This window comes from Dipteris shenzhenensis, chromosome 23, assembly GCF_047967505.1.
Source record: "Dipteris shenzhenensis isolate YYH24624 ecotype China chromosome 23, Dip_SZ_1.0, whole genome shotgun sequence".
Lineage (NCBI taxonomy): Eukaryota > Viridiplantae > Streptophyta > Polypodiopsida > Gleicheniales > Dipteridaceae > Dipteris > Dipteris shenzhenensis.
This window is the reverse complement of record NC_141618.1, coordinates 10152552-10382551: the sequence shown is the minus strand read 5'-3', so window position 1 is coordinate 10382551 and position 230000 is coordinate 10152552. Positions and strand designations below refer to the sequence as shown.

Genomic DNA, 230000 nt, shown 5'->3' with positions numbered 1-230000 from the left:
TTGCCCAAGAACTGTGGAAGGAAACAAAGGCAAGATTAGCAAGAATGAATGTGCAAGATCAATTGGAAAACTGCCTTACTGGGAGACAAGACAAAGCATAATGACTTAACCCATCAGATGCTACAAGTGATTAGAGCCCTAGTATTAGATACCATTTGGAAGCATAGGAATGATATTGTATTCCACAGAGCACCTAGATCTAGGATCCCGATGGAAAAAAGCTTCGAGGAAGTGCGCGCACTCACTGCCCTTTTTGGAAAAAAAAATGAAGCTTGTAATACCTTGTCAAGGCTGTGGGTTTAAAGCTAATACCTCCACACTGGAAGGTGAATTGTAAGTATTTCTCTCCTTTAATACATTAAACTTTACTGCAGAAAAAAAAAAACAACTACTCGAAAATAAACAAGGTGTAGTTTTGGTGGTTGGAGGTTGTCATTGTGTGGACACGTGGTGTTTTGGCTAGACATGTGTTGGTTGCCGATTGGTTGTTGCATGACTTGGGTGAAGTGTAAGTAGTCCTTAGCTTTTGTGCTTGGCTCTTGGTTTGAGGCGTTTCGTGGGTCTGGCATTCCATCTTTGTTCGATGATGTCGATGCTCTGTTAGTTGCCAAGGTGGATCTTGTGGTTTCAGATGCTTTGTAAGGTGGTTTGGTTGTTTGTTTGAGCGAGGAGGAGGATGTTTCAATGGACAAGGGTGTATTTTCGGGTTCGGGAGCTGCTGCATGCGCGGTTGATGAGGATTTTCGAGATCGTGGAGGTGCGGATGTGAGTTTTTCCACGTGTTTTTTGTGGATTCAGTGTTTGATTTTGTGTTTTTTAGGTTGTTTGAATTGTTTCCAAGTACTGCGAAGGTGGGTAGTGGTGGTGTAGTGTCTGCTATTGGGAGGGTTTGGATGTATGTGTTTCAATCAAGGAACTTGATTTGAGGTCTTTTGGTGATCTGTTGAGCCGGTGTGTGAAGATTTTTGAAAACCTCAAACTCGTCTGTACATATGTACATGTGTGATGTTCAACCTGTGTGTGTGCTTGTTGGCGTTCAATCAGATTTTGTGTGAGCAACTTTCGAGCACTTCATGGTATCCAGGGACGGGATGGTGTTCATCATATGTGGATGGTCAGTGGGCAATCAAATGCTAAACGACTGGTGGCATGCATTTGTGTGCACATAGTCAATGAATATGGTGCTAAGTGCTTCTAGCATGCATTGGTGTGTTAAAGAAGGGGATTTTGGGCATCCATGACCTTGGTGTAAAGTTTGAAGGAAGGTGGAAGAGTGGTAAAAAGCATGGGATGACGTGGCTATAATCAAAAAAGGTATCCATGCAGGTGGCTACGTGAGGACGAGGCGAGGAGGTTCTGGATGGCGAGGTGGCGACTGCAAGAAGCATGCCAGAGGAAGGATATCGGGGTCCTGGGAGAGGAGCGGGAGTCTAGGAGCTACGTGAGGAGGGGCTCCTCTGGAAAGAAGAGAGGAGCAGGAGAGGCTCGTGTGGAGGAGAGGACACGTGAGCTGAGGAGGGGCTGTTGCCTGTCGAGGGGATTGCGACGACTACAAGAGGGAGCCTGTGAGTTCGTGAAGGGTGGTGGACACCCAAAGGATCTCAGACGACAGGGAGAGCACCGGAAGCGATGGGAGCTTCGTGAGCTCTGGAGCAAGGGAGAGGGTAGCTGTGGCGATGCGATTGCACGCTGCATGCTTCTGGAGGGAAGCCAAGAATGTACGTGGGAGAAGGAGCTTGGAGAGCAGAGAATATGACAATGCTGTAGGCCGGAGGTTCGTCAAGGGATCTGTTGCTTCGGGGAGCCTCTAAAGTTCAGAGGCCGTAGACAGGGAGAGGTCGTAATGGTGGAAGCAGTTGTGAGCTGGAAAAGGGATCGTAGGCTCGTAGCACAGGAGGTGGTGAGCTCAGAGGCAACGAGGAGATAGTCGGGGTGATATGTGAGTCAGGGAGTATCTTGCGAGACGTGGGCTAGAGTGCATGGAGTCCATGAGGCCGTGATGACGGGAATTCTGCTTGCTGGCCATCTTCACGTAACAGGTGAGGAGGAGGAGAGCCATAAGCGGGGAGCTTCGTGAGCGCTGTGAAGGCGGCAAAAAGAGAGCTGCTGTGAAGAAGACGACAAAGGTGGAGCTCCATGGTGACAAGCTAAATGGTACAGTCAGCGCTTACTGAAGTCTTGTGAAGACTTGGCTGTGAAATCGTTACTGTGTGGGCTGGGAGGATCACAGACGACGGGAGTTTAGTCGTGCATACACTGTGAATAGGAGGCTAACATAGTGTGAAAGCCATAGTCTCATGTGTGCTCTATGAGAAAAAGAAGTCGCAGAGTAGCTTTCGTCATGTGAGGGGAGAAAGCCAACGAAGGAAAGTGGTCCTTGTAGAGATGTAATCTGTGCATGAAGGAGAGAGCGATCGAAAAGGAATAGGATGCTGCCATAGTAGAGATTGTGAGACATGGGCTGACCGCGTCTCTATCTGTGGAGGCCCGTGATAAGTTGGAGATTCCATTTCTAGCTTGGCAAGTGATGAACACTAATCCATAGCATGGGTTGGCTAAGCATAATGGCCAGTTTTTTTGTTGCAAGCTGAGTAGACAGTATGTTTTAGAAGATGAGTGCCAGTTTACATCGCCATTGCTTTGGGACATGGATGGACATAGAGCTTGGGTTGTGCATCTTGGTTGTGTGTTTGAGGGACTGAACCTCAAGGGGTGCCTTGATGACACATCTTAGAGGAGGAGCCCTGGTTGGTCATAAGGCTTCATCAATTGCTTGTGAACTATGATGCGGGAGCTTGACTCACCTCAACCTCAAAGAATTTTGAGGGGAGCTTGTGGATTGCAAACAGCTTGTATATGAGATGTGTGAAGGCCTTATGTGGTTGTGCATGGCAAATAGTTGTGGTTGTGGTGTATGCTCACAGAGATGAAATTATGTTTCATGGGTCATTTATGTGTTTACTGAACTTGATTTCAGTTAGTAAGAGAGCTTGTCTTGAGCTGTGTAATTCACTGGGTTCTTTCTGCGTTTCTTAGCTTCCAGTGGAAATGTGACCAGAGTGTGACGTGTGTCCGAAGATGTGAAGAGACAATGATGTTGAATGGATGCCTTTTGCCTTGTGAATGCGTTGTCTGGGTGTTTTAAACGTGGATGAGGGTGGCTGTGAAGGCGGGTTAGGCTCTACTCTTTTTGTCCATCCACGTTTTGGTGCCTCCACGGAGGAAGTTCACTTCAGTTTACAAGATTGGAGGAGCAGGTGTTCTGAGATGTGTTGCAAGCAATGGGGAGAAATCCACACATGAGAGTGATACAGTGTGAGTGGTGTGGAAAATGTGGTCACAGGAAGGACAGATGTATTGAAGTCCAGCTACGTGTGATCCGACTCCGAGCTAGAGTGCAGAGAGCTTTGAAAGTGCTTGCCCGTAGGAAAAAGAATGCTCTTCGGATGCAGAGTGAGCTTCTTCAGTAGTGTATTTGTTTTGTTGCCTTCCAGTTTTGTTGTGGTTGAGAAAGCCAGGGTGTGTGACAGTTGAAAGATTGTGAGGATGGCAGAGGACTTTCCAGAGTTTTGGGGGATGCCATATGAGAATGCAGTGAGATTCTTGGAAAAGATGGAATTTACAGCACTGATGAAGGATAGGGCAACCCCTCAGATTCTGTTTCAGATCTTGAATTATTGTTTGCAGGGAGATGCAAAAGCATGGTTGCAGACTCAGATGGCTACCTTCAGGACTACTCATCCTCAACAGCAAAATCCGGAGTATACAGTGGTGAGAGCAGCTTTTCTTGCACGGTTTGCACAATCTAGGAGCCCTAATGAAGTATGGAAGGAGTTGTGCAAAATTCAGCAAAGGGATGGTCAGGATGTGGATCAGTATCTGATAGAGTTTGGTAGACTGTGGAGTCTATGGTGTGAGGCTTTGATTCCTGAAGTACCCCCGCAAATGATAAAGAGAGACCGGTTTGTGGCTGGTCTGGAGCCTTCACTCCGTTTAAAGGTGGAGCTGAAGAATATTGATAGTTTTGAGGATGCAGTCAGAGTGGCTAGAGAGAAAGAGTGGAAGGTCAAGAGACTGAGGCAACTTGGTATGCAAGAGGAGCCTAAAAACCTGGTCAGTAGGCCAGAAATGATCAAGGCATATGTAGAGAGAGAGCCGGTGTCTATTCCTATGCAGGATGATTCCCTGAGAAAGGAATTGCATGAAGCTGTGGAACTGATGAAAACATTCAGCCTAAATTGGGTGGAGACTGCAGGGAGAAGCAGAGGTCAAAATAACAGGAGAGTTGCTATGGATGGAGGAGAAGGAAGTTCAGCTGATGCAAGGAGAGAACCAGATTATGTGATGAGCTGTCGACTGGAATTGGAAGAGGAACTTGAGGAGACAGTCACAGATGAAGAGATAGATCTTTTACGTGAGACAGAGGAAGAGAGCATCTCATCAGAGGAAGAGAGTCAGTGGTCTTCACTAATGAAGAAGCCGGATGTTGATGATGAAAGGGAGCTGGAAATCAATACACTTATGAGTGGAGGCTTGTCAGTTGCTATGGAAGAGGGTGTTGCTCAACCAATTCTGTGTGAGGTGGTAGAAGAGATCCCGAGAGAAGGGGTTGCTACCATAGATGGCGGAGAGGTTGAGAGCCCATTAAAGGCAGCTAAGGCTAAGTCTGTGTGTGTAGATGATGATCATGCTCCAGTGTTGTGTGGTGATGATGTGCATATGATGGCTGAATGCAATCAGTTTGTGGTTGACACTGTGATTGTGCATGCCGAAGGGGTTGAGATTTCAGGTTCAACAAGTGAGGAAGAGAGGTGTGAAATTAGTAGTGAAGATGAGAGCTCAATCATGTGTGACAGTGATGAAACTGATGTGGCTATTACTGATAAAGTAAAAGACCTACAGACAGCAAGTGTTGATTGTGTGCATGCAAATTGTGATGAGTATGATGAGGTTAAGATTCAGTGTTTACAAGATGATGGTGATTCAGAGGATGAGATGGATTGTGTTCTTGATGATGCACTGGATGATATGTTAGCATCGATCTCTTCAAAAGAGAATGAAAACACCAGTATGCATGTTGAGAAGGACAACAGTGATAGTGTGATTGATGATCAGCTGGATGCTTTACTTGATGATACCCTCATGGATTTTGCATGTGTGGTGGGCAATGACAAGAAAGAGTATGCTGCTATGTTTGAGCATTCTTCAGGTGGAAGAGATGTTTGTTTGCTCCTGAGTGATCTTGATAATTCATGTGATGGGATGAGTTTTGCAGCTTCAAAGGTTGAGACAATAGGGTATGCTGAGAAGTCCCTAATCACAGATTATGAGCTGGTTGTGCCCGTGAGATTTGTGTGTGAGGTTGTGACCTCAAAAGATGTAGCTCATGTGAAGATGAGCAAGACTCATGATATAAGTGTGACGGCTGATAGCCAGTGGAGTTGTGTAATATCTTGGCAGGATAAGATATGGGATCCTGGAGGCTTATATGGAAGGAGCTGGTGGCTACATCAAATTGCTGTATTGTTGATTCCATTTGATCCAGGAGGATGGTGGATTATGCATATCTGGCAGTGGAGGGTTCAAAGTTATCCTTTTGATCCGGGAGGAGAAAAGCAGAGGCATAGAGCACAAGCTTGCTTTGTTTTTGATCCAGGTGGTTTGCTAATGTTTTTTCTTTAGCTGCTGGACATGAATGTCACAGCAGAAGAGAAGGGGTTGCTAAAGGTGTGTGAAGATTTTTGAAAACCTCAAACTCGTCTGTACATATGTACATGTGTGATGTTCAACCTGTGTGTGTGCTTGTTGGCGTTCAATCAGATTTTGTGTGAGCAACTTTCGAGCACTTCATGGTATCCAGGGACGGGATGGTGTTCATCATATGTGGATGGTCAGTGGGCAATCAAATGCTAAACGACTGGTGGCATGCATTTGTGTGCACATAGTCAATGAATATGGTGCTAAGTGCTTCTAGCATGCATTGGTGTGTTAAAGAAGGGGATTTTGGGCATCCATGACCTTGGTGTAAAGTTTGAAGGAAGGTGGAAGAGTGGTAAAAAGCATGGGATGACGTGGCTATAATCAAAAAAGGTATCCATGCAGGTGGCTACGTGAGGACGAGGCGAGGAGGTTCTGGATGGCGAGGTGGCGACTGCAAGAAGCATGCCAGAGGAAGGATATCGGGGTCCTGGGAGAGGAGCGGGAGTCTAGGAGCTACGTGAGGAGGGGCTCCTCTGGAAAGAAGAGAGGAGCAGGAGAGGCTCGTGTGGAGGAGAGGACACGTGAGCTGAGGAGGGGCTGTTGCCTGTCGAGGGGATTGCGACGACTACAAGAGGGAGCCTGTGAGTTCGTGAAGGGTGGTGGACACCCAAAGGATCTCAGACGACAGGGAGAGCACCGGAAGCGATGGGAGCTTCGTGAGCTCTGGAGCAAGGGAGAGGGTAGCTGTGGCGATGCGATTGCACGCTGCATGCTTCTGGAGGGAAGCCAAGAATGTACGTGGGAGAAGGAGCTTGGAGAGCAGAGAATATGACAATGCTGTAGGCCGGAGGTTCGTCAAGGGATCTGTTGCTTCGGGGAGCCTCTAAAGTTCAGAGGCCGTAGACAGGGAGAGGTCGTAATGGTGGAAGCAGTTGTGAGCTGGAAAAGGGATCGTAGGCTCGTAGCACAGGAGGTGGTGAGCTCAGAGGCAACGAGGAGATAGTCGGGGTGATATGTGAGTCAGGGAGTATCTTGCGAGACGTGGGCTAGAGTGCATGGAGTCCATGAGGCCGTGATGACGGGAATTCTGCTTGCTGGCCATCTTCACGTAACAGGTGAGGAGGAGGAGAGCCATAAGCGGGGAGCTTCGTGAGCGCTGTGAAGGCGGCAAAAAGAGAGCTGCTGTGAAGAAGACGACAAAGGTGGAGCTCCATGGTGACAAGCTAAATGGTACAGTCAGCGCTTACTGAAGTCTTGTGAAGACTTGGCTGTGAAATCGTTACTGTGTGGGCTGGGAGGATCACAGACGACGGGAGTTTAGTCGTGCATACACTGTGAATAGGAGGCTAACATAGTGTGAAAGCCATAGTCTCATGTGTGCTCTATGAGAAAAAGAAGTCGCAGAGTAGCTTTCGTCATGTGAGGGGAGAAAGCCAACGAAGGAAAGTGGTCCTTGTAGAGATGTAATCTGTGCATGAAGGAGAGAGCGATCGAAAAGGAATAGGATGCTGCCATAGTAGAGATTGTGAGACATGGGCTGACCGCGTCTCTATCTGTGGAGGCCCGTGATAAGTTGGAGATTCCATTTCTAGCTTGGCAAGTGATGAACACTAATCCATAGCATGGGTTGGCTAAGCATAATGGCCAGTTTTTTTGTTGCAAGCTGAGTAGACACAGTATGTTTTAGAAGATGAGTGCCAGTTTACATCGCCATTGCTTTGGGACATGGATGGACATAGAGCTTGGGTTGTGCATCTTGGTTGTGTGTTTGAGGGACTGAACCTCAAGGGGTGCCTTGATGACACATCTTAGAGGAGGAGCCCTGGTTGGTCATAAGGCTTCATCAATTGCTTGTGAACTATGATGCGGGAGCTTGACTCACCTCAACCTCAAAGAATTTTGAGGGGAGCTTGTGGATTGCAAACAGCTTGTATATGAGATGTGTGAAGGCCTTATGTGGTTGTGCATGGCAAATAGTTGTGGTTGTGGTGTATGCTCACAGAGATGAAATTATGTTTCATGGGTCATTTATGTGTTTACTGAACTTGATTTCAGTTAGTAAGAGAGCTTGTCTTGAGCTGTGTAATTCACTGGGTTCTTTCTGAGTTTCTTAGCTTCCAGTGGAAATGTGACCAGAGTGTGACGTGTGTCCGAAGATGTGAAGAGACAATGATGTTGAATGGATGCCTTTTGCCTTGTGAATGCGTTGTCTGGGTGTTTTAAACGTGGATGAGGGTGGCTGTGAAGGCGGGTTAGGCTCTACTCTTTTTGTCCATCCACCGGTTTATACTCCAAGTTTGCAAGAAAAAAGATGAAGGTGGTTTGTATCCTCCTACGACTTTGGTGGCTCTATTTAAGGCGTTTAATAGGATCATTCGACGTATCAAGATTCTTGTGTTGTTATGACTGAAATTGTGGATGTTCCCTTTGACATTTTTAAGAATCCTTTATTTGCTAAAGCTCGTTCATCTCTTACGAGTGCCATGAATCGTTTAATGAAGGTGGATGGTTTGGAAGCTACAAAGAAAAGTGAGGTAGTGGGATTGAAGGATGAGCAACTCATTTTGAATGATGTCGACTTTCCTTGTTTCCGTCCTCGTGGGCTGCAGAGGCGTTTGCATTCTCTCTGTTGCTTCATTTTGCTGTCAGAGGCGGAATGAGCTGTATTCGATACAGCGTGGTCAATTTGTTCGAGGATGTGATGCAATTGGGCAGTTTCTTCAGTAAGTTTGAAGTTTGTATGGTGTTCCTTGCTGGGTTTATTTGTTTTTGGCCTGCCCTCTGGGTAGCCTTAGCAATGCTTCAAATTTGGCAGAGCAAAAATTAGGCATTTTTAGAATTTTTGGAAGTGCATTTTTCCTATTGGACAGTATGTTGACTCTTCTTCATTGGACTTGAATGCAAACTTGAAATTGGTTGACTCACTCTCTCTCTACACACCATCTCCACCTTTTCTCCCTCCCCCCCTTCTCTCTCTCTCTCTCTGTCTCTCTCTCTCTCTCTCCCCCCCCTTTATCTCCTGGAGTCTTCCTCCACACTATTTCCTTCTTGTTTGTTTTTTTGATCTTGGTCAGGCCTTATAAATGATTAAATATCATTCACCTTGTTGTGAATGGTTTGTGATTTTGTTTATTGGTTTTGCAAGTAAGAAGGGGGGGGGATAGAGAGAGAGAGAGAGAGAGAGAGAGAGAGAGTCAACGACTTTAAAGTCTGCATTTAATGAAAAGAAGCTAAGTATCAACATATTGTCCAATAAGACATCAAGAAAGAGGTCATCAAATCTACACACTGGTTTAGAGGCCAATGCAACACTTGGTTGAGCTTCTCGCTCCTCTCTGAGATGTCGTTGCCACCCACATCTGTAACCATACTCATCACTAGGAAAAGCAATCTTAAAGGTGGCAGGAAAAATGCACTTCCAAAAATTCTAAAAATACTTAATTTTATGCTTTGCCTAATTTGAAACGTTTGTAACAGTGCGTTCTCGCGTCGGCAAATATGCCAAGTTTGCATCATCGCCCCAGGATCCACTCTACCACGAATTGGCATATCCTAACCCCGGGGCATTTAGAGGTTCTTCTTCTAAAACAAGCAAGTGCAAATCCATCAGCAACAGCGAATGACGCTGGCCTGGCCTGGCGCAGCATGGGGACCAGGGGGTTGGCATATATCTGCCAAGGTTGGCCAAAAAGCTGCGTTTATTTCAGCAACAACCCTCCGAGGCTTTTTGGGGAGCTAGCTACCCTCATCTACCCTCCATATTGAACCACCAAACTTGCTTGTTGCTCGGAGAAGCAACAGGCATGGCGATCCGTGAGCTGCTACCGCCGCAAGGATTCTCGGAGGAGTCCGGCTCTGCTCCTTTCACGCTGCGGATGCTGCTCAAGTTGGCGAAGAAGTCCAACGCCTTCTGCCGCCGGAAGGACGGAACGTTGAACCGCAGGCTCTCCGATTTCAGTGAGCGGAAAGTGCACGCGAGCGAGGTACCGCATCACGGAGTGTCGACGAAGGACGTGGTGATCGATGAGGGGAAGGGGGTGTGGGTGAGGGTATTTCTCCCGTGCGAGCAGGAGGATGCAGTGGTAATAGGGAAGAAGCCTGTGGTGTTGCATTTCCATGGAGGAGGCTTTGCGATGCTATCCGCGAACTTCTACCTGTATGACGTATTCTGCAGGAGGCTATGCAGGAAGAGCAATACGGTAGTGATCTCTGTAAACTACAGGAGGGCGCCGGAGCATCGCCATCCTGCTGCGTACGAGGATTGCTTGATGGCGCTGGAGTGGGTGCGAAGCATGGGCCATGGCGTACTCCCTAGTGATGAGGAGATGGATGTGGGTCGCGTGTTCCTGGTGGGAGACAGCGCCGGAGCCAACATAGCTCACCACATTGCTTGCAAAGCAGCAGCTGCCGCACAGGACCTCCTCCCCCTCTCCATCGCCGGAACCGCCCTCCTCTTCCCATTCTTCGGTGGCCAACAACGCACGCCCTCCGAGCTCCGCCTCGCAAACGCACCGCTCGTCTCCCTCGACAACTCGGACTGGTGCTGGAAAGCTTTCCTCCCCGCTAACTCCACCCGAGACCACCCCTCTTGCAATGTCTTCGGCCCCCTTGCCCCCGACCTCTCACCCTTACCCCTTCCCCCGTCCCTGGTTGCCATTGCCGAGTATGACCCTCTCAAGGACTGGCAGCTCCGCTACGCCCAGGGTCTGCACCGAGTTGGGAAACAGGTCCGCCTTCTCTACTACAAAGGCGGGGTACATTCGTTCCACCTCTTCCACTCGTACAAGCTATCGTCTCAAATTCTGTCCGATTTGAAAGATTTCATCTCTTCGCTTGCATAGAACTTCATCAAGACGGCATCAGTGAAATCATCAGGGTTTCCAAGGCTCCGTCTCCATCACACCTGTAATGGCAGCAAAAAAACCCACCTTTCCCCTTGCTGAAAATGGATTCTTGCTTCCGCTAGGCATATGACTTGATGCGTATGCATTAGAATTGAAAGGCCTCCGCCACGAGTTTGGCTCAGTTATGTTCAACTGTCACCCAAATACGAGTTTTATATATTTTATATATTTTTTAATTCTTGAGAACATATGTATGAAATTGCTATACTTTTTTGTTTTGTTTTGAGAGCTTTGGTGTATGCATTAAAGGGAGTTCTCACCCTACCAAAAACATTTGGCCAACTACAAGGGGTAGAGTACCCATGGCTTATGTTGCATGCAAGACGATTACATTTGAACAATAGCTTCAACTAACACCATAGTACTTAACTTCTTAACCCAATCAAGATGTTGGGAACTCCATTGAGATCACCCTCAAAGACCAATTTGTTTCTTGGCTATGATTCCAGCAGCTTGCATAAGCAATCAAATTGTTACTATTGTTAGCGTAGACCCCTCAACATCTCCCAAGAATATTGCCCTCCACTTACAATGGCAATCATCAAACTTGTTCTCCTGATTGCATCTTCCATCTCTTTTAAATCACTCCAACCGCTTGACATTCAAAAAAAGACATCTCACCCTTTCCTCTAGCCTCTTACAAAAGGGATCAAGCGGGTTAACATATATCGACTTGGCATACTTACCTCAAGTTAACATTTATCGACTTGGCAAACTTACCTCTCATTGGGTTTTGAGCATAATCACCCACGATAAAAAATTTGCCTTGCCTACCTTGCGCATCTTCCAAACACACTAACTTGCTCTTCCACTTATAATTACTACAGCTTAGATTCCACTTTGAATTAACTTTGCAATCAATGATTTCCATGCGACCAAACAGCTATACATAGCCTTAAGCCGTGAACTTCGTCAATACCTTGCTTCCCAATGTCCACTACTTCAGTCTCGAATTCTTGGACACAAACAAGTTAGTAGGCCAATCTTACATCTCCATATCTCATTAAAAGTGCCAATTCCCTTGGAAATGGATTCAATCTAAATTGCACATTAATAGATTCACTCGATTTCCAACTTGTTGCAACAAGATCCCACAACATTTCCCATGTCCTCAACCTTTTCTTTTTGCATGGTCTAAACTCTATGGATGTCAAGATGCGTTAGACTCTTCTGCTCTTTAAACATTGCCTTGCTCCACCAACCAAACTCACATCCCTCCTAAGCCCCGCTCTCTCGTAGGTATAAGCCAAATGTCTTCCAAGCATCACCTAGCCTTGAAATTAGATCTAAGCCAAAGATCTTCAGAGGAAAGCAGATAATCTATCGTACCAATCCATATGCTATCAAGAGCACACTTGTTTTCCTTTACCCATCTCTATGAATAACTTAGTAATCGCAACCCAGGGTACCTGACATTCAATGAGTTTATGGAGCCATTTGGTTATCAAAGAGACATTCCAAAGGCCAACATCATGAATGTCAAGGTCGTGTCTGTCCTTTGAAGTGTTAAGGCCCTCCCAAAGGGATCTAATGCATTCTTGTTCTATCACGTTTCCCACCTCTCCCAACAACACTTTTTGAGATTTCATATTGAGCCACAATGCACATAAATAGTAGTAGTTGTTGAGACATGATGAATTATCAGAGATCTAGCATACTAGCCTAAACACTCCCCTTGCCAATGATGATGAAGCATCTCCTTCAACTTACCCCTAAACTAATCAAAATGTTTCTTCAACATAAGGCCCAATCTAAGAGGCACGCCTATATATCTTACAATTTCTCCCCTCCCAAATCCACCCATCATCTGGTATAGCACCTCCCTCAGCTTGTTCACTTTTTCTTGCTCTTTCACTGACATAACCATGATGTCATCAACAAATAATTGGATACTAAATTGTTTCCTTGAGTACAATGCAACTCATAAATTCACCCTCTTAAGCCCGCTTCCTGATAAGGGAGATCAGTGGGATCATACTTAAAGTAAACAGGAGCAAGATAATAGGAAATATTTCCTCACCTACCTGCATAAGTCTATTATCCACCACCCCTCCATTTAAATAGAAGCAACTGAAGCATTAGCAAACAACATCTCCACCATGCACACAAATGCATACCCAAATCCCCAATGTATCATCAATTTGCAAATGTGCTCCCACAGTTGTCATATGCTTTGTCCAAATCAAACATGAATAAAGATGCATCTTTGCCTTGTAGCACAATCATATTCCAAAGTTGTTTTCAAAGATATCCCTGCCCCTTATGAATCCGTTTTGTTCTGTATCAACAACCAACATGCAAACATCTTAAATTCTCAAAGCCATGGCTTTAGCTAGAACCTTATATGACGTGTTCAACATGGGGATTGGATGCCAATCACCCACTTTCAACCTATTTTTTGCATTTGAGAAGAAGATTCATTCAACCCAGCATTTTACTACTTCGAACAATGAGTGTTTCTCTACCAATGCATTGGCAATCTCCACAAACTCCTATTTGATCAATTCCCAAAAGCAATGAAAAACTCCATAATAAGTTCATACAGACTAGAGGGACCTTCTTTCTCCATAGAGGTAAGGAATTCCATAGCTCTTTCTCGGAGAGTGCCCTAGCAAGCCCCAATTGTTACACCTTGAAAACTCTACCTTTTACACCAAAGAGCACCCCCTACATTTTTCTAGACCATTCTACATCCGCCACTACTAGGGCACCCGTGATATCTCTAAGTTTCCTTTTCAAAACATCAGCTATGTGCCAAATTTTTTATATTATATTCCCTTACTTGCATTTCCAGTCAACATAGTCACAAACATTAATGACAAAGTCCCATTCTAGATCATGTGACTTATATTTTTCTCCATGTGCATGTGCAATACCTCTTTGAGAGGATTGTGACACCTGCATAAATCCTCTCCCTGTATCTTGGTTGACATATCATAGGTTGGATCAAGCATTAGGGTAGTGCCCATTTCGGCATTTAGATCCTCTTCTGCAACTCCTTGTTCAACCCTGGGAACATTATCAGGCATATGAACACTGGCATGGGCATGACTTGATGCATCCATAGTTTGCCTAGTCACAACTCGTCTTGAAGGTTGTGGATGAGCATTTCTAGTTTTAGGAAATTTTGATTGTGCATTCATAGTCTCAACACCTTCCCTGTTTTTGCTCAAATCATTGCCATCTCGTCTCCCCCTCCTCTCCATGCCTTAACTTAAGACTCCTCTCTAACAATCGCATTCATTGGCACTCATGATCGTGGTCCACAAGTTCCCCTAAATGCAAGGAGTCAGAGTATAGACCACCCTCAGAAACACACAACAAACACTCGCATCCACTAGCACTCGCATTCATGGTCTGTGATTTCTCCAAAACGCAAGGAATCGGAGTAGCGAGCCATACAAGTATAATGAATGCTGACTCACCCTCCCCCACGCAGCCTCACCACTATTTAGATCCAGATCGTGGTTCACCTCCTTTCCCAACTTACCAAAGGGTTTATCGAGATATGAACCACAATCAGATCAAATAACGATCCTATATTGCCCTTTTCACCAATATATAGTGTCGGGATGCTTGGGAAACTATGAACCTGCAACCAACAATACCATCGGTACTTAAGCTACTATTGGCACTAATATGAAAAAAATTGTCAGTAATATAGCATTACCACCGATTATAATACCAGTGGTAATGGTAACCATTGATATTATACATATTACCGCCGGTAATATACATATTATCACCGATTACGTGAATACTATTGACAGTAGTTTTAGCCGATTTCTTGATGATTTTTTTCGGTAAGTAACGTGATCACGTTGTTTTCATGCTACTTTAAAGCATAATTAATGAACATTAATAACCCATTAATGCAAACATGACAATGTGAACGTAATCCTAGTTCAAGACATATAATTGAAAAATAATAAACGGACCCATCCTCTACAAGCAACACAACTTTTGAGTTCTCTCATCATACATCTTACGCTCTTCTTATGAACATAGGAAGGCCGATGGAGAATCCTAAAATGAGATAGGATACAACATTTCTTGATCAAAAGCCTAGTATAGTATGCAATAGCCGTCTCCATGACCATGGCCACAAGCTATTTATGAATGTCGCTCGGTCTTTTAGTGAACTTTGAAGCATGGCTTAGAACTTTATAGGCTTTGTCGACTTTGTAGATGTTTAGTGGTTAAGTTGCTCATCCTAGGGTTTTAGGTTTTATCATGTTGATAGCCCTCTTGCATCTCATTCTCGCAATCTCAATTTAGCTCAACTCCAAGTTTTTGAGCTTTCTCCATCTCCAAAATCTCACAATATGTTAGCGATGAGGAGCTGAGCGTAGTATAACCTCACACTTTCTTTGATCCACAGAGTAGTGGAGTAAACATTTGGTAGGTTGAAGAACAATTTGGGGAGGTTGTGGGGATTAAATTTTAGGAGGGGTTAAAGGTTACATGGTTTAGGGGGACCTGTAGCTTTTCCATACCTCTTAGGAGATGAAGTTGTGGCTCACTCTTGGATCTACGAGTGCTCTGATGCGCATGCGCGGGCCCTGCAGTTGAACAAGCAACCTAGCTCATTCTACTGTTAGCTCATCCGTAAGTTCTTGCTGTTCAAGCCTTGCCTTAAGTAGTGTCATTTGCCTAGTATGCTGTCTGAGCTTAGTGTTACGTGCTTCGAGGAATTCCAAGTCAAAATGCGTGGGATGGACAATAATTGAGCAAATGGAATCAGTGGTGGGGGAGGATACCGATAAAGAAGAAAAGAAATCGATATATCCAAATCTCATCACAAGGTGTTGTAGCTCCATGCTTGGTTTTTGAGAGACGACATCTGGACCCTAGTGGTTGCAAGGCACAAATAATGTGGTTTTGTAATGATGATGTCACACGCACATGGCACCCACATAATAACATCAATCATGTCCTTGAACTGCCAACCATATGGCCTCTTGACATTAGAACGAACATTACTGAAGTGGAGGCAAATATTTTAGAAGCTATTGGCTTTCGTTTGCAAAAATGAAAATCCCATAGGTTCTTGAAAACACAGCCTTCCCATCCCAAAAGGGTGAAATGCATCAAGTCACAATTTGCCTAAGAGGGTCCAAAATTTCAAATGCATTATGAAATCTTTAGGCTCCCCTCAACTAGAAGAAGGTGTACTTTACCTTTGGGTTTCAAAACAATTGCCAAACCTTGTCGTTTCTATCTTGTTTTACATTATTTTGTTATAAGTTGTCTTGTGGGGATTTGCCATACTTACGGAACTGGTAGTGGGACACGGGCGATAATTTCTCAAGTGTGTTGGTGCGGAAACATGACATGACCGTGAAGTGGTAGTCCGCTCCACGCGGACATGGCTAGTGCTTCCCAGGACGTGCCGGGCTGCCCAGACTTAGCTCTTCATTCGAAGGATATTGAACAGGTTCAGAAATATGAATGTAGAAGTATAACGGGAAGACAAATTTATCTAAAGGCGCACGGAGAACAGCTCGGGCACCTGAGTTTGGCCGTGGATCAATTGGATCGACAAGGCATTGCGTCTCTCTTAAGTGGGCGCATAGTTCTGTCTGAAGGCAAGCACGTCCATGCCCATATGATCAACGTCGGACTCGAACAGGACACTATTTTGACCAATCTCCTCCTCCGCATGTATGGTAAATGTGGAACTATACATGATGCTATTTGTTTCTTCAGAACGTTGCATCAGCACGACGTGGTATCTTGGAATACTATAATTGGCGCATCTGGCCAACACGGCCACGGGAATGAGGCACTTAAACTTTTCAGGCAAATGCAGCTAGAAAGTTTCCAGCCAGATATGATCACCTTCGTCACCATTCTCAAAGTATGTGCTAGCCTGACAGCCCTGACTGAGGGTGAAGCGATCCATGCCACCATTGTTAACGGTGGCTTTGAGTCCGACTTGATCATCGGCACTGCCCTTGTGGATATGTATGGCAAATGTGGGGCTGTGGAAGAGGCGAAAAATATGTTTGACAAAATTCTTCAACGTGATGTGGCTTCTTGGAATGCCGTGATCGGAGCATACTCCCAAATAGGGCTTGGCCAACCCGCCCCTGCACTTTTAAGACAAATGCAAGGCGAAGGTGTGGAACCAAACAGAGTAACGTTTATTAGCATTTTGAATGCATATACCAGCCTTGAGAGCCTAGCAGATGGTAAAGCAATCCATGCATGCGTTGTCGATAAAGGACTTGAATCAGACGTAGTCGTTGGTAATGCCCTTGTTACAATGTATGGAAAATGTGGGATTTTCGAGCGTGCACGTGCAATGTTTGACAAAATGCAGCAACACACTGTAGTGTCGTGGACAGCCTTAATCACAGAATATTCTCGCCAAGGGTACTATAAGGAAGCTCTGAAGCTCTTTTGTCAAATGCAGCAGGACAGTGCGAAGCCCAATAAGGTGACCCTTGTTGGTACTCTTTGTGCATGTGCTTCTCTTGCAGCCCTAAGAGAGGGCAAGGTGATCCATTCAAGCATTGGCCATAGTGGATTTGAATCAGACGTCATGGTAGGGACTTCTCTTGTTAATATGTACGGTAAATGTGGGGCTCTCAAAGATGCACATGCAGCATTCAAGAAAATATCTCAACCCAATGTTGTTTCCTGGAATGCCATGATTGCAGTCTATGCTCAACAAGGACATGGCAAGGAGGCAGTAGAAGCTTTTATGCAAATGCAGAACGATTGCGTCGAGCCAGACAAGATTACCTTTATAAACATCTTAAGTGCATGCGCTTGCTTTGGAGCCCTAGAGGAGGGTAAAAAAATTCATAAATGGATTATCAAGTTTGGATTTGAGTCATATGTTGTTGTCGGGAATGCCCTTGTTAACATGTATGGCAAGTGTGGGGCTTTGAAGCTTGCTAGTTGTATGTTTGACAAAATGCAGGAACATAATGTGGTCTCCTGGACAGCATTGATCACTGTCTACGCCCAACAAGGGCATGGCATAGAAACTCTAGAATTCTTCCAGCAAATGCAGCAGGAAGGTGTAAGGCCAAGCGAGACCACCTACTTGAGCCTTCTCTCTGCTTGCAGTCATGCAGGCCTGATAAACGAGGGTTTCTCTCTTTTTGTTTCAATGACCGAGAATGGAATGAAACCAACAGTGGAGCATTATGGGACCATGGTTGACCTTCTGGGACGAGCTGGGCTTCTATATGATGCAGAGGACTGTATTTACAAGATGCCATGTCAAGCTGATGCTTGTGTGTGGACAGCCTTGCTTGCTGCTTGCCAAAGGCATGGCGACATTGAACGAGCAAAACGAGCAGCTGAAAAGGTTGTTGGATTGGAGGCACATAATGCAGCACCATTTATCTTGCTGTCAGACATATATGCCCCAGATGAGAGCCAGAATGAGGCAGCATAAGTAAACAGATAACGGGGCATAGAAATGCAAGCAATGCAACTTAATTTAGGTTGAAAGCATGGTGCTTCAATTCTTTGCAGGTGAGACAATGCACACTAGGACAGCAGAATGTAGGCTGAGTTGGTTTGAACAAAGGAAGTATGAAATGAATTTTCCCTTGAAAGGTATGAAGGTCTTTACAGACCTTGAAAAGCACAATTTCGGTAAGTTATGGAGATGGGGTGTGTGTGTGACACAAAATCAATGCTGCATTATGTGGACTTGGAGTGAAATCAGAGCTAAACATTCAGGAACTAGCGATTTGTTATGGCTTAATAAACACACCCTCTTGAATACCTCTTCAAGTAAAGGAGTAAGTCTCAGTATGCTCTGACTGACACACTGCCAACCATACTTCCACTAGACTATATGGGGTTGTATGCCCTGGAATTATTGGGAGGGATGCCAGCCAAATTCATTTATGTAAACAAGGAATATGTTCTTTGTGTCCTTGAAACTTTAGCTCGATAGCCCAGAGAATTTGTGCTTTGAGAAGGATTGCGTCCTGCCAGGTAGTCGTGGATGCATTCAGTCCGTTCAAAGCATTAATTTTCTGTTATTAGGCAGATATGCATGCATGCTGGCACACATTGTGGGTTCTGAGGAATGGAATAACTAGGGGAAGCAGGGCTAAGTAGTGAAAAGGCTATCAACAATTTTGCAGGCGAGTTGCTGTGATGGTATGAGGATGACCTACAGAAGTCCAGATAGTGCCCTGATCACTTCTGTGCACGAACAGGTGGCAGGCATCACTGTTCGTGGGCAGCAAATAACAAGGTTGATTGCATCTCCATGGACTCCATCTCTTAGGTTAGAGAGAATGCAGTGGATGACTCAAAATATTGATGCCATGTGATAGATGGGTTAATGCTACCGGTATGGCATTTTTTGTATTACCTGCAAGTCACTTTCCTGAGCTCAGCCTCTGTCTGCTAGGACATTATGCCAACCATGCAATGAAGGTTGGTCCCTAAGGCAGATGGTGCTGAAGCAGCCTCGTGAGGTGCTTTTTATACAAGTGTTCACATTAGTGCTTTCGCAGAATGGGAGGTTGTTGGACTCTAGTAGCCTCCAATTGTGCAGAAGAAATGCCAGGTTTCCTGTTGCAAGGGCAGAGACTGCCAGCACATCCATGCAGCCTTGACAAGGTAATTACTAATTAGCCAGCAAGAAAGTGAATTTGAGATACCCTTGTGAGGGACATATGTCTCTTTGTGTTTGGTGACACTAGCAGCAAAAGTCTCCAAAGGAGGGCAAGTGGCTCACCAAGATGGATTCACATTGGTAGTTACAGTTGAGTGGGATGACTTTTCGCAGGACCCGGTCACCTCTGACCTTTAACCATGCCGCCAAGGCTGGCCTAAGGAGGTTTCAGCCTACATAAATGCCCTATTCCCTTATTATATACATAATCAGCTCTTCTGCCTTCAGCTCCAGCAGTACCTTAAAGAGCAGCAGCCTCTCCTCTAGCCTCCGTAGCCTCTGCTGCCAGCCAGCCATGAGAGCTCCAAGCCTCTCTACTCCCAGGTTCTTTATCAAGGCCCAGCCTTCAGCCTCTTCATTAAGGGACAATTACAGTCGTATTCTTTCAGCACTTTGTGATTGCCAAGGCCACAAGTAATTTTTGTAGTAGCTAGCATTACTCAAGACTTCGGCCATGGGCTAGTCTATGTCTATGGACACCGTGATTCTTATACATGTACGTCTCACTATCTCACATAGCGTCCAGGCTTCTGCACTCATCAGTGGATAGCACAGACAAGTTTGTGAGAGAGTGCATTAGTCCTTATGCACGCTACATTGTAACATGCCTGGGTACAGCAAAAGCATGTATCCTTTCATTTTTAGGTCATTATTTAATGTTTTAAGTTTTCCATACTTTCAGATAATTAGGGGTTTTGATCTGTAGGTCAACCAGACTGAAACTAGAGGTGCATCTAAGAAGATGGGGATAATTCGAGACCTATTGCCCAGTTGCTATGCTGAGTGAGTCCTTAAGCTAGGTGGGTTCACAATTAATTGAGCTAGGTTCCATGGATGAGTCTGAATGACCTGCCGAAACCAGCAGTCAATCACAATTCCACTTACAAGTTTCTCCGAGCACCTAAACATATGAGTTGGAGGCTTGAAATCAACATTTGGTATCATCTATGCAAGCTACAAGTGTTCAAATGTCTACATATGATGGCATAGAGAAGAAAAAACAGGAATTACAGGTAAAGGTTCAAACTTTAGATGCTCAATTGGGAGAGAGCACTATAAATGCAATTCACTTACAGATGCAAAACACAGCTTTGAAGGATGAGATCAAGAAGTTAGAAAAAACATTATCATTCATGAAGGATACTCCAAAGATGCAAAACACAGCTTTGAAGGATGAGATCAAGAAAAAACATTATCATTCATGAAGGATACTCCAATGGGTCCAAGACTACATAAGATGATAGGATAGAGGAATCCCTGAGAAAATGTCTACCCTTTTATGGTTAACTTTACATAAGGGCAGTCTGGACCAACTGTAAAAGTCTCAGCATTGGTAAGGGAGATGGCACATGCAAATACTGTGTGAATACTAAGGAAGACATCTTTCATCTCTTCATAGCTTGCCCCAGAGCAAGAAAAGTTTGGAAATATGTGCAAGTAAGAATAGGAAACCTATAAATTGGAATTCTATTCTATTGGGGGAAGCTCTCAAAATACCTTATGCTACATGGACATACATCAGAGCTTGCTAAATATCTGGGATAGGACACATACATGAAAGTATGTGTGAGTCAATACTTAGGAATTGATTGCAAAGCAACAAAACCATAAGGTGACAAATGAGAGTAGGGATTATAGACTAATGCTATACATAAGCGAATCCCTCTCAATGATGTCTCCACATATAGACACTGTTTGACTATGCACAACTGCTTGTACACTTAGGTCATGCTTTTGTAGGGTGATTGAAGAATTAGGCTCTGGCCAAACCCATTTTCCTTTATTACTAGGTCCTTGGGAAAATTCTAGTCTTCTAGGTATGTTCTATAGAAAAGGGGTAGGGGCAATTTAGAGAAGGGGGTAGAACTAGCACGGACGGAGAGATATGAAGGGGGAAAGGAAATTGGAGCTGAAGGCATTGGGTAGGGGGGAGAGAAAGAAAGAAAGTCTATTAACGTCTATAAAAGACCAAAGGGTCTATGATGTTGAGTGCCGAGAGCAATGGAATGCAAGGAAGCAATGATAGCTGAAGGAACTGAGAGTACTTAATGAAGAAAGTCCATGAGGTGGCCTATATATGGCCCAAAGTCAATCAAAGAGTTGACCAACGAAGTCAACCTAAGTGTTGTCTAAAGTCCTAATTGGCCTACAAGGCCATACCAGGGCTAAGTGCTAACAACCCCCCCTCTATGTATGGCTGAAGTATCCTGATACATCTCAGGCATACTTGGATACTGTATCATGAACATATTCGTCCAAGATGGATATGGTAAACTATGATAGTAGAGGGAGATCAACATCACGTAATAAATGTTGCCAAGTGTAAGGCATGTCAAAAAGCCTCAAATTTGGGTCGTGGTAGAGCCTTCATGAAGCACTAATCGAATCATGGTCCTTGTTTTGACTTCAAGTATGCATATCTCTAATGCTCATTCTATATGCTATGAGGAACGAGTATCTTATCTTCGCTCTGTCATGGCTTCTAGTTCCATCTCTACAACATGATGGTATTTAACAAGCACCGAAATGGGGTTCCCATTGCATGGATCATCACTTCCTCTACTACGAAGGTGGACATTCAATGTTGCTCAACGGTTTTCTGAGACCGCATTCTTAAATCACAACAAGCCTTGAGACCCCAACGCCTTCATTGTGGATGATGCTTTTTCTGAGGTAGGTGCTTTAAGGTACATACAGTTTAATGACCTAATAGTTTCACATGCATCATTTTCATTAGATGCTTTTCACAATGCCATAATACATATTTCATTGCAGGCATTCTTTAGGTGTGGACATATGAGGATTACCAAAAAGCGAGCGGAGAAAAGCGAGCATCCCCAAATAAGCGAGCAAGATTAAATAGGCTTCAAGCGAGCGAGACTCTCATCCAGCATCTTATTCCTCTCGATATCATTGGAACAATTGATGTGATCATAAGCAAATTAAACATATTCCAACAATGAAGGCATGCCTGAAACTCACAAATAACTTCTCTTTCATCCCCATACTATCAATTTAAGTCATCGTGGAGAGGTAGAGGCACAACAATACATAAAATTTGCGATAAAAAAAGCAAACACTACTCATTGAACATCCACACAACAAGATAATGATAGATCACAAGGTAGAATATATGACTGAAAATATGTAAACATGATCATGTGCTACATATACATATCATGTCTTTTATGCTTGCAGAAGATCATCCATACATTCGATCCAAAAACATGGAAACAAAACTAACTATGTCAAAAGAAAAAAAACACATTTTCATCATAAGGATTAATTTTGCTTAGTGAAAATACCTATGTAATCTGGACAATACCATGCTTTAAAAAACTTAGGGAGCCAAAAAAGGATTTTAGCCCTCCATACTTCTATTATGACCGGAACTAGAAATGAATGCATCTAACCACTATGTTGAGTGCTCATCTAGTATCCTGTAGACTATTATGTTAAACTCAATACGTGACCACAAACTCAAGCATAAGAGGAGCATGATTCAAGTGAAATAATTGGCAAAGACACTCTGTAACTAGTATCCTGCTGCATCTAACGGAAAATATGCATCAGGCATTAACAAGCTTCTATTTCCACCCCTATAAGTAAACTCGTATCTTGTAGTATGAAAAACTTTAAGGAAAACATTGCACTTAATGCATCAATTAAGCTAGTGACTACTCATCATGCACAATCGAACATTCATCAAGGAAAGTCTAGTCAAGCAAGTTGAAGCAAAAAACCAAATATCTATTCGGATCTATGCCGTGGTGTATCCGCCAACCATGAGTAGCAAAAGAACCTATGAAAAAAGCAAAATAGGGATTATGCCACTCTACCATGATCACTTCCATGCTACAAATAAGGGAATATATAGTCGTTTTAAGGTACTTTTAGGGTTCATTCCCAACCACTAAAAAGAGAGCCAATGCTATCTATTTGTATTCATAAAATCTTTATGAACATTATCATGTTCAATATAAGGATAGGAGCCAGCCCAATGGGTAGTCTTAAACAAATATAAATACTATTCGAATTTTAACCTTATGCAAAAGCTTTTTTTTTAACACAAAGTAAAACTTGATTATACATATAGATGGGAATCAGGTCACCATTGTAAGTATGTATTTAGTAATTAAGTTGAAAATGTTCCCTTAGAAAAATGAGAGAAAAATAGCTCAATCAACATAGTACCCATATTATATATCCAAATTTTACAAGATCTCATTCATACCATTAGATTGTTTTCATCACTTGTCATGAGTACTAACCTCAATTGGCATTATGTATTTGGGTCAAAATAGTTTTTAGTATAGGATATAATGGAGCAATACATTTATGTAATATCTAGTGATCATAGTTTCTAATATAGGATAAAATGGAGCATAGAGTAATGTTGTCATTCAAAAATGATATTATACCTTCCTTGACCATATACAAGTATCATGCATTCATAAAAAAAGTTAGTCATAAACTGCAATATAATGTGCCCATAATGCATGTACATTAAATCTTTACATGTTAGAATGTGAGAAAGGGAATAATTTAACTATGAAATCAGGGATCAATGTAGGAAATGGTCTTCTATGCACACACATATATGCTAAGGGTCCATCTAATACAATATTGGAAATTGATGTGAGTATAAGTGTATGCATCCATCGGTGATGTATATGAGTGTATGCATCCATTTGTGATGTAAATTGTTGTACTAATCCATGGTGCTTTACGACTTGAGTTGTTTGTAGTGCAATTAATCACAACAATGTTGTATTTTTTAAAAGAAAAATGCCATAAAAATTTCATGCTGCAAAACACACACAAAAAAATGGCATTTGTAGCATTAATCCACACATTTCCTACAAGCAATCTCCATCCCTCCCTTTCCTGCTTACTCTTTCGGCCACCTCCACCCTCTTGTTGCCCTTCAAGACTGCCTCTTGCCTCCTCACCTCCTTGCTTCCTCACCTCCTCACCTCCTTGCTTCTTTGCCTTCTCACCTCCTTGCATCATGCTTGTTGCTGGCAATTCCAAGGCTGTCCCTCCCCTCATTGACCAGCTCCTCTACTCCTCACGTCATCATTCTTCTCATTTTGGTGTCTCCAATGAATAGCTTGGGGGTCTTGTTTTTAAAGGGGGGAAGCATAAGAATGGTAACACCTTAATGCGCTGTCATTTTTCAAGCTTTTGCCACCCAAAAACAAGACCTGCAAAGCCCTTGCTTAAGCTTGAATGAGCCTCTTGATTTTGGGCATGTTAAGCCATTTTTGACCACTATACCCCCAAAATCAAGAGGCTCATTCAAGCTTAAGCAAGGGCTTTGCAAGCATTGCAAGTCCAGTAAATGAAATCAATCAGATTAGGAATTGGCAAACTCAATTTAGGAATGGTCAGAAATACTTTGTCTTTGAATAATGCCTTGGATCATGGGATGGGGTCCCATGAACCTACTGCCTATGATGACGAATGGTTCTCCCCTCGACTAAAGGTGACGTGTGTAGTAGTAAAAGGATAGCCCTCATGGAATTTCTAAGGGGTCTTGATTTTGGCCATGATTTGCACATTCTAGCACTTGAGCCATACATCAATTTCCAACACTTGAGGCATGTAGTGGCTTTGCCCACGCAATGTTTCCAGTTGCAATCCAAGCATCAAGCAATCTCATATTCTGTATCCAGAGACATCATGAGGGGTAGAGCCTCTTTTTGGTAGTCTCACTAGCAATATGTATTGAAAAAAAAATGTATTCAATTATTATATTCTTCCTTGCTATATGAATGCTCTTAATGCATCCAAATTGTAGAACTACTTCAATACTACTTCTTAGTTATATTGTATAATAACCTCCATATGTATGCTCGTGAGACAACAAAAAAGAGACCTGGCAACCCAAAAATGATAGCACATTGATGCGCTGCCATTTTTGGGCTACCAAGCCTCTTTTTTAATGTCTCCTGAACATAAGAACAAGCACTTGTGTTCCTTACCTTTCTTTCCAATGGGGGTCTTAATTTTGGGGGTGTATGCCAAAAATTGATAAACAACATTATTTGATGCATATAGTTTTATTAAATCGATAAAATAGGCATGAAACATCTAAATTGGCTCTTGCCATTTGATTTGATGTATGACATGACCCCATTTGGATTTGTAATTCCAAAGATACGGGGTCTTACTTTTAGGGCTTGAATGCCTAAAATAGGTAGCGTGTCAATGCGTTGCCTATTTCATACATTTAGGCCTCAAAAGTAGGACCCAATGTAGGACCAAATGAGGTCCTACTTTTGAGGCCTAAATGCATGAAATAGGCAGCACATTGACAAGCTACCTATTTCAAGAATTCAAGCCCTAAAAGTAGGACCCCGTATCTTTGGACTTACAAATCCCAATGGGATCATGTCCTATATCAAATCGAACAGCAAGAGCCAATTTAGATGGTTTTCATGCCTATTTTCTCCATCAATCAAAACTGTATGCATAAATATATACATCAAGATATGCATCAATATATGCATCAATATATACGTATGTATGTATGTATATAAATATATATATATATATATATATATATATATATATATATATATAGATACATACATACATACATACATACATGTGTGTACACACACACATACACACACACACACACACACACACACATATATATATACACATATAGATATGTATGCATGTATATACATACATACATATATGCTTACATACATACAGCAAAGTGGGGGTCTTGATTTTGGGGGGGCTATGCCAAAAATTGATAAACAACATTATTTGATGAATATAGTTTTAGTTGATGGAGAAAATGGACATGAAAACCATCTAAATTGGATCTTGCCATTCGATTTTTTATATGATATGACCCCATTCGGATATGCAAGTCCAAAGATATGGGGTGCTACTTTTAGGGTCTGAATGCCTAAAATAGGCAACGCGTTAATGCGCTGCCTATTTCATGCATTTAGGCCTCAAAAGTAGGACCCCGTATCTTTGGACTTACAAATCCAAATGGGGTCATGTCATATATCAAATCAAACAGCAAGAGCCAATTTAGATGATTTTCATGTCCATTTTCTCCATATATCAAAATTGTATGCATCAATATATACATCAATATATACATATATGCATCAACATATACATATATGCATCAACATATACATACATACATATATATATATATATATATATATATATATATATATATATATATGTATGTATGTATGTATGTATGTATGTATGTATGTATGTATGTATGTATGTATGTATGTACATACAAACATCAAAAGTAAGACCCCATTGGTTTCCCATGTCATGCATTTTGTTGTCTCATGAGCATAAGAACAAGCACTTGTGTTCTTTACCTTTCTTTGCAATGGGGGTCTTGATTTTGGGGGGGTATGCCAAAAATAAGGAGGAAAATGAGGGAGTAGTCCAAATTGAGGCCTCTCAGTGGATATCAATAAACCACATGTGAGCCCCAAGACAAGGAGTAAAATGAGGGAGTAGTCCAAATTGAGGCCTCTCAGTGGAGTTGGATATCAAATAGTAACCTCATAGTAACTTTGAGTAGGATCCAAATGAAGACCCAAATTTAGCTCTAGAGCCTTATTATTGGTACATTGACATGGTGAAGCACACGGGCCGCCAAGAGGAATTGTAATATTGAGGGCATCATAGAGAACCCTTTTTTATCAAGAAAAGAAAATTCTAGATGAGTACATCACTTTCCTCAAAGGGGACCACCTCATAGCTACAGTGTAAAGCATGTCAAGGCATAGGGAAAGGTATACCATATACAATGCCGATTCTGAGTGGGCTTGTTGTGATTGTGACTGGTCTTGTAAAAGTAAATTTTGTAAGCACCAAGCAAAATTTTTTATTCTTTAGAAGCATTCCCTTGGAGACTATGGTAGTTGGGGCTCTATGGGGGCAATTTCATGGGGTTTGACAACCAAGGTTTGTGAATTGTTGTTCTCTTAATACTGTTTTTTTATTTTATTAGTAACATACTTTCAAACCTATATTAGGAGAATGCGAGTTTCGAGGAGAACAAGATAGTGGTTCAAGTGCACTACAAGAAGGTGTGAGCATTTCAGCTATAACCACTCTCGATGGTGGTCTTATGATAATGGAGAGACTTTGACATGTACTTGGGGAGTGCATGTCCATGATGGAAAACATAGCAGTACATATCTAAAAAATGAACATGTTTGAGGTTTGGGCATTACCAATTTGTGAAGTAATTGTGGTTTGCCATGTTGTATGATTGCTTAGTCTCAAGCCATAGCCATGCTAGCTTGAGATCTGATAAACTTGTAGGTGCTAAAGGCAAGGGTCCATCGCACTGCAAGACATGGTTCTGGGAACTCCATCCAAGGGCTAGGCCTTGTATAGAGAAACAAAGGCACTGGTCTACAAGCTCTATAACAACCATCATGGAAACCATGGCCCCTCCATCCCTAGTGCATGTTGGAGAGCTGAGACGCGATAAGAAAACCATGCATCAACACTTAAATGATAACTCTCATGGGTCCCCAATGTAGGAATACTTGAATGGTAGATACACTTAGTGTTTATACGCTTAAGCTCCATTGTCATTCTTGGTGGTTGTAATGTTTGTACGCATAAGACTAAGATGATTGTTATAACATTTAGATGCATACGCTTAATGTTTGTATGCTTAAGCTACATTGTCATTCTTGATGGTTATGCTATTTCATGTGTATTTTAAATGTTCATACACTTAAGCTCTATTATCATTCTTGGTGGTGTTAAAGTTTGTAGGTATAAGCTTAAGGTGATGGTTATAAGATTTATATGTGTATGCTTAATGTGTATACACTTAATCTCCATTGTCGTTCTTGATGGTTTTAATGTACATGCTCATATGTGCATATGGTCATAAGGGCATAAGAGAATGTGTATATGTGCATATTCTCAAATGTATGCATGTATAAGAGAATGTGCATATGTTATCTCTAATCATGATGACGATAAGAACATATATATGAACATGGTCCTATGAACATGAATGAATACTTATGCGCACAAGAATCTAAGCTTACGAACTTAAATTCTTAAGCACTAAAGACTCCTTATGCAAAAATTCATATAAACATGAACCTAAACATTTGAAATTTCAACATGAACATAAGTATACAACCCTATAAGCATTTAAAATTTCACATGTAAGCTATATAAATATCTAAATTTGAGCATAAGAACGTATACACATATAAATATAAACCAGTGCTTTTAACTATATAAACAAGACCATAATGACATATAAATTATAAGCATAAACTTGTCCTTACGCACAAAGACCTATACTCCTTATGCATAAAGACATATAAACAAAACCCTAAACATATGAAAAATTTCAACATGAACATAAGCATACAACCCTCCAAGCATTTAAATTTTTATAACATAAGCATGCAAAGGTATGACCATAAACATAGCACATGAATGGATAAGCATATACGTATATAAACATATAATCATACTTCCATATAAGCATATATGCACAAACATAAGTATATGGATGTAAACATAAGCACATGAATGTATAAGCATATATGTATACAAACATATCAGCATACTTACATGTACGGAATGACATAGTAGCATGTGCTTAGCAAAAGCAACTCTAGGAGTATGACATCCATTAACCCAATTGGGCTGAACATTATGTATGCGATGGGACACCTTGTAAATTGAGTTAGTACCACCTAGATCAAAGTAAGACTTAGAACCACTCTCGATTTTTGCATGTGGAGTTTGTCCCTACTTGTGTGCTCTGCGTGTCTCCTCATCAAGGATCTCAAGACTTAAGAGCTCCTCCTCATCATCAGAGTGCTCTATGATCATGCTAAGTTTGGCTATCCTATTATTCCTCATTTTGCATACCTCTCTTTGCTTGGTATTCCATTTCTCACCATAGTTAAAGCATAGATTTTCCCTCTATTGTCCATGATGGCCCTAGTATGTTGATCAATGTTTGATTTTTTTTGCTACAACATTAGACTTCCCTCTTGGATTTAAATAGGGATGCCTATAAGGCCTTGCATATGGCATTTGCTACCCGATGTTGTTGGGAATTCAGGGAACGGGGCTACTATAGTGTTGTAGTCATTCCAATCAAGCATCTTGGGTTTCTCTCAGCTCCAATGCAATCCCATGTGTGCTACTAGTAGCTTTCTTGTACATATTTGCATACTGGGGCTTGAATAGTCTGTAACCTTGATAGCTTGCTCAATTGATTAGGGATTGTGAGCTCTCACATCTGACGCCATGGAGGGATGCAAGTCCTAAATAAAATGCAACAACTTTCCCCTCTCAGATATGTCATGTGCAAAAAGGGAAAGCCTTCCAAATGCAAATACTCCTGAACCGTGTTGGTCTATGGTAATGCATAAAAATCTATGCAATACTAGTGAGAATACAAATGTGGTGACCATCAATCCTTAAATTATGCCCACACGGTTGGTTTTTATAGTTATCTAATGACATCTCATCACAATATCCAGTGATAGGGCATAATATGTGTGCAAAGCCTTGGACAACATATCATCAATTGTGAGATGCTATTCATAACCGACACCTATTGAAATGTGGAGCCTCCTGTTTGATGGGAGCATGAGCCCTTGGGTGTGAAGTCCTACAAATGCTTCTCAAAGTGCAAATATAACTTGGAGAGGAGTTTTCATACCAAAAGACTAACAAGAGGATTGAAATCTCTCACAATGTTGTGGACTGCCATGTGAATCCAAAGCAATTGTAAGAACATTGGTTGATGTAGTAAAAGAACCAAAACCCATTGGTTAGTACAAAGCAGATGGCTATGGAGGTCTGCAAGGATACAGAGAGCTATAAATTTGTTACGAGAATTGGAATTATCCCATTAATTTAATCCTTTAGTATTTAGTTTAGTGAGATCTAGCATTTTTATCACGCAGCTGATGCATGTGTGCCCGCTATTCCGTAGTGATGCATGTGTGCTCCTACATGGCTAGATATACGGTTGCGGCTGTATGAGTTTGTAGCATTGTGTCCACCACTTACACAATGATGGTATGTGTAGCATGTGTGCACCATCCATACAATTTTATTCATGTGTAGCATCAGAAACCGTAGCACGCATCAGATTCAGGACACTGCATACAAGAGCACAACGAACTTCGAAGCAGCAAAAGCGAACAGCGCAGAATAGATCAGAGAGTCAAAAACGTGCGGCAAAGAAAAAAAATCACAGCAAAAGAAGTCAGCTATATGCAGACAGGAAGCTTGCCAGCAGAAGCGAACAGCGCAGAACAGATCAGAGGCAGGAAAACGTGTGACGAAGAAAGAAAAATCGCAGCAAATGAAGTCAACCGTACGCAGACAGGTCGAAGCTTGCGGCGACCAACGCATAGTCCTTGGCCCTGGCACCGAAGGCACTGTTGGCTGCGTGCAAGGAAGCCTTGGGAGATTGCTCTTAAAATTTCCCGAGAGGTCCCCCATCCTGGTACTGTTCTAGCTCAACTTTGCTTAACAATTGGTGACTATCCACTAGATCAAGTCACTTTGTTGCTCTATTCTTTGAAGTTCCTAGTCATAAAGATATCCTTCAAGGCAAAAGTGCAAACAAGGGAGCAACCCAACGGATTTTGGAAAAGGAGAATCTCAAAAGCAAGTGTTCACAAGAGTAGGAGGTAGTCTACAAGTGCTATTTGGACATGAGCTTTGCTTTGTACCGCGTAACATGGATTCACTTGTTGGAATCGTGTGAGTTCGAGAGCCCATAGAGATACTATTCGACAAATAGCCACTTTCAAAGCTTGGAAACCGAATTGAGATAAGTCTTGTGTTTGTGTGTATTTCCTTTCATAATGATTTCTTCTTTGTACCGTGCACATACTTAACTATGTCTAGAAGGCGTATTCCATTAAAGATAGGTTATCTTGAAAATCTACATCATGATGAGGATGTGGAAGACGATCACCATCGATCAAGAAGAAGTTCAACACCGATGACACTTACTGAGGAAGAATGGCAAGAACGCTATCAGCATGAGAAGCAACAATGTCAAGAGATTGAAGATGCTCTATGCCAAGTGACAACAACTTGGAAGCCACCTATATCAATTGAGGATGAGGAACCTATGCATGCATCAGATTCACTGGATGCATGGAAACATCATGCACGGGACCTTGAGCAAGAACTTGAGTACATGTGCAACATGTGCGACACGCATAAAACCAATGAAGAACGCACAAATCGAGTGTTAAAAGAGATGACTGAAGTCACAAAGAAGTGTATGAAGGATAGAGATGATGAAAAAGTAAAAGCAACAAATCATCAGACACCAGTGATAGTGAGCGTGGAAGAAGCAAGATGAGACATCAAAGGAAGAAGAAGCGACATGTGAAGACTTCACTACGATGACATCATGACACTACTCCTTCACATGAGTCCAACGATGAAGACGTGGGAAAGGTTATTTTGAAAGCACTCAAGCTTCGTGATAAGAAGAAGTCTAGTAAGACTAATCGCAAAACTTTTTCTTTTCCAAAATATGATGGTAAAAGAGATGGACAAGCTTTACTTGCATGGATTAGTTCTTTCAATCAATACTTTTTAGGAGAATGGTACGAAGAGATTGAGAAGGTAAAACTTGCTGCAAGTCACATGACAAGCAGTGCACAATTATGGTGGAGTGTGGTTGCCGAAAGCACTCATATTCCAAAGACATGGGAAGCATTTAAAGATAAAATCAAGAAGTGCTTCCTACCTACACAATTTGAAGAGGATACTCGCAGGCAATGGCAAAGATTGAGGCAGTTGGATAATGAGAGTGTGGACGCATACACTGAGAGATATCTTTCCTCTCTACTGCAATTGCAAACAATTGAGAAAGTGTCTCGAACAGAGTAATGTCATACCTTTGTTGAGGGTATACACCCTACTATTCGTGCTGATGTATGTATGCTTCGATCATCTACAGCTTCTGATGCTATGGATTTGGCATTAGAGTCAGAAAAAAAGCTGGGAAGAAGCTTTGCTACTTACACCCGAGAACAGGCTTTAGCAAGATTTGGGAAGAAAGAGGAGAAATGGTGAAGATGAAGAAGAAGATGATGATGATGATGATGATGTGGCAGAAATGGCTCAAGGGGGATCAAAGGGCTCTGATACCATGTTGGTAAACTGAAAACAAAGCATGAAATGAGCACAAACTCAGATTTCTTGCTTATGGAATGAAGAAAGATGAGATCCTTAAGTAGGCACCTCTTACGTGATCACTGACATCACTGATGACCTCTGAGCTCCACAATCATCTCCTCAATCTGCTCCCAGATTCTCTCAATCATCCTATGTGGCTTCTATCACCACCTAACTGTGCTTATGGGCACCTAACTGTGCCTCTAGCACAACACATAGAAACCAAGGTGTGCCTGAGGCATACACCTTGAGATATCCCAACAAAGGTGACCTAGTCATGTTACGTATTTAGATTCGCAAACTTAAGAGTATTGAGACACACCTTGTAGTTAAGTTTGCCCCTAAATCCTATGGTCCCTTTAAAGTTTTGGAATGCATTAATGACAATGCCTATCGGCTCGAATTACCACCTGATTGGAAAATTCATAATTGTTTTCATGTGCACCTCCTGAAACCTTTCCATGGAGACCCACCAGTTTGACTTATTTTAGACAATGCACCGTTGCTTCAAGAAGAGACCCAGCTCTTAGAGCTAGACCAGATCATTGATCAACAAATCACTCAAACGAGACGTGGAGACTCGTATCCTATTTATCTTCTTACATTTAAGAACCACCCCATTGAGGATGCTAAGTGGATGCCCGAGCGATATTTTCACCAGTACCCTGATTTATTGACTACTTTTTTGTTGCACAATTGAGGGCAATTGCGATTTCAAGCAAGAGGGATGTTATGAGAATTGGAATTATCCCATTAATTTAATCCTTCATTATTTAGTTTAGTGAGATCTAGCATTTTTGTTGTGCAATTGATGCATGTGTGCTCGCTGTTCCATAGTGATGCATGTGTGCTCCTACATGGCTCGATATACAACTGCGATTGTATGAGAGTGTAGCATTGTGTGCACCACTCACACGATGATGGTATGTGTAGCATGTGTGCACCATCCGCACAATTTTATTCATGTGTAGCATCAGGTGCACCATGAGATGGTATGTGTCGCATGTGTGCACCATTCATCTGTGATTTATTGATTTCGTGTTGCTATAATACTGAAAGGTTGATTAATTGTGGTGATTAATTCCAAGGTTATATTATGCCTGAAATATCGCATTACTTTGGTTGTGTGAATCCAGGGGAAGAGTAATTAATCGAGCGATGGCATCTGGCAAGCATGATCCGCCATATTTTGGGCATGTAGGCGCAACTCCAGTGATGCAAGGAAGAATAAGGCTTATGCCTAATTTTTAATATTACAAAAGCTTATGTACATATTTGAATTTTGGAATATTAGTGGCTTGGCTAAGTGAATAAATTTAAATTAGAAAAAGCTTTATTTTTAGAAAAATCCAGCTATTCTAGAAGGTAGATGGGCTTTTTGTAAAAGGGTGCATGGAGGAAAGCACATAGGCTTTTGTATGATTTTTGCTCAAAAGCTTTTTAGAGGAATATACATAAATACATAGGAGGTGGAAGGAGAGCACCAGTCCTATAGGGGGAGATTGTACCCAGCATGCTTGTTCTATCTCTTTCGTTTGTGAGTTTTGAGAGTTTGTGCATATTTTCAAAGAGTGTTGCTGTGTTTTTCAAGGATTTGCAAGTTTCGGGAGCGTTTCCCGTCGCAAAATTGTAAGGTGGCCTCAAGTCCAACAAGGTGCTTGGAGGTATAGAGAATACACCCTCATTTCTAGTAGCTTGGAGAGGATGGGTGGTAGTAATAAGTCAAAAAATGGCATGATGATGGGTGCTTGGAGAGGATGGGTGCAACTTAGTGTAGCAACAATTCCAACTATGGCATGGTGATTAGTCAGTGCAGGTTGACATAGAGTAACAAGTTATAATAGAAGCTCAAACAATGCTCCCCAACCACTGGTGGTTCAAAAATGAGCTAAAGATGATAGTGGAAAGAGAGAGGAAAGAAAGGGACTAGGAGTTGAGGGCATGGGGGTATTATAGATAGATAGATAGAGAGAGAGAGAGAGAGAGAGAGAGAGAGAGAGAGAGAGGTATGAGTGTGGAGAGTAGGAGATAAGATTAGAGATCACATCAAAAGGCGAATGCATGAGTCATTGGTTTGGACTTGTGTAGTACATTCCATAATCCCCTCTAACTCTCACCAAAGTACTCTTACATTAGTCCATTTTCCCTCTTCATTACATGCTCTAGCTAAATTTCATGTGTATGGTTTATCCCTAATTGAACAGGATATTTAAAAAAAGCCTTAAAATTTTATTAAGGTGCTAATCAAACTTTAAAGACTAAATCTTACTAAAAATGGGGTTATGGGAGTTGGGATAACCCACAAGTGCAAATAACTTTGAGAAGGCTTGGAATCGATTTTTCAAAAACCACTATTTTGGGTCTCCTCTTTCCTATAATTGTGGATATTGTACATCTCTATCACTTTGGTACCAACAAAATTAGTAATATACCAGGAAGAATTTCCCAACTTTGATTCTTCCAATTCTAGGGTTATTTTTAAAATCAAAGCTATTTCAAGAAATAATGCAATAGGTGACATGCATTTGAAGACTCGGTCAAACTTCCATGTGTTAAGTCCAAAAGCTCCTAGTCACACTTGGTGACTCTCCCTTCCTTTCCCAATGTAGCCCCACCCTATGTGGCTCTCTCTCTTTCATCTTATAGATGCATGCCCTAGCTGCCCACCAAGCTCACCCTTGGAAAGCCAAATGCTCCATTGCCAAATTTGAGTGAGGTTGATTCAAATCCTAGAGCTGTAGTTCAATAGGTCTAGCTTCCCAAATTCTACATAAATAGCCAGATAGTGGTTGTACTCTCTTGTACTTGTTGCAAGTCATATGCTTAGTTTTAGCCACTCTTCCTATGTATCTAGTTTGAAATCATCAGTGAAAATCCTGTTCTTCATTCCATCTAATAGAAGAAAAGACTTTTTGAGCCACTATAGTCAAATGCTCTCTATAGCAGTTTGCTCCCCTTTTTTAGAGTATTAAGAGGAAATTTCTCTTTTGGATCTCAAACAAGTTGGATCTTCTTTCTAGTGTTGTATTCACATCAAGTAGGTGCTATTGGCCACTCTTGGTTTGTTTGCTCCTATTGATGCCTCTCCAAGGGCTACACTGCATAATCTAAGAGGTCTGTTAGAAACTTCCTTTGAAGTAGACCAAATAAGTCCTCTATGCTAGAGCTAGAGTGCCTTGGGATACTCAAATTATTTTGATTGCCCAAAAGGAAAGTCGTAATGTCACTGATCTAGATACACGGTGCAGGGCATTCCTTTGCAAGTATGTTGTCAAGGGAATTTTTCCAAGTCAAGATCAGTGGAAGGATTCTTTTTTACAATACATTAGGTCTTGTATTCCTTTAGATGATGAGTGGTAAGACAACTTTGGTTTTGTAGTTCTCATGATGCCTTCTTGACCATGCATAAGAGTTTCTCTTAGCTTTACGCGCTTCTTGTGGAGATCTCTCCCCAATTTTGTAGTATGAGATTGATAAAAAGCTAGTCGTATAAAATGATTCTATTTTGTACATTGACATTGGTAGACCTCTGCCACTAACTCCCACTCCTATGCCTTATATCTACTAACTTTAGCTCCCTTTGGACTTGGGTCTTCTAGTTCTGGATCTACTGAGGACTGTCAGGAGGGAGAAAAACTAAAGGCCTAGGGGGCCACTTACTAGTTCTACTATTTTTTTTGCTTGATCGTTCACGTTCTATGCAAGTCAACACAAAATGATAGATTAAAAAACATATGTAAAGGCTTTTTATGGTAATAACATGACTACCCCCTACAGTTTTTTGAACTATTGGATAGCGATTGGGATTGTGGATAATTAGTTTTATATAGTCAACGCACCTTTAATGCATGATTACTGGATATTGAGTTGTTATTATTGGTTGGTTATCGTTACACTTAAGATTTGGAAATTGGACCCATGGGACATCTTATAGAAGAACATTTTGAGGCTAGGCGCATTTGAGGTAAGCACACACTTGGATTGAAAGTGGTTTTTTAAGAAGTATAACGTATTTATTAATGTTTGAATCTTCAATTGTATTTTCAATTGCAGGTTAAGACAGAAGACCACCAAACTCTTGATTGGGTATTCCACCACACAAAAATACCTGCAATTATTAAAGGTCAAGTTCAAGGAGGGTATCTGCATATTGATGGCAAAGGTGATTTCCAGGCTAATTGGCATATGGTAGGCAACCTCAAGACCATCAAGTGTATGTTCAACATAAGCAAAGGAGGTAATTCAAAATCTCCATGCCTTTACTGCAAGGAGCCAGAATATGTCATGGATCCCAAATGGTGGAGGAAAGCACCTAATAGAGATAAGGTTGATCCAAATTTCAAAGCCATTCTTGATATCCCTTTGTGTAGTGTACATATATGCACATTACACACTTTATGTCGGATCATTGAGAAGCTAGTATTTTTGTACATTAGTTTTGCCCAGAAGCTTTGCTTTAAAAAGCATAAAAAGGAGGCACTTCAAGCAATCGAGAAAGTATTGTCAGATGTTGGTTTCCATGGAGGAGATGTTCATATCACAACAAATCTAATAAAACAAAAAAATGGAATTGAAGTTCCCATCAAGCCATCTATTGGTGGAGTGAAGGCTAGAAGGTTTCTATCATAGCCACAGGGTAAGAGAAAACCAAGCAGACAATCACGCTATGTTTCAAGAGTGCAGTATGGCTTTTGGAGGCACATGCACAATGCAATTAAAGACCATGAAGCAGACGGAGTTGCATGAACAATTAAAATAGAATTATGGAAATCCTTAGACAAGCTTTTCATACTCTTTGACAAACAAATTTGGACGAAGAATGATCACTGTGCATTGGAGGAGGAACTGAAGACTTTTGGAAAATCAGTGAAAGAAGCTTGGATCGCTTGCAACATAACACATTATAAATTTTATTCTTCTCTTACTAGCATTTCCTTATGTTATCTCTTAACAGCACAAAGTGACTTCTTGTTTATCATAAATGAAGCATATCATCTACAACCATCTTCCATATTTTGTAAAAAAAAAATGGATGCCTTGCATGCCAAAAATCTACATATTTTATTTTTGTAGTCAGTATTGCTACACATGAATTAGATAGCTTGCTATGACATTTATCTAGCTAGTACAAACCCTAATTCAAAGTGCCTTTAGTGACTATTCAACAATCTTTTTCTCTATCCCTAGCAATGCCTTTATCATCTTCAAAAATGATAGCCACGCCTCTTTTCCAAAAGGTGACACAAAAAGTAAATTCTTCTTTATTCTCACCATATCTAGGTCATCTAGAAAGCATAAATCAGTGCCATCAGGTAATGTCAGCAAATTCTCCCAACTCCTTCAAGGGATGTAAAGAATTGTTGGCATAAGACACTCTTTTGCCAATAAGGGTAGGTTGCAAATTTGCAAATAAATTCTTCCTAGAAGAAAAGTACCTAAAAGGACCACTATCAAAGTATCATGTAGCATCTGAGGTACCACTCACACTGCTTGAGGCAATCTCATGGTTGGCATCACACTTGACATTACAGTTGCAAGCCCAAAGGGACCAATCTTCCATAACAAGGTTTGTTGAGGTGCTACCCTTGTTTGCATTTCATGCCTCTTTTTTTTCTTTCTTTCCCTAACATTCTCTTGCATTCATTTATGTGGTGCCTAAGCTTCTTGTAGAATTCGAGTGGTTGAAACTGTGACAATGTCCTAAACCATCTTGATGGTTGAAATTCTAACTATCCTAAACGTGTCCTAAACCATCCCAGTGATTGAAATTGTGACTGTCCTAAACTAGCGTGGTGGTTGAAAATTGTTTTGCTTCAATATATACTTTAATTAGACTGTGTCTTGTATTCTTTTAGTAGTAGCAAAAAGGGGGCTCATTGTTCTGTTGTTCCCGCATGTTGGGTCAGCAGAGACGGAGTTGTATCTCAAGTTTGTGGATCAAAATCCGGACATTTTCAATTGGGCAGAGGAGATTTGAGCATTGTAAGCCCTGGTACATCAGGAAACTCAAAGACAGGAATGTTTATTGTTGCAAAACACACATAGAATTTGACCTAGCCTTGCAGCTCTATGCTTGCCTTTTTGCTTCTGTTTTCAGTGTTTTTGATGAATCAACTAGATCTGCTAAAAATTGCCACATATCTGGTACAAAAGGTGCCAGTAAATTCATATCATGGAGTTCCCAAACCTTATTATTATATGCCAATAATTCAGCTTCCAACACTCGTGGGGGGGAAAAAGGATTAGTATGTGTGTGTAGAACTCTTCTTTGGAGTAACTGCTGTTAACATAAGTTGATCTGAGAAAATTATTTCCTGGACATCTTCTTAAAGCCCTTCAAGGTCATAGAAACTATGATGTGTAGTATTGGAGGAAGATCCTTCCGGTAGGGAGAAGCATTTCAACCCCAATCATTTTAGGGATAATGGCCATGCTGGGGGAGGGAGGTTCGAATATATAAAGAGGCTCCTCATAGTATCTAGAGATTTCTCGGCAAATTCCACTAGAGCAACATTATCCTCCTCTATTAATTGATCCAAAGACAAAGACAAAGACAATTGATTGTTGATAACTTCCAAAATTTTATCTATAATTCCCTTCCCAATAACTAGAATTCTGCACCTATCATTGATGGACGGTTACATAACCAGTAACTTATTGGATTCAGGGTGTTCCTTGATTTCCTGCATGTCTAGGCGATCATTCTGTCATGGACTCTCTTATTCATCATAGTCATTATGGCCTGGCATCCAAGTGATGGAGCAGGCAATGGATCCGTATATCCAAGGGTCATCAGATCTTTGTGCCACAAAGAGGCCTATTAACCAACGTCAAGCATAACCATTAGTCATGAGATTTTTCTCATCTCACAATGGTTATGCTAGTGTGTGTTCAACCTATATTGCAACTACTATTCTAATAATTCCTATAATCTTATCTTTGAAACAATTCAGAATCCTTTTCTTATCAATCTCTATATGCCCTCAAATATTTTTTCATGCAAAGTTATTTCATCAATTTTAATCCACCCTTCATATCTCCAATAGTCACCCTTTCATTTTCTGTAGCTCTTACCTGAAATTCATCTCATATTTTCACTACTTATCCCAATAATGACAATTCTAGATGTATATATCAAAAACATAGTAATCTTATCACTACAAAATTCAAAATACTAGTGGAATAGGCATCCATATATCAGTTGGCAATGAAGTGTAAGCTATCCCAATTTTGTGAGCTTCTTCTCTCATATTCAAAACTTCCAAGCAATCAGTTCTTGGGTTAGACAATTGGGCCAAAGGATAAACATGTCTTCCAAACAACCTACCTAAAATCAACTACAATTACATCAAAATTGATATGGATATGGTATACCCATACACAATTGTCTGATATCCAAAATCTCAGTGCTATACCTAATAGTTTAATCAAAAAAGGAAACCACTAACTTTATAGTAGATTTTGGAAGTGGTCCTCAATCCTCTAGTGGTAACTAGTGTGCCAGTGTGCTAATTAAATTCATTCAGTTGCAAATCTGGTTGAGGAGCGTATCAGCTCACTTGCATCCATCCACAAAAAAGGCAAGTTAGAACTAGGACCTTATAATGTGGCAGGCCTCCATGCTGACACGCAGTTGTTATCCATGTCACCCAACTCAAAATGCATTATTTCATTATGGCACCTTCATTCTAATAGTATTTCGTAGGTAGTAAAACAAATAAGCAGTAAATGGCAATAATGGTATTCTATAAATGCTAATATAAATTTTTCAGCAAATGGCAATATAAACATTTAATGGTCAAGGTTATAGCCACTAATGATTCTTGCTATATATCTAGCTTTGCTATTAACTAAATGTGGTTGATGTATCTTTCATCTTTTTGCCCAAATCTATCTGACTCTACATGAATCTGAAGGGTTTTTCATCATAGTAGCATCATCTTATATCTTGCTTGAATACTATTTGGACTAGCGCGAGAATAAGGACCTCCTCATTCCTTATCCAACCTCCTTTTACCAGGGTCAAATCTCTTCTTGCAAGCACCTCCATAGTCCTGCGCAGTTATATGTGATCTCACGTTCTCTTTAGATCTACCCTACTATACCAGTAAGGACTTAGCTACATCCAGGGTGATCATTGCGCATAAGCCGTGCTCTCATCCCCTTCATAGTAGTTCCTTTATACAAGCTATACTATCGGACTACCAACATGCAATAATACATGACAGGGGCACGGGATCTGCATAGACCAGTAGCACTACATCCAAAATAAGAAGTGTGTATGTTTTTGCATCAGCTTCTCAGATAGCGCACTGTGCTCCCCGTCCTTTTATTGCCATAGATATTCGCATTTCCTTTAGGTAATCATTGGCTTGGACTCGCCCTTGACCTTTTTAGAGTCTACTGGTAAGGTGACCATGGACCTCGTTAGGAACTTGATGCTTACTACCATAATATAACCGGTCGCTCGGGAGAGATTTTCACCTCAGGGTAACTGTCGAGATCCTGTAAGTGATGGGTCCCCTAAAACTTCGAATAGTATCTCCACATGGAGTGATCTCGTAAGAGCAATAGCAAATAGTCTACTGTAGTTGAACGTATCGCGCCCTCTATCGATTGTTATTCGAAATACCTCAACTCTATTTTAGTCAAGGGACGTATGTTGCTCTTCACCATATTGTTTGGTGTCTGTATAGGGAGCTCATTGCCAATAGTGCAGCATCTCCTGGCTCCTCCATGCAGACCGGGCTACAGACAACGTATCTGACTTTTTGCCACAAGCAAACCATCCTGACTCTAGACACCGTAGGTCTTCACATGGAGTGTTCCATACGTGGAGTCTCCTATATAGAGTCGATAATTCGCCTGTTCTAGCAGTAATAACCTTCCGAGAGCGTGAAGATAAAAATGATACTAAGCTCTCTAGCTCAGGACCTCTTCTCTTCTCTAGTACTATTCTGCCTCTGTCTGGTTATAAGGTCTCATCCTATATAAGCGGGGACAAAAGTGCGAGTTTTGCTCATCCATTCGCATCTTTCTAGGTAAACACTTACCTATGGGAGGTCCATGGTACCTCTCCTGCTTGGAGTACTCGCTTGCACTTCCTTTCGTTGGGCGATCCCATTGCCTCAGGCGGACTTACTATGTCTCCACAGTCTGTGCACTCTTGACTCGTGCCTCCTCCCCTTCAATGCCTTGGGAATAGTGTATCAGTGTCTTGAGTCTCTACCCAAAGAGACTCTCTTGGATGCTCTGACTACGGGTCTCGAGGAGGTCCAATTCTTTTCCAATGTGAGTGCCAGTACCTGTCCATAGTTACACCTAGCCGTTGTTTGGCCACCACCCTCTCTGCTCTAGCGATTTGGATGATATCCCCTTAGTGGTGAATTAGCTTCCCTCATCAATTCTTCGCCGTTCATCAGTCATTTACTTGGACTCATGTGTGGAGCCATTAGTTATTGTACTCCCATATCTTTGACTCATAGTTACTTGATAAGTCTCGCATATATCTCCCTACCTCGAGGGTGTCTGATGGGCAATACAGGTGCTCTCTAATTCTATCTATACATGTCTATAGTATTGCATGCCCCTAATTCATGAGCACATTTATTTACTATCTCATTTCCTCTTTTAGGCCTTATCGAATCCCAATTATATTAATCCACAAAAATTATTTGGATTTATAAGAGTATATACCACAGTTGGGACTACTCCTATTCATTTCACATATCAAATATATATCATCCTTTCACTCAGATATAGGGAATTAAATAATCTAGTGATCCTTATAATAAAAAACTCCATAAAATATCATGTTGTAAAAGGCAAGGTCCTACTTTTTTCATTAGCCTCCTTTTTGGCACCCTTGTCAAAGGATGGGGGAGAGAGAGAGAGTGTGTGTGTGTGTGTTTAAATTAAAAAGTCCCATCAATAATTGAGCCATACAATTAATTCTATCAATTGGATAAAAAGTTTAAAACGGGAAACATATAAGGAAAAAATGTTTGAGACATCTAAGTTGAAAAACTAACTTACATTCTAGTAAACTAAAGTAATTTAACTTAAAAAGATAGTAATTTCAACCACCTGGCTTGCATGATGGGATGACCTCGAAGGGGGGGGGGGGGCGGGGGTTCACTGATAAATATGTAAATACAGCACATGTGTTCATTAGATTGAGTTTATAAAATCCCCTTCTTATACATTTTTTACATACAGAAGGGTACCATATAAAGGGGGTTGCGGAGATGGCCAATGCATGGCTTGTCTAGTGAATGCTTCATAAGGTGTCATACCCTGAATCAGTTCCGTAGGAAGCCGATTAAGCAAGTAGTTTGCAGTGGCTATTGCTTCTGCCCAATACTGATTTGGAAGATGCTTCTCACTAAGCATTACTATAGCATTGTCTGCTAAAGCACCATTCTTCCTTTCAACTCTTGCATTCTGCTGAGGAGTATCTACACATGTGAATTGTCTTTGAATGCCATGAATTTTGCAAAAGTTCATGAATGCTGAAGACATGTATTCACCTCCTCTGTCTGATCTCATGACTTTGATCTTTCTACCTGTCTAGTTTTCTACCATGGCTTTGAATTCTTGAAATTTGGAAAAGACATGCAGCAAGATGTTTTACTCTTGCAGGTAGATATTGCAAAAGCCTTTGACACAGCTCAATGGGATTTCATCTCACAAACTATGCGAGCTTTGGGGTTTGGACAAAAAATGCAACAGGTTATTTACTGGCTTTATAGAGATAGCAATGTGGCTTGCATTCTTTATGGGGATATCTCTGATGAGTGGACTCTTTGTTGTTCGGTCCGCCAGGGATGCCCTCTCAGTGCTTTACTATATGACATTGCTACTCATCCTATGCTGCAATATATTGATCATCTTGTGGCTACATAATCCATTCATGGCTTGGAATTGGATGCTAATCATAGCATGGTTGCTCAAGCTTATGCTGATGATTCTTTCTTTACCTTGAAGAATACACCCCATGATCTTGGTGCCTTGATGCAGGCCCTCTCTGTTTATGGTTTGGCAGATGGTCTTCATGTTAATTTTCAGAAGTCTAAGCTACTCCCTTTGCATTCCAAAGACTGGCATAGTCTATTATGGCCCAGGGATATCATTCCACCCACTCAGTTTGTTCGTCATCTTGGTTACCCTTTGGGGTGGGAACTCACTCGCCGATAATAAACTCATTGGGTTTTGGCTAAGCTTCGAAAAAAAGCTTGAGTATTGGAAACTGGCAACCTGGCCTTTGCATATTCGTCTTTGAATAGTGCAATCCATCCTTGTGGCATATATTCAAATTTACTTGTCATTGATCATGTTCACTAAGGCAGACCTTACATCTTTCATGTCTGTCTTTATGGAAATCTTATGGCCATCCAAACATGGCAGAAAAAGTTTCAGGCTACTTTCGATGCATCACATTTGTTCTCCCAAGATGCATGGTGGATTGAACATCACGGATATTCATGCCCACAGGCGAAAAATGTTGCTGCAATTTCTGTAAGGTGATCAGCCTTGGGCTCTTATGATTAGGACTTTGGTCATTCATATCAGTATTTCTGTGTTTGGTCATTAGCAACTCGATCAATGTGATTTCTTTTTTGGTTGCACTGATGAAACTTTGCCTAGCTACCCTTTTGTCTCCCGCTTGCTTCTTGACTAGAAGCATGTTCTTTCTCATCTGGAATGGAATGGACGACAATCTTTGCTTGGGAATTCTTTGATAGCTGAACTCTTGTGAGTTATTTTATCTGCTTTGACAGCGCTTGCGAGTGAGATTCCCATCTGTTCCGTTTGGGAAGTTCTTCTGGGCTATTTGGGTTTCATCCATCCAGACTGGAGTTTCATCTTTTCTTCATTTGGGTTCGCTACTGGGCACTATGGACTTTATGGACATATAGGAATTGTAAAGTCTTTGGTGATCCTACTTTCTTTCTATTTGGATTTTTTAGGCGTTCTCTGCAGCAATCTTTCTGTGATTACTTACAGACCCACTGCATAGATCATGAGGTCTTTTTGGCATATGCTGAAATTTTCAGTTGATAGCACCTTGTTTTGAGGTTGCTACTCATATAATATAATCAATCAAAGATTTCACCACAAAAAAAAAGTGTGTGTGTGTGTGAGAGAGAGAGAGAGAGAGAGAGAGAGAGAGAGAGAGAGAGAGAGAGAGAGAGAGAGAGAAGGACACAAGGATGCTCTACAAGAGTACCTGATAATATTATTTATCCAAAAAAATTTATAATAGATTGGGTAAGTACATGTTCACAGTGTGTCCATATTCAATGAATTGGAACATGCAAAGTTAATGGGCACATTTTTTCTAGGAAGGAAATCAAGCGAAGGTCCTTATTCTATGGTAAGTGAAATATATTAATTAAATGCACTCTTCACTATCTAACTATTTATGATGTCACTCTCAACTTTTTAAAATGTGATGTATACACAATATATTTCAAGAAATTTCAAAACACATAAAGCTATACTGGGAGTAAACACAAGTAGAATCAAACAAATTCACAAATTTCCACGCTAGCTCTTGCAAGCCATAGCATAAAAGTTAAGATGTAGCTCTCTTAATGACAAAACCCATTGAACAAGAGGTGTATGGTTGTATGTTGCTAAACATTTGGCAATTTATACAAGGTATTTTGCAAAATTACAATTGGTGTAGGCAGTACTACGTTAGTTGTAGCAGAAGGATAATGTACATTAGGCATGTGCAAATGGATGTCGATATGCCTTCTCAAACCACAAATATATATCCCTAGTTAGTGACATTGAAAGCATAAGAAATTGCAAGAGGATAAAATTTTGACCTGATTGTATGTACATTGATGTTTAAGAACTCCCAAAAAAGGCTCTAAAACATAATAGATTTATAAACTCATATATCAACTCTTGTAACCTCCATGGTGCTACCATCTGTAGTACCAACATTAGCTTAAATCTTGATGCGTTTGTAGTAGTGTATCTCTTGGTCTTGGTAACTCTCATGCCTTTACTCAATAAGCAAATAAAGACCCCTCTTTGTGACCCTCTTTGTGACATGTGACAAGTGTGACACACTGCTTATGTTACTAGCCACATGTTGTGCCCCTTGAACCTCATCACCTCTTAATGGCTGAGAGGATGTAGAGGTTGGCTGCTCTTCACCTGCGACCATGGACGTAGCTTGCCCATAAGCGCTTGTAGCCTTCTTATCCTAGCTAATAGATTGGTTATCCACGAGTCTCCACAACAATCCAAGGTTGCATATCCAACATTTGTATAAATGCTTGCAAAAAAAATATTTCCAAGTCTTGTAGAGATAGACCATGCATAAGACAAATGATTGAGCCATCTATGATGGAGAGCAAAATGGGCCTATAATCTTTCCAAGAACCAATGCTGTACGATGCATGCCTTGTTGTGTAAAAACTATTATTGGCCTAATGTAAACCACTGTTTTTGAAAAGTGGCAATAAGCAATCCATAAAGTGCAAGTGTACACAAAATTCAAGCAATTTGAATGAAATATAGCTAGAAAAGTGTGCTTCTAGTCGCATGAGCATAATGCTTTGGCCTATCAACAAACCATCAACTCATCATGTCTGCTTGCATCATTTTCAAGTGCCTTAATATGCATCGTTATCATTTTCCTAGTTGCTTGGATGATATGAGTTCTAGGAGTCACCCCATGCACAAACCAATCATCACACCACAACACAAACTCATGCAGTGTAGTTCCACCAGTGTAGTTCCACCACAACAAATTCATTACAAGTCAAATAGTCCTATGTTCACAACAATGGTACAATCAATGATGAACATGTATTGAAATGTGCCCTATCATGTTTTGACTTTAGCTTCATAGCCTTCATCATGTATGTAATTGCCAACATTACATATAAGCTTCAGACTACAAAATGAAGCTAGCTTTGGGCATGCCAATATATTGCAAAGCTTTGTAATGGACATCTTCATTCAAAGCTTGAGTTGGGGAAAGATGGAAGTTGTTTAAAACTTGAGGGAGTTTACGCATTAAAGGAAAGTCAGATTTAGTGTCCATAGTGGTTGCTACTCCAAAAATACATGCACCTAGGGGATCCAATTACATGCATTAGGAAGCCACGTCATGTGCATATATGTGCGGACCTAAATACAAAACTTGTATTGGGGAAAGATGCAAATTGTTTAAAGCTCGCGAGAGTTAAAGCATTGAATAAAAATCAGATTTAGTGTCCATAGTGATTGCTACTCAAAAAGTACATGCACCTAGGGGATTCACTTACATGCATTAGGAATGTCACGTGCATGCATGGACCTAAATAAAACCCCTTTAAAAAATATACTCTTTAGTATATTATACATGATTGAAAATCAAAAGAACCCCCCTTGTATTTGGTACACCCTCCCCAAAAAGAACCCTTTCCTTAAATGCATATGGTCGGTACAAAATTAAGAGTGACTCCCCTGAGTAATGGCAGTACTTGGTCTTGAAACATTTGAGCACGTTGCTCACAAGTTTTCCTACTCGTCCAACAAAGCAATTTGGGAAAAACTATGGCAAGTTTATGAAAAAGATTGAATCTTAATGATGGATAATACTAGTGCTATTTAAATGTTTGGACAATTAGAGAACAAATGCATATTCCAAAATTCAGGTCCCAAGTTTGATGAGCTGAAAAGGAGGTAAATTGTAAATTACTATTATTCACGTCATATCAGATGTGGAAAAGATATAGCTGGAGGTACTTACTAGCTTTACGATCGATATTGCAAAGCTTGAATCAAGGAGGATACTTTGTCATGCCCTATGAAAATTTGATTGCAATGCTTTAGATCATAGAAGGCAAGGTCCAATTGTACTAGGGAGATCACTCTACAACAAAGAGGATGGAGGTAATGCAAAACTTAGATACTTGAGCAATACCTTAGGAGTCCAAAAGAGTTGAAGAGCTACATAAGATGTCTAAAGAGAAATGTTTTGTAACCATAGACAAAAAAAAGCACTAAAACCTTAACATTGACAGCGTTAAAACGGGCAAAGGAAAATGAAAAGTTACCTACAAAGGGAAAAAAGAACTAATTGTGTTAGATTTTAGATTTTATGCTCCAAAGAGGAAGTTTCTAAGATAAACCGTTGTTCATGATTTCTTTCATGACAACATCCATAGTAGAAAAGGATAACACATAATGTATGCACCTCCCAAGCGCTAGCTAGTCAAACTAATTCTAAACTTTGAAGGTTTCTAAGACTATTGGCCAAATCTATTGCTAGGATGTTTCATGTGAGAAAAAAATGCTTGTGATCTCCAATATGCCTTTAAAATATTTACACATTTCAACGTTGCATTGCTTTTTGTGTGCGCAATTTCCATCTGCACTCTCATTTCGGCTCATTTTTTCATACCTTTGAAACGCCATTGCTGCTGCGATCGTCCTTTGATGTTATTTCCTGCACAAATCGCCATGTTTCCCGGTCGTCTCAAGCATAAAGGCGCCTCCGAGGTTTGCGTCGTCTCTTTGCCTTACCCGCTTCTGCTTGGTCGAATCGGCTGTCGCATCGTCCCGATCGCCAAAATTCGATTCTTTGACTTCGGTCATCCTCTTAATTTACGCAAGCTCGAGATTCGTCCTACTCTTGATGACTTCCGGGAAAACTGTCTCATTTGAGACTTTCGAGAACTCGCATTGTGTAGAGTCTCCACTCGATTCTACCATCTTGTGGTACATATACATTGTAGATGTCTTGTGCGATAGATATTTTCTCAGGATCAGTGAACCTTTTACACCCACATCAGAAGCATCCAGCAGTTGCGTTGAAGAAACTCTTGGACATATACAAGTGCCGCAGAATTAACAAGCTTTATAATAACCAAGCAAGACACAAGGCATAGCTTTTTCTAAGTCAGTAAAAGTAGAACGAGGGTTTCTGCTTGGCTCTAATAACCGTGGATGTGCGTTGCTTGAATTGACTCAATGGAGGTTACAGTCCATACAGCAGATTTAAACCGACCATTTTCACGCTTTGCCTTTCTTTCAACCTTGGATATCAATCAGTGGCTCAGAAAATGTCAACCAGTGACACTGCGTAAGGCACCATTATTAAGTTACAGTGGCTGTTAGGCTGAAGAGACATGTAGGCTTCTCATGGTTCTCGTATTGTCTAAAACTTTGCAATGTTACCCAATGCTACTGAGTTCGGTCCCTCTAGTTTGTTTTGAATCAGGTTTTAAGTACGTCGTGCAAAGATTGCCAGTAAATCAAGTAATAAACACCACCTAGCTCTCATCACTATTTAAACCAGAGCAATTACCAAGGAGTGGACAGAAAATAATAGTGGTTTAGTCTAGACACTTAATGGAGTGTTGGGTCCTGCAGTAGAGTTCTCAGCAATGGCTTGCTGGATTCAAACCAAGTGGTTGTACAAAATTTATGAAGTTTACCCTTGATAAGTGTTTATTCAACTGCCATCTATGGGAGCTCCTTAAATAGCTGCACTTTTGGACTTGTCATCCTCTGATGTGAAACAAGTGAAACTCTTGAGATCACTAGTGTTCATGCCCTCAGCCTGTGTCAGCTTTAACATGTTCACAGACTGTTCCTTTTTTATTAAGTGAGAGAATTCTTCCATGGTTGCACAGTCTCGGTGGAAAGTGAAAGAATTCTCCCATGGTTTCAACTTGCAATTTGCTCACATAATTCTTTTGGCTGCTCTTGTGGGACGAGACACTACAGATGCTTGTCAAGTTGCGAAAACACGATAAGGGTAAACAATTCTTAAAGCTAAATGAATCATTTTGTACAACTGTTGGACCACGTGGGTCCTGCCGACTCTTGAATCGTCTGGCTGTATGTCCAAAAACAGGAGGCTCCCTTGTGAGGCTCTATTTGGGCCAAGTTCAGTCTCTCAGAACTAGTATACCTGAGATACCAGAGACAAAGTCTCTATCAGGGATCACAATACCCTCATATGGGTTAGATCCTCACCTATCTATCATCCTCATTACCGAGCAAATAGTGGAGACATAGATCGAGTGCAGGCCTATTTATGGGGGCGAGGGGGCAAGGGATCTCCTAAGTTCCAGTAGTACACCTACACGTTTGAAGGCTGCAAAGAGGTTGGACAATATCTGATCATGACTTGTGATTCTTGATCCTTGAGGTTGAGCATGATTAGCCCTAGATGCAACAAGTTTTTCCATGTGTGGTAGTATGCGTGCTTTCGCTCCTATTCCTGCCTTCGTGTCATTCTTCTAACTTTTTAATGAATAAACTGAAGAGAGTTGGTGAGAGGGGACAACCTTGCTTGACTACTGTATCGCTTCTTAGGATTATCTTTTCCTTGGAGCTTCACCGAAGAGAGTTGGTGTGAGGGGAAAGTGTCGCTTGACTCCTATGTCGCTGCTTAGGACTATCTTTTTCTTTGAGCTTGACCCGTCTACAAGTGGTCTTGCCAGTTCGGCTAGTACTCTCTTGTACCATCTAAGCGTGGCTTTCTTGCGTGCTTGAGTGCAGCTTTTCTAGTGTTTCCCTCAATCTTTTACGAGGTACTATGTCAAAGGCATGGTCTACCATTGAGTGTTTGGGCCAAAACCTTGCAGTGTTACTCCACCCAATCGCTCATTTTCTGCTCAAGGATGGTGCCATACAGCTTTGCCATCACGTTACTTACTGTGATTGTTATGCGGTTTTGTAGAGAAGGGGGTAGGGTTAGATTAAAGAACGGGGCTGGAACAGTAGAAGGAAGAGAGAATGAGGGGGAGAAGGAAGGAGAAGGCGTAGGATAGAGAGAGAGAGAGAGAGAGAGAGAGAGAGGGATTGGGAGAGAGGGAGAGTGTAGGCTCCAATTAGGAGGAAGGAGGAGGGAGAGTAGATAGGATTAGATGTCATAATCCTAACCCCCACTAACTTGATCAGCTTTTGGCCTTCATTACGAGCATCCCCGCTCAATATAATTTCGTCCTCAAAATTGCAAGTGATGGTTGGACTCCAAAACTCCCTACTATAGAATAAACATGCTCCAACAAGGTGAACCAGGGCATCAAAGAACCCAAGCTAGGTCAAATATTAACTTGGGTTAAGTTAGTTCAAGTTCGAGTCAAGGTTAGTTCAAGTTAGTTTCGTTGGTTGGGTTAGGTTAGAATTAGGTAAGCTAGTTGGGCTAAGTTAAACTAACCAGGGGTTACTTTACAGTACTAAGCATCTTAGGTGTCTTAGGTTAATGCACTAACTCTCCTAGGTGACCTAGGATCCCCCCCCCCCCCCCCCCCCCCAAAAAAAAAAAAAGGACCCAAGTTTTTAGGCTTTTACCAGCCCTTACCAGGCTATTTTCAAGTACATTTTCAGCCCCATTCGGGCTCCATTTTGAAGCTTCTTGGCCCACCTGCTTTCGAGCCTCTCCATCACATTTCGAGCAGTGAGATAGGCTGGAATTCACATGTGCATACATTTGGCATGGGGGACAGCTTTATTACACACCATGGGGCAGACAAATGCACATGGATGGAACATGGGCAACATGCCACCAGTTTTGGGCAGCTTATGCAGGGCTTTGAGCAGCATGCAAAGAGCTTACTGCAGCTTCAGCATGAGGAAGATTCACAGGCCAACGGAATCCTTTTGATTACCATCAGCAATTTGTTGTTACCCATAACATTGGATATGTTGCATAAGATATTTTCTCCTTTTGTGCTTATGAGAGGATTGTCATGCATCCCAATGGTTAATAGTGGCCTCTATCCCCTGCATGTAACTCAAGGATATTACCCATCAGAAGTGTCACTGGTGGGAGTCTCTAGCTGATGTTCTCCATGGGCAAGATCATGGTGGGCTGCTCACTAACAAGCTTTCCAAAGATGGAAGGATCTGGCTGGTTGCGTAATATATATTCTGCATGTTGTCCGCCTTGTATCTTGTGTGGGATTGCAGTAAAATCCCCATGCAGTAGTGTACCTTGGTGCTCTACAAATAGGATGTAGCCTTATCGTGCCCTATAAGGTCACCCTCCTTGGAAAGAAGCTGATTGCCCTTGTCCTTCACGGTCCACAACTTCTGTTGTGGTACGTTTTCCTCATCCCCAACTATAGACTTACCTTGGTCTCTTGCAATAGCACTTGCATGTGCATCTTTTCCATCAAATTGCATTTCTGTGTTATCTTGCTGCTGTGCACTAATGTACTGATGGGGACATAAACTATTTAGACCATTGTGGTTGTATAAGGGATGCTCGCCATCATGCCCATTTTCTAAAGTTTCATAACAGCCATCTTCCTTTTGCTGTCCATTGTCTTCATAATTTTGCCTGCCATTTTCAAGCTTTACTGTAAAAGTGTCATAACAGCCATCTTCCTTTTTGAAGACCATACAATGCTGGATACTCACCTCCGCCTCGAAAACTGTCCTCAAAGTCTGCATGCCTAAAAGTATCAAGTATAAGCGCATCCAACTCCTTACCTTGCTGGTCAAGATTTCCATCATATATTAGCTCACCATTGCTTGGATCACCATCTATCTTTTCACCCATCAGGCCTGCTTCATTGTCACTGTTATGTGCGATTGTTCCATTACCCTGCATATAGTATCTCCACATTTAGCATAGAATGGCGTCTCTGTCAAATCTAACAGTTGAATATAAGGTACAACAATTGTCTCGTATATCCGATCATGCAAGGCATTTTGTGCTTGCCATGCACTCATGTGATGCAAAGTGTGTTTCAGTTTGAAGACCACGTGAAATCAGCAAAATGCCTGTGAGAGTTGGCCTTGATCTCAATTAGATAGGAGGCTCTACATAAGAATCTAGACCACCTCAAATGCAGCCTGGACAGATTTATTTGGAAGGACGCCATATGCCCAATACGCACACTACTTTGCGGGCCGAGAGGGACATTGATGTTGTGTGGTCAAATCAGCACCATGCCTATGTGGGCCTACCATTTGTGGTCAGAGATAACTTGTCTTTCTTACATGATGATAGGGGCCTGGTTGGACAAGAGTGTGGTAGACACGTAACAGATATTTTGACGGACCACAGATTCGAAGGAGAAACCAACAATCTTAATAAGCAGGAAGAATGGCTCTCGGGCTTTGGAAGGATATTTCAGATTATATCCAATGGATGATGAGGGCAAGTTAATTTATGATGGCATGCACCATGCCCACAAGTACACATGGGCAGCTTTTAAAGACCTCATGGATGTCATGGTTAGAAAGAAATTATGGCAGTACAGCCTAGGGTTGAAGGCCTTACATGTGAGGAGTGAAGATCCCATGAATGTCGAGAAAGCACAAGAATTTCTAAAACTGTTTGAGCCTGAATATAGCATCTATAATCAAGATATTGCATTTGGGCAAGACAACATAGCCAGAGATTCAGTTGATGAAAAGCAATGAATGCTCCCAATGTAGGCAAAAGGGGACAGCAAGGCATAAAGAGGTGTGCAAAGTAGACTCCATGGAGACCCGTAATGGTTGATATATGGAAAAGCAATGAATGCTCCCAATGTAGGCAAAAGGGGACAGCAAGGCATAAAGAGGTGTGCGTGGAGACCCGTAATGGTTGATATATGAAAAGCAATGAATGCTCCTAATGTAGGCAGAAGGGGACAGCAAGGCATAAAGAGGTGTCCAAAGTAGACTCCATGGAGACCCGTAATGGCTATATAATTGTGGAGTGTCTTGATGATGAACACGCTAGGTGGGATCAATGCTTACATGAACCAGGAGGTGCCACAACATCTAGGGCAAAGAACTATACTACTTTTCATTTTAACCTAGGTGTCTTGCAGGTGAGTAGAGTGAACGGGGCTTCAAGGCTATGTTGAAATGGTGGTAGTCTATCTATATGGAGTCCTAGGCTTGCAAAGCATTTGCATGTTCGAGTACCGAATCCTCGGATCCCTTTGTGCCTCTTGTACCATAGATGAGGTCAAGGCCGATCACAGATTCTTGTGCTGTTTGGATGTTGTGATGCTGAAGTCCCCGACTCTGTGAAGGTATGTGACCTTGGGGAAGGATGCATCAAGCTACCCCAAACTTTGCTAATAGGATATGGTGTGGGACCGATTGCTTGCTATAGATCATCCGAGCAAGAAGTAGAACCTGTGTCACTCACGACACAAGACCAGTCCTGTCTCAGATAGATGTGCGCCTCAAAGGGGCTATCGTAGATCCCAACTTGATGAACAAGATAGTCGAATAGAAGAGACTTGGTCCTATGGTCGTGAATCTGGGACGATAGCATTAACGCTAGAGTTTGGCAAGTGCGAAAACCCTCTGCTCAAGCGGGCTAGCATAGCTAGTCTCATCATGAAGACGAGGCCTGAAAAGAGAACTCCCAAATACGTATAAGATGCAACAATCTCAAGTGGTTTCCTGATAAAGGTGAATTGCTCTCGAGTGTGCGACTGCTCGAGACATGTTGAACAGATCATGACCTTGGTTTTTCCAAGCTTGACCTTCAGATCATGTGTCTCACAGATAGTTTGGAGTGCATCCAGGTGTTGCTGGAGACTCTCAGCTGATGAGGAAAGTAGGATTGTGTCATCCTCATATAGTAGAACTCAGATCAAAGAACCAGCAAAATTGAGCTTTTCCTGCCTAGCCTCGTGATGAAGGACTCCGGCTCATTAGTGCATAGGCCAAAAAGAGAAATCCACCATAGAGCAGGCTTTGAGTCCCATCAAAGACACATGGTTGAGATGTGGCATCACAGATGGATGGAGTGACACTAGGAGCCACTCTATTCAGGGCATCATTGCATAATGTAGAGGGGGCCAGCTTTTCATTAAAGCTATTGACATTTTAGAGAAGGGAAAGTCAGCCGAGAGTTTGGCTAGCATTTGGATGGAGGCCGTTGAGTATTTGGGTGCAAACAGTGTTATTTAGTTTGTTTCTAATGGTGAAAACTCCAACAGGGTAGCAAGGAAGATTCTTGAGGAGAAGTACTCACATTTTATTTCACTCCTTGCCTGGCACATGGGATGAATAATCTTTTCAAAGACATTAGTAGGTTGGGATGGGTGGAGCCTTTCATTGATATGGGCAATCATGTTATCACTTTCATCACTCGCCACCACTATGCTTTGGCTATTTTTCGCAAGATATCCTTAAGGAGTCTCTTGAAGTATTTTGACACATGCTTTGTTTACAATTTCATCATGTGTGAAGGCTTTTAAAATTGACAACTTATTTGAGGCAGCTTGTTTCTTCTGAGTGGGATGTATATGGTGTGAATGTAACTCTGCAGAGGCTCAGAGACTTATGTCCATTGTTTTGGGATGATTTTGGCATATTGCTTCAGGTCACAAAGCCTATTCTCATTATGTTGAGGCTTCTTGATGGGGATGACCCTTGTTAGTGGGAAGGTGTATGAAGGGTTGGATAGGATGATAATGAACTGTGCTAAAGGCTGTGAAGGAGGTCTTTTTTGCATTATGATTAAGTTTTTAAAAAGAATACAACTCAGATATTCACAAGGGCTTGAAGTGGATCAATTTGACACAAGATTGGTTTTGAGATAATCAAAGATCTCATTGGCTGGCATGCTAATCTGCCCATAAATAATGGCGTGAGGCTTCAGTCAAGAGTGCTTCATGCTTCTCGATGGAGTGCTGGACATCCGATGGGATCTGATGCAAGGGGAGGAGTGAAAGAGAGCTGAACTGTTCACCATTATCCCATCAGCCAGAGAAGAAAGGGGGCTCCTACCACTAGGGTAAATGGGGAGGAGTGAAAGAGAGCAGAATTTAAGGTAGTGGAAAATGCGAGGAAGAAAAAACTAATTTAGGGGGAAAATATATTTATCTGTAGGCATAAAATATCGATTTTGAAACGGTTCACCTGTATTATTTGTGAAATCAGATGTAAGTAAACCAGAATATCAGGAAATTCTCGAAGCTCAAATCAGTGTTAAATCTGAATGAAAGGAAATATGAGCATCAATAGAACAGGTAACCATTGATCAATATCTTGTTTGGTGGTGGGTCAACAGCCTTAACATGCCTCTATGCTAATGCGGTTTGGCAGCTTTGTGAGGTTAAGTGCATTTATGAAAAACATTTGAAATGCAAGTTTGTTAGAGCACAATATAAATACTTTTGTTGGCTAAAAGCGTGGCTTTTTTGCAACTGTAGTATAAGGGGTTGTATTAAATAGAATGGGAGAACTAGATTAATAGCCATCATGTTCACACTTATTCTTGGTAACATGTGCAAAATATGTGGTTTTGAACTCTTTCTGAAAGGAAGACTTAATATTCAATTCATTTTCTGTTTTTATTTTATTTTTTTTGGGGGGGGGGTTTGTATATTCTGACAGGCAAATCAACCACACGAACTCAAAGGAGGTTTGAAGTCATCACATGTACATTTACGCCTTATATCTCATCATGGGATTCCAAGTAGAGCATCTAAGCTGTCATTTGATCCTGCACAACGCTTGCTAGCAATTGGCACATTGTACGTATTCCATGCATTTTTTGCTTCATTTGCTTGTGTTGGTGAAGCTGAAAAGTTCAGGAGCAAACATTTAATGCTGGTTATCTCTGTGTTTTTGAAGTTTGAATAAGGGAGTGCATACTGTTCCAAAAGGAAAATGGATGCTTTGTGGTCTGTATTGAAGTTTTAAACCATTTCTTTTTCCTTTAAAAGTCTGACATGTGCTAATATATAGGCTTTGTGGTGCGCTGATGACTTTGGTGGGGATGTCATAGTAGGTAGTCCCTTCTATGCATGATGGATTTTATGGTTTTCAACCTTGTGAGTGATTGTCATGAGATTGAAATTGCACTATGTGCTGTGTTTTTAGATGATGATCATACATTTTATGGTTTGACCATGCAGCATGGTTCTTGTTGAATAACATAGATTCCTTGATGAATTGCAAGTCCACCTTGTGAGTGACTGTCATGAGATTGAAATTGCATTATGTGCTGTGTTTTTAGCGGATGCGTTTGGGCATGTTCCTAGATTCATTCAGTATATCCTGCCGTATACAGACATGCAAGTTTCATTAGAGGTTTTTTTCCATGTTGCTTGCTGATATTGTGATAAATTCTCTCTATCTTAAGAAGTGAGTTGCCCAATTGGCTAGTTTGTCTAAGCATTTTTTGCTTAGAAATGTTCGCTTGGGAGAGGCTAAAATGAAATCGTATGGTCTTAAGAAGCAGTTGGCAGTTTGCATGAAGAGATTGTGGACTACTTTTTTATTAGTCTTGTCGTTTAGTTCTCGCCTTGGTCGCGACCGAGTCTGCCCTTCACCTCTGGAGTGTTGACAGAAACTCAGTATGAAGACCTTTGTATAAATGGATGCTCAAGTATGTGTAGGTATGTGTATATGTATGTATATATGTATGTGGTCTACACCCACCATTGGGTGCTGATGACGTCGGTAGGGATGTCATAATAGCTAGTCCTTGGTATGCATGATGGAGTTTATGGTTTTCAATCTTGTGAGCGACTTTCATGAGATTGAAACTGCACACTGTGTTGTGTTTCAGAGAGTTGCAGCTTGATGAGTACAATGTGGACCACCTTTTGATTAGCCTTCTCCATAAGTGCTAGCCTTTGTTTGGGCTGAGTCTCCCCTTCACCTTGGGACTGCTGACAGAAACTCAATACGAAGACCTTTCTATAAATGGATGCTCAAGTATGTGTGGGCGTGTGGATATGCATGTGTGAGAGCATATGTTTATATGATGGTCTATACCCACTGTTGGCGCTGATGACGCTGGTGGGGATGTCATGTTAGCTAGTCCTTTCTATGCATGAAGTTTATTGTTTTTTAACCTTGTGAGTGCCTCTCATAAGATTGAAATTGCACTATCTGTTGTGTTTTCTAAGGATGAGTTTGGGCATGTGCTCTTGGATTCATCTAGGTATATGTTCTCGATGTATTGGTGAACATGCAAATTTCGCCTTGTGAAGTTTTAGTCCATGTTGTGGCTTGCTGATATTGTGATGAATTATGTTTTTAAAAGAGGTGTGTTGCCCTTTCAGCTAGTTTGTCTAAGCATTTTGTACTTAGAAATGTTCGTTTGGGCGAGAATACAATGAAATCGTGTAGTCCTAAGATGCAGTTGCAGCTTGCATGAAGAGAATGTGCATTACCTTTTGATCTCCTCTTGTGCTAGCCCTTGTCATGTCTGAGTCTGCCCTTCACCTTTGGAGTGTTGACAAAAATTCAGTACGAAGACCTTTCTATAAATGCATGCTCACATATATGTGGGGTGTGGAGACGTATGTGAGAACAATTATACTATGGTCTACATCCACCGTTGGTGCTGATGACATCATGGGGATGTCATAGTAGTCATAGTAACTAGTCCTCGCTAATGCATGATAGACTTTATGGTATTCAACCTTGTGAGTGACTGTCATGAGTTTGAAATTGCCCTATGTTTTGGGTTTTTAGAGGATGAGTTTGGGCATGTTCCTAGATTGATCTAGATATATATAGGTTTCCTACAATATTGAGCTTTTCATCCTTAGCTAATATTTCTACATGGTACCATGCATATCAAAGTCTAATTCCAAAAGTCTTATATGTTGTACACGATGTATGTATTAACAGACTGGTGCGTGTCTTCCCTATCGGCTTGTAGTTTTCAAGAGTGACGGCTCATAATTATATGATTATATGGTGGTGTGCTTCGCCAGCTTAGCACATCCCTCATAATGATGGCCTTTCTAACTATTGCATAAGGCTCATTATCTAAATATTTTAAGGGATAGTTGTCTGCGGCTCTTATGAATGTGAGCCAGTCAGGTTCCTAACCTTATAGTTTGTTGCAACTTGGGTTTCGCCTCCTTCTCGCTGGCCTCCTTTCTGGTTTCTCTCCCATTTTTAATTTTGACTCTTTTTCCATTTTCTCCTCCCCATCCAAATATCACATTAGTGAACTTGCTCTATGTAGTTGTATTGAATGCGTCGGTCAACCTATTCGCAGAGATGAGAGGGCTCAGAGCAGACAGTTAGCCAAACCTGAGGTACAGTTAGCAGTTGAAAAAAAAAAGCCAAAGCAGTTTTAATTGTCAGAAAACATACAGTAGAGATTCTTGAGGGTAGCTATGCAAGGCCATGATGGATTATTGAGACAACAAAGTATGCCATTTTTTAAACCTGTAAAGGGAGTTAAATGCCTTTCGATATTAGTTCTCTTTATTAGAAAAAGGGCAGCACAGTCTGTTTGAGTGATTCGATGTCTAGGACACATGCCTTGTGCAGAAAGCACATAAAGGGGTGCAAGGGAAAACTGCCAGAATAAAGCTATATATGCAATTTACGTCTTGCTGAGGGATTCTTCACAATAGACAGAAGTTTCGGTATGCATTAATGTCAGAGGGATGACAGTTATAGGCCAAGATTGTAGTGATGGTTTCACAGGATCATGCACTTTCACCCCATGAGGAGATTGCAGACACTGCCAGGGTCAGGTAGGAAGAGGGCATGCAGTTCAACGTTGAGAACTCCTATAGGGAGTTTCTTGTACAGCTCGCTCAGGCTAGGAGAGATCCTTCGTTTTACAGTTTGGAAAATCCTTGTGCAGAGGAAGGGCCAGAGCAAGCTCCCTCTGTAGCAATGCGGAAGGGAATGGGTAGAAAGAGAGAGCCTCACCATGAGGGCAAGAAAAGAAGACTCATTCCAGGAAGAAAAGGACCAGAGATCATTATAGATCTTCCAATCCTTCTTCCTCTTCTTCTAGTTCCGCTTCTTCATCTTCTTCTTCTGGAACATCCACTCATAGGATCAGAAAGAAGAGATCATCCAAAGGAAGGTATCCAAAGCCTCCGGAATTTAAGGGAGGCGGAAAGTTTGTAAGTTTGCAAATTTCAATGGCCAGTATGGCATACTGAAAAGGCAATGCAATTCATACGGCACTTTGAGTCTGCCTTTGGCACATAGAACTTTGATGAGTCATCAAAATTGCATATGGTCAACCTACATCTGACAGGTACCGCCAGTGCATGGTGGAGGGGCATGTGGCTGCCAAGTGCCTTGAAAACCTTAAGGCTCGAAGGAGCAAAGTAAGCCCCAAGTACCACCGAGGCCGGCGGTGGGTGGAATTCTTGATGTTTTGGGTGGAGTGTCTAATCCAGAGGAAAGAGAGCTGTTCCTTTCATGGGGCAAGATAAGAGACCAGCAAGCACTTATTTTGTTTGATCTAAGGACTACGGATAGCTTTATATCAGAAGACTTAGCCCTGAGGCTGGGAATAAAGAACGAAGAGTTGGGCAGGGCCCTAGATGCCAAATCAGATGTTCCATGGGGACCCTGTGCCTGTTACTCCCTTGATTGGGAAGCATAGATAAGCATGACTTCTTCATTTCTCCTCTCTAGCATCATGATGTAGTTTTGGGAAATGCCTTGGTTTTATCGTAAGGCGGTGAAGTTGTCTCTTCCTGAAAAGAGTGCTTGAGTCATAAGGGTAAAGCACAACGTATTGTTGCTAGGAATAGAGGGGAGACCATACCCATTGTATTTGATGTTTTATGGCAAGGAAATAAAGTCTACAGTTTCAACGTACACGGTTTTCATTAAAGAAAGAAATTTAGAAATGCATGCTGATAGAGAAAAAACTATGTTTCTTGAAAATTTTAAAGATTGCTTCTCAGATGCATTGCCAAGGGAGTTGTCCCTTGAGAGACCAGAAGACCAGAACTGATGCCTAGTAGTGAGCCACCCAACAGACCACCTTACAGGGTCAGAGCTACCTAGAGAGAGGAGATTATGGCTCAACTATAGGACTTGCTGTCCAAAGGCTTAATTCAGCCCAGCTCCTCTTCGTTTTGTTCCCCTATACTTCTTGTACAGAAGAAAGATGGTTCATTTCGTATGTGTGTTGATTATTGCGCACTAAACAAGATGACCATCAAGAATAGATTCCCGATTTTGTGCATAGACGATGTGCTGGATCAGCTCAATGGAGCTTCAGATTTCAGCAGGATAGATTTGAAAAGTGGTTACCACCAAGTTCGCATACAACCACACGATGTGCACAAGATAGCATTCCGTACTACCTTTGATATGTATGAATACCATTTGGGTTGACAAATGCCATGCCCCTCCTACCTTTAGTCGAATGGTGGCACGTATATTCCATCCTTACATGCAATTCACTGGTACCTTCTTCAATGACATCATAGGCTTTCCGAAGAAGAGCACAGGAAACTCCTTGCTTCCGTCTTCCAAGAGCTGCGTAATCATCAGCTCTATGCCAATAGCAAGAAGAGTGAATTCTTCTTGGAAGAGATCCACTATCCTGGGCATATCATTTCCAAGGATCTTGCTAAGATTCAAGCTATTCAGATGGATCTTGCTAAGATTCAAGCTATTCAAGAATGGCATGAGTTGAAAAGTGTTCATGAAGTACGCAACTTTTTGGGTCTTTGGTCGCACTACAGAAGGTTTATCAGACCCTTTGCTGACATAGCTTCCCCACTTCATGACTTAACTGAAAAGAATGCAGCCTTCAAATGGCATGAGCCACAAAGGACAGCATTCAATACACTCAAAAGCAAGCTGACTATAGAACCAATTCTGGTAGTCCCCGATTTTTCCAAGCCTTTTGATGTGGATTGTGATGCTTGCGGAGAGTGTGTTGGGGCTGCACTTCATTAGAATGGCCATGTAGTGACTTATGAAAGCCGGAGAGTACGGGATGTTGAGAGATATCTGGGAATCTATGAGAACGAATTGTAAGATGTGATTCATGCCATTAATATATGAAAGCATCTCTTGGATGCATATTTTACTGTACAGACTGACCACCAAAGTTTGAGATACTTCTTGACACAGACTCAGCTCTCAAAGAAGCATATGAAATGGGCAAATATCTTGTCAATGTATGATTTTCAGATTGTCCATACACTAGGAGCTCAGAACTAAGGTGCTGATGCCTTGTCTCAAAGACCCCAAGTTAATAATGTCACTATTGCCTATCAAAGGGATCTCGAAGAGATGAGGGAGCACTATGCCAGTGACCCAGACTTTGGTGAAATATTGCAGCAAATGCAGGATGGGCAGTCATTATTCCCTTTAAGAGGGGTATTTAATGAAGGGTGGCTGCCTATGCATCACCCGAGATATGAGGCAAAAGATTTTGGAGGAATGCCATGCACCTCTATATGCCGGGCATAGAGAAATTACAGCTTAACTTGCTCAAGCTTTGGAGAGGTATTCTTATTGGCCAGCTATGCATAAAGATGTTCGCCAGTTGGTTATGGAATGCCTTGTCAAAAGGTCAAGTATTATAGGTGGAAGGCACTTGGCCTATTGTATGCCTCTTCTTGTGCCTCAGGCACCTTGGGAAAGTATAGCAATGGACTTCATTTTTTATTTGCCATGATCAATGTCAGGGAATGTTGGGATATGGACTATCATTGATAGATTTAGCAAACATCCCCATTTCATTCCAATACGTAAAACCATAAAGGCCGATCATATGGCCAAGGTTTTTATTGCGTAGATTTTTAAGCACCATGGTATGCCAAAGTCCATTGTCAATGACCGGGACCCCAGAATGACAAGCCAGAGTGACGAATTATTCTTCTTTCCATCCCTAGATAGATGGTCAAAGTGAAGTCGCAAATTCAATAGTTAGATCTTTTGAAATGCTACGTGGTTGACGAGATTGGGAAAAGTACCTTCCACTTGTGGAGTTTGAATACAATAACGCAGCTATACCTCCATAGGTAAAGCCCCGTTTGAGGTCATTTACGGAAGGTGATCCTCCCACCAATCCTAAGGACCAAATATGAGATTTTTGCAGCTGATCAGTATGTTAGAGATCTCGAGACAGCATTCAGCCAAGTCTGGACAGCAATTGAGAGATCTTAGGAGAAGCACAAGAAAGCTGCAGATAAGCACAAGAGAGAGCTGGATCTCAAGAAAGGGGATTGGGTACTTTTGAAGTTTGAAAGAGTCAGGCTCCACAAGCTTAAGGGCAAAGAAAAAGTGTATACCAAGCTATCTCCTAGGTATTATGGCCCTTTTAGGGTTTCAGATGGGATCAATGAGGTTGCATATAGATTGGAATGTCAGAGCATTGTAAGATTCACAATACCTTTCATGTGAGTCTTCTAAAGAAATATCAAGGGCCGGAGCCTACAGAACCTATAATTGAAGATCCATAAGAAGTGGAAGAACTGGAGGAGACCCTCCAGCCAGAACACCATATGGTATGTAAAGGGTCACAAGGCAAGGCATTTTACAGGTACCTTTCAAGTTCAAGTACTCGGCATTGAATGCCAACTGGTTGGATGAAGACATGTTGTTTGACTATCCACAAGTTCTGGATATTTGCAGATAGGCTTTTCAGTTGAGGTCAATTGATTAGAAGCTGACAGGGTGCCTCCAAGCTGTAAAGATACCAAGCAAAGTATAAAGTAGACCTTTTTATTTGTCAATAGCTAAAGAGCTCATTATTTATTTTGACTATGGTTAAAATAGCTTTTCTAATTGGTCAAAGTATTGACGTCGGTCAAAGACACTTGACCTTGGTCAAGAAGGCTTGACCTCGGTCAAGGAGACTTGGCTTAGGCCTAGAGGGTTGACTTTAGTCAACCAAGACAGTCCAGAGACTTGGCCATAATTAAGGCACCGTGATTGTCGATCACTTAATTATGATCAAGAGGGTTGACCTTGGTCAACCAGAGAAATTAATGTATGTTATGTGCGCACATGTGTTTAGTGGGGACGCCCACAATGACTAGGAATAGTCTAGAGTTTTATTTTGCATGCAAAGGCTAATGATTAATGGGTGCCATGGCTATGTGCAATCAATTAATTGTTGCAGGTACAAGAGAATGGTTTAATATCCAAGCTTTATGGGGCCTAGCAGGTTACTAGGGGGTGTCCATGTGACCAAGGGATACAAAGGCTCTAGAACTGCCCTATGTGGCACGTAATTAGGAAAATGATACTTGGCACTTGCCAAGAGAAGACAAAGGTTTCTTTTTTAAAGGAATACGATGATTTTACCGCATTTTTACATCTACTGGAAAAACTAGGGTGATAATTGTATTGAAGTAATAGGGTTCATCCTGTGCGTAGATTCTAATCTCTTGCACAAGTTGGATAGATGGTACAGAGTTGATCCTCAGCATTATGACTGTCTTATTGTCAATTTATGGGTGGATTACACGTTCACACATTCTGATCATGCCCCTTTGTGGTTGAGGATTAGTCTCCATGAGATACCTGATGACAAGCTAGTCCACAGAAGATTGCTCATTGAGAAGATTGCTCATTGAGAAGATTGCTCATTGTCAACAATAGTTATTTGCAGCATGAAGCATACAAGGCTCTGGTTAAAGATGCAGTTCCCACTATCTCAACAGGCTGCCATTGGCATTGATTTTACTTGGGAAGCTTTTGTTACACGCATGCAAGCAGTCATTGGTAGTTATGGCAAAAGCTACATGAAGACCTTGAGGGACAATGTTGCTCAGTGCCAGTTTTTGACAGAGTTGAGTCACCTCAGGAATCTTTCCAATCAAGAAAATCAGATTTTATGGCATGCAAAATATTATTTGCAATGCAATGACAATAGGAAAATAGCCAAATGGGAGACACGTGCTCGACAGAGAGCCTTTTTGGATAAATGTTGCTCATTTAAAACATTTTTTAAAGGGCTGCATTAGAGAAGGTCCTCTCAAAATATTTGCAGGGTTTTTTCTGCACTCATTGTGAAACCAAGGGTTTTGAGGCATCTTCCCATCTTGGGCGTGTGTGGATTGGGTTGTAAGGAAGGATCTGGTGGTAGCGTCTTGTACTACCGAGGCAAGGGTGTTCGGGGCGTGGGCGATGTCTATATCATCACCCAGTAGGGTTGGAAGCTCTCTGGCTAAGTCACTCACATATATTGGGTTGAGGGCATGGTCAAAGTGGATCTGGATACGAGCAAACGTGGTAGGAACTATCCTTGTGACTGGTGTGATAGCGGAGATACAAAAAGCTAGATATGTGTGGTCAGCTTCAAGTTGGGGAGGGAGTACTATGAAGTCATGTATCCATGAAGCAAAGCTAGTGGGCCGAGTATGTAATTCACTATGCTTGCCCCCCAGCATGTGGGAAACAAGTGAAACGCCTAGATGATGGCCATTTTTGAAGGCCATTGTAGATGATGAGGTCGGCATCTGCAGAATGTCTCAGGATCCCGAGCTTCGCTGCATCTAGCTCCAGAATCATGTGGGGATCTCTCTCATATGTGAAGTCTAGTAGGCCACTTGTCTATCTTGCATTGAAGTCACCCAGGAGGAGGATGTCTCCCTGCCTGGAGAACTCTATGATGTCATCATGGATCTCAAATGGACTATGTCCTTTGTAGTGACCTATGATGACGGGGGGAAGTAGTATATTGCTATCAAAATCGTTCGTGGGTGCGTGTGGCAGTTGGACTCTTATCCACGTATGACGTCCATGATCCTCTTTCCGTACCACAGATATAAGCGGTCTCAATGTGTTTTGAAAAGGAAAGCTACACTCTAGAACCTCGTATCCCTCTATCTCTTCTCTATTCTGTCCTATGAGCTGACTCCCTAGTATATCGTTGAAGGAGGTTGAGTGAGTGAGAGCAAGAGAGATTGAGAGAGTAGGAAGCTTGGAAGCTGAAGACGTAGTTGCAATAGAATAGAGTGAAAAGAGTACAACTCAAAGTGAGAAAGATAAGGTTTTGTCCTAGTGGCAAAACCTTAGTAGTCACTAACCATAGTTAGTGAACTAACTGCAGTTAGGGGGAAAAACCTCTTAAAGAGGGAAAAGTGCCCCTAACTAGCTTATTATATTACATTGGTCACTGCTGAATTATATCTATAATTCTAACACCCCCTTGCAGTGCCAATGTCATGTACAAGGCTGATCAATCACCAAATGGATATAAGTTCAGGGCACTGCGAAATGCCTCAAACTTTTCACGTGGTAGTGCTTTGGTGAAAATATCTGCAACGTTGTCATGTGTGGACACAAAGATCATACTGATCTCTCCTGCATGCAACTTCTCTCTGACGTAATGATAGTGAACCTCAATGTGCTTCGTGCGAGCATGAAACACTGGATTCTTTGCCACTGCAATGGCACTCTGACTATCAGTGAGAATTGGAGAAGGACCCTCCAAAGACAGATGAAGATCAGCAAATAAACGTCTCAGCCAGACACATTCATCTGTTGCTGTGAAAGCTGCCCTGTACTCAGCTTCACATGATGAGGTAGCCACTGTAGATTGTTTCTTGCTCAGCCATGAAATGCAAGATTTACCCAAAAAGAAACAATTGCCACTAGTGGACTGCCTAGTGTCATAATCACCAGCCCAATCTGAATCACTGTAGGCATGCATCTGCAAGTCACCCCCCCTGGGAAATAGTAAGCCAAAAGACTTGGTGCCGTGCAAATAACGGAAGATGCGCTTAACTGCCTGCCAATGCATAGTTTTGGGGCTGTGCATGTACCTGCTCACCTGAGATACTGCAAACTGAATATCAGGCCTAGTATTGCAGAGATATATGAGGCATCCAACAGCTTGACTGTAAAGTGTGGCATCAACTGATTCTCCTGCATCATGCATTGTGAGTTTCAGCCCCGGTTCCATAGGAGTAGATATGGGCTTACACTCTTGCATGTTAAATCTGTCCAAGAGTTTCTGAACATACTGGACTGAGACATAACAGTGCCACGTCTCTCATGAGAGAACTGGATCCCCAAATAAAAGTGAAGCAGCCCCAAATCTGACATGTCAAAGTTGGTCTGCAAATCAGCTTTGAAATCTGCAATTTTTTCTTCATTGGACCCTGTGAGCAGTAAGTCATCGACATAAAGAAGGATGACTAAAATTTCCCCCCCATCCATCTTGATGTAGAGGGTGCTCTCAGTAGGACTATTGTGCAGCCCCTTGCTGGTCAAAAAGGCATGTATCTTAGCATACCATGCACGAGGGGCCTGTTTCAGCCCGTATAAAGCTTTATTCAGTTTGCATACTTGAAGTGCATTTGCTGTAATTTCAAAGCCCGGAGGTGGTTTGACATACACCTCTTCCAGCAAGTCCCCATTTAAGAAGGCTGTTTTTATGTCCAACTGATGAACATTCCACTCAAAATGGGCAGCCATTGCAATTACTGATTGGATGGTGGTCATCCGGGATGTAGGAGCAAATGTCTCCTCATAATCTATGCCCTTTTTCTGAGCATAGCCCTTAGCAACCAGCCTGGCTTTATATCTGTCAATGGAGCCATCTGGCTTCCGTTTGACTTTAAATACCCATCGTGTGCCAATAGCATGTTTACCCTGTGGCAAGTCCACAACATCCCAAGTCTGATTTTTTGCAATGGACTGCAACTCATCGTGCATGGCATTCATCCAATGCACATTACCTTTTGCTTCTTCAAATGTGGCAGGCTCCTCCTCATCAAGGAGAGTACCTGCATATGCTGATTCCACTGAATTAGCACCTTCCATGTGCCTTGCTGCACTGCGAGTCCTGCCAGGTAACGGAGCATCAAGTTTACTCTCCCTGAGAGTTTGTAACAGCCAGTTTGGGACTGTTTTTGCTGCATGTATGTCTGCAATTTCTTGCTGCACCACTTGTTCCACTGCCTGTGGAGGAGGCAAGACATCCTGTGGCGGAACTGAAGCATTTGAAGGTTGCTGTAAATTCTGATTTGGATCAGAAAAATCAGCAGGGGAACCCAAAGGAATGGGTAGCAACCCTTGAAAGACATCCTCTGAAGATGAAGGCATTTGAAAATCAGCTTGAGTGTGAGCTGAATTTTCAGAAAATATCACATCTCTACTTACAATGATTTTGCGTGTAGCAGGATTGTAGAGACGATACCCCTTGCTTTCTGCACTGTATCCAACAAATATGCATTTGATGGCTTTATCTGACAATTTGTGCCTAAATTCAACTGGCACATGTGCATAGGCAAGGCATCCAAAGACTCGGAAGTGATCCACTGAAGGCTTCCTGTCATTCCAGACCTCAAAAGGAGTTTTTGTTTTTAAAGCCTTAGTGGGAGCCCTGTTCAAAATGTAATTGGCACACATCAAACCCTCTAACCAGAATTTATGAGGCATGTGTTTGCTTTTCAGCATACATCTGTCCATCTCCATGAGGGTTCTATTTTTCCTCTCAGCTTTGCCATTTTGCTGAGGGGTCAGCCTGACTGTGAGCTGATGCACAATACCCTTTTGCTTGAGAAAAGCATCAAATTCTGCAGATAGGTATTCCCCACCTCTATCCGTGCGTAATGTCTGTATCTTGAGTCCGGTTTCATTTTCAACCATGGCTGAAAAGTGTTTAAACACTGTGAACACTTCAGATTTCTTTTTCAGCCCATAAACCCAAGTAAAATTGGAGTAGTCATCAGTAAATGTGACAAAGTAGAGATGACCACCCAATGACGGAGTCCTCATGGGACCACAGACATCACTGTGTATAAGCTGCAATTTGCGAACAGCTTTAACTGAACCATCCTTTTTGAAGGGGAATCTATGCATTTTACCTAAAATGCACCCTTCACAGGCATGTGGAGGAGGTATCTCAAGAGGTGGCAATGCATCAACCATTGAAAATTTCTGAAGTGTCATTAAGCTGTTATAATGCATGTGGCCATATCTGGCATGCCATAGTGCTGCATTTTGCATGGCAGCTGTAGGGGTAGAAATTGCCAAAGCGTGGGCTGCTCTTTTCTCAAAAATATCAAGCTGAAAAAGCCCACGCAGCAGAGTACCAGATAACATTAAGGCATAATTAGCTTCCCTGTCTCGGACAGCACATTTGTCATCCTCAAAGATGACCTGAAATCCCCCTCTGTTAAGAGTGGACACTGAAAGGAGATTTTTGGTTATGCCAGGCACATATAAGACATCAGAAAGTCTGAAAATTGAGCCATCAATTGCAGTGAGCTCAACTTCTCCTGTGCCACGTACTGAATATGAGGAGTTGTTGGCACAAGTGACTTTCTTACCAACAGGAGGTGGATGCAAGGAAGTAAAAAGACACTTCCTCGAAGTGATGTGCTTGGATGCACCGCTGTCAAAATACCATGTGTTCAGTGTTTCATTAACACTGAAAGCAGATGCATATGTAGAAGAGTCAAAGCTGCAAGTCAAAAATGCATATGTATCATCACTGCAAGAGGCTGTACTATCCCGAGCATCTGGAACAGCCAACCTAGAATCAGAAATGCAAGATAAAAAGGCATAATCTTGACCAACAAAGTTGGCTGCAGCATCCCCACTGTCAGATGCACAAGGGGCTGAATCTGAAACAGCCATTCCTGAGCTGTTTTTCTTTTCTTTTGCAATCCTTTTCCTGCATTCTGCTATGTGATGACCTGGCTTTTTGCAGTAGTGACAAAAACCCTTCTTTTTGGGCTTACTTGCATCACTTTTAGCCTTTTGTGTAGGCTGTCCTGACCCACTGGAAGGCTGATTTGCTGTTGTCTTTGCCTGTCCCTTTGTTTTTGATTTAAATTTTGACAGCATGGCTTGTTCACCTGCACGTGAAGCCAAATTTTTCCTGGTCTGCTCTTCCTGAAGCAGAAGTCCTATCAACTCATGAAAAGAGAGAGGATTTGCACCCCCCCTCAATGATAAATTCAGGGAAGTGTGAAAGCTGAGATAAGACTCATGAAGAGAATTCAGAGTGGTTGTAATCATCTCTGAATCAGGAATAATTTCATCTATGTTTAACAACTGCTCTCTGAGATCCTGTAGCTTTGTGAGTGACATGGAGTCACCCTCCTCCATATGGGTATTGCTCAACTCTCTTTTTAAGAAAGATACTCTGGCATCATTCCGTGCTGCATACATGCTTTCCAAAATATCCCACGCTGCCTTGGAGGTCTTACACGACCGGATATGCGGAATGATTGATCTTTTCACTGAAAGAGAGATGCATGACAAGGCTAAGGCATCCCGTGAATCCCATCTCTTTTGCTCTGGAGTATTGACTGTAGCTGCACCAACAAGTTGCCCTGCAGCTGCACCCTGTGCACGACCTCTTCCACCTCCTTGTTGAGGAGGGGTAGCAGGTGCAATATCTGCTGGTCGGATTTCATCCCCATTGACATAATCCCATAAATTGCGAGAAATCAGAATATTATGTACCATGAAACTCCAGAGGGAGTAGTTGGTACCATCCAACTTGTCTTCCTGTGAAAGACCACCGAACTGGAACTCATTCTGATTTTGATGGGCCATATCTGAGAAAGAGATTGAAGCAGATACAAAGCTGAATCCCCTTACTGGGAATAAAATGCACAACTCCCAAAAACACAGCCAAGCACGGGCTGTATATGCAACTTAGATTTCTGTACTTGAGCTGTCAGAAATCTGTCCAAGCATCAAACACTCTCCAAAATCTGCCAAAAGTGTTCCAAACACTCCAAGAAAGGCAGTATGTACTGAATACTCCAAAAAATGCTCTCCCAACACAAAAGCCCCAATTTGTGGCTAGAAATTGCAGCCAGAAAGGGGCAAAATTACTAAAAGCCCCAAATCTGCAATTTTAAAACAAAAGCCCCAAATTTCAGACTAGATCTCCAATTTTGCTCCAGATGTAGCTCCAAAATTGCACAATGATTGCAATGGCTGCAATATGCAAAATGCCCCAAATGTACTCCAAAACAACTGCACCAAACTGTAGTTTTCTGCAAGATGAGCCTGTCAAAGAACACACGAGGCTGACAGCAACCGGTGTAGATCTGTAAGTACAGATGGTAAGTCCAAACTGTACGGTAAGTACCGATTGTACGGACTGTACGGTAAGTACGGAACAGGCCGTACAGTACGGGAAGCAAGAGCTGTACGGGACTGGCGACGATGTACAGCTCTGAGCGGCGATGTACGGCACTTCACGATGTACGGGGCGCAGGAATGTACGGCGAATTCCGTACAGTCGTACGGACTGTACGGACGATTGGAGCAGACTTGTTACGTGGAGCAAAAAGTACGATGAAAGAAGCAGGGAGCCCGAGTCTCTTGAACCTGCTCTGATACCAAATGATGGAGAGGGAGTGAGTGAGAGCAAGAGAGATTGAGAGAGTAGGAAGCTTGGAAGCTGAAGACGTAGTTGCAATAGGATAGAGTGAAAAGAGTACAACTCAAAGTAGTGACAAAACCTTAGTAGTCACTAACCATAGTTAGTGAACTAACTGCAGTTAGGGGGAAAAACCTCTTAAAGAGGGAAAAGTGCCCCTAACTAGCTTATTATATTACATTGGTCACTGCTGAATTATATCTATAATTCTAACAATCGTGTCACTATGGGCAGCCCTCTCTTTGGGCTCTCATGTGTCTCGGTGTAGAAAATGTCTCTATCTATGTATGTCTCTGAAAAGCCACCTGGATCGGACCAGAGGGTGCCATTATTGTTCCGAACAGCCATGCTTACTCTGCCTTGTGTCTGTCTCATAGGCCCGACACCATCATGCACTATCTGTATCTCCTCCACCTCTTTCTTCCCTTGAGAGAGAGAGAGAGAGAGAGAGAGAGAGAGAGAGAGAGAGATGTATTAACGTCTGCGAGAAGCCTCGCGGGCCTATGAGACAAATGCAAAGCCAAAAGGTAACTCATACAAGCCACTAAGGGCTGAAGCAAAGGGCTCACTAAGGCCCTTGCTGAAAACTGAAAGCTAAAGTGCTAAGATAGTGAACAAAGTAGTAGAAGTAGAACAAAGCTGGTCGGGAAAATGGATCAACTGTGCAAGTGGACCGCAGCCATGCCCCTCCTGGAAGAGGTAGTGATATCGTCCCCGGATCTCATAATAGACTAGGCAGACACATAGAAAGTGCTCCTCTGTCTCGATCTCCTCCATTTGGCATAGTGTGCAAGTATTCTGCTCTCTGGGTATGTCGCAGCTCTCCCTGCCTCAATCCTCAACTGATGTGACGAGACTCGCAACTGACCGATGGCGATCCTCAATGCATGTGAGACTCTCTTGTCCTCGAGATAGTGAGGTTTGATGACAAGACCGTGCTTCGAGACCCTCAGGAAGTGGTCATGGTAGAATTGGATCTTGGTGGAGAACCCCTCTCCCCCCCAATCCCTAGATGTATGGAGCTGGAGGAGGTCCAACTGTATGATACGGTTGATCTCATCTTGTGGGATCATCTCGGGTGGTGCATCCAAGCTGTACTGAAAGGGGGGAAGTCTGTCCATCTGAATGCCGTGACTAACAAACCATGTGGATACCCGTGCATACCATGTTGTATCAATACATCTCTCAGCTAGTTGCCTGGAGGACTCCAATGCTAACCTCGGTAATCTCCACTGGGGTAAGGCTCGGACTCTATGGAGGAACGTCAGTGTTTGAAAGATGGCATCAACCTGGAGAGGGGTCATGGTGGCGAACTCTGCCTGTATAATCTAATGGAGGATTGAGGGCTTACTCCGAACCATCTTGGATCCCATAATCACCTGTAGCCTTTCAAAGCTCCTCCACTGTGTCGCTGAAATATCACTCCCCCATAAAGGTGCTGCATACATGGCAATCGGTCTCACTAGCGTGTCAAAAATCCAACCCTTCGTCAGAGAGAGAGAGGGGCCGAGCAGAGAAATCATTACATGACTTTCTCACAGAAACCAAATCGTTGAGAGTTCTATGTTTCTCATCGTTGTGTGTATGGAGTTGACTGTCAGAACTCCTTATTTCGTTTCAACTATAGTCCCATATACAAGTGACAATTGGACACACACACTTGGATATGAACCCCTCAAAATTATGGTGGCTTTTTGAGTTATTGAGGAGGCCATGCATGGCTATGGGGAGGAGGATTGGGAGCCTCCTCTCCTAGTGCAACCTGGTGGTGACACGCGGCCCTCTGGCTGTTGCGTGACTTTTTGCGTAATTTCTGTGAACTAGGCGGCCTTGGCTGTATGGGTTGTCGAATTGAATGTCTAGACCTGGCCCTGTGTGGGTGGTTGAATGTAATAGCTGGCGCTGCCCTGTGTGGGTGGTCAGATCTCGTACTTGTGCTCAGCCCATGGGGGGGTGTTGGAACATGTGCCGACCCCTTCGTAAGGCATGAAATTGAGAGGGGTGAAAACCCTCTTGTGTGCGTTTGTGACACGTGGATTTGGGAGACTATAATCCCATATACAAAGTGGCAATTGGATACACGTTGGATATAATGGCAGATTGAACCCTTTTTCAAAATCCCCCTGGCTTTTTTGGGGTATTGAGGAGGCTATGGGGAGGAGGATTGGGACCCTTCTCACCCGGTGCAACTTGGTGGTGACATGTGGCCCTCTAGCTGCACCAACACTCGTGGCAGGTTCAGCATCAGGAGAAGGAACTATAACCTCATATACAAAGTGGCAATTGGATGTACCTTGGATATAATGGCAGATTGAACCCTTTTTCAGAACCCCACTGGCTTTTGGGGGTATTGAGGAGGCCATGCACGGCTATGGGGAGGAGGATTGGGACCCTTCTCCCCCAGTGCAACTTGGTGGTGACACGTGGCCCTCTAGCTGCGCCAACACTCGTGGCAGGTTGTGCAAGTGGTAGTAATTTGGCGCCAATAAAAGAGAACAATGCCAGGGTTTAAAAGAGACCTCCAAAGGGGAATGCAAATTAAATGTAAGAGTCATGCATGAAATAAAAAAGCTCGTTCACTATTGTTGACAATATGTATGCCTCGTCCTCTTTACATCATTAGTAGCACTTATATTTAGGATCATCATTGTGAGTTTGATGTGACTGTTCATGTACATCCCTTTCTGGATGTTTGCTGGTATTGAAGAAGAATCTGATTTCTGAAAGCCATGTAGAAGGAAAGGTTCTAGCTACCTAAAAAATAGTGCCACAAAGTGATGATGAATGCATTGACGGAGACAATATGGAGGAAGGCAGAGTGGTTTCCCTAGGGAGAAGACATGAAGCATCATACGTACAGTTTCCTCTCATGAGCAATTCCAGGATGCACTGTCGGAGCATGCTCACACTAACATTGTGGGTACTCATACAACCTGTTTGAATCAAGAAAACTTTTAATCTATATTCATTCGAAGACTCTTGCAAGAAAGTTCATGCATGATGTCGACTATGGCACCTCTATCTTAAAGGACCTAAGTTGAACTTGGGATCGCCTATGTTTATTGTGACCTTTTGTTTTTTCTTCTTGTAAGTCAAATCTGTGACAGCTTTAAAGAATTTAAGAGCTTGTGGAGTATCAATGTATGATGAAGACCAGTTACGTGATGAGTTTCAGACTTATTACATGAAATGTGGCATAAGACATGAATGCACCATGGAGCGGAGCTGAAAGTAAGAACACAACACTTATTGGGATGGCCAAGTCATGTTGATGGAGTGGTATATTCCAAAAAACTATGGGGTAGGAGCTCTAACTAAAACAGATATATCTGTTACTAAATTCTAGCAAAGCCATAAGAAATGTCTCATGATAAGGGGCTTGTCTAAGGGCACATGTCTTGCCTGACCAAACTAGTCTCTGAAATAAGCAAACTTTTCACCTTTGTATGGTACTCAATCATGACAAGAATAGTATACCAATTCTATCTCCCTACCTACAATTTCTTGCTAGTAATTGATTATGTTCCTCAATATGCTTTGCCCTCGCTAGAAAACTTGATCTTTGGCAAGCTGAGTGAATGGCCGGGACCTTGTGAAAGGACCTAAAAGTTATAGTATTGGCCTTATGAACTGCGTTGCTTCACACAAGGCATGAGTGGAACTTATGTAGTTTGGTCATGTAAGTACACTGCCACAGGAGGTTGATTTTTTCTTTTCTAAGAATCTGCTCCTAAACCAGGACTAGAAAAACATCCATTTGTGGATCTGTTGTCATCTACATTACCTGTCCAGCTTGATCTGTAACAAAATAAGGACAAATGTATTGTCATATTACCAAGGTCAGATGTCCTGCAAAAGACATGATACTTTCCTGCAAAGAATGATACCATTTTGGTTGCTCGTCCTTAACAATTCTTGGACCAGTGCATGCAGTAATTGAGTATGGCCATAGATTAAGATATGGCAAGTTGGATGGTTGGAAAAAATATAAGTCTGTCTACCAATTGAGAATGGGTGCTTGTTTAGATCCATACAATGATTTCTGCCCGCTGCATACCTTTTGCTCCTTGCCTTGGAGCATTTGTAGATCTTCTCATCAAGAAAACCATTCAAGAATGTCTTTTTAACATCCGTTTGATGAATGTACCAATTGTGATGTGCTGCCAATGCTATGACAGTTTGATGAAGTCATCTTCAGAATGTGCAAATTTTTTATCATGTTTTGCTTCATGCTTATGTGCATAACGTCTTCCATGTACCCTTGCTTTGTACTTGTCCATTCTGCCATTTGAAGTCATTCAGTATGTGAACCCTTTTGATCCAATGGGCTTGTTGTCTGCTAGTAAATCTTCGAGTTTCCATATCTCATTTATCTTTAGAACAGTACAATTGTTCATCCATTGCATTTCTCTAAAGCTCACCTTGAGAAGCTTAAGCAAAAGTTGGGGTTTCATTAACTCGCATTGATATAGCAACAAAGACAAGAATTTACTACTTAGCTTGCAATTCCATAGGTGTGCTTTTCTAAATTTATTTTGGAAAGTAAAATCATGTCTTAATGCCTGCTAGAACTGTCTTGACAGGATACTGTAAAATTTACAAAGTTCTAGCTATAATTGGATGCAATCACCTTATGCCAACATACACACGATCTTGGCTCAACTTGCTTAATTAGAAACCCTAGTTTCACATTGAAAATAGACATCATTGGTCTATAATATGTGAGGAATCTTATATTTTCTAGATGGGTTAGGGGACCTGGGATGCATGGCACTTATCAAGGATTTTCATCTGCTTTAATAAAGAAATTATGACTGCAGGGATGGAAGTATAAAGCTCCTTGGAAAAGCTGGTGTCCAAAGCATGCTAGTTTCAGATTCGCAAGATAGATGTAAATTTCTTGAGGTTTGTAATCTTCTGAACGAAAAGCTTTCGATTGTTTCCCAGCAGTTAGTGGCAGTCTGGAGGATTTTTGTTCTGTAGGAATAAACTCTTCATAGAAAAGAGAATAAAAGGTGCTACTCTTTTAACTGATGAACTGGACATTTTCTCTTTTGACATTTTATTTTGTCCAAAACAGTTTGCAAACAATGCTGGCCATATTATCAATATTACAGTGGCAAATGATATACAGGTGAGCCCTGCAAAAGGATAAGGCTTTGCTAGGTTGGAGAGTTTAAATCGATCACTTTGTAAATGTGAGAGGAACCGACCTAGGCCTCCTGTGTTTAGCCTCACTGAATAATGGCTGAACCTGCCAAAATCATGCAATTGTCTGGGCAGGAATTAAGTCCTTGAAGAATCATTAAAGTACCTATGATATACTAGTCAAGACCTGTACGGGAGGATTTGCTTTCTCAGTTCTTATTTTATAATTAGTGTGTCCTTGCAGATATGGGATTTGGAGAAACGAGTACTTGCCCAAAGTTACAGATGGCACACAAATATAACTGCATTTGCTGTAGTTCAAGGCACTCCTTACATGTGGGAATTCCTCCTTGTTTAGTTTGTATATGGATTGCAAGTTGTGCCTTGATTTTCTATATTATATTAAATATGAGTAGGTTAGTTGCAATTAGTCCTCTTGTGGTAACCTTTACTAGATGTGATTATGATTTCACAGGTATATTGGAGAAGATTCTGGTGATGTGTCTGTCCTCCAGTACGAGAGAGGAGAAAACAAGCTTTGTCAAATGCCTTATAGCATTCCCGTGCGTGCTTGTCTTGGTATATTTACTATTGAGCAATTTTCTGTCGTACATTAAATACTGGTTGGTTGCTCAGAAACGATGAATAAGATGCTATTTTATCGACCAAATCAGCGTGGGAGTGCCGTTGCTTGCCTTGTTGCTTATTTTCACAAAGCACATTGCCTATTGAGGATCACCATTTCGTTGAATATTGACTCACCAAAAGAATGGTTTATTAGGAAAGTAGGACTTGGACTTACAACAAGCTCTGCAGTTTTGTAATGGCATGTGGCTGGGACTGTAATGACGAAAGGTTCTTTGTCTTCCACTCCATTTATGATACCATTGTACTCCTCTTTCGAGGCTTCCTGCCACTTGGGGATTATCCTTGGCATCCTCATATCTCTTAGGCTCAGCTATATCTTTCATATTGGTCATGTGACTCACATTGAGCCTATGAAGCGCCCTTCGGACCCTTGTACATCTTTTGAGTCCTTCCTCACTAGTTTAGGGTTCATCAATAAGATGGCCTACTTTGATGGTTCATAAAAGTGCTTGGTACGGTCCTTGACTTATGCTCAACCTTACCAGTCTCTGATGAAGGTTCTTTAACAACAGATGGATCAGTCTCTCTTTCTACCACTTGCTCAATGACAGGTAGAACGATGTATCCTGTTGTGAAGTATAATTAATTCCTCCTTCATCAAAGATTATATCTCTGCTAGTGATGATATTGCGTGCTTCAGGATTCCAAATTTTATCGGCCTTGTGATCATCACTAAGCCAACAAGTATACCTTCAATTGATTTATTATCCAGTTTTCTTCTGTTGGTATCAGGGATATGTGCATAAGCCTCTTAGCCAAATGTTCTTAGTGATCTATTCTAGGCTTTACACGAGAAAAGGCCTCTTTAGAAATCTTGTTTAGTACAGGTTTCGTATCACTGTGGTTATGAAGGCATTAGCTGTATTTATTGCTTCAGCCCACAAGTAGTTTAGTATAGTGCAGGCTTTCAGCATTTTCCTGGTTTTCTCAGCTAGAGTACAGTGCATGCGCTCAGCAACACGATTTTGTTGGAGAGTGTGAGAGGTAGAGTGTCGTCTTTCCCTTTGCAAAATTCAAAAAGTTTAGTCCCCTTCCTTTTAAAAAATTCGCTAAGTTTTGGCTTATATTCTCCCTGGCCTTTACAAGCCTGCCAGTTTGATTTTCCACTGTGGCAAGGAATTCCTTAAAGTAGTAAAGGGTTTCATACTTCTGCTTCTTTAGGAAGTACACCCATGTCTTCCTAGAATAGTTGTCTATAATTGCGAAGAAGTAAACCTTACCCCCTACTAATTTGGCATTCAGAGGACCACATAGATCAGAATATATCAACTGGAGGTTATCTTTCTTTCTTGAATCCTTCTTTGGGAGCGTTTCACGATTGTGCTTTCCCATAGTACATCCTTTGACGTGGATGAGGCAAGCCATTCACAAAACCTTTCCTGTTCATTAGGATTAGGTTTTGCATGTTCAAATGGCGGTAGGTCTCAATGGCGAGGATCAAGTGGGTAAAAGAGGGTCCATACAATTGGCAACGTATATTGTCTAGAGGATCGGCCAATCAATGAACCGGGGTGTGAAAATGTCACATGCACCCCTGCACTAGGGTGCATTGCGACACACTAAACTCATCATCAAGTGCAGCATTATTTTTCAAATCAGGATATTCTGTTGTATGCTATTGCCCCATTGTGAGCCGTAGTCAAGGGACGAGTCAGGAATGAGCTACGTGGGTCCATTTCCAGCCCGCAGGGTCAATTCAAATCAGGTGTAAGTGTAGGTTGTATGCAGGCCAAATGCCCTGGGCTGTCCAAAACCTAGCCGGACCATGTTAGCCCAAGGCTTACCAGGGCGGCTGGTCAGTTGACCAGGTTGGTCAACCAGCTCACGTAGTCCGGTGGTTCCAAGCCTATAAAAGAGGCCTCTGCGCCCCCCCCCCCCCTTTTTTTGGCATTCAGCATCATTTTCAGCTCGTGAATTTGTGTCATCAGCTTCAGTCCCCGTTGCCTATAGTTCGCGGCTCCTTTCAGCCAGCATATCACAGCGTCAACATGGAGATCAGGGCGTCTTCTCCTCAGTAGTCATCCGGCTGTTAGAATTATAGATATAATTCAGCAGTGACCAATGTAATATAATAAGCTAGTTAGGGGCACTTTTCCCTCTTTAAGAGGTTTTCCCCCCTAACCGCAGTTAGTTCACTAACTATGGTTAGTGACTACTAAGGTTTTGTCACTAGGACACAACCTTATCTCTCACTCATTGAGTTGTACTCTTACACACTCTTCTATTGCAACTCAGCTTTCAGCTTCCAAGCTTCCAGCTCTCACTTTCTCTTGCTCTCACTCACTCACCATTCTCTCACATTTGGTATCAGAGCATTAGATCCAGCTCCCTACGACCTCCCCGTTGAGCTCCAGGTGCAACTCACCTTCGCTGCTTCACTTCATCCGTACAGTCCGTACGACTGTATGAAATCTTGCCGTACCAACAGACCGTACCTGTCGTACCTATTTGCCGTACCGTACCGTACCTGCTCGTCCGTGCACCGTGTACCAGACTTGCTCGCCCTACATCGCGATTGTACCGTACCAGCCGTACAGTCCCGTACCAGTCGTACAAGTTGTATAGCTCATCGCCGTACAGCTTTGCACCGTACAGATCTGTGCCACGTTTGCAGGCAGGCGTCGTCGTTCGTACTCCGTACGTCGTCCGTACAGCTCCTGTCGTCTGTACTCCGTACATTCGTACGATCATCCGTACAACGTACGAATTCCATACAGGACTGTACACTGACAGTTCTGTACTGTCAGCTCACTGCCCATACACTTCTGTTGCAGGCCTTCTGTGCAGAGTTTTATTTCTGCAGTCTTTGTTTGCAGATAGCCATTGTTTGGCTCAGTTTTCTGGAAGAATTGGGGCATTTTGTTTGTTGCAGACATTGCAATCATTGTGTAGTTTCGGAGCTACACTTGGAGCAAAAATTGCAGATTTGGTCTGAAATTTGGGGCTTTCTGCTGAGGTTGCAAAATTTGGGGCTTTCAATATTTCTGCCCCTTTCTGGTTGCAATTTCAAGCTCGAAATTTGGGGCTTTCAGTTCCGCAGTACAATTTCTTGAAGAAATTTGGGGGTTTTGTGATTACACTGCAATTATGGAGTAAAATTTGGGGCTTTTGCAGACAGAGCGCAATTCTTGCAACATTTGGGGCTTTTGATCAATTTGCCCCTTTCCAGTTGCAATTTTAGGCCTATTTTAGGGCTTTTGTGTTGGGAGAGCAATTTTTGGAGTATTCAATTCATACTGCCTTTCTTGGAGTGTTTTGCAGCACTTTTGGCAGATTCTGAAGAGTTTTTGATGCTTGGACAGATTTCTGATAGTGCAAGTACAGAAATTTGAGTTGCATTTACAGCCCTTGCTTGGCTTTGTTTTTTTTTTGGGAGTTGTGCATTTCATTCCCAGTAAGGGAATTCGGTTTTGTATCTGCTTTAATCTCTTTCTCAGATATGGCCCATCAAAATCAGAATGACTTCCAGTTTGGTGGTCTTTCACAGGAAGACAAGTTGGATGGTACCAACTACTCCCTCTGGAGTTTCATGGTACGCAATATTCTGATTTCTCGCAATTTATGGGATTATGTCAATGGGGATGAGATCCGACCAGCAGATATTGCACCTGCTACTCCTCCCCAGCAAGGAGGTGGAAGAGGTTGTGCACAGGGTGCAGCTGCGGGACAAGTTGGTGGTGCAGCTACAGCCACTACTCCAGAGCAGAAGAGATGGGATTCAAGGGATGCCTTAGCTTTGTCATGCATCTCTCTTTCAGTGAAAAGATTTATCATTCCGCATATCCGGTCATGTAAGACCTCCAGGGCAGCGTGGGATATTTTGGAAAGCATGTATGCAGCTCGGAATGATGCAAGGGTATCTTTTTGAAAAGAGAGCTGAGTAATACACATATGGAAGAGGGTGACTCCATGTCAGTTCACCTCACAAAGCTACAGGATCTCAGAGAGCAATTGTTAAATATAGATGAAATTATTCCTGATTCAGAGATGATTACAACCACTCTGAATTCTCTTCGTGAGTCTTATCTCAGCTTTCATACCTCGCTGAACTTATCATTGAGGGGGGGTGCAAATCCTCTCACTTTTCATGAGTTGATAGGACTTCTGCCTCAAGAAGAGCAGACCAGGAAAAATTTGGCTTCACGTGCAGGTGAACAAGCCATGCTCTCAAAATTTAAATAAAAAACAAAGGGACAGGCAAAGACATCAGTAAAAGCCATGCTCTCACTTCCAGTGGGTCAGGATAGCCTTCCCAAAAGGCTAAAAATGATGCAAGTAAGCCCAAGAAGAAGGGTTTTTTTCATTACTGCAAAAAGCCAGGTCATCACATAGCAGAATGCAGGAAAAGGCTTTCAAAAGAAAAGAAAAACAGCTCAGGTATGGCTGTTTCAGATTCAGCTCCTCATGCATTTGATAGTGGGGATGCTGCAGCCAACTTTGTTGGACAGGATTATGCCTTTTTATCTTGCATTTCAGATTCTAGGTCGGCTGTTCCAGATGCTCGGGATAGTACAGCCAGTTGCAGTGATGATACATATGCATTTTTGACTTGCAGTTATGACTCTTCTACAGATGCATCTGCTTTCAGTGTCAATGAAACACTGAACACTTGGTATTTTGACAGCGGTGCATCCAAGCACATCACTTCTAGGAAGTGTCTTTTTACTTCCTTGCATCCACCTCCCGTTGGTAAGAAAGTCACTTGTGCCAACAACTCATCATATTCAGTACGTGGCACAGGAGATGTTGAGCTCACTGCCATTGATGGCTCAATTTTCAGACTTCGAGATGTCTTATATGTGCCTGGCATAACCAAAAATCTCCTTTCAGTGTCCACTCTTAGCAGAGGTGGATTTCAGGTCATCTTTGAGGATGACAAATGTGCTGTCCGAGACAGGGAAGATGACTATGCCTTAAGGTTATCTGGGACTCTGCTGCGTGGGCTTTTTCACCTTGATATTTTTGAGAAAAGAGCAGCCCATGCTCTTGCAGTTTCTACCCCTACAGCTGCCATGCAGAATGCAGAATTATGGCATGCCAGATATGGCCACATGCATTACAACAGCTTGATGACACTTTAGAAGTATTCCATGGTTGATGCATTGCCACCTCTTGAGATACCTCCTCCACATGCCTGTGAAGGGTGCATTTTAGGCAAGATGCATAGATTCCCCTTCAAGAAGGATGGTTCAGTTAAAGCTGTCCGCAAATTACAGCTTATACACAGTGATGTCTGCGGTCCCATGAGGACTCCATCGTTGGGTGGTCATCTCTACTTCGTTACATTTATTGATGATTACTCCAATTTTACTTGGGTTTATGGGCTGAAACAGAAATCTGAAGTGTTCACGGTGTTTAAACACTTTTCAGCCATGGTTGAAAATGAAACCGGACTCAAGATACAGACATTGCGCACAGATAGAGGTGGGGAATACTTGTCTGCAGAATTTGATGCTTTTCTCAAAGGCAAGGGTATTGTGCATCAGCTCACAGTCAGGCTGACCCCTCAGCAAAATGGCAAAGCTGAGAGGAAAAATAGAACCCTCATGGAGATGGACAGATGTATGCTGAAAAGCAAACACATGCCTCACAAATTCTGGCTAGAGGTTTTGATGTGTGCCAATTACATTTTGAATCGGGCTTCCACTAAGGCTTTAAAAACAAAAACTCCTTATGAGGTCTGGAATGACAGGAAGCCTTCAGTGGATCACTTCCGAGTCTTTGGATGCCTTGCTTATGCTCATGTGCCAGTTGAATTTAGGCACAAATTGTCTGATAAAGCCATCAAATGCATATTTGTTGGATACAGTGCAGAAAGCAAGGGGTACCGTCTCTACAATCCTGCTACACGCAAGATCATAGTAGGTAGAGATGTGATATTTTCTGAAAATTCAGCTCACACTCAGGCTGAGTTTCAAATGCCTTCGTCTTCAGAGGATGTCTTTGAGGGGTTGCTACCCATTGCCTTGGGTTCCCCTGCTGATTTTTCTGATGCAAATCAGAATTTACAGCAACCTCTAGATGCTTCAGTTCCGCCACAGGATGTCTTGCCCCCTCCACAGGCAGTGGAACAGGTGGTACAGCAAGAAATTGCAGACATACATGCAGCAAAAACAGTCCCAAACTGGCTGTTACAGACTCTCAAGGAGAGTAAAATTGATGCTCCGTTATTTGGCAGGACTCGCAGTGTAGCAAGGCACCTGGAAGGTGCTAATTCAGTGGAATTAGCATATGCAGGTACTCTTCTTGATGAGGAGGAGCCTGCCACATTCGAAGAGGCAAAGGATAATGTGCATTGGATGAATGCCATGCACGATGTGTTGCAGTCCATTGCAAAAAATCAGACTTGGGATGTTGTAGACTTGCCACCGGGTAAACATGCCATTGGCACACGATGGGTTTTCAAGGTCAAACGGAAGCCAGATGGCTCCATTGACAGATATAAGGCAAGGCTGGTTGCTAAAAGCTATGCTTAGAAAAAGGGCATAGATTATGAGGAGACATTCGCTCCTACATCCCGGATGACACCATCAGATCAGTTATTGCAATGGCTGCACATTTTGAGTGGAATGTTCATCAGTTGGACATAAAAACAGCCTTCTTAAATGGAGACTTGCTGGAAGAGGTGTATATCAGACAACCTCCGGGCTTTGAAATTACAGCAAATGCACTTCAAGTATGCAAGCTCAACAAAGCTTTATACGGGCTAAAACAGGCCCCTCGTGCATGGTATGCCAAGATCCATGTCTTTTTGACAAGCAAGGGGCTGCACAATAGTCCTACTGAGAGCACCCTCTACATCAAGATGGATGGGGGGAAATTTTAGTCATCCTTCTTTATGTCGATGACTTACTGCTCACAAGGTCCAATGAAGACAAAATTGCAGATTTCAAAGCTGATTTGCAGACCAACTTTGACATGTCAGATTTGGGGCTGCTTCACTTTTATTTGGGGATCCAGTTCTCTCATGAGAGACGTGGCACTATTATGTCTCAGTCCAGGTATGTTCAGAAACTCTTGGACAGATTTAACATGCATGAGTGTAAGCCCATAGCCACTCCCATGGAGCCGGGGCTGAAACTCACAAGCATGATGCAGGAGAATCAGTTGATGCCACACTTTACAGTCAAGCTGTTGGATGCCTCATATATCTCTGCAATACTAGACCTGATATTCAGTTTGCAGAATCTCAGGTGAGCAGGTACATGCACAGCCCAAAAACTATGCATTGGCAGGCAGTGAAGCGCATCTTCCGTTATTTGCAGGGCACGAAGTCTTTTGGCTTGCTATTTCCCAGGGGGGGTGACTTGCAGATGCATGCCTACAGTGATTCAGATTGGGCTGGTGATTATGATACTAGGCAGTCCACGAGTGGCAATTGTTTCTTTTTGGGTAAATCTTGCATTTCTTGGCTGAGTAAGAAACAATCTACAGTGGCTACCTCATCATGTGAAGCTGAGTACAGGGCAGCTTTCACAGCAACAGTTGAATGTGTCTGGCTGCGACGTTTATTTGCTGATCTTCATCTGTCTTTGGAGGGTCCTTCTCCAATTCTCACTGATAGTTAGAGTGCCATTGCGGTGGCAAAGAATCCAGTGTTTCATGCTTGCACGAAGCACATTGAGGTTCACTATCACTACGTCAGAGAGAAGTTGCATGCAAGAGAGATCAGTATGATCTTTGTGTCCACACATGACAACGTTGCAGATATTTTCACCAAAGCACTACCACGTGAAAAGTTTGAGGCATTTCGCAGTGCCCTGAACTTATATCCGTTTGGTGATTGATCAGCCTTGTACATGACATTGGCACTGCAGGGGAGTGTTAGAATTATAGATATAATTCAGCAGTGACCAATGTAATATAATAAGCTAGCTAGGGGCACTTTTCCCTCTTTAAGAGGTTTTTCCCCCTAACCGCAGTTAGTTCACTAACTATGGTTAGTGACTACTAAGGTTTTGTCACTAGGACAAAACCTTCTCTCTCACTCATTGAGTTGTACTCTTACACACTCTTCTATTGCAACTCAGCTTTCAGCTTCCAAGCTTCCAGCTCTCACTTTCTCTTGCTCTCACTCACTCACCATTCTGTCACACCGGCCTCAATAGTAGCCTGCATGATACACATTTGTATCCATTTTGCAGTCATGTATAGTTAGTCATTTAGGCATTTTCGCTAACATTTGTAAATCGTAAATAAAGCATGTGTACAGTGGAGATCTCATGTGTCCTTGGTGTTTGAGTTCTCTATTTTAATACATCTATGTACACACAGATAGTCTCGCATGTCACATTGGATTCAGAAGCATGGCATGACAGTAAGTCCCCGCATGCTACATTGGTATCAGAGCACACCATGATTTCTTTGGATCTGAGAAAGGTTCGAGGGAGTCCTGGCAGGTACAATGAGACTTGAGCATTCTTCATGGACCTCGAGCCTGCAACCGTCATAGCAATGGCCCATGGGGATGCAGTTAGCAAAGGATGGAGCATGGGTGGAATATTTTTGAAATTTGTATCTTGTTCCTATCGCGGACTACGGTGGTAGCACCGTACTCTATTATCCTGTCCCCCTCTTCCTTCATTGCACATCGGGTCAGCTCCTATCTTCACCCTGTGCATTTACACCTTGCGGCTTCTTCTCTCTGGTAGACATTGTTGCAACAAGAGTTGATGGGTCTAGCAGTCTTCCACCATGGGTCCATCCAGCATTGTTGCATTGTCACCATGCCTATGTAGGTCTTCACTTGCTTGTTGTCTTCTGCCGTCTCATGCTTTTCTTTGTAAGTTTGCCCCTTTTGCTTGTTGGCTGACCATAGTTCTTGCCTTTGTTGGAGTTGACTGAGATAAGAGAGATTCACCCTTCTTCCTTTGCAAATTGCAGAGGGATTCAAATCTGAGCTGACTTAAAATTTCTTCCGTGCTCTCTAGCAGAGACTTTTCTCTCTCTGAGGCTTAGAAAGGATCCTCTAGGAATCTAGTACTCAAGCTCAGAATTGTTTGTGTGCATCCTTGGAAGAGGACTGCCCTCTAGGGGTACTCACAAGTCTTCCAAGGATTGCTTCGATACCTTGAAAGAAAACAGGAAACAGGAGGCAAGTTAGATTGCAGTGCCCTCCATAGCTGCACAAGGGAATTGATCACACGTGCGCGTACCCACACACACATGAATTGATGCAAATTGAAATGCCAATACTAGCTCGAATGAAAGGATACAAGTGAATGATTTCACACGTTTTGTGGCCATGTTTTTGGGGGCCCTATGGAGTTGGCGATTGAACATGGGATGCATTTTTAATGAAATTATTCAACATCTCATAGAGCAATTGCAGATTGCATGTAAAATGTGGGGACGGTACTACCCAAGGTGCAATGGTTGGCTACCCATTGAAGATTCTGTTGGCCTAATAATGAAGATCGGTGGCCCGCACTTGCCATTATAAGCAAAATACACATGGCCACCCTTACCCATAGATGTACGTGGGCATTTATTTTGTGAGAAGTAATCTATTCCATTCAAAACAAATTAAACTAGAGGTGGGAGAGTGTGAACTGTCCCTGGCCTCTACAATATGAATAAACAAACATGGGGGTGGTCTGTAATGCCACATCATCCCAAGTGGAGTAACATGAAAAAGCATGGAACAATCCCAGGTCCTCATGAACGCTATCAATCTCTCTGGAGTAGCTGAAAAGATCCCAATGCATCTCTCCCACTGATTCTGGATAGTAAAAATGAGATCAGTCCAAGTGAAGCCGGTATATCAGCAGCAGTGGATATGTGTCCACCTATGACCTGAGCACATCTTGAACACCATATCCACCAGAAAGTAATGCTGGAACTCGCTTCCCCAGCTGAGCCGCTCATGAAGATGCAGTGGGTCCTTAGCTGGGATGGGGAGTAAGAATAAATCCTAAGGCTCCATGGTGCACAGATTTGTAGGGCCACATCTATAACGCCGCTACGTGAAGAAGGCATAACTCATATTGAGCTAAGGCACTAAACCCTTTGCCCCCAAAAAAGTACTCCTCGCATTAGAGTGAAGGACTCAGAGGTAATGTATGAGATCTGAAAACTCCTTCTGAAACCACCTTGGCAATATGGCAACTCCATAAATAGTGCTTGTAGCAACTCCATAAACAGTGCTGGCTAGATTCCTATGCAAGTTGGCATCTCATAGATAACGAGGGTCTGCCCATTTGCTGAAGCCAAGTGCCAATACCTTGATGAATAGTTAGCCAAGGGAGTATGAGACTTTCTTGGCCCTATTGGTCCCAGACAAAAAACTTGACAGACGATGCTCTAAAATCCCATGTCCCTGCGAGCATTGAACATATGTGGGTATGATGGGTGGCTCTCTGCTGAATCCTCTATCCAATCCTTGTGAAATACTGAAAGAATGGGGCAAGGGAATCTAGAGCAGTGGAAGTTGGCCAAGACCACTCCCATGGTTCTGAGTCCAACTCAGCAAGAGGACTCCCCTAGAAAATCAAAAGCCTCACATGGGCTCAGTTGCAACTGTGATATGGACAGATCGAAGACAACATGAGTCTGTAAGAGGATTCTGAGGTAAAGTATGAGGAAAGTGCTGGTCCTCCTCTCACTCTGAGCGTGTTTCAGGGAGCAGGGCACATGTGTAGGGGTGAGAATCAATAAGCGTCTCTCTCCAAGCCTGTGGAATGGTTCTCATGATTTGAAGTCTAATACCAACAACCTGGAGAAGCATTCCATATATGTGAGTGGTGATCTCCCGACCTCCACTATACTAGTCACCAATACTAGACAACTCCTAAGAGTGCCATCGTGTCAATTTGGATCTTTAAAAGGCTCACTGCCAAGGGTTATACCCTGTACCGTAAGGGTTATGAAAAAGTGGCTGCATGGCTAACTCCTCCTTGGTCGATGGGACTACTCGGATGAGAGCTAGATGGAAATGATCCCGAATTTGGACAAGTCTCCTCACCACCGTTGAAGCAGTGGGCTGACAATGATGGTCCATCAAGAAAACCCAGCTGACACTCCCTGACCACTACCTGCCCATCTGCTCGTGGTGTGCACTCAAGAGTACCATGAAGCAAGAACTGCTTCAATGGCTTGTCCCCTGGGTTCAAGCCTCTAACATGAAGCTTAACCTGCCCTGAAGCTCTGGATCAAGAATCCCATGTTCACCTATGATGAAGGAAAAGTGATATACTCTGGGTCTGGTATCCACTGAGCCATCGCCTCCACTCCACAAGAATTTTTGAGCAGCCTTTTTACTTGCTTAATGCTATGTGCATGGAAGCACACCAACAAGAGGCTACATACCACATGGTAATTAGAAGTGGCTAGTTGAGCACTAGTGCTTTAATAGTCAAGGAAAGTCCTGGCTGCTTGACTAACTCCTGCCTAGTGGATGGGACTACTCGGATGATAGCCAGATGGAAATGATCACAAATTTGGACAAGTCTCCTCACATTGGAGAAGTGGGTTGACAATGATGGTCTGTCAAGAAAACCTAGCTAACACTCCCTGACCACTGCCTAGCTGCTCTTGGGGTGCGCTCAAGAATACCATTAAGCAAGAATTGCTTTTACGGTTGGCCCCCTAGGGTTAAGCCTTTAACAAGAAGCTTGCCTTGCTCTAAAGCTTTGGATCATGAATCCTTAGTTCACTCTACGACGAGGGAAAAGTGATAGCCTTTTCACTTGCCTAATGCTATGTGCATGGAAGCACCAACGAGAGGCCACACACCACATGGTAGCGGGAAGTACTTGGTTGAGTTCCAATGCTCTAATAGCCAATGAAAGTCTAGCGGTGCTCCAGTATATACTAGCTTCATTCGTATACTCTCCAACACACGTGCAAACTGTTGAGCCGGAGACACATAAACCCTAGCGCAAAAAGGAAAACATACAAAACAAGGGGGCATTTCTGTCTAACTGATTTGGTAGCTGGAATGCAGGCTTTACTGGCTGATTGTGAGTATAAGGAGGGTGCCCATGAGATCCATCTGTCATTGAGACCGAAACCAAGTCTTGCTGCAGCACATGCATCTAGGGGGAGGTTGAGCGACGACTAGAGAGGGGCCAGCATATGCGTTTAGAGAGAGTGTGAGTGCATCTAGAAAGAGGGTGAGGGTCTATAGAGAGATTGAGTTACGACTTGAAGAGAGGTAGAGTGGTGGAGGTAGAGTGGTGAAAGCTAAAAATTTGCCTCTCCCTCTTGCAAGCATTTTCGACATAGTGTGTGTGACGTAGCGAACCAACGAGTTGAGAGAAAGAAAAACAGAGTGAGAGGAAATTCTCTGCATAGGGAGAAAGCGAGTCTGCAAGTCTTTGCCTTGCTAACTTCCCATCGAGCAGTTTAAACCTTCTCCATGGAGATGCACACCGGTGTGTAATTTTTCGATTTGGTAATGATTAGGTTTGTTTTTTTTGGTTAGCCCTGCTCAGGGGTTAAATAGCTAAGGGGGGAGCTACGATATACTTCAGGCCACTATGGAGTGGAAACCCGCCACCTTGACTCCAACAACAAAAAAGAAACTTTCCTACACTGCCATCAGTTCAGCATCGACACCCTCCCCCTTTGCCTTGACCTACCACAGATTTTAGAGCAAGCTTGACCCAATAGAGCAGATTCATTTGTTGCAGCAAAAACTCAGACATGCAAAGCTCCTAATTGCCTCTCTGAAGAGGATAACAAGGGAAAACAGAAAATAATCCAAGAGGTATCGCAGCAATGCAATACAGCAGCACCTGCATCACAGCTTATGACTAAGGTAAAGGAAATAGTTGCCACCCAGCTCACGTCTATGAAGCAAGTATTCACAGCAGCTCTGAATAACAAAATTAATAAATGTAATGTCTATGAGGAGGTAAAAGAGCAAGAAACCAGGGCTGATAATAATCGGGTTATATGCATAGGAGGGCTGCCCGATGGTTGGTCTGTGGGAGATGGAAACACGGAAACAAAGATTTACCATCTCAAGGAGACAATCCCCCAGATTGAGTGGGATTTAGAAGAAAAAGCTTTTGTCTTCCAAAAAGGGGCACGAGCAAGGTAATCTTTCAGGAGAAAATAGCAAGGAGCAAGGTTCTTAAACAAATTAACAAGCTGAGAGGTACGATGATGTGGATTTCAGAGGAGCTCACCCCGACTCAGCTCAAGGCAAGAAATGCAGAATTGACTAAAGGAAGCTCGACACGAAGGAAAGTGGGCTATTTACCGAGATGGGATAGCGCTAATAAGAGACTTCAAATCTAGATCCAAAGATGTCTTATAATGATGTAATGAAGGCACTTCATGATAGGACTAGTACATAGTAGTGTGCTATTGTTACTTCGAGCTGAGATGCCTCGTGCACTCCTCGACTCTCTGACACTCAGAGATGTAATAGCTACTCTTTTTGGTGTGTACTTCGTCTCGTAGGCCTGAGAGGCCTCTTGAAGAGGTTAATATAACAACTCCTTCTTTCTTTATGGCATTTTTGGCCTTCCATAGACGCTAATAAATCGTTTTTTCTTTGTCTCTTTCTCTCATACAGGGGGTCAGCCGGGAAAGAAGCTACTGTGAATGCGCTCTCTTCTGTTGCTGCAACCTTGGAGTTGCTGCTGGTGGCTATGCCTGGAAGCACTACTATGGTGACCTGGCTGAAGGTGGTAGCCACGTGACACTGAGGCTAATGCCAAGGGTCCCACAAGCTAGGTGGGAGGGAGGGTGTTAGGCAGGAGAGAGAGAGAAAGAAAGAAAGGTATATTAACGTCTCCAGAAGCCCTCATGGGACTATGAGAGAAAGCACACAAAAAGGATAAACACAACATCAATTATAGACCAAGGGTCTCTTGGAAGTGCATATACTACTCCCAAAGTATATTATAAATTAGCTAAAGTATACTACGTAAGATAATCGGCCTATATTACATCAGTTTAAGATTGAGAGTCCTTAGGTTTGGATTTAAAGTCTTTGATAAGTGCTTTTCCATCTTTGTAGACAGCCCATTTTCGTTCTTTGCGAGCGTCCTTCACTTTGTTTAATTCTATGGATTTTCATCTTGAGCTGAATTGGGGTGAGCTCCTCTGAGATCCATACCTCGGTACCTCTCAGCTAAGAATCTTGGTTCTTGCCCTCTTGTCATTGAGAACCACTTTAGCTTGTATCCCAATAATGGATATGTCCTTTAAGTCCCACTCACTCTGAGGGGTTGCTGCTATAATATTATCAAAATTTCCCGCCAGGCTCCCTTCATGCCAATCTTCAAGTAGTCCTCCAATACGTAGGCATCGGGCATTAGCAGCCCTTTTTTCCTGCTCTTGTACTTCTCCATATACTTTTCTTTTGTTGATTTTATTGTCCAGTGTTGCTGAGATTTCCTCTTTTATCGACTTGACCTGATCGGTAACCATGTCCTGGACTTTGGTCACCAATTTGGGTGCAGCTGCTGCTTCACTTGTGTAACTGTAGTACTTCCTGTATGATTTCTTTCTTGCCATTGTTCTCCATCTCCTTTACTTTTTTCTGCAACCATGAGTCTGAGCTCCCTTATTTCGTGCTGTAGAAAATATATCTGTTCCTGTGGGTCTGAGCTAATTCTTTGCTTCTAATGCAATGTGTATGGGCTGGGTGTTGCTGCAATATCAGAGTAGGAGGGTTTACTGATAGGGGTAGTGGCAAAGGTCTTCACCTTTGGGAGCTCCATGATGGCTTGTAAATAAGATGGGGGTCCTTTTGCTGTCTCTAACACCCCGAACTGAGCTAGGGGGCTCAGCTCAGCCTGGGGTTGGGATGGGCTGCTGCTGTGCCCCCTCGACCTGACCTATGTGAACTCAGGTTGACGCCCCCCCCCCCTGGGCGACCTAGGTGATTGGACCCTGAATGCGATTGCGAACTGCTGCTGGTGACGATCCACGACTCGAATTGTTGGCGCGAGCTACTGGCGGCTGGCAGCGCAAGAGAGACGGAGGGACGGGAGGGATCGAGGTACGGGAGAGAAAGAAAGAAAGAAAGAAAGTCTATTAACGTCCACTGGAGACCAAAAGGTCTATGGGACAGCAAGAAACCCTCTAGTACATCTGCTTTAGGGAGGGCACATGGCAGCTCCCAAGGAGTGCAAAAAGCAACCCATATTATTTAGAGTACTGAGAGAGAGAGAGAGAGAGAGAGAGAGAGAGAGAGAGAGAGAGAGAGAGAGATTTATTAACGTGTGCAGAAGCCCTCACGGGACTATGAGACAAAAGTACACATCAAGCAATGAAAGCTACTAATCTCCAATGAGAGGAGTGCACAAGGCATCTCCTGGACAGTGCACAAGGCAGCTCTCATAATTATTATAGATCATACCTATATTTTAGTACTATCATAATGTGACCTTTATTACATCAGTTTACGACTGAGAGTCTTTGGACTGAGATTTGAAATCTTGAATGAGTGCTTGTCTTGTCCTTCACAGTAGACCGCCCATTTTTTCGCTTTTTTGGCTTCTTTCACTTTTTTGAGCTCAAAAGATCTTTGCTTGAGCTGAATCAGAGTGAGTTCTTCAGATACCCATATCTTCATGCCCTTCAGCTTATATGTTTGCTGTAAGATCTTGACCTTTGCTACCTTTTCCCTGTTGTTTATTAGTATATGTGTCCCCTCTTGCTAGATATTCCAGATAGCATCTGGATCGCATTCCACTTGTGGAATCTTCTCCTTGAGGTAGTCGACTTTGACTTCTGTGAAATTCCCTGTGACTTGGCAGCCATCTATCCCCCCCACGCGTAGAATCAGCTTGTTAGTTTCTTTGGCTTCCTGCTGTTTCACTTCTCTGTAGAGGTAAGCTTTCTTCACCTTGCTGCTCACATCTTCTGTCATCTCTTGTTTCATGGATTTTAATTGAGTGTTGACAATTTCCTGCAATTTTAGAGACCAGCTTTGGTGTCGGTGGGAAGCTTTACATCGATGCAGCACCTCCTTGATGAATTACATCTTCTGTCATCTCTTGTTTCATGGATTTTAATTGAGTGTTGACAATTTCCTGCAATTTTGGAGACCAGCTTTGGTGTCGGTGGGAAGCTTTACATCGATGCAGCACCTCCTTGATGAATTACATCGATGCAGCACCTCCTTGATGACTCTTGCTTTCATTTCCCTCCAGATCGTGGACTTTCCTTTCAAGAGTTGCAAGCTGAAGCTTGAGCTCTTGGACTTCAAGTTCTAGATAGGACAAACGTTCTTGTGGATCGGAGGGCTTCGTTCACTGATATGTTTTCATGGCTTGGGGAGGGGTTGGGGCAAAACCTGCAACAACTGAACACAAGGGTTTCACGGGGGGGAGTGCCTTGACCTTGGACATCTTGGTTGTCTCCATAACGGTCTGTGCAAGCTGAAAACCCCTCTCCTACTGTAGTAACTGTTGGAGTACTGAAAGGAGAGAGTAGAGTTGACACAAAATCAGAATACTTGCATTACTTGCTTGTAGAATGAAGAAGAGTGAGGTCCTTAAGTAGGCACCTCATACATGCTCACTGACATCACTGATGACTTCAGAGCTCCACAATCATCTCCTCAATCTGCTCCTAGATTCACTCAATCATCCTATGTGGCTTTTCTACCACCTAACTGTGCTTGTGGGCACCTAACTGTGGCTCTAGCACTCACACATAGAAACATAAGGTGTGCCTGAGGCATACACCTTGAGATATCCCAACAAACCCCCCCTCAAGGAAATGCCTCAGGCTATGTCAAGGATACATCTAGTCTCATAGTTTCTCATGCCATCTCATGGTGGTCAAGGATAAATCTATGGCTAGGTTCTCATGCTAGCAAGGGTTCCCTTGGGTGTAAGGTAAACAGAAAGGGATACAAACAGACCTTCCAATGGTTATCTCCCCTACATGTACATGCACACAATGTCTGTAGGAGGTACCATGGAACAAAACCTACACATGGCCTACATCATAAGGTGACCAGAGGTGTTTACAAAACACACAACACACAATAATTTATTTTCATTCATTTTGGAGGACTATCCAGGCTGAGTACCTTGACATAAAAAGAGTGATCTGGAGCATACATAGAGATGATTTAAAATGCATAATCTTCATGGGATGCCTCATCTTGTGGAGGCAAAATATCCATGTCAAGGCAAGGTCTTACCACATGGGCAGTGTCTAGTGCCTTATAAGATGGTACTATGATAGAACAAGTGGATCTGAAAGTCATAACCTTCAAGAGAACAATTATCTTGTCATCTCCATAGTTGTGTAGAGAAGCATATGTGACCTTCATCTTTTTCTTGTTCTTGGAGTCAAATAAAAGTGCCATGAGAGTGTAGATCTCTGTATTTGCTTCCTTTTTTGGCAACCATTGTTTTGGCAATCTTCAATAAGGAAGTCAGGTTGGCATTTTCATCCTTTGTAGCATAACAAGACATTGCTTTATGTTTTGGCTTTTCACATATTTGGCATAAGCAAGCCATGAGAGGCTCTAACCCAAGTATTGGGTAGTGTCTTCTCTCTTACAGGTGAAATATGAGCAATAAAAGGTAATCCTTTCAAAGAATAACAATCTTGAAATGCAAGATGTCTAAGCAAGAAATGACCAAGTAGATGTTAGAAAAATGAGCATAGCAGACTGAAAATAAATCTTGGTCAAACTATCAGTCAAACTTTGACTGTCCAAGGTCAAACTTAGACTTGCATAGTCAAGCTTTCATGGCCAAAGAGGCAACTCAGAAATCTGCTCCAAATCGTTATGCAAAGATCAGAATTCAGAGGGCTTTTGTACTGAAGAGAAAGGTAAATAGGTAGAGCTTCTCCCTCAGGAAGGAATTGCGCAGAAAACGGCCACGTCGCCCAGCATTGCAGAGGATATTTGGACTGGTTTTTCGTCGAAATCCGCCCGAATACTGCTCCAAAAGAGCTCAAACTTGATGAGCAGGGAGGTCGTGCTGTCGCCCAGCTCCCTCTGAGAGGAAATCGACAATGTGGCTCTCTACAATGAGAACCAAGAAAAAGATCGTCGCGGCTTCCTGAGATAATGCCGCCCAGAAGATGGCGAGATACGACGTGTAGCTTGTTCTGCAGGTTCGCCCTGCCCTTGGGAAGACTCTCCTGAAGGATGAGATGCTGAGAATGCAGGTTTGAAGAGAACTTGCACTTCCAAAATCGACTTTGGAAGGGAAGATGGAAGATGAAGGTGAAGAAGAAGATGATGATGTGGCACCTAACTAGGGCTCAAGGAGGATCAAATGGCTCTGATACCATGTTGGAGTACTGAAAGGAGAGAGTAGAGTTGACACAAAATCAGAATACTTGCATTACTTGCTTGTAGAATGAAGAAGAGTGAGGTCCTTAAGTAGGCACCTCATACATGCTCACTGACATCACTGATGACTTCAGAGCTCCACAATCATCTCCTCAATCTGCTCCTAGATTCACTCAATCATCCTATGTGGCTTTTCCACCACCTAACTGTGCTTGTGGGCACCTAACTGTGCCTCTAGCACTCACACATAGAAACATAAGGTGTGCCTGAGGCATACACCTTGAGATATCCCAACAGTAACTGGGGGGTTTCAGCCAACCTGGAGCCCAGCCCCCCCCCCCCCCCCTGGAGACTCATTTTCTGCTACTACTGTTGTGTGTGACCCTTTGTGTAGGAGGCACGGGCTGCTGGAGCCGCTGGTGCTGTCCTGTGCTAGTCTTGATGCTGCCCATGATTAGCCGATGCTCGAGTGAGGAAGGCCCGCGGCTTGAAAAGGAAGGCCTGCAACTTGAAATGGAGGGTTATGGGCTGAGCTGAGAGCTAAGCTAGGTGGCGAGTTGAGCGACGGGGTGAAAAACATAATAGTCTGAAAAACATAACCAGCCATACATCAGTTTAAGACTGAGAGTCTTTCGGTTTGGATTTAAATTCTTTAATGATTGCTATGCCTTCCTGATATACTGCCCATTTTCTGTCCTGCCTAGCAGCCTTGACCTTGGCTAATTCCTTCGCCTTATTCTTCAATTGAGCTCCTCAGCTATCCATACCTTGGTCCGTGATAACTTGTAGGATTGTCAGAGAAGCTTGACATGTAGATCTAGTTAGTTAAGCATAATAATAGCATGGCCTTTTGAGTGTAGGATACGGGTTTCTCTAGCTTCATCTTAATCATCAAGGTCCTCGTCCTTGTCCTTTGTCCAATCAATACTAGGACTACAAGGGGCAACGGAGGCAGGAGGCTGAAGGCAAGGAATAAGGAGCGACAACAGGGAGATAGTGAGAGAGAATGGCTCCCTTGCTTAAGTTTTTCCAAGCTCGCTTTTTTGTGGTTCTTGTAGGAATATTACAATGGTATGGTTATGCTGGTTAGACTTAGCTCGCTTGCCATCGACCTGCACCTATACCCCTCCATTGCCGTCGACTTGCACCTACAGAGAAGGGGCGACGGAGGTAGGAGGCTGAAGGCAAGGAATAAGGAGCGACAAGAGGGAGATAGTGAGAGAGAGGAGGTTCCTTGCTTAAGTTTTTCCAAGCTCGCTTTTTTGTGGTTCTTGTAGGAATATTACAATGGTATGGACCATGGTTATGCAGGTTAGACTTAGCTTAATTATTCTAGCTATTTTGTTTTCTCATATCTGGGTTTAATATATAACCAAGGTGTTATACTTTCATTGTGGAACTATTCAATGGAGCTTTCTATGTTGGTTAAACTCCCGTGTCTTTGTCCACTTTGCGCCCTTCCATAGTTCCAACATTTGCTATTAGACCCTTTGCCCAATCACTTGAGTCTTGCCCCACCTCATCTCCATTGTGTTGGCACTCGATGCAAGCTTTAATGTGCATGCTTATGTGTGTAGGAATTGTGTGACTAAAGGTCCAAAATGTGCATTTAATGTGCCTTGGGGGGATATTTGCATTTTTTTTTGGGGAGAGTGGTAAAAAAAACGGGGCATATATCAAAGAAGCATGCATGCACGTGGCTACGTGAGGATGACGGAGAAGCTTCTCAAGGCAAGGTGGCGGCTAGGAGCTGGGAAACGTGGTGGTTACTGGGTGATGGTGGCTTCTGGGAGGAGCAGGGGAGGCGACTCGATTGCAAGCGTGGGGGAACTCTTTTGTGTGGGAGAGAAGCGTCGTCACTACTGGGCTCTGGATGATAGAGAAGGAGAGGCCTTTGGCTGGGGGTACGCAAGAGTGTGGTAATTCTCAAAGGAGTTTGGTGAAGGCGGGCGCAACAGTGAGCTTGGGATGGTGGGGGCGGCTGCGTGGAGAGAGATGGCATGAAGCTCACAGACTGGGAGCTTCAGGACTTGGCTCGGGGATCTCTACAAGGAAGCTGGAGAGTCGTGGAGGAGGCTGCTGGTCAGAGGTATTGCTGATGGTGTGAAGGATTCATGATGAGGTGAAGCTATGAAGTGGCCGGTGTGGAGGACTTCCTGGTCTTGGGTGGTGGGATCGTGATTGCAGAATCTTGGAGTAGATGGGCTCTAGATTCTCTGTGAGAGTAGAGAATTTTGTGTAGCGCAGGAGCATATATTAGCAGGGAATGTAGCTGCAATGTTTGAACACGTGAAGGTGACGATGAACGGGGTGTGATGATCTGAAAAAAGCATAGGGCTGATGGACGATTAGCTGGGCGGAGAGCTAATGGGCTGATCGATATGAAGTGCGAGTCGCTTATTTTTTGGGCTGTGGGTTTGTTAGCTTTAATCACGCACAAGTGTGCGGGCAGTGTGGGGGAGCTTAGCTGGAACAAAAGATAGGTTGGGAGTTGTCGCTGCTGGTGGAAGCACTCGTAATGTGGCTGCTGACAATTCTGAGTATGACGTACAGCTTGTGTGCAGATGCAATAGTGACTGAACGGAAGTCATGATAGGGACTTTGATCGTTGAGGTTCCATGAATGTATAGGTGTAGGGGATGACTCGATGGATGAGCATTCTTGGGGGTTCTTTGTGCATGAGGATTCCGTACGAGAAGCATAAGTACGAGCTGTTTTACTTATACAAGTTGCTGGAAGGAGGTGTTGTAGATACATCATGTGTGGTTGATCTGTCGTACAAAGAACGACTGTGTGTATGAACAACTCTTGTTTGACACAGAGCTACAACAAGTCAAAGCCTTCTTTCCCCTCTTTCAAAGAGTTTGTGTGTTCATGTGTGTGTTCTAGTCAGATTGTGTGGGAGATTGACTTGTTATTTGTGTGCTCTAGATATTTGCTTTGGAACCTGGTTCATAAGCTCATCATCTACGAGCCCACATTGCAGCTGATCCCTATGAAGTCTCAGCTATCTGACGTGGTGAAGTACATAATTCCTGGTTGTCTTTCCTTTTTTTCCTTATCATCTTTTTGGCGATCCTGCCGGGGACATGAGGAGTTTTGAATTGAGATTGGGTACTCAAGACAAAACGGCCCAGAAGATTGGCTGGGGAATGTTGCTTGAATTTCTGTGTGGTTAGGGATTGAAAATATGAAGACAAAGCCTCGCATGAGAGTGATTCATTGTGAGTTATGTGGGGAGTGTGGACACAGGAGAGATAGATGCCTTGATGTTGAACTTCGGGTGATACGTCTCCGTGCTAAGGTTCAAAAGGCTTTGAAAGTGATTGGTCTTAGGAAGAAGAATGCCAGTCAGATGCAGGGTAAGTTTTCTTTAGTAGAGTAATTATTTGTGTTTTCTTCCTACAAGAGGTTGGGTGGTATTTTTGGTTGGGAGTGTGTTTGAGATAAGTTAGTCAAGAGGAGAGATGGCTCATGAATTTCCTCGATTTCACGGGTTGCCCAATGAAGACCCAGAGAGAATACTCCATAAGTCCTTCTTCAGATTCTATCCTTTTGTCTGTCGGGAGAAGCGAGAACTTGGCTACAGACTTTCTCTGCAAGGATGCGTGATGATCAGGGTGCTCACAGAAACCCGACTTATCCAGAGGTGAGGACAGCTTTCCTGGACAGGTTTATGTGTGTTAGAGATCCTGATGGCATTTGGAGAGAGCTATGTTTATTGCAGCAACAGCCGACTCAGTTAGTGGATGAGTATGTCGGTAAGTTCACTGTGTTGTGGAATAAATGGCAGGTGGTCTTATTACTTGAAGTTCCTCCCAGAGTCATAAAAAAGGATAGGTTGGTTGCTGGTCTGAAGCCGGAGATTAGGATAAAGATTGAATGTAAAGAGCTGGTCACTTATGAGGATGCTCTCAGGGTAGCAAAAGAGAAGGAGAGGAAGTAGATAAGATTGTCACAAATGATGCAAGAGATGCCAATGGTTCAGCATGTGCCTGAAATTTTCTCTTATGTGAAGCCAGAAATACAGAAGCTTGAAGTCAGGAAGGAGGAGAATATAAAAGAAGAAATTCATAAAATGTCGAAGCTTATGAAGAGTTTGAGTTTGAATTTGATGAATGGTAGGGGAAGAGGTAGATCATCGGGTGGTTATGGCAGAGGCAGCATGCCTTCTTCAAATAATTCAGGCCCATGGTAGGCAGGACGAGGTCAAGGGTCATTTGCACCTTGTGTCTAGTGCTTTAATTGTGGAGAGTGGGGACATTACAGCACGCACTGTGATAAGCCTCCTCGTGCTGGAGGTGATGTTTATCCATTACCAACAGGGTTAAATAATAGGGTGAATGATTATAGTGTAGAAGTAAAAGATGTGGGTCAGCCTAGTACCTCTGGAAGTTGGAGGAAGTTAAAGATGTCATGCCATTAGGGAAGAGAGATAGAGACGAGGAGGTTGGTCCAAGTGCAAAGAAGGGGAAGCAGTCTGAGGAGATGATGACCTACCAAAAGAAGAATAGCAGGAAGCCCAGAAGGAAGTAAAGAACTGCAGATTATCCCATGGGGAAGGAGCAGGGAGATTATGATTTAGTGGAAGATCTTTCAGGGAGGAAACTGGACATTACATTTGCCCAAATGATTGGTCTATGCCCAAAGTTAAAAAAAGAATGGAGGCGGGCTGTAAATCCAGCAAAGAAGAACTCTCATAAAGGTACAATTAAGCTGATGTTTGTCTCAGAGTTGCCAAATCTTTTACTTGCTGTAGAAGCCTGGCATAAAGGAAAGGGTTTTGGAGAGGCCAATATAGATGGGGGTGCACAGATTTGTGTGATTACTCAGGCTTGTGTGGAGAGATTAGGACTAAAGATATCCTGCTCCTCTAGTTATCGCATCAGAATGGCAAACCACTCCAAGGTGAAGACTTTAGGGATAGCACCTGGCCTGGAGGTTGAGGCATTTAGTGTTTCATGTCGAGTGGATTGTCATGTGATGCCTGCTGGGTTGGGAGCTTATCCTTTGATTCTTGGAAGGCCGTGGTTGAGGAAGGTAGGTGCAATTCAGAATTGGCAAAAAGGAATCTTTTCTGTACATACGAATTGGAAGAAATTGAATTTCGATCTGGTAAGCAGGGCTGAAGTTTCAGATTCAGCAAGTGAAGAGGAAGAGAGAACTGAAACCAGCAGTGAGGATGAGAGTTTGGTGACTTCAGAAAGTGATGAAGGAACAATAGCATTGGTGGATTTGGTAGATGAGGATTTGCAGGTAGATTTTGTGGGGGCAGCAGGGTTTGGTGAGGAAGAGGTGGATAGGTTCGAGGTTATCAAGGATTTAATGCAGCCCAAATGTTCTCAAGAAGCAACTCAGGTGTTGATTGAGCAATCATTGAATCCTGATCTCAATGTTGAGGAGAAAGAAGAATATTTGAAGATGTTGCAGAAATACCCCAATTTGTTCATCACCTCTTATGAGAAGATCAGGGGATTTAAAGGGAAGCCTTTGAGGATTGAGCTAAAGGAAGGTGCCACACCTGTTTTTCAGAAAATAAGGAGATTAAGCCCGGAACAGAGAGATGTGCTGAAGGAAGAGGTAGATAAGCTTCTCAAGCCAAGAATAATTTATCCTGTAGTTCACTCTGATTGGATAAGTCCTGTGGTCATAGTGCCAAAAGGTGTAGACAAATGGAGAGTCTGTGTCGATTACAAACCTTTGAATGTAGTGACAAAGAGAAACCACTATCCTCTGCCTTTTTTGGATGATATTCTTGATAAAATGGCGGGTCATGAAATGTACAGCTTGTGTGACGGATATTCAGGGTACCTCCAGATAGCCATAGCCCAGGAAGATCAAATCAAGACTACTTTCATTACCCCTTGGGGCTGTTTTTGTTACAGGAGAATGCCTTTTGGAGTTACCAACGGCCCCTCGCACTATCAGGAGAATTTAGATCTGATTTTATCAGCTTTCCTGGATAAATTTTGTAAAGTGTTTATTGATGACATCTGTGTCTACAGTGGAAGAAGGGAGCACTGTGGCAAGCTGGATCAGGTATTTTATGAGATTGATAATAATGGTGGTCAATTAAATCCTAAGAAGACTCAGTTAGCTCAGACGAGCATTAAAATATTGGGGCATATAGTATCTGAGAATGGGATTGAGCCAGATCCAGGTAAAGTAAAAGCTTTAGTTATGCTGTCCTCTCCTGAGAATACCAAGTAGTTGCACATACCTTTCTCCAGAAGGTGAAGTATTTGTCGAGATTTATTCATATGTTATCTCAGATTTTGTATCCTCTTCAACAGGTGGTAAAATCTGAGCCTTTGAAATGGATGACAGAGAGTGAAGAGGTGTTTGAGGCAGTTAAGGAATCCTTGACTCATATTTCAAGTGTAAAGCCACCAGATTATTCCAGGACTTTTTATGTGAATCCATCTGTAGGACCAGATGCTATTGGTGCTATTCTTTTGTAGCAGGGAGAGGGTTCCAGATATATGAGGCCAGTCTATTATGCCAGCAGGGTGAAGAGTGAAGTAGAGAGGAAGTATTCAGCGGCTGAACCTGGCTAGCCTCTTGTATGCGTGTAGGAGATTTCACTCTTATCTATTGTCCAGGCCTTTTGTGGTGGTTCTCACCTCATGTTCACTACTGCCTCATATGTTGAATAGTACAAACATCTCCAGGAGCATGATTAAATGGATAGTAGAGTTACAGGAGTACTCTTTTACCTTCTTGGTTGAGAACTCTACCAGAGCTTCCTTGGCTGATCTCACTTATAAGGAAGGACCTATTTTAGTTGAAGATGTGGAGAAGAACACTGACATGAATTAAGAAAAAGTACTAGAGGATGCATTTGTTTTACACTTTGATGGATCTTACAAAAAGAGTTTAAATAAAAGTACAGGAGGAATTGTCATTTATGATCCTAGAGGAAAGGAAATTCGGAGAATGGGAATTCAGCTTGAAGCCAGCAGTAATAATGAAGCTGAATACGCAGCCCTCTTCGAAGGTTTGAAAGTATGCATTAGTCTGGGTATTAAGAGACTCATGATTAAGGGAGATGCTCTGTTGATTGTGAAGCAAAGTTTAGGTGTCTGGAAGGTTAAGCATGTTCATTTGAAGAGATGGATAAGCGCAAGAAGAAACTGTTAAATCAATTGGATGCGTGGACACTCTAGCATATTGAAAGAGGTAAGAATATAAATGCATATGATGCTGCGCAGGAAATTACAGCAGCTTATGTTGATGCAGTAGGAGTGTAGGAGCCCTTATACAAAGGAAGGGAGACATTTGCTTGTGAGGAAAGCTTCATGTTAACTGGTAGAGTGCCTAAAGAAGTTTCGAAACAAAGAAAATACAGATTTATTAAAAGCTGTACTTCATATTGTCCGATAGATGATGTTCTTTACATGAAAGGGGCTGATCTGGTGCTTCAAAGAATTCCCTAGCATGAGGAAGTTTTTCGTATTCTACAAGCTAATCATGAGGGAGTATATGGAGGACATTTTGCTTTCAAAATCATGCTGAGGAAAATACTTACAGAAGGGTATGTGTGGCCATCCCTCGAGAGAGACATAAGACATTGGTGCAGGTCATGCCTACACTGTCAGCAGATGAGTAAGAGGATCTTACATCCAGAACTCAGAAATATCATGCTTGCTTATAATATTTTTGAGAAATGGGGAATAGATGCCATCAGTCCTCTACCCATGACAGCCAGGGGAAATTGTTATATGCTGACAGTTGTGGATTATTTGATGAGATGGGCTGAAGCACGAGTAGTACGGGCTGTCAATGCAAAATCTGTATGTAAATTTGTGTATGAGGATATCTGCTGTAGATTTGGTGTACCACTGGAGTTGCTTTCTGATAGAGGTCCAGGTTTCAGGAGTGAACTGATGGATTTATTATGTGGTAAGCTGAAGATTAAACACAGATTTGTAAGTCCCTATTATCCTCAATGTAATGGGATGAATGAAAAATTTAATGGTGTGTGTACTAATATCATGGGAAAAATTTAATATCCTCAATGTAATGGGATGAATGAAAAATTTAATGGTGTGTGTACTAAAATCATGAGAACATATGAGAAGGAGTGGGACCTTGCTTCGCACTGGGCTTTATGGGCTTACAGAGTTGCAGTAAAAGAAGGCACCCAGTTTTCACCATTTCATCTTGTTTACGGGAAAGAAGCTCTATTACCTTTGGAGGTAGAAATTCCTACATTACAGATGTTAATGAAGATAAACGAGAATTCAAATTCTACTTTCCAAAACTAGTTATTAGATTTGCAGGAAGCACAACTAGACAGACAAAAGGCGGTGGAACATTATGCTTTAATTCAAGAGGAGAATCAGAAGAGAGCAAACAGGAAGTTCAGGAATAAGAAAATCGGGGAGGCTGATCTAGTTTTGAGATACAACAGTAGTCTGGATTCTACCTTCAAGAAGAAATTTGTGACCAAATGGGATGGACCTTTTTGTGTGACGAAGAAATTCAAAAATGGCTCATACCAACTTGAGAATTAGGATGGTCAGTAGCATAAGAATAGAGTCAATGGCTTCAGACTAAAGAAATACTTTCATAGGATCATGAGTGTGGGCAGCAGTGGACCTACTGTGATGAAACCAGACAAGCCGGAAGACCTCATGGATGAGGATATCTATGAAGAAATGCAAATTTTGTATACCCCTATCTGCAAGACATGAATGTCTGCAGACTGGGGGATGGGCAAAATGATAGGACAAAACCTGTATCAAGTTTTTGAGCATTGTATCTAGCTGTGGGTAGGCACATAGTTGTACACATCTAGGGTAGGTGTGGGCTTTTGGCATTTGTGGATTTTTCTTTCACAAGCATGATGGATTGATGTATAGTTTTTTTGAGACAATAAAGTATGTTTTGTAAGGACTTCATGGGAAATGATGAAATGCAATGTGGTTGTACCAGACTTCAGAGCAAGGGTGTCTAGTGTGTGGTCAAGTGAAATATTTTTGGGGTCATGTAAAGTCAAGTCATGAAGTGTTTTTTAATATTTTCCTGAGTCGATGTGCACTTGCATGTTACAGGAATTTGATATGTTCTGGTGTCCATGTTAAGGGGCTTTTCATGTGTGTGTACAGGGGTGCATGCAAGCTTTAATGTGCATGCTAATGTGTGTGGGAATTGTGTGTCTAAAGGTCCAAAATGTGCATTTAATGTGCGTTGGGGGGATATTTGCATTTTTTTAATGGGAGAGTGGTAAAAAAAGGCAAAGGTAACAGGGCATATATCAAAGAAGCATGCATGCACGTGGCTACGTGAGGATGATGGAGAAGCTTTTGAAGGCGAGGTGGCGGCTAGGAGCTGGGAAACGTGGTGGTTACTGGAGGAAAAAAATGTGATGGTGGCTTCTGGGAGGAGCAGGGGAGGCGACTCGATTGTAAGCGTGGGGGAACTCTTTTGTGTGGGAGAGAAGCGTCGTCACTACTGCGCTCTGGATGATAGAGAAGGAGAGGCCTTTGGCTGGGGGTATGCGACAGTGTGGTAATTCTCAAAGGAGTTTGGTGAAGGCGGGCGCAACAGTGAGCTCGGGATGGTGGGGGCGGCTGCGTGGAGAGAGATGGCATGAAGCTCACGGACAGGGAGCTTCAGGACCTGGCTGGGGGATCTCTGCAAGGAAGCTGGAGAGTCGTGGAGGAGGCTGCTGGTCAGAGGTGTTGCTGATGGTTTGAAGGATTCATGACGAGGTGAAGCTATGAAGTGGCCGGTGTGGAGGACTTCCTGGTCTTGGGTGGTGGGATCGTGATTGCAGAATCTTGGAGCAGATGGGCTCTAGATTCTCTGCGAGAGTAGAGAATTTTGTGTAGCGCAGGAGCATATATTAGCAGGGAATGTAGCTGCAGTGTTTGAACACGTGAAGGTGATGATGAACGGGGTGTGATGATCTGAAAAAAAGCATAGGGCTGATGGATGATTAGCTGAGCAGAGAGCTAATGGGCTGATCGATATGAAGTGCGAGTTGCTTATTTTTTTTGGCTGTGGGTTTGTTATCTTTAATCACGCACAAGTGTGCAGGCAGCATGGGGGAGCTTAGCTGGATTGTGTGGGAGATTGACTTGTTATTTGTGTGCTCTAGATATCTGCTCTGGAACCTGGTTCATAAGCTCATCATCTACGAGCCCACATTGCAGCTGATCACATTGCAGCTCATCATAAGTCTCAGCTATTTGACGTGGTTAAGTACATAATTCCTGGTTGTCTTTCCTTTTTTTCCTTATCACTGTGTCGGCTCCCTCCACTGATCCATATATCTCTCATGTCGGCTAGCTCCTCCTCCTCTATCCTAGAGTGCCTCGAGGCTGAGTCAAATGCATGGAAATCCGTGACATGTCTCTGCGCTCGGTCTACCTCGGTACCCTGTGGTGCGGTGGTCCCATCCTCCTGCTCTATGATATGTCGTAGTAGTATCTCCCTGTGTCGTTGCATCTCCATTAGGTAGAGCCCAATACAGACCTGGTCCTGGAAGTGATCAATCGTGAGAGTGGACCAAAGCCGTGCCCTTCCTGAAAAAGGCAGTGGTAGCACCCTCGGATCTCATAGTAGCCTGGACAGACACATAGAAAGTGCTCCTTTGTCTCGACTACCCCCATCGTGCACAACTTGCAAGTCCGCTGCTCTCTGGGTATGCGTGCAGCTCTCCTTGTCTCGATCCTCAACTGATGGGACGAGATCCGCATCTGTTCGATGGCAATCCTCAGTGCGTGTGAGACTCCTCTGTCCTCGAGATACTAAGGTCTGATGATGAGCCCATCTTCCGATACTCTCAGAAAGTGGTCAAAGGTGTCGCATACATGGCGGTCGGCCTCACTAGAGTGTCGAAAAGCCAACACTTCATTGGTGGATCTTGGAAGTGCGCCTGGAAGCACTGTTGCTCTAGTTGGGCCAGGGCACCATGCCCTCGTGTGAGTCGTGCTCTGGCTGCGTGGGTCATGGTGAAAACCGGCCTTGTGAAAACTGCACCCAAGTATGTGTAGGATTGCACAATCTCCATTGGCTGACTCTGGTATGTAAAGCTATGTTGGTCAAGCACTACGTAAGAGGTGTTGAAAATCATGACCTTGGTCTTCCCAAAGTTAACCATTAGGTCTCTCTCTCTGTAAAACACCTCTAGGGCATCTAGATGCCTTTGTAGTCCCTCTGTCGAAGATGATAGGAGGACTATGTCATCCACATATAGTAGGATCTGTATCATAAAGGTAGTGGTGCTCCCTCGCCTCCTCGGCTATGAAAGATGTAATCTCATCAATGTAGAGCCGAAAGAGAGTCGGTGAGAGAGGTCATCTCTGCTTTACTCCGGTTGTGCTCTCAACCCAGTCTGATAGGCCTCCTGGGACATGAACTCTCCCTCTAACTGACTTGTATAGGCTTACCACTCCCCAGATCAGAACCTCTGGAGTCTGCATATCCTATAGTCTCCTGATTGTGCGGGATCGTGGGACAGTGTCGAAGGCCTTCCGAAAGTCTACAAAACAAGCGTAGACTTTCTGCGTCTCGACCTCGCCTCCTCAATGATAGCCTTCAAGGTGAAGATGTGGTCTAGAGTGGAGTGCTGTCTCTGGAAACCTGCTTGCCCTAGAGCACGCTCCTTATGTGCCTGTATGGCTGTTGATCTCCCTCTCCAGTATCGGTCCATAGATCTTTCCCAACGTGTGGCCAATCATGAGAGTGCGATAGTTCCCAATATCCATGGGGTTGCCTGCCTTGTGTATCGGTACTATGGTGGTGGTACTCCATGAGGGTGGGAACCCGTGACATATGGCGTGGTTGAACATTTGTGCTAGTATTGGAGCTGAAACCTCCTGTCCATGATCAAAATGCTCAGTTTTAGTCCCTCATGGTCCTGTGCTCTCCGGTTTTGAAGCCTGCTGAGTGCTGCCCGCACATTCTGTGCAGTGAACAAGTGGCAAGTGGTGGGCCGGGGCATAGTGGACGTATTAGGTGGTGCCTGCATTGGGACATCATAAAGAGAGCATGCATAAGTGTGCCAAACACCTGGGTCTGTGATGGGTATAGGTGGTTCCCCTCCGATAGAAACCCCTAGCCAATGGTGGGATCCCCCCCTCGGAAAGAACTGATCACCTCGTCCATTGTACGGATGAGGAAGGCCTGCCGCTTACGACGTGTTAGTTGCCGTGAAATCCGCTGTGCCTCGGATGATGTCAAGTGGCCAAGGGCTCACTCGCGTGTGAGGTGAGCTCTCATCTCTTTGCACTCATGATCATACCAAGGATTCTGTGGCATCTTCCCTTGTGAGGCACGTGCAGAGCGAGTCGTGGGGAAGGACCTGATGGCTGCGTCCATGACTACTGTGGAAAGGGTGAATTTCTTGTAAACATATGACAATGTAAAATTGCAAGCATGGCTATTACTATTTTTGGAGCACAAAAGAGTCTTCCATGTCTCTTGTCTATTTTAACCTTTTGATTTTTAGAAACTTCAAGATTGTTATAGTTTTCTACATTAAATTTTAAGTGCATTCTTTTGGATTTAATTATATTAATAAGTCTTTCTTTTGTAAGTTATTTTTCATGGATTTAAATTAATGACTCATAACTTTTTTAAAACATGAATAGGATTATTAAAAACAAGAAGTACATAAGCAGGATTTAATCAAAGTTTTTGCATTATTAGTGCAACATAATGACAATGCCAAAAAGTAAACTTTTGATTCTCGAATGAGATTTTCATAAAGTCAACTTTTGATTTGGGAAGGATTTTTGGGATTAGTCCAAAAGTAGACATATGCAATATGTATTAATATTGAAAATACTTCACATTGTAGACCATTTCTAGGGATTCTCTTTCAGTGGTAGTGTAATTAACCTCTGCATCATTTAACTACCTACTTCCAAAGTAGATTGGGTAGTCTTTGTTGTACTTGCTAGGTTGACATAGCACACTCCCTACTGCATATTTGGAACCATCTATATGCACATGGAGTTCAATGTTTCAATTCAAAGCCATCAAGGTAGAGATACAAAAGGCTAGGTACGAGTGATCAGCACCGAGTGGGGGAGGGGGCACAATAAAGTCCTATATCCGTGAGGTAAAGGCCAAGGAACCCAATAGATAGTCCACTCTGTGTGTGTGTGTGAGAGAGAGAGAGAGAGAGAGAAGAAAGAAAGAAAGAAAGTGTATTATTGTCCACTAAAGGCCAAAATGGGCCCATGGGACATCAAGAACTTTGCATACAAGATAGCACAAAATCAACGTGCCACAAAGAAGAGGCATCGTCGAATATCATCTAAGTGCTACGCAATACAATGCAAGTGAAAGTACATAATGTCAAATCTGAGCCTAAATACAAAGTAAACTAGATGCAAGGAAACCGCCCCTAGGTGCAAAATGGGGGGATGAGTACAATATGCCAATGCAAAGATACAAGTCCAGGTGTCACGGAGTCTGAGAGAGAGAGAGAGATTTTATTAACGTTTATGAAACAAAGATTTTTAAGACTAAAAAAAACCAAATACAATGAAACTAAGTGGTGGGGCTGCAAAAAACGGGCAGCCATACGCAAGGCTAGTGTCTGAGGTGAGAAAATAGATACATTGCACTATCGTCCGTGAGAGAGGACGACCCAAAGTCAAACTCCCTAGATCAATGAGTAGAGAGGAGATGTCTGCAGTCCTTATGTGAGTGTCCTCTCGATGTCGAGTTGTGCACTTTCGGGTCTTTATTTTGTCTAGTCGCCTGCTTCCCCTAGCTCTGGCCACCAAAGAAAAAGTCCTTGATCATCCTCTAATTGGGCTCTGACGGTTCCTCATGTACTCTCCTCTGCGCTTGAATGAGCTGGTTCTATGTTTCTGGGCTGGGCCTTGAGGAGGAAAACCCCACAGGTCTGATGTTTGAGGTCTTTACCAACGTTTTTGCAATCCTGTATGCATTCCCTGGTGTTAAATCCGTGCATTATCCTGATAGGATGGAACACATAATGGGATTGGGTGTGTTGATTACTTGATTGGTGGTGTCAGTTCTTCCATTGTTTTTTTTTTTGGGGGGGGGCATGGGATGAGGATTTTTTCGTTGTCGAATTTGAACTAAAAATCTGCAAGCATGCTGAAAGAGAGATTTTATTTGAAAATGGTGTGATTTTCTTTTTTAAGTCACCATCAAACAAGAATGTCTCTTGCAAGACATAATCAGTACTGATGCTAGCATTATGTCACTCTCTGTACAGGAGGACTAGCAGGATCTCCTTGTGATAGTGATGCGTCAGTAGTGGGCATTTTACCATTTCCTGAATCAGATCACAGCCGGTAGATACAATGAACAGAATCCAGTCTTGTTATATTTTTATTAAGAAGACTTTCAATAATTGAGCTTTTGTGTACTACATTGATGGTTATAGGAAGGGATAGATTGCGGTAACTCATTTTTTGTAAATGATTGTGCTGAAGATTTTCCTTTGTAAAGTTTCTGTGATGGGTTGCTTGGGTTGTTTCATGGCTCATTCAGCAATTGTGATTTAGACTTGAAATATTTATACATGCAGGGTTTTGATTGCTTATGGCAATGGGCTCATAATTTTATGGGGAATCTACGAGGCCCAAGTAATACGAGCAAGAGCCACAGGGGTAGATCAACAGAATCAATTCGATGGAGGATCTTCATGTATTTTGAGTGATGAGGAGGGCGAAGAGAAAGATATCTGCTGTATTTGCTGGGCTGATCCATTTGGGAATTTGTTGGCGGTTGGCTATACTGATGGTGACATCTGGTTTTGGGATTTGGCTATCACATCCAACAGGCTGTCTGATCAAGAAGCTTCGGCCACACAGTCTAGTGTCCCTTTGCTTAAACTTCAAATATCACCAAGTACAACCAGGTCACCAGTTTTGGCACTACAATGGTGCGCTGCCAGTGGAGGTGAGGGCATGGAAGGAGTGAATGGGCATCTCTATGTGTATGGTGGTGGTGAGAGCACTGGTGGCAAGTCTGGATGCTCGGACAATTTGATGGTTAGCCTCTTTTGTAATGCTGCCAGCAGTAAAACTTCGACGGTTCATCCTTTTTTGTTTTTCTCTGTCTTTTATAATTCATATCTTGTAAGTTTTTCTTTCCATTAATATTGCCTGTCGTCGCATCCAAAGGTAATTTAGTGAAAGTTGGGTGCTTTCCTCTTCAGTCAACTTGGGAATGTTATAGGCTAGGAGGCTAGGTGATTATGTGAAGGAGGTCAAGTAGAATAGACTCGATGTCAAAAGGAAGCCTCCGATAGATCATGATATTATGCACGAGGCAATTGACAAAAAGAGAGTTGAAATTCAGGAGCCCAAAAGACTTCCCCATTGGCTGTTTGACATCTCAAAGACAGCAAACAAGATGCTCCTCTGCCGGCCCGTACTAGAGCAGCTGTCAAAAAAGAACATGCTAATTTGGGCACTTCTGCATTGGTTGCTACAGCATGCAATGAAGTGCCATTATGCCATAAGGATGCCTTTGAAAATGGTTGTTGGTTGCAGGCCATGTTGCCCTATCAAGAGTGTTATTGCCATTGCTGCCCATTTTCATTGGGAGGTACATCAGCTTGACATTTCTTCATGGGCAATTACCCAACCTCCCAGCTTTGAGGTTGAAGGTTTTGAAGGGAAGGTATGCCGGTTGAAGAAAGCCCTTTATGAATTGAAACAAGCACCTTGGGCTTGGTATGCAAGGATACATGCTCATTTACTAAGTCTTGTCTTTCAAATCAGCCCTACAAAGGCTACACTTTACATTTGCAAGAGTGGGACAGATTTGCTGATTTTAGTACTCCATGTGGATGACATGCTTGTTACTGGGACACATGCTGAGCAAATTGCAGCATCTAAGCTTGACTTGTAGAAGTCATTTGCTATGTGAGATCTTTGGTCCTTTGAATTATTATCTGGGCATTCAATTTGCTAGCAGTGAGGGGGGTATTTTAATGACACAATCCAAGTACATTGGACAGCTTTTACAACGTTTTCAGTTAGAGGATTGCAAGCCAGTATCCACACCATTAGAGCGTGGTTTTCATTTATGATAGTGGTGCACGTAGTAAAAGAAGCAAACGAAGATTATCGCCTTTCGGTACGGGTTTCGCACGTTTGCATTGGCTTTGGGAAAATGCCATGGTTTGCCGTCACTCTCTGTCAGCAGGCAGTTGGTTGTTTGATATATATATATGCCATACCAGGCTAGATCTTCAGTATGCTATCTCACAGTTGAGCAGATATATGCATAGCCCCTCTACACACCCTTGGCAGTCCGTGAAGCTTGTCTGGAGGTATCTCAAAGGCACTCAGCATTTGGGTCTTTTTTACAAGGCAAACTCTTCGCTTGCTATGCATGGATTCACTGATAGTGATTGGGTTGGTTGTTCTGACACCCATGTGTCACATAGTGGCAACTGTTTTATGATTGATACTTCATGCATCTCCTGGTTTAGCAAGAAGCAATTACAGTTGCTACTTCTAGCTACGAGATTGAGTACGGAGTAGCATTTATTGCTACAGTGGAGTGTGTTTGACTCCAAAAGTTACTTGCAGATCTTCATGTATGTCAGACACCTCCTACCGTCATCTTCACTGATAGCCAGAGTGCTCTAGTTGTTGCACGGAATCCAGTGTTCCATGCCCGCACAAGGCATATTGAGGTTCATGATCACTATGTTAGAGAGAGAAAGTTTATTAAAGTCTTCGGAAGATCGATGGGTCTATGAGATTGTTGATACAAGCTAGCTAGAGGGGTGGAGCTACTAATCAAGCATCCACACCCATATAAAAGCAAAAACTGTATCCTACAGTCATATAACAAAAGTAGTCATCTACAACATCACCATCCTCACCATCATCATCAACAACAGAGTGGGTGTCATCATAATACAAAGAGAGAAATTGTCAGCAGGTGATATGTATTATGTTCCCACTGAAGGCAACTTGGCATATCTCTTAACGAAAGCTCTTTCTTCCAAGTTTGAAGCTTTCTGACAAGCTTTGAACTTAGTACCTTTTATAACTTGATCTGTTATGCTCTTTGCTATATCCCAAATAGAATGAACATGTGATTGATATTATTTCTTAGATATTCAGAAACATGTCCACAATATTTCAGCCGAGATACCATGGCGGGGGATTTATAGACCATTCGATGGGCTAACCTTTGAAACTAAAAGGTAAAACTCTTCCACACAAATTCACCACTTAATTAATTGGAGAAGAAGAACACAAATCACATCATGAAAGCGACAATAGGCTGGGTACAATCTTCCCCCCTAGACGAGTGGCTCACGCTTCCTCATCTAGAGTATTTATGATATTTCATAAAAGCACAAGAAGCTAAAATTATCCCTCTCTTCCAAAATGAGGGATTTGCTTTACATAGCCATCTTTGGGCCCAAAATTGAATTATGTCCACTCCAAAATATATTGCTCAAACTTGCAATAATAAAGAAATATAAAATTGGCCCAGGGCCATAAATAATGCACTGGTACCCTCGCACTAACTCCAATCCTCGCTATGAGTTCCATCACATGTACTCAAGCCGCCAATTACATTAGTTATTAACAATCGATTGAACGAATCACCGAATCAACCGATCCCAACATAACCTCGCTCAAAGCACATTAATTAAGCACAACACCAATAACACTAGCGACATCAGTATTAACATGGAATCACCCACAATACTGACCATCTAGCATGGCAAAACACAAGCTAGTCAGGCGTCCCCAACTAACAACACAAAGTATCCACTAGGACTCCCGTTGCGTCCGGTGCGCTCCTATGGAGTACTTTGCAATAGTCAAATGTAATGGCCAAAGCAAGATATACCAGAAATATAATTTCCGTAACATGCCTTTTGCTTGGATTGCAACTGACCTCAGTTGCGTGCTTGACTATAGGAACTAATGAGGTTTGGAAAAGTTCGAAAGAACTGCTTAGGCATCCACTAAGCATCATCTCTCGGATGATTCTTAAATTTGAGCAAGTATTTAGTATAGACATTTCCTTTTCGGGTCGAGGTCTGTTGATGATCAATAATGCATTCAGGTTCTAGAATTTCTTCTTCATCAACAATCAATGGAGCCTCTTCATAAACATGATGAATAGGTAAAGGTCCTTTGAAGGGCTTTAAGAGGTGGATATGAAAAGCATTATGTATTTTTCAATTATCTGGTAATTCAAGCCTATAAGCTAGATCATTGATTTTTTGAATCATCTTGAAAGGTCCATAAAAATGAGGAGACATCTTGATTACTGGCCATTTCTTAACACTCATCTTCTTTTCTCAATCTGAAGAAGTACATAATCACCTTCTTTAAAAAGCATGTGTTTTCCATTTCTTATTAGCTTGTTTTGTGTACTTCTCTTGAGCGATTGCAATAGCTTCTCGAACCTCTTTGAGAATATTTTGATAGTCATGGGTAAATGCATCTGCTGCCTCCACTCTATGGGTCAATCATGTGATAGGAATAGGTAAAAATTTCCCATAGATGATCTCAAAGGGTGCTCTTCTAGTTGCAGAATGAGGAGTATTATAAGCAAACTGTAAGAGATGAAAATATTTGTCCCAAGTCTTTGGTTGACTTCCCACATAAGCACTTAACATGTCCATAATAGTACTATTTGTGACTTCAGTTTGTCCATTCGATTTTGGATGAAAAGTTGATGAGGAATCTAACTTAGTGCCTAGATTATGAAATAATGCAGACCAAAAATTATTGCAAAACTTCGAATCTCGATCAGACACTGTAATCGTTGGCAAGCCATGATGAACAAAGATATGCTTGAGGAATAAATGTGCAGCTTGTTGAGCTGTTAAAGTCTTCTTGCATGGGATGAAATAAGCTTGCTTACTAATGCGATCTACTATCGTCCATATCATATCGTTTTGATTCGTTGTAGTAGGAAAACCTATTATGAAATCCATGGATATTTGTTCCCAAGGTTGCGTAGGCAAAGGCATTAGCAATCCAGGGGTCTTTTCTTTGTAACTCTTGATCTTTTGGCAAGTGATGCATTCGGCTACAAACATCTTTTCTTATAGTAGGCCAATGAAATTCTCTTGCTATCACTTGTAAAGTGGCAATCACTCCCCTATGTCCCATATATGGTGGTTGGTGCATTTCTTCCATTACAATTTGTCTAAAGGGTCGAGTGATGCATAATTTCTTTTAACAAAAGAGATATTCATCATTGCGTGAATGGTCCAACATAGGATTCCAATTATTATTCTCTAATTTGTTCCATATATCGGAAAAGTCTGGATCCTCTTGATAAGAACTCTTCATACCTTTGAAAGGCTGGGTCTCTACAGTAGTGATGTGATTAATACTTGGCTTTCTGCTAAGAGCATCAGCAACTACATTTTCTTTTCTAAGCTGATATTGAATCATGGGCTGAAAACTCTGTATAAATGATGCCCACTTGATGTGCCTATCGGATATTAGTGGCTGAGTCAACAAATGCTTGATACTTTGCTGATTGGTTTTGATTAGAAACTCAGCTCCCATCAAATAATGTTTCCACATTTAAGGCATGCACAACATCGATTAATTCTTTATCATATGTACTATAATTGCATTCCGTTGGTTTTAATTTTCATCTCTCATATGCCATAGGATGTCCATCTTGCATAAGCACGGCTCCAATTCCATATTCACTAGCATCGGTTACAACTACAAAGAATGGTCTAGAGAAATCGGGTAGTTGCAACACAGGAGCTTGTGTGAGAGATTCTTTCAAAGCTGCAAAAGATTTATCTTGACGCTCAGTCCATAAGAAATGCTTAGCTTTTCTAAGAAGGTATGTTAATGGATGTGCAATGTATGCGAAATTCTTGACAAACTTTCTATAAAAGCTACACAATTCCAAGAATAATCTTAATTCATGTATATCTCGGGGTTTAGGCCGTGTGACTATGCATTCAATCTTCTTTGGATCTATTCGAATCCCATCGGTGGATACTATGTGACCAAACACTCTATTTGATCTTGAAAGAAACTACTCTTTTCAGGATCTATGTACAATTGATTTTCTTTCAAGAGTTTTCTCCACTTGCTTTTGAATTTCCTTTTGCTCTAGGTGGTTGACTCTATAAGGAGCTTTGCAAGTGGAGTATTTCCCGGTAGGATTTCTATCCTATGATCTTCAGGTTGAGAACAGGGTAATCCAGGCGGTAAATCCTCTAAGAAACAATCATAAAATTTAGAAAGAAAATTTTGGTGTGTAGGCTTAGTGTTTGGCTGAGTAGCCGTTACCGTATTCACCAAAATCAGATATGTCTTCGCACGTTTTCTAATTGTTCTCTTGGCTTGTGTATGGTTGAGTAAAGGAATGATCTCAGGTTTCATAGAACTTTTCAGACATATTTCTTGTTTGTCCTTCTCAATCCACATCTGATGTGAATCATAATCTATCTTAGGATTATATTGATGTCTCCATGGCATTCCTAAGATGATATCAACTCCCTGTAGGGGTGCAACTAGAATGTCTCGTCTATCCTTGTAAGGTTTGATTGAAATATCAAGTTCTTGACTTCTCTAGTGCAATTATACTTTGTCTTGGTAAAAGCAGCTTTGACCTTATAGCTAGATGGAAATGACTCTAAGTTTAGCTTTGCTAAGGCTCTTTCGGAAATGAAATCATGTGTACTACCATCGTCATGTAGAATAACAATCTCTTTACTATTAATGAAACCTTTCATTTTCCGAAGAGCATGATAATTATACTTTATCTCCCTCTTGCTTAGCTGCTTCGTCCTCGATCATGTGCACTTTTGCCGTCGGGGTCTTCTTTCTTTCGGGACATTGAATAGCTATATGTTCCACCTTGTTGCCCTCGAAACACCTTATTTCTTTCTTTGGAAAATTTTCACCGTTCGACTTCGAAGAAGAATCCGTCTTCTGTGGAACAAAACCGGTTTTAGATTTAAAGAAGGGTTTTTTTATCAAACCTCGTTTTCTTATGGAAGGGTACAGGCCGTTCCAAATCTTTCCCTTCCTTTGGGATCCCATTCTTCCTCTCATAATTCATTGCAAGAGAAATCGCAGAGTTCAGTGAGCGAGGATGAAACATGTTAATCTCGGCTCTCAACTTAGATTTTAGACCTACCACATAGTTTCTTCGTTGATCTCGCTCACTCACTTTCTCTAAGGACTATAGTTGGATCAACGTTTGCCAAAACCTATCAGTGTATGTGGAGATCATTTCTTTTTTGAATTGCCTGAAAGTATCCCACTGTTGTCTGGTTTTTGCTTTGAAGTGTGAGGGAAGAAAATCTCTCTTGATGAGCTTTTGAAAAGACTTCCAAGATTTTGGTCGCCTTTTACTGTGCTTAGTGATGTTCTACCAAAGTGCAGCACTCTCCACTAAATGATTTGCAGCACATTTAATCTTATCTTTTTCATAGAATCTCTCCTCTGAAAAGTAATCATCTAGCTGACTGATCCAAGACAAGACAGTGCGTGCTTCTTTCTTTCCATCGAAATTTTAAAATGAGAAAGCTTTTCTACTTATCTTACTCCCCTTTCTCGAATTCTGTGCTCTTAGTGTGGCTTTGATTGTCCTGATAATAGGATTATCGTCGGATGACTCATCGTCAGATGAATGCCTCTTTCTTTTCTTACCATTGATTTTCTTTTCCAATCTCTCCCTATGCTCATGCTCATTTGCCAACTGTGCCTGAAGTGCGTCTAACTACTCTTGAAGCATGGGTAGTTGTGGCTGGTTTGCCATGATAATGCGATAAATACAAATGAAGTGGAGTGGAGGAAAATAAGGATACTGAGTGTATGAGAAATTAAACGGAAAAAGTGTGATTTTGAGTGTATGGTAAGAAACGGATGGCAGATGATACTAAGTGTATGAAATATAAAGCAAAAGAAATCACTTATCTCGCTCTTTGATCGGACGTAGAAAAGACTAGAGTGGGAGATATGTGACCGACGATGTTGCTTGTAGTCGTCTTTGCGCTCGACCACTCTCCAATTAATTGCACGGTGATTTCGTGGTTCCAAATCGCCTTCTTGATTCAAGCTTCCACAGATTTTGCTTTGCTTTTTTTAAAATTTAAATACACCTTTGCTGGACGGTGGAGTGGCCTCGCACTTTGTGTGTCGCTGATTGCCGAAAAATGTTACCTTTGAAAAGTTCTCCCTTTAAGGGTCCTTTTTGTGAGCCCTTCAATAAATCTTTAAAAAAAAAAGAAAAAGAAAAAGAAAAAGAAAAAAGAGGCAAACGAGGTAGAGGCGGCAAAAAACGGGCTGCTACGCATAGTGAGGCAGAGCCGCAGACTGTGTATGCGATCTGCAGCAAGGTATTCATATAGGCTGTGACTCTATGATGGCACGGACGAAGTCACGAAGATGTAGGTAGGCGCGCGAGTAGTCCGTGGACACTGTCAGACTGGACTCATGGAGTGTAAACTTCGAAGTTTGCACTGTGCAGACAGGCGTGTGGGCCGAAATACTGCAAGGAAACTTGTAGTCTAGTGCTAAGCACAATGACAATGCTCAATGGCCAAGGCGGTTGTTATTCGATGGACAGACCCGTCAGAGATCAATAGGCGGCTGTTTGCACGATAGCACGAAGCATGCGATGGCACTCTGGGGCCTCGGCCTTGGCGATGCAGTGGAGCCGTCTCTCGAGAGTGCTTCTGAGTACACGATCGATTGGCAGATTAATAAAGGCGGGGCTGGTTCGATGGGGCAAGTCCCTAGAGTAGTAAAGTCCTCTGGTCCTTTGGCTTTGGAGTTTGTGCACACGAGACGGTGACGTGACGGCTCCTCCGAACGCAGTGTTCACGATAGCAGTTGATTGCCCTGTCAAGGCAGAATGGCGAAGGTTGATGGTGCAAATGATGGCGTTGATATTTAAAAGCTTCTCTATCATTGCAGGGCTATAGGCCGGCTCCCTTTTGCAACGAGATGACCATGGTAAAAGCCCTGAATTTCTTTTTCTTTCTTTCTCTCTTTCTTTCCGTGGGCTTTCTTTTCTTCGTCCTTGACAAAAGCTTCTCCTTAACTTCCCACACGAGCCACGAGGTAGCCTTTTTCTTTCACAAGTCCTGAAGCATACCCTCCGCTCTGATACCATTGAAACCAAAAGATAAAACTTTTCCACATAATTCACCACTTAATCAATTGGAGAAGAAGAACACAAATCATACCACAAAAGCAATAGCAGCCTGGGTACAATCTCCCCCCCCCCTGGATGAGTGGGTCATGCTTCCTCATCTAGAGTATTTATGATATTTCATGAAAGCACAAGGAGCCAAAATTATCCCTCTCTTCCAAAAAGGGGGATTTGCTTTACATAGCTATCTTTGGGCCCAAAATTGAATCATATCCACTCCAAAATATATTGCTCAAACTTGCAATAATAAAGAAATACAAAATTGGCCCATGGCCATAAATAATGCATTGTGCGACACCTTGATCGGTATTCTTGCACTAACTCCAATCCTCGCTATGAGTTCCATCACCTGTACTCAAGCCGCCAATTACATTAGTTATTAACAATCGATTGAACGAATCACCAAATCAACCGATCCCAACATAACTGCGCTCAAAGCACAATAATCAAGCACAACACCAATAACACTGGCGACATTAGTATTAACATGGAATCACCCACAATACCGACCATCTAGCATGGCAAAACACAAGCTAGTCAGGCGTCCCCAACTAACCACACAAAGTATCCACTAAGACCCCCGTCGCGTCCGGTGCGCTCTTATGGAGTACTTTGCCATAGTCACACTTGACTAAAATAATAATGTCCAAAGCAAGATATACCAGAAATATAATTTCCGTAACACAATTGGTGCCTTTTGTTCCCTGGCATGTGCCTTAAAGGTTAGGATATAGGCAGTTCGGACAGTTAGGGCACTTATGGCATGTGCTATTTAGTACAGTAGGTACTACTAGGATACCCTATCCTAGGGTTTCATTATATTGTGTTTACTTTGTACTTTTCATTCATTCCTGCAATGTTATTACAGCCGTATAGTTTCAACTCATTTGTTTCCACCTTCTCCACCATTGCTTCCATTTGCCTTTAGGAAAGTTGTCATAAGCACTGACATAGGGGTCAAGCAAGGCTGCTCCCTCTCGCCAACTCTCTTCTGCCTCTTTATTGATGATTTGGAAGAGTGGATGAAAATACAGAGCAAGGAGGGTGTCCAGATTGCAGGATATGATCTACTACTAATGCGAATTTATGCAGATGATGTGGTTTTCTTAGCAAAGAGCAAGGAGAAGATGAAAGCACATATGGATGCATTGATGAACTTTTGTATATAGTGATCAATATAGGTCAACATAGACATAACAAAGGTAATGGTGACTGGGACCCATAACATATAGATTGATGTCACTTTTGAAGGAGAGCCTTGGAAATAGTCAACACATATAAATATCTAGGGCTGGATGTCACTTTTGAAGGATAGCCTTGGAAATAGCCAACACATATAAATATCTAGGGCTGGAATTTGCAGACAACTACAAATGGAATGCATATGTGGAGAGGAGAATTCTAGGATACTTGAAAGCTTTGTACAGCTTCCAAAATAAGTGCAGGAAAGCACATCTATGGAATTGGGAAATCAGAGTTTCTTTACACCATATAGCTTGTGCAAACATTGATCCTTTATGGATGTCCAGCTTGGGCACTGGGCTCTCTAGGACCTACTGGAAAAGAATAGAAATTGTACATAAAAACGCTTTCTCATAGGGGAGTTAGGGGGTTAAGGCACAGACACCCTACCCGATCCTACTCGGTGAGACATGTATGATACATCTCGAAGGGGAGGCTTTATGTCAATTCATGGCTTACCTCAAACAAAGTTGAGAAGCTGGACGACAGCAGGATACCACACAATGGCATATAGAAATGAAGTGGATGGAATCATGAGGCATAACAGCTGCTGATATTCTAGAAGGTGCATGTGAAATCAGGGAGATAGTGACAGAGAAAATGCTACCTAAATTATGGCATAACCCAGGGGCAAAAATGCAGTTCTACAAACACGAAATCCACTCAATGGACAGCCATGGAATGCAAAAACACCTCAGGGAAGACATATCAATGTTCGAAAGGCATCTAATCTGCAAAATTAGAACCAGCTTACATGATCTAGAGGTGGAGAGAAGCAGGTGGGCAAGGCCCAGGATCCCAAATAGGAAAGAACCTGCTATATCTGCCTTATAGGGGAGATACAAGATGAACAACATGTACTCCTTAGATGTAGAGCCTAAGAAAGATATAGGACAGCAGAGGAAGTCTGAAATATGTTCGAACAGTCAGCCAAAAAGCTAGGATGCTACCTAAAAGTTTTGGAACACTGCAACAAGGTGCTCGGGCTAGCACACAAGCTAGCACAACAAGTAATAAATACATAAACAATTTTGTAAGATGTTTATCTTAAGATCACTATTAGTTTAATAGTGATCATTAGTCCCATAGATCCTGAAGGGTCTGACGTGGACTTTAATATAATCATATCATCTCTCTCTCCCCCCCCCTCCCCCCCGATTTCACATGCGTCTCTCTCTCTCTCTCTCTCTCTCACTCCCCCCCCCCAAAAAAAAAAAAAGGCAAGCCAAATGTTACACAATTTTTGAAACTGCAGGACTTAATGGTACAAAAGGCAGGAGACCCTGTCCTAGTCCCAGCAAGGAACACCGGAAATTTTTGACTCAGTGAGGACGCCATAGAGGCTGCATTAATATCACAAGGCTCCAGGCAAAACAGCTTAGCTAATATAATCCAATGATAGCCTGCAACATCTAAAGCCCACAACAGAATTAGTAGCAGTTGCAGTTCTCTGATGTCTGACTACACATGCGATAATGGCAAACAAAATACTGTCTGATATTTTTTTATTTCTTAACGATTTCATCAGGACCACTAATACTGCTACACTAAATAGTAGCATTTTTCTATATTGAATTTGCTTTCAATATGGGCTTGTAGCCTGTGAAATAAAGTCATATATTAGGATATAGAACATTTGTATTATGAGATGGCTTACGTTAGAGCTTGCTTTCCAGTTTTTGCAGAGTTTCCCTCTTGAAAGCAGCAAACAATGTCTAAATGCCCATCATATAGGAACTTGTGAAAATGGTGGGGTTTCTGGAACGACAGTATGAACTTTATTTGACTTTCAGCTGTATATTGTACAGATTTTGTTCTTGAAGTCTGCGAGTGGGAATTTGGATGCGCACAAAATTTGTCATGTGGAGGTTCCTTTGATCGGACTATTTGATGACATGATACTCCTTCCCAGAGCAGGTGGAAACTTGAGTGATCCAGCTTCTGCTCTATTGATCCTCACCAGTCCAGGCCAGCTACATGCCTATGATGAAGTTAGTATTATTAAATGCTTTGTGGACTTGGAAAAAGGGCTGGCACCTTCTCTGCCAGAGCCTGTTCTTGTAAATCCAGGTTTGACAGAGCCAGATGTAACGGCTGCAAAATTATTCCTGCTTCCCGAGGATGGGAAATTTCCTACCTTGTTTTCACAAGTATGTTCTGACTCTCAGTAAGCTACCATACTGATGGCCAAGCATAGTTCTTTCCATGACGTTACATGGAGTTCCTATTGAAAAAAGATACATGTTTGAGATTAGTTAGCATCATCGTTTTTTATCTGACAGTCAAATACTTACACCATGAATTGGTCATTGCCATGCAGCTGTCTCGGTCTTTCAAAGGTAATGTGCCATCTGTTTTGCCAGGTGGTACAAAATGGCCGGTGAGTGGCGGCATCCTAAATAAAGCTGTGATTGAGGGATCAAAGACCAAAATGGTGTTTATAACAGGGCATGCAGATGGGTCTGTGAATATCTGGGATACATCTTCTTCTTTGCTCTTCCAAGTGGGCAACTTACCTGGGAGAGTATGGATACAAAATAGCTAGTCCTCCCTTTTCCTTGCCCTTCCATTCCCTGGCCCTCATTTCTTGCCAAAGTTACAAGACAACAGTCCCAAGTTGGGATCATAATCCCTAAATGATATTCAGAAAAGATGGTATTGATTTAAATCCTTGCTCCTTGTCTGGCAATGATTTGCAACGTATGCCTGGTACAGGTCCAGTTGGAGCTTGCAGAATCTGAAACGGCATCAGTTTCACATGTAGATTTCTGTGCTTCAAATGGTGCTTTGGCTGTGGCTCAAACAAGCGGTGTGGTAAGGAGATTATATCTTGTTTGTTACGTTTTAGATTCTTAACCTTGTATTAATCTGTTACGCTTTTGACATCATAAAAAGTACAATCGCCTGCTCCACTTGCTGAATAGTTTTCTGTTGTGGTTAGGTATCGTTTTACTCCCTGAGTGCAGAAGCTGGTGAAATAAATTGCCTTTTTGTTAACAAGTCAGAAATCCAAGGTACTTTTGCCTTAAAGCAATATTTTGCTCACGTCAATCCACACCATCTCTCCTTCCAGTGCCCCAAATGTTTGTTATATATAACAAAGTGTTTGAAGAGTTTTATCAGTCCAGAGCTTGTTCAGGAAAGTGTAGTATGTGAGGAATGAGTTGATTTATTCGCGATCAGGTTTCTTTAAAGGCTTTTGTTGAAGAGAGCTGTGTATCTGAAGGAAACAAAATGTTCTATGAAGGAGTGTATAATTGCAATAAGATATTAAAGGATAGTTGTTGGGCATGTGATGATGTTGGAGGCATAGGAAAATAACTTTGTGTACGCAATCTCCTTTACACAAGAACCACAAATATAGCATCAAACGATCTTGCAATCCTGTGCATAGAAGAGTTGAGCCCTATCCTAGAGTCCAGACAAAAGAGTTTTTTTTGGCTGTTTTAGTTGTGAGTTGCCAACTTTCCACTCCTAGATGTGGTTGCCTTTCTGGTGGGCATCGTTTAAGCAGTAAGGACTAGACACTGCAAGTGGACAGACTAATAAGTAGAAATGGCAGTGGAGATTATGATGGATGGGACTTTGCTCTGATGTCTCTTCATCCTGATGCCGTTTCTTCCCTATTGCCTCAGCATCCTCACCCCTCAAGCCTTCACAAATCTGAAGGGACTCAAAAATTAAAGATAAATGGCTCCAGCTTTAGAAGATTAAGTATTCGGCCACATCTTTGGTCTGGTGTTTAATCTCTATTGATGCTCAAAAGCTTTCCAAATTGGGATTCAAGTAATAAGGACATTTAACATGATTGGAATTGTGAGCTTGAGTGAGGCATTCCTTTTTCAAAGGAGGGCTTTGGAAGGCTCTAGGAAAATGATCTGTGGAACCATGTCGGATGTGGTAGTGGTTAGAGAATTCGTTTTGTGACAATTTCATAACTTTACTTTTTACTCAGTATCATGGGTGGTTCTGATTGTTATAGACAAAGATAGCTTCTCAAGTATCTTGGGTGGCAATGATGCCATTACATGTTTAGTGGTGTTGTGTTTGATGTCTATATTGCAAGCATTAATTATATTGTGTCTAATTGGAATGCTTGTATGTTTCATTTTTTTGTTACTAATGTAGTTGTAGTTTCTCTCTTCAATACAAATAATAATCTGGACGTTAGCAATCAAGCTACCAATTGAGTGATTCAATGGCCAATGGGCTAATCTTGTAAAGAATGCATAGTAAGCTGTGAATTGATTTTAGTCATTCATAATTTTGGAAAATGCTTCAAAAATATTGTGTGTTTTGGGCTTGTGGACGTTCTATTTTTGGCTGTGTCTTGGCTCATATGCTTTTCAATAAAAGATCATAGATACTCTAATGAGCCCCATCTAGAGGGGGCAGATTGGAGCCGGTATCAGGCTGAGGAGAGATCTATATGTCTTACATCACATTCCCTATGGTTTTGGCATGTTGCAACATATTGTGTTCTGTTCTCTTTCCCACTCTCTCTTCACTTTGAGAATCATGATCATGCTTGTGTTAAGGTTCTTCTATAAGGTAGAAATTTTGTTGATGTTTCACCGAACACCATTATCCATGGTTGTTAATCCAAGGAAAAGAAGTGTCTTGCCTTCTATTTGTATTTGTATTTGTTATGACAAAACTTACTCCGCTGCATTGGAACGAAGGAAGCTGCTCCTGCTTGCTGTCCCAACTGCTAGCTCCCCACTTTCTCTCAGCTCTAGCTCTGCCTCCTCCTTCCTCCATCCTGCCCAGCTCTCCGTCTCTGACTGGCTGTTCTTTGTTTTTCTTTCTTGCCTTTGTCTGCTTGGCCATTCATCTCCTGAATCGGCTCTTTTCTCTTGTTTGTTCTCTTTCTTGCCCTATCCGCTCAGCTCCCTCTTGACCAGCCCCAAGGCTGGCTGTGTTCCCATTTTGGGTATATGCTTGTGGCCAAGCCTATGACCTCCCTTCTACTCTTCCTTGTCTAATTTTCCGCGGCCCACCTGGGGCTTGCTTCTGTCCTGTTTTCCCTCCTCAGCTTCGCTAAGGCTATTGGTGGACTTTCTTTTGCCCCCTCAGGCTCCTTTCTGCCCCCTCACCCAAGTATACTTTTTTTTTTTGGGGCAAGAAAATTACTTCATTAAGTATGAATGAAAACCGCGAGAGCAAGCTCAAATGCGGGAGTACATCATGCAATGCATGAGGAAAAAATAACAGCTCAAAATGAGCTAATAAAAGTTATACTTTTTTTTTTGGGGCAAGGCAGATATTTCATTTAGAAGAATGTACATTTGTAGCTGTCCAAAGTGGGACAGCTACTACTCAAAAACTAGAAACAGTAATAAGAGACTTCTAACTAGACCAGAGGAAGGTCTCCAAGAGAATCAACATCTTGGAGAGACTCATACAAAGAAGATCAAAAACAGGGAAAAGCATCCACTAAAGAGTGCTCTACAGTCAAATGATACAAGCACGATAGAACGACTAGAGAGCCCAATAGCGAAACCCCATCCCCCCCCCCCCCGCCCCCCCCCCCCCCCCAAACACACACCCTTTTTTTAAAAAGTGAAAGCCATGATTGTTTATATTACAAGATAAGCCACCTTAAAGTGAGGAGCTAGAAATTACATCAGCTGAAAATCTTTGTATATGCTAAATATACATCATGATTGATGTAGCGAGTTTGCAAGCAGTCACAAAAAGATTGCTGCAGAGAACGCTTGAAGAAAGCAAATAAAGAAAACATTGGATCACCAAAGACTTTACAATTCCTGTCTATCCACAAAGTCCAAAGTGCCCAATAACGAACCCAAACAAAGAAAAGATCAAACTCCTGAGTGCGTGGATGAAAACCAAAGAGCCATAAGAATTTCCCAAAAGCAGGAGTCGGGAATCTCGTTCTCAACTGCTGTCAAAGAAAATCCAGGAACTCATGGGAGGACGGGCAAAACCAAAACAAATGAAGCACAGTCTCTTGAGAAGCCAAACATCTGCGACATACAACAATGTGTCTACGTGCCAGTAGTTGGCCAAATGGAAAACCCCCTAAAAGAACTCTCCAAAAAAATACCTGTTGCCGAAGATGAACTTTATATGCCCAAAGTTGCCTTAGTCTCTTTCTCCACCACTTAGTTGGCGGATGCATTCGCCAAATAGAATTAGCCTTATCCGAAACCCAAGGCTGACGCAAAAGGATTTTATATAATGCAGGCACTGTAATCTGAGATAGCCTCAAAGGACGAAAGCAGGACTCGCGGGAAGTCAAAATCCAATCCTCCAGCCTATCTAGAAATTCCAAAGGAGGAATTGGGACAAAATGTAAAAGCATACAAGTAATTTTTTGCCATAGAGGACGATAATGAGATCCCAAGTCATACCCTGTGGCTGCGAGAGAAAAAGGTAAAATAGTTCCATCATCATGGATGACATCCGCAACAGAAGTAATTCCTTTGAAAGTAATAAAATAGGAACGTCTAGGTTCCTGTAAGGCCAGTGGAGGGTGAAAAGCTTTTGAAGAGTGAATGCTTTCAGCCTTCAAGGAATTTCCTATCAGAGAATCGCGGCCATGCCATTCCAAGTGAGAAAGGAATTCTAATCAAGGAGTGAGCTAGAGACCAAAGGGCAACCATGCAATGTACCATCAAAGCAACCAAGTAAGAAATCCCATTGAGTGGGTTGCCAATGATCAAAGGTAGAAGTATTGATTTGCTGTAACAGAGAGCGAATCATAACAGCCCAAGCTGATCACCTTGCATAAGTTGTTGCAGCATTTTCCCTTTGTGAGCAAGGATGTGCACTTGGATATCAATGATATTAAGACCTCCATGCATTTTTGGTGAACATAGTCAATGCACCGAAAGCAATCTTAGACCTTTTCGGCCATGCTTGGGTCGCCAAAAGATTTCCATGATTACAGACATGAAAGAAGCAAGATCCGCTTTAGTGATACATGATCAGAGGTAAATAGAATTGAATATAGGCCACTAGAATGGACTGCACTATTCGAAGTCGAACATGCAATGGCTAGGTTTCTAGTTTCCAATATTCAATCTTTTTTCTGAGCTTGACAAGTACCCAATCAATTTGCTGACGACAGGTGAACACACACACACACAAACACACACACACTTTTTTTGTGTGTGGTAATACTATATATTACTGTGTGGAAAACCTCAAAACAAGGTAAAAACCCACCATAAAGTGTGAAAATGAAAAGGAGCAACACACACCTGTCTAAAAAAACAAGAGCTCAAGAAAAAAGAGAAAGATGGAGAAAATTAAATTACACGCCATCAGGTGGTGACATAAAGATAATATCCTCCAACGTAAGGCCATGTTGTACCAAAAAACCATTGAGCGAAGTAGTGGTACCATCAATAAAGTGCAATTTCTTTTGACCCTTGCGATTCTTCTTGACTTAAGTAGGAAGATGAAACTTTTAAATGACAGGGTCAAAAACTTGTTGTAACATAGGATGCATATTCTGAAGAGAAAAACTGCTATTAGGTTCATGAGAAGGAACCTGTGTTTGGGTTCCAAAGTGAGACAAATCAATGAATAGCACTACATAGTGGAGTCAATGTAAATTTGAAGGGAAAATATTCACCCAATGGTGAATCTAGAAGCTTCTCCAAGTTGGGGGGGCTAATATTTAGAGCTTCAAATTTGATATTTTTGCCCAAAAATGAACACAATTTCCTTATATGATGTTCAAATTCAACCCTCCAAGTAGTGAAATTGATTGGCATAAGTCGTCTAGAGCGACCTTTTATGTTGGAATACTCAAATTCTAGCTTAAGTTATAAAAAATTTTATATGAACTTAAAGTATACTTAGATCCAGTGAAATGGTAGCATTGGCTAATATTTCTAGCTCCACCTTTGGAAAGATTCGCACAATGACCTACACTTCCATAACTCTAACTGAGAAAGAACCTTGGTGATTGATGCATGTGTCCACTGAAATTCCTAACCTTAGACCTTACTCAACCTTTCAATGGTTGTTCATGTCTTGAAGAATAATTGGAAAGTCACTTCTCTCTAGTTTCCAAAGACATACCGACATTGTGTGGCATCCTACTAGATTCCAATGACCAATGGCAAAGAATCCCTGAGAGAGTTTCTTTGCTAACAGTCCCGACCATGCCATTCCAAATGGGAGAGGACCTGCTTCCAATTGAGTAACATATGAGAGATCAAAGGAAAACCTTTGATCTTGCCATCAACACAACCCAAAATGAAATCCCATTGTGTAGGTTGCCAATATCCAAAAACAGTAGTGGTGAGCTCTAAAAGCAAATGGCATGTCATAGCAAGCCAAACATTATCAGAGGCAAGTAAAATTGAATATAAGCCACCAGAATCGATTGAACAATTCGTAATGTGACATGTAGAGGCCATGTTGCTAGCTTTCAATATTCAAGCTTTTTTCCAGTTTTGCTAAGATCCAGTGAGCTTGTTCGCGTGACGAGTGATCGACCAAACCAAAGGATAGCCCAAGTGGCGAACCATCTGATTAGGTGGAACAATTTCCCTTGGCCATAAAAGAGTATGCCACTCTTTGGAATGCAATGGCAATAATTTAGATTTATGGAAATTCACATGAAGACCGGTTGTCAACCCATATAAAGATAAAGCATGCATCAAGCAAGATAGATCCTGCTCTGTATTTTGAGGAGTAAAAAAGGAATCATCTGCATAAGCTTGAGCAATCAAAGTACTGCTCCCTTGAATTTCCAAACCATGAAGCACGTCAGATGCGATGAGACGATCCATGTACTGAAGCATGGGATGTGTGGCTATGGCATATAGGAGTGCACTAAGCGGACAGCCCTGACGGACTGAATATCGAAGGGTCTATGCTTCAGAAATATCTCCAGACAATGCATGCATAGTTTGCAAAATAATACCCCATTGGACCGTGTCAAATGCCTTGGCAATGTCAACTTGCAGTAGCAAAATGTCCTGCTGAGTATATTTGGCATATTCTATTCTAACGTAGGCGTTTGCAATATTATTAGTAATGTGCCCGTGAGAAACAAAACCATATTGCGCAGGATGAAGGCCATTATGTGAATACCCTTTAATTCGACCCACCACCATTTTAGTGATGATCTTATAAATGACAGGCATAAGGGTAATGGGCCTCCAATCAGCCAAGGATTCACATATTTGTTTCTTAGGGAGAAGTTTTACAAGCCCTTTTTTCCCTGAATCCGGCATGTACTACTTTTCCCATGCATAGTTAATCATATGCAGCAAAGTTGATTTGAGGATATCCTAGTATGCAAGAAAGAATTCAACTATAAGACCACCCATCCTAGAGATTTCCATCTGCCATAGGATTTTACCACATTTGATAATTCTCTTTTAGTCAAAGGACTTTCCAGCTCTAGAGTTTGAACTGGAGAGACAATGGGAGAAACATGCTGCAATAATTGAGTCCGTGCTGCAATAACCTCTTGGATCTGCAGTCCCAAATTGCATGGAAAAATGATCCACACATGCTATAGCAAGTTGGGCTCAAGAAGAAGTCCAAACACCATCAGGCCTACGGGCATGGCACGTATTTGTAGATTGTCTCTTGTAGTGTAGACTTTTAAAAAATTTCTTGGAGGAGCAACCTTTGTCAAAGAAAGCCCTCAGTCTTGCTCTATGTGTCAAAGAAAGCCTGCAGTCTTGCTCTCGTCTCCCATTTAGTAATTATCTGAGATCATTGTTTTGCAATCAATGTCTAGCCTGATATAAAGATGTGCTTTCTTCAAAAGACAAAGACCGAAATGATTGGTCACTGAGCTTAGTCAAATATTGACAATCGTTTTTGGCCTGAGCAACAGTATGTGTATTGCAATATCTTCATATATTCTTTACCATAATCTTGAATAACTGATTGCATTCGAGCAACAAAGGCATCCCAGGCATAATCCATATCAATATTGCTCTGATGTGAGAGAGGTTGGTAGGCATCATAAGCCATTTCCTTGTACTGATCATGCTCCAGCTAGCTGTTATTCATAATGAGGAGTCTTCTATGTGACAGCCTATCATGTGGTATTTCATGGAAAGAGATCTGCAACCAAAGAGGAGCATGGTCAAAATGCATAAAAGAGCTATAATACATCAAGAGAAAATCTCACTGTAGGACAAATATACATCACGATCAAAGACAGGAGATTGCAAGCAGTCAAAAAGCGATTGCTGCAAAGAGTGTATGAAGAAGAGAAATTGGAAAAAACAGGATGACCAAAGACCCTATGATTGCGATCCTTCCAGAGAGTCCAAAGTGCCTAGTACCGAACCCAACAACGCACACTTCCACACACTTTTTTTTTTTAGTAATATCCAGTGCTATATTTATATGCTCATAAATTTACAAGATGGGAATTCTCCAAAATGGAGAGTATCCCAAAGATCAGAAACATAAAAAGAAAAGCTCCATGCAAGAAGCATCTAGATCACCCTCATGGCAGGCATCATTTAAGGATTGCCGCAATGAGGCTCGGAAGGATTCATATGACTTGTGAATCTGCCGACCCAAGTATGCCCAATTATGCTCACACTTTCACACACACACACACACACACACAATTCTCTCTCTCTCTCTCACACACACACACACACACACACACACACTTTTTTTTTTGTGAGAAGAAATATTTTATTACTGTGAAATAATTACATTCATAGTTACTCCAAAAGCAGAGTAACTACTACTCAACCGAAAATCTCAGTATAAGCCATATATACATCATGATCGATGAAATGAGTCTGAAAGCAATCATAAAACGATTGCCGCAGAGATCGTTTGAAAAAATCTAAAGATGAAAAAGTAGGATCACCAAAGACTATGATTTCTGTCCATCCATAAAGTCCAAAGTGCCCAGTAGCGCACCCAAACAAAAAATAAATCAAAACCCTATCTAGCGGGAGAAGAACCTGCCAAAAGTAACATTAGGAAATCTTGCTCGAAGCCCTTGTCGAATGAGAGCGAGGAAATCACAAGTATGTGGACAGTGCCAAAAAATGTGAGGCACAGATTCAGCAGGATGTAGACATCTATGGCAAACAGCTGGGGCAATATGTCTATGCGCGAACAAGTGCCCGGATGGAAAAATGCTAAGTAGGACTCGCCAGAGAAAAAGTTGTCGCCGAAGAGGGACTTTATAATGCCAAAGGAGACGCAGCTGCTTTTTCCACCACTTTGATGAGCGATCCATATGCCAAACAGAATTGGCTCTGTCAGAAACCCAAGACGGAGGTAACAACACTTTATACAGAGAAGGCACTGTGATATGTGGCAGCTTCAAAGGACGGGCTGAAGAAGAGGAATAATGAAGAGTCCAATCCTCAAGCCTATTTTGAAGTTCCAAGCGAGGTACCGGCAAGAAAGGTTGAAGCATTTCTGAAATTTTGTGCCATAAAGGACAATAATGAGCTCCCAAACCATACTTGCTAGCAGCCGCAGAAAAAGATAAAAGAGTGCCATCATCCTGAAGTACATTCGCCACAGAAGCAATACCTTTGAAAGATATAAAATAAGAACACCTGGGTTCTTGTATAGCCAAAGGAGGGTGAAATACTTTGGACCAATAAATATTCTCAGCCCTCAAGGAATTTCCCAACAAAGAATCCCTACCATTCCATTCCAAGTGGGATAAGATATGCTTCCAATCAAGAAGCAAACGAGAGACAAAAGGATAGCCTCTGATCTTGCCTTGAATAGAGCCAAATAGAAAATCCCACTGTGTAGGCTGCCAATGCCCAAAAGCAGAAGTATCAATATGCAACAAAAGAGAGCAGATTATATAAGCCTAGGGCTGATCCCCTTGCATAAACTGCAACATCATTTTTTCCCTATGAGCAATTATATGCATTTGAATATTGAGTATGTTCAAACCCCCGTGTATCTTTGGAGAACAGAGACGATGCATAGAGAGTAATTTGAGACTTTTCTTGCCACTTTTTTGAACGCCAAAAAATCTCCATGATAGCAGACATGAAGGAAACCAGATCTGCCTCAGTAAACATGATGAGGGGCAGATAGAATTATATGTATGCTATCAAAATGGATTGCGTTATTCGCAAACGAACATGTACTGGTTAAGTTGCAAGCTTCCAATATTTAATTTTTTTCCTTAGCTTTGTGAGCACCTAATCAGTTTGTTGAGAACAAGTGAGTCCCCAACGTAGAGGATAGCCAAGATGTCGAATCAATTGAGAAGGTGGAACAATTTTCCCAGGCCATAAAAGACTATGCCAGTCTTTAGCATGCAACGGCAGTAGCTTGGATTTCTGAAAATTCACATGAAAACTAGCAGCTAAGCCATATGTGGAAAGGGCTTGCATAATCAAAGAGAGATCGCTCTGAGTATTTTTCGGAGTAAAGAAAGAATCATCAGCATATTCTTGAGCAATCATGCTACGGTTGCCAGGAATTTCCAATCCATGCAACATGCCAATGTCCAAAAGGTGGTCCATATATTGAAGCATTGGATGAGTGGCTATGGCAATAGTAAAGCAGTGAGGGGACAGCCTTGCTGAATAGAACAACCAAGAGTCCAGGTTGTAGAAATATCCCCTGAAAGTATGCAGATAGCTTTACTATCTTGATATAGCCAATTGATAACTTGCTGCATTTTTGTGCCAAATCCCAAGGTCTGCATCGTTTGTGAAATAAAGTCCCAAAAGCTTTGGCAATGTCAACTTGCAATAGCAAAACATCCTGCTGCATATATTTGGCATATTCTATTCCAACATAGGCGTTAGCAATGTTGTCTGTGATATGCCTGCGAGGAACAAAACCATATTGCGCAGGATGCAACCCATCATGCAAATAGCCTTTTATTCGATCAACAATCATTTTGGTAGTAAATTTGTAAATGACTGGCATAAGTGTGATAGGTCTCCAATCAGCCAAAGATTCACAGATTTGCTTTTTTGGAAGGAGTTTAACAAGACCTCTCTTCCATGTGTCTGGCATTTTTTGATTTTGCCAAGCAGAATTCACCATAAGCAGCAAAGTATGCTTCAAAAGAGGCCAATATTCTTAAAAAACCTTAACTGTAAGACCATCCCATCCTGGAGATTTGATTGCATCTAACAATTCCCTTTCAGAAAGAGGTTCCTCCAATTCCAAAGCTTGAGTAGTGGAGATAATAGGAGAAACATGTTGTAAAAGTAAATGTCTTGCAGACAAGACCTGCTGCGAGGGAGGATCTGCATAACCAAATTGTTGAGAGAAATGATGTACACAGACAGAAGCAAGCTGTGACCGTGATGTAGTCCATGAACCATCAGGCATAAGCACCTTGCAAATGTTTGTTTTTAATCTCTTCTGATGCAAGCTTTTAAAAAATTGTTTGGAAGAACAGCCTTTATCTGTGAAAGCTCTGGTCTCCCATTTAGCAAGTTTCCTGTGATCATTGATTTGGAGACAATGTTTAGCTTGGCATAGTATTGTTTGCTCATGCAAGGACAAAGGACGAAAGTGACTGAGTTCAGTGAGGTCTGGGCAAGTTAATTTAGCCTGAGCAACAGTTTCCCTCAGAGTCTTCATGTAAGACTTGCCATAACCTCTGATTACAACTTGCATTTTGGAAACAAAAGAATTCCATGCATTATCAATATCAAAGTGGCTCTGAGAAGACAGAGATTGATATGCTTCAGTAACCATTGCCTTGAAATCCACATGCTGCAAATAGGTATTGTTTACAATCAGATGTGGCCTTTGAGGTAGTCTATCATCTGGCATATCATGAAAAGATAGCCTCAACCATAACGGTGCATGATCTGAATGCACGAAGGCATATTCAACCCACATTTTGCATGTAAGATCATCATTTTGTTGCGGAGCTACACTATACCAGCGATACAGACGTGCCTGATAAGAAGAAAGGGCATTATGTTGAAAAGTGTATCCAGGTGACAAAGGCTGCAATTCCTTCCAAAGATCAACCAAATCAAGATGAATCAGTAATTGAGACCATGGATGCCTTTCGGAGGTTAACATATGAGTATTTCCTGATGTATTGTCACCCTGTTGCGGAGCATTATTGAAATCCCCACATATAAAGGCATGATGTCTCCATGGATATCGTTGCATGGCATCCCAGATTGCACTTCTATCCCGAGAAGATTGAGGTGCATATACAGAAGCAAATTCAAACACCTCACCTTAAATGATGCATTGAAGAATAATCCATCCGCCTTGATTGTAATTAGCCTCCATAATGACCTGTCTTTCCTGCATAGACATGTTGATTGTGTTCTTGTAATGCCACTATATCAGGCTGAAATTGATTGATATACAGCCACACAGATTTCCATTTCCTACTGTCGCACATCCCTTTAAAATTTAAGGTAAGGCATTTGATATGAGCAAGCATATTTACAGATATTTATGGGAAAAAAACAGTTATGTACAGCAGCAACCTTCAGGATGTCAACCGTGCATTTCTACCTCAGGGTCAGGGCCTCTTTCTTGGGAAGAAACATCCGCTTGAGGAGTGGATAACAATGTAGCAACCTCTTCTTCAGGGAAGAGGGTTCTGCTAGCTGTCACTGCAGCCCATGTGATTCCAATTCCTGAGTTGACCATTGGAGAGTTTCCACTAGAAGATGCACCATTCCAAGTGCGAGGGTGTGGAGGTCGGTGAACAGAAATAACTTTTCTTAGACTTTGCCATCCATCAATTGGAGTTTTTTGTCCTTTTGCTGAGGGTTGAATAGCAGGAACCAAAGGGGAAGGAGGAGTTCCATTTGAAACCACTGGGGCTTTGCCTTTATCCTGATTCACAAGAAACTGTCTATTACCTTTATTTTTATTCCTAATAGAGGCAGGAGCATCCTGATTGGGCATCTGAACAGGCAAAGTAGCAGGAGACATTTTGTGCTGATTCATTGGACACTGCGAAGCCATGTGCCCAAATTTTTTACATTCAAAGCAAGCCCCTGCAAATAGTCCCCATTTCAATTTATAGAATGCCTCTTGGATTTCCACTCAGATCTGGTCCTATTATGTGAGATGGACATAGAGGACTCGGGCTTCCCCCGCTCCTCGGCCGACAGTCGAGCCCCCGTTACTGCATATGGGCATGCTCTTTCGGATCTTGGACGTATACATGATCTGGTCATCTACAATGGACTAGATCGGTGGCCCGCCTCCTCTGGTTTCACATGTTTCCCACATGGCGGAGGAGCCAGTGTCGTCGACTACATTTTGGGATCTCCTGCTTTAGCCTCACAGATCACTAACTTCCGTACCGCACCCTTACCCCCAGGAGCCGACCACACTTACCTTTTCTTTCATCTCCTTACGCCTCGAGCCCCTTCCAGCCACACTCCGCACTACACCACCTATCATGATATACACTTTGATCATAACCTCTCACCTGACTACTCAGCCCACCTAGCCTCTCTCCTCAGACACATAGACACCATACCCTCTCTAGATCATCGAGCCGCCCTCATCACCCACTCTCTCCACAATGCAGCCCGCCACATCTTTCCTTACACTACTCGGTCTACCCGCCCCCCACCCCTTGGCTCCACCCCTTGCAATAGCTGGTATGATGACGAATGTAAAGCCTTACGTTGCACACTCCGACTCACGACCCGGCGAAATGCTAGGGCTGACCCACACCTCGCTCGGGAATATCGCCGCCTAGTCCATCGCAAGAAGCTAGCCTTGCTGTGCCAGAATGAGGATACGCTACTAAACATCCTGTTCAGTAGCAACTCCAAGGATTTATGGAGGAAATTTCTAGAACGCCGATCCCCTACCCCCCTCACAGACACTTCCCTGTGGCACTCCTACGCATGCACACTCTATGATATCCCTGATCAGCCCCTCCTGACCTCTCCGCCAACCCTCGCCCCACATCTTGCACCCTTTTCACAACCGAAGGAGTCACCCACGCAGCGCACAAGCTTCACAACGGCCGAGCCAAGGATCATGAGGGCCTATCCACAGAGTTTGTCGCCTATGGTATCAAAACTCTAGCCCCCATCCTGGCAACGTTGTTCAATGAAGCTGTCTGCCACGGATTCCCCAGAGCCTGGACCCTGAACACTATCACACCCATCCACAAAGCAGGAGATCCCATGGATCCAGGGAATTACAGGACCATCATGATTGGACATGTTATGTCCAAGATCTATGCATCAGTGTTAGATGGTGAGGTCAACACTCGCGCAGAGATACGAGGCCTCAGGGCATCTGGACAGGCCGGTTTCAAGACGGATCACTCGACTTACGATCACATTTTTGCACTTCGAGGGATCATTGAGGAGGCCAGACACCGGAGACAGAGGGTATACTGTTGCTTTGTGGATTTCCGCAAGGCATTCGACACTGTTCCTCGGGCCCGCCTTGTTAGACGCTTGCAGGAGTTAGGTTACGACTCAGAGGTTATATGGGCGGTAGTAGCTCTCTATGAGAGGGTGACGGGCCGGGTCAGGATTGATACCAGCTGGACCACAGAGATCACGAGCACTATAGGGGTCAAACAAGGATGTCCCTTGTCACCGACTCTATTTGGCCTCTACATCGACGACCATCAGGACACTCGGAGGTGCAGGCTGCTCTCTTGCGGAGGCTGTCATCCAGATTCTCTTATACGCAGACGATGTAGTACTACTATCCTCCTCTGCTACTGGTCTTCAGCGACACCTGGATGGACTTCAGATCTTCTGTGATACCCACGACTTGAAGGTCAACCTTGGGAAAACCAAGGTCATGATCTTCAACACCTCCCGACCCGCTATGCACCGAGAGCAGCTCCTCTTCGCCGGCAATCCTATTGAGATAGTCGACTCTTATACATACCTGGGCGTTGTATTCTCAGGCCCGATCTTCATGATGCGCCCGGCCATGCAGGCCAAGATCATTCGAGGCTATGCCGCTCTTGCCAGACTGGAGCGACAGTGCTACCACTCTCACTTTCAGGACCCGCGGACCAAGTCTCTTCTTTTTGATTCCTTGGTCCGCCCAGTAGGCATGTACGGCAGTCCATGGTGGGGGGCCGACCTTTCAGACACAGAGTGGGCACGCGTCGAGCGCCTACAGATACTGATGTGTTTGCTCGGATGATCCGCAGCAAACCATCGGTACCTCATCAAATCATCTTAGCAGAATTCGGCGCCTCATCAGTATAGCTTGATGCGGCCTTCAAGGCTATCTTTTATCTACACAGGGTCAGGGACTTTAGCTCCTCTTCCGACGGTCGCTTCCGCCTACCTTGGCTAGCCCTATCCTCCTCTATGGCCTTATCCGCTGATGGGGACCAACGATGTTGGTATAGACGCCTTTCCAGTTGGTTCACTCGACTGGGCCTCGACATGGACCGGCTGCCTTCTTTTCAATATAGCCTCGACGCTCCACCATTCCCTTTCTCCCCCACTGACCAGGAGGTCAACCAGATCATCCGAGAGGACCTGCTCCAGCTTCACACCTGGAGGACTTGGTTTCTTCATCCCGAGCTTCCTGTGAAGCTCGATTGCTATGGCAGACACTGCCTCCAGATCTCACAAGAGGGTTTCATCATGCCCCTGGGCTATACACAGATAGCCAGCGGACATACTCGCACATCCGGGTCCATGACATCCCTTCTATGCTCTCAGCACGCCCTACTGGGGTCACCGTCGCTCTTGTTCTTCAACATAGGGCCTCCCGCTGCCCCTGACGACCGAGCTCGACTAGGCAGCCTGACATCAGAGGCCAATCATCCATCGCAGGGTTTTTTCAACCTCCCATTTGACGGGCCCTCTATGATTGGTCTCTGACGATCACCACAGGCATATATATATATATATTTGTATCTCCCCCCTTCTGCTCCATTCTTTTGTGCCATTTTTTGTATCATCTGGAGATAGATACACATTTTTTGCACCAGGACTAGACACACCGTCCTTCATAACTTTTTTGAAGAAACGGTTGGCCGGACCGTTTTGAGACCGCCAGCGTTATGCTCATTGTACTAGTTATCTTTAGTCTCATAGACCTTCACGGTCTCCCGAAGACTTTAATAAAATTTCTTTCTTTCTTTCTTTCTCACCTCTCTCTCTCTCTCACACACACACTACACACGTACACACAACCAAGAAAATTATATTATGAAACATTCATTTACATCAGGGCAGTGCTCGAGAAAAGAGTCAATGCCCTATCCATCAGAAGCAGTAAAAGAAAAGCTGAATACAAGAAACATCCAAATCTTCCTCGTGTAAGGCATCATATAAAGACTGCCGCAATGAGGCTCGAAGAACTCATAAGGGTGTTGAAGGGGAGAATTCAGATATGCATGATTTCGTTGCAGCCATAGGGTCCATAAGGCCCAGTATCTGATCCATTGGAAGAAAAGAGAATACTGTGACAAAGAGGCTGATAGTTTGCCATTGAGACATAAAATAAGTGAGATCTCGAGATGACCAATGTAATAGAGGAAGGTAGAACTGGACATAAGCTAGAACAATGGACTGGACGATTCGAAGCCGTACATGCAGGGGCCAGGTGGAGATCTTCCAATATTCTAATTTGTCCCAAATTTTGTTTAAGACCCATGATATTTGTTGCTTATTTCTGATTTTCCAGCCAATGGGATAGCCCAAATGTCTTACTATGTTTTCCGGATAAATAATCTGGCCGGGCCACACACACACACCCCTACACACACACACACACACACACACCCCTACTTTTTTTTGGGGTGAAAATTTTGAGACTTTATATTACAAAATCACTATCCCAAAATGGGATGTGGGAAAAATACATCACGGGAAGATCTCCGTATAAGATACACCTTCCTTTTTTTTTGGGTGAAACCACTGTATTTATATTAGAAAAGCTTTTTACAATGAGAATAGTCTACATAATAGACTATTCAGAAAAATCAGAAGCAGTGGGAAAACACCTCTAAACAAGATACATCCAAGTCATCCTCACGACAATATATAAGATAGACACACACACACACACTTTTTTTATAGTGAAAGCTTTGATTGATTATATTACAAGAACAATCACCTCAGACACACACACATTTTTTTTTTTGGGGTGAAATCTTTGATTGATTATATTATATGAGTAGCAACCTCAAAAAAAGGTGCTACAATTACATCAAGTGAAAATTTCAGTATATGCCAAAAAGACCTCATGATCTATGCAGCGGGTCTGCAGGCAATCAAAGAAAGATTGCTGCAGAGAATGCCTAAAAAAGCCAAACAGAGAGAAAGTAGGATCACCAAAGACTTTACAATTCCTATATGTCCATAAAGTCCATAGTGCCCAGTAGCGAACCCATACGAAGAAAAGATGAAACTCCGGTCTGGATGGATGAAACCCAAATAGCCAGAAGAACTTCCCAAACGGAACAGATGGGAATCTCGCTCGGAGGTGTTGTTGAAGCAGATCAAAAAACTCACGAGAGCACGGACAACGCCAAAACAAGTGAGGCACAGTCTCCGAAGAAGCAGAACATCTATGGCAAAGTGCAGGAGCAATGTGTCGATGAGCTAATAGCTATCCAGATGGAACCACTCCCAAAAGAACTCGCCAAAAGAAAACCTGCTGCCGAAGCGGTACTTTATAGGCCCAAAGTTGCTGTAATCTTTTCCTCCACCACTTGGCTGGGCGATGCATTCGCCAAACAGAATCACCTCTCTCTGAAACCCAAGGTTGAGGCAAAAGGATTTTATACAATGCAGGTACAATAATCTGAGATAGCCTGAAAGGATGAGAAGAGGACCCTGGAGAAGTCAAAGTCCAATCTTCGAGTGGGTCCTGGAGTTCAAAACGAGGCAGCCAAAAGTACATCAACTGAAAATCTCAGTGTATGCTAAATATACATCATGATCTATGCATTGCATCTGCAAGCAATCAAAGAAGGATTGCTACAGAGAACGCTTAAAAAAACCAAACAAGGAAAATATGGGATCACCAAAGACTTTACAGTTCCTGTCTGTCCATAAAGTCTAGAGTGTCCAATAGCGAACCCAAACAAGGAAAAGATGAAACTCCGGTTTGGGTGGATGAAAACTAAAGAGCCAGAAAAACTTCCGAAAAAGACTAGTCGGGAATCTCGCTCGCAGGCGCTGGCGAAGAAGATGAATGAACTTACGAGAACATGGACAAAACGAGAATAAATGAGGCACAGTCTCTTGAGGACTCAAGCATTTGTGGCAACGAGCAGGAGTAATGTGTCTACGGGCCAACATCTGAAAAATGCCCAGAAGCACTCGCTAGAAGAAAACCTGTTGTTGAAGAGGAGTTTTGTAAGCCCAAAGCTGCTTTCACCACTTGGCTGTGCGATGCATTCGCCAAATAGAATTGCCTTTCTCTAAAATCCAAGGTTGACGCAAAAGGATTTTATACAATGCAAGCATTGTAATCTGAGATAGCCTCAAAGGGTGAGAAGAGGACGCTGGTGAAGTCAAAGTCCAATCCTCCAACCTGTCCTGAAGTTCTAGAGGAGGAATCGGAACAAAAGGCGAAAGTATATAAGCAATTTGTTGCCTATTCTAATTTGTTCTGAATTTTGTTGAATACCCAAGACATTTGTTGCTTATTTCTTATTTTCCAGCCAATTGGATAACCCAAATGTCTTACTATGTTCTTAGGATGAATAATCTGACCTGCCCAAAGGAGAGCTTGCCAGTCACAATGCTTGAGAGGCAAGAGTTTTGATTTTTGAAAATTAATATTTAGACCAGCTGCCAACCCAAAATCAGAAAGGGTATCCATCAATAAGCGAAGCTCCAGAGGACAATTCTTTGGCATGAAGAAAGAATCATCTGCATAAGCCTATGCAATGAAAGGTTGTGAGCCAAGAATCTGAAGCCCCACTAGCTGTCCAGTATCAACCAGATGATCCATATAAAGAAGCAAAGGATCAGAAGCAATAGCATAGAGCAAAGCATTGAGAGGGCATCCCTGTCGAACTCACCGTCTCATAGTCCAAGACTTAGACATATGATTCTCTATAAAGCATTGAGCGGTGGAATCTAAGTAAAGCCAATAAATGACATTAACTAGCTTTGGGCCAAATCCAAGTCTAGACATGGTTTGAGAGACATAATCCCACTATACGGTATCAAATGCCTTTGCCACATCCACCTACATGACCAAAACATCTTGTGTTGAATATTTAGCATATTCCATTGCTATGAGAGTATTGGAGATATTATCATGTATATTCCGTCTTGGAACAAAACCATATTGCCTGGGATGAAGACCATCATGAAGAATATCCTTTATCCGGTGAACCAACATTTTAGCAATAAGTTTATATATAACAGGCATCAAAGTGATGGGCCTCCAGTCAGCGAGTCTCACACAGGAGTTTTTGGGGCACAAGCTTGACCAGACCATGCTTCCAAGATGAAGGAAGATGTTGATGCTGCCAGGCTACATTAATGAGCTCGGACCCTTCAATTCAGCCGAGAAGGCTACAAAAAATTCAACCGTCAAACCATCCCAACTAGGGGATTTATGTTTACCCAAATGTTTGAGAGCATCATCCAATTCAATATCTGAAAAAGACACTTCCAGCAATGAAACTTTTGGCAAAGAAAAAATAGGAGAGACAAGATCAATAAATTTGCTCCAAGCCAATTCAACCTAAGGAGTAGAAGAAGATGGCTGAGAAAAAAGAAGCTGAAAATGATCCAGACATTGTTTTTTTAACTGAGATAAAGTCTGGGTCCAAATACCATCTGATTTTTTGACTCTCATGATAGATTGACTTTGTCTATATGCATGCAAATTCCGAAAAAAAGATTCTAAGGAACAGCCCTTATCTAGCATAGGCTTAACTCTAGCCCTTGTCTGCCATGTGGAAAGCTTGCGTTTATCATTGGCATCAATTATGGAAGAAGCACAAGACAATGAACTGTGTTCAGAAGCAGAAAGGGACCTTTGATGGCTAATCTGTACCAAGGACTGCTTTTGTGATTTTGCCCACTGGATATGATGCATGGTCTCTGCCATGTACCATCTTCCATATTCCTTAATGATATTTTGAATGTGATGCACAAAAGAGTTCCAAGCAAAGTCAATATCCTCCCAAGCATGTGATAACAAAGAAAGACTGTACGGAGAAGTATAGAGGGAAAGAATAGGAGATAGAGAACTGTATGGTAATGCACAAGAGCAAGACCCAGAAAACGTACGGAAAGGATACGGGATTGTATGGACTGTACGGAAAGCCTGGATTGTACGGAGATTGTACGGAAGAGAACTGTACGGTAATGCATAGGAGCAAGTCCCAGAAATCGTACGGAAAGGATACATGATTGTACGGACTGTACGGAAAGCCTGGATTGTACGGAGACTGTACGGGGATTATACCAACGGGACTGTACGGAAAGGCCTGGATTGTACGGAGATGCAAAAGGGCACGGAAAGGACTGTACTGCACAAAAGTACCAACAAGGCTGTACGGACGTACGGAACTCAGACGTCAGAAGAGTACGGCAATGCATACAAGCACGGATCTGTACGGGTTGTACGAAAATTGTATGGCGACCGCACAGATGTACGGACGGAAGGGGAGCCTGTACGGGATCCTTGGCGAGGCTGGAGAGCAGAGGCCGCACTCTCTCACACACTTTTTTTTCCGGGTGAAACCAATAAAATTATATTATGAAACATCCATTTACATTAGGGCAGTGCTCGAGAAAAGAGCCAATGCCCTATCCATCAGAAGCAGTAAAAAAAAAGCTGAATACAAGAAACATCCAAATCTTCCTCATGTAAGGCATCATATAAAGACTGCCGCAATGAGGCTCAGAAGAACTCATAAGGGTGCTGAAGGGGAGAATTCAGATCTGCATGATTTCGCTGTAGCCAGAGGGTCCATAAAGCCCAGTATCTGATCCATTGGAAGAAAAGAGAATACTGTGACAAAGAAGCCGATAGCTTGCCAAACATCCAGAAAAACCTGTAGAACCTGTGTGCAGGAAATCTGAGAGAGAAGATATAGGAGATTTTGTCTAGAAGGTCTCTGGAGTATGAACAAAACCACAATAAATGCAGAATACTCTCAGGAGTATGGTGACATCTTGGACAAAGAGGTGAGGCAATCCTTCTTTGAGCCAATTTCACTCTCACCGGAAGAATACCAACAATGCATCTCCAGAGAAACAGTCTCTGCTTCAATGGCATTTTCAACTTCCATAGCAATTGCAATTTTCCTTTCCACCAGGCTAATGACTTATTTCGATGCCATAGAGAATTAGCATGATGAGCAATCCATGGAGGAGGTAATATCAATCGATAAGCCTGTATAGAAGTCAATAAATGCAAAGGCCGAGAGGATAATCTTGGGCTTGAAAACTGAAGGTGCCAATCTTGAAGCTTGTCTCTTACATTCATTGTTGGAATCGGAACCAAAGGGAGTAAGATATCAGCAATAGCTTTCCAAATAGGTCTGTGATGCATCCCAAGATTGTATTGTCGGCATGCTACCGGAAAAGAGAGAATATGTCCTTGCGTATCTACCACGTCATCAATGAACCGGATGCCCAACTTCATAAGATTGTAAGCTCTGATTGGTTGTTGTATAGCAAGGGGAGAGGAAAATACAGCACTCCAATGAAGGCTTTCCATTCTAAGTCAGAAAGCTATAGAAGCAGGATGGGGAGACCATTTGATGTGAGAGAGAACTTTCTTCCAATCCTGAATCAAGGAAGTAGAAAATGGACAACCATGGATTTTACCTTGAAATTTGCCAAGTACTACTTCCGATGGATCAACTAGCCAATGTCCATAAGCATTTGCGCGCATTTGACCACACAAAATTGCCAACATGATAGACCAAGGCTGCTCTTGTTGAAAAAATGTCTCGAGCATAGTGATCTTTCTTGCCAACACTTGAAATTTGATGTTTATTATATTCAAACCACCATGCATTCTTGGTGAGCAAAGCAGGTCCATTTTGAGCAACCTTAAAGCTTTTTTATGAAGCTTAGTTTTCCAGAAAATCTCCATGGCTTGAGACATAAAAGAAGAGAGATCTCGAGATGACCAATGTAATAGAGGAAGGTAGAACTGGACATAAGCTAGAACAATGGACTGGACAATTCGAAGCCGTACATGCTGGGCCAAGTGGAGAGCATCCAATATTCTAAATTTTCCTGAATTTTTTTTAACACCCAAGATATTTGTTGCTTATTTCTGATTTTCCAGCCAATGGGGTAGCCCAAATGTCTTACTATGTTTTCCGGATAAATAATCTGGCCGGGCCACAGGATAGCATGCCAGTCACAATGCTTGAGAGGCAAGAGTTTTGATTTCTGAAAATTAATTTTAAGACCAGCTGCCAACCCAAAATCTGCAAGGGTATCCATCAATAGGCGAAGCTCCAGAGGACTGTTCTTTGGCATAAAGAATGAATCATCTGCATAAGCTTGTGCAATGAAAGGCCGTGAACCAGAAATCTGAAGCCCCTCTAACTGTCCAGTATCAACCAGATGATCCATATAAAGAAGCAAAGGATGTGAAGCAATGGCATAGAGCAAAGCACTAAGAGGGCATCCCTGTCCAACTGATCGTTCCATAGTGACTTCGACAAATGATTCCCTATAAAGCATTGAGGAGTGGAATTTGAGTAAAGCCAATATATGACATTAACTAGCTTTGGCCCAAAACCAAGTTTAAACATGATTTGAGAGACATAATCCCACTGTACCGTATCAAATGCCTTTGCCACATCCACGTGCATGACCAAAACATCTTGAGCTGAATATTTTGCATATTCCATTGCGATGAGAGTATTGCAGATATTGTCATGTATATGCCTTCTTGGAACAAAACCATATTGCCTGGGATGAAGTCCATCATGAAGGATATCCTTTATCCGATGTACCAACATTTTAGCAATAAGTCTGTATATAACAGGCATCAAAGTGATGGACCTCCAATCATCCATTGTCTCACATAGAGGTTTTTTGGGCACAAGCTTAACCAGACCATGTTTCCAAGCTGAGGGAAGATGTTGATGCTGCCAGTCTACATTAATGAACTTCAAAATTGGACCCCCAATTCAGTCCAGAAGGCTACAAAAAATTGAACTGTCAAACCATCCCAGCCAGGGGATTTATGTTTACGCAAATGCTTGAGTTTCATCCAATTCAATATCTGAAAAAGACATTTCCAGCATGGAAGCTTTTTGCAAAGAAACAATAGGATGCACTCTCTCACACACACACTTTTTTTTTTTTTTTTTGTGAAGCTAGTAACTATATTATTAACATGAAATCAATGTACATGACATTAGACTCGAAAAGAGAGCCTAATGGAAGAACTCAAAAACAATCAGAAAACACTTCAAGGCTAGTAGTATCCAAGTCCCTTGCAGCATAACTATCATATAGAGATTGCTTGAGGGACATTCTGAAGAAAACATGTGCCTGAGGGAACTGTTGGCCTATCCTAGAATGCAATCTCTGTGTTCAAATGGTCCATAGTACCCAAAAATGAGTCCAGTGAAAGAAAAGGAGGAATGGAGACATCTGAGATGAGAAGCATCCAAACATCCAAAAGAGTTTCCCGAGTCTGATAGAGGGAAACCGAAGCTGCAGCAAATGAGAGACATGAGTGATCAATATTTGAGAGTGCGGGCAAGACCATAATAGATGGGGAACTGTCTCGCGGTGATGAGAGCAACGGGGGCAGGAAGGGGAAGCAATGCGACGTGCTGTCAATTTCACCCCTCACCCCAATGGAAAAAGCTCCCACTATACATCTCCAAAAGATGAGCCTCTGTTTTAATGGCAATTTGGCTTTCCAAATTTTCATGAGTCGTGATTGCCACCATGATAAAGGCCTATCCAAATTCCAAAGAGTGTTGGCATGCTTATCAATCCATGGCGGTGGAAGAAGAAATCTGTGGACCATCGAGGAGGCGAGATTATGCATTGAAAGCGAATAGGTAGCAGGAGATAAGGAAGTCAAATTCTAGTCCAGTAATCTGTCCTGTACAAATAGTGGAGGAACAGGAACAAATGGCTGCAACATAGTTGAAGTATTCTCCAAATGGACCTATGATGCAGACCCAAGGAGAATGTCCTGCAAGCTTGTGGAAATGAAAGCATATAACCTTGTTGATCCACAACATCTCCAACAAATCTTATGCCCAATTTCATAAGATTATATGCTTTAATAGGTGCTTGTAAAGCGAGAGGCGATTCAAACACCTTGCTCCAATGGATGCTTTCCAAGCGAAGAGAATTACCATGATGAGAAGAAACACCTGACCATTTAGCATAAGAGAGAATTCTCTTCCAATCATGAATAAAAGCAGTAGAAACAGGACAACCAGGAATTTTCCCCTGAAATGTGGTCATGACTGCTTCCCAGTGATCTGTAATCCAATGCCCACATGCATGGGACATCATGTTTCTACACATAGCTGCTAACATAATAGCCCATGGCTGTTTTTGCTGAAAAAAATCAGCAATCATAGTGCTCTTTCTTCCAACATGTGAACCTGAAGATTGAGAATATTCAGCCCCCCATGAGTCTTAGGTGAACAAATAGACTGCATGGGTAGTAGTCGCAAAGCCTTTTTATGAGATTTGCTTTTCCAAAATATCTCCATAGCCTGGGACATATAGGAAGCCAAATGCTTAAAAGATTAGGGAAGAAGAGGCAAATAAAACTGCACATATGCCATAATGATGGATTGTACTATCCGAAGTCGAACATGTAGAGGCCAAGTGGACAAATGCCAGTATTCCAGCTTCTTGTTGATCTTTTGAAGCACCCATTGGAGCTGTTGTTGCGGGGTAACATTCCAGCCAATGGGATACCCTAGATGCCTCACAATAGTATGGGAAGAGATAATGTGGCCTGGCCAAAGAAGTGTATGCCAATCAGCTTCTTTCAATGCTAGGAGATTTGATTTCTGAAAGTTGATATGCAGTCCAGCAGCTATGCCAAAATCATTCAGAGTATGCATCAAATGAGAGAGGTCACTTTGAGAATTCTTGGGCATAAAATATGAATCATCAGCATATGCCTGTGCAAGAAATGATTGTGCCCCTGAAATTTGTAAGCCATGAAGCTGCCCTGTATCTGCAAGATGATCCATATGCAACAGTAAAGGATGGGTAGCAATGGCATACAGTAAGGAACTAAGAGGGCAACCCTGTCTCACTGAGCGGGTCATAGTCCAGATTCTTGACAACCCACCACCAAGTAAACACTACGCAGTGGCATGAGAATAGAGCCAGTAAATAATATGGACCAGCCGAGGGCCAAATCCCAATTTATGCATAGTCTGAGAGATAAAATCCCAATGGACAGTATCAAATGCTTTCGCAATGTCCACTTGCAGAAATAGAACATCTTGTTTGGAATATTTGGCATACTCAATTGCAAGCAAAGCATTGGAGATATTGTCAGTAATCTGTGTTCTGGGAAACCCATACTGCCTGGGATGAAGTCCTACTTGCAAAATGAAGCGAACCCTGAGGATAATTATTTTGGCAATGAGTTTGTAAATAACTGGCATAAGAGATATGGGCCGCCAATGAGCCATCGTCTCACACAACCTTTTTTTGGGGATCAATTTGACAAGGCCATGTTTCCAAGAAGGAGAAAGAGATTGTTCTACCCAAGCATGATTGATCATTAGAAGAAGAGTGTTCTTGAGATCACCCCAAAATGCACGGAAAAATTCAACAGTCAATCCATCCCAACCAGGAGAGCTGCCTTTACGTAGATGACTGAAAGCATCATCCAGTTCATTAAGCATAAAGGGCTGCTCCAATGCATGAGCATGTTCCCGAGACAATATAGGCTAAACATGCGTAAGGAATTGAGACCTGGCTGCATTCACTTGCATCAAATGATCAGGCTGAGGAGAAAAGAGATGTTGGAAATGACTAGAACATTGCAATTCCAATTCTGATTTGGAGGTGGTCCAGGTGCCATCATCTTTCCTGATCCTGCAAATATCCTCCTTTTGCCTATCCGCATGGAGGCTTTTAAAAAAGGCTTTGGAGGAGCAGCCCTTATCCAAAAGGGGTTTCATGCGAGCTCGGATTTGCCACTTCTTTAATTTGCGAAGATCATTTTGATGGATGGTATGAACCGCATAAGCACAAGAATCCTGTTCAGAGGAGGTAAGCTGCCTATGAGAACTGATTATATCCATTTGTTGCTTGTGAGATTGAGCCCATTTCAGCTTAAGCTTGAGGTTTCCCATGTAACTCCGTCCATAATCTTGAATAACAGCCTGCAAGCGATGAGCCAGACTGATCCAAGCAAAATCCATGTCCTCCTGAGCATGTAAGAGGAGGGGGCGGACAGCCACTCTCACCATGTTCTGAAATTGTTGATGAAGCAGGTAAGCACTATTAACATGGAGTAGGCAACAACCAAAAAAAGGCATATCATCTGTCAAACGTGCTATAGATAATGTGAAGCATACTGGAAAGTGATCAGATAACAAGAGGGAATGATCAACCCATAGTGCACATGTAAAACTAGCATACTGGTGAGCATGCAGCAAATACCATCTGTCAAGTCGAGCCCAGTAATGAGTAAAGGCATTGTGATGATAGGTATAACCCATATCTCTATCTCTTGTTGAGAGCCATAAATCTTCTGCCTGCAAGAATGAAAGCATATATTCCCAATGTCGAAGCTCAGTGGGGATCATATGAGAACGATGAGTGGTATTGTCTTGAATGGCAGGCGAGTTATTGAAGTCTCCACACAAAAAGGCATTGGACAGCCATGGATATTGTTTGAGGGAGGCCTACATTCGAGCTCTAGTCGCAGAAGTTTGAGAGGCATAAACAGATGCTATTTCATAGAGATCAGCATGATAGATGCATCTGATCACCATCCATCGACCGTGGGGGTCATTGTAAGCAACCGTGGGCTGCATATCATGTTTTACCAGCATGCAGACCCCCGAAAAGTGCATTGTACCAGCATAAAAGATATCATAACCAGCATAGTGGCCTTGCTGGCCAGCCAAGAAGTGTTGATTGTGTTCCTGTAAAGAGATTACATCGGGGTGCATTCTATGTACATAGTGCCAGAAAAGTCTCCACTTATTGACATTACAAAGACCCTGAACATTGTATTTAATGCAAGTAATCGAAGTAGACATATAAGATATGTACAGTCAAACCAAAAAGCATAGTAAAGGTATAAGTTGTCAGGCCTCAGCCATGACATTAACATCCACCTGGCCTCCTGGATCATTAGCTCTATGATCCTCATCATTGTCACATACAGGGATGCCCCTCTTTAACACATCAACCCACAGTTGAGAAGTGAGGCTATCAGCAGGGGTAGAGGTCTGACTAGGGGTGGAAGTTGAAGCATCCCAATGGCGAGATTGTAACGGTCGTGGTTTGAGTGCAAATACCTTTTTGGGTTGCTGCCAGGCACCCTGGGGAGAGGCATGAGATTCTGAAATTTTGCCCTTTCCCTTATCCTTTTGCTTGGCTGAAACCTGAACCACATTTTCTTTGGGAGGGACAGATTTAGATGCCACATCACCCAGCTTGGTAGGCATAGCCTTAGGCCCCGTGCCATAAGTTAGGGGGGAAGTATTTTCTGGAGCAATAGCTGTAGGTGGGAGCTGATGCAGGACTGTAGGACACTATGAGGCTAAGTGGCCAAACTTATGACATGTGAAACAAACACCTGCAAATACTCCCCATTTCAAGTCAAAATATTTTTCACCCAGGGGAACATCCTCCACTTCTACCACAATGGAAGGAGGGGTTGGGTGATCTGTATCCCAAAGAACACAAAACCGATTGTGATTGCCCGAAGGACGGGGTGGGCATACAACTTGCCCCAAAGTAGCTGCCAAACTTGGTAACTCAGCCCTCATATAATCCAGAAAATCCACTACCTCAACCCATACAGGGCAGTGATGTCGAATGAGACCGTGATAATCCTTATTTGGCGACCGTGGCATGACATGCACCATTTGTCTGCCATAGAATAGAGGTGACATCTCCAATATCTGCTGACGATATGAGGCATCCAAAAAGTGCACTTCATAAAAACCTCGAGAAGCAAAGTATACTCCTTCAACAAAGCAACCTCCGAACAAAGCCTGAACACACTGAGCCACATCATTTGCTAAAGGTAACTTCCCTGGGAAAAAAATGATAACTGCTTGCTGAGAGAACTTTCGAAGAGGAGCGACCAATGAGGGCAGCTTCAACTTATATTTGAGGGCCGGGGGAGGTTTAGCCCACTCCTTCCAGCTTTGATGAAATTCATCTTTGAGCATGTCAAAAACATAGTGAGCATCTACGGAAGCTGTAGTAGAGAAATAAACTTGCTGTCTTTTGGAGTCCCGGGTCGATTCCTTGCGGGAGTAGCTTTTAAACTGATCCTCCATGGAGGTAAGCAGGGCGGGATTGATGAAATTGCAGAAGAGAAACAAAACTGTACAATCAAAGAGTACGGACGAAGTGCAGGACATGAGTACGGATTGTACGGGCTGTACAGACCGTACGGGTGTACGGAAGAGGCTATACGGAGGACGCTGAGTCGTACGGGGATGCTGTTAGGGTGCGCAGGAGTTGTACGGGAGAACAAAGTGAGCGGGGATGCTGACGGAGTATGGTGGACTAAGCTGTACGGAAAGGGGCGGGGGGGGGTACGGATATACAGCAGGGAGATACGGGGATGACGATTAGAAGAGGGACGGATGCACTCGGGGTTGCGCAGGGAGGAAGCAGGCTGCTCGTGCGGCCGTACGGTGGACGTACGGCATCCGTACACCTGTACGGACAGGGCGCAAGCCTGTACGGGAGCTTGGCAAGGCTGAACAGCAGCACTCTCACACACACACACACACACACACACACACACACACACACACTTTTTGTGAAACCAAGAAAATTATATTATAAAACATTCATTTACATCAAGGCAGTGCTCAAGGAAAGAGCCAATGCCCTATCCATCAGAAGCAGTAAAAGAAAAGCTGAATACAAGAAAAATCTAAATCGTCCTCATGTAAGGCATCATATAAAGACTGCCGCAATGAGGCTCGGAAGAACTCATAAGGGTGCTGAAGGGGAGAATTCATATATGCATGATTTCGCTGCAGCCAGAGGGTCCATAAGGCCTAGTATCTGATCCATTGGAAGAAAAGAGAATACTGTGACAAAGAGGCTGATAGTTTGCCATACATCCAGAAAAACCTGTAGAACCTGTGTGCAGGAAATCTGAGAGATAAGAAATAGGAGATCTTGTCTAGAAAGTCTCTGGGTATGATGACATCTTGGACAGAGAGGTGAGGCAATCCTTCTTTGAGCCAATTTCACTCCCACTGGAAGAATACCAACAATGCATCTCCATAGAAAGAGTCTCTGCTTCAATGGCATTTTCAACTTCTATATCAATTGCAATTTTCCTTTCCACCAGGCTAATGACTTATTCAGATGCCATAGAGAATTATCATGATGAGCAATCCAAGGAGGGGGCAATATCAATCGATAAGCCTGTATAGAAGTCAATAAATGCAAAGGCGGAGAGGATAATCTTGGACTTGAAGTCTGAAGGTGCCAATCTTGAAGCCTGTCTCTTAAATTCAATGTTGGAATCGGAACCAAAGGGAGTAAGAGATCAGCAATAGCTTTCCAAATAGGAATGTGATGCATCCCAAGATTGTATTGTCGGCATGCTACCGGAAAAGAGAGAATATGTCCTTGCATATCTACTACGCTATCAATGAACCGGATGCCCAACTTCATAAGATTGTAAGCTCTGATTGGTTGTTGTACAGCAAGGGGAGAGGAAAACACAGCACTCCAATGAATGCTTTCCATTCTGAGTGAGGAAGCTATAGAAACAGGATGGGGAGACCATTTGATGTGAGAGAGAACTTGCTTCCAATCCTGAATCAAGGAAGTACAAAATGGACAACCATGGATTCTACCTTGAAATTTGCCAAGTACTACTTCCGATGGATCAACTAGCCAATGTCCATAAGCATTTGTGCGCATCTGACCACACAAAATTGCCAACATGATAGACCAAGGCTGCTCTTGTTGAAAAAATGTCTTGAGCATAATGATCTTTCTTGCCAACACATGAAATTTGATGTTTATTGTATTCAAACCACCATGCATTCTTGGTGAGCAAAGCAAGTCCATTTTGAGCAACCTTAAAGCTTTTTTATGAAGCTTAGTTTTCCAGAAAATCTCCATGGCTTGAGACATAAAAGAAGAGAGATCTCGAGATGACCAATGTAATAGCAGAAGGTAGAACTGGACATAAGCTAGAACAATGGACTGGACAATTCGAAGCTGTACATGGAGGGGCCAAGTGGAGATCTTCCAATATTCTAATTTGTCCTGGATTTTGTTTAACAGCCAAGATATTTGTTGCTTATTTCTGATTTTCCAGCCAATGGGATAGCCCAAATGTCTTACTATGTTTTCCGGATAAATAATTATGCCGGGCCACAAGATAGCATGCCAGTCACAATGCTTGAGAGGCAAGAGTATTGATTTCTGAAAATTAATTTGAAGACGCGAGCTGCCAACCCAAAATCTGAAAGGGTATCCATCAATAGGCGAAGCTCGAAAGGACTGTTCTTTGGCATGAAGAATGAATTATCTGCATAAGCCTGTGCAATGAAAGGCCGTGAACCAGAAATCTGAAGCCCCACTAACTGTCCAGTATCAACCAGATGATCCATATAAAGAAGCAAAGGATGTGAAGCAATGGCATAGAGCAAAGCACTGAGAGGGCATCCTTGTCGAACTGATCGTTCTAGAGTCCAAGACTCAGACAAATGATTCCCTATAAAGCATTGAGCAGTGGAATCTAAGTAAAGCCAATATATGACATTAACTAGCTTTGGCCCAAAACCAAGTTTAAACATGATTTGAGATACATAATCCCACTGTACCGTATCAAATGCCTTTGCCACATCCACCTACATGACCAAAACATCTTGAGCTGTATATTTTGCATATTACATTGCGATGAGAGTATTAGAGATATTGTCATGTATATGCCTTCTTGGAACAAAACCATATTGCCTGGGATGAAGTCCATCATGAAGGATATCCTTTATCCGATGTACCAACATTTTAGCAATAAGTATATATATAACTGGTATCAAAGTGATGGGCCTCCAGTCATCCATTGTCTCACATAGAGGTTTTTTGGGCACAAGCTTAACCAGACCATGCTTCCAAGCTGAGGGAAGATGTTGATGCTGCCAGGCTACATTAATGAACTTCAAAATTGGACCCTTCAATTCAGCCCAGATGGCTACAAAAAATTCTGACACACACACTTTTTTGTGAGAAGAAATCTTTTATTTCTATGGAATAATTACATTCATAGCTGCTTCAAAACGAAGTAGCTACTACTCAACAAAAGATCTCAGTATAAGCTGTATACACATCCTGATCTATCAAACGAGTCTGAAAACAATCGTAGAATGATTGTTGCAGAGATCGTTTGAAAAAAAGAAAGGATGAAAATAGTGGATCACCAAAGACTCTATGATTTCTATCCATCCATAAAGTCCATAGGGTCCAATATCGCACCCATACAAAAAATAAATCAAAACCCTGTCTCTGGGGATGAAATCCAAACAACAAGAAAAATCTGCCAAAAGTGACAGTAGGAAATCGTTGTCGAAGCCTCTGTCTGATGAGAGCAATGAGATCAGAATTGTTTGGACAGGACCAAAAGATATGGAGCACTGATTCAGTAGAGTGCGAGCATCTCTGTGACAAACAGCTGAAGCAATATGTCTGTGTGCGAGTAACTGTCCAAATGGAAAAATGCCAAGGAGAACTCGCCATAGGAAAAGCTGTTGTCGAAGAGGGACTTTGTAATGCCAAAGGAGACGCAGCCTTTTTCTCCACCACTTCATTGGACGATCCATATGCCAAACAGTATTTACTCTGTTGGAAATCCAAGGTGGAGGTAATAACACTTTATATAGTGATGACACTGTAATATGTGAAAGCTTTAAAGGACGGACATATGAGGAAGGAGAGCGTAAAATCCAATCCTCAAGCCGATGCTGAATTTCTAAATGAGGTACCGGCAAGTACGGTTGGAGCATTGCTGAAATTTTATGCCATAAAGGACGATAATGAGCTCCCAAGCCATATTTGCGAGCAGCCAAAGAAAAAGATAGAATTGTGCCATCATCCTGAAGTACATCCGCCACAGATGAAATGCCTTTGAAGGAGAGAAAATAAGAACGTCGGGCTTCTTGTATGGCCAAAGGTGGATGGAATACTTTGGACTAAAAGAGATTCTCTGCCCTCAAAGAGTTGCCCGAGAGTGAGTCCCTTCCTTTCCATTCCAAGTGGGATAGAATATGTTTCCAATCAAGAAGCAGAGAGGAGACAAAAGGGCATCCTCTGATCTTGCCTTGGATAGAGCCAAATAAAAATTCCCACTGAGTAGGCTGCCAATTCCCAAAAGCAGATGTATGAAGATGTAATAAGAGAGAGCGGATCATAAAAGCCCAAGGCTGATCTCCTTGTAGAAACTGCATCATCATTTTCCCCCTGTGAGCAAGCAAATGCATTTGAATATTGAGAATGTTCAGACCCCCGTGCATCTTTGGAGAACAGAGACGGTGCATGGAGAGTAATCTGAGACTTTTCTTGCCATGTTTTGAACGTCAGAAAATTTCCATGATAGCTGACATGAATGAAACCAAATCTGCCTTAGTGAACATAGTGAGAGGCAGATAAAATTGTATGTATGCTATCAAAATGGATTGTGTAATTCGCAGACGAACATGTAATGGCCAAGTTGCAAGCTTCCAATATTCAAGTTTTGCCCTTAACTTTACTAACACCCAATCAGTTTGTTGTGAACGGGTGAGTCCCCAGCCTAGAGGATAACCAAGGTGTCGAATAAATTGAGAAGCAGGGACAATTTCCCCAGGCCACAAAAGATTGTGCCAGTCCTGTGCATGTAAAGGCAGCAATTTTGATTTTTGAAAATTGACCTGAAGGCCAGCAGCCAATCCATATGTAGAAAGAGCATGCATAATCATGGACAGATCAGCCCGAGTATTTTTGGGAGTAAAGAAAGAATCATCAGCATATGCTTGAGCAATCATGCTGCGACTGCCAAGAATCTCCAAACCGTGCAGCTGGTCAGTGTCTAAGAGGTGATCCAGATATTGAAGCAGTGGATGAGTGGCTATGGCAAAAAGTAAAGCACTCAGTGGACATCCTTGTCTGACAGAGCAAGCAAGAGTCCAGGATGGAGAAATATCTCCTGAAAGTATACAGGCAGCTTCACTATCTTGATATAGCCAATTAATGAGTTGCTGCATTTTTGTGCCAAAACCCAAAGCCTGCATAGTCGATGAAATGAAATCCCACTGAACTGTATCAAAAGCTTTGACAATATCAACTTGCAATAACAAAACATCCTACTGTGTGTATTTGGCATATTCAATTCCAATGTAGGCATTGGCAATGTTATCGGTGATATGCCTACGCGGGACAAAGCCATATTGTGCAGGATGCAACCCATCATGTAAAAACCCCTTTAGCCGAGCAACAATCATTTTGGTAGTGACTTTGTAAATTACGGGCGTAAGAGTGATAGGTCTCCAGTCTGCCAAAGACTCACAAATTTGTTTTTTAGGAAGGAGTTTAACAAGACCTCTCTTTCATGTGTCTGGCATTTTCTGATGTTGCCATGCAGCATTCACCATATATAGTAATGGATGCTTCAAAATAGGCCAGTATGCTAGAAAAAACTCGACTGTTAAACCATCCCATCCGGGGGATTTCCATCTGCCACATGATTTGATTGCATCTGACAGTTCCCTCTCAGTAAAGGGTTCCTCCAATTCCAAAGCTTGAGTAGAGGAAATTATTGGAGAAACATTTTGCAACAGTAAATTCCGTGCAAGCAAAACCTGTTGCGAGGGCGGAGCTGCAGAGCCAAATTGCTGGGAGAAGTGATGCACACAAACAGAGGCAAGCTGTGACCGTGAAGTAGTCCATGATCCATCGGGCATAAGCACTCGGCAAATTTCTGTTTTGATTCTCCTCTGATGCAAACTTTTGAAAAATTTCTTGGAAGAGCAACCTTTATCTGTGAAGGCTCTTTGTCTTGCTCTAGTCTCCCATTTTGCCAGTTTCCTGTGATCATTTAATTTAAGACAATGTCTAGCCTGACATAGTGTAGTTTGCTCATGCATGGACAACGAACGATGATGACTGAGTTCAGTGAGGTCTTGACAAGTAGACTTGGCCTGAGTAATGGTTTCCCTCAGAGTCCTCATGTAAGACTTGCCATAAGCTCTAATCACCATTTGCATTTTAGAAATAAAAGAAGCCCAGGCATCATCAGCATGAAGATAGCTGCTAGAGGAAAGACAATGAGCTGCTTTAGTAACCATTGCCTTGAATTCAGCATGTTGCAAATAACTATTGTTGATGATTAGATGTCGCCTTTGTGGCAATCTATCTTCTGGCATCTTATGAAAAGATAAACGCAGCCATAGTGGTGCATGGTCTGAATGCACAAAGGCATAATCAATCCACATTTTGCATGCGAGATCCCCATTTTGTTGGGGAGCGACACTATACCAACGATCCAGTCTTGCCTGATAAGCGGAAAGAGCATTATGTTGAAAAGTGTAGCCCGGTGACAAAGGCTGCAATTCCTTCCAAAGGTCAGCCAGATTTAAATGCAAAAGTAGTGGAGACCATGCATGCCTTTCAGGAGATAACATATGATCGTGGCTGGAAGTGTTGTCTCCCTGTTGTGGAGCATTATTGAAATCCCCACATATGTAGGCATGATATCTCCACGGGTATTGTTGCATAGCATCCCAAATTACAGTTCTGTCTCGAGATGACTGAGGTGCATAAACTGAAGCAAATTCAAACACCTCTCCTCTAATAATGCATTGGAGAACAAGCCATCTACCTTTGTTGTCATTTAATGCAATGACTGGTTGAAGCTCATGTTTGATCAGAAGGACAACCCCTGAGAAAGAGTGCTCCCCAGCATAGAAAATGTCATACCCACAGAAGTGTCCTGTCTTGCCTGCATAAATATGTTGGTTGTGCTCTTGTAATGCCACTATGTCAGGCTGAAATCTGTTGATGTACAGCCACACAGATTTCCATTTCCTACTGTCACATATACCCTGGACATTGAGTGTAAAACATGTGATGTGAGCAGTCATATATACAGATATTTATAGTAATGTAACAACTATGTACAGCAGCAAAAAGTATGGGGTCAGCCTTGCATTTCTATCTCAGGGTCGAGGCCTCGCCCCTGAGAAGAAGTAGTCGCCTGAGAAGTAGACAGCAAGGCAGCAACCTCTTCTTCAGGGAAGAGTGTTCTGCTGGCTGTTACTGCAGCCCATGTAATCCCAATTCCTGTATTGATCTCTGGGGTGTTTCCGCTAGAAGATGCACCATTCCAAGTGCGGGGGGGTGGAATTCTTCGAGCAGAAATAACTTTTCTTGGGCTCTGCCAGCCATCAGTTGAAGGTTGCTTTCCTTTGGGCATGGATTGAGTAGCAGGAGGTGAATGTGAAGTGAGATTCATATTGTAAACTACTGAATCTTTGCCTTTTTCCTGACTTCCAGGATGCTGTCTACTGCTTTTATTTTTGTTGGCAACTGGAGTAGGAGCATCTTTAGTGGGCATGTGTACCGGCAAGGTGACATGAGGCATTTTATGTGGGTTCAGTGGACACTGTGAAGCCATGTGTCCAAACTTTTTGCATTCAAAACAGGCCCCTGCAAATAAACCCCATTTGAGTTTATAAAATGCACTCCCCATGTTCACATTGTTCACCGTGACTGAATAAGAGTCCGGTGTGGGATTATCAGTATCCCAGAGAATGCAAAATCTGTTTGAATTGCCATTTGGCCGTGGTGGGCAGACCACTTTACCTAAAGAGGCTGCAATTTTAGGCAAAAGTGAGGCCATGCATTGGGGGAAATCAACGACTTCAACCCAGACTGGGCATCTGTGTGTCTGATTAAAGCCTGAAAGTCCCTTGTGGGAGACCATGGCAAGACATGCACCATTTGCTGTCCAAAAAAAAGAGGTGAATGTTCCAAAAGCATTTGTCTGTGGATCTCATCCACCATGATAACCTCGAAAAAGCCCTTGGCTGCATAGTGTACTTTACGAACAAAAGAGCCAGCCAAAGTGCGTGTCAGCCAGTTGCCTATCTCTGCAGCAGGTGGCATCTGGCCTGGAAAGAATAATATAACTGCATTCTTGGCATACTCTCTGACTGGATCCACAATTTCATCGACCTCAACCATGAGGCCAACTGAGGGAACCGAGTCTTTCCAGTCTTTTCTCGTATCTGCACAATCTATATTATCCTAACATTGTGGGAAAAGCATTAGCATGGGATAAAAGAATCATACATGATGGCTATACCGTGCCAAACAGAGATTGGTATAGGATTGACAATAGGGAACCTTGAAAAAAAAAAGCACTCTTAGCAGAAAATGTTTTTGGTCGATTTCCAAGTTAACGATGATCAATATACACAATGAGCTTCAACCAAAACATGTATTTCGGCTGCTGCTCCTCCCCGCTCCCCTGCTGCACCCCCTCCCTCAGCCTTTCCGCCCCCTCTCTCCCCTCTCTCCCCTCAGCCTGTCCCTCGCCCCCTCCCTGCTGCTCCGCCCCCTCCCCCTTCCTGCTGCTCCGCCCCCTCCCCCTGCCTGTCCCTCATCCCCTCCCTACTGTTCCGCCCCTTCCCCCTGCCTTTCCGCCCCCTCCCCCTGTTCCGCCCCCTCTCCCTGCTTGCCCCTCGCCTCCCCCCTGCTGTTCCGCCCCCTCCCTGCTGTTCCACCCCCTCCCTGCCTGCTCACCCACCCCCTCTCTGCCTTTCAGCCCTCTCCCTACCTCTCAGCCTGCTCCCCTGCCCCCCCGCCCCCTCCCTGCTTCTCCGCCCCCTCCCCCCCCCCTCTCCTCCCCTTCCCTTCTCTCCCCGCTCCCTCTCCTCCCCCTCCCCCTCCCAGCCTGCCTCGCCCCCTCCCTGCCCCTCCCTCTCCTTCCTCTCCCTCTCTTTCCTCTCTCTCTCCCTCTCCTTCTTCTCCTCTCCCTCTCAGCCCTCCCCTCCAGCGCCCCCTCCCTCCCTCTCAGCTTGCCCCTTTCCCCTCTCAGCCCCTCTCCTCCATCCCTCCCCTTCCCCCCTGCTTCCGCCTCCTTTCCCCTTCTTCTGCCCCCCTTTTCTCCCACAGCTTTTTTGGAACGGAAGGAGTCTTTAATTTGTTAGAGTCGGCCTCCTCACCCCGATTGGCGATGGATACTCCGTCAGCCAATCCTACTCCACCTCCACCGGCCGTGAAAACTATCACTTTTTCTAAAGACGAGTTGCAGCAGCTCAAGAAGGATGTAGAGATTGAATGCTCTACCACGTTGCTAGCACGCATCTTCGGGTCTCACCCCTCCAGATCCCAAGCCAGAGACTGGATGCTTGCGGCTCTCCCCCCAGACCTCACTCCACGATTGTTAGATGTCCGTCTTCTGGGACGAGGTTTTTTCCAGGTTGTTTTTGACACTCCAGAGGCTGCGAGCACTGTGCTCAAGGCTAAGTTTTTACACCTGGGACACAGGAAGATCTTCTTTGAAGCCTTTCATATTGGTTTCGACCCAGTAGATGCAGATAAGAAAATCTTCTCGCTCTTCATCAGGTTCCCCAGGCTTCCCCAGGTTTACCATCGACTTCTTTCTGTTATTGGGGAGCATTTTGGTGCAGTTGCTGAGATCCCACTCCTCCCTGGGTTGCCATTGACTGCAGCAGAGGCAACCAAGGCTGATGGGGTTCCTAGAGTTAGGGTCCTTTGCAAGGATCCTAACCTCAAGATGGATCACGTTATGATCCAGCGCCCGGATGGTTCCTTTTTTCGCTAGAGAGTAGAGATTTCAGGCAGGCAGGACCAGTGCAGGATTTGCAAGACCTCTGGACACTTTGCCAGGGATTGCCCCAGGAAGAAGAAAAGGCCCAAGAAGCCCTCTGGTACAGCTACCGCCCTAGGGCATCGACAGGGGGGACAGGGGGGTGGTTTAGACCCAGCACTTGCTCCTCGACCTCGACAGAGGGGTGGTACAGGTCCAGCTCTTGCTCCTCGACCTTCGCATGGCGGTCCTCCTCAGTTAGGTGGTGGTACAGGTCTAGCACCTACTCCTCGGCCTCGACAGGGGGTGGTACAGGTCCTTCACCTGCTCCTCGACCCCCACCTCCCTCAGGTACATGCGACACTTTACAGTGGGTTCCAGTACGTGTGCAGGTCCCTCCTTCAGTTCACGAGGGTACCTTAGTGGAAACTGCTTCACCTCGAGCTGTCCCTCTTGTCTCACCATGCACAGTCCGAGACGCTGAAGCTTCGACCTCCTCCCCAGTTGCAGCTTCTTCCTTAGATCCAGCAGTGCGAGATGGTCTTCTTGAGGCAGGAGAGATCTCCGCGGCTGAGCAGACACAGGATAGAGAGCATTCCTCACTTCCTCCCTTGGATAGGGGGAAGGGGATAGCTTACACTATTGATCCTCTTCCCTCACAAGGGATCCTTCGCACTCCGGTGTCTGGCTTGCTCCACAGGAACTCGTTTTCAGCCTTGGCAGAGAGTTCAGATTTCCCAGAGGAGGAGTTTGTGCCCGCTACTTTTGGGGAGCTAGTGGTTGGGTTTCCTATTGACAGGGCTTCTTCTTCAGGTGCCAGGATTCTTTCCCCTGTTGATTTTCCACCACTTGGTTCCATCCCTCCCCCCTCCAGCAGGAGGTCTTTCCTTGTTGAGGGGTTTGTTTCCGCCACTAGGTGGGGTAAGGTGTTCCACCCTACATCCTCCCGTCGATGAGGATTATCAGTTGGAACATACAGGGCCTAGGTGGCGTCCCACATCGCCGCCGTAGACAGTTGATCCGGGATCAGCTTCATCCAGTGTTACTGGGGGTTCCATTGATATATTATTTATTCAAGAGCACAAGCTGGATTCTAGAGATTGTGCCAAGTCAGGCAAGTTGCTTTCTGGCCATACTTTTTGGTCGCCTGCCTTGGGCACCAGGGGGGCACTTCTATTTCAGTTTCACAGTCGGTTCTCCCCTTAGTTGTTGGGCACGGAGTCATTATCCCCTCTAGAGCTCAGTGGATTATTCTTTTGATTGGAGGGCGTAAGGTTGGCTTCCTTAACCTATATGCCTCCAACATTAGAGGGGAACGTGTCCTTATGTGGAAGACTTTGCTCTCCTGGGCCCCCATTGTGGATTCATGGGTGATTGGAGGTGACTTTAACATGGTCGAGTTACCGTCAGACAAAAAAGGGGGTAGAGAAGGCGGACTTCACTCTTTGGAGAGAGCAGCTTGGGATGCCTTCCTTTTCCATTTCTGTGGGAGAGATACTTGGTGTGATGATGCCTTTCTTATTCAGCCACAGTCCCTCCTGTTCTCTTGGTCAAACAGGAGGCAACAGATGCCTATTCATGCACGCATTGACAGATTCTATGTAGATGACTGGGCACTAGACAGAGGTGGATCGGTATGCATTGTTGTGGGGGTTTCCACTTCAGACCACTTCCCTGTTGTGCTGGCTATCTCAGAGCCTCACTTGAGAGGCCGGTCTGCCAGCATCAGGATTCTAGATGCCTTTTACACAGAGGAGGACCTTACAGAGGCAGCCCTGCAGATATGGTTTGGTCATGTCCAGGGTGGGCAGCCACATCCATCACATGTAGCCGCTGCCCTTTCTGGTATTAGCGACTTCTACTGCTCAGTTGCTTGTACCAGGAGACGAGATATTCTCAGACGTGAGATTGGTGTTCGCCAGCAGTTGGCAGCTTTGCAAAGGGAAGAGCAGAAACGGCTTCAGATGCTTGGATTCAGGAGCGCCTTGCTGCAGCAAGGGCTCATCTGCAGTTATTGCTTGATCAGAGAGCAGAGTATGCCTTTCATGCACGGGAGTCCTTCTGGATTCAGATGGGTGGTAGAGTCAATAAACACTTTTTCTCTACTCTTGGCCCTAGACATAGTAGAGAGAGTGTATCCCAGCTTATTGACTCACATGGGGTTTTACAGACAGAGCCTGATGACGTCTTACGCATAGCTTCAGATTTCTATGCCACCCTCCTTACTGCTGATCCTGAGACACACGATAGAGAGGATGCTAGACAGGCTATTTGGCAGAGTATCCCTGTGTTGGTGAATCCGGATAGGCATGTTCTACTCGACGCACCTTTCACCAACACAGTTCAGGACTGCACTTTCAGCCCTTCACAAGGGCAAGTGCCCAGGTTCAGATGGCCTCACCCCGTCTTTTTTCATTGCATTATGATTGGAGACTATATTACTTCAGCCATGCAGGCCATTTGGGACTATGGCGAGATGCCTGGGTCGCTTACAGAGGGTCTCATCCACCTTATCCCAAAAGGAGGTAGCAGAAATTTAGTGTCCCAGTGGAGGCCTATCACACTTCTGGGGACTTGTTACAAGATTCTGGCCAAGGCTATCAGCCTCCGATTGCAGCCACTTCTCCCTGATCTTATTCATGACACTCAGACGGGATTTGTGCATGGCAGAAGTATTTTTGATAACATTTTTTCTTTCTGGGAAGCTTCAGAGTGGGCCATGCAGAGTGGCCAGAATCTTGCCATTCTACTATTGGATTTTGAGAAAGCTTATGACAGAGTAGATTGGGGTTTTTCGGAGGGCACCCTTCTACGCTTTGGATTCACTGATGTTTGGATCAGAGGTGTTTACTCCTTGTATAGATCAGCCCATAGCCAGGTACTTATTGGTGGGGTAAGGGGTGAGAGATTTCAGATTTCGAGATCAGTCCGTCAGGGATGCCCCCTTGCTCCTTTCCTTTTTTTGTTCGTGGCCGAAGCTATGAGTATCTATGTTAGATCTCAAGCTGACATCTTTGGGCTGAGACTTTCCATCAGAAGAGAAGAGGAGCTACTTGACAGTGAGTTGGCTGATGACACAGCAATTTATTTGGATGCCTCTCCACAGACGCTCACTTCTTTCAGGACAGCATTGGATTTATTTTGCTTGGCGGCAGGGGCGCAGATAAATTGGCATAAATTTGGATCAGTGATGAGGACACTCCAGTTTGGGGGCTTGACATAGGGTTCACTTGGGTTCAGAGGGGTGTGCCTATCAGGTATTTGGGCTGCCAGGTCGGCTTGGGTATTTCTACCACGCAGCAGTTTGCTCCCGTGTTGGAGAGCATCAGAAGGAAGCTTCTCTTTTGGAGCTCAGCCAAGCTGGATCTTGCCTCTAGAGTTGTGGTGATCAACCAGGTCCTCTTGGCCACAGCCTGGTTTGTATGTTCATGTTGGTGCCGTAGGGACTGCATCATTCAGCTCAGAAGACCGATCAGGAACTTTCTCTGGAGTGGGCTTGATGGCACAGCAGATGCCTTAGCCAGGGTGGCTTGGGAGACCCTCATCCTCCCTACACAGGATGGGGGTCTCAATATTATTGATCCAGAAGAGCTTTACTTTGCAAGATGGTGGTGCGAGGACTTATGCCAGGATAGGAACCGTGGAAGGACTTTCTTATCAGCAGCATACAGAGGTGCACACCTTCCTCAGGAGGAGACTGGATGAGCAGTGTTAGATGGATCTTCACCACAGCACACCTCAGGTCACCTTCGTCCCCTCTTATGGTTGCCATTCTGAAAGCTTGGGCCAGTTTCAGAAGCACTCTTCGGAGGATTCCTCCTTCCTTCCGGGAAGAGATTGATAGGCAACCCATCATGTGGAACGACATTATTTTAGATGATCTTGGCAGGCCACTGGGTGCCTCACTCTACATGCAGTGGGCCAGGTGGGAGAGGGGACCTGCTTCTTCTTTGGGATCTTGGAAAGCTTTCCGTAGGCTTTCAGAGGAAACCAAATCAAGGTTGACAGGACATCTCAGAGGGAGTGCAGGGAGGATCTTGCAGATTGAGGCAGCCCTTCCAGAGGTTTGGATAGACACAGATGATATGCCACTCACTTCCTCCACTTGGGCAGGTACTTTCTCGAGAGGCGGGGTTCCTCTTCAGGTCTTAGCTTTCCGAGATGCACAGGAGGATGCTTTGGTTTTTAGTGTCCAGGATGGTGGCAGATTGCTCAGGTCCACAGAGGACATCTTGCTTGAGTCTGCTTTTCAGCCTATCAGGGTTAGGTCCTTTGATGCAGGGATCAGATTCAGAGTGGTTCTTAGACCCTGACCCCTGGCTTCTCTCCACCGGATCTTGGAGGCTCTGGCTCTTTGGGGGAGTTCCCATCAGGTATTTACAGTGGGACCTCGGAGAGTGGGAGTGGATTGACGCAGGGCATCGAGAGAAGAGCATCCCCTTCTTTCGTTACACGGTCAGTAATGCCAGGAGATTTCAGCTCAGTAGTAGAGGTTGGAGACCCTCCAGAGTTCCTCATTGGGAGACTTTTGGTATTACTGCAGATCAACAGAGGTGCTTCTGGAAATCCCACAGGAATAGAAAGATCACTATCTTCTTTTGGCTTTCTATCCATGGAGGGATTGCAGTGAACCTTTGGAGGTCCAGATTCGGAGCCGACCCTACTTGCCCTCGTTGCCTTTCTGCTTCGGAGTCTATTCAGCATTGCTTATGGGATTGTAGACAGGCGAGATTGATTTGGATGGGGATAGCCAGGATTTTCAGTCACTTTGCCCATTCCCCACTTTTTATGACTTGGGGCTCGGTGGCTTGGCTTTCTCTTATAGGACCTTAGGTTTTCTATGAGGGAGTTGACTCCTCTCGGGCCATTTCGGTTCGACGTCATCGGATTGAGTTCTGTTCGTTGGATGTGGTACCACACCGTCCTTTTACAGCTGTACACGCCTCTGTGGATACTTCTTGGGAGATTCTGGCGAGCATAGCAGCCTGGCATATCTGGAGAGCCAGATGCACAGAGGCTATGGAGGGTACTCAGGTTCATCCCTCGCACACATTGGCTAGTATCTGGACAGACATCGTACACACTCTGATGGCCGTCGTATGGACGGGTATGCAGGGGGACTCCCGTGCAGCCTCAGCTAGGAGGGCTTCTTTCTTCAGGGAATGGAAGGATTCTCCTTTCTTCTCTGAAACTACTACAGGGTTGAGATGGCACTTTCAGCCTCAGCCTTGGCTTTTTTCCACCTCACTCTGAGGGGTTTTTTAAATTTATCCTCATGATTTCATGATGTATTCCGCTTTGAGCTTGCTCTCGCGGGTTTTTGTCCTTACTTAATAGAAGTCTTTTTCATGGAAAAAATATATATATATATATACACAATGAATAAATCAAAGGAAAGTTATTTGCATAATCATACATCATAGCTGCACTGTCCCTTTTATCCCTGTTTGGAATCGGCAACAATATTAATATTTGATTCTAAAATTGGCAGTGAATTAGGCATCGTGGAGGTGCCAATTGTGCCTCGAAAAAATCCCAATCTATGTCCCTTAATAGATTCTGGAAAAATTAATTTCTCGCACAAAAGAAAATTTGATTATTCCTTGTCCATGCTCAATTTATATTATCCTAACATTGTGGGAAAATCATTAGCATAGGAGAAACGAATCATACATGATGGCTGTACCATGCTAAGTAGAGAGTGGTATAGGATTGACGATGATTGACGATGGGGAACCTTGAAAAAAATAATTCGCTCAGGAAAAAAATCATTTGCCGATTTCCAAGGTAACCATGATCAATATACACAATGAGTAAATCACAGGAAAATTATTTGCATAATCATACATCATTTTTGCACTGTCCCTTTTATCTCTGTTTGGAATCGGCAACTAGTATTAATAATTGAATCTAAAATTGGCATTGAATTGGCCATCATGGAGGTGCCAATAGTGCCTGGGAAAAATCCCAATCTTTAATTTTTTGCACAAAAGAAAAATCTGATTATTGCTTGTCCATGCTCAATCTATAGTATCCTACCATTGTGGGAAAGTCATTAGCATGGGAGAAAAAATCATACATGATGGCTATACCATACTAAATAGAGATTGGTATAGGATTGACGATAGGGAACCTTGAAACAAAAACCGTTCTCTTAGGTAAAAAACCATTTGCCAATTTCCAAGTTAACTATGATCCATATGCACAATGAATAAATCACAGGAAATCATTTTCATTATCATAAATCAAACTGATATTAATATTTGATTCCAAAATTGGCATTGAATCGGACATCATGGAGGTGCCAAATGTGCTTGGGAAAAATCTGAAGTTTTCTTTTATATGTAAAGATTATGATTCAGATTAGAGTGATGCAAAAGGCATATTTGATGGTCTCATTTAATAGGACAGGGATTTTTATGTTTTCTTGTGGAATTCTGATCTGATTGAAGGGACATACAAATTTACGTAGAGTTACGGTACCTTGCCCCTAATGAGGCAAATCCCATGGGTATTAAATCTCAAAGATGAAGACAATCATCCAAATTTTAATTCATCCACAATACAGAGCAGTACCGAAATAGTATGATATACTTTTTTTTCCACAAAGTAGTAGAATTTACTTCTCCAACTTCAAACTTAAACCTAGCGACCTTAGAAACAAGGTGGCTGTATTCTACTCAATTGTATGCAGTTGTTTACATAAAAAAGTATGGAAAGAGTAATTTGGTAAGATGAGTATGCTGGCCAAAACAAATAAAGAGCCCTGCACAGAACAACATGATTCAAACCCACTAAGAAAAGAGACCAAACCACCCTAGTTTTATTTAAACCATTAAAACCTTAAAAAACCTTGACCTGAACTGCCTCGACTATTTCACCCACTCTTGAAAGAGCTGAGTAAATCACGTGCCTTTCCTAGCAGTACCAAGCAGAAAGCTTTAAACTTACTAACCACAGGCAATAACGTGTACGCCATATAAGGCTGCTAAGTCATAAGCAAGGGGTCTCCCTTGATTGATGAATTTGAGAGATCACAGTTGTACAAAATCCCAGACTTAAACCAAAGCTTCCCATTATATTTTGCCTCTAGTGAAAATGTTGAAGAAATGGAAGGAAATCAGCTGCTTTCTACTGGAACCTCAATGTAGGTATTGACATTTCCTTGCGATTTCAGATCAAATGGTGCCCCAGGATGCTGGTTTTCAGAGTGTAGCAGTTCTTAGTTTTGGAACACCCGTTTCTACCATTGCTGTTGCAAGCTATCCTTTGCATGTGGCTGTTGGCTACGTCAATGGTATGGTGAGTAAATGACTTGGCTTTTGCTTTGTACTCTATTTTGTTCCTTTTTGACACATTTTGAGCCCTACAATGCTTTATTCCATTTGGTTGAGCATAGTACTACAGGGAAATCATCCAAAAGGCAGTTTTGTGCAATATAATACCACCAACTACTTTCAAATGCTTACATGGCAGGTCCTGTTGTTTGACATTTGCTCGCGAACAATTCTCTTCCATGACACTGTTTTCTCTCATGCTTCACCACAAGTCATATCATTGGCCTTTGGTCCATCACTTATGAAGAGGGCTGAAACATCTGCTCAAACGGTTTCACAACCAGTATCTCCAAGCAGTGGACTGCAGTCAGAACCATTGATGCAAAGGGTCATTTTTGCTGTCGCGGAAGATGCATCAGTTGTAACTATGACTGCTAGTACTGGAAGGGCTCTTATTTCTAACTCATGGCATCCTGATCACCCTTCCAAAGCAGTATCTTTGCATTGCCTGGGTAAAGTTAAAACTTTGGGGCCTATTTGCAATAGAAATCATGTGTTAGTAAAGCAAGTAGTGGTATTGTTTGATTGTACCTTGTAAAAGAATGGAATTTCTGTATTTAGCAGACTAGGGGTTGTTTATTTACTTTGGGTGACAACGTGTTTCAAGCAGACAAAACTGGCAGAAATTTCTAGATTCTAGTGAGGCATCACAACATTATAAAATGTGATCCCTGATGTGGTATTGTTTGAGTGTACCTTGTAAAACAATGGAATTTTTGTATTTAGCAGACTAGGGGTTGTTTATATACTTTGGGCGACAATGTGTTTCAAGCAGACAAGAGTGGAAAAGTTCTACATTCTAGTGAGGCATTACAACATTATAAAATGTGATGCCTGAATTTACTTTATGGTTTGTACTTATGTTTGACAGCATGTAGTTTAATCTCTTGACAGAACTTTCATCTGAGCAAAGAGACATGAAGAAACATGTTGACTCTAAGCCGTCCTCGGAAGAGATGGTGGGTAAAGTTGATGGTTCAATGGCAATATCAGAGGCAGATCTATTGTCATGTTATCTGTTACTTTGCACTCAGAGCTGTGTCTACCTATACGATGTTTCAAACTCCCAGCAGGTTTGCACTAGCTGACATGATACCCATACAGATTAGGTGCTGTACAATGCAAGATTGTGATATGAATCTGAATTGTGCTCTAAAGATTCATGTTGTACCACAGGCAAGCTTCTTTCCTTTGAAAAAAACAAGCACTTCAATATCTTGCTGCTGGGCATCAACTTTTTTCAGCCAAAGCACAAATGCAAGTGGCCTTTCTCTGCTAGACAGCGCAGGATCACTGCAGATTTGGTAAAGAATTCATGTGCAGCATTCTGATTGAAAAATTCGTAGCTATCTTATATTTCCTTCAATTGTAAGAAGCATGATTTTTCTCCTTCTAAGTCTTACAGATACCTGTCTTCTCGTCTTGCTATACAATAAAAAGTGTCATTGTTGAATCAGGTCAATCCCAGACTTAAATATTGTGAAAGAAATTTCGCTGGCTGGAACATTTGGTTGGGAGACAAAATCTCCTGCAAATCTATCCAGAACAGTTGTGTGTTCTGACAATGGACACATGGCTTTGGTAAGTACCTCCTCAACAGTCTGCAAATGCAATATGTGAATTTTCTTGTTGTGAATCCTAGGTTTGCAGTAATTGTTTTTATTGTTCTGATACTTCCAAATTGACAGTTTTCGATTGTTTTTCAGTTTTGGTCTGAGCCTTTTAAATTTGTAATAGCTGCTCTCGTGCCTAAAAGTTCTATTGGGAAATAAATCGTAGTGCATTCTTGCAACCTTTCCAGACTGGTTTGTTATCAAATGCATGGGCTGATCATATCAGGCATGTGTCAAAGAAATGAAAGGGCGACGATAAGATGTTTATAATCTGCCTATGTGGATCCCCAAGCTCTCAAACCATCTGCATGTATGTGCATACAACACTTCTGTCACCCTTGGCTACCAAAGTCATGAATGCGGATAGGGCCAACCACAGTAGCTTGTGTTGCACCGTAGTGCAAGAGCCATACTCCTTGATGTGGTAGAGATAGAAGATAGCCTGCGTTGCCCTGTAGTGCAAGAGCCATCCTCCTTGATGTGGAAGAGATACGTGATAACTTGGAACGCTGCATCAAGTTGAAGTGGGGACGCTCCGAACTCAGAGGGGCTATTTGATGTGGGACTGAAGGCTTACTGTGGAGCATCCGTGACAGCAGGAGAACGTGAAGGCTCTTCATGCGAGCCCCATCTGTCTCTGATACTTCTGGCCTCTAGCAAGGGCTGCCATACATACCAGCTGGACGACCAAAGAGTCAAGAAAAGATTATCCCCTGCTCAGTCAGGCCTGCAATGCTGGTCGTATCGTGAAGATTGGGCTAGAGAAGAGAAACCCCAAGTATGTGTAGGATGAAACAATCTCCACCGGTAACCCTCTCTCTATGCCTGGCTGCTCGGGATGTATTGAAGATCATGGCCTTGGTTTAACCAAGGTTGACCTTCAAGTCATGTGTCTCGCGGCGGCAGAAAGTATGAAGTGCATCCAAGTGTCATTGAAGCCCCTCTACTGAGGATGAGAGTAAGACCATGTCATTTGTGTATAGGAGAATCTGGAGCAAGGATTTGGCTACGGAGCAGCCATCTTCCCTAGAGTCCCAATGAAAGTCTCAAGCTCGTCTATATTGAGGCGTGAACAACATTGGTCGTAATGGACAACCTTGTTTGACCCCAATAGTAATCATGATCTTCTTTGTCCACGTTGCACCTATCCGAGCCACCGAGACTCTCTCATAAAGTGCCATGATTGCCCAAGTGATCTCCTTGTGATACTCCAACTACCGTAGACGTCTGACGAGTCCAGCTTTCGGCACTGTGTCAAAAGCTTTGTAGAAATCTACAAAGCAACAATAAACCCTTTGTCTCCGTGACCTACCCCCTCAATGACCCCTTTGAGTGTGAGTATGTGATCCATGGTGGCGTGGTCTCTCCGAAAGCCCACTTGTCCCACAGCTCTTGAGTCCTAAAGCTGTGTGAATCGGCTAACCTATGTATTGAGCACTGATGCATAGATCTTGGACATGACATGCCCAATCATAATGGTCTCATAGTTTTTTGGGCTCATGGGATCTTCTACCTTGCAAATGGGGGTGATGGTGGTTTCAAGGGCCAAGGTGTGAGGGAAACTGGTGCAAACCACTTCATTAAAAATTTTGCTAGGATTCGGGCCAAAATGTTAATTCCATATGCAATGAACTCGGTACGTAGGCCCTCATGATCTTCACTCAGCCATTGTGAAGCCTTAGGGCTGCATGTTTGACACCACTGGCTATGAAAAGTATGCGATGTGGGGCATGGTGTGTGTAAGAGATCGAGTGCTGGTTGGTTAGGGACATCATATAGAGTGTGTGCATTAGAGTGCCAGAGTTTGGTGTCTGTGAGGGGGATGGGGCTTGCCGCTCAAAGAACTTATGCCAGAAGTCTCTAGAGTTGTTACTAAACAAAATGTTTATTAACTCTTGCTCGTTCTGGTAAATGAAAGCCTTTTTCTTCTGGCGTACTAGACAACGGTACTCACATATCGTCTCTGCCTCGCTAGGAAGATGATGCTTAGCCTCAAATTCGAGTTGTCGGCTTAAAACCTTACACTCGTTATCACCCTAGTTGTTATAGGGTATTGAGCCAAGATGTGGCAGGGTGTGAAGTAGGTGGTGTGTGGAAAAATGTGTAGAGCAGAGTCATGGGGAAAGCGTATGACCATCAGAGCGGCTTGGTCCTCTAGTTATGTGGTCTGTGTATGTAAGTAGAGTGGAGAGCTGTGCAAAGTACTCGGGTACGATGCTGTGATGAAAATATATGTCATGATAAGTATTGTGTGTGAGTGCTATTCATGTTTCCAAAGATCAACCCACATAGGCGTCCGAGATCCAATCTCCACCCAGCCATACACGATCAGCTCACACGTTTTTTTCAAAGATGTACCCAGCTTGGGTACGTAGCAATGCGTGTCACTTTCTTTCTTCGGGTGATCTCGATTGCATCCACGAAGCCCTTGAAGGTTCAATGCTAAACCTATCCAATTGCTAGGTACTAACCTGTGTGGATCAATAATGTTAGGCCGTCTTGGGTACTCCCATAATTTATTAGCCACCACACCCTTGCCCCCTAGGCACATGACTAACAAATTAACACAAACAAATATGCATGGAGGTCCACTAAACCTTCTAGTCATCTCCACGAGATCATTCTTGCGATCGGACTCCTATGCTTAATAGTAATGTTGTTCAACACTTGTGCAAACTTACGGAACAATTGTCCTGGAATTCGTATGGAATCATAGGTGACAATTTCTTATGCAAGTTGGCAATAATTTCTTCAGCAGCGTGCAAACAATCATGTGCAATTAACAAACGGATTCCCAATGCAAACTAACGACGATTTCCTTCATTCTCTCTTTTACTCTCTTCTCTCTCTGCACAACATAAGGGTCCAGAACCAACTTGGGCTGGACCCCCCCTTAAGATTCTTTATTTCATAAAAATGAAAAAGATCACAACACAAAACTTTAGCCTATAGCTGATTCGAGTTTTTGTGGAAAATCCAAGTACAAAGTAGATTCTAGCTCCCCACTTTAGGCAAGTGCCATGTGTCACATGTCTAGATACTATCTAAACCCATGCCATGGGTTGGGTCTTTTTGGGACCTTCTTAAGCCTATGGTCCATCCCTTTGGTGGGATTCTCCTTGGAAGTAGCTTTAGCTCCATAAAGATAAGGCATCTTTTCATCAAATTAATGTAGCACACCTCCATGGCGCCCATTAATTGTTAGCTCTTACATGCAAAATAAATGCTAGACTAATCCTAGTCTCTGTGGGCGTACCCACCAAGCAAACCGGTGCACACAAAAAGAAAGTACTTTGGTTGATCGAGGTCAACCCAATTAGACCGTGGTTAAGAACCTTGATCGAGATCAAAATATTTGATCTTAGTCAAATCTCTTGGACCATAGTCAGCTCAAAAAATGTTTGGTCGACCGTAGTTAACCCTCTTGGCCTAAACCAAGTCTTCCCTACGAAGTTAGGCCTTCTTGATTGAATTCAAGTGTCTTTAATTGAAGGCAATGCTTTGACCAATTAAAAGACTCTTTGAACTAAATAAAAAATATTTAGACTGGTCAAATTAGAGGTCAACTTTGTATTACTTGGTGACATCCCCTCGGCTTCTAATCAATTGACCTCAACTAAAAAGCCTCTTTGTAAATATCCAAAACTTATGGATATTCAAACAACATGTCTTCATCCATCCATTTGGCATTCAATGGCGAATAATTTTTGAACTTGACAAGGTACCAATAAGATACCTTGCCCTGAGGTCCCTTTAGTACCATATGATACACAATCTGCTCTAGCTGAAGGATCTCCTCCATCTCTTCCCACTTCGTATGAATCTTCCATTATAGGTTTTGTAGGTTTCAGCCCTTGATATTTTTTAAGAAGGCTCACATGAAAGGCATTGCAAATCTTCCAATGCTCTGGCAACTGCAATGTGTATGCTACCTCATTGATTTCATCTATGACCTGGAATGGGCCATCATACCTGGTAGACAGCTTAGCATACACTCTCTTTGCCTTAAAGGTTTCAAAGCCTGGCTTTTTCAAACTTTAAAAGTACCGAGTCACCTCGCTTCAGGTCTAGCTGTCTTCTATGCTTATCTGCAGCTTTCTTTTGTTTCTTCTATGATCTCTCTATTGCTGTCCGCACTTGGCTGAATGGTGTTTGGAGATCTTTGACATATTGATCAGCTGCAAATATCTCCTCTTTGGTCCTCGAGATTGGTGGCAGAATCACCTTTCCATATATGACCTCAAACAGGGCTTTATTTGTGGAGCTGTGAACTATATTATTGCATGCAAACCCCACGAGTGGAAGATACTTTTTCCAATTTGATTTTTGATCACTAGCATTTTAAAAGGTCTAGCATAGTTGAAGTTGCTACCTCACTTGGACCATCTGTTTGGGGATGGAAAGAAGAAGAAAAGTTGAGGTTCGTCCCCATGTTATCAAATAAATCTCTCCATAATAGGCTGGTCATCTTGGGATCTCTGTCACACTGACAATGGCATACCATGGTGCTTAAAAATCTGAGCCGTAAAAACTTTAGCGATTGGTCTAGTTTTATGGTTTTGTGTACTGGAATGAAATGGACCTATTTGCCGAATCTGTAAATAGTCTATATCCCATCATTCCCGGACTTTGATCGTGGCAAATCAAAGATATAGTCCATTTCTATACTTTCCCATGGTGTGTGAGGCACATGAAAAGGCATTTGAAGGCCAGGTGCCTTCCGTCTATGATACTTGACCTTCCAACAATAAGGCATTTTGTAACAAACTTGTGTATATCCTTACGCATGGCTGGCCAATAAACATACCTCTCCAAATCTTTAGTAGTAGCTGCAATACCTCTATGCCCAGCATATGAAGGTGCATGGCGTTCATCCAAAATCTTCTACCTCATATCTCGTGTGATGCACAAGCAGTCATTCCTATTTAGATAGTCATCTTTCATGGAGACTTGTCAACTGCCCCTCCTGCATTTGCTGCATTATCTCTCCAAAGTCTGAGTCACTGACATATTGCTCCGTCATCTCTTCAAGATCCCTATGGTAAGCAATGGTCACATTATTAACCTGGGGTCCTCAAGACAAGGCATTTGCCACTCTATTCTGAGCTCCCGGTGTATGGACAATCTGAAAATGATTACATAGATAGCATGTGCTTCTCTGAGAGCTTAGTCTGTGTCTGGAAGTATCTTAGACTTTGGTGACCAGTCTTAATAGTAAAATCTGTACCCAAGAGATAATGTTTCCATGTGTATATGGCATGTATCACAACTAGCAACTTCGCATGTGCCTTTCAGCATCTCGTAGTCTCCGGCATTCATAAGCCACTACATGACCATTCTAATGAAGTGCAACCCCAATACATTCTCTGCCAACATCATAATCCAAATCAAAGGGTTTGTACAAGTCAGGGACTACAAGGATTGGCCTTGTAGTCAACTTTCCTTTTGAGTGTACTAAATGCTGCCTTTTGTGGTTCAGCCCATTTGAAAGTTGCATTCTTCTTGGTCAAATCATGCAGTGGAGAAGCGATGTTTGCAAGTTCCTGATAAATCTTCTATAATGGGAACAGAGGCCCAAGAAGCTGTGTACTTCTTAGTAGGATCCATATGTATTCCTTTCTTGGTAATAATATGCCCCAGTTAATGGATCTCTTACAGGAAAAATGCTCAGCTTGCCAACTTACTGAAGGTAGGCTTGGTAATTATGCTCTATCCAATAATTGTGAATTGACAATTACAAGCATTTTCTACCCGTATAAAAAACAGGTGATGCATCTATACGCTTGGACAAACCCTCTTCAATTGCTACCCCTATTTGCAATTGTCGCAGGGTACTAGCGAGGCTCATAGTTGCTCCCATCATTAGGTTTGCCAATTTCTTTGGTGTTGGCTCGTATGTGATCAAACTTGGCCTTTATAGTCACGAACCACTCCATCACTAGACCCGTCTAGACCAACATAATGCAGCCCCACGCATGCTACAATTCTTCACCAATCGAAATGCGCTTAGAATCTCAATTTGGCTGGATAGTCGTCCGATGTAGCTAAGATGAGCGTGGATAGAAAGCACGTGTAGGTTCGAACACCAACAAGCAAACTTTGAGCAACGATTACTTGAATTAAGGACATTGCGTTTCCTATGTGCGCTCACAATTGAGTATGCGGACCATTCGCAAGCGCCAGACATCATGTGTAACCAAATTGCATTGCTCAGGTCCTCCGCTTGAACTTGGATTGTCAACCCCCTTGAGAGGGAGCGTGAACCATAAGTTTTGATACCAATGCAAACTTCCGGAACAATTCTCTTGCAATTCGTATGGAATCATAGGCAACAATTTCTTATGCAAGTTGGCGACAATTTCTTCAGTAGTGTGCAACAATTACGTGCAATTAACATAGGGATTCCCAATGCAAATTGAGGACGATTTCCTTCATTCTCTCTCACACTCTCTTCTCATTGCTCAGGTCCTCTGCTTGAACTCGGATCGTCAACCCCCTTGAGAGGGAGCGTGAACCATACGCTTTGATACCAATGCAAACTTCCGGAACAATTCTCTTGCAAGTCGTATGGAATCATAGGCAACAATTTCTTATGCAAGTTGGCGACAATTTCTTCAGTAGCGTGTAACAATTACGTGCAATTAACATAGGGATTCCCAATGCAAATTGACGATGATTTCCTTCATTCTCTCTCTTACTCTCTTCTCTCTCTGCACAACATAAGGGTCCAGAACCAACTTGGGCTGGACCCCCCCCCCTTAAGATTCTTTATTTCATAGAAATGAAAAAGATCACAATACAAAACTTTAGCCTACAACTGATTTCAGTTTTGTGAAAAATCCAAGTACAAAGGAGATTCTAGCTCCCCACTTCAAGCAAGTGCTGTATGTCACATTTATAGCTACTATCTAAACCCATGCCATGGGTTGGATCTTTCTGGGAGCTTCCTAAGCCTATGGTCCATTCCTTTGGTGGGATTCTCCTTGCAAGTAGCTTTAGCTCCATAAACATAGGGCATCTTTTCACCCCCCGCTCATAGTACGTGCAACAAATTAATGTAGCACACCACCATGGCACCCATTAATTGCTAGCTCTTGCATGCAAAATAAATGCTAGACTAATCCTAGTCTTTGTGGGTGTTCCCACCAAGCTAACTGGTGCACTCCAAAAAAGAAGTCCTTTGGTTGATCAGGGTCCACCCTGTTTGAGCGTTGTTAAGAACCTTAACGGAGATCAAAATACTTAACCCTAGTCAAATCTCTCTGACCGTAGTCAGCACAAAAGAACTTTGGTTGATTGTAGTCAACACTCTTGGCCTAAACCAAGGCTTTATGACCAAAGTCAGGCCTTCTTGATGGAAGTCAATTGTCTTTGACCAAAGTCAATGCTTAGACCAATTAAAATAACTCTTTGTACATATTTAAAATAAATAAAGAACCTTATGACTGGTCAAATTATAGGTCAACTTTGTATTTTGGCTTGGAGTATGTACAACTTGGTGACACTCGATAGTCGATACATAATCAAAGGTACTTCCTTTCTTTTTCTTTAATACTACTGTTGAAAAGAAAGGTGAGAAACTGGGTTGAATATGCCCCAACTTGAGGTATTCTTCCAATCATCGACGAATCTCAGCTTCTTCCATAAATTTCAGCCTTTAAGGCAGCCTATTTACAGATTCTACTCCAGGAATAAGTTGAATCTTATGTTGGACATTTCTTTTGGAAGGTAACCCGAATGGTAATTCATCTTTAACTCAACAGACAACAATGAAACAACAACTCACGTGGATTCTTTGAACATCCATAGTCGTGCTTGAGGAAAATAATTCTCACCTCGAAGAATATACAGCACACCATCCAATTCAAATTTGTAGGTGTGCTTCTACCAATCCACCACAGTATTTTTCTTGAAGTGCCACGCCATTTCAAGCACTACATTTGCGTGATCAACCTTGGTAATTTTAAAAAATAGCTTCTCTGCATAGTGCTTGATGGGTAACTCCAACTGTATGACCCTTTGGTCCCACATCTCAGTTGGACTTCCATCTGTCATTGCGGATTGTATAACAATAGTTAGATTGGCTAGTTTTCAGCTTCAGCCATTTTACAAGTTTGCAGTTAATAACATTGTGTTTTGATGGTAAGTTAAACATGATGCTTGGCAACAACGCCCCTTCATTTTTTACCTCCATTCCAGCAAATTCCAAATACGCTGTTGTTGTGGGTTTTGATGGGATATTATTGGGTGCATTCTTAAGGTTTTTAAAAACAGAAACACATAATAAAGCAATTTCTAACATGAGAGAAGGTCCCGCTAGCTGAATTTGACGCTCGTCCGTTTTTGCACCATTTTCTGAAATTACCATTTCAGCCATGCGGCAACTCTTATTTCTTGGGCAGTCCTTCTGCAATACATATGTACATACATACTTACATGTATGCATTCTGAAATTAACAATTCAGCCATGTGACTGCTTTTATTTTTTGGGCAGTCCTTACATAGACGTCTCTCTCTCTCTCTCTCTCTCTCTCTCTCTCTCTCTCATGGAGACTTACTCATGGAGCTTTTCGGAGGAGACTTACTCATGGAGATCTCGCCCCACCAGCCGCTCACCTCACCTTTGCTCAGATTTGTACTCTCATAGCAGGAGGCAGAGTCGATGGACAGGATTTCCAGTATTATTTTGGTTCTCAGACTCCGTGACACCTGGACTTGTATCTTTGCATTGGCATATTGTACTCATCCCCCCATTTTGCACCCAGGGGCGGTTTCCTTGCATCTAGTTTACTTTGTATTTAGGCTCAGATTTGACATTATGTACTTTCACTTGCATTGTATTGCGTAGCACTTAGATGATATTCGACGATGCCTCTTCTTTGTGGCACGTTGATTTTGTGCTATCTTGTATGCAGAGTTCTTGATGTCCCATGGGCCCATTTTGGCCTTTAATGGACAATAATACACTTTCTTTCTTTCTTTCTTTCTCTTTCCAAAGAAAGGTAAATTCTATTAATGCTTGAAAAAAACCATACAACCAGCTTCCACAAGGAGCTGTGATGAAAACAAGAAAGGAACTGGCTGCCGAGCTTCAAGGATGACACCCGTTTCCGGATCTCATGGCTTCTCACCTATAGAGATTTGGAAACAGGAGCTAGCAACCATGGTGTAGAAGAATACCTATCGGTCAAATCTATATACCCAGCAAATACCCCTCGCAGACAGAGTGTAAGCTTGCCGGCCAAATCTGGCGGAAGCGCTCCCGTCTCTCGACTGTCGCTCTCGAGCCTGGAGTACCGCGCTCCCAAATGGCGCACAAGGTGAACATGATATCTTGCCAAATGGTTACTAGGGTAGCCGTCGGAGAAATTTCCTACAAAGCCCAATAATGACACCGACTAAAAACTGCATGTAGTGTGGGGTAATGGTATATCTCCCAAACAACCAAAACTGCTTGCCAAAAGCAATGCTAGGAAATCGGGCACGAAGATAAGTTCTCAATCTTGAAAGAAAGTCACGGACAACTGGGCAAGTCTAGAGTAGATGAAGGGCTGTCTCCCTCGGATGTGAACAAGATGGACAAAGCGAAGAAGTAATGCACCTAGCAGCCAAGAAAGAACCCACTGGCAAAACACCAACCAAACGCCGCCATAATTAAAACCGTTGTCTAAGCGGGAGCTTACTGTTCCAAATACGGCCAAGACAAACCTTCCACCAATGCATGGTAGTGAGAATACGCCAGATAGGCCTGTGATGCATACCAAAAGAGAAACTTATCTTGGCCTGTGGAAAAGAAAGAGTAAGGCCCCTGTCATCCACCACATCATCCACTTGGAGATACCCAGTCAATGCAGAAAGTAGGCCTTCCTAGGCTGAAAATAAGCCAATGATGGATCAAAGACACGGCTCCAATGAATACTCTGCAAGTGGAGTGTATTTTCGGGATCTAGGGGACGACTTGACCAATGTAGATGTTCCAATAAAAGCTGCCAATCCCGAAGTAAGCAAGTAGAAAACGAATAGCATCTACAGGGTAACACGCACTTTTTTTTTTGTAAAACTGAAAAGCCATTCAGTAGGAATTTATATTCATAGATGCTCTAGATTGAAGCAGCTATTACTTAAACAAAAGCATCCTACAGGGTAACACACTTTTTTTCTTCTTGAAATCCATGCATCTTTATATTACAACGAAGCTCTCTCCAAAGTGGAGATCAGCGGGGGAAGCCCCAAAAAGTAAATAGAGGAACGAGCTGCTCTCCTCCCTGGCTGCCTCCCTGCTCCTAGCCTCTCCCTTCCCTCCCTCTGCCCCCCACAGCCCACCTCTCCCCTCCTCCTTCCCCTGCCTCCTTCCCACGCCCCCTCTCAGCCCCTCCCTGCCTCCTGCACTCTCTTCTCCTCCCCTCCCCCTCTTAGCCTCTCCCCACATCCTCCCTCCGCACCCTGTCAGCCCTGCCCTGTTACCTGCCCCCTCCTCTCCTCTCTGCCCCCTCCACACCTCCTTTCCCCGCCTCCGCTCCCCTCCTTGCCCCCCCTCAGCTTGTACCCTGCCTCCTCCCCCCTCATCCCTTGCCTGCCCCCCCTCTACCCCTACTCGCCTCCTTTCCCACCCCCCTCTCCCCCTCCCCGTGTCCTTCCCTGCCCCCTTTCCACCTTCCCCACCTCCTTCCCTTCTTTCCCTCTCAGCCCCCTCTCCTCCTTTTCCCCCCTCGGCCCCTCCCCGCCCCCTCTCTCTTTCCTCTCCTTTCTCTTCCCTCTCTCTACCCCCCCTCCCATCCTTCCATCCCTCTCCTTTTCTTGATTTTCCTTGCAGCAGGGTTGCCAGACGGAGCTTCATCCGTGTTTAAATTGCCCTTCCCACCTCGATTGGCGATAAATTTCTAATCAGCCAATCCTAACCCGCTTCCACCATCCGCGAAAACAGTCACATTCTCAGAAGACAAGTTGGGGCAGCTCAAGGAGGATGTAGAACTTGAAAGTTCTACCACTTTGATCGCACGCATCTATGGGTCTCACCCTTTGAGATTGCAATCCAGAGATTGGATGTTTGCAGCGCTCCCCTCAGACTTCACCCCTCAACTTAAAGATGCTCGCTTACTAGGGCGAGGTTATTTCCAAGTTGTTTTTGATTGACAAGAGGTTGCGAGCGCCATGCTCAAAGCTGGGTACCTACACTTGGGACAAAGAAAGATTTTCTTTGATCCATTTGTGCTAGGTTTTGACACTGCAGAGGAGGCCAAGTACGGTTCTCTTTTTTCGCCCGATTTTCTGGTCTCCCACAGGTTTACCATCGATTACTTCCATTGATTGGGGAGTACTTTGGTATTGTCGCTGAGATCCCCCCCTCCTTGGTTTGCCCACGATGGTTGCATAGGTGATTAATTTTGACGGGGTTCCTAGAGTTAGCGTCCTTTCGCCGGACCCTAATTTATCGGATGACATGTCATGCTTCAGCATCTGGATGGTTCTTTTTGTTGACAAAGAGTGGAGATTGCGGGCAGATAGGACCAGTGCAAGATGTGCAGGAACGTTGGGCATTTTGCAAGGCAATGCCCAAAAAAGAAGAAGAGGCCCAAAAAGCCTTCTGGTACAACAACTTCCCCTAGACCTCGACAGGGGGTGGTATGGGTTCAGCACCTCCTCCTCAACCTCGATAGGGTGTTGGTATAGTTCCAGCACCACCTCCTCGACCTCCGCAGGGTGTTGGTACAGCCCTTCACGTCAGAGTGCTCTTTCTCGACAGAGTGCTCCCTTAGTACCTCCACCTACTTCCATGGGACCTGCTGTCCCTAGATGGGTTTCGGTTCGTGTGCGGCCTTCACACCCTCCAGTTCAGGAGGCTGCTGGCCAAAACACCATCCCCTCTGCAGCTTTGAATATTATTGTTCTGGTTTCTTCCACTGATGTTGCACATCACTCGGTTCAGGATGCTAGTGCTGCAGCTGCAGCCCTGGCTACAGGTTCCCCCTTTGGCTCAACAGTAGCCCCTCCCCTTGGCCAGGTAGATATTTCTCCGGCTAGAGAGGCCCCTACAGCCTTTCAGGATCATGGCATTTCAGAGCAGCCCCTTCCCTCAGCTCCCCTCTTGGATAGAGGGAAAGGGGTTGTGTACACTGTTGATCCGCTTCCCTCTGAAGGGATTCTTTGCACCCCTATGACAGGTTTGGTTCATAGGAACTCTTTTGCAGCTGTGGCAGATCTCACAGACTTCTTGGAGGAGGACTTTGTGCCTTCCACTTTTGGTGAGACAGTGGTTGGGGTTCTTGTTGACAGGGTGTCTTCTTCCTTAGGTGGGATTGTTAGTTGGAACATACAGGGACTTGGTAGCGTCCCTCATCGCCGCCACAGAGTTGATCAGGAATTAGTTTCATCCAGGTGTTACTAGTGGCTCCATTGATGTCTTACTCATTTAGGAGCACAAGTTGGATGACAGAGATTGCACAAAGTCATGTAGATTACTTTCAGGCCACAGTTTTTGGTCACTTGCTTTGGGCACCAGGGGAGGTACATGCATTACAGTGTCGGACTCTTTTCTCCACCTGGTTGTTGGACACGGAGTGATCTTCCCCTCTAGAGCCCAATGGATTCTTCTTTTGATTGGGGGACGTAAGGTTAAATTCCTCAACCTCTACGCCCCCAATAATAGAGAGGATCGTGTCCTGTTCTGGAAGGAGTTGCTCTCCTGGGCCCCCATTGCAGATTTGTGGGTCATTGGAAGAGACTTCAACACGGTGGAGTTGCCCTTAGATAAAAAAGGAGGCAAAGAGGGCGGCATTCACTCTTTGGAGAGGGAAGCTTGGGATGCATTCCTCTTCAATTTTAGTGGCACAGATACTTGGTTTGATGATGCCTTTCACACTCAGTCATAGTCACTCCCGTTTTCCTAGTCGAATAGGAGGCTGCAAATGCCTATCCATGCATGGGTTGACCGTTTTTATGTTGATGATTGGGCCTTGGATAGAGGAGGTTCAGTTTGCATTGCCCCTAGGGTTTTCACTTTGAATCACTCTCCAGTGGTGCTGATGGTTTCTGAGCCACACTTGAGAGGTCGATACACTAGTATTAGGATTCCTAATGTCCTTTATGCAAACGAGGACCTCACAGAGGCAACTTTGTAGATCTGAGTTTCTCACTACTGTTATTACCTTTGTTTTAAGGAATAAAAATTCTGAAATTAAACTTGGTCTATTGCAACAAATGTTTTGATCATAATAATACATCTATTCATCATAGGTTATAGTAGCATCTTTGAAAAAACATATTTTGTCACCTTGGGCCCCTGCTCTACTCCTTAAGCTTTGGCTCGCTTGATAGATCTCTCCACATAGACTCTCGACCTTGCAATGCAAACTTAGCTTGGATCCTGCCTATGTAATACTTGGGCCTCATTTGAGCAATCAATAGAGCCACTCTAGATGAAGATTTGTTTCAATTAGTTTGTAAACATCTCATGGCATTGCTTTTTGATCCATTAGAAGGGTTCATTTGACAAAACATCTACTATTTTGTACCCGCTCCATTTCTTATGAAAACATAGCAACTCATAGATGATCTTTTCAATGTTCATTTTTGTTTTGTAGATTGAGGATGAGACCATGCTCTTCAGGTTTGCAAGGATATGCTCCCAAAGTTCTTTAATCATGACAATTTCTCCAATTTTTTTGGCAACTTAATACATACATAAAGCCTCTTTAAATGATGATTGTCGGATCACAATAGCAGCACTTGCCAAAAATATACTAGCAACAAAATGCCGCCAAACCACATCATCCACATGTAACCAAATGAAATGCATTTGATATATGAACAGCAAGATCTGGGCATGCCATCATCCATCTTCACCACAACAGGCACCTTGAGAACATTATTCAAGCAATCATTCTAGCCATAGTTCTAGCACTCAAGTAAGCATTGTGTGTAGGGTGCAATAATTCCAAGGTGGCTTATAAGTTATGCCTCATAGCGTTTTCTTTCAGGTGGAACCTATTGCAAAAGAGAAAGGCAAAGAAACACACATATAGGCCTTACGAAACTTCAGAGATGTCCTAATATACAGTTAATTTTGGGCGCCGCAGATTCTAATTTGGTGGAGAAACTCCTGAGCCAGAGGCCAACATTGTGAGCACTAAAAGAGGTCTGAGGGCTCGTGCATGGTGTGAAGTTGGTTTGAGAGGCCAAAGGCTACTTCCTCGTGTCTGCATACCTTGGTGAAAAGGTTGTGAGACTTCTTCAACTTCCGCAAGGGATAAAAACCATGGAAAAGGTAAGCAGCACTTGAAGCAAGAGATTAAAACCATGGATGACGCAAGCACCAATGTTTGGGAGTGGGTGGAAAATTCAAAAAAGATGGGCAGGCGTGTTCGGCAAGCCACATTATGATCAGTTCTTCTGTTGGTGCCATTACTAGGCTTTGTGGTCGTTATATCATGCTCGTAACATTTCATTGTACGAGCACTCTCGGTTGGATATTTACCATTTCTTCCGTTCCTTCTTGCATTGATCTCTCCAAGATGCGCATTCTCTTGGAGACCTTACTTTGGCTCGGTTAGAAGTCTTTTACCACTGTTTTTAATTCTGAGTAGTAGCTGTCTCATTTTGAGACAGCTGTGAATGTATATTTTTTCTAATGAATACTGCTTCTTACAAAAAAAGAGTGTGTGTGTGTGTGTCATTTCTTTTCTAGCAGCAGTCAGACAGCATGCTTTGGGACAGCACTATAGACCTTTATGGCATTTATTATCACAGATGCTCCATGATTTTCAGCCAGTCTCTCGTCTTGAGATTGTTGACCGGCTCAAGCACTAGCTGCTCTCCTCTCCTATCTGGATCAATGCATTTATCCTGAATAGCTTAGTGGATGTCCTGAAACATCCTTAGTACTCTTTTTCGGGGAATTCTCATTAGAGTATTTGAGTTTGAGATGTGATAATATCTTGACGGTTATATCCAAAGGGGATTAAGTATGCCATCAAAGGGACACCAGGCAGCTTCCCCATTTATAATGAATTTGTTTACATTATATAGATGATTGATCTTGAAGCATGACAATGACAATGCAATGCAAGGCTCATATGTTTCAAGGAAACATTGAACTGCTTTCTATTCAAACTAGCTTGTGCGATAAAGTTAATGTTTTTGGACACTCGAAGTATCTGGACATTTTACTACAGCAAATGTAACCTTAAAAGCTACAATTTCTATGCAAAGTTTTTTTTTAGAATTTACTATCTGTTTTGGCAGGTTAATGCAAATAGAGAGCTTACGTTTTTCTCATTACTTGCAAGCGATGATAGTTTGAGGTGAGTTTTTTGCATGTACATACATGATTATGCTTCACTGGAAGCACTTAGCCAGTGAGGTATATATTCATATAGACAGGGGATACGAGTTATTATATGTATGCTCATGCATGTTGTTATAATTCTAGGATTACAGATACCTCAACATGCTTCTTTGACAAGGATATTGCTGCTGCGGCTGATGCTGCCTTCAGGGCAGGATTGCATCCGGTAAAACGGAAGGTGATGGATTTCTTTTGGATATGTAGTTCTTACTTTCTCTGCAGATAGTCTGGTTTGCACATGGCATACTTATTTGACTACCTCTGAATTTACATTGTTATTGCAACAGAGTCAAATTCAAGAGTTTTTAGGAGGTGTATTGAAGGATTTGAAGGGAGGTGTGCTTAAAGAGCTTAAGGGAGGAATATCAAAGGAGATCATGGGAGGTTTGCTGAAAATTCCAAAGGGTGGCAAGGATCTGTCTGTTGACATAAATGCACCGGCTGATCTTTCTAGTGTTTTTGCGTCATCGCCTTTCACAGCACAACACCTAATCCCTGAGCTTGATAAGAAATCTCAGTCTGAAAGCACAGGATCAGTTGCTGTCAATGAACTAGACATTGGTATCCCTCCTAACGATAATCGATCATTACTTTGTTGCTGCATATTCATTGATGATGTTTTATTGAGTGTGTCCATAACAAAAAAGGTATATATCATATTTTGTGTGTTCTGCAAACATTCCATGTTTGTATTCATATAACTGAAACTTGCACACGTGTACGTTCCTTGTGAAGGCAGTTATGTTGGTAGCTGCTTCTCTCTTAATCACGTTATGTGCAAGTTTAAAAGCAGGCAAGAAGGCAGTTTGTGTGCTATATCAGGCTCATTGCTGTCTCTTGGAAAAATGATGGTGGTCCATCATAGCTAGAAGGATCTTGCTACGGAAATGGAGATTTGCAATTTTATACACACACAGACACACACATTTTTTTGTGAAACCACTGTATTTATATCAAGAAAAAGTTTTACAATGAGAATAGTATAAAGAAAAGACTATTTTGAAAAATCAAAAGCAGTGAGAAATCACCTCCAAAGACGATACATCCAAGACATCATGATGACAAGCATCATACAAAGACTACCTTAACGATGCTCTAAAAAACTCATAAGGTTGGAGCAATGGCTGCCCCAAGGCCACCTGATTCCTTTGCTTCCAATAGGTCCATAGTGCCTAGAATCTGGTCCAATGAAAAAAGAGAGTATAGGGCCTGAACTGTAGTAAGCCTGCCAAAGATCCAGAAATATTTCCTAAAATGATGATCAGGGAAACGCAGTCGAAGACAGTGGAAAATACGGTTCAAGAGAGCTCTGGATTGAGGACAAAGCCATAAAAGATGTGGAAAAATCTCAGAAGAACTGAAACACCTCAAACAATGAGGATTTGCAATCTTGTGCTTAGCCAAAGTCACACCCACTGAAAAAATGCCCACCAAACATCTCCAAAGAAACACACACACACACACACACACATTTTTTTTTGTGGCGCTTGAAAATACATGAACTGAAGTACACACTTTTTTTTTTAGTGAAAACTTTTGATTGATTATATTACAAGAGTAGCAACCTCAAAACGAGGCAGCCAAAAGTACATCAACTGAAAATCTCAGTGTATGCTAAATATACATCATAATCTATGCAGTGCGTCTAAAAGCAATCAAAGAAGGATTGCTGTAGAGAACGCTTAAAAAAACCAAACAAAGAAAATATGGGATCACCAAAGACTTTAGAGTTCTTGTCTATCCATAAAGTCCAGAGTGCCCAATAGCGAACCCAAACAAAGAAAAGATGAAACTCTGGTCTGGGTGGATGAAAACCAAAGAGCCAGAAAGACTTCCCAAAAAGACTAGTCGGGAATCTCGCTCGCAGGCGCTAGCGAAGATCGATGAACTCACGAGAACATGGACAAAACCAGAATAAATAAGGCACAATCTCCTGAGGACTCAAGCATTTGTGGCAATGAGCAAGAGCAATGTGTCTACGGGCCAACATTTGTCCAGATGGAAAAAGCACTCGCTAGAAGAAAACCTGCACACACTTTTTAAAATTTTTTTTGGGAAAAACCTGCGCGCGCACGCACACTTTTTTTTTTTTGGGTGAAAATATTGTTGCTTTTTTATTACAAGATGAGCATCCCAAAGCAGGATATGCTCAAAATACATCAAGCAAAGATGTCAATATATGACAAATATACATCCTGATCTGGAGACCCTGTTTGCAAACAATCATAAAACGATTGTTGCAAAGAGTGCTTGAAGAAAGAGTAAGCTGAGAAAGTCGGGTCACAAAAAACTCTATGATTTCTATCCTTCCACAGCGTCCAAAGTGCCCAATATCGAACCCATGAATCAAGGCAGTAGAAAATGGACAACCAGGTATTTTACCTTGAAACTTGCCAAGTACTACGTCCCATGTATCAACAAGCTAATGCCCAATGGAGGAAAAGAGAATACTGTGACAAAGAAGCTGAGAATCTGCCAAACATCCAGAAAAACCTCGAGAACCTGTGTGCAGGAAATCTGAGAGATAAAAAATAGGAGATCTTGTCCAGAAGGTCTCTAGAATATGAACAGAACCACAATAAATGCGAAATACTCTCAGGAGTAAGATGACATCTTGGACAAAGAGGAGAGGCAATCCTTCTTTGAGCCAATTTCACTCCCACTGGAAAAATACCAACAATACATCTCCAGAGAAAGAGTCTCTGCTTCAATGGCATTTTCAACTTCCATATCAATTTCAATTTTCCTTTCCAACAGTTAAAGACTTATTCAGATGCCAAAGAGAATTGGCATGATGCGCAATCCATGGAGGAGGTAATATCAATCGATAAGCTGTATGGAAGTCAATAGATGCAAAGGCTGAGAGGATAATCGTGGACTTGAAGACTGAAGATGCCAATCTTGAAGCCTGTCTCTTACTTCCAATGTTGGAATTGGAACCAAAGGGAGTAAGAGATCTACAATAGCTTTCCATATGGGTTTATGATGCATCCCAAGATTGTAGTGTTGGCATGCTGTCGGAAAAGAGAGAATATGCCCCTGAGTATCTACCACATCATCAATGAACCGGATGCCCAACTTCATGAGATTGTAAGCTATGATTGGTTGTTGTACAGCAAGAGGAGAGTAAAAAACAGCACTCCAATGAAGGCTTTCCATTCGAAGCGAGGAAGCTATAGAAGCAAGATGGGGAGACCATTTGATGCGAGAGAGCACTTTCTTCCAATCCTGAATCAAGGCAGTAGAAAATGGACAACCAGGGATTTTACCTTGAAACTTGCCAAGTACTACTTCCGATGGATCAACTAGCCAATGTCCATAAGCATTTGTGCGCATCTGACCACACAAAAATGCCAACATGATAGACCAAGGCTGCTCTTGCTGAAAAAAGGTCTTGAGCATAGTGATCTTTCTTGCCAACACATGAAATTTGATGTTTATAATTTTCAAACCACCATGCATTCTTGGTGAGCAAAGTAGGTCCATTTTGAGTAACCTTAAAGCTTTTTTATGAAGCTTAGTTTTTCAAAATATCTCCATGGCTTGAGATATAAAAGAAGAGAGATCTCGAGATGACCAATGTAATAAAGGAAGGTAAAACTGGACATAAGCTAGAACAATGGAATGGACAATTCGAAGCCGAACATGCAATGGCGAAGTGGAGATCTTCGAATATTCTAATTTGTCCTGAATTTTGGTCAATATCCAAGATATTTGTTGCTTATTTTTTATTTTCTAGCCAATTGGATAACCGAAATGTCTTACTATGTTTTCGGGATAAATAATTTGGCCAAAGGATAGCATGCTAGTTGCAATGCTTGAGAGGCAAGAGTTTTGATTTCTGAAAATTAATTTTTAGCCCAGCTGCCAACCCAAAATCAGAAAGGGTATCCATCAATAAGCGAAGGTCCAGAGGACTATTCTTTGGCATGAAGAATGAATCATCTGCATAAGCCTGTGCAATGAAGGGCCGTCAACCATGAATTTGAAGCCCCACTAACTGTCCAGTATCAACCAGATGATCCATATAAAGAAGCATCCACCTACATGACCAAAACATCTTAGCTGAATATTTTGCATATTCCATTGCGATGAGAGTATTGGAGATATTATCATGTATATTCCTTCTTGGAACAAAACCATATTGCTTGGGATGAAGTCTATCATGAAAGATATCCTTTATCCGATGAACCAACATTTTAGCAATAAGTTTATATATAACAGGCATCAAAGTGATGGGCCTCCAGTCATCCATAGTCTTGTGTGTGAGAGAGCTCCAGCTATGGCGACGATACCAGCCCCTAGCCGTCCCTGCTGGTGATCCCGACCTGTCCCTACTGCTGCCTACGGTCCGTTCTTCCTCCTGCGCTTGCTCGTTGTTATCAGACACTTTTGTAGAGCTCCCGTCTGGTCTCTTTTCCACTTCGTTTCAGCCTCCTGAAGCTCCCCGTTTGTGTGTGTGTGTTCCCTGCAGCTCTCTGTTTGTGTGTCTGTGAGCAAGACAATCTGCTCCACGTTTCGTTTGGACTGTGTGCAGCCTGTTCGCGGCCGTTAGCTCTGCTCGTTGAAAATTCGTCACCTGTTCGCCATCCTGTGTGCCCTCTCAAGCCACCAAGCACCTCGCTACGGGTTTCCTCTCAGATTCTGTCCACCCTTCCAGTGTGTTGGATTAGCTAGTTGTGCGTAAGGCAGTATCCCTGCAAGTTTTCTGTCGCAACAGGTTCGTCCTCTTGTGCGTAAGGCAGTATTCCAGCAAACTTTCTGTCGCAACAGGTCTCGTGCCCTTCTATCCAAATTCTGTGCCCCGCTGATATAGAGTTGCCGCCGTTTTTCTGATTTGACTCTTCCTACTGAATCGACTAGCTTCAATGGCAGAAACAAATAAGTATTATGTCAAGAGAGCGCTCTCTCCAAAACCTAAAAGACAATCAAGGGAGACTCTGTCCCCCATAGCTCCTTCATTTGAAGATGCTTCCTATGTGTTTGACATGTTGAATGAGGAATTTCAACAAAGTAGAAGAGAATGGATGCTACCTGCTCCGGAACTCACTTACAAAATGAAGTTGCCTTCTCTTGTGCATCCTTTGAAGAAGCTCTCTCAAACTGCAGTCATCATCTTTTTCCCAGGCAAAATACCCTCGGCTAATGATGTGGGACAATGGGTGAATTCCCTCCTAGGTGGATGCTATGTGGAAGGAGTCTATTTTGCCTCCCGAGGATTTTATGAAGTTCATCTCTTGGATGCCTTGACAAAACAAAAGATGCTGGAAATGTCTCCTTTATTTTTTGGTCGTCAAATGGTGCACATCATGCCTTGGTCTCCTAATAAGGACTATCAGAATCTCATCAAGCATCATTGCCCTGTATGGGTTGAAGTGGTTGATTTTTCAGATTACATGAGAACAGAGCTTCCTGGCTTACTGATGACATTGGGACAAGTGATCTGTCCCCCTCGTCCCACAGGTAATAAAAATCTTTTTTGCATCTTATGGGATACTGATAGACCAAGCCCTCCTTCTATTGCAGTTGAGATTGAGGGTGTTAATTTCGGAAAGAAATATTTCACTTTGAAATGGGGCATTTTTGCTGGAGCTTGTTTCTCTTGTCACAAGTTTGGGCACCTAGCTTCTGAGTGTCCCTCTATCCTTCATCCGCCTCCTCCAGCTGCCATTCCCCCGCCATCTTATAAAGGAGGTCAGAAGACATATGTGGAAAAGACTGAAGCCAAAGGAGCAAATCCTTCAGTTCATACAGGGAGCCAAGCCAATTCAGCTCAAAACAAGGATAAAGGAAAAAGCAAGCTAGTGGAAAATAATTCATCTAGGCTGTGCATTCTAGCCAGACATGATTTGCAGCCCTGGGTGGCATATAATGATCTTTGTGGCCGATGGATGATTATCCAATGCATGATCAATGGAGAGATTTTTGAAATTGGTTCCTTGTATGCCTCTCAAACTTCAGCTTCTAGAGCTCGAATGTGGGACTCCATAAAGCAATATCCTTGGTAGACAAATGCTATACTTTGTGGTGACTTTAATAGTTCTCCTCACTGGCAAGACAATACCACACATAAATCCCATATGCTGCCCTCTGAAATTCAGCAATGGGAACATATGATTTCATCACTTCGTACCGCAGATTTATGGACAGCAACTCACCCTTCAGTTTTGGGATTTACATATCATCATAATGCTTTTACAGAATATTGGGCCAGGCTTGATAGATGGTATCTTATTCATGCTCAGCAATATGATGATTATACATGTCAAATGTGGACTGACTATTCTCAACAACTATCTGATCACACTCCACTTTGGCTGACCTTTTCATTTGGCATGCCTCTAGATGACATGCAGCTCTCTTCAGTCAAACACTTACAGGTCAATCAATTATATCTTTCTCATGAAAAATTCCAGCAAATGATTAGATTGGCTTGTAGGCCATTGTTATCTCATGCTCAGGAGGATGCGGACTTTGCTTGGAACTCTTTTGTGCATCATATTCAAAATGTCATCAAGGAATATGGAAGATGTTACATGGCAGAAACCAGGCAGCATATCCAGTGGGCAAAATCATACAAGTAGTCCTTGGTACAGATTAGCCATCAAAGGTCTCTTTCTGCTTCTGAGCAGAGTTCATTGTCTTGTGCTTCTTCCATAATTGATGCTAATGATAAACGCAAGCTTTCCAAATGGCAGACAAGGGCTAGAGTTAAGCCTATGCTAGATAAGGGTTGTTCCTCAAAATCTTTCTTTTGAAATTTACATGCATATAGACAAAGTCAATCTATCATGAGAGTCAGGAAACCCGATGGTCTTTGGACCTAGACTTTATCTCAGCTAGAAAAACAATGTCTGGATCATTTTCAGCTTCTTTTTTCTCAGCCATCTTCTTCTACTCCTGAGGTTGAATTGGCTTGGAGTAGATTTATTGAGCTTGTTTCTCCTATTGTTTCTTTGCAAAAAGCTTCAATGCTGGAAATGTCTTTTTCACATATTGAATTGGATGAAGCCCTCAAACATTTGGGTAAACATAAATCCCTTGGCTGGGATGGTTTGACGGTTGAATTTTTTGTAGCTTTCTGGGCTGAATTGAAGGGTCCAATCTTGAAGCTCATTAATGTAGCCTGGCAGCATCAACATCTTCCTTCAGCTTGGAAGCATGGTCAGGTTAAGCTTGTGCCCAAAAAACCTCGAAGTGCATACACTTTTTTTTTTTTTTTTGGGTGAAACCAGTAACTATAAAATTAACATGAAATCAATGTACATGACATTAGACTCCAAAAGAGAGCCTAATGAAAGAACTGAAAAACAGTGAGAAAACACTTCAAGGCTAGTAGCATCCAAGTCCCTCGCAGCATAACTATCATATAAAGATTGCTTGAGGGACATTCTGAAGAAAGCATATGCCTGAGGAAATTGTTGTCCCATCCTAAAATGCAATCTCTGTGTGCAAATAGTCCATAGTACCCAAAAACGAGCCCAGTGAAAGAAAAGGAGGAATGGAGACATCTGAGATGAGAAGCATCCAAACATCCAGAAGAGTTTCCCGAATCTGATAGAGGGAAACCAGAGCCGCAACAAATGAGAGACATGAGTGATCAATATCCGAGAGTGCGGGCAAGACCATAACAAATGGGGAACTGTCTCACGGTGATGAGAGCAACAGGGGCAGGAAGAAGAAGCAATACGACGTGCTTCCAATTTCACCCCAATGGAAAAAGCTCCCACTATACATCTCCAAAAGAAAAGCCTATGTTTCAATGGCAATTTAGCTTTCCAAATTTTCTTGAGTTTTGATTGCCACCAAGATAAAGGCCTATCCAAATTCCAAAGAGTGTTGGCATGCTTATCAATCCATGGCGGTGGAAGAAGAAATCTGTAGACCATCAAGGATGTCAAATTATGCATTGAAAGTGAACAGGTAGCAGGAGACAAGGAAGTCAGATTCCAGTCCAGTAATCTATCCTGTATAAACAGCGGAGGAACAGGAACAAATGGCTGCAACATAGTTGTAAGTATTCTCCAAAGGGGCCTATGATGCAGACCCAAGGGGAATGTCCTGCAAGCTTGTGGAAATGAAAGCACATAACCATGTTGATCCACCACATCTCCGACAAATCTTATGCCCAATTTCATAAGATTATATGCTTTAATAGGTGCCTGTAAAGCAAGAGGCGATTCAAACACCTTGCTCCAATGGATGCTTTCCAAACGAAGAGAATTACCATGATGGGAGGAGGCACCTGACCATTTAGCATAAGAGAGAATTCTCTTCCAATCATGAATAAAAGCAATAGAAACAGGACAGCCAAGAATTTTCCCTTGAAATGTAGTCATGACTGCTTCCCAGTGATTTGTAATCCAATGCCCATATGCGTGAGACTTCATGTTTCCACACATAGCTGCTAACACAATAGCCCATGGCGGTTTTTGCTGAAAAAAATCAGCAATCATAGTGCTCTTTCTTGCCAACATATGAAACTGAAGATTGAGAATATTCAGTCCCCCATGAGTCTAAGGAGAACAAACAGACTGCATGGGAAGTAGTCGCAAAGCCTTTTTATGAGATTTACTTTTCCAAAATATCTCCATAGCCTGGGACATATAGGAAGCCAAATGCTTAAAAGACCAGTGAAGAAGAGGCAAATAAAATTGCACATATGCCATAATGATAGATTATACTATCCGAAGTCGAACATGTAAAGGCTAAGTTAACAAGTGCGAGTATTCCAGCTTCTTGTTAATCTTTTGAAGCACCCATTTAAGCTGTTGTTGAGGGGTAATATTCCAGCTAATGGGATACCCTAAATGCCTCATAATGGTATGGGAAGAAATAATGTGGCGTGGCCAGAGAAGTGCATGCCAATCAGCTTCTTTCAATGCTAGAAGATTCGATTTCTGAAAGTTGATATGCAGTCCAGCAGCTATGCCAACATCATCCAATGTATGCATCAAATGAGAGAGGTCACGTTGAGAATTCCTAGGCATGAAATATGAATCATCAGCGTATGCCTGTGCAAGAAACGGCTGTGCACCTAGAATTTGCAAGCCATGAAGCTGCCCAGCATCTACAAGATGGTCCATATGCAACAATAACGGATGAGTATCAAATGTAGCATAGCAGAATTCTTAGAACTCAGAGAAAGTAGATTAGGAATACGAAAAATCACTTTCAGTAGTGCTTACAGGTGTAAACAAAATTCTAAACTGAGTAAAACAGCCTGAAACCCAATTGCAATTCAAGAACAGGCTGGAACTATACTATACCTTCTGGCTTGTCCAGGCCTTGAAAATTTGAGAATAGCACGGCTAAAGCAGTATATAAGTGAGAATTCAGCAAACTGCCAGGTTAGGAAAAAGAGAGGGCAGTTACAGATCAGAAGTAGCAAGTAGGAGCAGCCCACAATGTCAAAATTGAGCATCAGAGGAAAAATCAATCGCAATTTATCAAGAAGGTGCTTTGGGAAACTGTTTTCCAGCACCTTCTCTTGCTGTGGAAATACTGTTGCAGGGATTTAGCAGGCTCAAAACTGCTCAAGGCTTCTCTTGGAAAATTCACAATCAAGGTGGGAGCTCTTGAGATCTGAAACAGGCTCTTGGGAAGCAAGAAGACTGCAGTGGAAGAGGAGAGAGCAAGAGACGAAAGAAAGAAAGAAATATTAACGTCCACAGGAGACCTCACAGGTCTATGGGACAAAATGCACACCACAATCATCATCAGTTAGAGATTGAGAGTCTATGGGGGAGTACAACAGCTCAGTCCCAAATTATTATAGCATAACTACATTCAAGTACTATATTAAGGGTGGTCTGAATAACATCAGTTTAAGACTGAGAGTCTTTGGGGTTAGGTTTGAAATCTCTAATGAGTGCTTGCCCGTCTTGATAAACTGCCCATTTACCTTCTTTCCTTGCTTCTTTCACTTTGATAAGTTCATTTGCACTTTGTTTGAGTTGGGTCAGAAGCTCTTCAGATATCCAAATCCTAGTACCCTTGAGCTTGTTGGTTTGTCTAAGGATCGTGGTTCTTAAAATCCTGCAGAATTGCATTGCTGTAGGACTTCTTGGATTACCTCTTGTCTGCCTTCATTCTTCATTTCTGAAACTTTCTTCTCCAGGGAAGCAATACGGAGCTTTGCATCTCTGAGTTCTTGTTGTGCTGTAGCGAGACCTACTGCTGCGGGAGCTAGGCAGCGCTGTGTGGGAGAGAGAGAGAGAGAGAGAGAGAGAGAGAGAGAGTTTATTAAAGTCTTCGGAAGACCGATGGGTCTATGAGATTGTGAGAAACCTGATACAATGAGCTGTGGTAGTGGAGCTACTAAACGAGCATCCACACCAATGCAGAATGCAAAAAATGCAAAATGGCAGTACTAAGTCCTAAGTACAACATAGTCATATCCCGACTATATATATCAATCTCAGCATCATCGTTGGCATGAGGGGGGGATGAGGTGGAGAGGCAGAGCGGAGAGGCTGAGAGAGAGAGAAAGAAAGAAAGAGAGAGAGAGAGTTTATCAAAGTCTTCGAAAAACCGATGGGTCTATGAGACTATGAAAAACCTGATACAATGAGCTGTGGTAGTAGAGCTACTAAATGAGCATCCACACCAATGCAACTAGGAAGCTGAAGCGATTTGCAAGAAGCCTAGCAAAAGGCCCCAAAACCGAATTGCACTTCTCCCTATATCCTTTAATCGAAAGCTTAAAGCTCTAAAAGCTAGGGATATGAATAAAGCAAGTTAGAAAGCTGTAAAGAGTACCAAAAAACTGTTTTCTAATTTATTAGACCTCAATTTAATACTTAATAAGCTATTCAAAAATAAAATAAATTTAGTAATCGGCTTAATTTTTAATAGTTTTTCCATGACCACTCAACCCATACACACAATTAATTAACAAGCAGGCGTGGAACAAATACGATCCTAGGTTTTCTAGGTTCACAACTTGACCTAGTCGACCCAAACTAAAAACCATCTCAATGTCCCTAACTAATGTGCATGTGAGTGATCATGGTGCTAATCCTAACACTCAAAGATTATGGGTTCTAAAGATCATCAGTACGTGATCTTGATTTGCTTTCATTAAGCCAAGCATCATTGCCGAATGAAGCCATTTGAAGGTGTCAGGAATAAACCATGGGTACTATAGATCCAATGGGTGTTATGAAACCCTTGTGGATGTGTGAAGTGTCATCAGTCTTATACTATTAGCTAGAGGGTGATCCAATAAGAATAGTCAAGCGACTCGCAACTTCTCTGATTTGAAGTCCGTCCCATGCAATAGCTTCCAGCATCGTGTCACTGGATGTGACTATTATGGATATAAAGATCCATTACCATACTAAAGATGGTGTAAGATAAGGTCGTTTAAAGATAGCTGAGTAAACCGTACTGAAGATGACAAATCACACTTGAATGTGATAGTGTAACACTGACGGTGACATGGTCTCACTGAAGGTGATATCGCCCTGTACTAAAGATAGCATTCAAAATGGTATGGTCACACTAAAGGCGACATGAGCTAGATAGCATACATGGTGATCAGCCATGATGAGCTCTGAATTGTAATTAACTATGTGCACATAATTTGTAGAAGATAACCAGCCACGATGTGACGGCAGTAAACATATGGACAGAGGAAAAATAAATGATAATAGGATATTTGAAGAGTTTGGTAGAGAAAGAGTGTAGGTTTGTTACATTCCTCCATTACCAAAACGGATTGTTCTCAACTAGCAACAACTTAGGTGGGGATACTCGACTGTAAAGCTTCCTCATAAGGCTGACAAATTTGTATTTCATGCTCTCTCAGCTGCTACCTTAGAAGCCACTGTCTTGACTCATTTGAAAGACAAATCCTGCAATGTCCAATTGGGACTTCACAACACATTACTTGCAAAAAAGGCATGCTTCAACCCACTTTCATCTACAAAACATGCATGTTCACATCTCTTACACTTTAGAGCCCTCAATGAAACTTGATGATGGATTGTATAAAGCAAAGGATAACCTGATTTATACATCAGGCATCAAGCATAGACAAAATCTGCCTTCAGCATGCAATAGCTGATATTGTGATGCATCATAAAAGGAAAAACAGACGATTCAGCAATCCTATCTTCCAATCATTGTTGTAAGCTTCACTTGGGGTTTGCGCCCTCATGGTTGAGCAATACTAGGAGAACCAAAGGAGAGTCGAGAAAGAGAGTAGCCTTGGCACCCAAGAAGCCACTACCCATGAAGCAACACGGAAGGCTAGTGTCTACACCTAAGGGACTGGCAATCAAGGCTATCTTCTCTACTTGAGATAGGGTGGTCAGAGAAACATTGGCAAGCCTTAGCCAAATGGCCCGTCAATGTGCAGCTTAGGCACCATCCTAGTGGTCATGAAACCTTCAGTCTCTAGCAAAACATACCTCCAGTAACAATTTCTAGCATTCAAACACCCCATACAAGGTTAGCCTTAGCTAATCCAGAGGTACAAAACTGATTTCCATTACCTAAGGTTTAAGGTATCCTAAGTGTTCAACCCTAAGACTGCCCTAGTTGTACCAAAGGTGCCTCATGTCCTAACTATGATACATGACCCTAGGTATCTTGACCTCCTTACCACTAGCCATGTTACGTACAAATTCGGACATAATAAGCATCACCTCCTCTAGAAGGGATTCATGGTCCTCCACAATCAAGCGTGTCTTTACTTCATCATTGGTGAGTGTTGAAGCCATTTTCGTAGGATTCTCCAAATTTGTTTTGAAACATGCACCAATGGAGCACAGAATGTCTTGGTCTTCCTTGGATGGGCCCGTTGAATGGAGCATAATCAGGAACTTTGGCACATGATGCGTCGATTTCATACTATTCACAGTGCACTCATGGTATGGTGGGATGGGGAAGACCAAATATGGACAAAGGAAACATAGGGATTTGGTCAACAAAGGCTTGGGTGATCTTTGGCAAAGTAAGTAGCAACAGGAACACCGCCTTCTCATTGTTGATCACCTCTTGGATGTGATCACCATTAAGCATCAAATGGACATGGATCCAATTTGTTTTTATGGGCAATGGCCAATGTGTTTATGGGCACTTTTCCTTCTAAGGTTTTTCTCACGTAGCTAGAGTTAGTAGTTGAGTGAGTTTTAACTCACCCTAGGCTCACCCTAGGGTTTTAGCATTTTATCATGTTTATAGTCCCCCCTCTTGTATCTCATTCTTACAACTTCAATTCATATCAGCTCCTCGTTTTGAGCTTCCTCCATCTCCAAACCTCACATTTGGTATCAGAGTAGGCTGCCCCTTGGTCTCCGGCCCCTCCCCGCTCCATTCCAAGCTTAGGTGCTCAGTTCTGTTCACATCTGTCACGAAGGACTGTGATTTTACTGTAAAAACCTTCACTTTTGTCCTTGCTATACTTTCTGTACCTGTTGTACTTCGTTGTACTTGTGTCCTTGTCAGGCTGCCTCTGATTTGAAGCTGGCTGACCAGCTTTCAAGGCATTTTTGACTGACTTTTGGGGCTGTTCCTCTGCTATACATCAAGTTTTCTACTGGCTGGACTTGTTTTCCTGCAGGAAACAGCATAATATCTCTGTTTTGCTACACACAAGATTCAAAAGGATTGTGTTTTCCTTGAGCAACCATTGCTTCTTGTACACTTCAGCAAGGAGGTAATCCTTGTGATAGATAGCAAGCATAGGCTAGGCCTATTGTACTAGTAGCACTTGTTTCCCCTTGTCAAGATCAGAGATGGGATGCTAGAGATGCCCAAGCTTCGCTCATTGCCTTGTTTGCTAAGAGGTTCCTTATACTTCATATCAAGCAAGGAATGAGGCCAAAATCTCTTTTGAGAGCTTCAGATAATGTTAAGATGTTGAAGGGTGACTCAATGTTAGATCATTTGACTAAGATCCAGGATCTTGGAGAATAGCTGCTGAACATTGATGAAGTCATACTTGATATTCAGCTTCTATCTATAACTCTAAATTCTTTGCCAAAGACTTGACTTTTCATACTTCTCTAAAGCTACTAGTAGTAAGGTTCCACTTACTTTGCAGGAACTTGTGGGGCTATTGTATTGCAAGAAGAACACACAAGGAAAATATCTCTATTAAAATACCTGATGATGATCAAGCCTTGTTGGCTAAAGGCAAAAATAAGCCTCACTTTGGTGGCTCTCAGTCTAGGAGTGATTCAGCTCAGCCATCAAAGAAGAATTCAGAAAATGCAGGTCAGCCCCAAGAAAAAGCTAAATGCCCTATTGCAAGGGCACCAAATTAGTGAATGCAGAAAAGGCTAGAGAAGTTGGAATGACAGTTTCAGACTCAAATGCAACCAAGGGTAGTGGACTTTGTTACAGGAGATTGGCTTTGTTGGTTTGCAGTTATGATGCCAACTATGAGGTCACCTCACTTAGTGTGAGTGATGCCTTAGATGTTGTATGGCACTTTCATGGTGGTGCTTCAAGGCACAATACTTCCAAGAAGAGTTTTTTTGCAGATTTGCAGCCCGCTCCTATTTGCAAAAGAGTGTCTTGTGCCAACAATTCTTCATATCCTGTGAAAGGAGTTGGGAGGATTTTGTTGTCATCAGTTGATGGGACTGATTTATGCCTTCAAGATGTGCCAGGGATAAAGAATAATTTACTTGGGGTGTCTTCTAGGCTTGGCTGTCATTTTTGAATATGGTAATTGTATTGCTAGGGATAGAGAAAAAGACTATCAAATAGTCACTATATGCACTTTAAATCAGGGTTTGTACCATCTGGGCAAACATGAGAGCAATCTATTGAATGCATGTGTGGTGACATTGATTGCAGAAATGAAAAATGCAGAATGATGGCATGCAAGAGTTGGCCATATGAACTACGGCAGTTGCAGTTAACCGTGGCAGTTGCAGTTGTTGTAGACACATGGAGAGAAAGTTACAACTCATGCATAGTGATATGTGTGGTCCCGTGAGGCACCATCTAGACTTTGTCACCTTCATAGATGATTTTTGCAGAGTTTCAGGGGTCTATCCTATGAAAGAAAAATATGATGTCTTTTAGTGCTTCAAGCAGTTTATTGCTATGGCTGAGAATAAGTCTGGGTGTAAAAAGCAGACTTTGAGAATGGCCAGAGGACGGGAGTGCATGTTAAATGCCTTTGAAGAATTCTTGAAGGAAAGAGGGAATATGCATTGGTGTACAGGCCCCTTATATACCTCAACAAAATGGTGTTGTTGAGAGAATGAATAGGTCTCTGGTGGAGATGGCTAGATACATGATCAAAGGGAAGAGGTTGCTACACTGATTTTGGTTGGAGGCAATAATGTGTACAGCACATGTTTTGAACAGATGCCCCACCAAGGCCTTCAGAACTGTGACTCCCTTTGAAGCTCGGTACAACAGAAACCCAAGGTGGACTACCTTAGGGTGTTTGGTTGTGCAGCCTATGCACATATGCCTAGTCAGTTGAGAAGCGAGCTGGATGATAAGGCAATTAATTGCAATTTTTTGTTGGCTATACTAGTGAGAGAACCGTCCCTACAATCCTCAGACAAGCAGGAATTTTGTCAGTAGAGATGTGATTTTTTGCAGAAAACTCATATCACTCCATGACTGATTGATAGACAGCTGCATACAGGCACTCAGGATGTGTTTGAAGGGTTGCTTCCACTAGCAATTAAGGCAATTTAGAGCAGCCGGTAGATTATCAGATTCAGCCTGCACGTGCTGGTGCACAGAAACCTTTGGATGCTCCAGGTCAGCAGCCTATCACACATGAGTATGTGAAGGAGGTTGTCAGACAAGAGAGGGCTTCTTTATAGGAAGCTAGGACAGTCCCTAGATGGCTGTTACAGACTCTGCAATACAGCAAACTTTCAGCTCTCCTCTCCAGTAGAACAATGGCTGGCTCAAGAGGAAGAAGTTGAGCAAACTTTATTGATTCAGCTTGGATGAGTTCATTGTATTATATAGAAGAACCAAGCAGTTTTGAGGATGCTCAAGACAATGAGCATTGGATGAGGGCCATGTAGTCAAAATTGGATTCTATCATAGAAAACAATACATGGGAAGTGGTGGATTTTCCCATGGGGAAGAAAGCTATTGGGACAAAGTGAGTTTACAAGATCAAAAGAAGATCTGATGGTACCATTGAGGTACAAGGCAAGGTTGGTTAGCAAGGGCTATTCTCAGCAGAAGGGGATAGATTATGATGAAACCTTTGCCCCCCACTTGCAAAAGACTCCCATCATGTGTGTTGTTTCATTGGCTGCTCATTTTGGTTGGAACTACATCAATGGGATATAAAAACAGCCTCTCTCAATGGGAACTTGTAGGAAGAACTGTATGTGAGTCAGCCTGTTGGTTTTCAGATGCCTGGTAAGGATTATAAAGTATGCAGACTCCATAAGGCACTTTATGGGCTGAAACAAACCCCACGGGCTTGGTATGAGAAAATCCATATAGTTTTTGTCAATTAGGGTCTTCAGAGTAATCCTGCTGCTGAGGGTTATCTTTATGTTAAGAAAGACAAGGATTTGTTGATTGTATGTGAATGATATGCTGCTCACAGGCACAAATGAAGAGAAAATTGCAAAATTCAAGGATCTTGAGCTACATTTGAGATGCCTGATTTCGGTTTGTAACACTATTGTTTGGGCATTGCATAAACACATAAAGGCATTGTGCTCAAACAGTCCAAATACATTCAAGAACTTTTAAAAAGGTCCAGTTTTCAAGACTACAAGCCTATTTCAACTTCATGGATCCCAGATTGAGGCTGTCCATGCATTATGCACATGAACCTTTGGAGGATGTATATAGTCAAGTTGTTGGATGCCTTATTTATCTATGCAATACCCATCCAGATATTCAATTCATTGTATCCCAGTTGAGCAGGTACATGCACAACCAAATGACACAGCATTGGTGTGTTGTAAAGCATGTTCTCATATATTTGTAGGGTACTCAGCCTCTTGGTCTGTTCTATGCCAATGGAGGTGACTGACTTACATGCTCTTAGTGATTCAGATTGGGATAGTGATTGTGATACTGTACATAACGTTAGTGGAAATTGTTTCTTTATTGGCAGTTCATGCATTTCTTGGTTGACCAAGACAATCCACTATAGTTATTTAGGAGGGTCAGGGGCATTCTTCTAAGGTTTTTCCCCTGACCACAGTCAATCGTTGAGTTAGCATTAAGTGAGTTTTAACTCACCCTAGGCTCTTCCTAAGGTTTTATCATGTTGATAGCCCTCTTATATCTCATTCTTTCAATGTAAATTCAGCTCAGCCCTCTTATATCTCATTCTTGCAACTTAAATTCAGCTCCACTTTTGTGAGCTTTCTCCATCTCCCAACCTCACAATCTCATTGCTTCCCTGTCTCGTAAGTCTTGGAGGACCTGTTGAACCTGTTGTTTGTTCTCCAATGAAAGGGAGGTCTAGATTGTAGTGGGATTCAAGGAAACCTCCATAAGAGCTCCTTTGGCCAAACACAATAAGTTCTTGAAGGCAGTTGAGTGGTGCAATGGGTGGGGTACCCAAGGATTGTGAGTGTCAAGAAGGCCCTGTGGGGGCCTTGACCTGTAGACGGGCCAAGGAGGGCCTTGAGAAGGCCATGGACCAGGCAGAGGGCACTGCAAAGGGCTGCTAGCAGATGGGCAAACTGCAAGAAGGGTTTGAGGCCCTGAGGGTGCTTGAGGGATACCGAGTAACCCAAAAGCGGGTCTAGAAGTGTTACGCTCAAGAGAGAGGTAACATGACCTCGGAAGGGTCAGTCGGCATTTTCCTTTAAAGGATCAATGTTTGTATTATATTTGTTTGGGCTTCATGTAAATTATCAAAAAGGAATAAAGGTCAAGGTCCTTGGTGAGGGTGATATGGCACTAGACTAGGTGGATCTAAGGCTAAGGGACCTAAATGCATGAAATGTGCCAAGGGGCAAATGGTTTTAATGATATCCCAAGAGAGGGGTAAATGATGCATTAAGGAGGGAACCTAGAATGAAGACATGTGACATACTAGATCCATCTAGGGAATTTTGGGGCTTGGTGGAATTTTGTAAGCAAGAGCTTTCACGTAACAAATAGAGAGCTTACTACCACCGAGGTTGGCTGGGAGGACAATTTTTGTGCCTGTGCTGGTGATTTGATAAAAAGCTAGGAGTAAGCAGGTTTGGATGTTTCATTTGGTATCAAAGCCGGTGAAGCGACCAAACTCTGTAAGTGTTGGTTGAAGACACCAAAAGTTGAGCGGAAATTGAGAAGAGCACCAATTTGTGGATGGCGAGGTGTTTTCAGAGTGAAGATGAGAACAAGATGGTGCCAATGCAGGCATTCTGATAGAAGCAACCCAATCTGTGGTGTCTGGCGAGCGGCAAGCCATCACAAGACGAGGAAAATACTCTACTAGCATCCATGATCGCGATTCAAAAGCGGAGCAAAGATTGTTGTCAGGAGCAGGCCTTTTCTTCTGCCTTTTTTTGGATGCATGCTGATTTCTGACCTTCTTCTCCCTGCTCATGTGCGAATGAAAACAGCTCTTGTTCGCCTAACGCACGTGCGTCGGTGTTAGCCTTTGCTTTGGTTTCCGTAATGGAATTCGAAAAGCTCAAGAAGAGTTTTTGTTTCTTTGTACAGCATTGGTAGAGCTAATTGATGATTCTTCGGGGAAGCTTTCTCCCTCTCAACGAAATTGGCCAACTCATGAATTAGAGTTGTATGCTGTTGTCCATGCTCTGAAAACGTGGAGACATTATTTGTATGGGTCAGAGTTTATATTGATGTTGATCGTGATACTCTGAAACATTTTTTGTAAACAACCTGACTTGAGAGGCTGCCAAGCTAGGTGGGCAGAACTCATGCAGGAGTTTGACTTGACGATTCGGTACCGAAGAGGGAAGGATAATAAAGTTACTGATGCGTTGTCACGCATTATGCATAATATGAGTTTCACGGTATTAGAGAGTGCTCTAATGATCGAGATTAGAGAAACTCAAAAGGTGGACGAGTTCGCGTCCAGAGCCTTTGGCCTAAGGCTCATGTATTCAAACCCGAGGAGAAGGATGACCTGGCATAAAGGCCAAACTTATGCAAGATATGCCATAAGGAATGGTATGCTGAAAAGAAATGGCAAGGTAGTAGTACCTAATCAGAATGATCTCAGGCAGAGAGTCATTCGACAATGCCATGATAGCCCATGTGTGGGACATCTAGGAGTCGAGAAGACATATGATCTCATGAAGCGAGATTTCTTTTGGCCAAAGATGAAAAAGCATATTCATGAATATGTGACACGTTTTTCGTGTGAGGTAAGTAAGGCAAAGCGGGTGAAGCCACCCGGACTTTTACAGCCCTTGGAGATACCACTGGGTAGGTGGGAGAGCATTTCCATGGACTTTATTGTAGGTCCGCCTACGACACAAGGGAGTTATTTTATCCTTGTGGTGGTTGATCGTCTTACCAAGATGGCTCACTTCATTGCAACTAGAGAGTCTGTCAGTGCCCCGCAAGTGGCGGATTTGTTTATTAGACATATATTTCGTTTGCATGGATTACCCAAATTCATAGTGTCAGACAGGGATGTCAAATTTACAGGTCATTTTTGGACTGCGGTGTTTGAGACACTAAGGAATGAGTAGTGGGGATCATCCAGAAACGGATGGTCAGATGGAAAGGATCAACCAAATTTTAGAGGATATGCTTAGAGCATATGTGTCATTGAGGCAACATACATGGGACAAGTGGTTGCCATTGTTAGAATTTGCCTACAATGATAGAAAACATTCATCTACAGGGTTCAGTCCGTTTGAGTTGAACTATGGTTATAGACCAGCGAATCCAACTATAGTTGGAATACCTCAGAAAGTGCCTAGTGCCGCGAACTTTGTGGTTCAGATGCGGGAGATGCTAGCATTTGCGAGAGCTAACATCCGCCAAGCTATGGATAGAGCTAAGGCGTATGTGGATGAAAACCGATCTGCTAGAGAATTTAAGGAGAAAAAGTTTTTCTCAGAGGTCCTTCGCACTCTGAGTCTTTGACTGCAGGAGAGTGTGCTAAGTTATCACCTCGATATTGTGGGCCATGGTTAATTCTAAAAAGAATAGGCAAGGTAGCCTATAAATTAGAATTGCCACAGGGTTGTAAGGTGCACCCAGTGTTTCATGTTTCTCGTTTAAAAAATTTTTTGCATACAGGTGACTCACTAATCGAGGGTGTTGTTTTGTTTCAGGAGATAGAGGATCATGCAAGACGCAAACCAACAGGAATCCTAGACCAAGGAACAATGCAAGTGCGCAATCGGAAGATACCCATGGTGTTGGTTGCATGGCACGGTTTACCTCAATCAGAAGCTACCTAGGAATCCGTATACCAGTTACGGAGAGTGTTCCCAGACTTTATTATCGAGGACGCTGATGCCTGAAGAGGGAAGGAATGTTACGCTCAAGAGAGAGGTAACATGACCTCGGAAGGGTCAATCGGCATTTTCCTTTAAAGGATCAATGTTTGTATTATATTTGTTTGGGCTTCATGTAAATGATAAAAAGGAATAAAGGTCAATGTCCTTGGTGAGGGTGACATGGCACTAGACTAGGTGGATCTAAGGCTGAGGGACCTAAATGCATGAAATGTGCCAAGGGGCAAATGGTTTTAATGATATCCCAAGAGAGGTAAATGATGCATTAAGGAGGGAACCTAGAATGAAGACATGTGGCATACTAGATCCATCTAGGGAATTTTGGGGCTTGGTGGAATTTTGTAAGCAAGAGCTTTCACATAACGAATTTTGAAGATAGAGAGCTTACTACCACCGAGGTTGGCTGGGAGGACAATCCTTGTGCCTGTGCCCGTGATTTGATGAAAAGCTAGGAGTAAGCAGGTTTGGATGTTTCAAGAAGCTTGGGGGAGGAAGGCGAAGCAGCCAGGCCACAAACAAAGTCCCAAACAAAGTCCTGGTAAATCAGAGGTGGACAATCTGAGGGGTGGGTGGGCAGCTCCAGGGTTAGCGATATGTAGGAAAGAGGTGCAGCAGAGATGGGCAAAATGAGGCAGTAGAGGTGGGCTGAAGGGAGGAGCACAGGTTACAATTTTCCCCCATATTTGTTCCTCTGTAGAAATTGAGGGTAGAAAAGCAGGGACAACTTGTTGCATTGACATGAAAAGCTTCAAGTGATGTAGGAGGTATTTGAGGTTTTTGAGGGTTAGCGATATGGAGGAAAGAGGTGCAGCAGAGATGGGCAAAATGAGGCAGTAGAGGTGGGCTGAAGGGAGGAGCACAGGGAGAGCACAGGTTACAATTTTCCCTCATATTTATTCCTCTGTAGAAATTGAGGGTAGAAAAGCAGGGACAACTTGTTGCATTGACATCAAAAGCTTCAAGTGATGTAGGAGGTATTTGAGGTTTTTGACTTGTGATTACCTTGTCTGGAAAATGCATAGTATAAACAACTCTCCCTCCCTTCTCCTTGAATATTGTTTTTCATTAAGCTGGATCAAATTATGACGGGGAACTTTGATTATCCATTAAAAGTTGGGAGTTTTACTATTGATATCATTAGGCGCTGTTTGTTTTCAATCATGTCCATCCTGTTTATGCAGATGACATTGATATAGAAGATGACGATGTCACATCTCAATATGTGGATTTTGGATCAGCAAGCGAAAATCTAGTTGCAAGTGTGAAAGGTTACTCATGTTCTATCTCTGTATCTTATGTGAAGATTTCACCCGGTTCACAAATCAGTTCCAAATGCATTTCCAAAGAACAGCTGGCTTGAATCATGTTCACATGGTTTATTTTCCATCTTTTGTATACCAGAGCTTAGAAGGTGGTTCTGAGCTATTAACGCAATGTCTTCGCTGGTTCTTCCTACACTATATCCATAGCGTGTTCATCCCTTGCCACAGTTGTAATGCACTTGACCGGTATAGTATGTCCCCTATGAAATAAATTTCATACTCAATAAGTGCTATAACGTGGCAGGAAAAGAAAAGATATCAGACACTTCAGATGATAGAACAAAGCTACTTGGTGAAGGAGAGGAAATCAGAAAACCAACAAAAAGAACTCCTGAAGAAATCAAGGCAAAATATGGTCACAGGTCATCAGGGGTGAGGTGTCTAGCTTTTTACTAGTAACACTTTTTGAGTGTTGTATGTTTATGTGTGAACTTCGAACCACAGTTTTTTAATAACCTTTTTTATTTCATTTTTACAGGAGGTCTCAGGTGCAGCTGGGCTCGCCAGGGATAAGCTACTGGAGCGGCAAGAAAAGCTTCAGGTGATATACATAAATTCGTGAACCCAGTGCGTTCACGACCACATGGTTGTGAGTCCCCTTTTTTGCAAACACATCAGAGGTTCACAATCATCGGTCGTCTATAGTGATTCATGACTCTAGATCCCTTTTTCATAATTATGCCCACGTGCAATAGATTTTTTATAACATCAGTGAACGTTAAAAATTCCCACGTCCATTTCCATGTATCTTCGGCATATTATCATATGTTCAGCCTGGATTATTAGAGGTCTGGATTGAACTTGGAATGCTCTTGTTAGATCTCATTGCCCTTTGAAAGTACATGTGGTTCTTCATATTGCATGGCTGATCTGTGGTGATGCTATCAGGCTCTCAGCAAGCGGACAGAGGAGATGCAGGAGGGAGCGGAAAATTTCGCTTCCATGGCACAAGAGCTTGCGAAGGCCATGGAAGGCAGAAAATGGTGGCAAATATGAGGTTCATTAATCAGTATCTTGGTCTTTGAATTTCAAGCACAGGAGCATCATTCCATTGTTTCCCTTCCCTATACATCCAGTAAAAAACTGCTATGTGAGAGGCTGGCAAAAAAGAGTGTAATATTAAAATTAAAATTCTATATCAGGGGAAAGGGTCTAAAATGGGGCACCCTAACCTGAGATAGATCTACAAGCATCAGGATGACACTGGATCCTTGGCAGCAGCATGATTGTCCATGCAAGCATAACCTGTAGAGAGTAAAGCCACTATTAATGGCTCTTCCATGGGGGAGGATGGGATATTGTATTTTGGTTATTGGGGTGTGCAAAATGATAGCCAGTTCTGCAGATTTTATCCCAATCAGTTGACCCCTACTATGATGGTCAAGTTCTAATCTCCAGATTGACATCGTACAAGATCTTATATTAAAAGGCTTCTTAATTCAACAAAAGGCAAGAGAGGTAAAATCTCTATCCGTTTCCTCTTTAATATTAAAAGTAGCATGGGATTTTTCATAGTTTTACACTTGGCATGTTTCAAAAATGCAAAGTAAATTTCCTCACGGAAGAATAACATCTGTGCTATGCTGTTCTGGTAGATCCAAATTTTCTGGTGTATAGCCTCTTGAAGTATTGTATCTATCTAGATAGAGCTCAGCACCCAAGAAGAAGAGGGTGGCTAGTGCGCTTTCATGTACATGCATTTTGAGACCGAATCTGCTCTGATGGTAGATATGGTCTCCATGCTCAATCTTCCTAAGATGAGGGTAAGCAATCTTGCTGCTATGACAGTGACATGGTGCGCGCCTACACCAGAATGTCATATTCATATCTTAGGAAGCCAATCCTGAATCAAGACTACAATCTTTGTTTTTTTTGTGGTAGGCTCCATGAACCTTCAGCATTTTGTGCATGCAAATGTTTTGCATTATGTTTGCGGAGGTATATTTTATAAAGTCCATGTATTGAAGGGGAGGGACGAGGATATCGGAGAAACATGGCACCATCTCCTGGAGGGAAGGCTACATAGTGCCTCAGCCCCCCCACGGTGGTATAGGCAGTTCTCCAGTGTATACATAGAGCCCTTGGCACGTTCTGCCCTAGGCATTACAGGGTGGGTCCTGGGGGTTTTCTATAGTCAAAGACAGGAAGATACAGAGGTAGATGTGTGGGCCTGGGGATGCAAGGGTGGCAGCTGTCTTTCTCCCGTTGCACTAGGAAACTTCACCATCTTTAGGTCTGGTTTCTACACTTCCGTACAGCCGTACCTCCGAGGTCACTCCCTCCTCTCCGTACCGCCGTACCTCTCTCTCCCCCCCCCTTAGCCTATCCGTCCCATACCTCCGTACCGCTCAGCCTCTCTGCCCGTACCTCCGTACCACTCAGCATCTCCGTACCTCCATACAGGCGCTCAGCCTCTCCGTACAGCTGCTCCTTGTACAATCTTTTTTTTTTGGTGAAAGCACATTACTATATTAACATAAAATCAATGTACATGACATTAGACTCCAAAGGAGAGCCCAATGGAAGAACTCAAAAACAGTGAGAGAACACTTCAAGGCTAGTAGCATCCAAGTCCCTTGCAGCAAAACTATCATATAAGGATTGCTTGAGGGACATTTTGAAGAAAATATATGCCTGAGGAAACTGTTGACCCATCCTGGAATGCAGTCTCTGTGTCCAAATGGTCCATAGTACCTCCTGCTCCTTGTACAATCACTCAGCCTCTCCCCATACCGTACAGCCGGTCCGTACCTAGTCCTAGTCCTCCCTAAACCCGAGTTGGGCTAAACTCCCAACCCAACCCGGGGGTTAGGTTAAGCTAGGGGGATAAACATACAGCCAATTATGGATTGGCCTACCCTCTCCTCCAAGTCACCCTCAACTCCCTCAACTCCTTCAACATCCATCAGGACTCGATACTGTACAGTTGCAGCCATGACACCCTCTCCATATGCACGGAATTACCAACAAGAAGGCTCAAAACGACCCATCCTCGGGCAATAGGATCAGATTTTTTGTCTGCAGCAGGCAATGAGAGAGCTACGATTGGAGCTGGCAGAAGTAAAGGCCCGACTTTTCATTCTGGAAGGGCCTGGTAAGCAGGCAGTAATTGATAAGGCTGTAAAATCTTGTAAGGATTCCCCCCCTACCCTGCAGCTAGTCTCTACAGTCAAAGATCTTGTTCACATTGAAGTACAAACTGCTAAGAAGGAAGTGATGGTGGAAGTGGACAACAAAGCAAGTATGATATTCAGGCAGAGATTAAAGAACATGATGCTAGATGTGATAATGCTGTGAAGATTAGAATAGGAGGCTCCCAGAAGATTGGTACAAAGAGAAGGACACATATAGTGAAATATTGACATTGATCAAAGCAAGCTTGCCCAACATTGAATGGGTAAATGATGATGAGCAGGATGATGACGACTCAAGGACAGCTTCTATTTTGCACTATAGAGGTCATGCAATCCTTACTCTGAAGTAAAAAGATATGCGGATCAAGCTTCTTCGACAATCTTACAAGTTGAAGGACACCAAAGTATGGATAGCAGAGGAGCTTACACAAGCTCAACTCAAGATTAAGGCAACTGAATTAGCTAAAGTCAGGGTTGCTAGAAAGGATGGAAAATGGGCAGTTTATTCTTGAAGGCGTAGCACTAATCAGAGAGTTTAAATCAAAACCAAAAGATTCTCAGTCTTAAACTAATGTATGGATGTTTACTCTTCATGTAGGTATTCTAAATAATATTGGTTGCTTTTTGCACTCCTTGGGAGCTGCCATGTGCCCTCCCTAAAGCAAATGTACTAGAGGGTTTCTTGTTGTTCCATAGACCTTTTGGTCTCCAGTTGACGTTAATAGACTTTCTTTCTTTTTTTTCATTTGTCCTTAAATGCCAAGTTAAGATTTTGAGTTTTGCCCAGTCCTTGTACCCCGCTTAGCTTGTCTTCTTACTTCAATGTAAATTTTTGTTTTATGAGAGCCTTGGATATCATGAGAGTGGCATCTCGTCTTGCACTCTTATTGAAGTTCTTAGGAGAGTCATGTACTAGAGCTCCTTAATAGGTGTAGTTGCTTGTTTGAAGATGACTTCCATCTTGTGACAGTGGTGTAGTTGCATCTTTTCAATGGATTTAGGGAAAGAAAAATAGTGGATCCCTTGAATTATTAAGCTAAGGAGTCTTGAGGGAATGGGGATCTAATAAGTTCAATGATGGAGGTCAGTGGGGAGGGGGTGTAAAAGAAACTAGGAGACAAGAGGCAGTGTAATCAAGTGAAGAGAGAAGGGAGGAGTGATAAATCCTTTTAGGTTACATCACGAAGAGGACGTGATGGGGAGGAAGAGTGAGGTATAAGTCCACAATCATAGCACCATAGACTAAAAGTTTTAGAACCCTTCTTGGCACAATAGCTATTTGAACTATGTTTTTGTCAAGTCTTCTCTCCTCCATAAGCTTCATTCCCCTTGAACTCCTTGTATCAGGTTTTTAAGAAAGGCTTCAGGTCACACAAGCTCGTAGTTTCTTCTCTTCAAGCCTTCATGTCTTAGAAACAATCAATGCTATCATTATATGTTTCTCACTCTTCACCTTGTAGTTTTGAGCAGTGAATTGGTTTCACGAGGGGTTGGCATTAAATACAATCTTTTTGTGCCTCTCAATAGTAAGGGGCACAAGAAGCACGCCATTGACATGTGTTAGGTCATTAAGGAGAGCATTGTGCTATAGACCCAAGTGGGTATCTTGGAAGTTGCTTGAGGACCAATTGAACACGAGGATGACAAGTTCAAGAAAGGGGGAGAAGATGATGACGAGACGAGGATGCCGAAGCAGGCCAAGGAGGAGCCTTTACTGTTGTGACAATTGATTATGTGCTAAAGATTTGAAGCTTGACCAATTAAGTTGGTAGCATAGGAGTTGTCATTGGGGAGGATGACCACATTTTGGTTACTTTATAGGGACTTGGTAGGGAATATAAGCCCTTGATACTTTTGTTGTAGTTAGAGCTATCTTTCCCAGCTCACTCCTCATCTTATCAATGAGAAGATGAGTCCCATGACTTCAGCAAGGCCAACCCCTCGTGAAACCAAAGTAGACCCAACGACAAACGAGCCAGGCTAGAGCCCCAAAGGGGGAGCAATTGCAAAAATAGGGATCATGAGAAGTGGACTGAAGGAAGAGGCCACACCACCAACAAACATGGTTGAAGTTCCTAAAATCATTAGGTGAAGCACACCACACAAAATGAAGTGGCTCGTCAGCAGTCGATGGCCATGATGGAAGGGAAACAAGTTGAACATGAGGCTTAGTACCAACTATGGCTTAAAGAACTAGCAGGTAGTAGCAATGGCCTTGAGCAATGGAAAAAGGAGGAGCTCCTCACCCATAGCATCCTTATGAAGAGCAAACCAAATGAGTTAGAGTGGCAACAAATCGAATGCGCCACCTTCGCTAATGAGAACAAGGTCGCAAGCTCAATGTAAGATGCAAGGAAGCCAAGTCATGATCACCTCACCCGTTGTGTTATCTATCACCATGAACATGGAGCAAGAGTGGAGTCATGCCACCAAACAACAAATTGACAGGGCAGAAAAGATTCACAAAACCAACGTTTCACACTATGGGAATACAATCAACATGGTGCAGTGCGAATTCACTCATGGGGAGAGCAAAAGAATTTGTAGTCTCAAAATCCAAAGGGATAGCTACTCCATGATGGGGAAGATATCAATTGTGGAATCCAATAGGATATTTTGGCAAAGAACAAAGAGGCAAAGGGCGAACTGAAGGTTGAACCCCTAGTGACTTCTTAGATTGAGTGGCCGAAGGACGTGGCAGGTGCATTGGCACCATGATCCCTGCACATTCAAGAAGTATTTTGTAGTCAACATGGAGTATTGATCAATCTATCCTTGGTGTGCCTGATCAAGAGTTCTATTACAAGACGTGAAAAGAGCATAAATCATTACACTAAAATGTGAAATTTAACCAAATTCTTATGTCACTCCAATTTTGGTAATCCTCACTCTTTTGGATATGACATACAATATTAATGCTAAGAACTTGAGCTTGCATTGTCTTTGACATCTCTTCCCAAAGGTCACCACAAGATGCACGCTAATTATAACAAAGAGAGGAGCATTCTGGATTATGTCTATACTTTTTGGGACCTTCTAGGATGGGACCGTGTGGAGAGTCCATTTCTCAGACGCTACGTTTCGAAAAGGCCTACTATAGCATGGATTGCAAGGGGATTGTATGGAGACTCCATTTCTTAGACTAGGATGTGGGGGATATTAGCCTTATATGTGAGCATCTCGAGATATATGTTGATATCCAATCACTTCAGGGAGGCCTTTTGCCTTCCACACTCTTTATGGTAGGGCATATCTAGTTAGATGTTGATATTTATTCACATGGGTAAAGCCTTTTGCCTTCCCCGTTCTCTATGGTAGGGCTACCCTCCGGTCCCCTTGTATTTGTTTTTGGAATAAGCATTGAGATATTTTTGTATATCATAGGGTGCAAGCTAAGCCAGGATGCATTATCTTTTGAGTTGGAAAGAGAAGAAGCTCTTGGACTCAATTTTTGTACATGACATAGCCTTATCTATAAAAGGATTAGTGGCTAGTTTGGATAGGTTGCTTCACTTGCTAGAGATATAATACCTATCATCTAGGACCAAGATCAAGTGAAATAAAGCACATGGATTTCTTACAAGGACAAAAGAAGTGGGTTGATCTTGGCTTGATATGGATACCTTGCGGCTAAACAACATCCTTGGACTCCTACGTGGGATTTGACATTTTGATAGAGCATCAGATAGCCCCAATTCTATAGAGTGTGAGCTAGAAGCCCCTTTACTAGAGCTAAGTCAAGCTATCATTGTAAAGATTTAGAAGTTAACCATGTCCTTTTGGACATCACTTGGTCTATCACATCATGCTCATGCTTCCATATAATTTATATGGGATAATAGTCTAGGAGATTGCTATGCAATTTTCTTTGGGTAGGGCTAGATGGCATGCTGAATATTGAAGTTAGAGTTGCTTGGAAAATGGTGACCATGTCACAAGTAAAGAATATCTTGGACACAATACACCAAGAGATGCAAAGTAGAGCCCTCTTGAGTAAAGCTTATTGTCAAAGGGATCACCCCAATCTTAGAGACCTAGAAGCTTCCTTGGAATCTCCTCATGCTTTAACAAGGGCTTTTTGGAAACACCCCTTACACATAGCAGGTTAGCAGTAGTTGTCACATCATTGGAGATCCCCTCTATGGGAAAGGGGTCACCCTTGATGAGGGGCCTATTGATGAGAATGTGGTCGCATCTATCAATTGGCCTCGTTTAGACCAGCTGACATCTTGTAGAGAGGAGTTCGAGCACCAACATTTGATTGGGCATCGAGAGTCTTATGACCAAGAGGGGTGCATGCATGGTCACCATACACACATTACCTAGGCCTTCTGTGATAGAGGACTTGCTTTTTTCATGGGATCTTGGATCTAGCTTCTAGAAAAACCTAAGGAGCAAGTTAAGGGGCAACTTAGTACACTATTATACCAAGAGGAGCCAGTCATAAGAGATGGTCATACAATGGATAATATTGGCACATCCATGTCAAACCTATGATCCAATAGACCCTTAGGTGGTTCAGCCAATTTTTAGGTTTGGGGTTCCATTTAGAGTCTTCTACACTGACAATATTACATTTCATTTGTCATACTCAATATTTTATAGCATTAGCCAAGGAGATTTTCTACATCTAGAGTTGAAGCCAAGAGACAAAGGCCTAATGATTAATTAAGAAGAGGCTTAGACTGGTTGGGCAACTAGAAGGAGTAGGGCCATTAGTTCAAGCCTTACAGAGATGAGCTCACCTGGTATTAGTTATGGCTATGGGAGGGTTGATTGCTCCAGGAGGTTCAATGGGTCCCTAAGGAGTAATTTTGGCCATTCAAGATCAAGCACTTAGAGAAGATCCAAGAGGTGACCTTCTTCTCATACACCACATACATCGGTAGATGGATACTACTAGATACTTCGTCTTAGAGCCTCTGACAAGAGAACCACTTGTTGGAGGAAATCATTACCATCTCTAGGCTAGCCTCCACTAAAGGATGATCTCATATTTCTTCTGGTTGGTGGCCCATGGTGGCCTACCCATTGACCCATGGCTAGTGCATGTGACAAAAGACATGACCTACCACCATTGTTGAGTGGCTAGAGACCTAGAGACAAGAGCACACTGCCTAGGGAGTTGATCCTTTCCAAAAGGAATCAATTATGCTCTCTCACGATTGCAACTAGGATGTAGAGGATCCATAGAGACTTTAGTAGGGTATTGTGTCTTGGCTGACAAAGCTCTCTCTATAGAAATGACATTGCCACCCTATTTGATAGAGGAGAGTAGGTCATAGACACTACATTCTTAATGCCTTTCCCTTGACTTGTTGGCACTCAAAGCTCTTGGATAGCATGGAAAGGGAACATTGCAAATTTATATGTATTACACAAGTCTAATGTTGGCACCTTCTTTGTATGTTTGATAATTTGAAGAGAAGATTAAAATCTTTTCAAGAACAATTCGGTGTTATGAAACACCTTTGATATTCGAATTAGCAATTTTAAATTATGACGACAACATGACTATGGTATTTCACGTTAAAATTCATACTCACAAAGTAGCTCCTGTCTTGACAGATCATACAATAATATACTAACATATCAATATCCAAAACATCTCATTTGTCTATGGTAAGGACATAGATATACACAAATTTGTCCATACACAAATTTGTCCTATCCTTACAATTAATATAGCTATGATGTCGACCCACATTTCCATTTGCCGTATCGCCCATGATGTATTTAATATCCTCTCTTAGTGTAAGTTTTGGATCTTTGAGGAGGTTGTAGGTCCTCAATCTTGAAAGATAAGAACAAAAAGTAATCCAAGAATCATGGCCATACTGTGGGCTATTGCACACCAAGAAGTCTTTCTTTGTTTTTACATTTGTATGTACAACTGATCCTAAAATTGTAGATCTCTTCACTTCAAATTGAAGGAATATAGAATCAATTGGTAGTAAGAGCTTGTGTTCCCATAAGCCATTCATCGTAGGGTCAAATTCAAGAATTATTTTATCCTCCACTTCTTTTGGCTAGTCATCAAAACACTACCCATAAAAGAAAGGACAAATTGTTATAAAAATTTTGGACAAAAATGAGAACTAAAGGGTGAATAAAGGAAATAAGTAAAATATGCACCACAAAGAAGCAATGATGAGCAATTACCATTATTAAGGATTTATTGTCTATCAATCGATGTGATGTTTGTAGATTTATTATGTATGCTTTTGAAAATTTTCTAGTGATTATGGATGAAGGTAACACAATTCTTGGGCATAAAAACATGCTTGCATATCACTTAAAGAATTTGGCCAGCTTATTCTATTTAGAGGTTTCCATTTTTGAAATATCCAAAGGTGTTGGTCCTAACTCAAGCTTTTTCCCTTCAGATTTTGTTGATTGTTCCTTATCTAGATTACAACAATATCCACTTTCACGTAGTGGGCAATCCTAAAAATGCTTGAACTAGACGATCTAAATCCACTTTCATGTAGTGGGCAATCCTAAAAATGCTTGAACTAGACGAACTAAATACTGACTTTGAAGTAGATTCCTCCAAGTACTCTTTGGTGTACTTAGTGGTAACCTCCTCCCACTTCAAAATTACATCTTTGAACACCTATACTGATGATGATTTATATGTAGTGGCTCATTGCCATAATGACCAAGCTTGCTATCTTGTAAAAGGTCGTTTGAAGTAATGATCATTTGAACATATTTTGAATTGCACTTCAGTTCAAAATATACCTACCTTGTGTACAAAACCGTCTATTACACAAAGTTGAGCGAGAGGACTTGCACGTACAGGTAGATTTGCCTTCAAGAGTTTTTGGCACTAGTTCATTAGACACTTATCGATTGCAATTACCATGTAGTGAATGTTTGGAATAGAGGGAAAGGGTGTATTTTAAAACCCAAACCTCATTTCTTTCGGTGGGGAGGGAGTGGGGGGCAACAAGAGGGAGAGGGAGAGTGACAATTCCTTGTTCCTAGAACATTTGGTAGATATGGCTAGAGAGTGTGTGGTAGGGAGAAGAAGGTTAATGAGAGAGGGATTGGAAGACTTGGGATGAAAGGGATTGCAAGAGTTGCAAGCATGAAAATATAGTAACGTGAAAGCAAAAAAGGGAAAATAAAGTGATGCACTCTAAGGTTAAAATGGTGGAGAGACCTAGAGCTTGCCATGTGTTAACTTAATTCCATACGCATTCGCTTTTGAGATGGACCACTTTTGGCTCGTTACTCAAGGTGATGATTGGCACAAGAGCGAATTCTAAGCATTTTTAAGGTTGAATATCCCTAACATTCAACCTAGGTAGAAAGAATTACTTGAGGACTTGAGCATTAATCTTTATCAAGATGGGCATCAATTGTGGTTCTCAAGTTTTATAAAGAATGATAATTGACATCAACAACTATCATATTTGGAAAGGTTGCATCAAAGACTTTCTTCTTGGCAAAAATATATTGTTAGCTTCAAGGATTCCTAAAATAATAGATGATAGGGAGAATCACAAAGTACTATACATTCTTACTGCTTATCTAAGTTGCAACATTTCCTCAGTGATGTTAAGTATTGCCTAACCTTAAGTAAATTATGATGGAAATATTGAACTTGATAAGCTCAACCAAAGAGTCAAAATCAGCAAACAAAAACAAAAAGAAAAAAAGGTGAATATCATCAAGGTAAAATCATATATGGTGATTCTACTTTCGAAGCCTTGGAGGATGTGGTGCAAACCCTTCAAAGCATGCACATATCACTTGAAAATCGCAAAATTGCAATTATTGCAAGAAAAAGTGCAATTGTTTAGATGTACTTACTACATTTTGTTTAGGAAGTGGGTAAAGACATGGATCAAATCAAAACAATGCTTCTAAAGTTTGAAAGATAAGGATGATGCACATTAAATTCAAAGGAAAAAGCAAACCCTTGCACAATTTACACAATCAAGGTTCCAACTTTCAAGGTCATTGCAATGAAATAAATGGAAACAAATCCAATAAAGGTTTTTTAAATCATAATTTCAATAGTCCCAACCAAGTTATGAACAAAAACAAACTTTGCAATGTTACATTGGTGACTAAGTTTAGATTGATATTGAAAGTCACTCAAGGTCGAGAGGTAATCAACACAAGTTCAAGCCGAAAAGATTATATGCAAATGTACTAGAGATAGGAGATAGCAGTCACATCACGTATAAATGAATGGAACTTTCATATCACTTATGTCTTCTACTAGAAGTATTGTGCCCTTTCATTTATGATGTATTGTTTGTTCCAACATTTACATCTTAAATGGGGCTAAGTTGGATATATTTCCAAAAGGTTCCATTGGAGGGCAATGGCCTCCAATGGTTCTTCATTTGTCGTGCCCTCATAATAGGATTTGACCTCTCTAGTCATGCCAACATGAGGAAAGGAAATCAATGTCATCAAGACTAACCAAACGATCATTTGGCAGTGTGTAAAGGGGTGACCATGGATGGGCACTTAACTTTAAAAACCCATAATGGACAGCTATTGTGAAATTGGGGCGCCCATTCAAGACTGCCTAGGACTTTTTGTGGGCGCCCACATGTTGGACTTTAGGTGCTAGGTCACCCTTTGGAAGTGTGTAAATAGCCTCTAATCCTCATTTTTTTTCTTGTGTAGGAGGGAGGTGTCCGTCTTGGAATCTTGGAAGAGGTGGAACGAAACATGGCCCCTCTTTTTCTATCTTTTGCTTGGAAAGGCTTCGAAGTTGTCTAGACTTGTGAATTGTAGGTAACTGTGTGGTGGCCTTGGAGAAAATGGTTGTTGGGAGTTGAAGAGGCTTTGTGGAGATAAAGAAGGCGCCGTAAGGAAACTCAGCTAGTTCGAGGCTGCCACAAATTTCCCCTGAAGATCCAACACGAATCAATGCTTATATGCTTCACACAGAGCTCCATTGAGTGCTTTAAGGTTTCCGCCAAGGATAGCCTAGTGTAGAACACGTAAGTAACACTTGGAGGTCTCAGAAGTGTGCCTGTAAGCAGCTAGTTCAAGGCGTGACACTATCATGGCCATCACTAGTAAAGGCTCGTGGAGCTGTAATTGTAGCTGTAATTGTGGAGGGAATTGGAGAGTTGCAAAAACCAACGTCTTGAAAGAGACCAAGAAGGCATATAGATCAGGTCGTGCAACTATCCAGTAATGACATTTTGCAAAATGGAATGGATGCATTGGAGTTGCAGAACTACATGTCAATTCCTTGAAACTGCTAAATGAAACAAAGGATGAAACACTTGTCTTCTACAAATTATGGGAAGGAAAATATTTCTCTTTCCACGCAAAGTATTCGTTGTTAGGAAAATTTTATACTGGTAATGTCAGAAGACACCTTACTTTTCTCTGTTTAAAAAAAGACAATTACCTTACTTGATGTCGAGTCATCATGACGTTATTCTAAATGTCAATGCAATCCTTCAGCATGAGAACGGTATATGAGCAGCCCATAAATATGAGCCAACATTACATTATCAGTAACAAAATCAACCCAATAACCACAGCAACACATCACCATCATAAGGAGTCGCTTCGCTTGTAGGCATCTATTGCAATCGGGGGATACAATTGCATTAGTTCCTTCTGATGATGGTAATACGTTAGCTAAATTGGAGCCTAAAGCAGGTTCTCCTCCGGTACTCTTCTCCTCTGAAGCATCTCCACCAACACCCTTTTCTTCATCCAAGTTAGGTTGGCAAGACGGCACATTCCGTATGATGGACAGAGCTATATCAGAAACCAGTCTGGATGAGCAAAAGAGAAAAAGGAAAAGGACAAGGTTCACTCCTAAGCAATTGAAAATACTAAATGAATTCGCAACAAGATCTGGATGGACCCTAGCTGGAGTCAGCAAGGATGAAGTAGACGCATTGTGTGCAGAAATTGGAATCCAAGCAAGAAAGAAAGAACCTTTATTTCTGCCTAAGTACACATGTAATCCTCGAAGCCAAGGGTGCCCATCGCCCACAATAGGTCACCCCCGTTTACAGTCTTCCGCTTCTCTCTCTGACTTTCGTCGGAAGCCTCACCCGTTATGAAGCTAATAAATTCAGAGACGCACTCTTGCAAACTTTCCTTCACGTCCTTGGAGATTTTGAGGTAGCGCGGTAAGCATGATCGGCCTGCCGTCTAATATGGACACTTAAAATTTCTTGGTGATAAAAAGAACGAATAGAATGTGCTTCTTATGAGAATCTGCACAAAAATTACAAGCTCGCAGCAACTACTGCGTAGGAGATAGCGCAACAACAACGAGCTGCATACTGGAACACTGTACACTGGGTTTCGTCATCACTCGTTCACAAAAACGTTTGGGCGTGACTTAACTGCCACACGGGCTGACGGGTAAGCTGTCATCTGGACGTTTGTGAATGCAAAAAGCTAAGGAGAAAAACAGCTTCAGCATTTCATTGGCTCGTCTCACATCCCCTGAGTTGTGGGCGGATGTATGTGAATCCAGCCTAAACTGGCTGAAGAAACATAGTATAACTTACCTTGACAGATTCTCATATATAACTACATATGTCATTGGCGCATTCTGTCCAGTTACGCAAAACGGATTTTTGAAAATGCATACATTTGGGATCTACATCCTTGAAAAGACAGCGTATTCAGATAAATTTGTAACTTTAGACTGGGGTTGCTCACAACGTCCAGCATCGCAGCTGATGGAACTCTATTCCGAAGTACAAAGGCAAGGAAAACGGCTGAAGCTACAACAACAGTGAACCTGGTGGCTCTAGAGGCTAGGCTTTGTGTGAGGAACTAGGGAGGACAAGCAAGAAGGCAAATGAACCAGACAATGACTGAAATGCGAGAGACTCAGTAAGTCTGTCTCACACGGCTATCATCATATATTGCAAGGAAGATTACATGTCAAGAACTGGTCGAGTCTAACAGACTCGCCCGTTTGTAACAACCACGATTACACGATCTGATTCCTCAGATGCTGAGTTGATTATCCACAATCCCCCCCTTAATGAAGCGTCCGAGGAATGGTAGTTAAACCAATGCCGGTGCGTAGAAATTCAAATCGATCTTTGGCGAATGGTTTGGTAAAGACATCAGCCAGCATGTCTTGAGTAGGGCAGTAGTGGAGTTTTAGAGCTCCACTTTGTACTAAATCACGAACGAAGGGGTATTGCAGATCTACGTGTTTGCTGCGTTTGTGGAAACATCCGTTTTTGCTTAAGCAAATACAACCATTGTTGTCGTTGTAGAGGATCGGTTTGGTGGTTGAATTCTGAGCTCGTTGGAGAGTGTTGTTAGCCAAACGTGTTCTTTTGTTGCTTGGCAGACAGCAATGTATTTTGCCTGTGTGGAAGATAGGGCTATGGACTTCTGTTTGGTGAGCAGAAAGGAGGTGTATGAATTGAGTTGTTGATCGGCGATCACCAGCCCAATGCTGAAGTCCAGGGTTAGTCATGACGTGTTACAGCCATTCCAATATCCCACAAGACTGCGATAGGGGATGGAAGACATTGCAGCACGTTCTTCATCAGTCCGGTCCTATCAAGGGGCACCTCGCCCTGGACCGGTGGGCAATGGGTCCACAGTTGTGGCACTCACACTCACCAGCCTCCAAGACTTGAACCCATGACCTGAGGGTTAACAACGTTTGATGCTCGCACTCGTGAAAATGCCACGTATAGCTGGCCATGGTTGAACACCAAGTACAGCCCCAAAATAGACAATGTTTGGCCCTGTGACTTGTTGATTGTCATGCCGGATGCCAATCGGATAGGAAATTGTCGTGTCCTCATGTCAAATGGAAGTTTAAGGTTGGTCGGAATGAACGTTCTATTACCAGCATTGGTATTGGTAATGATTTCAACTTCCAACACTTTCGTGTGAAACTCTTTGCATATCAACCATGTCCAAGTGCACAGACCCTGGCGAGGATTCAGATTGCGCAACAAACTTAAAGGAGCATTCCTTTTCAAAACCAATTGATGCGAGGGGTATCCACCACCAAGATCCAAACTGTTCATATACTCGACTGCAAATAAAAAAGAATCTCTCCCTGAGTTGTCCACTAAGTATGCGCTTAGGTAGTTTCTTTCGTCATCGGGCATTGCCTTCAATGTCGTAGCATCAATTGCATCAACCTCAAGGTTTCGAGGTGCAAGAATAGCATGCTCTTGAAAGTATGGTGCACAGTCCAGAACAGTTGCAAGCCCTCTATACACCCATCCAATGAGGCCTTCCATGGACTTTGTCTCTAAAAGCATCTGTGATGGAATCACAACAGTATCTTCTTTTGTACATCTGCTTATCCCATTGCCAATCTCCAAAACCCATTGCATGAACTCTTGCTCGATGGAGTTATCACCATTCCGAAGGACCTACATATTCTGCGTCAACTTCAATACTGTAGTGCGACCCCAAATCCTTGAGTGGCATAAGGTAGCATTGACAATATCCTCTCGTCCTGCCTTTGGAAGCACTGACAAGACTTGTCTTAAATCCCCCCCTCCCAACAACATAACCTTCCCACCAAAAAGTTGCTCATTCGACATGATATCACGCAATGTTCTGTCTAGTGCCTCGAAAGAAAACCGATGAGTCATGGGTGCCTCATCCCATATTATCAGCATAGCCATCTTCAAAACATTTGCGAGGTGACTATTAACCTTAATATTGCAGGTGCTAGTACCATCTAGCTCCAATGGCATCTTGAATCATGAGTGTGCCATGCGTCCATTGGCTAGTAGCAACAGTGCAATCCTAGAAGATGCACATGACAAAGCGATGTGCCCCCCCCCTTGCAACCAAGAGAGCAATCAATTGTAGAGAAATGTATTTCCAGACCCTCTTGGACCATCAAGGAAAAATACATCACCGCCATCTCCATGGATGCTTGCCAAAATTTGATCGAATGCAGCACGTTGGCAATGATTCAAGGACATTTCCATCCGCTGGGCAGACTGTGCTTCTTTCACCTCCTGGACCATCAAGGAAAAATACATCACCCCCATCTCCATAGACCCTTGCCAAAATTTGATCGAATGCAGCACGTTGGCAATGATTCAAGAACATTTTCATCCGCTGGGCAGACTGTGCTTCTTTCACACAATCAAACATTCTTTCTTCTTGCAATAAGTCATTTGTAGCCTCTGACAAAGATGTTCTTTTGACAGCAAGCATTCCGTCAAACTCAACCAACCTTTGCCCATGTTATTGAAGAATGTGCTCCAAGTACAATACATCCTTCTTTATTACCAGGGCACGATGATAAATTGAATTCTCCATACTTGATATCAATACATGAAAAAAATCATCCGAAAGCTCGGCGGAAAATCTTTCCCACAAAAGACCAAGAGACATTGGCTCGCAGAAAACCAGAATTGTGACAAACAGGTGTCTCGGCTGTGCATTATTTTGGTAAAACACAACCTCGAACGTGGATAACGACGAATACATCTCCTGTTAACCATGCAAGTCACCCTACAACATTTGCCCTTGCCCAGCATCATACGTGTCCCATCGGTTGTATTTACCATGTCCATCAACCCTTGGTAGACTTCTAAACATATGGAAGCTTGGTTGTTTCGTATCCATACCAACCTGGACTCTTCCACGCTACTATAGGCATCAACCATGTATGGCTGCAGCAATCTACCCCCACACAAAAGACATGCATTTGTATCATATCTCACTTGCAAACGGTATGCGTAGTACTGTCTCTTGGTGACACAACTCTATCTTTGTATCTCGTGCAATGGTGTGTGATTAGGAACATCACTATAGGGGATATTTAGATGCCAACCATCCTCCCCCCGAGGGAGCAAAAGAACATACATGAGAGGCATGTATGACCGGTGCAAATTAGATATTCTACTCACAACCCCATTGCGGCTAAAAATCTGAATGCCCCGATTTCCAATATCGAAGTCATGCCCTTGTCCTGGCATGATTGCAGCAACCTCACTAGCCATAGGAGCCTAGTAGGTCGAGAGGCTCTCACAAATAACCATCCTCATGTTTGTATGTGGATTTGTTCTCAGCACTTGCCTACTAGCCATGCCACCAATGCACTAGCATATGGATTGCACTCATGCATCATCCTCTGTAGCAACAACTCCAAAATGCCTGGATCCAAACTAGGCATCCCATTCAAATGGTGTTGTAGTTCATGATCAATATCATATACATACAATTGTGCAAAATGTGGCATCTCTTGGCTAGCCTCATCGAGCAACAAATCTCCGACCCAATGATACATACTACCATGGACCCGAAAGTTCTGTATACCCTATTCCTAGGGAACATTTGACCAACATGGGCTCCCAATGAACACTATTATAAGCCCTAATGTTCTTCTTAAACAAATTGCTTCCAGCATCATGTCCGTGCAGTAGAACTCTCAAAATATCTGATAGTTCTTCTAAGGGCAACAATGACACAACCAACTTTGCAATAGTTCTTTCCCACAACCTGATGCATATGCATTCACATCTCTTGTCTCCACAGTTGAGCCTAGCAAAAGCAGCATGTATGATCCATGGATCCGAGTGCATGAAGAGAAGGAGCAATGAAGATCAGTGGATACAAAGATGGGTGCTCTACATTATCCGTTAATGGAAATGTACACAAGATAGAGAGGCTCCCCCTTGAACCTAAAACCACACCCCTGTTGTGAACAACACGACTTCATGCTCTTAAATGAGAAGCATCCCTGGGGCATCCATTTGAGCAGTAGTTGTACCTATTACTGGAGCATGTTGATGCTCATTACCTACTATTGCTGAAGTATTGAGGTCCATTGTATTTTCAACAATGCACGCTGCATTACTCTGTCCATGCATCCGATTCTGTTGTCTGCAAAGGCCAACTTCTACATCCATAAATTTCACATCCGCCCTCATGCTTCTAGCACCTTGTGTTCTCGACCTTGTTCTTTGTATAGCATAAACGCGATGGGCCACCTGCGTTGAATCCATTTGAGTAGTTGTACCTCTATTAATGGAGCATGTTGATGCTCACTACCTACTGTTACTGAAGTATTGAGGTCTGTTGCATTTTCAACAATGCACGCTACATTATTGCATCCATGCATCTGATTTTATTGTCTGCAAAGGTTGACTTCTACACCCATAGATTCCACAGCCACCCTCATTCTAGCACCTTGTGGTTTTTACCTTGTTATTTGTATAGCATAAACGCGATGGGCCACCCGCAGTGAATCCAACAATCTTCTTCTATGAGACCTTACTGAATGCAACCTCTCCTCTATTTGTGTCACCATCTTCTATGTATATGAGAAATTGGACCCCCTTAGAAAGTATCCACTCAACCAACTACATAAGCAAAGGAAAAATAGCTTAATAAAATAACCCATGCATCATCCCTGACCATGAGACAATTGATGGATCTCAACCAATGTGCCCCGAGGAAGAAAATAATTTAGAAAGCAAGGAGCATGGGTAAATTAGCAAAGCCATCCTTTTCCCATCTATCTAAAATTGAGAGCTGACCATCTATGCATCACTCATAGTGTCCCATAACCAAGATTGAGTGTGTCGCCATCTTTTGGTAGGTGTAATGCTCCTATTTTGTCAACATATGAGCAAAATACAATACCATATATATATATATATATATATACACACACACACACACACACACACATAAAGTCAATATTAGAAATGGAAAAATCCCGATTTCCATAAGAAACAATCTCTAGGGCAAATCGTCGTTACAAAATAAAAGATTACAAATACTGTTTTGCAAATTAACGCTTTACAAAAAGTTGAAGTCCCACCTCATGGCTTAGATAATTTGTTGATATTTTTTAATTTTGAATTATTGAATCATTAACAAACATAACTTTAGAATCTACTATTCCTACCTTGCAAGAAGACTTGGAGACCTCTCACAAGAGTCTCGTAGGTGAAGCCTACATATATACTTGACATTGTCCCCACATAAATACAATTCCATATTATTTGCATAGATGACAAATTCACCATAGGAAACCCAACTCTCGATAAGGTTTGTGAATGTATCAATAATTTGTGACATGTGTAAATAAATGACCATCAAATGAAACACAAATAGCATACAAAAACCAAAGCTGATCTATCTAAAAACTCAAAATTGACCGTCTCAAGAAATGATGTCTATATGAATATATTCAAATGGAAATGTATAAGCATTGCATAAGCATTTATGTGAATACATGTTTTACTACATTACCCATGCATGCTAATGTTTGTGAATCTATGTAAAAGTCCATAGCATGTCAAAATAAGAAGTCCATAATGTCAATGATGATGCATGGAATCATATATGCATTGAACCATATGCAAAAAAGTACAAATAGTTGTGTATATCTCAAACAAAACTAAAATGGCAAGGAACAATCCGCAATTCAATATTAAATTAAATTGGCTTCCATTGCCATAGATATACTTCAAATGAAGGTAAGAAGCTAAAATATATTATTCTCATAAATAAAACTACATAAAATCCTTTGCAAAATAGGCACAAAAAATTGTCCTACTAAATAACTTAAGGGCGACCCAAGTACGGGAATCCCACAGAAGGATTTGGAGTTCCTAGAAAAAAGTGACACAGAAGCCTCAGGAGTATCGTAATTTTTATGGGTTATGACCTGCTCTATTTTATGGCTCATCCTAGTCATCAAAGAAGTTAGTCTATTTAAACCAATTTTGAACATTGACACCTCAGTGGATAGTAGCTGAACTTGTTCTTTCAGCTTATCAACTTGTAGTCTACACCCATTCTCACATACAACTGCCCCTTCTCCACCTCCCCCCAAATTCTGTCGCATCCACTGATTAGTGTCTTTCTCGCTATTCTCAATTTGAGAAATCCTTGCAATGAGAGTTCCCAGGAATTCTCCCATGTCCTCTGCTATCACTCCACCACCATTTGAATGCATTTCTCCCCATAAAGAGGCCATAAATCGTATGTTCATGGCACATGCATCCTTATTATGCTCACACATGACTTGAATGGACTGATTGTATTGGCTTGAATATGATAGGCTCCTACTTGCATGCTCGGTTGCATGGGTTGAAGCTCCCCCCCTTCTAAGTCATTTCGTTATAACAACAACACGACATTCACGGCTAGACTTAAATGCCTTAAAGGCAACATGGGAGCCTGATTTGCTCCTCTGGTTGAAGTCTCCGCCCTTGCAACAACTTGTTTTGTTGCACAAAGGCTGTGTGGCTCACAAAAGGATGACAAAACAAAATTAGAAATTGTGGAGGCCTCCACCCTTGCAGCTCGCTTCATTGCACGAAGGCTTTGTCGCCCATGAAAGAACGACTCCCCAACATTTGAAACAATGGTAGAAGTCATTTCTATAGCTACATCCAAAACAAAATAAAAAAACCTTTTCAAGTATGTATTGACTCAATTGTAAAATTGGATCACACTAGAGGCTTTGAAAGTTGTTATAGTCCAGAGACGTGAGAGAGACAGATAGAATCACTTCACATACACATAGATGGGCACTCTGATGTGTGTGTTGAATGAGTTGTGTGATTGCATATCATATTGAAGGCATGTCAGTCCTAAGCTTAGATGCTCATAATAAGAACTCCTTCCTGGAAAGCCTACGAAAACTAAACTGTCAAACTATCACAAAGTAATTTGCCAATGCCATGACACATGTGCAATGATACATATGCACTTCTACACATGCATAAATTTGGAGAATCACATCCCCTTGAAAGGCCTAAATTGTGTAAAGCCTTTGCGGGTTGTTATAAATACTTTTGCCATTGCACCTCTAAGCTTTCGTAAAACCACCCCTCAACTTTCATACATGGTTTTGCTTGTCTTATGCAAGGTTATGTAAAACTCAGCTGCATGGAGCACCTAGAGATGTGAAATTTCAGCTCATGGAGCACCGGCCAAAATTTTAGTCTCATTGAAAGACTCTAGGGGTGTACCTAAGGGCATTTTTTAAAATTGCAACAATATCTAGGCAAATGCATGTATGCCAATGCAGATGCATAAGCATATATGTCAATGTATGACACTTAGAATCCAAAGCGCCTAATGTCAAATGATGATGCATAACATCAAGTTCCATCATTCCGAAGCACCTAATGTCAGCGAGACGATGCATAACATCAAGGTCCAACACTCCATCACTACTCTCTCTCACTCTCTCTCTCTCTCTCTCTCTCTCTCTCTCTCTCTCTCTCTCTCTCTCTCTCTCTCTATCTATCTATCTATCTATCTATCTACCTGAAATGTTACCATAGAGCACTTTTCAAGACCAAAAGATTCCCAAATCGAAGATGGTCTTAAACCATGCAAATGTAGCAGCCCCCCTAGTTCTTGCCATAAAGAAAAATAAAGATTCCATAGACAACAATTGTTTATGTTACATGAACTACCCTCCCCCTGAACGAATGCCTATATTTTCTTACACGTGCGTGCATGGGGGGGGGGGGGGGGGAGAGAGAGAGAGATCTAATCAACCAACTACATAAGGATCTATGCCTCAGCAAGGAGAAATGGTTTAACTAAATTACACATGCATCATGCTCTGACCATGGGTTAACGGATGAATGTCAATCCAATGTACCCCAAGGAAGCAAATATAATGGACTTCTACATTGCAACATAATAAATCTTCGGTTATGAGATACATTCATTTGAGTAACAACATGAAATGTATGAAATTATGTAGTTTAACCTAGCACAATAGCGTGGGATTATTCCCTAGGAAAGTGTAATTAAGGATTAATCAACCAACTACATAAGGATCTATGCTTGGAAAATGGTTTAACTAATGCATCATGCTTAGACCTATGTATGCCACTTATGATTATCCATGCATCATGCTCAAACGATGAGACAATGTGCCCCAAAGAAAGTAAAGAATTCAAAAAGTGGAAAGCAAGTGCAAATAGTATGAAATAATAAACATCACCTACCTGAATAAACACAAGTAGTGTGGAGGAGGTAGTGGTGGTCGAACAATTGAGTCGAGTACCTGCAGGAAAAATAACCAAAGAAAAAAGGAAAAGTTATGTCAACCATACATGTTTTAGTTTCAAGCATATGTGTAATGGATCATATGTCTCATGTTTAGAGCATTTCATTACATTTTTTTATTTCCATGCATCATAAGTATTCAACCTTTGCAATAAATTTCATATTAGATGAAATCTCTGTTTGTCTGTCTGTCTGTCTATCTGTTTGTCTGTCTCTCCCTCCCTCTGCAAAAAAAGAAAAAATACCACCTCCCTACCCCTGGAGGTATGAAATTTTAGTTGCATGGAGTGCTTGCCAAAATTTTAGTCTCATTAAAAGAGCCTAGGGACCTACCTAAGGGCATTTTTTCAAATTGCAACAATATCTAAGCAAATGCATGCATGCCAATGCAAATGCATAAGCATATATGTCAATGTATGACACTTAGAATCCAAAGCGTCTAATGTCAGTGAGATGCAAGGTCCATCAATCCATCACTACTTTCTCTCTCTCTCTCTCTACCTAACTAAAATGTTACCATAGACCATAAAGCACTTTTCAAGACCAAAAGATTCCCAAATAAAAGCTTGTCTTAAACCATGCAAATGTAGCAGCCCCCCTAGTTCTTGCCAATAAAGCAAAGTAAAGCATCCCATAAACCACGATTGTCTATGTTACATGAGTTACCCTCCCCCCGAACGAATGCGTATATGTTCTTACACATTCACGCACGCATGAGAGAGAGAGAGAGGAACACCTCACATGGGTCTTGCATTCACACACAAATGTAAACATATATACATTTATATTCTCAAGGATATTTCTCTACCTATTTATCTATCCATATGTATATATAGTCATATATTTCTATGATATATGCATGTGTAGAGGTATGGTTGTTTAATTAGAAAAATGTCTTTTTTTGTTTACTCAAACCATGAGACAATGTGCCCCAAGGAAGCAAAGATTTCCAAACGTAGAAAGCAAGAGGAAATGGTAAAAAATAATCACCTACCTGATTAAACAAAAGTAGTGGAGAGAAGCTAGTGTTGGGTCCCCAACAACAGAATCGAGCACCTGCAAGAGAAACAACCAAAAAAAAAAACTAAAGCTAAGTGAACGATACATGTCTTAAGCATATGTGCAATGAATCATACGTCTTATGGTCAAAGCATTTTAGTACATTTTTATAAGCTCATGCAATGTAAGGATTCAAACCAAAGAAAAAAGGAAAAGTTACATCAACTATACATGTTTTAGTTTCAAGCATATGTGCAAAGAATCATATGTCTCATAGTAAGAGTATTTTATTACATTTTTTAATTTCCATGCATCATAATAATTCAACCTTTGCAATAAATTTCATAATAGATTAAATCTCTCTCTCTCTCTCTCTCTCTCTCTCTCTCTCTCTCTCTCTCTCTCTCAGTAGTCTACTGTTGCTTTGTAGACTTTAAGAAAGCATTTCACACAGTTCCACGAAAAACCTATGGGAAATATTGGAAAAGATCGAAGTCCCTCAGGAGATCAGAGAAGCCACATAGTCTATTCATCAATGAATTGGAAGAGTGGATGAGAACACACAGCGGAGAAGGTGTCCAGATTGCAGGCTATGCCCTCTTATTGCCTATTTATGCAGATGATGTAGTCTTCTTTGCAAAAAGCAAGAAAGAGATGGAAACACATTTGGATACACTAGGAAAATTATGCAAACACTCAGGAATGCAAGTCAACATATCCAAGACAAAAGTGGTGATTGACTTGGAATAAACAGGTTGATTTCACTTTTGAGGGGGAGCCTCTGGAAAGTGTCACTACATACAAATATTTGGGGTTGGAATTTGCAGACACTTACAAGTGGAATGCATGTGTGGAAAGAAGAATTATGGGAGGATTGAAAGCTTTATATAGCTTCCAAAACAAGTGCAAAAAGGCACACTTATGAAACTGGGAAATGAGAAAGTTTTTGTATACCATGCTTGTACAAACAGTGGTCCTTTATGGGTGTCCAACCTGGGCACCTGGGCTCTCTAGAGCTTATTGGAACCGAATAGAGACTTTGCATAAACGATTTCTCATAGGGGAGTTAAGGGTGAAGGCACAAACACCGTACCCCATCTTGTTGGCTGAGACAGGTATGATACTTCTCAAAGGAGAGGCACTATGCCAATTCATGGTATACCTCAACAAAGTTGGAAAGATGGATGCCAATAGGATATCACATAAAGCAATGGAAGCTATGCGAATCGCTGGATGGCACAAAGAGGGGCCGAAATGGATGGAATTATAGGGTATAACTGCTGTTGACATCCTCGAAGATGCATGTGAAATCAAGGAGTTAGTGACACAGAGAATGCTACTGAAGCTATGGCAAGAACTGGGGGCAAAAATACAGTTTTATAAGTAGGAATTCAATCCGATGGATAGCTATGGAATGCGGAAATACCTCGAGGAAGACGTATCAATATTTAAAAGACATTTAATCTGGAAAATTAGAACCAGATCACATGATCTCGAGGTGGAGAGGGGAAGATGGGCAAGACCCAGGGTACCAATAGAGGAAAGAGTATGTAAAATCTGCCCCGCAGGAGAAGTAGAAAATGAGCAGCATGTACTCCTAACATGTCGAGCATATGTGCAAATCAAAGAATGTTATAGGGGCAATAGAAGCAACCTGAAATTCCTACTGGAGTGGCCATCCAAAGAGCTAGGAAACTACATAAAGGAAATTTTAGAATATCGCAGCAAAGTACTTGGTCTAGCACATGGGCTAGCACAACAAGTACTCACTGCCTAGCACATTTATGCTTTTACTTATGCTATATTCTTTCAATGGATGTAAACAATCACTACATGTTGATAGTGCTCACTGTCCCATAGATCTTGAAGGGTCTCACGAGGATGCTAATACAATCATATCATATCATCTCTCTCTCTCTCTCTCTCTCTCTCTCTCTCTCTCTCTCTCTCTCTCTCTCTCTCTCTCTCTTTATCTAACTGAAATGTTACCATAGAACACTTTCAAGACCAAAAGATTCCCTAATCCAAGCTTGTCTTAAACCATGCAAATGTGGCA

The 230000-nt window shown here is 42.5% G+C and overlaps 3 protein-coding genes and 1 pseudogene across 8 annotated transcripts; 3 read left to right on the top strand and 1 right to left on the bottom strand.

The window, feature by feature from the left end:
• The first annotated feature begins 9406 nt into the window (after positions 1-9406).
• On the top strand, positions 9407-10748 carry LOC147886973 (putative carboxylesterase 18 pseudogene; annotated as a pseudogene).
• A 5213-nt stretch (positions 10749-15961) lies between these two features.
• Positions 15962-18462, top strand: LOC147886972 (pentatricopeptide repeat-containing protein At2g33680-like). Its single transcript, XM_087394795.1, has one exon. The coding sequence runs from the start codon at positions 15973-15975 to the stop codon at positions 18016-18018; it is 2046 nt and encodes a 681-aa protein (XP_087250921.1). The 5' UTR covers positions 15962-15972; the 3' UTR covers positions 18019-18462.
• Positions 18463-47841: 29379 nt separating this feature from the next.
• LOC147886971 (transducin family protein / WD-40 repeat family protein) lies at positions 47842-206256 on the top strand. 6 transcript variants are annotated; one of them, XM_087394397.1, is made up of 24 exons: positions 47842-47988; positions 55801-55940; positions 75337-75421; positions 75597-75650; positions 75909-76000; positions 76140-76243; positions 108748-108826; positions 109063-109528; positions 120719-121060; positions 121231-121434; positions 121626-121724; positions 121852-121924; positions 165964-166088; positions 166263-166575; positions 167018-167196; positions 167300-167427; positions 167581-167704; positions 182977-183035; positions 183164-183257; positions 183367-183640; positions 204663-204749; positions 205048-205175; positions 205282-205344; positions 205692-206256. In XM_087394397.1, exons 1-24 carry the CDS (start codon positions 47926-47928, stop codon positions 205797-205799), a joined length of 3483 nt encoding a protein of 1160 aa, XP_087250523.1. In that variant the 5' UTR covers positions 47842-47925; the 3' UTR covers positions 205800-206256. The 6 variants fall into 6 exon arrangements, 4 of the variants coding, with proteins under 4 accessions (XP_087250523.1, XP_087250522.1, XP_087250521.1 ...); XM_087394396.1 differs by having other exon boundaries at positions 109063-109615; positions 121231-121413; XM_087394395.1 differs by having other exon boundaries at positions 109063-109615; positions 183164-183245.
• Positions 206257-219531: 13275 nt separating this feature from the next.
• LOC147886970 (uncharacterized) lies at positions 219532-220170 on the bottom strand. The gene has a single exon (XM_087394083.1). The coding sequence runs from the start codon at positions 220168-220170 to the stop codon at positions 219532-219534; it is 639 nt and encodes a 212-aa protein (XP_087250209.1).
• Between the last annotated feature and the right edge of the window lie 9830 nt (positions 220171-230000).

Bases quoted from the DNA above. Each gene is read 5' to 3' on its own strand.
- LOC147886970 (XM_087394083.1), bottom strand. From the start codon at position 220,170: ATGGAAGGCCTCATTGGATGGGTGTATAGAGGGCTTGCAACTGTTCTG.
- LOC147886972 (XM_087394795.1), top strand. From the start codon at position 15,973: ATGGCTAGTGCTTCCCAGGACGTGCCGGGCTGCCCAGACTTAGCTCTT.
- LOC147886971 (XM_087394394.1), top strand. From the start codon at position 47,926: ATGTTATTTCCTGCACAAATCGCCATGTTTCCCGGTCGTCTCAAGCAT. The intron at 76,001-76,139 runs GTGGGAATTCCT...ATGATTTCACAG, and splicing joins GTTCAAGGCACTCCTTACAT to GTATATTGGAGAAGATTCTG. The intron at 166,089-166,262 runs GTGAGTAAATGA...CTTACATGGCAG, and splicing joins TTGGCTACGTCAATGGTATG to GTCCTGTTGTTTGACATTTG.